The 257,500-nt window shown below is 43.4% G+C and overlaps 6 protein-coding genes and 1 long non-coding RNA gene across 14 annotated transcripts in view; 5 read left to right on the forward strand and 2 right to left on the reverse strand.

The window, feature by feature from the left end:
• Nucleotides 1-62,201, forward strand: part of LOC112226999 (neuropilin-1a) — a 70,579-nt gene extending 8,378 nt beyond the window's left edge. Inside the window, exons 3-18 of the mRNA XM_024391765.2 lie at nt 14,688-14,869; nt 26,631-26,858; nt 29,802-29,966; nt 32,795-32,961; nt 38,311-38,466; nt 38,907-39,051; nt 40,950-41,184; nt 41,337-41,433; nt 43,325-43,469; nt 47,482-47,652; nt 51,759-51,806; nt 52,989-53,135; nt 53,348-53,682; nt 54,306-54,399; nt 58,398-58,451; nt 58,774-62,201. Of these exons, the coding sequence (XP_024247533.1) occupies nt 14,688-14,869; nt 26,631-26,858; nt 29,802-29,966; nt 32,795-32,961; nt 38,311-38,466; nt 38,907-39,051; nt 40,950-41,184; nt 41,337-41,433; nt 43,325-43,469; nt 47,482-47,652; nt 51,759-51,806; nt 52,989-53,135; nt 53,348-53,682; nt 54,306-54,399; nt 58,398-58,451; nt 58,774-59,063 (2,659 nt within the window). The 3' untranslated portion in view covers nt 59,064-62,201. The remainder of the gene's footprint in view (nt 1-14,687; nt 14,870-26,630; nt 26,859-29,801; nt 29,967-32,794; nt 32,962-38,310; nt 38,467-38,906; nt 39,052-40,949; nt 41,185-41,336; nt 41,434-43,324; nt 43,470-47,481; nt 47,653-51,758; nt 51,807-52,988; nt 53,136-53,347; nt 53,683-54,305; nt 54,400-58,397; nt 58,452-58,773) is intronic.
• A 6,266-nt stretch (nt 62,202-68,467) lies between these two features.
• LOC112227000 (integrin beta-1) lies at nt 68,468-104,086 on the forward strand. Its single transcript, XM_024391766.2, has 15 exons — nt 68,468-68,798; nt 83,364-83,430; nt 83,902-83,987; nt 91,517-91,739; nt 92,054-92,224; nt 92,465-92,709; nt 93,067-93,222; nt 96,823-97,008; nt 98,088-98,228; nt 99,118-99,320; nt 99,524-99,762; nt 100,046-100,268; nt 100,429-100,664; nt 100,991-101,157; nt 102,976-104,086. The coding sequence occupies exons 2-15, from the start codon at nt 83,364-83,366 to the stop codon at nt 103,039-103,041; spliced, it is 2,409 nt and encodes an 802-aa protein (XP_024247534.1). The 5' UTR covers nt 68,468-68,798; the 3' UTR covers nt 103,042-104,086.
• A 3,518-nt stretch (nt 104,087-107,604) lies between these two features.
• On the forward strand, nt 107,605-163,349 carry LOC112227001 (enhancer of polycomb homolog 1). 4 transcript variants are annotated; one of them, XM_024391768.2, is made up of 15 exons: nt 107,605-107,891; nt 109,372-109,464; nt 130,305-130,461; nt 135,145-135,290; nt 135,614-135,820; nt 142,860-143,008; nt 144,737-144,893; nt 145,163-145,327; nt 145,613-145,702; nt 149,559-149,707; nt 149,932-150,296; nt 160,528-160,652; nt 160,831-160,972; nt 161,330-161,702; nt 161,948-163,349. In XM_024391768.2, exons 3-15 carry the CDS (start codon nt 130,326-130,328, stop codon nt 162,018-162,020), a joined length of 2,277 nt encoding a protein of 758 aa, XP_024247536.1. In that variant the 5' UTR covers nt 107,605-107,891; nt 109,372-109,464; nt 130,305-130,325; the 3' UTR covers nt 162,021-163,349. The 4 variants fall into 4 exon arrangements, with proteins under 4 accessions (XP_024247536.1, XP_024247535.1, XP_024247538.1 ...); XM_024391767.2 differs by lacking the exons at nt 107,605-107,891; nt 109,372-109,464 and adding an exon at nt 111,407-111,853; XM_024391769.2 differs by lacking the exons at nt 107,605-107,891; nt 109,372-109,464 and adding an exon at nt 127,564-127,604.
• A 14,641-nt stretch (nt 163,350-177,990) lies between these two features.
• LOC112227002 (long-chain-fatty-acid--CoA ligase 3) lies at nt 177,991-198,921 on the reverse strand. Of its 3 annotated transcripts, XM_024391772.2 has the most exons (16): nt 198,722-198,921; nt 198,409-198,504; nt 189,571-190,116; nt 189,041-189,218; nt 188,820-188,929; nt 187,812-187,950; nt 187,373-187,523; nt 187,019-187,142; nt 186,799-186,870; nt 186,455-186,594; nt 185,673-185,845; nt 185,404-185,478; nt 185,020-185,211; nt 184,760-184,874; nt 180,430-180,587; nt 177,991-180,197 (listed from the first exon to the last, which is right to left on the reverse strand). In XM_024391772.2, the coding sequence occupies exons 3-16, from the start codon at nt 189,931-189,933 to the stop codon at nt 180,040-180,042; spliced, it is 2,148 nt and encodes a 715-aa protein (XP_024247540.1). In that variant the 5' UTR covers nt 189,934-190,116; nt 198,409-198,504; nt 198,722-198,921; the 3' UTR covers nt 177,991-180,039. The 3 variants fall into 3 exon arrangements, with proteins under 3 accessions (XP_024247540.1, XP_024247539.1, XP_042164018.1); XM_024391771.2 differs by lacking the exon at nt 198,409-198,504; XM_042308084.1 differs by lacking the exons at nt 198,409-198,504; nt 198,722-198,921 and adding an exon at nt 190,236-190,301.
• A 10,317-nt stretch (nt 198,922-209,238) lies between these two features.
• On the reverse strand, nt 209,239-211,282 carry LOC121841212. 3 transcript variants are annotated; one of them, XR_006080235.1, is made up of 4 exons: nt 211,117-211,282; nt 210,532-210,670; nt 209,615-209,699; nt 209,239-209,504 (listed from the first exon to the last, which is right to left on the reverse strand). It is a non-coding gene; the product is annotated as an uncharacterized LOC121841212 (long non-coding RNA). The 3 variants fall into 3 exon arrangements; XR_006080236.1 differs by lacking the exon at nt 211,117-211,282 and having other exon boundaries at nt 209,615-209,695; nt 210,532-210,959; XR_006080234.1 differs by lacking the exon at nt 211,117-211,282 and having other exon boundaries at nt 210,532-210,959.
• Nucleotides 211,283-233,618: 22,336 nt separating this feature from the next.
• On the forward strand, nt 233,619-235,072 carry LOC121841198 (E3 ubiquitin-protein ligase rnf152-like). Its single transcript, XM_042308132.1, has one exon. It carries the CDS (start codon nt 233,913-233,915, stop codon nt 234,693-234,695), a length of 783 nt encoding a protein of 260 aa, XP_042164066.1. The 5' UTR covers nt 233,619-233,912; the 3' UTR covers nt 234,696-235,072.
• A 12,305-nt stretch (nt 235,073-247,377) lies between these two features.
• Nucleotides 247,378-257,500, forward strand: part of LOC112227385 (paired box protein Pax-3-A-like) — a 64,788-nt gene continuing 54,665 nt past the window's right edge. Inside the window, exons 1-4 of the mRNA XM_042308376.1 lie at nt 247,378-247,872; nt 248,473-248,708; nt 249,251-249,380; nt 249,882-250,028. Of these exons, the coding sequence (XP_042164310.1) occupies nt 247,788-247,872; nt 248,473-248,708; nt 249,251-249,380; nt 249,882-250,028 (598 nt within the window). The 5' untranslated portion in view covers nt 247,378-247,787. The remainder of the gene's footprint in view (nt 247,873-248,472; nt 248,709-249,250; nt 249,381-249,881; nt 250,029-257,500) is intronic.

The following is a 257,500-nucleotide window of genomic DNA, read 5'->3' on the forward strand; positions in this document are numbered from 1 at the left end:
CATAGCCTGTCTTCTCTGTCTGCCTCGGCGGCCTTTCTCAATAGCAAGGCTATGCTCACTGAGTCTGTACATAGTCAAGGCTTTCCTTAATTTTGGGTCAGTCACAGTGGTCAGGTATTCTGCCGCTGTGTACTCTCTGTGTAGGGCCAAATAGCATTCTAGTTTCTCTGTTTTTTTGTTAATTCTTTCCAATGTGTTAAGTAGTTATCTTTTTGTTTTCTCATAATTTGGTTGGGTCTAATTGTGCTGCTGTCCTGGGGCTCTGTAGTGTGTGTTTGTGTTTGTGAACAGAGCCCCAGGACCAGCTTGCTTAGGGACTCTTCTCCAGGTTCATCTCTCTGTAGGTGATGGCTTTGTTATGGAAGGTTTGTGAATCGCTGTCTCTCTCTCTGTCTCTGTCTCTCTCTCTGTCTCTCTCTCTCTGTCTCACTCTGTCTGTCTCTCTCTCTCGCTCTGTCTGTCTCTCTCTCTCTCTCGCTGTCTGTCTCTCTCACACTGTCTCTCTCTCTGTCTCTGTCTCGTTCTCTCTCTCTCTGTCTCTCTCTCTGTCTCTCTCTCTGTCTCTCTCTCTCTGTCTCTCTCTCTTGATCTCGATATCTCGATCTCTCTCTGTATTGGTGCAAAGTGCACACCATGGACACCAAGCATTTTTTAATCCCGGTACATTGGCACGGCAGTTGACCCATTTTTTAACCTTATGACTGGCTTACACTGAATAGCCACATCATTGGAGCCACTTACATAAACATAACAGAACAGCCCCAATTAGGGGCATGGTGTTCCACAGGGATGCTGGCCCATGTTGACTCAATGCTTCCCACAGTTGTGTCAAGTTGGATGGATGTCCTTTGGGTGGTGGACCATTCTTGATACAACGGGAAACTGTTGAGCGTGAAAAACCAAGCAGCACTGACAGAAACCGGTGCGCCTGGCACCTACTACCATACCCCGTTCAAAGGCACTTAAGTCTTGCCCATTCACCCTCTAGTTAATGGCACACATACAGCATCCATGTCTCAATTATCTCAAGGCTTTCTTCTTTAACCTGTCTTCTCCCCTTCAGCTACACTGAAGTGGATTTAACAAGTGACATCAATAAGGGATCATAGCTTTCACCTGGATTCACTTGGTCAGTCGGTGTCATAGAAAGAGCAGGTGTCATGATTGTTTGGATGCGTTTTCCCAAATAAATGTTGTCACTCACCACTTGGCTTACGCCAGACGAAACATTGTGGATGCATCCCAAATGGCACCATGTTCCCTATCGGGTGCACTACCTTTGATGGGTAATGCACTATATAGGGTGCACTACCTTTGATGGTAGGGTGCCATTTGTGACAAAAGCTTTGCGTGTTTTGTTAACCGACAGACACAGGCTATGGGTCTAAAATGTGCTCTTCAGTCATCTTCAGTCTAAAGTGCACTTCAGTAATCAGAGCATCCAGAGGCCCTCTGCCTTCCTACTCATGAGCAGGCTGAAGTTCTGCACAGCCAAATGAAAACACATGTCAGATTACAGCCTAACGGGCAGATTAATGAGGAGAGAGTTAAGATAAAACTCAGATTCAGAGCGGTGCTGCGCTGCAATCTCACAGCTGCTGTCCCTCTGTGGACAGAAAGTACCCCCTTCCAGATGTCTTCAAGACTTAGGAAATACTTCACGAGTCACAAGAACTGTGTACCAGACCTGGGTTTAAGGATTATTTGAAATAATTTCAAATACTTCATCTGTGCTTGATTGAATTTGCCTGGCTTTCCAATAGAATAGTAGCATAACTGTAAACCCAGCTCATCTGGCACTACAGGCAGGCTTAAGCAAATGTTCAAAGTAATTGAAAGATTTCAAATAGTGTTTGAACACAGGTCTGCTGTCTATAGCATGTACAGAGTCTGTCCCCCTTGATAGTGGGTTTCTCCAGAGTTCACTGTGAATAGTAATATTGTCCTATTACCATGGCAACGTGATGTGTGTGTGTGCCTGTGCCAACAACAATCATGAGACACTGAACAACAAACTCAATGAACTAATCAGTTAAAAATAGTGCCTTTTTACTCTGTTTGGATCATGTCATTGTAGCTTCAGGTGATTTCATAGTGGACAGAAAAGACCATAGGGATGCAGGGAGACCTCTTACTGCTGGTGTCAGGGTCCCTTAAGGGGTCAAAGGGGAGTCCGACCGTCACCCAGTTAGTGTCCTCAGGATGAGAGGGTGAGCCGATGGTCTATATCACTTCAGCATTGCAGTGGGTGTCTCAAATGGCACCTTATTCCATATTTAGTGCACTACTTTTGACTAGGGCTCTGGTCAACAGTAGTGAAATCTATACAGAATAGGGTGCCATTTGAGACTCATCCAGAGTCAGACAGACAGGAAGCCCATCCTCTGGAGCCAGGGTTATGGTTAGCCGCCCACCAACAGCAGGGACCCTGGTGGATAATAACTCTCTATCACGAGTGGCATGGAGGAATGCCTTGTATGTGCTCCCAACACAAGAACAGGCCCTCAGGCTGACCCCCCAGTCTGTCTGAACTCATAAAGCAGCATTGTTTATAGGAGAGGAGAGGACAGCAGACGTCTTTGATTCTTGACTGCTGAGACTCATTCTCGATACGGCTGTGGAGAAGTTGGAGATCAGACCTGCATCCCAAATGGAACCCTATTCCTTATATACAGATATACTATCTTAATTTGATCACTCGCTTGTCACAGATTATTTTAGTGTATTCAAGGTTTAAAAAGGCTTCTAAAGTTTGTAATTTCCACTTTAAAATGTCAGACTTGGTTTATCCTAACTAAACATGTAAAAACCCTACACAAATATATATTATAATCCACATATTCATTTCCTGTTGATGCAGCTTTATTTTCCTGCTGTGAGAAACGGGTCAAATTAAGACATTAATTAAGGACATCTGTAGTGCTATAAGCCTTATGACCCTGGTCATAAGTAGTGAACTATACTGTATAGTGAATAGGGTGCCATTTGGGATGGATATCAGGTCCCCCCGGCCATTCTTTTCTCTGTATACATCAATGATGTCGCTCTTGGTGCTGGTGATTCTCTAATCCACCTCTACGCAGATGACACCATTCTGTATACTTCTGGCCCTTCTTTGGACACTGTGTTAACTAACCTCCAGACGAGCTTCAATGCCATACAACTCTCCTTCCGTGGCCTCCAATTACTCTTAAATGCTAGTAAAACTAAATGCATGCTCTTCAACTGATCGCTGCCCGCACCTGCCCGCCTGTCCTGCATCACTACTCTGGACATCTCTGACTTAGAATATGTGGACAACTACAAATACCTAGGTGTCTGGTTAGACTGTAAACTCTCCTTCCAGACTCACATTAAACATCTCCAATCCAAAATTAAATCTAGAATTGGCTTCCTATTTCGCAACAAAGCATCCATCACTCATTCTGACAAAAATACCCTTGTAAAACTGACTATCCTACCGATCCTTGACTTCGGCGATGTCATTTACAAAATAACCTCCAACACTCTATTCAACAAATTGGATGCAGTCTATCACAGTGCCATTCGTTTTGTCACGAAAGCCCCATATACTACCCACCACTGCGACCTCTATGCTCTCGTTGGCTGGCCATCACTTCATATTCGTCACCAATCCCACTGGCTTCAAGTCTTTGCTAGGTAAAGCCCCGCCTTATCTCAGCTCACTGGTCACCATAGCAGCACCCACCCGTAGCATACGCACCAGCAGGTATATTTCACCTGTCACCCCAAAGCCAATTCCTACTTTGGCCCCCTTTCCTTCCAGTTCTCTGCTGCCAATGACTGGAACGAATTGCAAAAATCACTGAAGCTGGAGACTCATATCTCCCTCACTAACTTTAAGCATCAGCTGTCAGAGCAGCTTACAGATCAGTGCACCTGTACATAGCCCATCTGTAAATAGCCCATCCAACTACCTCATCCCCATACTGTTATTTATGTTTTTTGCACCTTTGCACCACAGTATCTCTACTTGCACATTCATCTTCTGCACATCTATCACTCCAGTGTTTAATTGCTAAATTGTAATTATTTCGCTACTATGGCCTATTTATTGCTTTACCTCCCTAATCTTACCTCATTTGCACACACTGTATATGGACTTTTCTATTGTGTTATTGACTGTACGTTTGTTTATCCCATGTGTAACTCTCTGTGTTGTTGTTTGTGTCGCACTGCTTTGCTTTATCTTGGCCAGGTCGCGGTTGTAAATGAGAACTTGTTTTAAATAATAAATAAAAACTCAACCGCTTGTATTTAGGAAGGGCTATAGGACTATCTATCACCACAGATGGTTATGTATCTATCTGGCCTTCCTCCTGTATTTAAACAGAATAAGCAGTGGACTGGAGTACAGCTGCAGTCTAAAAATAAGAGTTACTGCTGTGTGGCTGGCTGGCTAACCATGTGGATGGTGTAGAAATATATTATTGGCATCTACATAATGATCGCCAGGACAAGCATTAAAATGATCTGCCAGGACAAGCATTAAAATGATCTGCCAGGACAAGCATTAAAATGATCTGCCAGGACAAGCATTAAAATGATCTGCCAGGACAAGCATTAAAATGATCTGCCAGGACAAGCATTAAAATGATCTGCCAGGACAAGCATTAAAATGATCTGCCAGGACAAGCATTAAAATGATCTGCCAGGACAAGCATTAAAGGATCTGCCAGGACAAGCATTAAAATGATCTGCCAGGACAAGCATTAAAATGATCTGCCAGGACAAGCATTAAAATGATCTGCCAGGACAAGCATTAAAAGGATCTGCCAGGACAAGCATTAAAATGATCTGCCAGGACAAACATTAAAAGGATCTGCCAGGACAAACATGAATGTCTAGATAACTGTGTTGTTGTTGTGCAGTAATATGGATGAAAGAAAGCCTTGATCACCAGTCATCATGAGGACTCCAGTCACCATGTTCATGTTTCCATCTCTGGTTGTGTCAGACACTGCAAGGCTGAAACCAGAGGTGTTTGTGGCCAGCCGGCTGCAATCAGAAAGCCCAGTAAGTCCCATTAGATAACAGTGCTTTCCTTTCAGAGTAAAAGTAACAGCTTGTTCCTCTCCTCCCTGTCTGTCCGTCTTTCCAGGATGCGTCCCAAATATAAAGTATTCCCTATATATAGGGCCCTTTTCCTCTTACCTCTCCCAGGTATATGAGTCTCCTTTCTCAGGATTTAGACTTGGGAACACCCTTTAAATGTTTGTTAAACCTACGGGGTACGCTGACTGAGGCATGGGGTATAGATAGTGACACATTTTATGTGGTTGGCCCCATAGGTTCGATTTTACTGTATTAATTTGTTCAATGCCAGAACAGACAGCTATTTGGTTATGTTGTGCTCATTAATAGTGTCTTTCACTGTTTCTGGACACCTTTGGTAGACCTTGTAAAATAACATTCTGTTGTTAAAGAGGTAATAATGGTACATTGTTCTCCGACACCCAGCATGTGATCTACTGTGTGCGGCTGACATTCGCTATGCCATGCCGTGTCCTTAAGGGAGTCTGTCTATTATCCTCTGCCCATGTGCCTTGTTTAGCTCATAGTCTACTATGCAAACACGGAGTAATTGAGACATCAGGCAAGAGATCCTCGCAATCAAACAATAACATCAATCACTCCAAACAGTAATTATAACGACAATCTTCACACCTGACTGCAGTTTATTGGACACAGACAGCTTAGGGCATAAATATGTTTCCAATGCTTAAATGAACACTCTGCATTATAACATCTATTCATTCTGTTCACAGCAGGCTTTATGTGACCTGTGGGAAGCATTTGAAGTGCCCTCTAGTAAAGCACTAGCGCCTAGCTTACAGTGATGTTATGTACGTATGGCATTTTATTCCTGTGCATCATGCCCCCCTTAGATAGACTTGTAAAAGCGGTGCCGTGGGGAGAGAGTATGCAGATGGCTACACACTTGGGGCTTTCATTGCTCACTGAGACCGCCCTATTAACCAACTGAAACTCTTTCCTCTCACCCTTGTTAAATAGAAACTTAGACTACAGCTACAGAACATAGCCTAACTGCCCTCACATTGTCCAATAGAATCACTGGTTAGGTTATTCATGCCCTCTTGTGAGGATGGTCTGGTAAGAGCTTTGCACACACACACACACACACACACACACACACACACACACACACACACACACACACACACACACAGTAGCAAGTCCATCTGGGGCTTGAAACCATAGTAGCCCTCTGGTCTACAGTAAGGATTTTCTTAACAACTCAACGTGCTAGTCTAACAGCTCTATAGAGTCGTATGCTAGTTGTGTTACCCTCTCTTCCAACAACTGCGTTCAATCCATCTTCCATCATCTGAAAGGCACCATGGGAATGTTTACAGGCCCAGCTTTTCTTTAATTTAGCCACCCTCACGCACACATACTTGCAAGGAACACACACACACACACACACACACACACACACACACACACATACACACACGGAATGACTCAGTGTGCCTGCTAGGCTAGAAGCCTCCCTCCCTCCTCTCCTCTCACTGGGAGAAGTTAAGGCATTAGTTATTCCACTGACCTAGCCACACTCAGGGTTAATCCAGGCTGCAGTGTCGAACAGGCTGGAAGCTGGAAACTGTCGACAGATGGACACACTCTGTCTCAGCTGGGTCCTGCCTTAGTAGGGCAGAGTAGTCTCATCAAACAGTCAGACATACCACACATTTCTATGAGAATTTGGTCGGGTCGCCCAAAAAGTGACATAGTGCAGCTTTAACCAAAGCCTAAAAGACCACAGGCATTGAAGGAAGCGAAGGTCATTTCACTGCCTAAAAATAGTAAAGCCTCCTTTCAGTTTACTGCCTATTCTTAATAAACTGTTCTTTGTAAACTGATGGAGAGGATTGTATTTGACCAAATACAATGCTATTTTTCAGTGAACAAGTTAACTACTGACTTTCAATATATACTTTTTTTACAATCACTTTGGCACTAATTTCGGAACCTTGATGTAATTTTTCAAAACTCACAACCAATGATCAAAATGCAAATTTTTCTTGGATACAATACACATAAAGCCTAGATCATTTGTTCATTGAACTAAAATCACCTGTTCAAAATGACACAACTTAACATCAAAGTATTACCATTTCAAAATGCAATTCACACATGACTGTCTACTCATTTCATTACAATGATCTAACTATCAATTGATACAACTGCTCAAAATGATAAGTAACTGTTGCATTACTCTTAATGCATAGTTTTGTGGAAACTGACGAACAATATTCCATGTTTAGATCATGAAAGTTTCAGGATAACGAGAACCATTGACACCAATTAACGTGGAACATGAACCAATTGGACTACATTTTCTATGGATGTAATATTTCATCATCATTCTTTATCACTGTCTCTATGGTCCCATGTACTACTTTTCCAGACCATATTTTCAGATTTAACATTACTGTACACTCACCGGCCACTTTATTAGGTACACCTATCTAGTACTGGGTAGGACCCCCTTTTGCCTCCACAACAGCCTGAATTATTCACGGTGTTGTACGTTAAGAGATGCCCTTCTGCACACCACTGTTTTAAACAGCTGTTATTTGAGCATTTGTGGCCTTTCTGTTAGCTTGAATGAGTCTGGACATTCTCCTCTGACCTCTTTCATTAACAAGGTGTTTTGCCCACAGAACTGCCGCTCACTGAATGTGTCACTGTAAACTCTAGAGACTGTAGTGCATAAAAATCCCAGGAAGGCAGCTGTTTCTGAGATGCTGGAATCACCATGTGTGGCATCAACAATCATACCACGGTCAAAGTTGCTTAGATTATGCATCTTGCCCATTCTAATGTTTGGTCAAACAACATCTAAAGATCTCTACTCTATATACTCTATATATTGAGTTGCAGGCAGCCACATGATTCGCTGTTCGAATGTAATCTTCCTTGATGAGCTAAATCAGGTCTGTAGAGCTGATGGCATGACCTATGTCATTGTGTGGGATACTGTCAGGTGCTCAAATGGTGCAAGCATGGTTTCAGGCCCATCCACAATTTACCACCCTGTGCTCACCCCCAAACTCTCCTTTCCTTAACCCGATTGAGGAATTTGTCTCCACATGGAAATCAAATCAAATCAAATCAAATTTTATTTGCCACATACACATGGTTAGCAGATGTTAATGCGAGTGTAGCGAAATGCTTGTGCTTCTAGTTCCGACAATGCAGTAATAACGAGCAAGTAATCTAACTAACAATTCCAAAAAAACTACTGTCTTATACACAGTGTAAGGGGATAAAGAATATGTACATAAGGATATATGAATGAGTGATGGTACAGAGCAGCATAGGCAAGATACAGTAGATGATATCGAGTACAGTATATACATATGAGATAAGTATGTAAACCAAGTGGCATAGTTAAAGTGGCTAGTGATACATGTATTACATAAGGATGCAGTCGATGATATAGAGTACAGTATCAACGTATGCATATGAGATGAACAATGTAGGGTAAGTAACATTATATAAGGTAGCATTGTTTAAAGTGGCTAGTGATATATTTACATCATTTCCCATCAATTCCCATGATTAAAGTGGCTGGAGTAGAGTCAGTGTCATTGACAGTGTGTTGGCAGTAGCCACTCAATGTTAGTGGTGGCTGTTTAACAGTCTGATGGCCTTGAGATAGAAGCTGTTTTTCAGTCTCTCGGTCCCAGCTTTGATGCACCTGTACTGACCTCGCCTTCTGGATGACAGCGGGGTGAACAGGCAGTGGCTCGGGTGGTTGATGTCCTTGATGATCTTTATGGCCTTCCTGTAGCATCGGGTGGTGTAGGTGTCCTGGAGGGCAGGTAGTTTGCCCCCGGTGATGCGTTGTGCAGACCTCACTACCCTCTGGAGAGCCTTACGGTTGAGGTGGAAGGTGTATGATAGGCGCCCTCACGAACAAGGCGCCCTTCTCCAGGCCATGGATGACGCATGCAATGACATCACGGCAGACCAGTGTCAGGCCTGGATTCGCCCGAAGATTCTTCCCAAGATGTTTGGCTAATGAAAACATCCATTGTGATGTGGATGAGATCCTGTGGCCAAATCCACAAGACAGGGTTGAGGGAAATATAGAAGTACAGTAATCAATCTTTTGTTTTGCTTTTTACAGTAAGCCAGGTGAGGAACACTGCAGTGATGTTTTACAGTAAGCCAGGTGAGGAACACTGCAGTGATGTTTTACAGTAAGCCAGGTGAGGAACACTGCAGTGATGTTTTACAGTAAGTCAGGTGAGGAACACTGTAGTGATGTTTTACAGTAAGCCAGGTGAGGAACACTGCAGTGATGTTTTACAGTAAGCCAGGTGAGGAACACTGCAGTGATGTTTTACAGTAAGCCAGGTGAGGAACACTGCAGTGATGTTTTACAGTAAGCCAGGTGAGGAACACTGCAGTGATGTTTTTTTACAGTAAGCCAGGTGAGGAACACTGCAGTGATGTTTTACAGTAAGCCAGGTGAGGAACACTGCAGTGATGTTTTACAGTAAGCCAGGTGAGGAACACTGCAGTGATGTTTTACAGTAAGCCAGGTGAGGAACACTGCAGTGATGTTTTACAGTAAGCCAGGTGAGGAACACTGCAGTTGACCTTTAACTGTTTTTTCTTTTTTTGTAGCTAATTATTTTTGCTTTGATTCAAAGAAACCTATGTTGTGATTTTATTGTATTTCATCAATAAATGTCATATTTTGTTCAATGATTCCACTGTGTCTGTAGTATTCGCTCTACCAGTCCTTTTACATTGATGTATTTACGTCTAGTAGCATAATGAAACATGTATCACATAGTTTGTACTACAATATGTACTACAATATTTTATATTTAACAACGACACAGTGAAACTATCGCTATCTTGTGTGTGGGTGATCTAAATGAATGTTCCTATGGTATTTCACGATAAATTAGTTATTTGAACCAATGATTCTGCAAGTGCAAGGTTTCTTTAACGATATGAATGCAGAATGCAATGATTTGAACATTGGACAGCCTGTATTACAAGTGACGACCGTTTTGCATTTTGTGTCTAGCGTTTTGAAAAATGACCACAATGTTCTGAAATTAGTGCCAAAGTGATTGTTAAAAACTGTAATATGATCAATACAAGTGGATGCCAAAGATCCAACACTATTGGAATGCACTCTAGTTGGCTGAGTAATAACCTGGGTCATGTTACAGTCATTAGTCACAGTTAGAAGCTTCCTCTTGAGAGGAAAGCTAGTTGCTAACCAGTCAAGTCACCCAGAACATAGACCTCTCTGTTAACATCACACATATTATCAAGCTTTGCAGACATATGATCCATTATCAGTTGCCAGAGAGGAAGAAATCCACTCAGGGAATTCACCATGAGGCTAATGGTGACTTTAAAACAGTTAGATTTGAATGGCTGTGATAGGAGAAAACTGAGGATGTATCAACAACATTGCAGTTACTCCACAATACTAACCTAAATGATAGAGTGAAAAGAAGTACGCCTGTACACAATAAAAATATTACAAAACATGTCCTGAATACAAAGGGTTATGTTTGGGGCAAATCCAAACAACAAATTACTGAGTACCACGCTCCATATTTTCAAGCATAGGGGTGGCTGCATCATGTTATGGGTATGCTTGTAATCATTATGGAGTTTTTCAGGACAAAAAAATAAATGGATTGGAACTACTGTAACCACAGGCAAAATCCTAGAGGAAAACCTGGTTCAGTTTGATTTCCACCAGACACTGGAAGATTAATTAACCTTTCAGCAGGGCAATAACCTAAAACACAAGGCCAAATCTACACTGGAGTTGCTTACCAAGAAGACAGAGAATGTTCCTGAGTGGCTGAGTTACAGTTAAATCTGCTTGAACTTGAAAATGGTTGCCTAGTATTGATCAACAACCAATTTGACCGAGCTTGAAGAATTTTGAAAAGAATAATGTGCAAATATTGTACAATCCAGGTGTGCAAAGCTTTTAGAGACATACCCAGAAAGACTCATGGCTGTAATTGCTGCCAAGGGTGATTCTAACATGTATTGACTCAGGAGTGTGAATACTTATGGAAATAAGATACTGTATTTCATTTTCAATACATTTGCAAACATTTCTAAAAACATGTTTTCACTTTGTCATTATGAGCTATTGTGTGTGGACGGGTGAGATTTATGATTTTTTAAATTCATTTTGAATACAGGCTGTAAGTCAAAGGATATAAATACTTTCTGAAGGCACTGTAGCTAGCTAATAACCAGACTTTTTTTCATAGAGTACTTTTTCCAGACTTTCAAAACAATAAACCGAGCTCTCCTTCGTTCTGGGTTCAACATGTGACGTACTGAATGTGGGTGTGATGATGAGTCTTGATATGACCTACAAATGTACAGGGAGTGAGTTGGTTCTCACAGCCTAGCTAACAGTCTAACTAACATCGTTGGTATAGGCAAGAGAGACAATCACAGCGCAATCTCACTCTGTCACTCCCCAGCCCTAAAATTAGATGCAACCCTACAAATGGTGTGTCTTAGAACAGAATGTAACATTGTGCCTCCCTGCTGGTGTAGACAGAAACAAATGGGTTTTCTTTCCCTCTCCTCCCACCCCCACTCTTTTAGCAGTTCAGTTGGGCCAACCCCATTTTTCCCTCTCCTCCCACCCCTACTCCTTTCGCAGTTCAGTTGGGCCAATCAAACTCCTGGGCAAACTGATGAAGTAGCTGTGTGTAAAGCCTAGATATGTCCCAAATGGCACCCTATTACCTACAGTGCCTTCAGAAAATATTCATACCCTTGGACTTTTTCCACATTTTGTTGTGTTACAGCCTGAACTGAAAATTGATTAAATTGAGATTTTGTTTGACTGGCCTTCACACAATACCCCAAAACGTTAAAGTGGAATTTGGCTTTTAGAATTTTTTACAAATTAATAAAAAAATGAAAAGCTGAAATGTCTTTAGTTAATACGTTTTCAACCCCTTTGTTATGGCAAGCCAAAATAACTTCATCAAAGTATTTGTAAGGTCCCTTAATCGAGCAGTGAATTTCAAACACAGATAGAACCACAAAGACCAGGGAAGTTTTCCAATGCCTTGCAAAGAAGAGCACCTATTGGTAGATGGGTTAAAATAAAATAAAAAAGGAGACATTAAATATCCCTTTGAGCATGGTGAAGTTATTAATTACACTTTCGATGGTGTATCAATACACCCAGTTCACAAAGATACAGGCGCCCTTCCTATCTCAGTTGCCAGAGAGGAAGGAAACCGCTCAGGGATTTCACTATTAGGCCAATGGTGACTTTAAAACAGATACAGAGTTTAATGGCTGTGATAGATGAAAACTGAGGATGGATCAACAACATTGTAATTACTCCACAATATTAACCTAAATGACAGAGTGAAAAGAAGGAAGCCTATACAGAATACAAATATTCCAAAACATGCATCATGTTTGCAATATGGCACTAAAGTAAAACTGCAAAGAATGTATCTTTATGTCCTGAATACGAAGTGTTATGTTTGGGGCAAATCCAACACAACACATCCCTGAGTACCACTTCATATTTTCAAGCATGGTGGTGGCTGCATCATGTTATGAGCATGATGCAGCCATGCTCACCATACCACTCTATGAACATGTATTTTCCTTAATTGCAGTAGGTTGAGGCCCAGTGCTATGGTCAAACCTCCAAACCTAAATAATGATCTATTTCACTATTGTTTAGCTACTGTTTACCTATTGTTTAGCTACCTTTGACCTATTGTTTAGCTACTGTTTACCTATTGTTTAGCTGCTGTTTATCTATTGTTTACCTATTGTTTAGCTACCTTTTACCTATTGTTTAGCTACCTTTTACCTATTGTTTATCTATTGTTTACCTATTGTTTAGTTATTGTTTAGTTACTGTTTACCTATTGTTTACCTATTGTTTAGCTATTGTTTAGCTACCTTTTACCTATTGTTTATCTATTGTTTACCTATTGTTTAACTATTGTTTAGCTACCTTTTACCTATTGTTTAACTATTGTTTAGCTATTGTTTAGCTACCTTTTAGCTATTGTTTAGCTATTGTTTAGCTACCTTTTAGCTATTGTTTAGCTATTGTTTAGCTACCTTTTACCTATTGTTTAGCTATTGTTTAGCTACCTTTTACCTATTGTTTAGCTACCTTTTACCTATTGTTTAGCTATTGTTTAGCTACCTTTTAGCTATTGTTTAGCTACCTTTTACCTATTGTTTAGCTATTGTTTAGCTACCTTTTAGCTATTGTTTAGCTACCTTTTACCTATTGTTTAGCTACCTTTTACCTATTGTTTAACTATTGTTTAGCTATTGTTTAGCTACCTTTTAGCTATTGTTTAGCTATTGTTTAGCTACCTTTTAGCTATTGTTTAGCTATTGTTTAGCTACCTTTTACCTATTGTTTAGCTATTGTTTAGCTACCTTTTACCTATTGTTTAGCTATTGTTTAGCTATTGTTTAGCTATTGTTTAGCTATTGTTTAGCTATTGTTTAGCTATTGTTTAGCTACCTTTTACCTATTGTTTAACTATTGTTTAGCTACCTTTTACCTATTGTTTAACTACCTTTTACCTATTGTTTAGCTACCTTTTAGCTATTGTTTAGCTACCTTTTACCTATTGTTTAGCTACCTTTTACCTATTGTTTAGCTATTGTTTAGCTACCTTTTAGCTATTGTTTAACTATTGTTTAGCTACCTTTTACCTATTGTTTAGCTATTGTTTAGCTACCTTTTACCTATTGTTTAACTATTGTTTAGCTATTGTTTAGCTATTGTTTAGCTATTGTTTAGCTATTGTTTAGCTATTGTTTAGCTACCTTTTACCTATTGTTTAACTATTGTTTAGCTACCTTTTACCTATTGTTTAACTATTGTTTAGCTATTGTTTAGCTACCTTTTACCTATTGTTTAACTATTGTTTAGCTATTGTTTAGCTACCTTTTACCTATTGTTTAACTATTGTTTAGCTATTGTTTAGCTATTGTTTAGCTATTGTTTAGCTACCTTTTACCTATTGTTTACCTATTGTTTAGCTATTGTTTAGCTACCTTTTAGCTATTGTTTAGCTACCTTTTACCTATTGTTTAGCTATTGTTTAGCTACCTTTTACCTATTGTTTAGCTATTGTTTAGCTACCTTTTACCTATTGTTTAACTATTGTTTAGCTACCTTTTACCTATTGTTTAACTATTGTTTAGCTATTGTTTAGCTATTGTTTAGCTATTGTTTAGCTATTGTTTAGCTATTGTTTAGCTATTGTTTAGCTACCTTTTACCTATTGTTTAACTATTGTTTAGCTACCTTTTACCTATTGTTTAACTATTGTTTAGCTACCTTTTACCTATTGTTTAACTATTGTTTAGCTATTGTTTAGCTATTGTTTAGCTATTGTTTAGCTACCTTTTACCTATTGTTTAACTATTGTTTAGCTACCTTTTACCTATTGTTTAACTATTGTTTAGCTATTGTTTAGCTATTGTTTAGCTATTGTTTAGCTACCTTTTAGCTATTGTTTAGCTATTGTTTAGCTACCTTTTACCTATTGTTTAGCTATTGTTTAGCTACTGCAGCAGTGTTGTACAATAAGTAAGTCTTACTCCCCTCTCTGTGTCCTCAGGTATGACTATGTGGAGGTGTTTAACGGTGGGGATGAGGAGGCTCCGACCCTGGGGAAGTTCTGTGGGAAGATAGCCCCCTCCCCCATCATCTCCAGCGGCAACGAGCTCCTAATCAAGTTTGTGTCCGACTACGAGTCTCCCGGTGCTGGATTCTCAGTGCGCTACGAGGTCTTCAAGACAGGTCAGCCTCTTTGGATACGGTGTTGAACCGTTTCTAAAGTATTTCTTACTATTATGTGTTATTACTTGTTTCACTCTGTTCAAATACAGACAAGGGTGATCCTAACTTCCACCTAAGAGGAATTTTCACTTAGTCATGCATTGACGGCAATGGGAGACTAAGGGCCAATTAGAATTCGCAGCTAAGAGGCTAAATCTTTTGTTCAAGGTCTTACAAGCTAAAGTTAAAGATACTTCATCCTTTCCTATACAACTAGCGTCAGTACTGTGGGTCACCCTTGTTGAAGCCAAATGAACCCAGGGACGCTGAATGGCCCTCGGGGGGCAGGATGCAGGACAGGGAGAGTACTGTAAACATTCATATCAGCCTTTAAAGGAAGGAACCCCATTCCCATGTCCTTTATCCAATCCCTATTAGCCTGGCCAGTCTCTCTCTATCCAGCTGACTGAGAGCCAATCATAACAGATCTGATAAGGAAGGTACAACACACACTGACTCTCCTGAAAAGACTCCTCTCTACTCCTCTTGGAACCAATGGTGGCCAGGTTCATTGTAATGGCTGGAATGGAATGGAAACGTGTCAAACACATCCAACACACGGGAACCATGTGTTTGATACCTTTCCATTCCATTCCAGTCATGACAATGAGCCCATCCTCTGATTTCTTCCTCTATCAGTCATCACTGCTTGGAACCCATTACCTGGCTGTCTGAGTCTCTGCCTGTATCTCTCCCGTCCACGCCTGGTGCTTGTGGTTGTTAGAGAATGGGGATGGATGCAGTAGGAGCAGGTTTCCTGTTGTTGCTAAGTCTTCCTGCTGAGTTGTTCCTGCTCCCGTTTGGCTCTAGAAGTGCTAGTGGGAGAAGCTGGGAATTTTCCACTGGAGCGGACAGACGGACGGATGGAGGGAGGGAGGGACAGGTGCGGTAACCCCAGGCTCATTTAGTTAATGGACAGTTTATCCTTGGAGGCTCAGGGGTGACCTGCACATTAGATGAATGCTCTGGCAAAGATAGGCTGAATCTGAATCTAGGACAGGGGTGTTGGGGAAGGGTGTTAGAGAGACGAATGGCACCCTATTCCCTATATAATGCACTGTTTTAAAAAAGTAGTAGTCAAAAGTAGTGCACTATATAGGGAATAGGGAACGATTTGGGATGCATTTAAGAAATAATCACACGTGTGTAAGTCCCCCTGAGACACCCACGAGGAGTGGGGTCACAGCCAGGATCACCATTGTCCAGCACCCCTGGAGGAATTAGGGTTAAGTGACATGCTCAAGGGCACAGCAACAGATTTTTCACCTTGTTGGCTCCTGTATTTGAACCATTGACCTTTCGGTTACTGGCCCAACACTCTAACCTCGAGGCTACCTGCCATATGTATGACTTAAAAATTGCGCCTGCATTTGCCTCTCCTCCCTCTACAGCTCTTCTCCCTCTACGGCTCTGCTCCCTCTACGGCTCTGCTCCCTCTACGGCTCTGCTCCCTCTACGGCTCTGCTCCCTCTACGGCTCTGCTCCCTGTACGGCTCTGCTCCCTCTACGGCTCTGCTCCCTCTACGGCTCTGCTCCCTCTACGGCTCTGTTCCCTCTTTACGCGCTGCTCCCTCTGGCTCTGCTCCCTCTTTACGCGCTGCTCCCTCTCCGGCTCTGTTCCCTCTATGGCTCTGTTCCTCTTTACACGCTGCTCCCTCTACGGCTCTGCTCCATCTACGGCTCTGTTCCCTCTACGGCTCTGCTACATCTACGGCTCTCTTCCCTCTATGGCTCTGTTCCCTCTTTACGCGCTGCTCCCTCTACGGCTCTGTTCCCTCTACGGCTCTGCTCCATCTACGGCTCTGTTCCCTCTACGGCTCTGTTCCATCTACGGCTCTCTTCCCTCTATGGCTCTGTTCCCTCTTTACGTACTGTTCCCTCTACGGCTCTGTTCCCTCTATGGCTCTGTTCCCTCTATGGCTCTGCACCCTCTACGGCTCTGCTCCCTCTATGGAACCTCTATTGCTCTGTTCCCTCTACGGCTCTGTTCCATCTACGGCTCTATTCCCTCTACAGCTCTGTTCCCTCTATGGCTCTGTTCCCTCTATGGAACCTTTATGGCTCTGTTCCCTCTACGGCTCTGTTCCATCTACGGCTCTATTCCCTCTACGGCTCTGTTCCCTCTATGGCTCTGCTCCCTCTACGGCTCTGTTCCCTCTATGGCTCTGCTCCCTCTATGGCTCTGCTCCCTCTATGGCTCTGTTCTCTCTATGGCTCTGTTCTCTCTATGGCTCTGCTCCCTCTATGGCTCTGCTCCCTCTATGGCTCTGCTCCCTCTATGGCTCTGGCTCCCTCTATGGCTCTGTTCCCTCTATGGAACATCTATGGCTCTGCTCCCTCTATGGAACCTCTATGGCTCTGTTCCCTCTATGGCTCTGTTCCCTCTATGGAATCTCTATGGCTCTGTTCCCTCTATGGAACCTCTATGGCTCTGCTCCCTCTGTGGCTCTGTTCCCTCTATGTAACATCTATGGCTCTGCTCCCTATATGGTACCTCTATGGCTCTGTTCCCATTTAGGAAGTGTAATATACTGTGACAAGCCAAGCTACGACTCTGGCTATAGGTCTATCTTTACGATGAGAGAAAAGTGACACTGGAAATTGTCATAAACTGCTCTCATGATGAAGACAAGCACCATTTGTGTTAAAGATAGTGTATCGTCAGGGTGACTGATGAATGTGGTTGTATCCCAAATGGCACCCTATTCTCTCCATTGCGCACTACTTTTGATCTGAGCCCTATAGGCCCCCTGTCAAAAGAAGTGCACTCAATAGGGAATAGGGTGCCATTTGGAATGCAGACCGATTGGAACACATCCGGCCGCCATATCCAGAGCTCCTCCCCTCATTGACCACATAATACGCACCAGTGGTCTTATAAATGATACACACTGGGTGTTCCACAGAACCATGAGTCTATATCTGTCTAGGCCTCTCCTCTCACTATTGTTTCACTGACATTCCTCAAACCAAAAACACATGTCTGGTGGTTTTGAAAGACAGACATTTTTCCAGGACCACATCAAACTGTGGCTTAGACAGGGAAAGTTCTCCGTCCAAGTGGGTGGAGTTTGGCAGGAGGTTAGTTGATAGACACAATGTACAGGCAAGATCACACACTCTTTCTCTCTTTCTCTCTGACACACTCTCTCTCTCTCTCTCTCTCTTTCTCTCTCACAGACACTCTCTCTCACACCAGCTGAGCCAGATCAAAACCTGCCCGCCTCTCCTCTGCCATTCATCATGTCACCCATATAATGACGCCACCTGTGTGAACATCAAGTGAGAGGAACCCTTACTCTTCTCTGTTATGTTGCATGCTCTCATGTATCAGAGGTCACATCTGGCCCGGCAACACGAGAGACACATCTCTCTCCTGTGGGTCAGTGACCCACATCAACACTGTGTGCGTCTGTCATCTCATCTTCTCTACATCAGTCAACATTACAACAGTAACCTGGGCTTGCACATGTTATTTTATGACAGTCGACTGACTCCCTGACTTTTGGACTGTGAACTGTGTCTGTCATCATAGGCATCTTTGTGTAGACAAACTCTGTTGTGTCGAACGTCTTGTACATTAGTTGTAGAACTTGAATGTGTAAAATGCCATAATGTGTACAATGCCAAGCAAGAGTGACTTTATCTCCTCACAGTGGTTTGTTGGGGTGGAGTGGGGGTGAGCGGTTTGTTGGGGTGGAGTGGGGGTGAGCGGTTAGTTGGGGTGGAGTGGAGGTGAGCAGTTTGTTGGGGTGGAGTGGGGGTGAGCGGTTTGTTGGGGTGGAGTGGGGGTGAGCGGTTAGTTGGGGTGGAGTGGAGGTGAGCAGTTTGTTGGGGTGGAGTGGGGGTGAGATGTTTGTTGGGGTGGAGTGGAGGTGAGCAGTTTGTTGGAGTGGAGGTGAGCAGTTTGTTGGGGTGGAGTGGGGGTGAGCAGTTTGTTGGGGTGGAGTGGAGGTGAGCAGTTTGTTGGGGTGGAGTGGCAGTGAGTGGTTTGTTGGCGTGGAGTGGAGGTGAGTCATTTGCTGGGGTGGAGTGGGGGTGAGCAGTTTGTTGGGGTGGAGTGGGGGTGAGCCGTTTGTTTGGGTGGAGTGGGGGTGAGCAGTTTGCAGGGGTGGAGTGGGGATGAGCAGTTAGTTGGGGTGAGCGGTTTATTGGGGTGGAGTGGGGGTGAGCGGTTAGTTGGGGTGAGCGGTTTGTTGGGGTGGAGTGGCAGTGAGCAGTTTGTTGGGGTGGAGTGGAGGTGAGCAGTTTGTTGGGGTGAAGTGGAGGTGAGCAGTTTGTTGGGGTGGAGTGGGGGTGAGCAGTTTGTTGGGGTGGAGTGGGGTGAGCAGTTTGTTGGGGTGGAGTGGGGGTGAGCAGTTTGTTGGAGTGGAGTGGTAGTGAGCGGTTTGTTGGGGTGGAGTGGAGGTGAGCAGTTTGTTGGGGTGGAGTGGAGGTGAGCAGTTTGTTGGCGTGGAGTGGAGGTGAGCAGTTTGTTGGGGTGGAGTGGAGGTGAGCAGTTTGTTGGAGTGGAGGTGAGCAGTTTGTTGGGGTGGAGTGGAGGTGAGCGGTTTGTTGGAGTGGAGGTGAGCAGTTTGTTGGGGTGGAGTGGAGGTGAGCAGTTTGTTGGGTGGAGGTGAGCAGTTTGTTGGGGTGGAGTGGAGGTGAGCGGTTTGTTGGAGTGGAGGTGAGCAGTTTGTCGGGGTGGAGTGGAGGTGAGCAGTTTGTTGGGGTGGAGTGGAGGTGAGCAGTTTGTTGGGGTGGAGTGGGGGTGAGCAGTTGTTTGGGCGAGTGGGGGTGAGCAGTTTGTTGGGGTGGAGTGGAGGTGAGCAGTTTGTTGGGGTGGGAGTGGTTTGTTGGGGTGGAGGGGGTGAGCAGTTTGTTGGGGTGGAGTGGGGGTGAGCGGTTTGTTGGGGTGGAGTGAGGTTGAGCAGTTCGTTGGGGTGGAGTGGGGGTGAGCAGTTTGTTGGGGTGGAGTGGGGGTGAGCAGTTTGTTGGGGTGGAGTGGAGGTGAGCGGTTTGTTGGGGTGGAGTGGAGGTGAGCAGTTTGTTGGGGTGGAGTGGAGGTGAGTGGTTTGCTGGGGTGGAGTGGGGGTGAGCAGTTTGTTGGGGTGGAGTGGGGTGAGCAGTTTGTTGGGGTGATGTGGGGGTGAGCAGTTTGTTGGGGTGGAGTGGGGTGAGCAGTTTGTTGGGGTGGAGTGGAGCTGAGCAGTTTGTTGGGTGGAGTGGGGGTGAGCAGTTTGTTGGGGTGGAGTGGGGTGAGCCGTTTGTTGGGGTGGAGTGGGGGTGAGCAGTTTGTTGGGGTGGAGTGGGGGTGAGCAGTTTGTTGGGGTGGCGGTTTGTTGGGGTGGAGTGGGGGTGAGCGGTTAGTTGGGGGTGAGCGGTTTGTTGGGGTGGAGTGGCAGTGAGCAGTTTGTTGGGGTGGAGTGGAGGTGAGCAGTTTGTTGGGGTGAAGTGGAGTTGAGCAGTTTGTTGGGGTGGAGGTGAGCAGTTTGTTGGGGTGGAGTGGAGGTGAGCAGTTTGTTGGAGTGGAGGTGAGCAGTTTGTTGGGGTGGAGTGGGGGTGAGCGGTTTGTTGTGGAGTGGAGGTGAGCAGTGTGTTTGGGTGGAGTGGGGGTGAGCAGTTTGTTGGGGTGGAGTGGGGTGAGCAGTTTGTTGGGGTGGAGTGGGGGTGAGCAGTTTGTTGGGGTGGAGTGGGGGTGAGCAGTTTGTTGGGGTGGAGTGGGGTGAGCGGTTTGTGGGGTGGAGTGGGGTGAGCAGTTTGTTGGGGTGGAGTGGGGGTGAGAGTTTGTTGGGGTGGAGTGGGGCTGAGCGGTTTGTTGGGGTGGAGTGGCGGTGAGCGGTTTGTTGGGGTGGAGTGGGGGTGAGCAGTTTGTTGGGGTGGAGTGGAGGTGAGCAGTTTGTTGGGGTGGAGTGGAGGTGAGCAGTTTGTTGGGGTGGAGTGGAGGTGAGCAGTTTGTTGGGGTGGAGTGGGGGTGAGCAGTTTGTTGGGGTGGAGTGAGGTTGAGCAGTTCGTTGGGGTGGAGTGGGGGTGAGCAGTTTGTTGGGGTGGAGTGGGGGTGGAGTGGGGTGAGCAGTTTGTTGGGGTGGAGTGGAGGTGAGCGGTTTGTTGGGGTGGAGTGGAGGTGAGCAGTTTGTTGGGGTGGAGTGGAGGTGAGTGGTTTGCTGGGGTGGAGTGGGGGTGAGCAGTTTGTTGGGGTGGAGTGGGGGTGAGCAGTTTGTTGGGGTGATGTGGGGTGAGCAGTTTGTTGGGGTGGAGTGGGGGTGAGCAGTTTGTTGGGGTGGAGTGGAGCTGAGCAGTTTGTTGGGTGGAGTGGGGGTGAGCAGTTTGTTGGGGTGGGGGGTGAGCAGTTTGTTGGGGTGGAGTGGGGGTGAGCAGTTTGTTGGGGTGGAGTGGAGGTGTGCGGTTTGTTGGGGTGGAGTGGGGGTGAGCCGTTTGTTGGGGTGGAGTGGGGGTGAGCAGTTTGTAGGGGTGGAGTGGGGATGAGCAGTTAGTTGGGGTGAGCGGTTTGTTGGGGTGGAGTGGGGGTGAGCGGTTAGTTGGGGTGAGCGGTTTGTTGGGGTGGAGTGGCAGTGAGCAGTTTGTTGGGGTGGAGTGGAGGTGAGCAGTTTGTTGGGGTGAAGTGGAGGTGAGCAGTGTGTTGGGGTGGAGGTGAGCAGTTTGTTGGAGTGGAGGTGAGCAGTTTGTTGAGGTGGAGTGGGGGTGAGCGGTTTGTTGGGGGGTGGGGGTGGAGTGGAGGTGAGCGGTGTGTTTGGGTGGAGTGAGGGTGAGCAGTTTGTTGGGGTGGAGTGGGGGTGAGCAGTTTGTTGGGGTGGAGTGGGGGTGAGCGGTTTGTTGGGGTGGAGTGGGGCTGAGCCATTTGTTGGGGTGGAGTGGCGGTGAGCGGTTTGTTGGGGTGGAGTGGGGGTGAGCAGTTTGTTGGGGTGGAGTGGAGGTGAGCAGTTTGTTGGGGTGGAGTGGAGGTGAGCAGTTTGTTGGAGTGGAGGTGAGCAGTTTGTTGGGGTTGTGTGGGGATGAGCAGTTAGTTGGTGTGAGCGGCGGTTTGTTGGGGTGGAGTGGGGGTGAGCGGTTAGTTGGGGTGAGCGGTTTGTTGGGGTGGAGTGGCAGTGAGCAGTTTGTTGGGGTGGAGTGGAGGTGAGCAGTTTGTTGGGGTGAAGTGGAGGTGAGCAGTTTGTTGGGGTGGAGGTGAGCAGTTTGTTGGGGTGGAGTGGAGGTGAGCAGTTTGTTGGAGTGGAGGTGAGCAGTTTGTTGGGGTGGAGTGGGGGTGAGCGGTTTGTTGGGGGGTGGAGTGGAGGTGAGCGGTGTGTTTGGGGTGGAGTGAGGGTGAGCAGTTTGTTGGGGTGGAGTGGGGTTTGTTGGGGTGAGCAGTTTGTTGGGGTGGAGTGGGGGGGGTGAGCAGTTTGTTGGGGTGGAGTGGGGGTGAGCAGTTTGTTGGGGTGGAGTGGGGTGGGGGTGAGCGGTTTGGGGGTGGAGTGGGGGTGAGCAGTTTGTTGGGGTGGAGTGGGGGTGAGCGGTTTGTTGGGGTGGAGTGGGGCTGAGCGGTTTGTTGGGGTGGAGTGGCAGTGAGCGGTTTGTTGGGGTGGAGTGGGGGTGAGCAGTTTGTTGGGGTGGAGTGGAGGTGAGCAGTTTGTTGGGGTGGAGTGGAGGTGAGCAGTTTGTTGGAGTGGAGGTGAGCAGTTTGTTGGGGTTGTGGGGTGTGAGCAGTTTGTTGGGGAGGAGTGGAGGTGAGCAGTTTGTTGGGGTGGAGTGGCGTTGAGTAGTTTGTTGGGGTGAAGTGGGAGTGAGCAGTTTGTTGGGGTGGAGTGGAGGTGAGCGGTTTGTTGGGTTGGAGTGGAGGTGAGCAGTTTGTTGGGGTGGAGTGGGGGGGGTGAGCAGTTTGTTGGGGTGGAGTGGGGTTGAGCGGTTTGTTGGGGTGAGCGGTTTGTTGGGGTGGAGTGGCAGTGAGCAGTTTGTTGGGGTGGAGTGGAGGTGAGCAGTTTGTTGGGGTGAAGTGGGGGTGAGCAGTTTGTTGGGGTGGAGTGGGGGTGAGCAGTTTGTTGGAGTGGAGTGGGGGTGAGCAGTTTGTTGGGGTGGAGTGGAGGTGAGCAGTTTGTTGGGGTGGAGTGGAGTGGCGGTGAGCGGTTTGTTGGGGTGGGGTGGAGTGGGGGTGAGCGGTTTGTTGGGGTGGAGTGGAGTGGGGTGAGTGGTTTGTTGGGGTGGAGTGGAGTGGGGGTGAGTGGTTTGTTGGGGTGGAGTGGAGTGGGGGTGAGCGGTTTGTTGGGGTGGAGTGGAGTGGTGGTGAGCGGTTTGTTGGGGTGGAGTGGAGTGGGGGTGAGCAGTTTGTTGGGCTGGAGTGGGGGTGAGCAGTTTGTTGGGGTGGAGTGGGGGTGAGCGGTTTGTTGGGGTGGAGTGGAGGTGAGCAGTTTGTTGGGGTGGAGTGGTTGGGGTGGAGTGGCGGTGGCGGTTTGTTGGAGTGGAGTGGGGGTGAGCGGTTTGTTGGGGTGGAGTGGAGTGGGGGTGAGTGGTTTGTTGGGGTGGAGTGGAGTGGGGGTGAGTGGTTTGTTGTTGGGGTGGAGTGGGGGGGGTGAGCGGTTTGTTGGGGTGGGAGTGGAGTGGTGGTGAGCGGTTTGTTGGGGTGGAGTTGTGGTGAGCGGTTTGTTGGGGTGGAGTGGGGGTGAGCGGTTTGTTGGGGTGGAGTGGGGGTGTGTGGTTTGTTGTGGTGGAGTGGAGTGGGGGTGAGCGGTTTGTTGGGGTGGAGTGGAGTGGGGGTGAGTGGTTTGTTGTGGTGGAGTGGGGGTGAGGTGCTAGGGGGCGCAGGATTTTGGGGGTGAGAGGTGTGTTGGGGTGAGGTGGTGGGTGTGAGGGGTTTGTAGGGGTGAGGTGTTAGGGGTGAGGGGTTTGTTGGAGTGAGGTGGAGTGGGGGTGTGAGTGGTTTGTTGGGGTGAGGTGGAGTGGGGGTGAGAGGTTTATTGGAGTGAGGTGGAGTGGGGGTTGAGGTGTTTGTTGGGGAGAGGTAGAGTGGGGGTGAGGGGTTTGTTGGAGTGAGGGTGAGGGTTTGTTGGAGTGAGTTGGGGTGAGTGGTTTGTTGTGGTGGAGTGTGGGTGAGGTGGTCGGGGTGCAGGGTTTTTTGGGGTGAGAGGTGTGTTGGGGTGAGGTGGTGGGTGTGAGGGGTTTGTAGGGGTGGAGTGGGGGTGAGCGGTTTGTTGGGGTGGAGTGGGGGTGAGTGGTTTGTTGTGGTGGAGTGGGTGGGCGTGAGCGGTTTGTGGGGGTGGAGTGGGGTGGGGGTGAGTGGTTTGTTGTGGGGGTGAGGTGGTAGGGGTGCAGGGTTTTTTGGGGTGAGAGGTGTGTTGGGGTGAGGTGGTGGGTGTGAGAGGTTTGTAGGGGTGAGGTGTTAGGGGTGAGGGTTTGTTGGGTGAGGTGGAGTGGGGGTGAGTGGTTTGTTGGGGTGGAGTGGGGGTGAGCAGTTTGTTGGGGTGGAGTGGGGCTGGGCGGTTTGTTGGGGTGGAGTGGCGGTGAGCGGTTTGTTGGTTGGGTGGAGTGGGGGTGAGCAGTTTGTTGGGGTGGAGTGGAGGTGAGCAGTTTGTTGGGGTGGAGTGGAGGTGAGCAGTTTGTTGGAGTGGCGTTGAGTAGTTTGTTGGGGTGAAGTGGGGTGAGCAGTTTGTTGGGGTGGAGTGGAGGTGAGCGGTTTGTTGGGTTGGAGTGGGGGTGAGCAGTTTGTTGGGCTGGAGTGGGGGGGTGAGCAGTTTTTGGGGTGGAGTGGGGGTGAGCGGTTTGTTGGGGTGGAGTGGAGTGGGGGTGAGTGGTTTGTTGGGGTGGAGTTTGGGTGGGGGTGAGCGGTTTGTTGGGGTGGAGTGGGTGGTGGTGAGCGGTTTGTTGGGGTGGAGTGGAGGGTGGGGGAGCGGTTTGTTGGGGTGGAGTGGAGTGGGGGTGAGCAGTTTGTTGGGCTGGAGTGGGGGTGAGCAGTTTGTTGGGGTGGAGTGGGGGTGAGCGGTTTGTTGGGGTGGAGTGGGGGTGGAGCAGTGAGCAGTTTGTTGGGGTGGAGTGGAGTGGCGGTGAGCGGTTTGTTGGAGTGGAGTGGGGGTGAGCGGTTTGTTGGGGTGGAGTGGAGTGGGGGTGAGTGGTTTGTTGGGGTGGAGTGGAGTGGGGGTGAGTGGTTTGTTGGGGTGGAGTGGAGTGGGGGTGAGGGGTTTGTTGGGGTGGAGTGGAGTGGTGGTGAGCGGTTTGTTGGGGTGGAGTGCAGTGGGGGTGAGCGGTTTGTTGGGGTGGAGTGGGGTGAGCGGTTTGTTGGGGTGGAGTGGGGGTGAGTGGTTTGTTGTGGTGGAGTGGAGTGGGGGTGAGCGGTTTGTTGGGGTGGAGTGGAGTGGGGGTGAGTGGTTTGTTGTGGTGGAGTGGAGTGGGGGTGAGTGGTTTGTTGTGGTGGAGTGGGGGTGAGGTGCTAGGGGCGCAGGATTTTTTGGGGGTGAGAGGTGTGTTGGGGTGAGGTGGTGGGTGTGAGGGGTTTGTAGGGGTGAGGTGTTAGGGGTGAGTGGTTTGTTGGAGTGAGGTGGAGTGGGGGTGAGTGGTTTGTTGGAGTGAGGTGGAGTGGGGGTGAGTGGTTTGTTGGGGTGAGGTGTGGAGTGAGGGTGAGAGGTTTATTGGAGTGAGGTGGAGTGGGGGGGGTTTTGTTGGAGTGAGGGTGAGGGGTTTGTTGGAGTGAGTGGGGGTGAGGGTTTGTTGGAGTGGAGTGGAGTGGGGGTGAGTGGTTTGTTGTGGTGGAGTGTGGGTGAGGTGGTCGGGCGCAGGGGTTTTTGTGGGGGTGAGAGGTGTGTTGTGGTGGGTGTGAGGGTTTGTTGGAGTGGGGGTGAGCGGTTTGTTGGGGTGGAGTGGGGGTGAGAGGTTTGTTGTGGTGGAGTGGAGTGGGGGTGAGCGGTTTGTTGGGGTGGAGTGGAGTGGGGGTGAGTGGTTTGTTGTGGGGGTGAGGTGGTAGGGGTGCAGGGTTTTTTGGGGTGAGAGTGTGTTGGGGTGAGGTGGTGGGTGTGAGGGGTTTGTGAGGTGAGGTGTTAGGGGTGAGGGTTTGTTGGAGTGAGTTGGAGTGGGGGTGAGTGGTTTGTTGGGGTGAGGTGGAGTGGGGGTGAGGGGTTTATTGGAGTGAGGTGGAGTGGGGGTGAGGTGTTTGTTGGGGAGAGGTAGAGTGGGGGTGAGGGGTTTGTTGGAGTCAGGGTGAGGGGTTTGTTGCAGTGAGTGGGGGTGAGGGGTTTGTTGGAGTGAGGGTGAGGTGGAGCGGGAGTGAGGGGTTTGTTGGAGTGAGGTGGAGTGGGGGTGAGGGGTTTGTCGGGCCACAAAGTCTCCAAAAACAACCCAGGGTGTTTGTGTCTGACTACAGCAGTCAGTAAATACCAGGCGCCCCCCAGTCAAAACACAGACAGAGCCAGCCAGTGGCACTGAAGGTGTGACCAATAGGAACAGGCTCAGTGGACACCTCAGTGATAATGGAGTAAATGGACTCAGGAACCCATGAACCCCTGCTAACAATGGTTTATATAAATCCAAGTGACAACATTGTAGTTATGGCAACATATTGCTTGTTTTCAGATCCTCAACTGCTGTATGATTAGTGTTTCAGACAAATACAGTGATTATGGTGATAAATAACAGCAGTAATAAATTTAATACAAACATAAAGCCACAAAACTACAGCCATGGACCCAAATATTATATACCAAAACAGGATAAAGACATGCAAAGTTTAACATACAATGCATATTTTTTTCCATCTTCTCATCAGGACCTGAGTGTTCTAGAAACTTCACCTCGTCTAAGGGCGTTATAAAGACACCAGGCTTCCCTGACAAGTACCCCAACAACCTGGACTGTACCTTCATGATCATCGCCCCCAAAATGTCAGAGATCGTGGTGGACTTTGACACGTTCGACATGGAGCCTGACACCACCCCTCCACCTGGGGCACTGTGTCGCTACGACTGGCTGGAGATCTGGGATGGGTTCCCTGCAGGTGAGAGAGTGAGAGTGTGACCCAACCAAATCATGAGAAAAGATCATTACTTGACACACTGGAAAGAATTAACAAAAAATCTGAGCAAACCAGACTGCTCTTTGTTCCTAAACAAAGAGTATACATACAGTGGCAGAATACGTGACCACTGTGACTGACTAAAACTGAAGGAAATCTTTGACTATGTACAGAGTCAGTCAGCATAGCCTTGCTATTGAGAAAGGCCGCTGTAGGCAGACCTGGCTCTCAAGAGAAGACAGGCTATGTGCACACTGCCCACAAAATGAAGTGGAAACTGAGCTGCACTTCCTAACCTCCTTTAAAATATATATATATATATATATTTCACCCTTATTTAACCAGGTAGGCTAGTTGAGAACAAGTTCTCATTTACAACTGTGATCTGGCCAAGACAAAGCATAGCAGTGCAACACAAACAACAACACAGAGTTACACATGGAATAAACAAACATACAGTCAATAACACAATAGAAAAGTCCATATACAGTGTGTGCAAATGTAGTAGGATAAGGGGGTTAAGGCAATAAATAGGCCATAGTGGTGAAATAATTACAATATTGCAATTAAACATCCTGCCAAATGTATGACCATATTAGAGACACATATTTCCCTCAGATTACATAGATACACAAAGAATTTGAAAACAAACCCAATTTTGATCAACTCCCATATCTATTGGGTGAAATTCCACAGTGTCATCACAGCAGCAAGATTTGTGACCTGTTGCCACAAGAAAAGGGCAACCAGTGTAAAATACAACCCATGTTTATGTTTATTTATTTTCACTTTTGTATTTGCACATAATATGACATTTGTAATGTCTTTATTCTTTTGGAATTTTTGTGAGTGTAATGTTTACTGTTAATTTGTATTGTTGATTTCACTTTTGTTTATTATCTAGTTCACTTGCTTTGGCAATGTTAACATATGTTTCCATGCCAATAAAGCCCTTACATTGAAATGGAATTGAATTGAGAGAGAAAGAGAGAGAGTTGTTTCACCAGCCAGCAGCGCTGTTGTTTTTCATCCACCAGGCCACACAGATTGATTTAGCCCAGCACATTAAGGAGACAGGCATAACCTACACTATTCATTGTCTACAATGATGTTGTTTCACTGACCGCGTTGCACAGTCTCCATTGTTGTGTGATTGGGTCTGAGGAGAATGGGAGGAAATGTACATTGACAAGCATCAGAGGAGTGCCTGGCTGGGCACATTGCTTTGTCTGGCTCCCTGAGACTTCTTCCTCGATACTAGGGCCTTGCCAGATTAGGGCTGCGTCTCCAATGGCACCTTGTTCACTATTTAGTACACTACTTTTGACCAGATCGCAATGGGCCCTGCTCAAAAGTAGTTCACTTAATAGGGAATGGGGTGCCATTTAGGAAACAGCCCTATAGAAACACACAAGGACCAAACAATCACACACCTCACAGCTGGGTTAGTGCTGTAAACATGCCAGGCCGGCCATGTCTCTCAATAGACCTGTGTGTTTTCTGTCCCCGGGTCTGCCAAAGCTTTGTGTTCGAGGTGTGTACATGCTTGACATCCCAGATGGTAGGCGACACAATGTATTTGAAATGGAAACAAAAAGGGAAAAGGAGAAGCATCAGACAATTCTTGACACATAATTGGAGATGAGAGATATTTCTTCTGTACCAGACCTGTTATATGTTGGCTGTGAACACGTGTTAATGATAAACACTGTGAACCTGCCATAGTCTCTGCTACCTGACATGTCACATCTGTTTTTGACACAAGGTGTAAAGTCACAAACGAGGTGAGACCTGAGGTCATCGGAAACTTCCAACCTGTTATCCTCTCATGGTTGTCACATGATCACGATAGAATGTTTTGTCAGATGACAGAGTGAAAGTTAGTGAAACATTTAATGGAGGGAAGTTCATTCTAGAATAGAGACTTTGTGCAGTAAATTAGGCTATTACTACAGATTATAAAGTGGTTGGTTCGAGCCCTGAATGCTGATTGGCTGACAGCCGTGGTATATCAGACCGTATTTTCAAGTTTTCTACTCCGCTAGCCAGCACCTCGCCCAAATAGGTGTGCGTTACTTTTTCTTCTATATCAGACCGTATACCACAAATATGAGAAAACATTTGTTTTTACTGCTCTAATTACATTGGTAACCAGTTTATAAAAGCAATAAGGCACCTTGCGGGTTTGTGGTATATGACTAATATACCACGGATAAGGGCTGTATCCATAAGAACAGCCCTTAGACATAGTATATTGGCCATATACCATACCCCCTCGTGCCTTACTGCTTAATTGTAGAAAAGCTGAATCAATCGCAACATGGGATATTGAAGGAAGTAATTGTGATGTTGTAGCTGTGATGGATTTACATTGCTCTCTCTCTTCATTTCTCTCTTTCTCTTTCTTTCTCTCTCCCCTCTCTTTCTCTCTCTCTTCATTTCTCTCTTTCTTTCTTTCTCTCTCCCCTCTCTCTTAATGTCTCTCTTTCTCTTTCTTTCTCTCTCCCCTCTCTCTCTCTCTTAATTTCTCTCTTTCTCTTTCTTTCTCTCTCCCCTCTCTCTCTCTTTCTCTCTCCCCTCTCTCTCTCTCTTCATTTCTCTCTTTCTTTCTTTCTCTCTTTCTCTCTCCCCTCTCTCTCTCTTAATTTCTCTCTTTCTCTTTCTTTCTCTCTCCCCTCTCTTTCTCTCTCTCTTCATTTCTCTATTTCTTTCTTTCTCTCTTTCTCTCTCCTCTCTCTTCATTTCTCTATTTCTTTCTTTCTCTCTTTCTCTCTCCTCTCTCTCCCCCTCTCTCTCTCTTTCTCTTTCTTTCTCTCTCCCCTCTCCCTCTCTCTTCATTTCTCTCTTTCTTTCTCTCCCCTCTCCCCTCTGTCTCCCCTTTCTCTCTCTCTCTTTCACCCCCTTTTCTCCTTCTCCCTATCCCAGTGGGACCCCACATTGGGCGGTACTGTGGTAACAGCAGTCCTGGCCGAGTCATCTCCTACACGGGGATCCTTTCTATGACCATCAACACAGACAACGCCATCGCCAGAGAGGGCTTCTCAGCCAACTACACTGTCAGAGAGAGGAACCTACGACAGGGACCAGAGGGTTAGTATGACCTACTGCCTTACGGCCCAGGGTCGTTCTAGCCCAGGGCGTTCGTAAATTCTCTCTGGCCATCTACTCCGATTTCAGAGCGCTCTCGTCTCAGCGTGCCAGAGCACAGAATAACTGACAAATTTATGAACGCTCAACACACATTGAATATGTCAGTAAATGTTGGCAAAAATCATAATTCAATTGTTGCCAGCAGCACAGTTACAGTCCCCAACTAGGTAACAGGAAAACAGCCTAACCCGCTCTGCTAGGGCGAGTAAAATGGTCTGAAATTAGCTAGCTAACTTTAGCCGGTTAGCTTGGTTGCTTGACTGCCGTTGTGAGGTCAGAACGCTAGGATCAACTCTACCCCTTGGCCAGAGCGTCCAGTGTGCGCTCTGAACGCTCCGAGAGTGAAACACTCTGAATTTTACTCATGGACAATCTGACTGAATTTACAAACGCCCAGAGCGCACTCTGAGCACACACTGAACTCTGGCACTCCAGATAGAATTTACGAACACACCCACAGTAGGAGGGATGGGGGCAGGGGGGACAATGTGTGTGTGACTTACTGGTGACATAAGGTCTGTTTAGATAACTCTCATACACACAGAGGAAGGATGGACTTACTCCCATCGCAGAGAATCCAAAACAGTCTCTGTTCTTTCTTCCATCTCTCTTCAGTGCTCTGCTAATTCTCTCATTTCTATTCATGCATTTCCTCCGCTTCCATTTGCTCAGAAGGCATTGACAGAACATGAAAATGTCCACATATCATTGCAATCCAAATGAAAGACCTTATCAGAGACTATTTCAACAGTTCATGCGATCAAAGTCACAGTATGGGGTGTTTCCGACTGTTATAGATAAGATAACGCCATCGGGGAAATAGGAGGAATACTGATTTCTGAGAATTTTACATTCCACCAACCTTCCTCCCACGAAATGGAAAAAAGTATCTGAAGTTTTCCCAAAACAGTTTTAAGAACATTTAGGCACACACATTTCTACTACCAAACAGACTGATAGGGAGCTAATGCTGTGGAAAAGGCAATGTGATTGGGTTCACCATGGAGCCTTCATTTCAATCTGTCACGCTTAGCTGGAGGCCTGGTGACAAGACCAGTCATCACTCTGCTCTGTGTGGGTCCACTGTGAAAACACACAGCTAGCCAGCCACGGAGGGTGTGTGTGTGTGTGTATTTATGTGTGTGTGTGTGTTTCTACAGCCATCTGGGATAATTAGAGATTTTTCTAACACCAGCACTGCTCTTAGCCATCCAGAGAAAGGCTATGTGGACAGATTTACAATCTGATGGGAGCCGTGTGAGTGTGCACACACAAACACAAACAAACAAACACTCGCACATACACACATTCCTTCAACCAGGGTCAGAGGGACAGGTCGCAAGGCCCTAAATCACTGTAGGAGTCTGGGGGAATTTCAATGTGGAGTCTGTGATGTTTTTGTACAACCTCCTGATGAGTTTTGGTCATCCAACATGAACATGAACACCAACCACTGGTATTTTACAGCAGTAAAGAGTAAATAGAAATGGGACCCAGTCCCCCTCTGCTTGGCACTCAGCATTAAGGAGATTGAATTGAGGTTAAGGGTGCATGCATCAGGGCAGTGAACCTAACCTGAACCTGTGTCTGGGGAAAGGGTCACCAAACAGACACTAACAAAGACAGGCATTCGATGTACTACTCCGGGGGTATTGAGAGTGAGGAATTTACAACCACGACTAATCAGAGGAATTTGGTACGCTCTAGCTTCTTACAAAACGTTCTGAATGGGTCATCTTTTAACATGTTGAGATACACAATGCTCTTCTTTTCTTCTGAGCATTTCACTGTAAGGTCTACCTGTTGTATTTGTATTTCGATTTTGAGCAAGTCACTTTTAGTTTCCAGTAAAACACAGTTAATATCACATTACACATGAATTGTCTTTGTGATTGAGACCTCTATGAGTCACACTAATACAGAGAGTCTCTTTAGACCAGTGGTATTGTAACGATTGTCGCATGAAGGAGTGGACCAAAACGCAGCGTGGTAAGTGTTCATGACAAATTTAATACTCAAAACACTCAAACAAAATAACAGAAAGGGAAAACCGAAACAGTCCTGTCAGGTGCAGACACTAAACAGAAAACTACCCACAAAACCCAAACGAAAAAGGACAACATATATATGATCCCCAATCAGAGACAACGATAGACAGCTGCCTCTAATTGGGAACCACACCAACATAGAAATAAAGAAACTAGAATGTCCACCCTAGTCACACCCTGGCCTAACCAAAATAGAGAATAAAAACCTCTCTATGGCCAGGGCGTGACAGGTATTCAAAATGAGTAAAAAAAAATTAAGAGTACAGATTATTGTATGGGACAATATACAAATGTTTTTGAGAAAGATAATTAGACAAATACTATTTTATTGAGTAAATGTATTTATTGGTTTCTTTCATTTTAATAAGAGATGAAAATGCAATGAATTGAAGGTTATTTGTTGATGTAGATTTGAGGTTAGGAGAAATTATTTTGGGAAAAAATGGGGTCCCCTGAAATTCTGCCTGAAAAAAATGGTGTCCCTGCTGAAAAAAATTGAACACTGCTTTAGACAAACACGACAGGACAGTGGAGGGAGTCTCATAGCCCTCACCCTAACCCTGACACTAAACCTAACTCTAACCATAACCCCAGCACGTTGTTGTGTAACAACAGAGTTGCAGTTGATCATTTGTTGAAAATTGAATCGCTATTATGTTGATCATCTCTAGGGGAATGTCCAAATAAAGTGTAACTCATGTTGTATTTCTCCTCTGACAGAATTGACCTGTCTGGAGGGCCTGGGGATGGAGTCAGGAGAGATCACCTCAGATCAGATCACTGCCTCCTCTCAGTACAACCCCAACTGGTCCCCAGAACGCTCCAGACTCAACTACAAAGAGAACGGATGGACCCCCTCAGAAGACTCTGCTAGAGAGTGGATACAGGTATGAGAGAGAGACAGCCCTGGGGAAGCTGGGTTACATGTGTGGTGTCTGAGTCCCAAACGGAACCCTGTTCCCTTTTTACCCCTATGGGCACTGTTCCCTACATAGAGGAATAGGGTTCTGTGTGTCTGTCACTGACATTACTTATCCTATTGGTGCCTATAAAACATTATGGCTGCATAGTAAGCACTGGATTGAGCAAGAGTTGGGTATTCAAACTCTTTGGGACTGTGTGTTTAGTCCTTTACAGCTCCCTGTTCAGCTACTGTCATGTGAAGTGAGTGTGTGTGTACTGTATGTGATTGTAGGTGTGCATGCGTGAGTATGATTGTGTGCGTGTGTGTGTATACACTAGTGTGTGTGTGTGTCTGTGCAAATTTGATTGTGTGTGTGCGTGTGTGTGTGAGAGAGAGAGAGAGATTGTAGTAGCACAGGTCATGAGGGTGTTTGTGAATGACGCCAGACCTACAAAAGCCAAAAAAGAAACAACACCAAGTCACAAACAACACCGATTATGATTGAGAGGCCAGACTGACTGGACTAGTTGGTGTTTGGGTTGATTAAGCTCCTACCTATGCACGCTGTAAACAAACTGTCCAACAGGGACATGGCTTCTAGAATCTAGATTTTGTATCTGCAACAACCTCAGGGGGAGGCCTCTTGTGGTAAATGCAGATTGTTATATGAGGCCGTTATGTAACACGACACACACACACCAAACACTATGAACTGAACAGGAACATGTCAATCAAGATTTCACTAGTTTCGCGAAACAGAACAGAATTCCAGGAATAATGCAGGGATTATAATGTATTTTAATACAACCAAATGCAATAGCTGCTTTTAAGGAACTGATAGGAAAACACACAGCATGTATCAAATGGGACATCCTCCATAGTTTGACCCCATTGCATGATAATTCTGTTGTTCTTTGAATCGTGGGATGTCGTTACATTACCACAGAATAGTGCAGTAACATACACTACATGACCAAAAGTATGTGAACGCCTGCTCATCGAACATCTTATACCAAAATAATGGCCATTAATATGGAGTTGGTCCCTCATTTGCTGCTATAACAGCTTCCACTCTTCTGGGAAGGTGTTCCACTAGATGTTGGAAATTTGCTGCGGGAACTTGCTTCCACTCAGCGACAAGATTAGGCCTGGCTCACAGTCAGCGTCCAATTCATCCCAAAGGTGTTCGATGGGGTTGAGGTCAGGGCTCTGTGCAGGCCAGTCAAGTTCTTACACACTGATCTCGACAAACCATTTATTTATGGACCTTGCTTTGTGCACAGGGGCATTGTCATGCTGAAACAGGAAATGGCCCCAAACTGTTGCCACAAAGATGGAAGCACAGAATCATCTAGAATGTCGTTGTATGCTGTAGTGTTAAGATTTCCCTTCACTGGAACTAAGGGGCCTAGTCCGAACCATGAAAAACAGTCCCAGACCATTATTCTGCCTCCACCCAACTTTACAGTTGCCACTATGCATTCGGGCAGGTAGTGTTCTCCTGACATCCACCAAAAACCCAGATTTGTCCATGGGACTGCCAGATGATGAAGCATGATTCATCACTCCAGAGAATATGTTTCCACTGCTCCAGAGTCCAATGGCAGCGAGCTTTACACCACTCGAGCCGACACTTGACATTGGAAACCCATTTCATGCAGCTCCTGATGAACAGTTCTTGTGCTGACATTGCTTCCAGAGGCAGTTTGGAACTCAGTAGTGAGTGTTGCGTCCAAGAACAGGCGGTGGTCCCGTTCGGTGAGCTTATTGGGCCTACCACTTTTCAGCTGAGCCTATTCAGCTGAGCCGTGCTCCTAGACGTTTCCACTTCACAATAACAGCACTTAAAGTTGACCGGTGCAGCTCTAGCAGGGCAGAAATTTGACGAATTGTCTTGTTGGAAAGGTGGCATTCTATGACGGTGCCACGTTGAAAGTCACTGAGCTCTTCAGTAAGGTCATTCTACTACCAATGTCTGTCTATGGAGATTGCATGGCAGTGTGCTCAAATTTCATACACCTGTCAGCAACAGGTGGGGCTGAAATAACCGAATCCACAAATTTGAAGGGGTGTCCACAAATCTGAAGGGGTGTATATATAGCGTAGTCTGAAGGCACTCCCTCTTTCTTTTCTGGGAGAGGAAGAAATAGCCCCCCGTGGATTTGTGTGGACTGTGTGAACGACAGAGTACCCCTTGGAACTGGGCTGTTGTGTTCCTTACTGTAGCCTATCCTGGTAAAATCCCTAGAGTTTCTATATATTCCCCTCCGCCTTCTATAAATGAATGGCAACCTACTTATAGCACACAAGCTCCGCTGTTAGACTCTTTGAGCCACTTGGACATTTGATACACATACTTGTTATCTCTTTGAGAATCATAATCATGCACAGCATTGTATACAAAGTGCCCATCAACAAATATGTACAAATTGAAAAATGCTGAGAATGTTTGCCAAAAGGTGGACAGACAAGCAGCTTGAGTACAAACTAGAGGGGTTTTGGACAATGTCCTGGACTGTCCTGGCAGGAAATACCTTGTTTCTCAGCTTCAGTCTCAGTCTCAGCTTGATCTCGCAAACGAACCAGAGCCCTTTATCGCAATAGATGGCTCTGAATCGAACACTCTGTCCAGCGCCTCCTATTCTATCTGACATGAGCTCCACAGTGGCCGGCCAAGCATATTGGCCAGACTTCCTCTATGAAAAGACTGATGCTAATTACTCTCCCATATTCCTAATTACTCTACACTTGGCAGTGCTAACACTCTGCGGTTGAAAATTAAACCCTCCGCTCAGGCCTTTAATGGAGAAAACAATAAGAGGCAGACACAGCTGCATTCATCAGCCGGACCTTCACTAAATGAGATTCAACAAAAACATTGGCACATCCTTCAAAACAGGATATTGGTGTTTTTATGGCGAGGAGAGGAAGAGCTTGTAATCAGCACTAGGCCACTGTGACTGACTGCTGTGACCCACTTTTTCAGACCTCTCCGTGTTTTCTCAAGAAAGTGCTGTGCTATAATATTGGGTTTAGACTGCTTAAGATCAGGACAGGAAAAGGGGTTCCGACCACATGGAGGATTGTCAGCGAGGATAAATACTGCTCCAGATTGCTTCCAGAGGCAGTTTGGAACTCAGTAGTGAGTGTTGCATCCAAGAACAGGCGGTGGTTCCGTTCGGTGAGCTTATTGGGCCTACCACTAAACAAGATTCTCTAAAGTGACAGGGTCAATCATGGTCAGGTCAGTTGAGATGTGAGCTGTCGGTTTTGGCCATGTTAACATATTCTACATGGACCAGCTTTAAATGCATTGTAAAGAGCTTATTACACATCTCTTCTGTTCAGTTTTGCACTAACAATGCAATTTTGTTAACGACTGCATAGCACAGAATGCTTCCATTCTTCTACCATGACATCCAAAATTCCAAAATAAAACTCACGCCCTGCCTAAGTATAATACATTTTAGTGTATGATTCTGACATGTGCACATCGACACTGGATCACATGCGACCTAACTAAGTATTGCATTCTTCACTTCCTCTTAGGATGATGGGAGCTCCTCCAACAGTCTCTGAGGACTGGTTGTTTTCACTTTTCCTCTCTGTCCTGGAACAACATGTTCACTCATAGCACCGCCATGTCCAAATGTGTTCTCCAGATGTACAGCCCTTTCCTGGTTCCCTACATCACAGACCCATGACAAACGTTTCTCCTCAAGCAGTATACCTCTATAAATGCTTTGTCTTCGTTGAGGAAGGAAACCTTTCCTGCATGAGGATACTTCACAGGGTTCAATTACATGTCAATCTCACTACAATTCAACTCTTATGTACAACAATAACGGCCATGTTGGGGATTAATTACACACATTGATGGGTTGGTAGTTTCATTCATACCTGTGGCATCCGGGGGAAACTGGTTAAAAGCCAAGATGAGGCAATGAATCAGCATAATACCTATATGGTCAAAGATTCAAAACAAAGGAGTCGAAGCACCAATTCCTGTCCTCCACCATCCAGGCCACATTAAAATGACAACATGGTGAAGAATTGTATCCTGGATATAGTATCAATAATATATAAACTGTCGACACATGAATAATATAATTTTATGTAGCGAAGGCATGCATGCATGAATTAGGTAACTCATTATATTCAGCTGAAGTAAGAAGAATGGAGCATTACTCTGTGTTCCAAATGGGACTGTATTTCCTACATAGTGCACTCCTTTTGTACTTTTGACCAGAGCCCTAGTCAAACGTAGTGCACTATAGGGAATAGGGTGCCATTGGGGACTTAGCCTCTGGCTAGCTGCACCATGCTGCGGAGTGGGACACTTACTGTAGCATACTTCATCATAACAAAATGGAAAATGATGTACCTAGAAAACACCTCATAATTCAAACCCCCTAAAAGAAGAAGGCATGGAGTTGCACTGTTTTTTGTCTATAAATCAATATTACCTCAAAGACACTCTATCGGTTCTTTTGGAGGATACTCTTGAAAGAAAATGCTTTCATTTGACAAAGCAAAAAAGCATGCCACTGACTCAAGACAAATGTACAGAAACAAACGCATCTACACTATTATCACATAGCAACCAACCACACTGTGCCCCAGCTACTTTAAAGCACATCAATATTGAATACATGAAGCCAACAGCAGCAGTGTAGCCAGCAGGCAGCCCTGCCCTCCATGCCCCTGTGCCCTTGAGAGACCAGGGTTGAGCCCCATATTCCATATATTGACCACTACCTTATAGGCCCTGGTCAAAAGTTGTGCACTATAGGGAATAGGGTGCCATTTGGGATGCAGCCTTAGAGAGACCAGCAGCTCAGGAATTCCCCAGACAGACAATTGAATTCCCCAGGCAGTGGAGCTGACTTCCTGTGGATCTGCCCCTGCTCCCAGAGGAAGGGCCAACGCTCCTGTACTCACCGGCAGGGGTATTGTGTGCCTTCCGACTGGTTTCATCCTGTCCGCCACAATTGTACTAGCAGGCCCCGCCCTGCTCAGAATGCAAGCCTAGCCTCTCTGTTTATTCAGTCAGAGTGTCTTAACATGATCAACACTTACAACCCATATCTTAACTGACCGTGAGTGGCTCTGTCACTTTAGGGACAAACACTAGCGGCCCGGACAGGTAGCTCAAAGTGGCTTCTGTCAGCTCTTTTCTAACACAGTTAGTAGGCCTGTATTGCATGTTTGCAATTTTCTTCTTATATTCCCTGTACAGGCCTTTCATTTCTTTATATCTGATTGGCCTAATAATGCATGAGCTAACAGGGTTCTAGCTAACTGGATGTTCTTGCCTAATTTGTGTTGCCAGGTGGACCTGGGATTCCTCCGTTTTGTTTCAGCTGTGGGAACACAGGGAGCAATCTCCAAGGAGACGAAGAAGGAGTACTTTGTCCACTCCTACAAAGTGGACGTGAGCTCCAATGGAGAGGACTGGGTCACAATAAAGGAGGGATCCAAGCAGATGGTAAGACTGACTGATAAGATATAAGTTAAGCCTTTTTATATCAGCAGTTGTCACAAAGACCTTTAAAGTAACCTGCCGTGAACTCAAAGAGCAACCAAAGCAGAAGCGAGAGCACAGTGGTCAGGAAAAATGCCCTAGAAGGGTGTAACCCAGAGAGGTTGCAGAATAGTGATACATTGTAACTAATAGAAAGAATGAGTTCAGTCTGAACATCAAGACCACACATTTCACAATACACATTTCACAATACTTTAGGCAAGAGTTCCTGTACTCTGGACAAATAATGCCAGACATTTTTTTTGCCATATTTTACACAACTGTTTCAGACAATTCTATTAAACAAAAGTGACTATATTGTCTATTATTCTGGAATAAAGCAGAATATATGTTTCTGTTGGACAATAAAGTCATCTTGTTCTTGTTTTCTTCTCCTTCTCCAGATTTTCCAGGGGAACCACAATCCTACAGAGGAAAAAAGGTCGTTCCTACCGAAGCAGACTCTAGCCCGTTATGTCCGCATCAGACCCATGTCTTGGGAGATAGGCATCTGCATGCGCTTCGAGGTGTACGGCTGCAAGACATCAGGTACACACACAGCTTTAGACATCAGGTACACACACACAGCTGTAGACATCAGGTACACACACACAGCTGTAGACATCAGGTACACACACACACACACACACAGCTTTAGACATCAGGTACACACACACACACACACACAGCTGTAGACATCAGGTACACACACACACACAGCTTTAGACATCAGGTACACACACACACACAGCTTTAGACATCAGGTACACACACACACAGCTGTAGACATCAGGTACACACACACACACACAGCTTTAGACATCAGGTACACACACACACACACACACAGCTTTAGACATCAGGTACACACACACAGCTGTAGACATCAGGTACACACACACACACACAGCTTTAGACATCAGGTACACACACACACAGCTTTAGACATCAGGTACACACACAGCTTTAGACATCAGGTACACACACACACACAGCTTTAGACATCAGGTACACACACAGCTTTAGACATCAGGTACACACACACACACAGCTTTAGACATCAGGTACACACACACACAGCTGTAGACATCAGGTACACACACACACACAGCTTTAGACATCAGGTACACACACACACACACAAACAGCTTTAGACATCAGGTACACACACACACAGCTGTAGACATCAGGTACACACACACACACAGCTTTAGACATCAGGTACACACACACAGCTTTAGACATCAGGTACACACACACACAGCTTTAGACATCAGGTACACACACACACACAGCTTTAGACATCAGGTACACACACACAGCTTTAGACATCAGCTACACACACACACACACACAGCTTTAGACATTGGGTACACACACACACAGCTGCAAGACATCAGGTACACACACACACAGCTGTAGACATCAGTTACACACACACACAGCTGTAGACATCAGGTACACACACACACAGCTGTAGACATCAGGTACACACACACAGCTGTAGACATCAGTTACACACACACACAGCTGCAAGACATCAGGTACACACACACACAGCTGTAGACATCAGGGACACACACACAAAGCTTTAGACATCAGGTACACACACACACAGCTGTAGACATCAGGTACACACACACACAGCTGTAGACATCAGGGCAGACATCACCAGGCAGCTCTCAAACAAACACACAAATGCACATATGCGCACACACACACACACACACACACACAATTGCATAAGCATATTTTGGCTCTTCCCCTAACTTCTAATATATACCATATACTGTTACCGGGTTCCCTAGTAAGTGCGCTAAGAAATCTAATGAGTTCTGTTCTTGGTTGTAAAGAAGAAGAATCACTGCCTCCTAAGCCGGTTGAGGGTCATGCTTGGTTGTTATTGTAAAAGTGCAATGGAAAAAGGCAAAAAGGCAAGTTGAGTCATCGTACATACAGTATTTACGATGTTACAAAGCACAGCACATGGTTCATTCCAGAGATCCATATCCTCCCTTATTTCTCTCAGCAGGAGAACATCATGGTATTATACTCTTTCTCACTGCAGGGCTAGTGTGGTGTGTGTGTGTGTGTTTGTTTTACTGTGCAAGGCCCAGGTGATTAAGAGGTTAGAATGACACAGGGAGGAAGTAGACAGTCTGTCTCTGTGTCCACTTATATTTCATGCAGTATACCCATGTACACACACACACATAGAGGGAGTTCCCACAAAGAGCAGTGGTAAAAACAAATCACACAAGAACTCACATAGACCTCAACACTGAATGACTGGGAACTAGGGGGAGTTGATCTCCACAGGGAAAGCTGTTACATACTGTCTCACTCAGACTCAGGATGTGTCTGAAATGGTATCCTATTACCTTATAGAGCCCATGAGGACACAGCAGCTTCACCCTGCCCCCTCTCTCTCGCTCTCTATTTCACAGACTACCCTTGCTCCGGCATGCTGGGGATGGTCTCAGGTCAAATCTCAGACGCCCAGATCAGCGCGTCATCGCACGCAGAGCGCGGCTGGGTACCAGAGAACGCCAGGTTGCTGACAGGGAGGTCGGGCTGGACCCAGCAACAGACCAGACATCCCTTCCGGAATGAGTGGCTGCAGATGGACCTGGGCCAGGACAAGCTGGTCAGCGGCCTGCTCATCCAAGGAGGACGTCACAGGTAGGTAATATGGAGGTTAGATAGGCGGGTCAGCAACCGGAGGGTTCGAGCCAGTGTGTGTTTGTGTCTTTCGCAGAGGTTGGGATCTTGGCAGAAGATTAACTTCAGTGGCCTGTAGAATGGATTAATGAATTATTCTTCTTCTTCTACAGAGACAAGAATGTGTTTATGAAGAAGTTCAAGGTGGGCTACAGCAACAATGGCTCTGACTTTACTATGGTGAAGGAAGACAACAGCTCTAGGCCTAAGGTAAGGGAAGTAACCTAGGAATTCATGTTTGGTATTGTCACAAACGTTGTTGTAAGACTCGGACCAAAATAAAGCGTGGTTTGGTTTCATCATCTTTATTTAACGTGATCCGGCAAAAAAACAATAAAGGAGAAAGTAACGAACGTGAAGCTACGCAGTGCTCAAGGCAACTATACACAAACAAGATCCCACAACAAACAGGTGGGAAAAAGCTGCCTAAATATGATCCCCAATCAGAGGCAACGATAAACAGCTGCCTCTGATTGGGAACCATACCAAGCCAACCTAGAAATAAAGAAACTAGAATGCCCACCCTAGTCACACCCCGACCTAACCAAAGGTCAAGGCGTGACAGGTATCTTGTGCATTCATCTCCTCTCTTTTCAACAGAGACCCACAGATCAGTAGAAAGTAGGGCTGTCAGAGATGACTGTTTGTCATTTTGGTGCACACATTTTTTTTCATGACGATTAAACACATTGTCTGAAAGCGTTCAAAATACATTGAAAACATCCACAATACATAATATATACAGCTAAAAACAAAAAACAACAATGCACTGTCTAAACAAGTTGACATTGAGGTTAAAGAAAGTGTGCTTTATCTATTTACCTGATTCTGCTAACCGTTACTTTGGGAAAATCAAGATCTCAATATTCTTGTAATTGCTTTTGTATGAAAAATCTTGAATTACAGCTCAAAATCCTGTGATTAACTCGCTAATTTAGAAAAATATTTTGACAAGAGTGCAACATATCCTATTGGTAAAGTCAAGGATGAAATGTGTTTGTGTGCAAACCACCAGCACCTAGCTATTCAAAACATCCAGCAGTACTCTCTGTACTCCCTGTCCCCTTCATAAGACAGTCTGACTTGAATTATCTGTCCTAAAGTGCACCATATTCCCTATGTAGAACACGCCCTTGTCAAAAGTAATATACTTACTACATAGGGAATAGGGTGCAATCTGGGATGCGGCGTTAGATATCCCCCTGTCCTTTTTCCTGTCTTTTTAAAAAGCTAATTTCCAGCCTCCAGTCTTCAAAGATGAACAAACAGTTCATTTCTGTGGATTCAGCTATACATCCAGGTTGCATCCCAAATGGCACCCTATTCCCTATAAAGTGCACCACTTTTGACCGGGGCTCTGGTCACAATTAGTGCACTATATAGGTAATAGTGAGCCATTTGGGAGGCAGACAAAGTGTTTTTCAAACTGCCACTTCAGGCTTCACTTAGATTGGAAACATAAGAACCTACCCAGCAAACCAAAATTGGTTCTGTGAAGATTCCCAGAACATTTGTTAAGTCACGGCAAATGTTCTCATAACACAAAAACTGTCCAGCTGTGATGATGATTCTACAATGTTTCTTTTAGGGTGCAAAACACATTCACGAGATGTTACAAGAATGTTCCCAGAACAGATTTAATCTGTTCTTTAAAGGTTATCTGTGTAGGGTATGGCACCATGGTGGTAGCAGGCCTGGTGTCCCAGACATCTGCTACCTGCTCACAGCAGGGGCTAACTATTTTCACATGTCCTCTCACTTAAAATACTATATTAAGGATAATAATATATTAATAATATATTAAGGATATAATATTAGTTTCATAACCCTGCTAGATCCTAGATGTCATCCTCCCAAAGGTTTTGTTTTGATAGAAAGTAATGTCAGCTCCAGTGTGTGGAACTGACATTACCCTTCTTGTAATGTTTTGCCCAAAATAGCCCCCTATTCCCTTTATAGTGCACTACTTTTGCCCAGGGCCCACATGGTTACTGTGCAGAGCTGGCATAGTGGGGATGGAAAACGGGTTTCTGTCTCATAGTGTACGGTCTGGAAATGGTTTGGTCTTCATCGCTGTTCTGTTCTCCTGGCTCTCTTCCAGATCTTCATTGGGAACCAGAACCATGACACCCCAGAGCTGCGTACGCTGGGCCCTCTGCTGACTCGCTTCCTAAGGGTCTACCCAGAGAGAGCCACCCCCGAGGGCCTGGGGCTCAGACTGGAGCTGCTGGGCTGTGAGATCCATGGTGAGTTAGCACAAACATCTCAGCACACACACACACACGATCACAGACGAATAGAAAGACAGACAAACATGTGCACACACACGCATGCACATTAATTGTCATGGCAACAGTTTTACTTAACAACGACAGCCACAGAGTCGACTAAACGCACAAATAGATCTAGGACCAGGCTAGGGTTATTTCAGTATTCAGTTATTTTCAGTATTAAAAGACCCCTCTGACAGGGTCTAGATTTAGACATCAACCATAGTGACCACACACAGATGGAATCCCAGATAGGTTTCACTTACCTACTCCTAACTACAGACCCTAGACCTGCGTTAGTGGCAAGACTTGGGCATTTAGCCTTTGCTGCATGCTTGATGACAGTCGTATACTGTACCCTGCCTGTCAGTCAGTGTGGGAAGTGTAATGAGTGTGTTATGTGCTATGTGTTATGTGGGAGGGTTAGGACATAAAAGACATGAAAGGCTGACGCGTGCCAGAGCAGGCTACCCTGACTGGGCTGGAGGGGGAGGGGGGATGGACCAGTCACAGTGGGTTGGTGAGGGAGGGGCGGTGGACCAGTCATAGTCGGTGGGTGAGGGAGGGGAGGTGCACCAGTCATAGTGGGAGGGTGAGGGAGGGGAGGTGGACCAGTCATAGTCGATGGGTGAGGGAGGGGAGGTGGACCAATCACAGTGGGTGGGTGAGGGAGGGGAAGTGGACCAGTCATAGTGGGAGGGTGAGGGAGGGGAGGTGGACCAGTCATAGTGGGAGGATGGGTGAGGGAGGGGAGGTAGACCAGTCATAGTGGGAGGGTGGGTGAGGGGAGGTGGACCAGTCATAGTGGGAGGGTGGATGAGGGGAGGTAGACCAGTCATAGTGGGAGGGTGAGGGAGGGGGGTGTACCAGTCATAGTGGGAGGGTGGATGAGGGGGTGTACCAGTCATAGTGGGATGGTGAGGGAGGGGAGGTGGACCAGTCATAGTGGGAAGGTGGGTGAGGGAGGGGAGGTAGACCAGTCATAGTGGGATGGTGAGGGAGGGGAGATGGACCAGTCATATTGGGAGAGTGAGGGAGGGGGTGTACCAGTCATAGTGGGAGGGGGATGAAGGAGGGGAGGTCGACCAGTCATTGTGGGAGGGTGAGGGAGGGGAGGTAGACCAGTCATAGTGGGAGGGTGAGGGAGGGGAGGTAGACCAGTCATAGTGGGAGGGTGAGGGAGGGGAGGTGTACCAGTCATAGTGGGAGGGTGGGGGAGGGGAGGTGTACCAGTCATAGTGGGAGGGTGGGTGACGGAGGGGAGGTGGACCAGTCGTAGTGGGAGGGTGGGTGAGGGAGGGAGAGGAGGTAGACCAGTCATTGTGGGAGGGTGAGGGAGGGGAGGTAGACCAGTCATAGTGGGAGGGTGAGGGAGGGGAGGTAGACCAGTCATAGTGGGAGGGTGAGGGAGGGGAGGTGTACCAGTCATAGTGGGAGGGTGGGGGAGGGAGGTGTACCAGTCATAGTGGGAGGGTGGGTGACAGAGGGGAGGTGGACCAGTCGTAGTGGGAGGGTGGGTGAGGGAGGGAGAGGAGGTAGACCAGTCATTGTGGGAGGGTGAGGGAGGGGAGGTAGACCAGTCATAGTGGGAGGGTGAGGGAGGGGAGGTAGACCAGTCATAGTGGGAGGGTGAGGGAGGGGAGGTGTACCAGTCATAGTGGGAGGGTGGGTGACGGAGGGGAGGTGGACCAGTCGTAGTGGGAGGGTGGGTGAGGGAGGGAGAGGAGGTGGACCAGTCATAGAGGGAGGGAGGGGAGGTGGACCCGTCATTGTGGGAGGGTGAGGGAGGGGAGGTGGACCAGTCATAGTGGGAGGGTGAGAGAGGGGAGGTGGACCAGTCATAGTGGGTGGGTGACTGAGGGTTGGGGATATCTGTGTCTGGTATGAGGATAAGGAGGAGGATAAGAATCAGACGGTGGAGTTGGGGAGAGGTGGTGGAATGGGTGGCAGGTAGGGTAGTAGTTAAGAGCATTGGGATAGTAAGCGAAAGGTTTCTCATTCAAATCCCCGAGCCGACTAGGTGAAAAACCTGTTGACGTGCCCTTGAGCTTGCACCAGTCAAGTGGCCTGGCACCTAACCATAATTGCTCCGGTAAGTCACTCTGGATAACATCGTCTGATAAATGTAAAAAAATGAAAGAAGAAGAAGAGTGTGGCTGGCTGCTTACATGCTCCAACTTCTTTGATCTGTCCCAAATCAATACAATCTCCACATCAAAGAGCATCTGCATGTACACACTTACTAGGGAGCGGGCACACACACACACACACACACACGCGCATTGGAAAATTGACTATGAGCAATCTACTCCAATTCATTTTCCAAATCACCTTCACACCTTTATTTCAAACCCTCTGTTCCACCACTCTCTGCCTGCGTCGGACTAGGGTTTATCTGTGGTGATCGTGCTACCAGTAGCTACCAGCCTCTCTCCATAGTCTCATGTTACTGAATCATTTCCTATCTCCACCCAGACCATGTGGCCTGGAAGCCTGCTTGGTGTCACCATGTCAGGCACATTGCCATCTAAAACCCCATATCCCCTAATCCAATCACAGAAGGTTGACCTGTAGACGGTCTGCTTGCTACAGCAGAGGTATCATTTCCCTGAAGGATTCTTATCCTCTCTCACCCAATTTCATTTCAATTTCATAGCTTTATTGGCATGGGAAACATGTGTTTACATTGCTAAAGCAAGTGAAATAGATCAAAGAAAAGTTAAACAATAAAAAATAAACAGTAAATATTACTCTCACCAAAGTTCAAAAAGAATAAAGACATTTCAAATGTCCCATTATTTATTTATAAATAAACATAAATATAGGTTGTTTTTATAATGGTGTTTGTTATTCACGCGTTGCCCAATTCTTGTGGCAACAGGTCACAAATCTTGCTGCGTGTGGTATTTTAGTTTATCAAAATTTGATTTGTTTTCAAATTCTATGTGTCTCTAATATGAGCATACATTTGGCAGGAGGTTGGGAAGTGCAGCTCAGTTTCCACTTCATTTTGTGGGCAGTGTGCACATAGGCTGTCTTTTCTTGAGAGCCAGGTCTGCCTACGGTGGACTTTCTCAATAGCAAGGCTATGCTCCCTGAGTCTGTACATTGTCAAAGATTTCCTTAATTGTGGGTCAGTCACATTGGTCACGTATTCTGCTACTGTATACTCTCTGTTTAGGGCCAAATAGCATTCTAGTTTGTTCTGTTATTTTTTGTAAATTATTTCCAGTTTGTCAAGTAATTATATTTTTGTTTTCTCATGATTTGGTTGGGTCTAATTGTGTTGCTGTCCTGGGACTCTGCAGGGTGTGTTTGTGAACAGAGCCCCAGGACCAGCTTGCTTAGAGGACTCTTCTCCAGGTTCATCTCTATGTAGGTGATGGCTTTGTTATGGAAGGTTTGGGAATCGCTTCCTTTTAGGTGGTTGAAGAATTTAACGTCTCTTTTCTGGATTTGGATCATTAGCAGGTATCGGCCCAATTCTGCTCTGCATGCATTATTTGGTGTTTTACATTGTACACTGGGGATATTTTTGCAGAATTCTGCATGCAGAATCTCAATTTGGTGTTTGTCCAATATTGTGAATTCTTGGTTGGTGAGCGGACCCCAGACCTCACAACCATAAAGGGCAATGGGTTCTATAACTGAAGTATTTTTAGCCAGATCCTAATTGGGATGTCAAATTTTATGTTCCTTTTGATACCATAAAAGGCCCTTCTTGCCTTGTCTCTCAGATCGTTCACAGCTTTGTGGAAGTTACCTGTGGCGTTGATGTTTAGGCCGAGGTATATATAGTTTTTTGTGTGCTCTAGGGCAACGGTGTCTAGATATAATTTTTTGGAACACCATTATTTTTGTCTTCCTGAGATTTACTGTCAGGGCCCAAGTCTGACAGAATCTATGCAGAAGATATAGGTGCTGCTGTAGACCCTCCTTGGTTGGGGACCAACTCACTCTCTCTCTCTTTACTTCTCTCTACCTCCAGAGCCCACAACTCTCCCACTGACCACGGCTGTAGCAACCATGTTTGCTGTAACCACGTTCGCTGCCACCACAACCGCATCTGTGACCATGCCCACCCTGACGTCAGAGTGTGACGACCAGGAGGCCAGCTGTCACAGTGGAACAGGAGGAGGGGAGGACTATGACACAACAGGTGGTGACCACCACCCTCCTTTTCTCTCTCTCTCTCTCTCTCTCTCTCTCTCTCTCACTCACTCACTCACTCACTCACTCACCCACCCACCCACCCACCCACCCACTCACTCACTCACTCACTCACTCACTCACTCACTCACTCACTCACAACCCCCCATTCAATTCAAAGGGCTTTATTGGCATGGGAAACATATGTTTACATTGCCAAAGCAAGTGAAGTAGATAATAAACTAACGTGAAATTAACAGTAAACATTACACTCACAGAAGTTCCAAAAGAATAAAGACAGTTCAAATGGCATTATGTATATACAGCTGAAGTTGGAAGTTTACATATTTAAACTCAGTTTTTCACAATTCCTGACATTTAATCCTAGTAAAAATTCCCTGTCTTAGGTCAGTTAGGATCACCAGTTTATTTTAAGAATGTGAAATGTCAGAATAATAGTAGAGAGAATGTTTTATTTCAGCTTTAATTTCTTTCATCACATTCCCAGTGGGTCAGAAGTTTGGGGCTGCGTTTGAGAGCAATGTCCTTTAGGGTCTGAGCGAAGGTGGACACTGCTGCCTTGTATAGGTGGGCCTGGTCATAAAGGCTGTTCAAGTCCCTGGTGGAGTGGTGGGCCAGGTAAACATTTGATTTTGAGGCAAAGTCACAGGAAATACTTGCGTTTACCACTGTATGGTAGCAGGATGGGCAAAGTAGAAGACGCTTTTTCAATCACTCCCTTGAGTACTGTGGCCACCCTTTCCTGCTGTGCTCTCAGGTGGTTTGTGCCTGTGTGTATTAATATGTGGCTGGGTGACCCTAGTTGGTCCTCAGACAGAAGGTCTAGGGCGCGCTGGGTGAACCTAGTTGGTCCTCAGACAGAAGGTCTAGGGCACGCTGGGTGAACCTAGTTGGTCCTCAGACAGAAGGTCTTGGGCACGCTGGGTGAACCTAGTTGGTCCTCAGACAGAAGGTCTAAGGCGCGCTGGGTGAACCTAGTTGGTCCTCATACAGAAGGTCTAGGGCACGCTGGGTGAACCTAATTGGTCCTCAGACAGAAGGTCTAGGGCACACTGGGTGAACCTAGTTGGTCCTCAGACAGAAGGTCTAAGGCGCGCTGGGTGAACCTAGTTGGTCCTCATACAGAAGGTCTAGGGCGCACTGGGTGAACCTAGTTGTTCCTCAGACCGAAGGTCTAGGGCGCGCTGGGTGAACCTAGTTGGTCATCAGACAGAAGGTCTAGGGCACGCTGGGTGAACATAATTGGTCCTCAGACAGAAGGTCTAGGGCACGCTGGGTGAACCTAGTTGGTCCTCAGACAGAAGTTCTAGGGCACGCTGGGTGAACCTAGTTGGTCCTCAGACAGAACGTCTAGGGCACGCTGGGTGAACCTAGTTGGTCCTCAGACAGAAGGTCTAGGGCGCGCTGGGTGAACCTAGTATGTCCTCAGACAGAAGGTCTAGGGCGCGCTGGGTGAACCTAGTTGGTCATCAGACAGAAGGTCTAGGGCACACTGGGTGAACACAATTGGTCCTCAGACAGAAGGTCTAGGGCACGCTGGGTGAACCTAGTTGGTCCTCAGACAGAAGGTCTAGGGCATGCTGGGTGAACCTAGCTGGTCCTCAGACAGAAGGTCTAGGGCACGCTGGGTGAACCTAGTTGGTCCTCAGACAGAAGGTCTAAGGCGCGCTGGGTGAACCTAGTTTGTCATCAGACAGAAGGTCTAGGGCACGCTGGGTGAACATAATTGGTCCTCAGACAGAAGGTCTAGGGCACGCTGGGTGAACCTAGTTGGTCCTCAGACAGAAGGTCTAGGGCACACTGGGTGAACATAATTGGAACTCAGACAGAAGGTCTAGGGCACGCTGGGTGAACCTAGTTGGTCCTCAGACAGAAGGTCTAGGGCACGCTGGGTGAACCTAGTTGGTCATCAGACAGAAGGTCTAGGGCACGCTGGGTGAACCTAGTTGGTCCTCAGACAGAAGGTCTAGGGCACGCTGGGTGAACCTAGTTGGTCCTCAGACAGAAGGTCTAGGGCACGCTGGGTGAACCTAGTTGGTCCTCAGACAGAAGGTCTAAGGCGCGCTGGGTGAACCTAGTTGGTCATCAGACAGAAGGTCTAGGGCACGCTGGGTGAACATAATTGGTCCTCAGACAGAAGGTCTAGGGCACGCTGGGTGAACCTAGTTGGTCCTCAGACAGAAGGTCTAGGGCACGCTGGCTAAACCTAGTTGGTCCTCAGACAGAAGGTCTAGGGCACGCTGGGTGAACCTAGTTTGTCCTCAGACAGAAGGTCTAGGGCACGCTGGCTAAACCTAGTTGGTCCTCAGACAGAAGGTCTAGGGCACGCTGGGTGAACCTAGTTGGTCCTCAGACAGAAGGTCTAGGGCGCGCTGGGTGTTTGGACACCAGAGTTTAGACACTCCTTTTTTTCTCTCTTGTATATATTTTTTGTTTGAGTCCATAAGGAGAACAATCTGTGTCTTGTGTATGTCCTCAGTGGGTGTGGGGGGGGTGTCAGGAGGGCTATCAGGGTGGCTGACAGGGGGGGGTGCTCAGAGGGGGTGACATCCCCTGAGCTTGGGGTTCTTCATTTGTCTGTCTCGCTGGGTTGTTGACGTGGTCAAGGTCTGGGGTGGACTGTTCTGCTGTGGTGTCGAGACTTTTGTCGGGAGCTGAGGTGGGCTGTTCTGCTGGCTTCTCTGTGGGGGGTGACCACCTCGCTAATGGGTTGTCTGTCACACCCCATTCCCCTTACCCTCTCCTCCAGCAGTCTGATCCTCTCCTCTAGTGCTCTGTTCTCCTGCTCCTGCTCTTCTCCTGTTGAAGTTGTCTCACTACAGTCCAGAGTGCAGATATGTCTCTCTCCACCTCCAGCTCTCCAGGTCTAGTTAAGGGGGTGTTGTTGTGCTGGACTGTTGTCTAGGTCTGTGCTGACTGGGGTGTAATCACCTGCTGTTCTAGCTCCACCTGCCTTACCTCCAGCTCGGTGAATTTCTCCCTCATTTCAATGAGGGCGTAGTACTCTGTGCTGGGAGGTTGACTTTCTGCATGGGTTTGCTCGTCTGTGGGGTTATGTTATGAAGAGGTCTGACCCTCTTGGGTTGGGGGTATCTTTCTCAAGGGAGAGCTCCTCCTGCTGAGCTATTTCTTAGATTAGGTGAAAGTCCATCTGAAACCGTTTGCGGTTGCCCTGTACCATTACTGTTCCAGACTATTAGCTCACTCCGAGTCCTCGTTGTCTAGTATCCTGAGTTTCCACCAATCGGTAACACCCCCCCCCCCTCTTAACAGAGGGGTACTGTGTTAATATAGCACTGCACCATGCCAGGGGAGGGTCTGTGTGGAAGATAAGGTTGCTTATGTTCCCATTTTTATAATAGTCAGCGAAAATTGTCTCTTGATTTTGCATAAAGAGGTTAATTTTGTACTATTTTCTTGTCTTATTATTCTTTACATTCAAATGGTACTGTATTTTAATTACCTCTGAGCAGCAGGAGGGTGCTTCTAAGGCCTCTCCATTTGGTTGGGGCTCTCCTGCCATTGTTGGGCTCAAGGGCTTTGAAACCTCTCGCTTCACTCATCAGTGATAATTGAAGTTGTATCTCTTTGTCCTAGCAAGCTTTGTAGCATTAGCATTCAGTCCTTATAAAGTAAAATATATCATTGTCATGTATTTTTCTTCTTGGCTTTTGAAAGTAAAAAATAGCTTCAGACTAAGCATTACTCACTAAGTTCCAGGTTGGATGGTGTTTTCAGGTTTCTGTTTGTTTGACAGAGCATTTTCTGTACCGTTTGGGAATAATAATCCTTGGTGTAAGAAGCATTCCAGGTAATTCCAGGTAATTCCATCCAAAATCAGGTTGTAGGTTTAGAGTTTTGATTTGGAGTGAAGGTTATGTTGTTTAGGGTAGCATCCTGTATACGTCCCTGCCAAAAAAATCTCTGTTTGTTTAACTCTAAATGTAACTATTTTTTAAAACATGCTGAACAATGTGGGAGCTCATCTGCTCATGACCTCTCTCTCGCCATCCCTCCTTCTCCACTAACAACCTCTATCTATCTACAGGATCTATTTTGTTTGCATCCCTGACTGTGCCCGTCTGTGTCTGACAGGTGGCACCACATTGGCAGACCCAACCCTGGAGGAAGAGCTTGTGCCAGGTGAGAATGCCCATAAAGTACCGCCTCATTCACTTCATCCATCCATCCATCTCTCTCTCTCTGTGCTTTGGCCCACTCCTCTGTTGTTTGTTAGCATGTTGGGTATGACATAGACCAACAGTGGTGTTGGCTAAAGGACAAACAGATCTGGCAACCAGGCACAAAAGAGAAGGAACATTTCCATTACTGTTCTACATTAGTCTACTTTCAGCAGGTTGCTCCCAAATCAAATTTGATTTGAAATTCCCTTTATAACTGTTGACCAGCAACCAGTCTTTGGCTTTGAGATGGAAAAAACTGAACTACAGAAACAGGAATATTGGGTTTCAATGAACTGAGTAAAGGGGTCATATGTCAACAACCAGAGGGCAAAACAACAGTTACTTATTCTCTGACTGCTACAGCAACGTCTAAACAAAAACTCTTGGTATTTATAGCAATAGCATTCATTTGGATGCGTTGGTTAATCACCACCGTGTAACGTTTTGCCCAAAATAGCCCCCTATTCCCTTTATAGTGCACTACTTTTGCCCAGGGCCCACAGGGTTACTGTGCAGAGCTGGCATAGTGTCTCGTAGTGTACGGTCTGGAAATGGTTTGGTCTTCAACGCTGTTCTGTTCTGATGGCACTCCTCCCTTCTCTCTGGAAGGTCCCTTCACTCTTCCTTCCATCTGGAAGGTCCCTTCACTCTTCCTTCCCTCTGGAAGGTCCCTTCACTCTTCCTTCCCTCTGGAAGGTCCCTTCACTCTTCCTTCCCTCTGGAAGGTTCCTTCACTCCTTCCTTCTCTCTGGAAGGTCCCTTCACTCCTTCCTTCTCTCTGGAAGGTTCCTTCACTCTTCCTTCTCTCTGGAAGGTTCCTTCACTCCTTCCTTCCCTCTGGAAGGTTCCTTCATTCTGTGAATCTTTCTTTAGTCAAAAATGAAATACTGTATCTAAGTTTGAGTGCTTTCAAGAGACTGTAAGGAAACTAGAAATTGTAATTTTTCTTAAGAAAAATTATGGGGTTGCCTCAGCAGTGCGAAAGTATTTTCATGGTAGTGGAAGTTTAAATTGTTTTTAGGAAATTAGAAATGACATGTTTTCACTTCCTTACCTCACCCTCTTTTCACATTGTGTAGAATAGTTACACTTAGCCAGAGGAAACGAGCATTGTTACTTACAAGGTTGACCTCTTTTCCAGAGTACCTGTGGTTTGCTTGTGACTTTGGCTGGGCGGGCAACCCGTCGTTCTGTGGCTGGACACTGGAGAAGGATACTGGTGCTGAGTGGATGATTCAGACCAGCGGGGCCCCCACCGTCCACAAAGGGCCCAACCTGGACCACACAGGTGGGTGGGAGGAGAAGAGAACAGAGAACAGAGTACACACACGCGCACACACACACACACACACACACACACACACTGACACACACACACACACACACACACAAACACACACACACACACACACACTGTAGTAAATAAGGACTAACACAATGAACATGGACTCAGAAAATACTTCACTTGTCTCTTAGCTTGTCTCTTACTGTCCTCTACAGGAGTTCCAGGGAACTTCATCTACATGCAGCTGGCTGCTGAGACCGAAATGGAAGAGGAGGAGGACGAGCAGGAGGAGGACGAGCAGGAGGAGGACGAGGTGGAGGAGAGGGTGGCACGCCTAGCCAGCCTGCCTGTCACCGCCCCAGACACGAACCTGTGTGTGTCCTTCTGGTACCACATTTTCGGGGAGCACGCTGGCACCCTGCACATCAAACAGAGGAGACAGACAGAGGAGGGGCGGGCGGAGGCACTACTCTGGACCGTCAGTGGACACCAGGGCAGCAGATGGAGGGAGGGACGGCTGTTGGTGCCCCACTCCAGCACACCATATGAGGTAAAGCACTAGGCTAGGTTACGAGTCTCTTTGAAATACAGATGTAGGATCTTAATTTGAGCCAGTTTGCTCCAGCAGGAAAAAAATCCTGCAGCAACAGGAAAAGTGAATTATTATGTGTAATATAATTAATAAAAAATGCAATAAAAAAGGAACCGCTGCACAATGCTGTTCGTGCTCCCAGGTGATTTTATTTACACAATGTTTTGACCCTTAGGTCTTCATCAGGCATCCAAGTTAATTAATGGACATTTTCTGGGGGGTTGAAACATTTTTTCATATGGTAAAATCAAATTTTAAAGTGGAAAGTACAAACTTCAGAAGCCTTTTTAAACCTCAAATACACTAAAAGTTTTAAATGTCCTGCATTGCAGGAAATGTCTCCTGCAACAGGGTGATCAAATTAAGATCTTACATCTGTAGGTTACGGGCATCTTAGGCCTAGGTTACGAGCTTCTTAGACCTAGGTTATGAACCTCTTAGACCTAGGTTACGTTCCAAATGCCACCCTATTCCCTATATACAGTAGTGTGCTACTGTTGACAAGAGCAGTATGGTCCCTGGTCAAAAGTAATGCAATATGTAGCAGTATTTCACCTGTGTGTTTGTGTTGTTGTTCCTAGGTGGTGATTGAGGGAGTGGGAGACAGGAGCACAGGACACATCGCGCTGGACAATATAAAGATCCTGGATGGACTCACACCAGAGGAGTGTAAGGGTAAGTGTCACTGCTAGTGTTGAATATTTTCCTGGTATTTTGCAAATGTTCAATCCTGAGAATAAATAACTTTTTTCCCGGGTAACACAGTATTTCCCGCCAAAACTGGAAGTGCCATTCAAAAGAATATAAATAGGCCTATGTCTGGATTTGATTAGAGCTTTGATTTTTTTTAAATCAAGCCTGATGCTACCTGGGCCTGATGAGCCATACATTAAATGCATTTTATGAGCCCTACATTAAAGACATTTAATGAGACCAAGTCCAAAAAAGCCAATAGAGCAATTTTCAATAGGCAGTGCCTTCGGAAAGTATTCAGACCCCTTGACTTTTTCCACATTTTGTTACGTTACAGCCTTATTCTAAATTGATTCAATATAATAAAATACCTCAGCAATCTAGACACAATACCCCATAATGACAAAGCAAAAACAGGTTTAGACATTTTTGTAAATTTATATACAAAAAAAAGTATACCAGTTCAATTTAAGGACATTTTGTTACGTTACAGCCTTAATAATAAAATATTACACACGATACCCCATAAGGACAAAGCGAAAACGGGTTTTTATACATTTTTGCAAAGTTATTTATAAAAAAACAAACAGAAATACCTTATTTACAGATGAGAAATTCTGCACAGGTGCATCCTGTTTCCATTGATCATCCTTGAGATGTTTCTACAACTTGATTGAAGTCCACCTGTGGTAAATTCAATTGATTGGACATGATTGGAAAGGCTCACAGCTGTCTATATAAGGTCCCACAGTTGACAGTGCATGTCAGAGCAAAACCCAAGCCATGAGGTCGAAAGAATTGTCCATAGAGCCACGAGACAGCATTGTGTCGAGGCACAGATCTGGGGAAGGCTACCAAAAAATGTCTGCAGCATTGAAGGTCCCCAAGAACAGGGTGGCCTCCATCATTCTTAAATGGAAGAAGTTTGGAACCACCAAGACTCTTCCTAGAGCTGGCCACCCGGACAAACTGAGGAAGGGAGGTGACCAAGAACCCGATGGTCACTCTGACAGAGCTCTAGAGTTCCTCTGTGGACATGGGATAACCTTCCAGAAAGACAACCATCTCTGTAGCACTCAGGCCAATCGGGCCTTTTGAGTTGAGGTTAGGGCTTTGTGATGGCCACGCCAATACCTTGATTTTGTTGTCCTTAAGCCATTTTGCCACAACTTTGGAAGTATGCTTGGGGTCATTGTCCATTTGGAAGACCCATTTGCGACCAAGCTTTAACTTCCTGACTGATGTCTTGAGATATATCCATATATCTATATATCTATATATCCACATAATTTTATTTCCTCATGAAGCCATCTATTTCGTGAAGTGTACCAGTCCCTCCTGCAGCAATGCACCCCCACAACCTGATGCTGCCACCCCCGTGCCTCTTGGTTGGGATGATGTTCTTCGGCTTGCAAGCCTGCCCCTTTTTCCTCCAAACGTAACAATGGTCATTATGGCCAAACAGTTCTATTTTTTGTTTCATCAGATCAGAGGACATTTCTCCAAAAAGTACAATATTTGTCCCCATGTGCAGTTGCAAGCCGTAGTCTGGCTTTTTAATGTGGTTTTGGAGCAGTGGCTTCTTCCTTGCTGAGCGGCCTTTCAAGTTATGTCGATATAGGACTCTTTTTACTGTGGATATAGATACTTTTGTACCGGTTTCCTCCAGCATCTTCACAAGGTCCTTTGCTGTTGTTCTGGGATTGATTTGTACTTTTCGCACCAAAGTACGTTCATCTCTAGGAGACAGAATGCATCTCCTTCCTGAGCAGTGTGACGGCTGCGTGGTCCCATAGTGTTTATACTTGCGTACTATTGTTTGTACAGATGAACATGGTACCTTCAGGCATTTGGAAATTGTTTTGCCTTGAAATACATCCACAGGTACACCTCCAATTGACTTTTCCAAGCTGTTTAAAGGCAAAGTCAACATAGTGTATGTAAACTTCTGACCCACTGGAATTGTGATACAGTGAATTATAAGTGAAATAATCTGTCTGTAAACAATTGTTGGAAAAATTACTTGTGTCAAGACATTTGTGGAATGGTTGAAAAACAAGTTTTAATGACTCCAACCTAAGTGTATGTAAACGTCTGACTTCAACTGTATAGCTCTTAGTTCATTCCAGACTTGACTGCCCTTGACCAATACATAAACATCCTGTGGCGTACTGCATTAGCATTGAACAGCCCACACGATATGCAACTTTTCAGGGAAGTTAGGAAACAATATACACAGTCCGTTAGGAAAGCAAAAGCTAGCTTTTTCAAACAGAAATTTGCATCCTGTAGCACAAATTCCAAAAGGTTTTGGGACACTGTAAAGTCCATCGAGAATAATAGTACCTCCTCCCAGCTGCCCACTACACTGAGGCTAGGAAACACTGTCACCACTGATAAATCTACAATAATCAAGAATTTCAATAAGCATTTTTCTACGGCTGGCTGTGCTTTCCACCTGGCTACACCTACCCAGGCCAACAGCTCTGCAACCCCTGCAGCCACTTGCCCAAGCCCCCTGCTTCTCCTTCACCCAACTTCAGATAGCTGATGTTCTGGAAGATCTGCAAAACCTGGACCCCTACAAAAAAGATGGGCTAGATAATCTGGACCCTCTCTTTCTATCCGCCCCAATTGTTGCAACCCATATTACTAGCCTGTTCAACCTCTCTTTCGTATCGTCTGAGATTCCTAAAGATTGGAAAGCTGCCGTGGTCATCCCCCTCTTCAAAGGGGGAGAAACTCTAGACCCAAACTGTTACAGACCTATATCTATCCTGCCCTGCCTTTCTTAAGTCTTCGAAATCCAAGTTAACAAACAGATCACCGACCATTTCGAATCCCACCGTACCTTCTCCGCTATGCAATCTGGTTTCCGAGCTGGTCATGGGTGCACCTCAGCCACGCTCAAGGTCCTAAACGATATCATAACCGCCATCGATAAAAGACAGTACTGTACAGCCGTCTTTATCGACCTGGCCAAGGCTTTCAACTCTGTCAATCACCGCATTCTTATCGGCAGACTCAACAGCCTTGGTTACTCAAATGACTGCCTTGCCTGGTTCACCAAATACTTCTCAGATAGACTTCAGTGTGTCAAATCGGAGGGCCTGTTGTCCGGACCTCTGGCAGTCTCTATGGGGGTGCCACAGGGTTCAATTATCGGGCAGACTCTTTTCTCTGTATATATCAATGATGTCGCTCTTGATCGCTGAGTGAGCAGCCCTAACTTATGAAACCCCACATCTCACATTTTAGAAGCTAAAATCACATTTCATCCCGTCACAAATAATTTCATATTCAAACATTTAAATTGAACAACAATTCCATGTGAATCCGATAACTCTGATGTGTAGACTTTCCACTGTAGAGTTTGTCATCTTATCATTGATGAGAATGTCTCAGATGACAACCAAACTGACATCATATTCATTAAGTACCACTGCATATGTTCAATTGTTCGGATTACCAGAATATAGTTCATTTCCCCCCACCTACTGATGTTCCCAGAATCTCTATGTTAACCAAGGTTTTTATAAATGTAACCTCAGTAGGTTAGCGTTGTGAGATGGGCTGTCTGTCCCCACCCTGAGCATTGATGATTCATCATGCAGAGGCTGTAGAGAAGCCAGATTTAGACAGTGCATATAATTTAACAGTTACATTTCACGCCATGCTGTTCATATAAATAATACATTTAAATAATTTATTATAATTGACTGGATTCCCAAAGCTATTTATCCCGCGAAAAGGGAGAGGTTTTGGGCTGTAAATCCCGGTAAATGGGTTCCCACCCATCAACCCTGGTCACTGCCCACCTTGACTCTGCTAAGGTTCAAACCCTATTGGAAGGGAACAGGCAGGAAATGTGAAATCCTTCAACCAGGACTTCTGGACATCTTTGGGAAGGTAACCAGAATGGTAGTTTGTTACAATACTGATCCTGCTTATGATGTAGAACAACTTTGTTTCTCCTCCAGATCCAGATATACCAGAGGCTCCTACGTCCCAGCCAACAGAGATCTGCATATACCGTGAGTGCAGTACCTCACTGCTCATTGAGCTTGTAATATAAATAAAAATCTCTAACATTCTCAATTCGAGCTCATGCTAGGCCATATACTGTATGTATCCAACTGTCAACGTGTTTTAACAGGATCTTCCATCCTTAACAACTAAAGTGTAGAGGGACAAGAAAGTAAAGAGGAGAGATGCTGTGTTAGAAGGACGTGGGCCAGATTCAAACCCATGCCAGCACTGGCATACAGTACATGTGTGCTTTGAAGACAGCAGTAGTAACTGCTTGTCTAGACCACCCCAGGCTACTAAAGGTGTTTTTTTCCATCTCTATTTCAGCGATGGAGCCCTACTACCCAGAGGAAGTGGAGAATAGTGAGCTGGGTGGCCCAGGCAACATGCTGAAAACCCTGGACCCCATTCTCATCACCATCATCGCTATGAGCGCTCTGGGGGTTTTCCTGGGAGCTATCTGTGGTGTCATCCTCTACTGTGCCTGCTCGCACGGCCACATGTCCGACAGCAGGAACTTGTCGGCTCTGGAGAACTATAACTTTGAGCTGGTGGACGGCGTCAAGCTAAAGAAGGACAGCAAGCTGAATGCACAGAACAGCTACTCAGAGGCGTGAGCGTCATCCTCTGAGGGAAGAGAACACAAGCAGCCTCATAGCTGGAGGAACTAGACCACCGGACGGAGGGTTGTGAGTTGTGACTCAAGTGTTGTCCTATTCCTTATATAGGGCACTATGTAGGGGATAGGGTGGCATTTGGGATGCAGCTGGCTATAGTGATGGTGGGAGGTTGTGACTGAGCCATGCTATTCTCAGGAGCTGCAGTGAAAGGAACCTACCCGTAGTGGGCACTGTGTATAAATAAAACGTGTACAGCAAAAATTATTGTTTTGTTTTTTGTTTGTTTTGCAACGTGCTTTGTTTTTCTGTAATCAGATGCTGGTGATGAGACCAATTGAGATGGAAATATTTATCATGTTTTTGTTATTTTTCTTTTGGAAGGATAGGATATTTTATTTTTCATCAGAGGTCATTATTATTCACAGAAAGCGCATAGAAACGTATATTCACTATCCTGACACGTGGCTCTTCGGCTGGCCATGTTATCAGTTTGTATGTCTGCATCGATTTGTGCATCTTGTTTGTGTGTGTGTGTGCGTGCATGTACGCATGCATGTGTGTGCGTGAGCAAGTGTATGTGCATGCATGTGTGTATGCATCCAGAGGGTGCTTGCCCTGGCCCTAGACCTGTGTCTAGTTCCACAGTGCCTTTTTGAAAGTTTATGTTGCCTTTTCTCCACTGATTCTCTTCTAATCATAGCAGTACGTTAGGCATCGGCTGGTAGAGTCTGATTCTGATCATAGCAGTACGTTAGGCATCAGCTGGTAGAGTCTGATTCTGATCATAGCAGTACGTTAGGCATCAGCTGGTAGAGTCCGATTCTGATCATAGCAGTACGTTAGGCATCAGCTGGTAGAGTCTGATTCTGATCATAGCAGTACGTTAGGCATCAGCTGGTAGAGTCTGATTCTGATCATAGCAGTACGTTAGGCATCAGCTGGTAGAGTCTGATTCTGATCATAGCAGTAAGTTAGGCATCAGCTGGTAGAGTCCGATTCTGATCATAGCAGTACGTTAGGCATCGGCTGGTAGAGTCTGATTCTGATCATAGCAGTACGTTAGGCATCAGCTGGTAGAGTCCGATTCTGATCATAGCAGTACGTTAGGCATCGGCTGGTAGTCTGATTCTGATCATAGCAGTACGTTAGGCATCGGCTGGTAGTCTGATTCTGTTCTGATCATGGCAGTACGTTAGGTATTGGCTGGTAGTCTGATTCTGTTCTGATCATGGCAGTACGTTAGGTATTGGCTGGTAGTCTGATTTTGTGCTGATTTTAGAGTCAGATTCTGTTCTGATCATAGCAGTACGTTAGGCATCGACATATAGAGTCTGATTCTGATCATAGCAGTACGTTAGGCATCGGCTGGTGGAGTCTGATTCTGTTCTGATCATAGCAGTATGTTAGGCATCGGCTGGTAGAGTCTGATTCTGATCAATGCAGTACGTTAGGCATCGGCTGGTAGCAGTACGTTAGATTGGGAGAGCAGGGTCAGATTGGCAGGATTCCATGCCATCCCTCCATAGCACATGACACATCCAACTTATTGTACATAGGTTTTAATATATTTGAGCGCCTTTATAAAAAGAGACAAAATGCTGCAGTATCCTTTCTTTGTGGTAGGCAATGTTATCTGGCTGTCATTGTGTTGTTATGTTCCATTGGTGCTCCCCCAATGCTGCCTGGGAAATGAGGGTTATTAAAGCCAATGGTTATGGCCTTTTGAGAGATGTTCAGATTCAGCCATGATCATCAGTATTGAGCCTTATTAATAGGGGCAACAATTGGCTACAAAGGCCTAACAAGGAGAGAGTGAAGAAGTGTCCAAAATGACACCCTATTCCCTACAGAGTGCACTACTTTTTACCAGAGCCCTATGGGCTATATAAAAGTAGTGTACTATATATGGAATATGGTGCTATTTGAGACGTAGTCAGACAACAGACTGGGTGGCTGAAGCATCTCTACGAAGAAAATGCTATGACAATACCTGGGACATTATGGGCCAGTTTCTCAGACATAGATTCAGAATCTCGTTGAGAATGCTTTCAAGTCCTGGACTAGGCTTAACCTACGTCTGGGAAAGCGTCCCTACATGTCTGTGGTAGAATGATGGCCCTTGATGGAATGAGAGAGACCCGTGTGACATCATGCTGTATGTACTGTAGCCTACATCCTCTTTGCTCTCCTTTTTGTCTGTATTGAATGTTAATGTGAAGAGTTCAGACAAAACAAAGCACTGTATGAAATGGAGAAGACATAGGTCCAAGGTTTAATCAATGGATGTGATGTAGCTTATTCCTTCCGACGGGGTCTATGAGCTTCTATGTTTAGATTCCTTCATGTTTTCTTCATGCGGTGGTAGCTAGTTAAACAGCTGTTTCATAGTTCTGCTTCGAGCTCATAACAGTATTCCACATTCCATAGGATTAGAATGATTGTAATTCAAATGAGTCATTCTATTTCTATGGTTCCACCCCTTGTAAAGGCATAATGTTTTGGTGTTGTCTTCGTCAATAGGAAAGGATGCTGCAGCACTAGATGTGAAAACAATGTTGCACTGATATATTTAAAAGATCTTGGTGTTGTTTATGATATTCACTTGTGAAAAAAGAGAAAGAAAGCAAAAGAAGGATAAGACAGTGTTACAGATAACTCTTTTATATGGTTTCAGATGATATAGTTCTGAAATGTACAATTATGGAGATGTTTTTCATTATTGAAAAAGCTATACATGTCTCTTTACTTATGTAATGTTCAACTTGGTATGTTATATCACCTTGTGTTTTTTGTACTGTCACAAATGTCTGTGCCATTTTCTTTTCTACAAAATGTTTGATTTTCAATACTGCTTCTGTAATTTGCAGTCCCAGATCAAAAAAAGAAAAAAGACGTAAGCAGTTGAGGCCTTAATGACTCAAGTAATGTTTCTTTACTTGGACTCCGTCCCAAATGTCTCTATTCCCTATATAGTGCACCCATAGGGCTCTGGTCAAAAGTAGTGCACGATGTAGGGAATAGGGTGCCATTTGACTCCCTGGTCAGCTTCAAGACCCATCTGTCTATGTTGTTTCTGACTCTGTTCAATGACTACTACATTCCAAAGAATTGGATCAAATAAAAGTTTGAATAAGATGAACTATTTCAAGTTGTTTTGGTTGAGAAAGTGATAATTGTGTAGTTGCCCCATCACATACCCAAAGTTGTACCCTTTTAATGTGTCCTTTGTCATATCCACATTGAACACTGGAGGGCGGTGTTGTATAGAATGCTGCACGTGACGGGCCACTCCAAATCAATAGCAACAAATCAAGTAATCTAGTGCATTGTCAGTGTGTTACAGTTTCTCACACATACAGTTATTGGGGGTATTACGTGATCAAATACAGTGAATTACCAGCACAGCTCAGTTCCTGTAAAGTATAGTTGTTTATAGTTGTTTACAGGTAGAGATACTGTACCAATGTGCGAAGAAGATGTGTGTGGTTAAGGAGAAATGTCCTGATAAAGCCACCATCACCATAGAGCTATCAGATATAGAGCTATTCTTAATATCACCATAGACCAGAGGTCCTTAAGCTTTTTCAGCTCAAGACCCAAATTAGAAATGTGCGGTCCTCAAACTACCCAAATTCTATTTGCCATTTATTTTTCAACTGTGCAGTGATGTTTCTCAAAAGTTCTGAACCTTTCATTTCTCATAGATTCTACATATTGTAAATTCAAGATAAACATTTTTGCTAAGAGTATTACATTATTGATCGATTGACTATGACTTTTTAAATCACCCAGCAGTGCTATTTGCAGAGTTAGCTCCAGGTAAATGTTACAATTCTTTAGCCATTCCTGAACCTGCGACCAAAAACAAGCTACATATGCACAGTACCAAAACGATGTAATGATTCTGTCTCTTCTCAGCAAAATCTGCAGAGCTTCGATGGTTGTATCTCCTATATACAATTGAAGTCGGAAGTTTACAAACACTTAAGTTGAAGTCATTAAAACTCATTTATCAACCACTCCACAAATTTCTTGTTAACAAACTATAGTTTTGGCAAGTCGGTTAGGACATCTACAATTGTGCATGACACAAGACAGATTATTTCACATACAATTCACTGTATCACAATTCCAGTGGGTCAGAAGTTTACATACACTAAGCTGACTGTGCCTTTAAACAGCTTGGAAAATTACATAAAATTATGTCATGGCTTTAGAAGCTTCTGATAGGCTAATTGACATCATTTGAGTCAATTGGAGGTGTACTTGTGGATGTATTTCAAGTCACTGTGTCTTTCAAAAGAAATCAGCCAAGACCTCAGAAAAAAATGGTAGACCTCCACAAGTCTGGTTCATCTTCGGGAGCAATTTCCAAACGCCTGAAGGTACCACGTTCATCTGTATAAACAATAGTACGCAAGTATAAACACCATGGGACCACGCAGCCTCGTTCCGTCTCCTAGAGATGAACGTACTTTGGTGTGCAAATCAATCCCAGAACAACAGCAAAGGACCTTGTGAAGATGCTGGAGGAAACAGGTACAAAAGTATCTATATCCACAGTAAAACGAGTCCTATATTGACATAACCTGAAAGGCCGCTCAGCAAGGAAGAAGCCACTGCTCCAGAACCGCCATAAAAAAGCCAGACTACGGTTTGCAACTGCACATGGGGACAAAGATTGTACTTTTTGGAGAAATATCCTCTGGTCTGATGAAACAATAATAACTGTTAGGCCGAACTACAAAAATCTCTGAAACTGGAAACACTTATCTCCCTCACTAGCTTTAAGCACCAGCTGTCAGAGCAGCTCACAGATTACTGCAACTGCACATAGCCCATCTATAATTTAGCCCAAACAACTACCTCTCCCCCTACTGTATTTTTATTTATTTTGCTCCTTTGCAAACCATTATTTCTATCTCTACTTTGCACATTCTTCCACTGCACATCTACCATTCCAGTGTTTTACTTGCTATATTGTATTTACTTCGCCACCATGGACTTTTTTTTGCCTTTACCTCCCTTATCTCATCTCATTTGCTCACATTGTATATAGACGTATTTTTCTACTGTATTATTGACTGTATGTTTGTTTTACTCCATGTGTAACTCTGTGTTGTTGCATGTGTCGAACTGCTTTGCTTTATCTTGGCCAGGTTTCAATTGTAAATGAGAACTTGTTCTCAACTTGCCTACCTGGTTAAATGAAGGTGAAATAAAATAAAAATAAAATGATGACCATCGTTTGGTTTGGAGGAAAAAGGGGGATGCTTGCAAGCCGAAGAATACCATCCCAACCGTGAAGTACCGGGTTGGCAGCATCATTTTGTGGGTGTGCATTGCTGCAGGAGGGACTGGTGCAATTCACAAAATAGATGGCAACATGAGGGAGGAAGGAAAATTATGTGCATATATTGAAGCAACATCTCAAGACATCAGTCAGGAAGTTAAGGCTTGGTCGCATATAGGTCTTCCAAATGGACAATGACCCCAAGCATACTTCCAAAGTTGTGGCAAAACGGCTTAAGGACAACAAAGTCAAGGTATTGGAGTGGCCATCACAAAGCCCTAACCTCAGTCCTATAGAAAATGTGTGGGCAGAACTGAAAAAGCGTGTGCGAGCAAGGAGGCCTACAAACCTGACTCAGTTATACCAGCTCTGTCAGGAGGAATGGGCCAAAATTCACCCAACTTATTGTGGGAAGCTTGTGGAAGGCGACCTGAAACGTTTGACCCAAGATAAACAATTTCAAGGCAATGCTACCAAATACTAATTGAGTGTACGTAATCTTCTGACCCACTGGGAATGTGTTGAAATAATTAAAAGCTGAAATAAATCATTCTCTCTACTATTATTCTGACATTTCACATTCTTGAAATAAAGTGGTGATCCCTGACCTAAGACAGGGAATTTTTGCTACGATTAAATGTCAGGAGTTGTGAAAACTCGATTTGGCTAAGGTGTCTGTAAACTTCCGACTTCAACTGTATATAACATTCTATTGGTTGCAATAATTTTGTATAATAACTGAAATTGGAAAAACTCTGCATTTTGAATCCAGTGTCGTTTTGTGTATCAGTTCATAAACCATAAACACCATGAATCAATACGTCGAAATCTCTTCCCAACTATTTTGCAATCTAGTGTATTCCGAAAGTAATCAGACCCCTTTTTTAGTTTTTCCACATTTTGTTATGTTACAACCTGTTTTCTGTTTTCTTCTCCTCATCAATCTATACACCATACTCCATCGTGACAAAGCAAAACAGGTTTTTAGAGATTTTTGCAAATTTATTTTAAAATAAAATACTGAAATCACATTTACATACCCCTTACTCAGTACTTCGTTGAAGCACCTTTAGTAGCGATTAAGGCCTCGAGTCTTCTTGGGTATGATGCTACAAGCTTGGCACACCTGTATTTGGGGAGTTTCCCCCATTCTTCTCTGCAGATCCTCTCAAGCTCTGTTAGGATGGATGGGGAACGTCGCTGCACAGCTATTTTCAGGTCTCTCCAGAGATGTTTGATTAGGGTTCAATTTCGGGCTCTGGCTGGGCCACTCAAGGACATTCAGAGACTTGTCCCGAAGCCGCTCCTGCGTTGTCTTGGCTGTGTGCTTCGGGTCGTTGTCCTGTTGGAAGGTGAACCTTTGCCCCAGTCTGAGGTCTGTATCTCTCTGGAGCAGGTTTTCATCAAGGATCTCTCTGTACTTTGCTCCATTCATCTTTCCCTCAATCCTGTCTCCCAGTCCTTGCAGCTGAAAAACCTCCCCACAGCATGATGCTGCAACCAACATGCTTCACCGTAGGGCGGGTTCCAGGTTTCCTCCAGATGTGACGCTTGGCATTGAGGCCAAGGAGTTCAATCTTGGTTTCATCAGACAAGAGAATCTTGTTTCTAATGATCTGAGAGTCCTTTAGATGCCTTTTAGCAAACTCCAAGCGGGCTGTCATGTGTTTTTTACTGGAGGAGTGGCTTCTGTCTGTCCATTCTACCATAAAGGCCTGATTGGTGGAGTGATGATGATCACTCTAAAACTTTTCACATACACTGCTGCCATCTAGTGGCCAAAATCTCAATTGCATCTCATTTTTTTTTCTTTGTATTATCTTTTACCAGATCTAATGTGTTATATTCTCCTACATTCCTTTCACATTTCCACAAACATCCACAAAAGTGTTTCCTTTCGAATGATATCAATAATATGCATATCCTTGCTTCAGGGCCTGAGCTATAGGCAGTTAGATTTGGGTATGTCATTTCAGGCGAAAATTGTAAAAAATATTGTTTTGTTTGTGACTAATTATTTGGCTACACAATAATATTATCCTAACATCATCAAATACATTGATTTGAATACAAAGGACTATTGTTCTGTGTTAACGTAATGTCTTTCATTTACAGCTTCATTGGAACCTAGATTAATGAATCATTACTTAGCCTTTCATAGTTTATTCATAATTCATAATTTATATATTTAGTTTTATTGAATTATTGCCACGTCCTGACCATAGAGAGCCCTTATTTTCTATGGTAGAGTAGGTCAGGGCGTGACTGGGGGGTTTTCTAGTTATTATTTTCTATTTGGGGTTCTAGTTTAGTTTTTCTATGTTGGTGTTTGGTATGATTCCCAATTAGAGGCAGCTGGCTATCGTTGTCTCTAATTGGGGATCATATTTAGGTAGCATTTTTTCCACCTGTGTTTGGTGAGATATTGTTTATGTGTAGTTGCATGTTAGCACTCCGTTGTCGTTTCGGTTAGTCTTTAATGTTTTGTTGTGTGGTTCACTTATTTTTGAATAAAGATGTGGAACCCAGATCACGCTGCATGTTGGTCCAAGTATGCTTCCAACAAACTTGACAGAATATCCCATCAAACTAGGACCAAGCAGCGTGCCCAAAGAGGGAAGGAGTTCTGGACATGGGAAGATGTGATGTGGAGATGTGAAACCCTTACTTGGCGACAGACGGAAGGAGATTATGGAGGACAGCGACTACGACAGGGTTCGCGGCTACAGAAAGCCCAAGGACAACCCCAAGTTTTTTTGGGGAAGGCACATGGAGCTGGCGGCTGAGCAGAGGGAAGAGCCAGAGACTGTCAGGGAGGCATTGGAGAAGTTAGGAGAGAGAGAGAGATGAGAGAGATGTTGTGCAAGTGTGTTCTGCTCAACATCCGACCAGAGGATCCGGTTAGCACTCTGGTGCAACCTGTGCCGGTTCCACACTTCTGGCCTCAAGTGCACCTCTCCAGTCCGGTACGTCATGTGTCTCCTCCTCGCACTCTCCCTGAAGTGCGTGGTCCCAGTCCGGTACGTCCTGTGCCTGCTCCTCGCACTCGCCCTGAAGTGCGTGTCACCAGTCTGGTGCCACCTGTTCCGGCTCCACGCACTAGGCCTCCAGTGCGCCTTCCCAGTCCGGTGCGTCCTGTGCCTGCTCCTCGCACTCTCCATGAAGTGAGTGTCACCAGTCTGGTGCCACCTGTTCCGGCACCATGCACTAGGCCTCCAGTGCGCCTTCCCAGTCCGGTGCGTCCTGTGCCTGCTCCCCGCACTCGCCCTGAAGTGTGTGTCACCAGTCTGGTGCCACTTGTTCCGGCTCCACGCATCAGGCCTCTAGTGTGCCTCCCCAGTCCATTTTTTTATGTACGGGTGGTCCCACCATCCTGACATTGCAAGCTCCATGCTCTACCAACTGAGTAAAAATGTTGATGTTATAGTATACTAGTGTCACAGTTTGGAAGAAGTGAAATTTGATGGGAAAAAACGTGAGAACGCTTCCTCAGCAGTAAGACAGCACAACTTAAACTATGCTGTCTTACAAATAAACAATGCTCTGCAACAGGGTCAACAATAGGGTCACTAAAGCTTCATGTTTGTTCACTGATCACAAAAACAAGCCAACAGTGGTTTCACTAAACTACATTGTCTCTTAGGAGGCGTTTACTATACTTTTCACCAAACAACATTCAGTTTGTGTAGTTTAAACACAAGTATATGCCCCAAAAAGAGTGTTGGAGAGTAAAGTTTCACACACTGTTTATCTCTAGAATGTGATCTTTATCTGAGGTACGAGTGTTGAATCTACACTTAGCAACAGCTCTTATCAGTAGGTAGAACCTTCCAAACATGTTTATAATGTGTTTTTCATATTGAATCATTGTTTAACCATCCATATCACAGCAAATACAACTTCTAAGAATGGATGTGCCCTGCAACACCTCAACATCTTTGAACAAAGTACAGTTTCTCATATAATTAAGTCGTTTTACTTTGCCTACTCACAGGAAGGTTCACAGGTCTGTCTGTCTGTGAGCTTGCTTCATTGCGCTCCAAGTACAGTCGGCATGTCCTGTGTGGGAGGTTCTAGATAATAAGAGGTGCCCGAAATTCATTGTCCACTCTGCTGAAGGGAAAAATATTTAGCCTTTGACTGAGCCACTGCGGACATATTGTAACGTGTTCGGGCAAGCTGGACTCCTGCCCCTAGTTATCATTTTTGCAGACCGTTTTTCCTCGACGTTTTGCAATTTTGTACGAGGCAATTATTATTTACGGATAGGCAACGTCACTGATACTTGGGGTATTTTCTTCCGTGAAAAGAGTAGTCTACAGAGTAGGGACCCCTCCGCGAGTTATTTTTTTTTTATCTAGAAAAAGCGCACCGGATACTTTGCCTCAAATGAGGTTCTGAAATTATACATATATATATTTTAGAAAACACGAGTCAAGGTAAGAAGATGTACGTTATTTTCTAAAATGATTATCCAGCATATCTGGTAGGTCTATGAAGGCTGTCAAAAATGTACGAAAAATGTATGAATATCCAAGAGATTCTACAAAGGGGATGGGGAATGGGCTGGGTAACTTTGGGTGGGGATAGCGGCAGTCGGACAGGGCTAAACGAAACAGATTAACTTTGGAAATTTACTCGTATTAAATAGGCCAACATTGACGTTTCTGTGTTTATCTTTACCAACTTTACGTTCCTATATTGTCCAGCCGTAGGCCCATATTAATGGCAATTTGACGCATTTTGGTTGGTATACTTTGTATTTGTTTGTCCCCCATTTTATTCTACTGTCTGTCGGCCACTTTCTATAACAGCGTAGGCCTTCCTCCCTACCATAAATTAAGTTTTCTTTGACATGTTTCAGAGGCTGAAAGTTAGTTAGGTTAGTCTATTCTTAAATCTAGGCCCTATTCCATGATGTAATTTGGTGATTTTGAAGGGGATATATTGTATCAATAATAGTTACAGCCTATATTAGGCTCCCGAGAGGCCATACTTCGAGTGTCTCCCTGAGGTAGCCTAAAATGTACCATGTCAATCAATATGTGGTAGATTATGTACAGTATACATAGATTTCGAATGTAATCGCACAGATGCTTAAATGGCAGATTGTTTCATTGAGCTAGACTTTTGCATGGAAGTGTCTCACAGCACTCATTGATATATATATAATAAATATTATTATTATTTTTTATTATTTAACCTTTATTTAACTAGGCAAGTCAGCTGCAACAAATTCTTATTTACAATGACGGCCTACCCTGGCCAAACCCGGATGAGGCTGGGCCAATTGTGCGCAGCCTTATGGTACTCCCAATCACGGCCTGTTGTGATAGAGCCTTGAATCGAACCAGGGTCTGTAGTGACGGCTCTAGTACTGAGATGCAGTGCCTTATTTACATACATATTCAGACCTTTTGCTATGAGACTCAAAATTGAGCTCAGTGGCATCCTGTTTCCTTTGATCATCCTTGAGATGTTTCTACAACTTGATTGGTAAATTAAATTGATTGGACACGATTTGGAAAGGCACACACCTGTCTATATAAGGTCCCACAGTTGAGTGTCCATGTCAGAGTAAAAACCAAGCCATGAGGTCGAAGGAATTGTCCGTAGAGTTCGGTGACAGGATTGTGTCGAGACAGATCTGGGGAAGGGTACCAACAGTTTTTTTGCAGCATTGAAGGACCCCAAGAGCACACTGACCTCCATCATTCTTCAATAGAAGAAGTTTGGAATCACCAAGACTCTCCCTAGAGCTGGCTGCCCGGCCAAATGGAGCAATCGGGGGAGAAGGGCCTTGGTCAGGGAGGTGACCAAGAACCAGATGGTCTCTGACAGAGCTCCAGTGTTCCTCTGTGGAGATGGGAGAACCTTCCAGAATGACAACCATTTCTGCAGCACTCCACCAATCAGGCCTTTATGGTAGAGTGGCCAGACAGAAGCTACTCCTCAGTAAAAGACACATGACAGTCCGCTTGGAGTTTGCCAAAAGGCACCTAAAGGACTCTCGGGCCATGAGAAACAATATTCTCTGATCTGATGAAACCAAGATTGAACAAGCTTGTAGAGTCATACACAAGAAGACTCAAGACTGTAATCGCTGCCAAAGGTGCTTCAACAAAGTATTAAAGGGTCTGAATACTTATGTAAATGTGATATTTCAGTTTTTAATTGTTTATAAATGTCCAAAAATGTATAAAAAAACTGTTTTTGCTTGGTCGTTATGGAGTGTTGTGTGTAGATTGATGAGGGTAAAAAACAATTAAATCCATTTTAGAATAAGGCTGAAACGTAACAAAATGTGGGAAAAGTGAAGGGTCTGCATACTTTACGAATGCACTGTAGATTGCAAAATAGCTGGGAAGAGATTTTCAATGCACCGATTGCATGGCGTTCCGCACCAACCGAATGCGAGGCGCAGAATGATTTGTTGAGCTGCTGTGTAAGAAAGCACTGCCACCAATCCTGATAGCAAGCGTGGCACAGACAGCACACAGCTAATGTTATTCATTGTGATCTAAAAGCCGCAACGTATCCTAAGTCAGCACTCCTACGCTGAGACGCTTGACACATACGCCCCTCCCCCCACCCAGTCTGGTGCGTGTCCCCAGTCCGGTACGTCCTGTGCCTGCTCCTCGCACTCTCCCTCAAGTGCGCCTTCCCAGTCCAGAGCTTCAGGCGACGGTCCCCAGTCCAGGGCTTCAGGCGACGATCCCCACTCCAGAGCTTCAGGCAATGATCCCCACTCCAGAGCTTCAGGCGATGATCCCCACTCCAGAGCTTCAGGCGATGATCCCCACTCCAGAGCTTCAGGCGATGATCCCCACTCCAGAGCTTCAGGCGACGGTCCAACCGAATGCGAGGCGCAGAATGATTTGTTGAGCTGCTGTGTAAGAAAGCACTGCCACCAATCCTGATAGCAAGCGTGGCACAGACAGCACACAGCTATGTTCTTGTTTTAAGGACAAAAGTGGCCTTGTTAAAAGGCCTTAGTCAGAGTAGGTGGGGTAAAATGACTGTCTTTGATTAGGAGATCCTGTCTGGTAGATAGAACTAGAATGTTTAATAACATAGTATTTACATTGTCTCAAGGACAGGAGTCAACAAGTGAACCCCCTCTTGTATTTGATTTTACACACACACACGCACACATACACACAGTGACTTCAGAGGCTTGTTAATAGCACACAGAGAACTAGTGGTGTTGTTGGGCTGACCCAATCAGTCACTTCCCCTAGTTACATTGTTATGACTTAACAGCACCATTATCACTGGGCTGGCCTAGGACAGTGTCCCAAATGGCCCCCTATTCCCTTTATAGCACACTACTTAAAAAGTAATGCACTAGGGCTCTGGTCAAAAGTAGCACACTATAAGGGAGAAGGGTACCATTTGGGACGCTAGACTAGGAGTGTCCGGATAATATCATACTGTAGTCATGGGGTCATAGACCTATTACTATATGAAGCATCCCAGAGTAGGAGTGCTGATCTAGGATCAGGTCCTCGCCTGCCATGTAATGTTATTCATTGTGATCTAAAAGCCGAAACGTATCCTATGTCAGCACTCCTACTCTGAGACACTTGACACATATGCCTCCCCCAGTTGTCCGACTGATTCAACAGATGGCTGACTATGCCCTTCAGATTTCCCAGTCACATATAAGTCACATTTCAAGCTAGACCCCCAGTCCTGGCAGTGTTGACTGAATTGAGTGGTCCTCTTCATGGGGGAAATTCTTATGAGTCATGGACACTGCGTTTCATGGGTCGAGGTCTGGATCTGGAACAAGGGCCTATTAAGTTGGAATGTATTGTCTCATTCTCTGAGTACGAGCTAGATGGCTGACTATGCCATCATAGCCCCCACCCCCAACTCCATTTCTGAGAGCAGTTACACGTTTTGTATTGAAAGGGGGCTTTTTGTATCAAGCGTCTCAGAGTAGAAGCGATGGTCTAGGATCAGTTTAGCCTTTTAGATCACAGTGAATGAGATTTCATGAACAGGGGGAGACCTGATCCTTGATCAGCACTGCATTACAGCTCATATCATCTCAAGAAGGCATCTCTCATTCACATGATTGAGTAGCTTACTGGCTAGTAGCTCGGTAGATGCCCCCCGTTAAACATACAAATGAACTGGATTAAGAAGAAAAATTCCTCAGTTTAGGTTGGGTTTCCTCAATATTCCCTTGTACTCACCGGTACAACTGAATGCTCTTCCTGATCCATCCACACAGTGCTGTTAAGAGAGCACAGCGTGCACAGCAGTTTAATTAAGGAAATGGCTTCATTCACTGCCCTGCTGCTAGGAGAGCTAATGGACAGAGGGAGAGGGGAGCGGGGAGTGGACTGTGACACAGGCAGTGGGGGTTGGGTGTTCGTTCACCTTACTTAGACTGCTAACTCAGCACAATTAAAGATGCAAACATATTTTGTGTGGTTATCATTCATAGCAACCATTCCCACATTAAAAGTGTTGAGATAATCTATAGACTCAAAAGCACGTACACATTTATTTAACACGCTAATCTTCATAATGAATACCATCAAATGTACTCATTTTGTACTCCTCCCTATTTGTATGCACCGTGCAGTCCAAGGTGGTCCATCGACGATAACATTTTCATGTGGTTGACCAGCGTCGTAGAAGTAACAGTGAGGTGAGTGAGGCCGTGAGAAAATCCATGCAGGTGTGCTCTCTGTTAATTACAGTCAGGTTCAAGTGGCTACATCACCAGATCAAAGTGTTAGATAGTTTATCTACCACTTAGCACTAAGATGAAACATCCCATAAACACAACCAACTGACTTAGGGAATAAGTGTTAGGTCTTGTACTTTCTCCCCCTCTCTAAACAGGTTTGTGTTATTCATTTTTTTTATGAAGTAATGTTTTTTTTTTTAAACGGAGCGGTTGATCTCTGCTTGCTTTTTGACTGCGAAAATGATGTTGACTCAGAAAATGTTGGTGACCACTGGCTTAGAGGATTGAGTTACCTCTAGTGTCCTCTCTGGGCTCTGTTCTAGACCATAGAAATCCATTTGTCTGGTCAGTGGTAGACTGTGGTAATATAATGTAGAATTTTTTTTTGAGTAAGATTTTCATTGCAGTGAGCTGTGGTTGTTTTACCTACCTTAGTTGAATACACTGACTGTAAGTCACTGTGGATAAGAGTGTCTGCTGAATGACCAGAATGTTATTGTGAAGTCCTTGAGTCTTCAGTTGTCACGATCTTGGAAATGAGCGGACCAAGGCGCAGCGTGAGTATAAAACCAAAATAACAAAACTTACTAAGACCGTGAGGACGTAGTGCCCAAACACACTAACAAACAATATCCCACAATACACAGGTGGGGAAATAGCTACCTAAATATGATCCCCAATCAGAGGCAACGATAAACAGCTGCCTCTAATTGGGAAACACATTAGCACCAACATAGAAATAGATATACTAGATCACCCCCTAGTCACGCACTGACCTACTATACCATAAAGAACCAAGGGCTCTCTATGGTCAGGGCGTGACAGTACCCCCAAAGGTGCGGACTCTGGCCGCCAAACCTGTAACCAAATGGGGAGGGTAGGGGGGGTGATTAGTGTCGGTGGCGGCTCCGGTGCAGGTCATAGCCCCCGCCCAGACCTCGGATCCAGCCATGGCGCCGGGCTGAACGCCGTGCCTGGACTGGGCACCGGTGCAGAGGAGGGCTCCAGCCTTGGAGAGGGACTGGACGCCATGCCTGGACTGGACACCGGTGCAGAGGGAGGCTCCTGCCATGGAGCTGGGTTGGCCTCCGTACCTGGACTGAGCACCGGCGCAGAAGAAAGCTCCGGCCATGGAGCTGGACTGGATGCCGTGTCTGGACTGGCCATCGGTGCAGAGGAAAGCTCCTGCCCTGGAGCTGGACTGGACGTCGTGCCTGGACTGGGCACCAGCGCAGAAGGCTCCGGCCATGGAGCGGGACTGTACATCGTGCCTGGACTGGGCACCGGCGCAGAGGAAGGCTCCGGCCTTGGAGCTGGACTGGACACCGGCGCAGAGGAAGCCTTCAGCCTTGGAGCTGGCCTGGACACTTTGCCTGGAAGCTCCGGAACGTTGACCCTTGCTGGAGGTTCCGGACCGTGGACCGTCGCAGGAGGTTCCGGACCGTGGAGCCTGCACAGGTGGCACTGGACTGGTGGCACACACTTCAGGGCTAGTGCGAGTAGCAGGCACAGGACATACCGGACTGGGAAGGCGCACTGGAGGCCTGATGCGTGGATCCGGCACAGGTGGCACTGGACTGGTGACACACACTTCAGGGCGAGTGCGTGGAGCAGGCACAGGACGTACCTGACTGGGGACACGCACTTCAGGGCGAGTGCGAGGAGGAGACACAGGTCGTACCGGACTGGGGAGGCACACTGGAGGTCAGAAGTGTGGAGCCAGCCCAGGTTGCACCAGAGTGCTAACCGGATCCTCTGGTCGGATGTTGAGCAGAACACACTTGCACAACATCTCTCTCATCTCTCTCTCTCTCCTAACTTCTCCAATGCCTCCCTGACAGTCTCTGGCAATTCAAGGCGAGTGCAGAAAGCAGACACAGGACGTACGTGGCTGGGGACACGCACTTCGGGGAGAGTGCGAGGAGGAGACACAGGATGTACCAGACTGGGGAGGCCCAGATTACACCGGACTGAGGACACGCTCCTCCAAACGACTGCGTTGCCGTATACTCCTAGCCAACTCCATTCTCCGGTATCCCTCCTCACACTGTTTCATCAACTCCCAGGCGGGCTCTGGTACTCTCCTTGGGTCGACCGACCACCTCTATCTCCTCCCAGATGGTCTCTGGCTCTTCCCTTCGCTCAGCCGCCAGCTCCATGTGCCCCCCCACAAAAAACAAATCTTGGGGTTTCTGTGGTCACAGTCCCCAGCATCGTCGCCGTCCTTCTTGCGTCCTCTGCGACTCCTGCCAAGGAAGGGTCTCCTGTCCTTCCATGATTTCTTCCCAGGTCCACCTTATTTTTCCCATCATTGCTCGGTTCTTGTTTGGTGGGATATTCTGTCACGATCTTGAAAATGAGAGTACCAAGGCGCAGCGTGAGTATAGTTTCACATATTTATTTAAGTGAAACTAACAAAACCAAAACAACAAAACTTACTAAGACCGTGAGGACGTAGTGCCCAAACACACTAACAAACAATCAATATCCCACAAAACACAGGTGGGGAAATAGATACCTAAATATGATCCCCAATCAGATGCAACAATTAACTGGGAACCACATTAGAGGCCTCTAACTGGGAACCACATCAGAGGCCTCTAATTGGGAACCACATTAGCACCAACGTAGAAATAGATATACTAGATCACCCCCTTGTCACGCCCTGACCTACTAAACCATAGAGAACCAAGGGCTCTCTATGGTCAGGGCGTGACATCAGTAGACCTTATATTTTGCACTGACCTTCTGTAAAGGATTGTTCTCGTTCTCTTTTGCTTGTTGAACCTGACCATAAAAAGCCATGATTCGCCAGAGTTTATTCACACTGTATAAATATTAGGCTCTTAAAACATACCATGTTACAAACGTACCAGCTCCAACGTAAAAGAGACTTCTCCTTGAATTCCCTGAAAGTCTTTGAGGTTTTAGTTTTTTTCACAATAGTAGTGGTAGTAATATGACAATTCAAGCAAATTGTAGCTGCCAAGGGCTTGGAGTGACTGTTTTTGTCACTTCATTATTCAATGTTTTTAATTAATTTCACTGCATCAGAGATGCCGTACAGAGACATTTCGGCTTTACAGACTCCTTCAGTGTGTTTTTTAATTCAAAACAGCATTTGTAAAGACCTACAGATGAGTAGGAGGTTCTTCTATTCAGGGTTGCCACTCATCTGCCAATCAGGGATGTAGATTTTCTGGTTTTCCGGTATACAAATGAGTCACAAAGGAATACATAATTATAGGGTATGGGAGCAGTCACGAAGGGCAACTCACAAATCAACCACCCCAGGTGTCCGCTCACCTAAATACATCATATCAATTCATGAGATAGCCCACCACAAAGGCTGTGGCTGATGTCCTTTGTGGTGGGCTATCTCATGAATTGATATGATGTATTTGGATGAGCGGACACCTGGGGCGGTTGATTTGTAAGTTGCCTTTCGAGTTGGTCCTCCCTTTGCTGCTATAAACAGCCTCCACTCTTCTGGATAGGCTTTCCTCTAGATATTGGTACATTGCTGCGGGGACTTAATTAATACGTAGACATAATTGCAAATGATTAAATCCTTCCAATAGAATTGTTTAAAAACTATTTAAGTTACAAATTTAAATGTAATTAAATTAGTTGACTTCACATGAGATGATTTCACTGAACAACAAAAGAAAGGGAATATTGAATGATCCCCAATGATCCATCGCATCTCCCAAAAACGTTTTCAACATACATCTGTAAAATTATAGTCTAGAAACTAAAGCTTTGGTTGTCTTCCTCTCAGGCTTCCATGTCTTCTCCCTGGACCTCCTCAATGTCCACCTTTTGAACATCAGACTCTGAGGCCTCATCTTCACTGTCACTTTCCACCCTTGTTGAGGATAGCTCGTTGTCAGGCTCAAAAAGCCTCAAATTTGCCCGGATGGCCACCATATTTTAAACCCTTGTATTGGTCAGCCTGTTACGTGCTTTGGTGTGTGTGTTCCCAAACAAGGACCAGTTCCGTACTAAGGCGGCTGATGTTGGTGGGATTTGGAGGAGGATGGAGGCAACAGGGGAAAGAGCCTCAGATCCACAAAGTCCCTTCCAGCAGGTGGCTGATGAGATATGTTGGCACGACTGCCATATTGCATCTCCATCCCAAAGCCCTTGCTTTGAAAGTGTACTTCGCCAGACTGCCAAGAACCTTGCCCTCACACCATAGGCCTTGTTGATCTCTGCACCAGACAGGATGCTCTTGCCAGCATACTTGGGGTCCAACAAGTACGCTGCGGCGTGTATGGGCTTCAGGCAGAAGTCTTCACGTTTTTTGATGTATTTCAGAACTGCAATTTCGTCTGCTTGGAGCAACAGTGAAGTGGGCAGGGCAGTACGGATTTCTTCTCTTACATCTGCAAGCAGAGTCTGAACATCAGACAGGATGGCAATGTCTTCCTCAATCCGTGCAATGGCTACTGCTAGGGTTCAGGAGTTTCAGGCTGCTTACCACTCTCTCCCAAAATGCATCATCCAGGAGGATCCTCTTGAGGGGGCTGTCCATATCAGCAGACTGTGATATGGCTATTTTTTGGGGAGACTCCTTCCCCTCCGGAAGATTATCAAACACGATGACAACACCACCCCAATAGGTGTTGCTAGGCAGCTTCAATGAGGTGCTCTTATTCTTCTCATTTGCTTGGTAAGGAAGATTGCTGCTTTAACTTGATGAGCCTTCACATACCTAACCATTTCCTTGGCTCTCTTGTAGAGTATATCCATTGTTTTCAGTGCCATGATGTCCTTGAGCAGCAGATGCAATGCATGAGCAGTACAGCCAATGGGTGTGATGTGAGGGTAGGACTCCTCTACTTTAGACCAAGCAGTATTCATGTTCGCAGAATTGTCTGTCACCAGTGCAAATACCTTCTGTGGTCCAAGGTCATTGATGACTGCCGTCAGCTCATCTGCAATGTAGAGACTGGTGTGTCTGTTGTCCCTTGTGTCTGTGCTCTTGTAGAAAATTGGTTGAGGGGTGTTAATTATTTCTTGCCCACGAACATTCAACCACCCATCAGAGATGATTGCAGTACAGTCTGCTTTCTCTATGATTTGCTTGACCTTCACTTGAACTCTGTTGAACTCTGCATCTAGAAAATGAGTAGATAAAGCATGTCTAGTTGGAGGGGTGTATGATGGGCAAAGAACAATAAGAAATCTCTTCCAATACACATTGCCTGTGAGCATCAGAGGTGAACCAGTTGCATACACAGCTCGAGCAAGACATTCATCAGCATTTATCTGACTACGTTCCTCCATTGAGTCAAAAAAACTTCTGATTCCAGGAGTACCATGAGCTGTTGGTATCGATAAGATGTATGATTCATCATTTTCACCTCGAATACAAGTAGAGGGACCTTTGTCAGAGGTTGCTTGTTGTGAGCAATGAGGGAACTTTATGCACTTGGCCAGAGAATTCTGCACCTTTGTTGCATTCTTCACATATGATTTGGCACAGTATTTGCAAATGTACACAGCTTTTCCTTCTACATTAACTGCAGTGAAATGTTTCCACTCATCAGATAGTGCCCATGGAATTTTCCTGTATAGATGAGAAAAAAATAAGTAAAAATAAAATACAATTCCATGTACAGATAAATAGTTAAGCAGTTAGATTAAACAACTACTTTGTAAGATAAATGTTTTCAAATGAAACATATTGAAATAGGTGAATTTACACTCCTCAGTTAACAGGCTCAAGCAAGCTAAAACCCATATGGTAACAAAAACTAACTAGCAGAAGTTGTTAACAAGTTAGAAATGATTTAAACACACTTTGCTGTAGGCTACTATTTACTAGTTAACAAAAAATCACGTATGCCATATACACTGTATATTCACCCCACCCAGTACTGTAATCAAAACTTACCAGAAAGCATGTAGTCCTTGGCTCAGACAGTGTAGTAGTGTGGGCTCAATAGCATCTCATTAGTGTGCAAGATCTTGAGAATCCGCTGTATATGTGATGGAAGAATGCACTGTACATGCAGAGGGTTGGAATTCCATTGAATTGGGGATAGTTTAACCAAAATATGCCACAAGACCTAGAATTGCCTTGTGTGTATCCCACAAAAAAAGGTTCACTGTTAGCTTATAACTTTTTTTAATGAATTTAAGCCAAATTCCCCAAATTCCCAGCTTAACTTCCCATGGAAAATATCAGAACATTTCCCAGAAAGTTTCCGACCATTTGCAACCCTAGTAGCAACACAACATAGCATCAGCACATGGTAGCAGCACAAAGCATGGTACAATATAGCCTTGCTACTCTTATTTTCAAATGTCTTTTTACTGTTGTTTTATTTCTTTACTTACCTACACACACACACACACACATACTTTCTTCCCTCCGCACTATTGGTTAGAGCCTGTAAGTAAGCATTTCACTGTAAGGTCTACCTACACCTGTTGTATTCGGCGCACGTGACAAAGAAACTTTGATTTGATTTGAAATATTGGGCACAGACAACTGCACAAAGGGCAAGAACGTAGAGACAATACATCACACAAAGAAGCCACAACTGTCAGTAAGAATGTCCATGATTTAGTCTTTGAATGAAGAGATTGAGATTTGTTGCAGCTCGTTCCAGTCACTAGCTGCAGCGAACTGAAAAGACGAGCGACCCAGGGATGTGTGTGCTTTGGGGACCTTTAATGACTGGCAGAACGGGGGTTATATGTGGAGGATGAGGGCTGCAATAGATATCTCAGATAGGGGGAGTGAGGCCTAAGAGAGTTTTATAAACATGCATCAACCAGTGGGCGGGAGCATTGGTGGCAAATCTGATGGCCGAATGGTAAAGAACATATAGGCGCTCGAGAGTACCCTTACCTGCCGATCTATAAATTATGTCTCCGTGATCTAGCAAGGGTAGGATGGTCATCTGAATCAGGGTTAGTTTGGCAGCTGAGGTGAAAGAGGTGCGATTATGATAGAGGAAACCAAGTTTAGATTTAACTTTAGCCTGCAGCTTTGATATGTGCTGAGAGTAGGACAGTGTACCATCTAGCCATATTCCCAAGTACTTGTATGAGGTGAATACCCCAAGCTCTAAACCCTCAGAGGTAGTAATCACTCCTGTGGGGAGAGGCTACCCTCTCAATCCACATCAAGATGGTTTAAACTATAAACACATTGACAGAATGTTGCTCAATTGGCGGAATTGTCTCTTATTGCTAAATTCTGCATACCAGTTCTAGCATGCTCTCCAGTGTGGATTAGTTTAGGCTACATGAGAAGGATGGGTCTATATGTGGTGCTATCTGCTGTTATCAGTGCAGAGGTTAACGTGCATGTTTTAGTTTTCTGGGCTCTGTTTCACCAGAGATATCCCCTCTCTCCAACGGTCGATCTGAGCCTCATGGGGAGTAGACCTAGACTGCTCTAGGGTCGCCAAATGGCACCCTATTTCCTACATAATGTACTACTTTTGACATTGGCCCTGGTCAAAAGTATTGCACTATATAGGGAATAGGGTGCCATTTGGGACACGGCCTAGGTCAGTCAACCCCCTACATTTTTGGTGCTCTATACAAGATGATACCCTGAGCTGTAAACAAAGATACTGTTCAGGAAGTTTGGGAGGAGTCTAGATTATTAGAGGGACTGGCATTGCTGCCTTTGGGTTGGATCATGTTTAACTGTCAATTTCATTAGTGCACATCAAACTATGGCTAAACTTTTTGCAAAGGAAAAAGAGGTTCAGGTAGATCCCTTTTTCAGTCCATTTTCTTCTGTTTGGTGTCTACTAGTGACTATGACCCTGATGTCTCCCTTTTGGATTTCGTATTTTATCAAAGCAGCAGCTACTCTTCCTAGGGTCCGCATAAAACATGACATAATAGCTAGATAACATTTAAAGGGAAATGGAAACACTAGGCTTTAGATCACCAGCTAACTCTAACTGTAAATCGCCATTGGCATTGTTATATCACTGGCTGAATCCCAAAAATGTCTGAGAGACCTGAACTCTGCATGCATTATTGAGCTACATTTGCTGGTGTCAAACCATATATGAAAACATGATGCATATTTTGAAAGCTGAGAAACAGCCCTTTTCAATTAAATGGTTATAAGTCAATTAAAAAGACCTATGAAAATGTGTATTTTATGCAAAAAATCAACAAAGAAAATTCTAAACAACTGCCATTTACTCAACTTCCTAATGAAGATTAGAGAATAAACTAAGAGCATATTGAGTTTTCCTTATTTAGGTAAGGATGGAAAATAGTCATATCTTTTACTGTGAATGAGTTATAGCTGTTTTAATGAATTCTATGGAATGTTCTGTTATCAGACGCATATCTGCATCAAAACATATTACAAATGGCATTTAGAATGGCATTTAGTCTCACATATGATAAGGAAAGAGATACGGTACACAAGTAATATAATATGAATAAGTCAATAACTTTATTGATAGCACCCCATAGACCCAAATTTAACCAGGCAAGTCAGTTAAGAACAATTCTTATTTACAATGACGGCCTACCCTAATCTTGTGATTCATAGACGCTACTGATGATTTAGGCTAGGTCTAGATGGCCAACATCCCTCTCTCTCTTTTACACTTTTTATTTCACATCTTGGATGGGACTGCTGAAACCACTTGTGACAGAGTGAAGATTTGAAGTCCGCTTGCTCTCTCTCTCTCTCTCTGATGGTTATCACTGAAGCTCTTTGGGGGGCTTTGAATTAGATGGCCTGGCCAGTACTCACAGGACGTGGTTATTTTTCTATAGGCTAGACAACACGACTGCATTCATGGTTGTGTACAAAATCAAATAGTTGTAGAGTCTGTGGTCTAAACTAGAGACAAAGCTCCTGCCCAACCTCATCATTTTTCCAAGGTTAACAAACATCACATTTCAGGGTGTACTTTTTACATATTTCAGTGATATGTTTGGATGACAGACATACTTGTCGTGTTAGTGAGGAACAGGAACAAAGCCTTTCCTAACCCTCAGTCAGACATACTGTAGGTCGTATCAAGAAGAGAAATGGTTAATGCTCTCTGACTGCTCTCTAATCAAGTTGTTGCCGGCACTGTTTGTCTCTCTGGTATGCTATGTGTCTTCTACCGGGCTGAGAGAAGACCGGGAGGGAGGAGGGGGAGGAAGAAGAAGAGGAAGAGAGAGAAAGGCTGACTTCATAATTTAAATGGGAGGAGGACTGGGCAGGCCATCAGAGGAAATGTGTCACTGGTGGGAGAGCTGGGGTGGGTAGGAGGAGGAGGACTGGGCAAGGCAGGGCAGGCCATCAGAGGAAATGTGTCACTGGTGGGAGAGCTGGAGTGGGTAGGAGGAGGAGGACTTGGGGAGGCGTGTAGCTGCCTGACCAAATATGTGAGTAGCAGATCCGCACCTCTCCATTCTCTGTTCTGTGTTAGGAAGCTGTGGACTTGTCAAGGACTGCTTCCCAAATGGCACCCTATTCCCTACATAGTGCACTGCTTTTGACCAGGGCCCATGGGGGACTTTATATGGGATATTGATGCCATTTGGGACAAAGCCTATGTCTGTTCTGCAAAGACATAGTCCAATAGGAATGTTAGCCATAATCAAGCCTGTTTCCTAGGTGTTTTCAAATGCAGACCTCTTATGACGACAATGATTAGAAGAATTCCGTTGATGACTTTTTCTTCTCCTGTCTTTTGTTCAGTGCCAATGGTGGAGTCGTTGGTGGAGTGCTGCATTAGTGGCCAGGCCTATTTGTGTTATATGTGATCAAGTGGCACGAACTTAGACAATGTCTTTAAAGTGCTTCTGAAAACGCAATGACTTTGTTATGACCCTGGGGTGTGGAGCTCCTTATCTAAAGATTACCTGACTAGATATTCACGTCCCTGCCACTCTCCGACTACCTTTGGCTTGCTTAAACAGCAGTCTATCCATCCAATAAACTAACAGTCTTTGTTCATGTTGTGCTGAATGCATTACACACTTCTCAAAACTCCTCACGATATAACCAAGTATAATCTCTTGGTCTCCCGAGACTGATGTTCTCACGGTACAACACGTCCTCACACTTAAAAGCATGTGACTTTATTTTACCATGTTTGTTAATCAAGCAGGCTGTAGGCCAGTGAAACAAAGAAAAATGTCCTTGCAGTCCCTGCAAAGCTATCTGTGTGAGAGAAGCGGCTGGAAAGATCCTAAGTGGTTGTTTTCATGCTGTTTGAAGACAGGTATACCATATGAGATTTGCTTCACTAAATTCATGTCCAGTAGTTTGAATCAACCACTCTGTTTTGTCTCCTTTCAGATGGATCTGAGGCTACTTTCAATAGCAACATTATTAGGAATCTTATGTTTCTGCAGTGCACAGCAAGGTAAGGTTATTTGACTTACACACGCACACATTGTTTTAGGGCTACATTTTACATTTTTGTTATACACCTAAAACATTAGTCTACTTTGTGCATCAAAAAGCAATGAATAGAAGGCATTCTTCAGACTACGATATTGTGGTAGAGGAGGTTGGACTAATGGGATGATGTCATGTATTGAGCTGCCTACAGCTACCAGCTGCCTGGCCTCAGCAACATGACTCGCAATTGAACAGATTGGAAGAAATGAAAAACCATGTTGAGCCAGGAAGAGAGGAAAAATGTAGTTACAAATCTGCGTCCCAAATGGCACCCTATTCACAATGAATTGCACTACTTTTTGACCATAGTAAAGCAAAGTAGTGCACTATAGTAGGGAATAGAGTGCCATTTGCAATGCACATTTTCTGAACGCTGCCTCTTGGCAAATAGTTGTGGCTGTATTCAAAAATATGTATTGTTTCTTCCTTTCAGAGGGCAGTGATTGCATCAAGGCCAATGCACAATCATGTGGGGAATGCATCCAAGTGGCAGAGAAATGTGGATGGTGTACAGACACTGTAAGTTGTTTGAAAGCACATGCTTACAGAGGCACAGTCTTGAGACTTATCTCACTGGAAGCAGCTAACACAAGTGTTTGTGTTAGGAGTTGAACAATGGCAGGGATATGATTTGAATACCAGTGTATGGGCACTTGCTGTGAAATAGTTGCCGCCAGCCCAGAGTATAGTCAATCAGAGCTGTCTTGAGTCACGGAACAGAACTCACCCTGACACTTCCTGAGGTTTACCGGCGGTTGGCATCTAATATGTTGCATTACCGCTTCCAACTGAACTATACATTACTCTTTGTGATCCAAAATGGGAAAAGGGGAACCCCAAAAATGTATTATATACAGTACCAGTCAAACGTTTGGACACACCTACTCATTCAAGGGTTTTTCTTTATTTTTACTATTTTCTACATTGTAGAATAATAGTGAAGACATCAAAACAATGAAATAACACATATGGAATCATGTAGTACCCAAAAAAGTGTTCAACAAAAAATGAATATATTATTCAAAGTCGTCACCCTTTTGCCTTGACAACAGCTTTGCACAGTCTTGGCATTCTCTCAACCAGCTTCATGAGGAATGCTTTTCCAACAGTCTTGAAGGAGTTCCCACATATGCTGAGCACCAGTTGGCTGCTTTTCCTTCACTTTGCTGTCCAACTCATCCCAAACCATCTCAATTGGGTTGAGGTCGGGTGATTGCGGAGGCCAGGTCATCTGATGCAGCTCTCCTTGGTCAAATAGCCCTTACACAGAATATAAGTGTGTTTTGGGTCATTTCCCTGTTGAAAACAAATGATAGTCCCACTAAGCGCAAACCAGATGGGATGGGGTATCGCTGCAGAATGCTGTGGTAGCCATGCTGGTTAAGTGTGCCTTGAATTCTAAATAAATCACAGAAAATGTCACCAGCAAAGCACCCCCACACCATCACACCTCCCCCTCCATCCTTCATGGTGGGAACCACACATGCAGAGATCATCCGTTCACCTACTCTGCGTCTCACAAAGACACAGCGGTTGGAACCAAATATCTCATATTTGGACTCATCAGACCCAAGGACAGATTTCCACCGGTCTAATGTACATTGCTCGTGTTTCTTTGCCCAAGCAAGTTTCTTATTCTTATTGGTGTTCTTTACTAGTGGTTTCTTTGCAGCAGTTCGACCATGGAGGTCTGATTCACGCAGTCTCCTATGAACAGTTGATGTTGAGATGTGTCTGTTACTGAAACTCTGTGAAGCATTGATTTGGGCTGCAATCTGAGGTGCAGTTAACTCTAATGAACTTATCCTGTGCAGCAGAGGTAAATCTGAGTCTTCCTTTACTGTGATGGTCCTCATGAGAGGCAGTTTCATCATAGCGCTTGAGGGTTTTTGTGACTGCACTTGAAGAAACTTCCTGAAATGTTCCATATTGACTGACCTTCATGTCCAAAAGTAATGATGGACTGTCATTTCTCTTTACTTATTTGAGCAGTTCTTGCTATAATATGCACTTGTTCTTTTACCAATTAAGGCTCTCTACTGTATACCACCCCTACCTTGTCACAACACAACTGATTGGCTCAAACGCATTAAGAAGGAAATAAATTCCATAAATTAACTTTTAACAAGGCACACCTGTTCATTGAAATGCATTCCAGGTGACTACCTCATAAAGCTGGTTGAGAGAATGCCAAGAGTGTGCAAAGCTGTCATCAAGACAAAGTGTGGCTACTTTGAAGAATCTCAAATATAAAATACTTTAACACTTTTTTGTTTACTACATTACTCCATGTGTGTTATTTCATAGGTTTGATGTCTTCACTATTATTCTACAATATAGAAAATTGTAAAAATAAAGAAAAACCCTTGAATGAGTAGGTGTGTACAAACGTTTGACTGGTACTGTGTATATATATATATATATATATATATATATATATATATATATATATATATATATATATACAGTACAAAACTATAGTTTTGCCAAGTGATGATGTCAAGCAAAGAGGCACTAAATTTGAAGGTAGGCCTGAAATACATCCACAGGTACACCTCCAATTGACTCAAATGATGTCAATTAGCCTATCAGAAGCTTCTAAATCCATGGCACAGTCAATTTCGTGTATGTAAACTTCTGACCCACTGGAATTGTGATACAGTGAAATATAAGTGAAATAATCTTTCTGTAAACAATTGTTGGAATAAATTGTTCTGTCGTGCACAAAGTAGATATCCTAACCAACTTGCCAAAACTATAGTTTGTTAACAGGAAATTTGTGGAGTGGTTTAAAAACAAGTTTTAATGACTCCAACCTAAGTGTATGTAAACTTCCAACTTCAACTGTGTATATATGTATATATACAGTGGGGCAAAAAAGTATTTAGTCAGCCACCAATTGTGCAAGTTCTCCCACTTAAAAATATGAGAGAGGCCTGTAATTTTCATCATAGGTACACTTCAACTATGACGGACAAAAAAAAAAAATTAAATCCAGAAAATCACATTGTAGGATTTTTAATGAATTTATTTGCAAATTATGGTGGAAAATAAGTACTTGGTCAATAACAAAAGTTTATCTCAATACTTTGTTATACCCTTTGTTGGCAATGACAGAGGTCAAATGTTTTCTGTAAGTCTTCACAAGGTTTTCACACACTGTTGCTGGTATTTTGGCCCATTCCTCCATGCAGATCTCCTCTAGAGCAGTGATGTTTTGGGGCTGTTGCTGGGCAACACGGACTTTCAACTCCCTCCAAAGATTTTCTATGGGGTTGAGATCTGGATCTGAAATGCTTCTTACGAAGCCACTCCTTCGTTGCCCGGGCGGTGTATTTGGGATCATTGTCATGCTGAAAGACCCAGCCACGTTTCATCTTCAATGCCCTTGCTGATGGAAGGAGGTTTTCACTCAAAATCTCACGATACATGGCCCCATTCATTCTTTCCTTTACACGGATCAGTCGTCCTGGTCCCTTTGCAGAAAAACAGCCCCAAAGCATGATGTTTCCACCCCCATGCTTCACAGTAGGTATGGTGTTCTTTGGATGCAACTCAGCATTCTTTGTCCTCCAAACACGACGAGTTGAGTTTTTACCAAAAAGTTCTATTTTGGTTTAATCTGACCATATGACATTCTCCCAATCTTCTTCTGGATCATCCAAATGCTCTCTAGCAAACTTCAGATGGGCCTGGACATGTACTGGCTTAAGCAGGGGGACACGTCTGGCACTGCAGGATTTGAGTCCCTGGCGGCGTAGTGTGTTATTGATGGTAGGCTTTGTTACTTTGGTCCCAGCTCTCTGCAGGTCATTCACTAGGTCACCCCGTGTGGTTCTGGGATTTTTGCTCACCGTTCTTGTGATCATTTTGACCCCACGGGGTGAGATCTTGCGTGGAGCCCCAGATCGAGGGAGATTATCAGTGGTCTTGTATGTCTTCCCTTTCCTAATAATTGCTCCCACAGTTGATTTCTTCAAACCAAGTTGCTTACCTATTGCAGATTCAGTCTTCCCAGCCTGGTGCAGGTCTACAATTTTGTTTCTGGTGTCCTTTGACAGCTCTTTGGTCTTGGCCATAGTGGAGTTTGGAGTGTGACTGTTTGAGGTTGTGGACAGGTGTCTTTTATACTGATAACAAGTTCAAACAGGTGCCATTAATACAGGTAACGAGTGGAGGACAGAGGAGCCTCTTAAAGAAGAAGTTACAGGTCTGTGAGAGCCAGAAATCTTGCTTGTTTGTAGGTGACCAAATACTTATTTTCCACCATAATTTGCAAATAAATTCAAGAAAAATCACACGATGTGATTTTCTCTATTTTTTTTTCTCTGTCATAGTTGCGGTGTACTTATGATTAAAATTACAGGCCTCTCTCATCTTTTTAAGTGGGAGAACTTGCACAATTGGTGGCTGACTAAATACTTTTTTGCCCCACTGTATATATATATATATATATATATATATATATATATGGCCTTGGGTAGGATATATATGTATGAATAAGAGTTAGGGTAAAGGGTTATGGTTAGGTTTAGAATAAGAGTTACATATATATATATATGTATGTATGTATAATATTGTATAATATTACCCTACCAACTAACCCTATACTCATTAAAACCATCACCTTATTCCACTACTTTAAACCTATCTGATCCTACCCCAGGCCAACGGCTTGAGAGGACGGGTCACTACCACTCAACACAAGTCAAATCTCGTACCCCGGGCCGCCCAAGTGGCGTTGGGGTCTAGGGCACTGCATCGCCGTGCTTGAGGCGTCAACACAGTACTGGGTTTGATCCCAGGTTGTGTCACAGCCTGCCACGACCGGGAGACCCATGAGGCGGCGCAAAATTGTCCCAGCGTCGTCCATGTTATAGGGTGACCACACCGCTCGCATCGCGTGCGCTAACGAGCATCTGCGTTGCCACGGGCTAAAATAGAAGTCATTCCTATTTCTGATGCAGATCACACTGCAAGTCCTGCATCTCTTATCTCCTCATTGGTTTATAGAAGCAGGCACCCACGTGCTATCTCCACATTGGTTATACCCACGTGGGTGATTGAAAGACTAACTGTTTTGCCGGTTGTCGTGGTAATACTATGAAAGTGTAGATGCCAATCACCATATAAGTTCAAAGATGAAAAAGCCTGGAAGGAGGAGAGATAACTAGAAACGAATCGGTTGATCGTTTTATGTGTGGATTAATTGTCGTAATTGAGGACCTTGTGCATTTCAGGTAAAATAACAACTCAATGTTTATATCCCAGAACAAATTAGCTAGCAAGTGCAAGCTAACTAGCTAAATTGCCATACATGTTTAATGCTTTATGTCCCCAAATTAATGTTGTCGTTGGTTCAGAGTTTGTTTTGATATTTTAACCTGCGTTTAGTGATCGCATTTGGTGTAGGGGGACAAAATAAATGTATGCACGACAGTGCACGATGGCGCATGCGCCCAGCCGGTTTGGGTTCCCTGTTAGGGGAGGGTTTAGCTGGCCGGGATGTTCTTGTCCCATCACGCTTTGTGGCGGTCCGTGCTCATGCACTCAGACTTCGGTCACCACTTATACAGTGTTTCCTGGTGTGGCTGGCTTCTGGGTTAAGTGAGCAGTGTGTCAAGAAGCAGTGCGACTTGGCATGGTAGTGTTCCGGAGGACGCATGTATCTCGAAATTCGCCTCTCCCGGGTCCGTTCGGGAGTTGCAACGATGGGACAAGACTGTAACTACCAATTGGATATCACGAAAAAGGGGTAAAAAAAGTTATCTCGTACCCGTAAATATTTCTCTGCAGCTGTCACCACAACATCTATGTTCTGTGACTTACCTTCCATTTCTGCAGTACAGTTGATAACCATTGCTATGAACACTAAGAAACCAACCTTACTGAAACATACAAAGCGGACACCCCTTCAAATGATTTGATTCAGGTTGTTCAGCAACACCCGTTGCTAACATGTGTGTAAAATCGAGCACACAGCCATCCAATCTCCATAGACAAACATTGGCAGTAGAATGGCCTTACTAAGGAGCTGTGTCTTTCAATGTGGCACCGTCATAGGATGCCACCTTTCCAACAAGTCAGTTCGTCAAATTTCTGCCCTGCTAAGGCTGCCCCGGTCAAATGTAAGGGCTGTTGTTGTGAAGTGGGAACGTCTAGGAGCAACAACGAATCAGCCGCGAAGTGGTAGGCCACACAAGCTCACAGAATGGGGATTCTGAGTGCTGAAGCGCGTAGTACGTAAAAATCGCCTGTCCTCGGTTGCAACACTCACTACTTAGTTCCAAACTGCCTCTGGAAGCAACGTCAGCACAATAACTGTTTGTCGGTAGCTTCATGAAATGGGTTTCCATTGCCGAGCAGCCGCACGCACACAAGCCTAAGATCACCATGTGCAATGCCAAGCGTCAGCTGTGGTGATGTAAAGGTCACCGCCATTGGACTTTGAAGCAGTGGAAACGCGTTGTCTGGAGTGATGAATCACACTTCACCATTGGCAGTCCGACGGATTAACCTGGATTTGGCGCATGCCAGGAGAACGCTACCTGCCCCGATTCATAGTACCAAATGTAAAGTTGGTGGAGGAGGAATAATGTTCTGGGGCTGTTTTTCATGGTTCGGACTAGGCCCCTTAGTTCCAGTGAAGGGAAACCTTAACGCTCCAGCATACAATGACATTCTAGACAATTCTGTGCTTCCAAATTATTTGTGGCAACAGTTTGGGGAAGACCCTTTCCTGTTTCAGCATGACAATGCCCCTGTGCACAAAACGAGGTCCATACAGAAACGGTTCGTTGAGATCGGTGTGGAATACCTTGACTTGCCTGCACAGAGCCCTGACCTCATCCCCATCTAACACCTTTGGGATGAATTGGAATGCAGACTGCGAGCCAGGCCTAATCACCCATCATCAGTGTCCAACCTCACTAATGCACTTGTGGCTGAATGGAAGCAAGTCCCTGCAGCGATGTTCCAACATCTAGTGGAAAGCCTTCCCAGAAGAGTGGAGGCTGTTATAGCAGCGAAGGGTCGACCAACTCCATATTATTGCCCATGATTTTGGAATGAGATGTCTGACGAGTAGGTGTCCACATACTTTGGGTCATGTAGTGTATATCACTCATTGCCCTATACCTCTGTTCTGGTACAGATGTACTATTCACAGGGATCCTCTCAGAATCCTTTACCCTTCATCCTCCCATCCTCTACTTTCTTCACTGCCTCAGCATACCACACCTTCTGCACTACTCTGAGGCTGGCAACCTCAACCTTCCTTTCTCACACCGAACACCGCCAATCCCCAGCAACATGAGCACCCCTACAGTTGACCCACAGCTTTTCCCACCGAAACTACACCACTCCTCTGTCCCATCTCTGCACATATCCCACATTTTGGAATCCCCCTACTACACACTGCTTCTACATGCCCATAAACGTGACACCTAGAACACCACAGTGTAGTCAGCACAAAGGTTCTAACAGCATAACTCATATATCCTAACATTACTTTGTCAGGTAAAGACTAAATCAAAGTTCAAAATAGCAGGCTGTCACCTGTTTCACCACGCTCTCCACTGTGTCTGAGTCACACCAAACGGCAGGCGTCACAAACACCAGGAATCTTCAACTTCAATTGCTCCACCTCCGCACTTAACGGTTTCCCAGAAATCCCTCCCTTTAATGGTGCCCTGTGCCTTAGCGCAAAGCAACATACAGGTCTTTCCCCAAGTTGCATCGCAGGGAGAGCCTGCTCCCTCTGATCTGAAGAAACACAAACAAACGTGACAATTCACTTTGGGTTACCTTCACCCACTCGACAGCACCCACCATATTTTCCACCCAACTTGAAACCACTCATGGATCTGACTGAACTTCTGACCGAACTTGCTCCTTCTTCAAACTGCAAAATCATCAGAAATGTCATATCACAATGAGTACTTAATCATGTGTATGTTGACTATTTTGAAAACCAATCAACGAAGTAATTACAAATAACATAAAAAACAAGAAAATGTGGGTTATTTGTCATATTTGTCTCTGTGCAGGACTTCCTGAAGCAGGGAGAGTCTAAGTCAGCACGCTGTGATGAGCTACAGTCCCTGATCACGAAGGGCTGCACTAAGGCCAAGATTGAGAACCCCCGGGGCAGCACCTCCATCAACAAGAACAAGGCTGTCACCAACCGCAAGAAGGACATGGTAGAGAAGCTGAAGGCTGACCAGATCACTCAGATCCAGCCTCAGAAACTCACCCTCAACCTCCGATCCGGTAATGACCTGACTCCTGACCTGTGCTGATATTGGATCAGTTTGACCTTTTAGATCATAACGAATAAGATGGACATGGAGGACCTGATCCTCGATCAGCACTCCTACTCTAAGAGGTTTAGTGAATATGGGCCCTGCCTCCTGACCTGACCAGCTCATTGGCCATGTAGCTATATGATACTTTATCTAAACATGGCATATTAGAATATGCGATCTTTCTTTTCTGAATCCAAGTTTTCAGGCAGAATCCTGTTGATGTTTGTAAAATATTGAATGATGTTCTCTGAATCTGTTCCATTCCTTTCTCACATGAAGGTGAGGCCCAGACCTTTAAGTTGAAGTTCAAGAGGGCAGAGGACTACCCAATCGACCTCTACTACTTGATGGATCTCTCCTTCTCCATGAAAGACGATTTGGAGAATGTCAAGAATCTGGGGACTGACCTGATGCGTGAGATGAAGGAGGTCACCTCAGACTTCAAGATCGGTAAAAGACATGAAACTTCACATACTCAAAATGTTCAAAGTAAGGCCATTCAGAAAGAAGGAAGGTAAAACCGCTCATTGGGTACTTCACTGTGGCTATCCTCTGTTCCAACCTGTGTTTGTGTATTTTGTAAGGGGTTGGGATCAGAGCAAAAGACAGATTTCAATGGACTGCAAGGAAAATGGATCAATGAAGTATCTTGTTGCTCTTCTTCTCAAGATTGGCTGTTTTCCTGACCAGGTTTCGGCTCCTTTGTGGAGAAGACGGTGATGCCATACATCAGCACTACCCCAGCCAGACTGCTGAACCCCTGCACCAGCACCAACAACGACACCTGCACCAGCCCCTTCAGCTATAAGAACGTGCTGAAGCTGACTGAGAACGGGGAGGAGTTCAACAGCCTGGTCAGTAAGCAGCAGATCTCTGGAAACCTGGACTCCCCTGAGGGAGGATTCGATGCCATCATGCAGGTGGCCGTCTGTGGGGTGAGTGACCTGACCTTGGCCATAGTGGGATAGTCTCACTTCAGGGCCTGTAATCATAAAGCATCTCAGAGTAGGAGTACTGATCTAGGATCAATGTAGCCTTTTTGACCATGATGAATAAGATTACATGGACGGGGGGACCTGATCCTAGATCAGCACTTCTAATCGAAGACACTTTTTAAATACCAGCCCAGGAGTACAGAAAGCTTCATAATCGGCTAGAATGGTTCATGATTGAGATAATACCAGTCAGTCCAAAGCATTACAACAAATAATTAGGATTCACTGAAAAAGTTGGATACATTTGTTTTCTTTTGGGGGCTCTAATTGGATGTGTTTTTACCCCTCCCCCTGCAGGATGCCATTGGCTGGAGGAACGTCACACGTCTGCTGGTGTTCTCCACTGATGCTGGCTTCCACTTTGCTGGAGACGGCAAGCTGGGCGGCATCGTTCTGCCCAACGATGGGAAGTGTCATCTGGAGAACAACATGTACACCATGAGCCATTACTACGTATGTGTTTCTCTACTTACTCTATACTTTCCAGCTATTTTGTATTGCATTTGTTTTTATTGTAGTGTATTGATTTTGTGTATTTTGCATGCTGAACTCACAAAATGACTTTCCATGTACACGGACAATAAAGTTTAGGACTGACCCCATTTAGTTTACTGGTCGATTGTTGGGTCAATGGGCTGTTGGTCATCCGATATTTCTTTAGTCGAGCAGTAGCAAAAAATATAATAATAATAATATCATGGTGTACAAGACACCTGTCGGATTCGCGCCTGTCTGAGTGGACTGATCCATTGTGGAGGCTGTGGGGATGGCACAATCCATCACTCTAAAACATGTGCTACTGAAATTGTATATGGTTATATTACACAAGAACAATGGTGCAACACTAATAAAATAATATTATTTTATGAAAAAATAAGCTTTCTCCCATGTTGGATAGTGGTCACTGTCTGGTCACTGTCTTAAGTCAGTTAGGATCGCCACTTTATTTTAAGAATGTGCAATGTCAGAATAATAGTAGAGAGAATGATTTATTTCAGCTTTTATTTCTTTCATCACATTCCCTGTGTGTCAAGAGGTTTACGTACACTAAATTAGTATTTGGTAGCATTGACTTTAAATTGTTTAACTTGTTTAACTAAATTGTTTAACTCAAATGTTTCGGGAAGCCTTCCACAAGCTTCCGACAATAAGTTGGGTGAATTTTGGCCCATTCCTCCTGACAGAGCTGGTGTAACTGAGTCAGGTTTGTAGACCTACTTGCTCACACACACTTTTTCAGTTCTGCCCACAAATATTCTATAGGATTGAGATCAGGGATTTGTGATGGCCACTCCAATACCGTGACTTTGTTGTTCTTAAGCCATTTTGCAACAATTTTGGAAGTTTGCTTGGGGTCATTGTCCATTTGGAAGACTCATTTGTGACCAAGCTTTAACTTCCTGACTGATGTCTTGAGATGTTGCTTCAATATATCCACATAATTTTCCTTCCTCCCTCATGATTCCATCTATTTTGTGAAGTGCACCAGACCCTCCTGCACCAAAGCACCCCCCACAACATGATGCTGCCACCCCCGTGCTTCACGGTTGGGATGGTGTTCTTCGGCTTGCAAGCCTCCCCCTTTTTCCTCCAAACATAACGATGGTCATTATGGCCAAACAGTTCTATTTTTGTTTCATCAGACCAGAGGACATTTCTCCAAAATGTACGATCCTTGTCCTCATGTGCAATTGCAAACCATAGCCCTTTCCTGTACTCCCTGTTCACCCACGACTGCGTGGCCATGCACGCCTCCAACTTAATCATCAAGTTTATAGACGACACTACAGTGGTAGGCTTGATTACCAACAACGACGAGACGGCCTACAGGGAGGAGGTGAGGGCCCTCGGAGTGTGGTGTCAGGAAAATAACCTCACACTCAATGTCAACATAACAAAGGAGATGATCGTGGACTTGAGGGAGCAGCCCGCTATCCACATTGATGGGACAGTAGTGGAGAGGGTGGAAAGTTTTAAGTTCCTCGGCGTACACATCATGGACAAACTGAAATGGTCCACCCACACAGACAGCGTGGTGAAGGTGGCGCAGCAGCGCCTCTTCAACCTCAGGAGGCTGAAGAAATTTGGCTTGTCGCCAAAAACACTCAAACTTTGACAGATGCACTGACGGGCTATATCACCGCCTGGTACGGCAACTTCTCCGCCCATAATCGTAAGGCTCTCCAGAGGGTAGTGAGGTCTGCACAATGCATCACCGGGGGCAAGCTACCTGCCCTCCTGGACACCTACACCACCCGATGTCACAGGAAGGCCAAAAAGATCATCAAAGACAACAACCACCCGAGCCACTGCCAGTTCACCTCGCTATCATCCAGAAGGCGAGGTCAGTACAGGTGCATCAAAGCGGGGACCGAGAGTCTGAAAAATTACTTCTATCTCAAGGCCATCAGACTGTTAAACAGCCATCACTAACATTGAGTGGCTGCTGCCAACATACTGACTAAAATCTAGCCACTTTAATAATGGAAATATTGATGTAATAAATGTATCACTAGCCACTTTAAACAATGCCACTTTATATCATGTTTACATACCCTACATTACTCATCTCATATGTATATACTGTACTCTATACCACCTACTGCATCTTGCCTATGCCGTTCGGCCATCACTCATTCATATATTTTATGTACATATTCTTATTCATTCCTTTACACTTGTGTGTATAAGGGTAGTTGTGAAATTATTAGGTTCGATTAGTTGTTAGATATTACTGCACGGTCGGAACTAGAAGCACAAGCATTTCGCTGCACTCGCATTAACATCTGCTAACCATGCATATGTGACAAATAAAATGTGATTTGATTTGATCACCTGGACATGTTGAAATACTGTATCTTCATGCCTAGAATAAAAACCTCCAGGCTTCCATCATAACTATCAATTTATAGAATATTTTTCTTTTTTACAAGGGGCAGTTTGGTAAAACTAATCATGTTCGAATCATCCTTTGGAATAACGGACGTTCTGGAGTAATAATTACATAACCAACGGTTCTCTAGTAATACTAGTCTCATACAAATAGGTCTTTGGTCATGTGCATGTGATACATAGCCTGCGTGTGTCACTTAAAGAGAGCAAGGGTTGAGGGATTAGGGAATGTTTTTCCTAAACAAATTAGGGATTTCGGTAACAGAACTTTTCAGTCAGAAATGGCTGTTATTATGTTGCAACTGCAGCGACATGGACAGCGCGATAAACACTTTAATGTTCTGTGGTGGTCACTGCAGCAGAGAGCAGAGAGAGACAATGGGTGCTAGTCACACAGTTACTCACTGTCTTTTTCTGAGCCAGCCCGGCACAATCAAATCAATTGCTGGTCGGGCTCCCTTTAGTCTTTTGTGAGTCTTAATTATTTAATCAAACAGTGTGCTTAAGGCATCAGAAAACCTCAGTGAATATAGTTGATTTGATTTAAACACATAGGATTTGTCAATTATTTGAAAAATGCACGTTTTAAAATGTCTACCAATCGATTGAAAAAACAGACAACTCTTGGTCGACCAATATTTTTTTTAGTCGGGGACAGCCCTAATAAAGTTAACGTATCATATATGGCAAGGGTCGGCAAAAGGCGGGCCCGCGGGTCAAAACCGCCCCGCAAGTGTTTTTTTGGGGGGTGCCCCCCAATATTTTTAGTAAAACATTTTTGGTTTGTTTTTGGTCAAAAAAGACTGAAATCACAAGGAATTCAGCAAAAATATATATATATTTAGGAAATACCCAAGTATTCCCGCAAATAAAAAAAGAGACATGATCGTGTCTCAATGTTATCGAAGTATGAAATTATTGTTATTTTCAAATACATTACATTTTTGGGCTTAGTTGTGGTCAATTTGCAGTGTACAAATTATTACAATTATGTTCCGGCGCCTCTACCATCCGCTCTGACAAAAATCATCCCTCGGCTGAATCTAGTTGCCTACCCCTAGTATATGGTATAACATGCTGTATGACTGGCACGTCTCAGTGGTATGGATCATTGGATCTTTGTTTTGACATTTTCATCTTGTATTTCTTTTCAATTGACAGGACTATCCCTCCATTGCCCATTTGGTCCAGAAACTGAGCGACAACAACATTCAGACCATTTTTGCTGTTACTGAGGAATTCCAGCCTGTTTACAAGGAACTGAAGAACCTCATCCCCAAGTCAGCAGTAGGAACTCTGTCCTCCAACTCCAGCAACGTCATCAAGCTCATTATCGATTCTTACAACGTGAGTTTAACTCCCTAACTTTGACTTGGAATGGCTGTTTGATGTAAAGCTAATAATTACTGTGCAGGAAATAAATACCTGGGATGGTTCCCAAATGGGACACTATTCCCTATATAGTGCACTGGGCCCTATTCCCTATATAGTGCACTGGGCCCTATTCCCTATATAGTGCACTGGACCCTATTCCTTATATAGTGCACTGGACCCTATTCCCTATATAGTGCATTGGACCCTATTCCCTATATAGTGCACTGGGCCCTATTCCCTATATAGTGCATTGGACCCTATTCCCTATATAGTGCATTGGACCCTATTCCCTATATAGTGCACTGGGCCCTATTCCCTATATAGTGCATTGGACCCTTTTCCCTATATAGTGCACTGGACCCTATTCCCTATATAGTGCACTGGGCCCTATTCCATAAATAGTACATTGGACCCTTTCCCCTATATAGTGCACTGGACCCTATTCCTTATATAGTGCACTGGACCCTATTCCCTATATAGTGCATTGGACCCTATACCCTATATAGTGCACTGGACCCTATTCCCTATATAGTGCACTGGACCCTATTCCCTAAATAGTGCACTGGACCCTATTCCCTATATTGTTCACTGGACCCTATTCCCTATATAGTGCACTGGACCCTATTCCCTATATAGTGCACTACTGTTCTTCTATTGACATATTTTGTTGAAATTATCTGTATGTTGTTTGATATTCTCTGTCATCTGAAAACTTCTCTGTGTTGTTTGATATTCTTTGTCATCTGAAGAACTTCTCTGTGTGTTGTTTGCAGTGCTTGACTTGTACTAAAATAAGTGCCGGTAGTCATTTTGGATGCCAGTACTGTTTATATTTAGGTGCAGGAGCTCCACAATACTTTTGATCTAATATTCTAGAAGAGGAACAGGAACTCAAGCAGCAGAACATTAGAGGTGCTTGTACTCCGCTCCGGTGAGCTCCTGCCCAGGTCAAGCACTGGTGGTTTGATAGTCTCTGTCATCTGAAGATATTCTCTGTATGTCGTGTGATAGTCTCTGTCATCTGAAGATATTCTCTGTATGTCGTGTGATAGTCTCTGTCATCTGAAGTCATTCTGGAAAACGGCAAGCTGCCTGAAGGTGTATCCATAACATACAAGTCCATCTGCAAGAACGGTTGGGTTGGAACAGGAGAGAATGGAAGAAAATGCTCGAACATCTCCATTGGCGATGAGGTAAGTGTGAGCTAGCACAGCCTTCCTTAGTCGTCTGGTCTCTATTGAAATATGGGTTGAGAATAAAAATGTGTTACATCTGGAAAAATGTCTAAACCATCCAAGACATTTTAGGAGTTTACTAATGAAAAACAAGAAGAGGGGATATAGTTGAGAATATTTATTGTCAACTTTTCTGCTCAAGAGGTCTTTCTCAGTGCCAGTGTCCAGGAGTTTACTGACGGGTGATTCCAGCTGTTGAGGAAAACTCGTTCCAAGGATCAGGCAGAGCTCATTATCCAGTCAATAAGAGTTTATTCAAGCAAATGCAAGGGAGATTACACTCAGAATACATCTGAGAGGAAACTCAAAGTTACAGAGTCACACACAGTCATTATATACTTCTTACACAAAGAGCTGCTTGAGAGATGAAGGGTACTTAGCTCCACTTCCCTAAAGCATTATACACCAGTTCTCACAGCCTACATGTCTAAGAGAGGGGCGTGATGAGTTCTTTACAGCCTATTCAGCTGCATGAAGATTTTAACATTGAGCAAGGCCTCTGGAGCCCGTAGAGATAAATCACCAGCAGCAAATCACTCCTGTGAGAAGAGGAAAACTAAACAGTCATGGAAAATTACCAGTTGAATAGCACTATATAACTCAACCATTTTACATAGCATTTAGACTGTAACAAAACCATTTTACATAGCATTTAGACTGTAACAAAACCATTTTACATAGCATTTAGACTGTAACAAAACCATTTTACATAGCATTTAGACTAACAAAACCGTTTTTGCCCCAATACAGCATAATGGAGGTTTAGTTTGGAAATGACTAACATTTTGTGCATGCACAGGTTGAATTTTCGACTGAATCGCCCTAATACCTTCATCCTATCATCTAGGTGTCCTTTGAGATTGCCATCAAGTCCGAGAAGTGTCCGCCTCAAGGCAAGTCCGAGACCATTACAATCAAGCCCCTGGGTTTTACTGAGAATGTGGAGATCGTCCTCAACTTCATCTGCGAATGTGAATGTTCCAAAGATGGAAAACCTCTCAGCGAGATGTGCCACAATGGCAACGGGACCTTTGAGTGTGGAGCCTGCAGGTACGATATAAAAAAACATTGTTTTAGTTCTACTTTTTTGGGTGTGAAATGTTGTTCTGAAACCATACGCTGAGTGCATGTGTGCATCCCAAATGGCACCCTATTCCCTATATAGTGCATTACTTTTGACCTGAGCCCTGCAGCCTAGGGTGTCGATACGGGTGTCATTTGGGATGCATACTAAGTCTCTTGCTTTCTCTCAGGTGCAACGAGGGCCGTATTGGCAGACTGTGTGAGTGCAGTACAGACGAGGTGAGGACGGACGACCTGGACGCTAACTGTCGGAAGGACAACGGTACAGGCATCTGCAGCAACAACGGAGACTGTGTGTGTGGAACCTGTGAGTGTAAAAAGAGAGAGAACCCAGAAGAACGTTACAGTGGGAAGTTCTGCGAGTGTGACAACTTCAACTGTGACCGCTCCAGCAACAAACTCTGTGGAGGTAGGACCCGTGGCTTGCCCCTTTGGTTTGAGTACTTTTATACAAGTTTTCATTGACACATTGAATTCATTCGACACTGCTGCGTACTGTAACATTACCACAGCCATTATGAGTAGGCTAATTTAAAGAATAAACAACTGAACAAACCTCCATTTTCTCCACCCCTTTCCTCAGACATGGAAGAAAATGTTTTAGATTTGGTGATTCTTCAAATGGGTGGTTGAGTTGTGTAGGCCTAGCATTGATTGAACCTTTTATTTTCTCCCCTCCTCCTCTCTACTAGGACATGGACGTTGTGAGTGCAGGGTGTGTATCTGTGATGCCAACTACACGGGCAGCGCCTGCGACTGTTCCCTGGACACCTCCACCTGCCTAGCAGCCAACAAGCAGATATGTAATGGCCGGGGCACCTGCGAGTGTGGCGTCTGCAAATGCACCAACCCCAAGTTCCAGGGTCCCACCTGTGAGATCTGCCCCACCTGCCCCGGAGTCTGCGCTGAGCACAAGTGAGCCTGACAACACAGGGTGTCTAAGCAGTCTTTTAGTTTGTTTGTGCGATCTGTTTTTAGGTATTTTGTATGGACTTTTATCATGTTACCCCTGGTTACAGACCAAATTTAGCTCTGGGACAATGACGTTTGTCTGATTGATGATTGTCCTCTACAGGGACTGTGTTCAGTGCCGGGCCTTTGACACAGGAGAGAAGAAGGACACGTGTGAGAGGGACTGCAGCTACTTCAACCTGATCAGAGTGAAGGACCGGGACAAGCTGCCCCAGCCAGCCGACCAGTCCTACCCCCTATCCCACTGTAAGGAGAGGGATGCCAACGACTGCTGGTTCTACTACACCTACGCCGTCAGGAACCACACAGAGAGGGAGGTCTATGTGGTCGACACTCTGGGTGAGTGGACGGATGTTGCTGCTCAACTCTCTGAAAGAAATACAAATATTTGATTATCCATTTTAAGAATAGCCTGCCCTAATGGCTCGATGTCTGTATAGCATTTTGCAGGCTGTGTCACTAATCAAACATTTTGACTAGGGCTCTGTGGTCTCTGGTCAAAAGTAGTGTACTACAAAAGGAAGTTGTGCACTACAAAGGGAATAAGATGCCATTAGGGACCACACACACAGTGTAGGCCCATGTCCATTGTATGTGATTAACTGTAAATGCAGAATGTTGCCATTGACTCTACACGTGTGTGTGTGTGCCCTTCTGTGCTCCAGAGTGCCCAGCGGGTCCTGATATTATCCCCATCGTGGCTGGCGTGGTGGCGGGCATTGTGCTGATCGGCCTGGCCCTCCTTCTCATATGGAAGCTGCTCATGATCATCCACGACCGCAGGGAATTTGCCAAGTTCGAGAAGGAGAAAATGAATGCGAAGTGGGACACGGTAAGGCGGATCACACCAACAAACTTGCTTTCAGAAAAGAATTGCAGTGGATGCTTTTTATTGTTTACATTGCAGATATCAGTGCCTTTGAAGGCCAGAGGGGATTCTGTGTGAACACTAACTGTTATATGTGTGCCTTGGTTATCTCTTTGGCTCAATCTCCCCTTTCCTTTCTGTTCTGTGCCAACAACTGCAGCACAGAAACATGGCCCTGGCATGCTGCTCAGGCTGAGACAGACTTTATTCACCTTTCCTCTATGGGCCTTTCCCTGGCTAGGCTAGGGTGGCAGTGCTGCCACCATTTGTCCACTCATCAGTACTACATGTCCATAATAGGTAATAAAGCTGATGTTACCAAAAGAAGCTCAATCTAGCTGCTCAGTGTGCTCTGAAGTCATAGCAACAGTATTCCATGTTCATAGTAGAATAACAGAGCACTTGTGTGCTGAGAGAGACTATAGCCTCTGGTCTAGGGCCAAATGGCACACTATTCCCTATAGAGTGCACTACTTTTGAACAGAGCCTTGTGGGCCTTGGTCAAAAGTTGTGGAAGTGCACTATAATAGGAATAGGGTGCTATTTGGAACAGAACCTCCGTCTCAAGAGCATGGCTTTTGCTATACCATTTTGGTTGGATATGTTTGTATTCTGTATATACACTATTTAGTAGGTTAAATACTTCAACTTGGATTTTATTATACTTTTTTTTAGCAAAAACAGTAGAAAAACAAACAGACATTTGTTTTTACTAAAGAATAAATTAAAACAAACAGAATTTGCCATCCAATAGGTACAGAATAATATAAAGAACGAAACAGAGTTGTGATGTTGTATTGTTAACAAGATGTTAGTTAATCAAGTCTTCCTGGTTTGTGAATGATATCCATTTCTCCCAGTTACTTTCAAATACTGGTTTTTGGAGTCTTTAGGCATTTGTCAAGTTTCCATATTAAACATTTATTGGATTATACTTTGCCATTCTTCAAATTGTGCGGCTTCTACTTTATACCAGTTCCTGGTAATGGTGGCTAAGCCTTTCTGCTTTGCTTTGCTTTGCTGTCATCTTTTACTGCTTCACCTTCTTTCTCGAACCCCTGTTTGTCTCATTATCGACCATAGCAAGAGAATCCTATATACAAGGGCCCTATTAATAAGTTCCAGAACCCAAGCTATGGAAGTAGGGTCGTGGTCCTATAAGGCTCATTTTGTGTTGCCCATCTTTCTTTTCCCTTCTTCCTGCATGTACTTTACTTTCCCTTTGGAGTGTTTTGAGCTTGAGTGTTTTCCACACCTGTTTTCAGCTCATATGTTCATTCTCTTCTTCAAGACAAAAGCTGTAAGAGAACCATTTTCTCATTTCAGTAGTGAGTTTAAGGTTTATGGTACTGAGGCAAATTGAACAACACATTTGTCTAAGAAATTAACTTTGAATAAAACATAAAGAAAAAAATCAACGGTGGTCTTTCACATTGGGACGACCACATCTATTAAATGGGTTAAGGTTTAACATGTATTTCACTGCATGTTGTGTGTGCCATTAACATGCTATATTATTGGACATGTGACTGCTTTGTTCACAAAATGTCGAAAATCTTATTGTCCAAACCATGGAGCGGCTGCTCTGGATCGATTTAATTTTAACCAAACTGTGATTTGTGAAGTGGCTCCAACCAGATTATTCTCTTTTTGGGCTACATTCCAAATGGCACCCTGTTCATTCCCCTATGGGCTCTGGTCAAAGGTATAGCACTATATTGGGACATTTGGGACGAAGACATAGTATTTGCCTCACTCTCTCTCTTTACTTGTCTTTTGCAGGGAGTGAATCCCATCTACAAGAGTGCCGTAACAACTGTTTTCAATCCAAAATACGAGGGCAAATGATGGAGCTTCCTCTGTCATTACAACACTGTATGCAAAAGAACATGGAAGGAGGGGTGTTTTTATGTTCACTTTGTTTTTTTAGTTGCCAAATAATAGCAGGGCATTTAGCCACTATTTCAGTATGTTTTACTAACTGCTTTTTCTATGCATTGTTTGAATTGTACAGTATGTATAAACTTGGGTTTTAACTTGTTTGTGGAACTTGAGAGAATCCTTTAAAAGTGATTTTTTGCCACTGGATTGGTAGGGTCATTGAAGGTGTGGTTGTGCCTTTCAAAGAACCGTGGAGCCATTCTTTCTGTTTTGAGGGTGAAATTGGATGTCGATATTGGACAAGATATGTACCGATAGCTGGCCATTGGGACAGCAATAAATTGTTATGTGTACAGTTTGTAGGCAATGGATTCTGTCTAAGCCATATTTTAGTGACAGAAAAGGTCTGGAAGCAAAGGTATGTTTCTTTTCAATGACTTTCTTCAACCTGAACAATCAGTTTAATCATTTTTGGGGTTTGTCACGATATTTGTGAATCTTTATAAATGAAATGACATCAAGTACAGTAGTGGTATTATGGGTTTCAGGTTTACATTTTTTTGTTTTAAAGAAGACTCAGGTCCCTATTAAACTCCTCATTAATAGCAATGCCAAATATGACATAACTCACTGCCTTCTCATTTTAAGTGTTTTGTTTCATTTACAGAAATGTAATTCTGAATGGGGTTCTGCATGTTTTTTTACTTGACCTAAAGCCCCAGCTTTCTTTTTTGCTGTCAAATCATTCTCACCTTAATCCTTTTCTAATTTGATGGTTTGATCAAACTCGTCTTCCATTGAATAATTGTAATTACATTTCAGTTATAAACATCAGTGTTATGGGAATGACGTCAGTCAGATCTTTGTAAAATTTCAAACATCCCACTTAGTTGTAAGAACACGCCGTGCTCTTTGTTTTTAAAGGGTATTTTTATTTCATCAAATTCACATTTTGCAATACTTTATTTCTAAAATTATTTATTAAATAAAGTTCCAATACAAATGACCCTAACATTGCTACATGCTGCATGTGTGTGTGTTAATTATTGTTTAATGTGTCCTTGCTTTATCTTACTGTTAGAGAGAATCCAGTGGAATGTATCCAAGGTTACAATGTCCAGGGAATGTTCAGGGAATCCAGCTTTCTACTCACTGCCCATCTTATGCTACCCACATGTTTTCTACAGTTAAAGGTCCAATGCAGCTGTTTTTATCTCAATATCCAATCATTTCTGGGTAACAATTAAGTGATTGTTTTCAATTAAAATGATCAAAAACAAACAAATAGCTTCTTAGCGAAGAGCAATTTCTCAAGCAAGAATTGTTATTGTCTGGGAGTGGTCAAAGTGGGAAAAGGAAGAGAGGATTGGAACTCTTTCTTATTGATCGATGAACTATACTGAACTAAAATATTAATGCTACGTGTAAAGTGTTGGTCCCATGTTTCATGAGCTGAAATAAAAGATCCCTGAAATTTTCCATACTCACAAAAAGCGTATTTGTTTGAAATGTGCACAAATGTGTTACATCCCTATTAGTGAGCATTTCTCCTTTTCCAAGATAATCCATCCACCTGACAGGTGTGGCATATCAAGAAGCTGATTAAACAGCACGATCATTACACAGGTGAACCTTGTGCTGGGAACAATAAAAGGCCACGTGTAACCACGCCAGCCCAGGACCTCCACATCCAACTTCTTCACCTGCGGGATCGTCTGAGACCAGCCACCCGGGCAGCTGGTGAAACTGGGTTTGCACAACCAAATAATTTCTGCACAAACGGTCAGAAAACGTCTCAGGGAAGCTCATCTGCGTGCTTGTCGTCCTCACAAGGGTCTTGACCTGACTGCTGTTCGGCATCGTAACTGATTTCAGTGGGGCAATCCTCACCATCGATGGCCACTGGCAGATTGGAGAAGTGTGCTCTTCACGGTGGAATCCCGGTTTCAACTATACCTAGAAGCCCATTCAGAATAAAATTTCTGTAACTGAAACAAGACACTTAAAACAAGAAGGCAGATGGCAGACAGCGTGTATGGCGCTGTGTGGGCAAGCGGTTTGCTGATGTCAACATTGTGAACAGAGTGCCCCATGGTGGTGGTGGTGTTATGGTATGGGCAGGCATAACCTATAGACAGCAAACACAATTGGATTTTATCGATGGCAATTTAAATGCACAGAATACTGTGACGAGATCGTGCCATTAATCCACCGCCATCACCTCATGTTTCAGTATGATAATGCATACAGAAGTTTACATGCACTTAGGTTGGAGTCATTAACACTTGTTTTTCAACCACTCCGCAAATTTCTTGTTAACAAACTATAGTTTTGGCAAGTCGGTTAGGACATCTACTTTGTACATGACACAAGTCAGTTTTCCAACAATTGTTTACAGATAGATTATTTCACATATAATTTACTGTATCACAATTCCAGTGGGTCAGAAGTTTACATACACTAAGTTGACTGTGCCTTTAAACAGCTTGGAAAATCCAGAAATTATGTCATGCCTTTAGAAGCTTCTGATAGGCTAATTGACATCATTTGAGTCAATTGGAGGTGTACCTGTGGATGTATTTCAAGGCCAACGTTCAAACTCAGTGCCTCTTTGCTTGACATCATGGGAAAATCAAAAGAAACCTGCCAAGGCCTCAGAAAAAAATTGTAGACCTCCACAAGTCTGGTTCATCCTTGGGAGAAATTTCCAAACACCTGAAGGTACCACATTCATCTGTACAAACAACAGTATGCAAGTATAAACACTATGGAACCATGCAGCCGTCATACCGCTCAGGAAGGAGACGCATTCTGTCTCCTAGAGATGAACGTACTTTGGTGTGAAAAGTGCAAATCAATCCCAGAACAACAGCAATGGACCTTGTGAAGTTTCTGTAGGAAACAGGTACAAAAGTATCTATTTCAACGGTAAAATGAGTCCTATATTGACATAACCTGAAAGGCCGCTCAGCAAGGAAGAAGCCACTGCTCCAAAACCATAAAAAAAAGCCAGACTACGGTTTGCAACTGCACATGGGGACAAATATCGTACTTTTTGGAGAAATGTCCTCTGGTCTGATGAAACAAAAATAGAACTGTTTGGCCATAATGACCATCGTTATGTTGGGAGGAAAAAGGGGCAGGCTTGCAAGCCGAAGGACACCATCCCAACCAAGAAGCACAGAGGTGGCAGCATCACGTTGTGGGGGTGCATTGCTGCAGGAGGGTCTGGTACACTTCAAAATAAATGAGATCATGAGGGAGGAAAATGATGTTGATATATTGAAGCAACATCTCAAGACATCAGTCAGGAAGTTAAAGCTTGGTTGCAAATGGGTCTTCCAAATGGACAATGACCCCAAGCATACTTCCAAGGTTGTGGCAAAACGGCTTAAGGACAACAAAGTCAAGGTGTTGGTGTGGCCATCACAAAGCCCTGACCTCAATCATATAGAATATTTGTGGGCAGAACTGAAAAAGTGTGGGTGCAAGGAGGCTTACAAACCTGACTCAGTTACACCAGCTCTGTCAGAAGGAATTGCACAAAATTCACCCAACTTATTGTGGGAAGCTTGTGGAAGGCTACCCGAAATGTTTGACCCAAGTTAAACTATTTAAAGGCAATGCTACCAAATACTAAATGAGTGTATGTAAACGTCTGACCCACTGGGAATGTGATGAAATAAAAGCTGAAATAAATCCTTCTCTCTACTATTATTCTGACATTTCACGTTCTTAAAATAAAGTGGTGATATTACCTAGGGATTTTTTTTACTAGGATTCAATGTCAGGAATTGTGAAAAACTGAGTTTAAATGTACTTGGCTAAGGTGTATGTAGACTTCCAACTTCAACTGTTAGTATATTTAAAACTGAATACTTTTAGACTTTCAAGACTTTCAAAGTATTTTACTGGGTGACTTTCACTTGAGTCATTTTCTGGTAAGGTATCTTTACTTTTACTCAAGCCTGATAATTGGATACTTTTTACACCACTGGATGCTTGAGTTGTGTGGCAGCAACACTGCCACTGCAGCCAGGGAGGGGAACAAGGGCATTCCACAGGATACAGTGGTGCTAAACATTGCTACCAGGAGTGGGAGGCACAGCGTTCTATTAAATGGGTTTGAGGGACCTGCACTCCAATGTCGGTTGGGAGAATGCCCAATAGTTTAAATTAGTTTTGGTTGAAAGTGTTAGGAAAATGTCTACATTGTGAAAGAGGTCTGACCTCAAAGGGTCTTCCTGGTTGAATTATTATTTTTTCCATCACATAAAATGTAAATCCCAGGTATATTCACTGATTTATGTGAAAATGTAAGTTTTGTACAGATTGACCTCTCCCTATCCGAACCTATCCAAACAAGGTAATCACCTAGATAGAGGACTCGTGTTCACTATACTATGTAGCTACAACAGATGGAACGTTCTCCTTTTGGGATTTGAGCTCATCAACACAGCGCGCACTACAGGTGATTGGTGCTAGCCGCCGGCCAATCAGGATGCGTCTTTTGTTGCAAAGTTGTTAACCCCCAACAAGACAGTTATCTTCTCCTATTCGTTAGCCAGCTAGTTTTGATAGCTAGCTAATCTTCTTTAAAATTAACCTGGTAATTTCCTGATTTCAACAACGGATTAGTTCGGCGGAGGCTTTCCGATACGAAAATCAGTTTTTTTAAAATAGTATTTTCCTAACAACTCCATTGAGTTTTTTTGACGATACTGTTTGCTACGTTTCACTTATGCCGTCTGGCCATTTGGGGATTCAATCTCATGATCATCAGAAATGTTATCACCCATCCTGGAGTAAATGTAATGGTACGTTTTTCTGATATCTTTGACTTCATCAATTTACTGATCGAAACTGTCTCGTGAAAATCGGTTTGTTTGCAAGATGGGTAGCTAGACAGTTACAGTTATTACAATTTAATCGAATGGCAAGTTGGCTTGCTGATCGACGTGACATCGGTGGTTGGCTAACGTTACAGTCGCGAGACAGCTTCATTGTTAGCTAGCTAGTTAGCTGACGTCATTGTTTTGTCTAGCTAAGTAAAACTGTGTTCTATTGTTTGGCTTGCGATTGTGTTGTAACTTGTCATTGGCTTTCAAAGGTTGTTCGTTCTGACGTGCGAAATGCAAAACAAAGTGTTTTTTTTATATTGTGTGGAAAAAAGGTCAGCCAGCTAAGGTTACGGTCATTTCCAGAAAGTGTCATGCTAAAATCTGATGTATCAACTGGGCAATACCGTTGTAAATTGGCTAATACGTTTTATAACCACTAACGTTAATTTGAATGTCACGTTATAGCTAACTAGTTTACGTTAATGCCATCAAGGAATGCATTTGATAGCTAAACACTGCCAGCCAACTACAAGTGATCTAAAAAGGAACTGCACACATTCAGATTTAGGGTGTGTTTGTAAATTCAATCTGCAGTGCCAGAATGCGCTCTAGGCGTTCGTAAATTCAGAGCGCACACATTGGAAGGTCAGACTGAGGAGTAGGGTTGATCCGAGCGTTCTGACCTCACAACAGCAGTCAAGCACCCAAGCTAGTTGGCTAGCTACTTCCAGACACAAATGAGAACATCTCGCCCTAGCAGTGCTGGTTAGGCTGTTTTTATCAGTGGAGGTTGCTGAGGGGAGGACTTCTTACAATCATGGCTGGAATGGAGTCAATGGAGTGGGATCAAGCACATGGAAACCATGTCTTTGACAATTCCATTGACTATTCCAGCCATTATGAGCTGTCCTCCTCTCAGCAGCCTCCTGGTTTTTGTTATCCAGAGCATTGGTGACTAATCTTGCTGCCGACAATTTAATTATGCGCTTTTGCAGAATTTTATTGACACCTGCAGTATTTAACAGGTGTTGAGCATTCGTAAATTCCTTAGTTATTCTGAGCTCTGGCACACTTGTCTGAAATTGGAGTAGATAGCCAGAGTGAATTTACGAACGCACCCTTAGTAGTTGAAATTCGACTGAAGGAATCTGTGATGACCAATGCCAAGGAGTGGCTTGCTCAAGCTACTCCTAGCCCTGGGCCTGTATTAAAGGATGTTGGTAAAGGAGTGATGATTTCAGGATCAGTTTAGCCTTTTTTGATCATGATGAATAAGATGACATGGACGGGGGGACTGATTCTTGATCAGCACTCCTACTCTGAGGCATATTTTGATTTAAGTTGCTCTTTGCAATGGGAATCGCTGTCCCAGTCCCATCCTACCAACATGATGACCCCTATGATTACCAACACTCAAAGAAATTATAACTCATATGTGTTTTTTATTCCCATTCAGATCCCAATAATGCTGTCTTTTGAAATGGATTACCCGGGGTGGAATCTACAACTCTTGGATCCTGGCTAGACCCGATGTCTGCCATTACTATAGGTAAGCCCAGATAATGTTTTTATAATATGGGCTTTAGCACCAGATGCCTCTGCTTGCCATTCAACATTAAGGAGTTATAGGGTTAAGGCCCTGTGACAGACTAGCATACTTTCCAGCAGTACGCTGTGATCATGACTCTCAGATCCATTAAATTACATGCGAGTCATTTGGACGAAGGCATCTTCTGTACAAGGAAGTTTTTTTTAAGAGCCGTGACGCTCTGTCTGAACATTAACACGCATGCGGTACAGTTTTGGAAGCATAAGGACCTTATCTTTCACATCAGAGAAATACATTTCACAAAACAAAAGGTTAAATTTATACACACTGTTTAATAATATATATTTTAAAAATCTCCCCCTTCGATATTGTCTCATTGCTGTAGCTCCCCAATGGACTCTGGAGGGGAAGGTCGAGTCAGGCGTCCCCTGAAACATGACCCGCCAAACCGCGCTTCTTAACAACACCGGCACCCGGCCCGCCACAAGTAGTCAGTCACTAGAGCGCGATTAGCCAAGTAAAGCCCCACCCGGGCCAAACCCTCCCCTAAGCCAGACGACACTGAGCTAATTGTGGTCGTGATACAGCCCGGGATCAAACCCGTGTCTGTAGTGACACCTCTAGCACTGTGATGCAGTGCCTTAGACTGCTGCGCCACTCGGGAGGCCCTGATACACACCTTTTTTTATAGGGTTAGGGTTCCCACACGGTCATATTTCCATGTTACAGCACTTGTTTACAGAAACAGACAGAAGTCAGTGGACTAGGGATAATTAGCTGTCTGCGCCTCCGAAGACCAGTGTGGAAACGGAAGACGGACGCCATAAACGTGTTGTCATTGAAAAATACTGTCGGTTACAACTGAGTTAAAACAGTGTACAGTAAGTATGTTAGATGGGAGTATTGGCTGTTTTGGCTTCTAGAGCCAAACAGAACATGTAAGGTCCTTGGACTAAGGAGTAAGGTTAGGCTCCTTTAGTCCAATATTGGGCTTACATTAAAGAACTGGAGATTGGTCCATAGGGCAGGAGCCTCTGGCTTGGAAAGGCTTACTTATTCAAGGTACCAGAACCCTTTATTTTGAGATTCTTAATTTTTCCAAATATTAAAATTACTGTGGGACACAGAGGACCCACAGAGTTCTGTTGGAGAGGGCCACTGTTGTAGGATTGATCACAAGAAGGTGACATTTTTTAACTTTGAAAATACTTTTGGAAGCTTTTCAGTTTTTACCTTACTGGTAATTTAGTCACTATTTAGTGAATGATCACTATTTAGTGATGGTGTATTTTACATTTATAATATAGTTATTTTAAAAAACTTGTTGTTCGTGCTTCATCTCAAAGGTTTTATTTTATTATACATTTTATATAGGATCTAGGTGTGTTATCACTGCATCAGCAAGATACAGCAAACCCCCTCAATGTACAAATCACACGTAAAACAGAAGCAGGAGAAAAATGTGCATGATAATACACCAGGTACACTCTTACCTTATTTGCACACACTGTATATAGATTTTTCTATTGTGTTATTGACTGTGAGTTTGTTTATCCCATGTGTAACTTTGTTGTTTTTGTCGCTTTGCTTTATCTTGGCTAGGTTGCAGTTGTAAATGAGAACTTGTTCTCAACTGGTCTCCCTGGTTAAATAAAGGTTGAAATAAATATAATGTTACTGTGACAATTCAGAATTATTTAGTCACTGATGATGAATTGGCAAATGTAGGCTAATTAGTTTGCAATCAATTAGGGACATGCAGCGAAATATTCTGTAGTGTCAATGCCCCTTTGTTATTGCAATCCCAAATGTAACCTGAATCTAACTAGTTCTCCAAATTGTTTACTTGTTTACTTTTGGGGCACTGTGGGGGCGCTTCGCCCCACCCCCACCGTCGCGCACGCGCTCGGAACCGTGTGGGAATGGCTGTTCGATGATCGGTGGGTTGGGCTGCTCTGTGCGAACGGAGCGTTATAAAGAGTTTTTAATGTCCGCCATGTTGGCCATGGCGTACTCAACCACCGATAGACAGCGAAGCCTCTGAAAAAATAGACCGAAAGAGAGCGACCAAGATCCGGGCCTTCCCGGCTCCGTTCGACGCCCTAAATATAGCTTTCAACCAGTCGAACCGTAGATTTCTGAAAAACAACAGAGTCATCCATGAAAGCGCAACAAGAGACCGTTGTGAATTTTAGGAGATCGGATAGATTTATGTTGCATCTCGAATTATAAAAAAATGAGTAAATTGTCGTTTCGGGCACGGGCGCTGGACGCGTCCAAGCCACTACCCGTCTTCCGATGTGAGGATTTACCAGACCTGCACGAATATGCATCTATTAACCGGGCAGTGCCGCAGATGCCGACGGGGATGGAAAAAGAAGAGGAATCGGTATGTTTTATAGTTCGAAATTCTGAGAAGAAACACGTTAACTTATTTTTATATTTTGAGAGGTGTTACTCTTTTTTTCTGCGCAAGTTTGCACAAAATGGCTGCCAATTGTATTTTCAAAAAGACGACGAAAAAGTGATGTAGATACCATGCTAATAATACACTAATACACTTTACAAATCACTACGAGTTATTAGTTCTATATATTATACTATATTCTGGTTTTAGCTGGTTGTTTTCGCTTGATATGATTTTCAAAGTACAAAGGAATCACGTGACTCTCGTCAATCCGACATTTTGTCTGTCTTTGGGATGGGCCTTGTGTTGGCGTAATGGCAAAGGGCCGGTGCAAGGGGGAGCTAAATATCGGAAATTGTATATGTCCTCCAACTGTGCCTGTGGTATGATGGGGATGAAAACTTTGCGTGCCTTGCGTGGATCGTCTGTCTTTTTAGTTTCAACCATACGTGTGCGATCCAAATAGCCTATGCATTGACTCACGGGGTGATCTGTTGAATTATTATAAATTAGCGCGCCAACGAATGCATGAGAACAATCACTCATGGCTGCACTGTTTTGCTTTACTTTCAATAAGCATATGGTTGGCGATATACAATTTGTATTTTGCTGGGAACCTCTAGGTTCATATTTGGCTTCACGCTCACGGATTCAAGTACCAGCAAGTGTTGGCTAGGCACGTGGCCTTGTTATGATGTGGACGTTTGTACCTGTCAATATGACATGTAGCTTCTGTTTTTGGTTAGCCGCTGTCATGTCTCCTGGACCGGTCTGTGTTTACATTTCAGTGCACTAACTTGTATAGCCAGCTTTGTAGTTTTATTAGTTACATTTTTTTTTATTGTTTCCATATTTTATACATGCCATGCTTCAGTTGAAACCTGTTTCTAGTGATTGCCTACCTACACTGTTGTTTTCTCTAAGGTAAGATGCTCCCACTCCCTGCAGACCAGTTGTCTAAAATACCCTTTTTATTTCACCCTTTGTGTACTTTACTGTATTTATACTTGGGATATCGCACTTCAAGTTTTATTTAAAACATTTTTTTATTTTATCACTGGAGGACTACTTTAATTGCACATTTCGACTTGAATGTGTTGATTTATTTATGGCTAGGCCAGGACATGTCTTCTTGACATTCCTCTGTGACACAATGTATCTTAATGCTCTGAGGCTCACAGCAGGAGTCCCAGCAGTGGGCCTCTTCACAAAGAAGCCTCCACTCCATTCTTATGTACTGTGTTGCATAATAGAGGCACATAACAATCGGAGTGATCTGTTTATTTATGCAGTATTCTGAGCACCCTGTCAAAGGGGAGCTGTCTGACAACAGACAGCTTCTCAGTGACTGGCATGGGAAATGAGATAAGCATGGTATCCACCTTATGTCACAAAGTAGTTTTTAATGCATGTTTTGGTTGGGGGAATCGACGTTCTAGCTTGCGCTATGCGTGTGCCTTATTCCAATTGATTGCTCATTAGACTTATTTTTCAACCTGGCTGCTCAACTTTTTATAATGGTTAACTGTGTCAGTCCACACAGCCAGTGTTTGTTGGGTGAACTCACTGTCACTGGGTCAATGTCTGAGACATGATGCAGAGGGAATTGGAGGGATATGTTTTGTCTGAGTGCCAGGTTTCCTTGAACACACACATGTTGGCAGTCGACCAGTTTCTCACTGCTGTGACCGCATTCACCTGTAATGTGTTGCGTGATAGGCTAGCCTACCTGACCCAAATCTCTGCTGTGATACAGCTGAAATCAGGTGATAAATGGTTTCACCACAAATGCGTGACTATCTATGACCTGTTATCCTTTGAGAGGGCCAGATGGTTTTTGCCACAAATAGCAACTTACTCCCTATGTAGTGCACTTCTTTTGGCCAAGGCCCATAGGGCTCTGGTCAGAAGTACTACACTGTATAGGGGAAATGGCTGCACTTTGGGATTTAGCGACATCATCTTCCCCTCAGAGGTGTTGAGCCTTGGTGAGATTAGCACAGGGGCTGTATTTATCAAGAGTCTCAAGGGTAGAAAGGCTGATTTGGGATTAGTTTTTCCTTGTAGATCACAATGAATAAGATTACTTGGACTGAAAGGGACCTGCCGCTAGATCAGCACTCCTACCCTGAGGCATGCATTATATGTCCCCAGATGGTTTCAGGAAACAATTTATAGAAGTAGCTGTGTAGACCACTTCTTAGTCTCACAGTAGTGGCGTTACATAACCAGTTCTTCTCTCCAGGCATGCTCTGTGTGTATCCCAAATGGCACCCTATACAGTGCACTACTTTTCACCAGGGCCCTTTTTTTTTTTTTTGTTTGCTCATCCAGAGTCTAACAGTAGTCAAGTTATGAATTCTACTCTCTAGACGTTCTGATTCTCCGTGGCCCTGTCATTCAGTCCTTGCCCCCTGTGGCAGGCCATGTTAAGTGACATTTACAACGGCTGGAACTGTAGCTGCCTGGTAGGCAGAAGGACAAGAGGAGCAGCTGTGGGCCCCCAGAGCAGACCTGACAGCAATCGATACACATTTTAAGGGATCGCCTATTTCTAGATAGACTGTTGTGGTCTGGAGGAGGAAGAGACGGATGGTTCAGTCAGTTTATCCTCTGCTAGCCCATTGCCATCGCTAGGGAAGTAGCCTATACAAAGGGAGTGTTTTGATAAAATGTATTCTCTGGTACTTTTTAGCCAGTAGATTTTAAAGTAGTGCTCACAAGCCAAAAGTGGTCCCTGAAAATGGAATGCTAGGTGGAAAGGGGGATACCTAGCCAGTTACACAACTGAACGCATTCAACTGAAATGTGTCTTCTGCATCTAATGCAACCCCTCTGAGTCAGAGTTGTGGGGGTTGCCTTAATCGTCATCCATGTCATCAGCTCCCAGGGAGTAGTTGTTGTTGAGGGTTAACTGCCTTGCCCAAGGGCAAAACGGCAGATTTTTGGGTTACTAGCCCAACACACTTAACCACTAGGCTACCTACTATGTAAAATATGTGCACCACATCATTGCTCTCGCTCTGCTGTGGTGGGTGCATCTTGCTAGCTGTCACTCATATGGCTAGGGGCTGAAGCTCATTGGTTGAACTCCAATTGTTAGGAGACTGGCACACATGGGGGAACATGGTGCAGCACAGCTTCCAGAAAAATGGTTGCTTTCAAACTAGGGATTTTGTGGTGGAGGTAAAACAGTAATTCTGATCAAAGATTATGCATATATGAACGACGCATTGACAAATCCAGCCCAAAACAGAAGGTAAAAAAAAAAAGCTTAGTAGTCACCGACGTTTCGGACATGTCCTTACGTTTGGCAGCAAGTGTACCCCCCCCCCTCAAGGCTTTGAATGAATGCAATGGAAACTGAAAATACTGAAGTGTCTAGAAGCTGCATAGCCTATATTGGAGCTGGCCTTTGGTACCGATTCCAGAGTACTGAAAATGAAAAATGTAATTGGTTGTCAACAATTTTCTCAGCAAGCCTTGGAGAAGGCTAACAGTCTATTGATTTCTATGCAAACCACATATCTATTGTAATGTAGGAACAAACTTGCTGGGAAGTGCACTATTCTCAGCCCTTGGGAAGAGTAAGGTTGCATCACGATTCTCCACACTTTTCCCAAAGTCTACACTCCCAGTCATGTATTTAATGTAGTACCAATTGGCTGGAGGAAGATATCATGACTGAGAGTGTGCAATTGCAGTCTTTGGTAGAAGGGTGGGGAATTGGGATGTAGCCAAAGGTTTCTGTAGTGTGGACTTAAGGCATCGATTTAGCCTCTGTGTGTGCTGCAGCCAAGGCAAACCTGCAGGTGACTCTGTCCATGTAGGATTTACTAATATTCTGGGTTGGGCAGCAGAGATGGTGTTCATTGCTTTGTATGGGAAGGGTTCTGTTCCTCTTCCCCCAAGCTACCGCCAACCCTTTGCAACTAGAGAGAAGTAGGTTTGGGCGGAATCTAGATTTTCATATCGTCCTTCTTTCATCCTGGGATTTATGGTATTACCGGCATGGCACACAAGGGTCACAAAAATGCAGGAGTAGACAGCTAAATCATGCTGATAAAGTTATATAAGCATAGCTAGTAGCTACCAAATGTTATTTTCGGTGAGTGGACATTTTACAAGGGAAATTGTGCAAATAAACAAAGTTGTGACGCATGCATTTCTGAAGGAAGAGCATCATGTGTACAGGGAGCAGATGGGAGAAGAACAGAGAAGGGGGAAAAAAACTCTAGGAAGCACAGGGGAAAAAATGGCAACTGTACAGAACTCATCCAGAGCTCTTTGACTTCTGGTAGAAAGTCATAAGATATCTGTTGGCAAACATTTAGTAGTGAATTGCATACAGGTGTGACTTCATCACAAATAATTAAGTTTCTTTCCAGTGAATTTCTGAGTTACATAATTGTAGAACTAGCAAAGGAGTTTTGAAGTTGAGGTTGTAGTATTTATGAAGTTTGACAACTAGCACTAGCAAAGTTGTCAAACAAGCTTGGACTAGGCTAATTTGGGAGACTTGACTGTACTTTTTATGCCCTGCTATCAGGAGCCAGCAGCAAAGTTTGATTAAACAATTCAGAGACTGAAACAAATAAATCAGAATGCTTATATTTGAGTGCAAATTGATATACAATCCCAAAATCAGCTACAACTGTCAGTAAAACAAATCTTAAAATGATGTTTGAGTGAACCCTGAATACAGAAAATGAATGATGAAGTCTCTTCTGGACACGGTAATCACTACTCTACACTGAGTATACCAAACATTAGGAACGCCTTCCTAATATTGAGTTGCACCCTGCCCCTTTTTCCCCCTCAAAACAGCTTAAATTCGTCAGGGCATGGCATCTACTAGCTGTCGAAAGCGATGCTGGCCCATGTTGACTCCAATGCTTCCCACAGTTGTCATGTTAGCTGGATGTCCTTTGGTCCACCACCCATTCTTGATACACTCTGGAAACTGATGAGTGTGAAAACCCAGCTGCGTTGCAGTTCTTGACACATACCGGTGTGCCTGTCACCTACTTCCATACACCGTTCAAAGGCAGTTAAATCTTTTGTCTTGCCCATTCACCCTCTGGTTATCTACACTTGACACTTACATGTGACTTTCACCATCATTGAAAAGACACAATCCATGTCTATTGTCTCAAGGATTAAAAACTGGTCTCCCCTTTTAACTACACTGATTTTTTAAGTGGAATTAATAAGGGATCAAACCTGGTCAGTCACATGGAAAGAGCAGGTGTACTTAGTGTATATGCAGGGAATTGTTGATCAATCGTGTAATCCTGGAGGGGACTAACTATGGCTTCATCCCAAATGGCACTCTATTCCTTATAGTGCACTACTTTTGACCAGAGGCTTGGGCCCTAGTTGAAGCTTGCTAGGGACCCCAGAGTAGAGCTGTGGCGAGCGGCACAGTGAAACCATAATCACACACTCCGGAGAGATTATATGTACAAATCTGGGACCACGCTGTGCTTCTGCTGTCTTGACAGGCTGCCAATGGCACAATGCCCAGGTCTGAGAGCCAGAGGCCCGTTAGTTTTACTACTGTCAGACGAGTTCCCCCCCTGGCACTTTTCTTCAGGATGACAGAAATCCTATTCAGATGATGGTAATTCATCTTAAAAGAACATGCAACTCGAGGATGCAGCAGCGTTTCAAGTTTTATTGGTCGTATACACGGGGTACTTATACATTGTCCAACAAAATGCTTACTTGCAGGTTCCTTCTCGACAATGCAACCACAAACAATAAGAATACGTACTTAAAGAATATAATAAACATTTTATCATAAGTATAACACAGGAAGGCACAGTTTATAGTCCAAGTTTTGGGGATGGGGTGTAATGTATAATGAGTAGGCTTGGGTGGTTTACCGGGGTATTTCGATAAAGCCACAATGCTTTTTCAATACCGTTGAAACTATTTCTGAAGTTGTTTTAATACATTTTAATATTTGTAACTACTTTTTAAGTACCTGCAGTCAACTTGTGCAATAAGTTTGGAAATAAAGTTCATTGCTTTCTTCATTTCACCTGTCACATTATGAATTTTACGGTAGTCCACAGTCACGTGGTTTTTGTTTACAAGCACACAAGAGACAGGGACCTTGTGAGTCATTCACTGTTGTGCATCATGCGCCAGGTGATCTAATTACAGTATGGAATTCACAACTAAATGTTTGCCAGCTAGATACCTTCACTATCAATGTCTAAAATGTACTAAATGCTCAGAAGTTGTGCATTTGGTAGGCTAATTTAGTAGCTAAGTGGTAATCTTCTACCAAAATCAAGCATTTGCTTGGTAACAGCAGATAATCCTCTCCTGGATCAAGAGCATTGCTGGTTAATATTTGTTTTGTGCGTACAGCAAACTGTATCATTTTTTTTTTGTTACTTATATAGTTTAGGCCAGAAACTGTACAAAATGTTCCCAAAGCACTAGTTTAAAAAAAAAGGAGAACCGCACTCTAGGAGCTCAATTATTGCATCTGAGCTTCTAGAGTGTGCGGCTCTCCTTTTTCTTTTTCAAGTGTTATACTCTACTAGCCAGCACCTCGTCTAAATAGGTGTTTATTTCGCCTCAAGCCCAACGCACTAGTTAGCATTTAATTAGCATTCTCTATGGGATTTGTTATCATTGCTAACCTTCGGATTACAGAGCATCAGTGGGGTTTGAAAACAGCGGCCGTTGTGGTCAGTGCCCCTTATTACCGCATATCCCGTTATGGCACAAGATCGGTATGACAATCTGGATACTGTCCAAGCCGATATTTTCCTTGCCAAAAAACCCGATACCGATTTTATAAGAAAAAAAATTGCAGCCTTTTTAGGCATTCTAGTACAGTTAAATAGTGGACACACACACTGACTGACCGAAAAGTTAATTTGTTGGGATTTACGTATGTCCCCATTACCAGTAAAACATAATCAAAACCCGTTTCTTTCACTTACTTGCTGTGCTGTTTCGTTGTTCAGTCTCAACCAGGATTTCGTCAAGCAGTGAAGTTTCAGCTGTCTGTGGCCTCTTCCTCGGTGCGCACTGTTTCCATTTTTACCATTTTTGTCCAACTTTCTTGAGCATGCAATACGGCTTTCCCCAGTACGAAGTCCTAGTAGACCCACTGTGCTGTCAGACTCAGCATGCTCATGGGGCTGACATCGCTGGTCCAAATGTCAGTCGTGAAGCTAATAGCAGTGACGCCCGTAGCAAGTAAATCAAAGTTTATTTGTCACGTGCGCCGAATACAACCGGTGAAATGCTTACTTACAGGCTCTAACCAATGGTGCGGGGGAAAAAAGGTGTGTAGGTAAGTAAAGAACTAAAACAACAGAAAAAATAAATTTAAAAAAAGAGTAGCAAGGCTGTATACAGACATCTGTTAGTCAGGCTTATTGAGGTTGTATGTACATGTAGGTATCGTTAAAGTGACTGCATGTATGATGAACAGAGAGTAGCAGAAGTGTAAAAAGAGGGGTTGGCGGGTGGTGGGACACAATGCAGATAGCCCGGTTAGCCAATGTGCGGGAGCCCTGGTTGGTCGGGCCAATTTAGGTAGTATGTACATGAATGTATAGTTAAAGTGACTATGCATATAAGATAAACAGGGAGTTGCAGCAGCGTAAAAGAGCGGTGGTGGGGGGGCACACAATGCAAATAGTCTGTGTAACCATTTGGTTACCTGTTCAGGAGTCTTATGGCTTGGGGGTAAAAACTGTTGAGAAGCCTTTTTGTCCTAGACTTGGCGACTCCGGTACCGCTTGCCATGCGGTAGTAGAGAGAACAGTCTGACTGGCGTGGCTGGGGTCTTTAACTCATAGATGTGCGTTTCAACAATACTGTCTAACTCCGGTATGGCAACATTTGAAAAATAGCGCCTACTTGGTAGTGTGTATCGGTGCTCGACCAGTCGGCGAAAGCCAACATCATCCACGACAGAACTGTTGATTGTCAAGGGCAATGAATTCCATTTTCTTGGCGTTAATGGATTTTGCCTTTGCATTGTCTCGCTGAAATGTTCTTACTCTTTCAAATGACTGCTCGACTTGTTGACTGCTCGATCCACACAGCATACATTGGGCTGTGTTATACGTGTAGTGCTATATTTTTCGTGGCGTCATTACGTCATCTACCGACGTTATATAGGTATGCACGGTAGCTTTGACATCGGTTTTGCACATCACCGTTAAACTAGACAGTCGGGCCTATGCCGATATAGGAATTTGTAGCTAATATTTGCCGATTTCCGATATGCTTACCGATATATCGTGCACCCCTAATTTCTATCAGAACTCCCGCTCCGATACCGTCTGACCAACATATAAGGGAGAGACGAACTCATGGCTGGTGTGTGGGGTCCTTGATGCTGTGTGCCTTCCTCAGACACTGTTTTGAGTAGTTGTCCTGTATGGGTGGGAGCATGGTCCCAACGGTTTTCGTCCTTGCTGAATTTATGATGCACACTTTGAAGATGTTAAAATAACTGTCCATTTACTTTTCCTCAGCCAACAAGACAAGTAACTAACAGCAAAATCTAGCTTAATTCAATCTACTATTCCCCCATAGTAGAACAATTGACCTGTCTGGGACCGTTGTGGGACGATGATGCCCAAATTCATACAACCAGTATATAAAAAAATTAATTAAAAAAATACACTTTTGAAAAGCGGGCTGATGCAGCAGACCAGAACGTTTGGCTTAGTGTTCATATACTATTATTTCTTCACATAAGCATAGTAATGCACACCCGGCAGTAGGCTGCTCGCAGATGTTTGTTCCGTAATACAATTAGCGGGAAAACAGTTTCCAAAAGCGCACCCCACATGTGAGTGGATTCATGTGACTGAGATTAAAATATCCATGAGAAATAAGTGGGGACATCTGAAGATTCAACAATTCGGATGGGTTGCGAATATGACTAGGATTGTGCCACTGACTTCTGAACAACGAGTTGATTTGAAAACCAATAGAACATGAGAGAAATAGGCTACTTGTTTCAATGGCATAATATAATTGGTTCCACGTTTCTATTGTCGGGTTTTTGCTAGGCCACCTTAAAGCAAGATAAGAAGTGCCTCCATAATATGAAGTTAAACGTGGAAATCTAGAGGAACCCCTCGACAACATTCTGCTGAAAAGGCAGCCCGTGAAATTCAAAAATATTTTTTTGAAATACGTAACTTTCACACATTAACAAGTCCAATACAGCAAATGAAAAACTCCTTAATCTACCCATTGTGTCCAATTTCAAAAAGGCTTTACAGCGAAAGCACAACATATGATTGGACATAAACAATGTTAGGTCAGCGCCAAGTCACAAAAACACAATTTTCCCAGCCAAAGATAGAAGTCTCACAAAACAGAAATAGAGATGAAAATGAATCCCTAACCTTTGATCTTCATCAGATGACACTCATAGGACATCATGTTACACAATACATGTGTTTTGTTCGATAATGTGCATATTTATATCCAAAAATCTCAGTTTACATTGGTGCATTACGTGCAGTAATGTTTTGATTCCAAAACATCTGGTGATTTTGCAGATAGCCACATCAAATCCCAGAAATACTCATAATAAACATTGCTAAAAGATACACGTGTTATGCATGGAATTTTTAGATCAAATTCTCCTGAATGCAACCCCTGTCAGAATTTTTATTTTTTACGGAAAAAGCATAATCTGAGTACGGCGCTCAGAGCCCAATCCAGCCAAAGAAATATCTGCCATGTTGGAGTCAACAGAAGTTAGAAATAACATTAAATATTCACTTACCTTCGATCTTCATCAGAATGCACTCCCATGAATCCCAGTTCGACAATAAATGACATTTGTTCCATAAAGTCCATTGTTTATGTCCAAATAGCCACTTGTTGTTAGCGTGTTCAGCCCAGTAATCCATCTTCATGAGGCGCGAGCACTACGTCCAGACAAAAACTCAAAGTTCCATTACAGGTCATAGAAACATGTCAAATGATGTATGGAATCAATCTTTAGGTTGTTTTTTTAACATAACTTCAATAATGTTCCAACTGGAGAATTCCATTGTCTGTAGAAAAGCACTGGAACGAGAGCTAACTCTGTCGGGACCTCGTGTCACGAGTCTGAGACACTGCCAGACCACTGACTCATCTCCCATTCCCCCCTCCTTTATAGCAGAAGCCTGAAACAAATTTCTAAAGACGGTTGACATCTAGTGGGAAGCCTTAGGAAGTGCAATATGACCCCATAGACACTGTATATTCGATAGGCAATGACTTGAAAAACTACAAACGTCAGATTTCCTACTTCCTGGTTGGATTTGTCTCAGGTTTTTGCCTGCTATGAGTTCTGTTATACTCAGACATCATTCAAACAGTTTAAGAAACTGTTTAATAATAATAATAATATGCATATATTAGCAACTGGCATATATTATTCATCCAAGCTACTCAGTCCCAAAGAAGTCAAAGGGTTTTTCTTAATATTTACTATTTTCTACATTGTAGAATAATAGTGGAGACAGAACAAGGAATCAAGTAGTAACTAAAGTGTTAAACTACTCAAATATTTTATATTTGAGATTCTTCAAAGTAGCCACCCGTTGCCTTGATGACAGCTTTGCGCGCACTCGGCATTCCCTCAACCAGGCAAAGGCAAACACACGATTGAATTTGTTATTTCATAGTTTGGATATCTTCACTATTCTACAATGTAAAAATAAAGAAACCCTTGAATGAGTAGGTGTATCCTAACTTTTTGACCAACAAAACCCTTTGCTATGAGACTCGAAATTGAGCTCCGTTGCATCCAGTTTACATTTTTTTCATCCTTGATGTTTCTACAACTTGATTGGAGCACCTGTGGTAAATTTAAATTGATTGGACATGATTTGGAAAGGCGCACACACCTGCCTAATATAAGGTCCCACAGAAGACAGAGCAAAAATTAAGCCATGAGGTCGAGTGAATTGTCCGTAGAGACAGGATTGTGTTGAGGCACAGATCTGGGGAAGGGTACCAACAAAATTGTGCAGCATTGAAGGTCCCAAGGACACAGTGGCCTCCATCATTCTTAAATGGAAGAAGTTTGGAACCACCAAGACTCTAACTAGAGCTGGCTGCCTGGACAAACTGAGCAATCAGGGGAGAAGGGTCTTGGTTAGGGAAGTGACCAAGAACCTGATGGTCACTGACAGAGCTCCAGAGTTTCTTTGTGGAGATGGGACAACATTCTTTGAAGAACTCCACCAATCAGGCCTTTTTATGGTAGAATGGTCAGACTGAAGCCACTCTTCAGTAAAAGGCACATGACATCCCATTTGGAGTTTGCCAAACGGCACCTAAAGGACTCTTATGCCATGAGAAACATGATTCACTGGTCTGATGAAACCAAAATTGAAGTCTTTGGCCTGAATGCCAAGACTGGGCAGGGACTGGGAGACTAGTCAGAATTCTAGGCAACGATGAACGGAGCAAAGTACAGAGATCCTTGATGAAAACCTGCTCAGGACCTTAGACTGGGGTGATGGTTCCCCTTCTAACAGGACAACGACCGTAAGCACACAGCCAAGACAACGCAGGAGTGGCTTCGGGACAAGTCTCTGAATGTCCTTGAGTGGCCCAGCCAGAGCCCGGACTTGAACCTGATCGAACATCTCTGGAGAGTCCTGAAAATGGCTGTGCAGCAGCACTCCCCATCCAACCTGACGGAGCCTGAAGAGGATCTGCTGAGAAGAATGGGAGAAACTCCAAAAAATACAGGTGTGCCAAGCTTGTTGCGTCATACCTAAAACTCCTCGGGGCTATGAACACTGCCAAAGGTGCTTCAACAAAGTACTGATTAATTGTTCTGAATACTTATGTAAATGTGATATTTTTATTAGCAAACATTTCTAAAAACCTGTCTTTGCTTTGTCATTATGGGGTATTGTGTGTAGATGAGGGTGGAAAAAACAAGGCTGTGACCTAACTTTTAAAGATTTTGTTAAGTGGTCTGAATAATTTCCAAATGCACTGTATAGTGCATAGTTTTTCAATTTATCGAATCAGTTTTCTTGCTCAAACTGTGAGCAACAGCTGTCAAACTCAGACATACTTTCTAAACACATGGATGTCGATTTGCACATGGCTAGTATTATCAGAGGACTGTGGATTTTTCCAATAAACAGTAGGTTATTCTGGCTGGATTTGTTACTCTCCTCCCATGTAAAAGTTTCTGCCACCGCAGATTTGGACGGGACTAATGGTGTTTTTATGCTCGTACATAATTACCTTGTCTGACCTCCCACAGTAAAACTAATCTAGTCTTATTAGGTCTAAAGTCACCATTGGCCTCATGATGAAATTCCTGAGCGGTTTCCTTCCCCTCTGGCAACTGAGTTAGTATGAATGCCCGTATCTTTGTATTGACTGTGTATTCATACCCAAGTGTAATGAATAACTTCACCATGCTCCATGATTTTCAATTTCAACTTTTTTATTTTAACCCATCTTCCAATAGGGCCCCTTAGTAAGGCATTGGGAAACGTCTTTGGTTGAATCTGATAGAAATTCACTGCTTGACTGAGGGACCTTTTTTAAAGAATTGTATGTGGGGTACAGTGATAAAGTAGTCATTCAAATCATGATAAATACTATAATTGCACACAAGGTGAGTCGATGCAATTTATGTGAGTTAAGCACATGTTTACTTCTGAACTTGTTGGTGCTTGCCATATCAAAGGGGTTGAATACTTGACTCAACACATTTCAGCTTTTTATTTTTATTTTGTTAATATAATTCCACTTTGACATCGATCAAATGTATTTTTGAAGCCCTTTTTTACATCAGCTGATGTCACAAAGTGCTGTACAGATACCCAGCCTAAAACCGCAAGCAATACAGGTGTAGAAGCACGGTGACATGGAAAAAGTCCCTGGAAAGGCCGGAACCTAGAGGAACCAGGCTATGAGAGGTGGCCAGTCCTTTTCTGGCTGTGCCGGGTGGAGATTATTACAGAACATGGCCAAGATGTCCATAATGACCTGCAGGGTCAAATAATAATAATAATAATTACAGTGGTTGTAGATGGTTCAACAGGTCAGCACCTCAGGAGTAAATGTCAGTTGGCTTTTCATAGCTGGTCATTCAGAGTTTCTCTACCACTCCTGCTGTCTCTAGAGTTGAAAACAGCAGGTCTGGGACAGGTAGCACGTCTGGTGAACAGGTCAGGGTTCCATAGCCGCAGGCAAAACAGTTGTAACTGGAGTAGCAGCACGGCCAGGTGGACTGGGGACAGCAAGGAGTCATCATGCCAGGTTGTCCTGAGGCATAGTCCTAGGGTTCAGGTCCTCCGGGTAAGGGAAAGAACGAAAGAGAAATAGAGAGCATACTTAAATTCACACAGGATACCGGATAAGACAGGAGAAATACTCCAGATATAACAGACTGACCCTAGCCCGCCGACACACAAACTGCCACAGCATAAATACTGGAAGCTGAGACAGGAGGGGTTGGGAGACACTGTGGCCCCATCCAATGATACCCCCGGACAGGGCCAAACAGGCAGGATATAACCCCACCCACTTTGCCAAAGCACAGCCCCCACACCACTAGAGGAATATCTTCAACCACCAACTTACCGTCCTGAGACATGGCCGAGTCTAGCCCACAGATCTCCCCCACGGCACAACCCAAGGGGGGGGCGCCAACCCAAACAGGAAGATTACGTCAGTGACTCAACCCACTCAAGTGATGCACCCCTCCTAGGGACAGCATGGAAGAGCACCAGTGACTCAGCCCCTGTAATAGGGTTAGAGGCAGAGAATCCCAGTGGAGAGGGGAACCAGCCAGGCAGAGACAGCAAGGGCGGTTCGTTGCTCCAGTGCCTTTCCGTTCACCTTCACACTCCTGGGCCAGACTACACTCAATCATAGGACCGACTGAAGAGATGAGTCTTCAATAAAGACTTGAAGGTTGAGACCTAGTCTGCGTCTCACATAGATAGGCAGACCATTCCATAAAAATGGCGCTCTGTAGGAGAAAGCCCTGCCTCCAGCTGTTTGCTTAGAAGTTCTAGGGACTGTAAAGAGGCCTGCGGCTTGTTACCGTAGCGTACGTGTAGGTATGTACGGCAGGACCAAATCGGAAATACCGGTAGGAGCAAGCTCATGTAATGCTTTGTAGGTTAGCAGTAAAAGCTTAATCAGCCCTTGCCTTAATAACAGGAAGCCGGTGTAGAGGCAAGCACTGGAGTAATATGATCACATTTTTGGGGGTTCTGGTCAAGATTCTAGCAGCCGTGTTTAGCACAAGCTGAAGTTTATTTATTTAGTGCTTTATCCGGGTAGCCGGAAAGTAGAGCATTGCAGTAGTCTAACCTAGAAGTAACAAAAGCATGGATTATTTTTCTGCATTTTTTTTTTTGACAACGTTTCTGCTTTCTGCAATGTTATGTAGATGGGGGGGGGAAGCTGTCCTTGAAACAGTCTTGATATGTTCATCAAAAGAGATCAGGGTTTAGAGTAACATTGCAAAAATCAGAAAGTAAGATTAATTGTCAGATTCAACAGAAGATCTTTGTTTCTTGGGACCTAGAACAAGAATCTCGTCTCTGAGTTTAGAAGTAGAACACTTGCCGCAATCCACATGTCTAAAACACAGACTTTCAGGGAGGGCAATTTTTGGGCTTCACTGTGTTTCAGCGAAATTTGGGTTTCCAATCTCTCAAATAATGTGGTGATCGGTGGTATCAAAAGCAGCAATAAGATCTAGGAGCAGTGCTATGATGGGGTCTAAAACATAACTGAAGCGTTTCGTATACGTTGTTTGTCTTCAGGAAGGCAGTGAGTTGCTGCGCAACAGATTGTTCCCAAAAGTTTGAGAGAAATGGGAGATTCCTATTTGCAGTTTCTTAAAATATTTTCTGGGTTAAGGTTTGGTTTTTTCAAGAGGCTTTATTACTGCCACTTTTAGTATGCAGCTTGAAGGTTGAGGGCATGATTATTTTCATGGTGTCGAGATATAGTACTAAAACACTTGAGTGTCTCTCTTGATCCTAGGTCCTGGCAGAGTTGTGCAGACTCAAGACAACTGAGCTTTGGAGGAATACGCAGATTTAAAGAGGAGTCCGTAATTTGATTATGGGGTATTGTGTATAGGCCAGTGACACAATCTCAATTTAATCCATTTTAAATTCAGGCTGTAACATTTTGAAGAAGTGAAGGGGTGTGAATACTTTCAGAAGGCACTGTAGGTAGTCTGATTTTAATCCGTGTTGACAGTGGAGTAGTCAACTGCTCCTTTCTGTGTAGAAAAGCCCATGTTTTAATGCCTGCTTCTTTCTTCAGTCAATTCTGTGTTGCAGATAGCTGAGAAAAGGCCTCTTAAAAGGAAACTTGAAGCCTGTGGAAGTTGGCAGACTCGTACAGGATTCTTTAAAGTCCAAGTGCTGTCAATGTATTGTCCTGTGGTTTATATATTGTGGGTTTTTGGGGTCGCGTTTTTGCCACGGATGTTTTTTTAATGGGAGCGTGCAATTCGCATGCTGACTGCAGGTATGTCCACCAGAGTTGTTGCCAGAGAATTTTATGTTCCTTTCTCTACAATAAACTGCCTCCAATGTTGTTTTAGAGAATTTGACAGAATTTCCAACCAGCCTCACAACCGCAGACCATAATGACCACGCCTGCCCAGGACATCCACATCTGGCTTTTGGACCTGCGGGATCGTCTGAGACCAGCCACCGGGACAACTGAAACTGTGGGTTTGCACAACCAAAGAATTTCTGCACAAACTGTCAGAAACCATCTCATGTAAAATCCATAGATTAGGGCCAAAGGAATTGACTGATTTCCTTATGAACTGTAACTCAGTAAAATCTTTGCAATTGTTGCGTTTTTATATTTTTGTTCAGTGTAATTAACAACTTTGGCTTGCTTATATAGGCTAGAGCAGGTACTACCTGTTTGCTGAAATGGGTGCGAGAGGGATGTTTCGAACGTGGCCCTGCACTTCCATGACGTTCTCAACCACCTAGAATGGCATGGTCAGAATCGACTGTGAAAAGCTGCTTGAATGCAGAGGAGTAGAAGTCGTCTCTGCATTTCTGTCTTGCTTTGGTGGTAGGAAAAGTGGGATAATTTCAGTGTAACCGTGTCAACATGTTTGAGGTGTTGGCAGCTACATAGGCTATTGAACAGTGGTGACGTACTGTTAACGTTTCATCCATAACTCTGTCCATCGCCATTGAAATCTACTGGGAAGCCGAAGTGTTCCCAAACTAGAGATTTAAACAATGGAGGAGAATCGTCCACCACTCACCATATTGAGATAAAAACGGCAGCATATTAGGCCTTTAAGAATTCATCTGGATCAGTGAAATAAATGGCAAACTGCAATTCATAGACCAGAGTTGCAAACACTTGTTGATATTCTGATCTTTGTGGCAATTCATATCTGGCAGTGAAATACTTTAATCTCAAAAGATGTGTTAAAGGTCATATGAGCCAAGAGCCCCCCCCCCCTCAATACTCAACTGGTAGACCAAATCAGGACCCAGAACGTTGTCAATATGGACCGCAGGTTGGGCTTCGACCCCTGGTATCATATAACCACACATAAGACATGGAAGAATGTGTAGAATTGCAGAAAATTTGCCTTTAAAATGTCAAAAAATATATTTTCTCCATGTTAAATGTGTATAATTGCTTTAAACTGCAAAATGTTCCCTCTGCCAACAAGCCGGGTGCGAACAGTTTTTTTGGGGGGGGGGGCATGGGTTGTGAGGTGGGCGTTTACTACGCCGTTTTAATTACATGATCCACCTGGACCTTTGACTGGACCTTCTCAAATAGTACTTGAGTGCCCCTGGCCTAGACGATATCCAAAAACAAATGGCAATACACTAAATTCATATATTTTCTGGAAATAACAGCAACTGTTTTCAATTGTAAACACAATACCACACTTTTCCAAAGTAGTCCATGTTGCTGTTATTTCCAATGAAATCAAGGCATTAGAATATACCGGAGGGCTTACGCTGGTTTTTGTTGAGCAAAACGCGCCTGCGAGGGTTTAATGCTGCATACAAAGCCCTCGGCTCACTCGCCCTCCGCGCACTGTAGGCTACAATTCCTTGAGTTTCCCTGCATGTTTGATTTTCATTAAATCATACATGGTTGTTTTTCTGGCATAAAATACATTAGTTCATAAGGGCAGAATATTGTGTGTGTGGCCTACAGAAGTTTGATCAGTTATACCATTATTGCAAAAATATTTGGATCAGGTAAAAAGCAGACATTGGTAAGAGACCAGGCTTTATGGAATCTAGTGCTGAATACATTGATTCACCGAAGGTCAATACTTAAATGTTTTATGGAATGCCCACCGTGTACCTATGTTTGTCCTCTGTAGTTGCTTGCACATCTTTTTGTTTTCTGAAATCCATACTTTTTCAATAATTGTTAATCAAATACCAGTACCGACTGTTTCCTTGTTGAGATTGAATTGGTGCATTTGCTCGGCGTTGCCATCTTAGAGCAACAGCAACAGCAATGAGCAAACAGTCGGTGGTTGCCTGGCGGACTACTTTTTCTATTTGGCTAGCTATTCGTGGAAAACATTGCAATGGGATTGCATTTTTTTAATAAACTTTTAATTTTTTAATTTTTATAAATCACTCTTTTTATTGGCCATAAGCTGGCTTTTACCGGCTAATGGAAACCCTGTTCCACTGGTGGTTTGTAGTGATTTGAGATGACGGTCATTATTTGTTGCTGTAAAGTGCATAATCTGCCAGGTGCCTGGTCCAAACTAGCTCCCAGACTTTGAAACTGAAGAATATGAATTTTTAGTTACGAAACTGGTATGAGTTAAGTCTACATATTGCCTTGGATATAAAGTGTACTTGGGTTTTGCACCTGGGGAATAGCCTAGTAAATTGGTGACTACCATTCCAGCACTTTTACCCTGACCTTGCCAAGTCCTGCTGTTTTATTTTCCATTTTCCAGTCCTTTGTGAGAGTACTAGAAAAACAATCACCTAAACTCTGAAGGTGATTCTGTTTCTATCAGTAATGATTTGACCCTTGATTTAATCCTAGCAAACGGATAAGATCGCACAGTGCTTGAGATTCACTCTGACTTATGTACTCTAGGCGTCAATTACTTCAACTTCCAGCTGACCCTGTCAATTGACCTATTAAAGGGGTCTGATTTGATTGTTAAATCCTAGGGCCTGTTGGGCAGAGGTATGTTCATTCATTTGACCTCATTCCTCTACTCCTCTCTGTGGTTCTGTGTGGCACAGTTGATAGAGCATGGTGACTGCAATACCAGGATCGAGGGTTTGTTTCCCGCTGGGTCCACCCACATGAAAATGTTTGCACGCATGATTGTAAGTCGCTTCAGATAAAAGCTTCTGCCGAATGTGTTGCTTATTATTAAGATCTCTTTCTCTAGGAACACCATCTCCAGAGGGCCATGTCGGCTCAGTCGGTGTATGGAGAGAAACACAACATGGTCATCCCTGTCCCGGAGGCAGACGGCAACATTGCCTACTACGAGTCCCTCTACCCCGGAGAGTTCAAGATGCCAAAGCAGCTTATTCACATACAGCGTGAGTAGTGGACCTGGCTGCAAGGCTCTAGTACCCTATACTACCGCTCAATCTCAAATCAACCCAAACACTCTCCCTTTGCACTTTGGGCAATCTGACAGGATTTGATTGGTATAAGTGGAACTGTTTCCATATTGATTGCAGCTGGCACATCCTCTTAGATCTCCACAAGTCCCTAGGAAGTTGGGTCTAGGTGTCCATTTGGGATTTGGTCATACCTCAGCTTGGTTTATGGCGAGGTGTTGATAACATCTGAATATGTGGTTTATCTGTTGCTAGGCAATAGTGATGAGTAGTTTTATGCCCTGGTGGCAAAGTTGCATGAACCAATTCAGAGACTAACTAATACATATTGAAGGAGAGCCAATCTATATACAATTACAGCTGACTTCGAGACTGTCAATAGTAAAATGTTGTTTGAGTGAACCTGAATCTGGAAAATGAAAGGTCAAATTGCTTCTGTAGACTCCTCCTCCCCACCACTCTATGGCAAGGAGTTTTGTTGGTAGTAGTTGACTTGTAAGGCATTATTCTGAAGCGTTGTGGGATCTAGCCTTGGTAGTAATTTAGTAGGCCTAATCCTCTCGTACATGAATCATGCTATTTGTTATTGCTCAAGATAAGAGCTCAGCTAAATTTTATTTCCTGGGCTTATGTCATTATTGTCCGATGTGAGATGAGCCTGGGAATTGCCAGGGAACTCACAATATAATATCACGGTACTTAGGTGCCGATTCGATAATGTGCTTTGATGTTTCCAACATATATTGCTCACCATATGTCTGCTGCAGAGAGGAAAGACTAAAACTAATTTTGATCAGTAAAGGAAATAAGTTCTGAAAAGTTGTTGTTGCTAACTACAGAAGCACAACAATTGTTACTTAGAGTCAAATATCTATATCCTCCCAAAATAATATTGCAATATGTAACTTCATTTTTTCCCCACAACCTTTTTCTGTGTCATTATAGCTAGGCAATTGCGTTAATTCACGTTACCTTGTTAGTAGAGGCTGCCGAAAACTCAATCTAACATGATTGGAATTTAATTGATTTATATGAAGGTGTGTTAGTTTTGGATTCAGCATTGTCATCAGTCTTGGGCTTTGAAAGTTAAATTTAAATGCAGTAGCCAAGATGCTGCCATAAAATTTCTCTGGCTTGATTTGCTGAACCGACCAAATGTAAATGAATCACTTTACCCCAATCAATACAACCATTGCTTTAGTCAGAATTGAAATAGTAGTAGCTCGGAACATAAGTCAGTATTATGTCAAACCGGGAAGATGGGCTAGAAGGTCTCCTGTATCCCGTAATAGGAAAGGGGAGCATCCAGCTCTTCTTTTGAACTGTTGGAATGGATATGCATTGGCTTAGCATGTGTGTTCAGTGGTAACAGGAGAGCTACACTGGGGCGTCATGGACGCGTAGCTTTTGCAGGCGTGGGCAGACCTTAAGTTCTCTAGGATAGGGGGCAACATTTGGAATTTTGGATGAAAAGCAGGCCCACATTCAACTGCCTGCTACTCATGCCCAGAAGATAAGATATGCATATTATTAGTAGATTTGGATAGAAAACACTGAAGTTCCTAAAACTGTTTGAAGCATGTCTTTGAGTATAACAGAATTTACGTAGCAGGCGAAACCCCTAGGACAAACCATTCCGATTTTTATTTTGAGGTCACTCTCTTTTCAATGGGTTTTCATTGGAATCCAGATTTCTAAGGAACTTGCTTGCAGTTCCTACCGCTTCCACTGGATGTCAATCTTTAGAAATTGGTTGAGGTTTTTCCTTTGTGTAATGAAGAAGTAGCCCTGTTCAAAACGAGTGTCACTTCATGTGTACTGTTTGATAGAGGCGCGTGACCAGAAAGCTAGTGTCAGTTTGTTTTCTTCCTGTATTGAACACAGATCATCCTGTCTTCAATTTGATCCATTATTTACTTTAGAAAATAACTAAAGTTGTATTACACAAGTAGTTTGAAATGTTTTGGCGAAGTTTACAGGTGTCTTTTGAGAGATTTTGTAGTCACGTTGCGCAAGTTGGAACCAGTGTTTTTCTGGATCAAACGCGCCAAATTGACATTTTGGATATATATGGACGGAATTAATCGAACAAAAGGACCATTTGTGATGTTTATGGGACATATTGGAGTGCCAACAAAAGAAGCTCGTCAAAGGTAAGGCATGATTTTATATTTTTATTTCTGCGTTTTGTGTCGCGCCTACATGGTTGAAATATGCTTTCTCTCTTTGTATACGGTGGTGCTACCCTCAGATAAAAGCATTGTTTGCTTTCGCCAAAAAGTATTTTTGAAATCTGACATGTTGGCTGGATTCACAACAAGTGTAGCTTTAATTTGGTATCTTACATGTGTGATTTCACGAAAGTTAGATTTTTATAGTAATTTATTTGAATTTGGCGCTCTGCATTTTCACTAGCTTTTGGCCAGGTGTTCCAAATATCCCAGAGGTTAACCTGTTGATCCTACCCCCTACTTTTTCGAACATTCTGTTAAAAATCGCGCAACATTTCTGCTACTTATGCCAGGAATATAGTATATGCATATAATTAGTATGTGTGGATAGAAAACACTCTCTCGTTTCTAAAACTGGTTAAATCACGGCTGTGACTATAACAGAGCGTCTGTTTCATCGAAAAGCGCAAGAAAAACTGTTCACTGAAAACTGAAAAAAATATCCATGCGCCACTTGCATGTATTGTTCAAGGGGCACGAAATTAAATGGGGCTGAGATTGCAAGTCCTACAGCTTCCACACGATGTCACCACTCTTGTCAATTGCCTTCTCGTTTCTTGGTCAAACGAGGAAGAGAGACCACTTTCCATCCGGTCTCCGACAGGAAGTTTTGGAAGAGAGATTTCAGAAGATGATTTGAAAGCGTGGGGCTATTGAATACACATCGCCTCGTGATCAATTTGATAGATTATTAACGTTTACTAATACCTGAAGTTGGATTACAAAAGTATTTTGAAGTGTTTTGTGAAAGTTTATCGTCGACTTTTTTAATTTAAAAAAATGACGTAGCGTTTTGAAACAGTTTTTTTTCTGAATCACAGTTTCCATAGATGGATATTTTGGGTATATATGGACCGATTTAATTTGAAAAAAAGACCCAATAGTGATGTTTATGGGACATATAGGAGTGCCAACAAAGAAGCTCGTCCAAGGTAATGAAAGTTTTATATTTTATTTCTGCTATTTGTGTAGCGCCGGCTACGCTAATTCTTTTGTTTACGTCGCCTTCAGGTATTTCGGGGTGTTGCATGCTATCAGATAATAGCTTCTCATGCTTTCGCCGAAGCATTTTAATAATCTGACTTGTTGGCTAGATTCACAACGAGTGTAGCTTTAATTCAGTGCCCTGCATGTGTGTTTTGATGAACGTTTGAGTTTTAACGAGTGCTATTAGCATTTGGCGTAGCGCATTTCCATTTCCAGATGCCTAGATGGGATGTCTGCGTCTCAGGTCGACGCAAGAGGTTAAGAGTTCTCCGGCGTCAGCCGCATGCCTAATTGATGAAAATAGAACCAGAGTGTAAATTTGCAAGGTTGTTGTAGCTATCAATTGTTTCATTAACTTCTCTAGGGTAGGGGCAGCATTTGGAATTTTGGATGAAAAGCATGCCCAAATTTATCGGCCTGCATATAACTGGTAGATTTGGATAGATTTCTATTCGATAATATATCAACCGGGACAGTTGGATTTTCACCAGGACCGGGAGTAACAATGGCCGCCTTTCTCTTTTGCGCACAATTCACTCTGAGAGCCCCCACCTATCCACTTACGCAATGTGGTCATTCACACTCATTCTTCAAAATAAAAGCCTGAAACCATGTCTGAAGACTGACACCTTGAGGAAGCGATAGGAAAAGGAATCTGGTTGATATCCCTTTAAATGGAGCAATGGGAGGCTATGGAACATGGAGTTTTCCAAATAGAAGCCACTTCCTGGTTAGATTTCTCAGGGTTTCGCCTGCAATATCGGTTGAACATTGAAAATGTTTTTTTTATCCTAATCTGTCAATTATATGCATATTCTATCATCTGGTCCTGAGAAATAGGCAGTTTACTTTGGGAACGTTATTTTTTTCCAAACATAAAAATAGTGCCCCCTAGCTTCAAGAGGTTAGACTTTATCGAACAAATGGAACATTTATTGAGTAAATGAATGTCTTATGAGTGCAACCATATGAAGATCATCAAAGGTAAGGGATTTTATTTATATTTCTGAGTTGTGTAACTTCTGCTTGGCTGGTTACTGGTTAATGATTTTGTCTGCTGGCCTATTCTCAAATAATCGTAAGGTTTGCTTTCGCTGTAAAGCATTTTTAAAATCTTTAAGCCCATGTAAAATATGCTTTGTTTTCTGAATTTTTACGAGTATTTCCGTATTTGAATTTGGTGCTCTGCAATATCACTGGATGTTGGCCAGGTGGGACGCCCACATACCCTAGAGGGGTTAACAATTAATCACCCATATTAGCAAACATATTTCATTTCAAACTTCACATTTCTCTAGTATAGACTACTTATCGTCATGAACAATATCAGCAAAGTACCTGTGAAAATGATCGGTATGGTCTGTCTAACTTTAGATTTGTCACCCCATCTCTACTCCATTCTCATGTCTGAAGTTCTCACCTCTCCCTCTCTCACCTGTAGCTTTCACCCTGGACACAGAGCAGCCGGACTATGACCTGGACACAGAAGACGAGGTGTTTGTGAACAAGCTAAAGAAGAAGCTGGAGATCACCTTCCTGCAGTTTGAGGAGATGGTTGACCGCCTGGAGAAAGGCAGTGGGCAGCAGGTAAGTCTTGGAATCTGCATCCTAAATGGCACACTATTCCCTACATATAGTGTACTACTTTTGACGGGAGCCCTAAGTGCCTTGGTCAAAAATAGAGCACTACACAGGGAATAGGGTTCATTTGATGGGATTAGAGGGAGTAGCCTACAATGGGCAGTCATAGCATCAGACTAGCATCCTGTCCAGGGGGTGTACTGTCTTGCACATCAAGCTGTGTCACGCTACAGAAACCAGAAATTGTTACTCTACAATCAGGGGATCAGAACAGAGACCCTGCCGCCTCCCAAATGTGACTCCCTGCTCCTCCCTCTTCCCCCGATCAGGCGGTGAGCCTGCAGGAGGCCAAGCTGCTGTTGAAGGAGGATGACGAGCTGATCAAGGAAGTGTTTGACTATTGGACCAGGAAGAGGAAAAACGGCAAGCACGGCACGCTGCACCCCACTGTGAAGCAGGAGAAGAGGGATGGCTCCAGCACCTCAGACCCCTACGTGGCCTTTCGCAGAAGGACGGAGAAGATGCAAACCAGAAAGGTAGGATCCCACCTCTAGACCAGGGCAAATCAAAATGTATTTGTCACATGCGCCGAATACAACAGGTGTAGTAGACCTTACCGTGAAATGTTTACTTACAAGCCCTAACCAACAATGCAGTTTTAAAAAAATAATATAGATATCAAATCATTTAAGAGCAGCAGTAAAATAACAATAGCGAGGCTATATACAGGGGGTACCGGTACAGAGTCGATGTGCGGTGGCAGTGGTTAGTCGAGGTAATATGTACATGTATAGTTATTAGTGACTATGCATAGATAATAACAGAGTAGCAGCACTGTAAAGGGGGGGCAGCAATGCAAATAGTCTGGGTAGCCATTTGATTAAATGTTAAGGAAGGAGTCTTATGGCTTGGGGGTAAAGAAGCTGTTTAGAAGCCTCTTGGACATAGACTTGCTGTGCGGTAGCGTAGCAGAGAGAACAGTCTAAGGTGGCTGGAGTCTGGCAATTTTTATGGCCTTCCTCTGACACCGCCTGGTATAGAGGTCCTGGATAGCAGCTGGGCCGTTCGCCACTACCCTCTGTAGTAGAGGTCGACCGATTATTTGGAATGGCCGATTTCAAGTTCTCATAACAATCGTAAATCTGTATTTAAATGCGCCGATTTAAAAAAAATGTATATATATATATATATATATATATATTATTGCAACCTTACAGTTAACTAGTCCAACGCAATAACGACCTGCCTCTCTCGTTGAACCCCACAAGGAGACTGCCTGTTACGCGAATGCAGTAAGCCAAGGTAATTTGCTAGCTAGCATTAAACTTATGAAAAACAGTCAATCATAATCACTAGTTAACTACACATGGTTGATTTTACTAGATATTATCTAGCGTGTCCTGCGTTGCATATAATCTGACTGAGCATACATGTATCTGACTGAGCGGTGGTAGGCAGAAGCAGGCGCGTAAACATTAATTCAAACAGCGCTTTCGTGCGTTTTGCCAGCAGCTCTTCGTTGTGCGTCAAGCACTGCGCTGTTTAAGACTTCAAGCCTATCAACTCCCGAGATGAGGCTGGTGTAACCGAAGTGAAATGGCTAGCTCGTTAGCGCGCGCTAACAGCGTTTCAAACGTCACTCGCTCTGAGACTTCTAGTAGTTGTTCCCCTTGCTCTGCATGGGTAACGCTGCTTCGATGGTGGCTGTTGTCGTTGTGTTGCTTGTTCGAGCCCAGGGACGAGCGAGGAGAGGGACGGAAGCTATACTGTTACACTGGCAACACTAAAGTGCCTTTAAGAACATCCAATAGTCAACGGTTAATGAAATACAAATGGTATAGAGGGAAATAGTCCTATAATTCCTGTAACTACAACTTAAAACTTCTTACCTAGGAATATTGAAGACTCATGTTAAAAGGAACCACCAACTTTCATATGTTCTCATGTTTTGAGCAAGGAACTGAAACGTTAGCTTTCTTACATGGCACATATTGCACTTTTACTTTCTTCTCCAACACTTTGTTTTTGCATTATTTAAACCAAATTGAACATGTTTCATTATTTACTTTAGGCAAAATTTATTTTATTGATGTATTATATTAAGTTAAAATAAGTGTTCATTCAGTATTGTTGTAATTGTCATTATTACAAAAAAAAAATTACAAAAAATTGGCTGATTAATCGGTATCAGCTTTTTTGGTCCTCCAATAATCGGTATCGGCGTTGAAAAATCATAATCAGTCGACCTCTACTCTGTAGTGCCTTGCGGTCAGAGGTCGAGCAGTTTCCTTACCAGGCAGGATGCTCTCTGGTGCAGCTGTAGGACCTTTTTGAGGATCTGATGACCCATGCCAAATCTTTTTAGTTTCCTGGGGGGAATAGGTTTTGTCGTGCCCTCTTCACGAATGTCCTTTTGTGCTTGGACCATGTTTGTTGGTGATGTGGACACCAAGGATCTTGGTTCCCCCAAGGTGGCATAGCAGTTCAGACGTCTTTTGTCCTCGTCTTGTTGTGTCCTGTGTATGTATGTATGTATGTGTGTATGTATGTATGTATGTATGTATGTGTGTGTGTAAATATATATAACTTTTTTCATATACATTTTATTTATTTTCCATGAACTCATCTTCAAAACACTCTCCTGCAACCTGCCTCACCAATTTATATTTATAAAAAAGTATTATTTACCTCAAATCTGTACTCCTCCAAGAAGCTAGCCAGAAACTCCAAGAAACTAGCCTGAAACTAGCCAGAAGCTAATCCAGAAGCTAGTTCAGAAGCTAGTTAGCTTCTTTACTGGCAAATCATTAGTATTCAGCTAACCACGGTTTGTGGTCATCAGCTATCCTTTAGCTCGAAAATCTATCGCCAGTTCTGTACGGCACGGCTCGTAACGGAACATACCGGACCAATTTTTCTCTCCATGTCCCTGGCTTTCGACTGCTCTCTGGACATTCATACCCGGATCTCACAGCTAGCTAGCTGCTATCCGTGTGACTATCGGCCTTCGTCGATTCCGGAGCAAACATAAATTATTCCGGAGCTAGCCAGCTCCGTCAATCACTCCTGAGTTTCATCAATCACTCCTGGGCTGCAGTCACATATCCGGACCCGTTTTACTGCCTACGCGGAGCCCCACCGGGCCTTCACAACTGGACTGCCGACGTTATCTACCCGAAGGAGTTATCCGGCTGGCTCCGCCGTCGCGACGTTACCTGAACGCCCATCTGCGGCCTGCTAACTGTTAGCTGTCTTACCGGCTGCTATCTGAATAGACAATCGGACAATTTATTTATTTTTATTATTATGTTTTCTTCTTGGGCCTCTATATCTATTGTTTTTATTTTTGTGTGATTTGGATTAATCCCCTCTACCACACGGAACCCCACTAATCTACTGACGGAACGCAAGAGGTGGCTAACAGACCTCCATCCTATGCTAGCTTGCTACCGATGGCCTGGCTAGCTGTCTAAATCGCCGTGACCCCCAACCAACCTCTCCACTCACTGGACCCTTTTGATCACTTGACTAAGCATGCCTCTCCTTAATGTCAATATGTCTTGTCCATTGCTGTTCTGGTTAGTGTTTATTGGCTTATTTCACTGTAGAGCCTCTAGTCCTGCTCACTATACCTTATCCAACCTATTAGTTCCACCACCCACACATGCAATGACATCTCCTGGTTTCAATGATGTTTCTAGAGACAATATCTCTCTCTTCATCACTCAATACCTAGGTTTACCTCCACTGTATTCACATACTACCATACCTTTGTCTGTACATTATACCTTGATGCTATTTTACCGCCCCCAGAAACCTCCTTTTACTCTATGTTCCAGACGTTCTAGACGACCAATTCTCATAGCTTTTAGCCGTACCCTTATTCTACTCCTCCTATGTTCCTCTGGCGATGTAGAGGTGAATCCAGGCCCTGCAGTGCCTAGCTCCACTCCTATTCCCCAGGCGCTCTCTTTTGACGACTTCTGTAACCGTAATAGCCTTGGTTTCATGCATGTTAACATTAGAAGCCTCCTCCCTAAGTTTGTTCTATTCACTGCTTTAGCACACTCTGCCAACCCGGATGTTCTAGCTGTGTCTGAATCCTGGCTTAGGAAGACCACCAAAAATTTTAATTCCAAACTACAACATTTTCAGACAAGATAGAACTGCCAAAGGGGGTGGTGTTGCAATCTACTGCAAAGATAGCCTGCAGAGTTCTGTCCTACTATCCAGGTCTGTACCCAAACAATTTGAACTTCTACTTTTAAAATCCACCTCTCTAAAAACAAGCCTCTCACCGTTGCCGCCTGCTATAGACCACCCTCTGCCCCCGGCTGTGCTCTGGACACCATATGTGAACTGATTGCCCCCCATCTATCTTCAGAGTTCGTGCTGCTAGGCGACCTAAACTGGAACATGCTTAACACCCCAGCCATCCTACAATCTAAACTTGATGCCCTCAATCTCACACAAATTATCAATGAATCTACCAGGTACCTCCCCAAATCCTTAAACCTGGGCACCCTCATAGATATCATCCTAACCAACTTCCCCTCTAAATACACCTCTGCTGTCTTCAACCAAGATCTCAGCGATCACTGCCTCATTGCCTGCATCTGTAATGGGTCAGCGGTCAAACGACCTCCACTCATCACTGTAAAACGCTCCCTGAAACACTTATGCGAGCAGGCCTTTCTAATCGACCTGGCCGGGGTATCCTGGAAGGATATTGATCTCATCCCGTCAGTAGAGGATGCCTGGATATTTAAAAAAATGCCTTCCTAACCATCTTAAATAAACAGAAATTTAGAACCAGGAACAGATATAGCCCTTGGTTCTCCCCAGACCTGACTGCCCTTAACCAACACAAAAACATCCTATGGCGTTCTGCATTAGCATCGAACAGCTCCCGTGATATGCAGCTGTTCAGGGAAGCTAGAAACCATTATACACAGGCAGTTAGAAAAGCCAAGGCTAGCTTTTTCAAGCAGAAATTTGCTTCCTGCAACACTAACTCAAAAAAGTTCTGGGACACTGTAAAGTCCATGGAGAATAAGAACACCTCCTCCCAGCTGCCCACTGCTCTGAAGATAGGAAACACTGTCACCACTGATAAATCCACCATAATTGAGAATTTCAATAAGCATTTTTCTACGGCTGGCCATGCTTTCCACCTGGCTACTCCTACCCCGGTCAACAGCACTGCACCCCCAACAGCAACTTGCCCAAGCCTTCCCCATTTCTCCTTCTCCCAAATCCATTCAGCTGATGTTCTGAAAGAGCTGCAAAATCTGGACCCCTACAAATCAGCCGGGCTAGACAATCTGGACCCTTTCTAAAATTATCTGCCGAAATTGTTGCCACCCCTATTACTAGCCTGTTCAACCTCTCTTTCATGTCGTCTGAGATTCCCAAAGATTGGAAAGCAGCTGCGGTCATCCCCCTCTTCAAAGGGGGGGACACTCTTGACCCAAACTGCTACAGACCTATATCTATCCTACCGTGCCTTTCTAAGGTCTTCGAAAGCCAAGTCAACAAACAGATTACCGACCATTTCGAATCTCACCATACCTTCTCTGCTATGCAATCTGGTTTCAGAGCTGGTCATGGGTGCACCTCAGCCACGCTCAAGGTCCTAAACGATATCTTAACCGCCATCGATAAGAAACATTACTGTGCAGCCGTATTCATCGATCTGGCCAAGGCTTTCGACTCTGTCAATCACCACATCCTCATCGGCAGACTCGACAGCCTTGGTTTCTCAAATGATTGCCTCGCCTGGTTCACCAACTACTTCTCTGATAGAGTTCAGTGTGTCAAATCGGAGGGTCTTCTGTCCGGACCTCTGGCAGTCTTTATGGGGGTGCCACAGGGTTCAATTCTTGGACCGACTCTCTTCTCTGTATACATCAATGAGGTCGCTCTTGCTGCTGGTGAGTCTCTGATCCACCTCTACGCAGACGACACCATTCTGTATACTTCCGGCCCTTCTTTGGACACTGTGTTAACAACCCTCCAGGCAAGCTTCAATGCCATACAACTCTCCTTCCGTGGCCTCCAATTGCTCTTAAATACAAGTAAAACTAAATGCATGCTCTTCAACCGATCGCTACCTGCACCTACCCGCCTGTCCAACATCACTACTCTGGACGGCTCTGACTTAGAATACGTGGACAACTACAAATACTTAGGTGTCTGGTTAGACTGTAAACTCTCCTTCCAGACCCATATCAAACATCTCCAATCCAAAGTTAAATCTAGAATTGGCTTCCTATTTCGCAACAAAGCATCTTTCACTCATGCTGCCAAACATACCCTTGTAAAACTGACCATCCTACCAATCCTCGACTTTGGCGATGTCATTTACAAAATAGCCTCCAATACCCTACTCAACAAATTGGATGCAGTCTATCACAGTGCAATCCGTTTTGTCACCAAAGCCCCATATACTACCCACCATTGCGACCTGTACGCTCTCGTTGGCTGGCCCTCGCTTCATACTCGTCGCCAAACCCACTGGCTCCATGTCATCTACAAGACCCTGCTCTGTAAAGTCCCCCTTATCTCAGCTCGCTGGTCACCATAGCATCTCCCACCTGTAGCACACGCTCCAGCAGGTATATCTCTCTAGTCACCCCCAAAACCAATTCTTTCTTTGGTCGCCTCTCCTTCCAGTTCTCTGCTGCCAATGACTGGAACGAACTACAAAAATCTCTGAAACTGGAAACACTTATCTCCCTCACTAGCTTTAAGCACCAACTGTCAGAGCAGCTCACAGATTACTGCACCTGTACATAGCCCACCTATAATTTAGCCCAAACAACTACCTCTTTCCCAACTGTATTTAATTTTAATTTATTTATTTATTTTGCTCCTTTGCACCCCATTTTTATTTCTACTTTGCACATTCTTCCATTGCAAAACTACCATTCCAGTGTTTTACTTGCTATATTGTATTTACTTTGCCACCATGGCCTTTTTTGCCTTTACCTCCCTTCTCACCTCATTTGCTCACATTGTATATAGACTTGTTTGTACTGTATTATTGACTGTATGTTTGTTTTACTCCATGTGTAACTCTGTCGTTGTATCTGTCGAACTGCTTTTCTTTATCTTGGCCAGGTCGCAATTGTAAATGAGAACTTGTTCTCAACTTGCCTACCTGGTTAAATAAAGGTAAAATAAAATAAAAAAAGCTATCAACCTGCTCCATCTGCAGCCCCATCGACGAGAATTGGGGCGTGCTCGGTCCTCCTTTTTCTGTAGTCCACAATCAACTCCTTTGTCTTGATCACATTGAGGGAGAGGTTGTTGTCCTGGCACCGCACGGCCAGGTCTCTGATAATATTATAAGGGGTAGTTGACACGATTCCCGTACACTGATAAAGCCTAGTCCTGGTCATTAGAAATTCCTGCTGAGCATGGTTTTTAGTTTAGGACTAGGCTTTGTGTCCAGGAAACTGGCCCCAAGTGTGTGTGTGTACCCCTACGCATTTCCATTTCAACTGATTTATAGGCTTACCCTAGGTTATTGACAGCAGATGAGTTAATTAATGGTGAAATTGCTCCCCTCAGAACCGTAAGAACGAGGAGGCTGGGTATGAGAAGATGTTGAAACTGCGGCGGGACCTGAGCCGAGCCGTCACCATCCTGGAGATGATCAAGAGGAGGGAGAAGAGCAAGAGAGAGCTGCTGCACCTCACCCTGGAGATCGTAGAGAAGAGGTGGGTACTGCTCATAGATGTACAAGTTTTTTTTAAATTAAGTCATATTGCTCGGATGCCAGTCATCTTAGTCTCAACTTTCATTCTGGAAACTGATCAAATATGGTAAAATAATGTATACGACAGTACATATGTAGATATCTGCTTGGGTATATACACTGCTCAAAAAAATAAAGGGAACACTAAAATAACACATCCTAGATTAATGAAATATTCTTATTAAATACATTAAATTCTTTACATAGTTGAATGTGCTGACAACAAAATCACACAAATTATCATGGAAATTAAATGTATCAACCCATGGAGGTCTAGATTTGGAGTCCCACTCCAAATGAAAGTGGAAAACCACACTACAGGCTGATCCAACTTTGATGTCATGTCCTTAAAACAAGTCAAAATGAGGCTCAGTAGTGTGTGTGGCCTCCACGTGCCCGTATGACCTCCCTACAACGCCTGGGCATGCTCCTGATGAGGTGGCGGAGGGTCTCCTGAGGGATCTCCTCCCAGACCTGGACTAAAGCATCCGCCAACTCCTGGACAGTCTGTGGTGCAACGTGGCGTTGGTGGATGGAGCGAGACATGATGTCCCAGATGTGCTCAATTGGATTCAGGTCTGGGGAACGGGCAGGCCAGTCCATAGCATCAATGCCTTCCTCTTGCAGGAACTGCTGACACACTCCAGCCACGAGGTGTAGCATTGTCTTGCATTAGGAGGAACCCAGGTCCAACCGCACCAGCATATTGTCTCACAAGGGGTCTGAGGATCTCATCTTGGTACCTAATGGCAGTCAGGCAAGAGCACAGGGCGCCAGTGGCGAATTTGCCAATCTTGGTGTTCTCTGGCAAATGCCAAACGTCCTGCATGGTGTTGGGCTGTAAGCACAACCCCCACCTGTGGATGTCGGGCCCTCATACCACGCTCATGAAGTCTGTTTCTGACCGTTTGAGCAGACACATGCACATTTGTGGCCTGCTGGAGGTCATTTTGCAGGGCTCTGGCAGTGCTCCTCCTGCTCCTCTTTGCACAAAGGTGGAGATAGCGGTCCTGCTGCTGGGTTGTTGCCCTCCTACGGCCTCCTTCACGTCTCCTGATGTTCTGGCCTGTCTCCTGGTAGCGCCTCCATGCTCTGGACACTACGCTGACAAGACACAGCAAACCTTCTTGCTACAGCTTGCATTGATGTTCCATCCTGGATGAGCTGCACTACCTGAGCCACTAGTGTGGGTTGTAGACTCCGTCTCATGTTACCACTAGAGTGAAAGCAGAAAAGTGACCAAAACATCAACCAGCAAGCATAGGAACTGAGAAGTGGCCTGTGGTCACCACCTGTAGAACCACTCCTTTATTGGGGGTGTCTTGCTAATTGCCTATTAGTTCCACCTGTTGTCTATTTCCATTTGCACAACAGCATGTGAAATGTATTGTCAATCAGTGTTGCTTCCTAAGTGGACAGTTTGATTTCACAGAAGTGTGATTGACTTGGAGTTACATTGTGTTGTTTAAGTATTCCCTTTATTTTTTTTGCAGTGCATGTTTGCTAGCCATCTTGCCAACATTGATTAGGCCTATAGGATCTCTATGGTACTACTGTAGTGGAATAGTTAGGATCTGTTTAATAGAGTTGTACTTCTGTTACAAAATAGTTTTGATTGTCTGGTGATTTGATTGAAATCCAGTTATTTTATTAAAATTGTTGATTATGACTTTGACCTTTGCCCTTCCAGGAACGTTATGTCGGACTTCGGTGGTGAGATCATGGCTGAAGTGCTGGCCCAGCGAGCTCTGGCCAAGCCTGCCCATATTATTCCCCTGGCGCCGCTGACCAACAGCAACCAGTACAGACATCAGGACCACATGGACCTCAAGGAGTACAAGTCCAAGGTGGGTGTGTGAGTTGGAGAGAAAAAAAGAGGTTGATCTCTCATTGGCCTGTATTCACATAGTGTCTCCTAGTAGGAGTGCTGCTGATCTAGGATCAGTTTTGCCTTTTGGATCACAATGGAGACAGCGACCTGATCCTAGATCAGCATCTCTACTCAGAGATACTTTGTGAGTACGGGCCAATTACTCAAGGGTTTTTTCCTGCTTTCTCTCCCAAGAAATTGCTAGCAAGTGAGTGACAAATTGAAATGTCTGTCCTTCCCTTCTAGCCGGAGAAGACTGAGGTCGTCAGGCAGAAGAGGAAGTATGAGAGGAAGCCCAAAGTCTTACCCCTGTCAGCTGCTGCCCCTCACTACTCTGGCCCCTCTGTGTTCAATGCTAAGGACGTCCACCAGTATGACTTCCCCAGTTCAGATGATGAGCTGCACTCCCAGGTAGGCAGAGCGGTTAGACATGGGTCTAGGGGTCCATTTGGGACGCAACCCAACGTCCTATGCACTTGTAGATCTGAGAGGATTTGATTAGTATAAGCAATATGTTGAGACTTACACCTAGACTATCAGAGTGCAAGATGGTGCTATGACCATATTATTGTCATCTGTCAAATCTCCCAAGTGCTTAGGGTGGATTTGGGATTGGGCCTTGGACATCTGTGCGGGAAACTTTTTTATTTGGTCATAATGTACTTTTGGTGACCTGTGACTGCTCTCCCTCTCTAGATGCACTCCGGCTCTTCAGAAGCTGAGGAGGAGAATGACCCCGATGGTTCCTTTTCATTCCGAAGGAAAGCAGGCTGTCAATATTATGCTGTGAGTATAAATGACTCATCTGATAACTTTATTGTACGTTTACACAAGTTAATTTTGTACCCAATATCTGTACATTATATACTATATGACCAAAAGCTCGTTGAACATCTCATTCAAAAATGATGGGCATTAATATGGAGTTGGTCCACCCCTTTACTGCTGTAACAGCATCCACTCTTCTGAGAAGGCTTTTCACTAGATGTTGGAACTAGGGATGCACGATATATTGGTGAACATATCGGAATTGGGCGATATTAGCTAAAAATGCCAACATCGTTCTGATTTCTAGTTTAATCATTCTTGGAACTACCCATCCCGGATCTGGGAGAATTGTCATCAACTACACTAATTAGCATAGCGCAACGGTCAAAAAATATTACTAGAAAATATTCATGAAATCACAAGTGAAATATAGTGAAATAACTGCTTAGCCATTTGTTAATCATCCTGTCGTCTCAGATTTTGAAATTATGCTTTACAGCCAAAGCAAGACAAGCGTTTGTAAGTTTATCGATAGCCTAGCATAGCATTATGTCCAGCTAGCAGCAGGAAGCTTGGTCACAAAAATCAGAAAAGCAATCAAATTAACCATTTACCTTTGAGCTTTGGATGTTTTCACTCACGAGACTCCCAGTTAGACAGCAAATGTTCCTTTTGTTCCATAAAGATGATTTTTATACCCAAAATTCCTTGTTTGTCACGTTATGTTCAGGAATCCACCGGAAATAGCGGTCACGACAACGCCGGGGGAAAAAAATACAAATTATACCCATAATATCGACAAACATGGCAAACGTTTTTTATTATCAATCCTCAAGGTGTTTTTCAAATATCTATTCAATAATATATCAACCTGGCTTTTCAATAGGAGCGAGAGGAAAAATGACTACCTCTGTCTTTTACGCAAGAATCACTCTGAGCCCTCAGCTGGCCACTGACGCAATGTAGTCGTTTACGCTCATTCTTCAACATAAAGGCGTGAAACTACGTCAAAACGCTGGAGACACCTTAGGGAATGCGTAGAAAAGGGAATCTGGTTGATATCCCTTTCAGTGGCCAATAGGGGTGCATAGGAACACAACGGTTTCAAAACATGAGTCACTTCCTGATTGGATTTTTCTTAGGCTTTCGCCTGTGTTTTCTATCCTAAGCTGTCAATTATATGTATATTCTAGCATCTGGTCCTAAGAAATAGGCGGTTTACTTTGGTAACGTTTTTCCAAAAGTAAAAACAGTGCCCCCTAGTTTCAAGAGGTTAACGCTGATGTTAAAAACTGATGTCAAAGCTACCGTGCATACCTATATAACGTAGGTACATGACGTAATAACGCCACGTAAAAGTTTGCACTACACGTGCAACACAGCATTCTTAGCCTAGCCCACACAATGTCTGCTGTGTGGGTCGAGCAGTCATTTGAAAGAGTAAGAACATATTGGCTAGACAACTCAAAGACGAAATCCAGTAAAGCCAAGATAATGAATTTCATTGCCCTTGACAATCAACCGTTCTCTGTCGTGGGTGATGTTGGCTTTTGCAGACAGGTCGAGCACCGGTACACACTACCAAGTGCGCTATTTTTCAAATGCTGCCCTACCGGTGTTACACAGTAATAGTGTCACTGCTATTAGCTTCACGTTATGCATACTATGGAATGCTGTTTGGGTCTTTGCTTGTCAAAAAAGATACAGTAGCATTGTCAAAGCTGTACAAAAAAAGTCTGCAAACACCGACCACGAACAATGTTTACAATACCGCGTTGGTAATAAAGCATTTTTTCGACAGCAACTTCTGGAGTAGTTGGCACCAATACAACCAGCCTGAAAACTGACCAGTAGAAACTGCAGTCATTTTCATTATTCTTAACAATGATTTAGGAGTCTTTGTGATTAAGTATTAGCTAGGTTGCCACTTGTTGCTCGGCTATTGAAATTGAACTTCAGTTCATGAAAAATAAATAGCTAGGCAGCTACTTAACCCTGTTGCCCAAAGCTAACGTTATAAGCAGCCAGCTAGTTTCATCTGGCTAGTGAGACTCGACCGGACCGGGTATGTTGTGACGCTAGCCACAATAAGGATTAGACACACTAGTGGAATTTACGGTTTGCCTTCAAATAGAGGTATGTCATTGACAGTGATCCAAATGAATACAAATAGTAGAATTATGCTAGTAGCTGCCTAGCTATTTATTTTTCATGAACTGAAGTTCAATTTCAATAGCCGAGCAACAAGTGGCAACCTAGCTAATACTTAATCACAAAGACTCCTAAATCATTGTTAAGAATAATGAAAATGACTGCAGTTTCTACTGGTCATTGTTTTTAGGTTGGTTGTATTGGTGCTAGCTAGGTACCAAGCTAAAGCTAGCTACCCCAGGAGTTGCGGTCAAACAAATGATGCTTTGGCAGTGCTACTGTGTTCTTTTTGACACGCAAAGACCCAAACGGCATTCCATAGAAATCCTGGTTGAGAATGAACGACTGAACGAAACAGCACAGCAAGTAAGTGAAGGTAATACGTTTTGATTGTTTTACTGGTAATGGGGGCATGCGTAAATGCCAACAATAACTTTTTTGGTTGACTTTTAAAAAATTAACTAGGCAAGTCAGTTAAGAACAAATTCTTATTTACAATGACGGCCCGAACGATACTGGGCCTATGGTGTGCCGCCATATGGGACTCCCAATCACAGCCTGGATTCGAACCAGTGTCTTTCAAGCCTTTTACACTGAGATGCAGTTCCTTAGACCGCTGTGTAACGATTTAACTGTACTAGAATGCTTAATTAAGGTCACAAACATTTTAAATATCTGTTATCAGTATAATTTTTGGGGGCAAGAAAAATATCGGATATTGCTATCAGCCAAAAATGCTGTATCAGTGCATCACTAGTTGGAGCATTGCAGGGACTTGTTTCCATTCAGTCATAAGAGCATTAGTGAGGTCGGACACTGATGTTGGGCAATAGGCCTGGCTTGCAGTCAGCATTCCAATTCATCACAAAGGTGTTCGATGGGGTTGAGGTCAGGGCTCTGTGCAGTCCAGTCAAGTTCTTCCACAGCCTATCTCGACAAACCATTTCTGTATGGACCTCACTTTGTGCACAGGGGCACTGTCATTCTGAAACAGGAAACGGCCTTCCCCAAGTTGGAAGCACAGAATCATCTAGAATGTCATTGTATGCTGTAGCGTTAAGATTTCCCTTCACTGGAACTAAGTGGCCTAGCCCGAACCATAAACAGCCCCAGACCATTATTCCTTATGTGGCCTACCACTTCGCGGCTGAGCCGTTGTTGCTCCTAGACGTTTCCACTTCACAATAACAGCACTTACTGTTCACCGGGACAGCTCTAGCAGGGTAGACATTTGATCAACTGACTTGTTGGAAAGGTGGCATCCTATGACGCTGCAACGTTAAGTCACTGAGCTCTTCAGTTAGGCCATTCTACTGGCAATATTTGTCTATGGAGGTTACATGGCTATCTGCTCGATTTTATTCAACTGTCAAACAACGGGTGTGGCTGAAGTAGCCGAGGTCACTGATTTGTAGGGGTGTCCACATACTTTTGTATTTAATTCAAAACAAAATGCAGGAAATTGAACACATGTAATCATATTGTCCCTGTGGCATTCTGTCTGGCCATGTATTGTAACTTTCATTATAAATAATATATGCCATTTAGCAGATGCTTTTATCCAAGACTTGTTAGTCATGAGTGCATCATGTTTTTACGTGTGGCTGGTCCCAGGAATCGAGCCCACTATCTTGGCGTTATAAGCGCCATGCTCTACTGAGCTAGAGACCATGTCTAAAACTTGTCCTATGTCTAATGGCTCCTCCTGTGTCTGTCTCACTAGTCTCGGTTGGACCACTGCGGCAGCTGGCCGTGGGTCAGTCCGTCAGAGGGAGGTCTGGGAGACACTCGTTACCGCTACTGCCTCACCACTCTCACCGTGCCACCACGCTGCCTTGGCATGGCACGACGCCGCCTGGGACGGGGGGGCAGGTAGGTTACTGTAGGGTGAAAGGGGCAATCTGGGATTCAAACGGAGGGTTGCCCCCGCCACTGTTTGGGTAAACAGCTGAGTGATGGGCCAGGACAAATATAACCTCTCTCCAATTCATATTAAGATCTGTTGATGTGAGATCAATGTAATAGTTTTCTGTGACAAATGGCATGAATGAATGCCTTACTAACAGAAGGACTTAACCCTGTTCTGTCTCCCTCAGGGTTTTGCTGGACAGGGCGCACACAGACTTTGACAATGTATTTCATGGGCTGGACTCTGAAATGCTTGACCTGCCTGCCCACTCTCCAGTCACAGACAAGTTTGCTAGTACCTCACAAACAAATACCTCGGACAGAACCTCTTCTTATTCTTCCTCTTCTGCGGACCTCAGTCGGCTACTGTTGAACATTAAGTCGAGCCGATGGAGGCACTTTAGGCCCCGGACACTATCACTACACGACGAGGACAACACAATCACAGATCCTTTGTTCAGGAGGCTGGGCAGGGGCCAGAGTCGTATCACCGCTACCCTGGCTGGCACAACTGGCCCCCTGAGAGGAGCTGGCCACACGGCCCCCACAGCTGGTGAGTAGGGCCTGAGGTTATAGGTTTATCTGCGCACGCACGCCGTTCCATAGACAAGCACACAGTCCACGTCTATATATACACTGCTCAAATAAATAAAGGGAACACTAAAATAACACATCCTAGATCTGAATGAATGAAATATTTTTATTAAATACTTTTTTCTTTACATAGTTGAATGTGCTGACAACAAAATCACACACAAATTATCAATGGAAATCAAATGTATCAACCCATGGAGGTCTGGATTTGGAGTCGCACTCAAAATCAAAGTGGAAAACCACACTACAGGCTGATCCAACTTTGATGTCATGTCCTTAAAACAAGTCAAAATGAGGCTCAGTAGTGTGTGTGGCCTCCACGTGCCTGTATGACCTCCCTACAACGCCTGGGCATGCTCCTGATGAGGTGGCGGAGGGTCTCCTGAGGGATCTCCTCCCAGACCTGGACTAAAGCATCCGCCAACTCCTGGACAGTCTGTGGTGCAACGTGGCGTTGGTGGATGGAGCGAGACATGATGTCCCAGATGTGCTCAATTGGATTCAGGTCTGGGGAACGGGCGGGCCAGTCCATAGCATCAATGCCTTCCTCTTGCAGGAACTGCTGACACACTCCAGCCACATGAGGTCTAGCATTGTCTTGCATTAGGAGGAACCCAGGGCCAACCGCACCAGCATATGGTCTCACAAGGGGTCTGAGGATCTCATCTCGGTACCTAATGGCAGTCAGGCTACCTCTGGCGAGCACATGGAGGGCTTTACGGCCCCCCAAAGAAATGCCACTCCACACCATGACTGACCCACCGCCAAACCGGTCATGCTGGAGGATGTTGCCGGCAGCAGAACGTTCTCCACGGCGTCTCCAGACTCTGTCACGTCTGTCACGTGCTCAGTGTGAACCTGCTTTCATCTGTGAAGAGCACAGGGCGCCAGAGGCAAACTTGCCAATCTTGGTGTTCTCTGGCAAATGCCAAACGTCCTGCACGGTGTTGGGCTGTAAGCACAACCCCCACCTGTGGACGTCGGGCCCTCATACCACCCTCATTGAGTCTGTTTCTGAGAATTGTGCGCCTCCCTATGGGACTCATAATCACTGCCGGATGTGATGCAGCCTGGACTGTAGTGACGCCTCTTGCACTGAGATGCAGTGCCTTAGACCGGAGCGCCAATTTCGGGATCAAAATGCTCCTGATCAGCCTCTACACCCCCCAAGCCATAATACTGCTGAACAGCTGATCAAATGGCTAACCGGGCTATTTGCACTCGTATATTGATGCCTCACACAGACACACTTTCATACTTCACATAGGCTGCTGCTAATCTGTTTATTATCCATCCTGATGGCCTTGTCACTTTTACCCCTACATACATGTATACTGCACAAAAATATGAACACAGCATTTAGTGTTTATCACAAATGTTCTATATACACAAAAAGCTTATTTCTTTAAAATAGTGTAGACAAATTTGTTCATCCCTGTTAGTGAGCATTTCTCCTTTGCCAAGATCATCCAACCACCTGACAGGTGTGGCATATCAAGAAGCTGATTAAAACCTCTTACAGCTCCCCCCCTACTTTGTGCAATTTCCTCCTGAAGACATACCCCAATGTGAATTGAATGTAGGAGAATATAACACACTAGATCTGGTTTAGATAAAACAATTTTAAAAAACATGTTTTTTATTTTATTTTTGTATCTTTAAAATGAACAAGATAAAACAAACATTCAGATAGGATGATGGGGACAATTTCAGTGAAAAACATAAGAGGGCAACAGTACTTGTGCAAAGTTTCAGAATGATAACTTCCAAAATCCTACATGACATTTTTCATGAAGTCACCGAGGTGTCCCACACAAGTTGCCCAAATGTACCCAAGTGGCTAAATTGGTGAAGGTATACATTTTGAAACAAATAACTATATACAAAATACCAAAATGGTATTCTAACACCCCCCCCCAAAAAAAAATGGAGGGAAAAAAACTTATTGATGAAAATATACATTTACAAAATAACATGTAACTATTTACACACTTTCAATATTTGGAAGACCCTCAGTCCTTTATCAATTCAAATCTACTTATATAGCCCCAGCCTAAAACCCCAAACAGCAAGCAATGCAGGTGTAGAAGCACGGTGGCTAGGAAGAAACCTAGAGAGGAACCAGGCTATGAGGGGTTGCCAGTCCTCTTCTTGCTGTGCTGGGTGGAGATCAGTGGTTGTAGAGGGTGCAACAGGACAGCACCTCGAGTAAAAATGAACAGTTTAGGGTTCCATAGTCGCAGGCAGAACAGTTGAAACTGGAACAGCGGCAAGGCCAGGTGGACTGGGGACAGCAAGGAGTCATCTTGCGAGGTCGTCCTGACGCATGGTCCTAGGGCTCAGGTCCTCGAGAGAGAATTCGAGAGAGCATACTTAAATTCACACAGGACACCGGATAAGACTCCCATTCGGAGTCCGTGTCACTGTGAAAGAAAATGTTCAGTTAGAATAGTTTCACATGAGCCCTGTAACAACAGGTATGATAAACAGATGTATATAGAGTTGAAGGTTGAATATATTATTATATTACTATTACCTGCTAGATCTGTCTCTCTTATATTATGACATTTCAGCTAGATCTACTGTCTTTATTATATTACAACAGACCAGCTGTATCTACTGTCTCCATTTCACTTTGGCCATTTATGTGGTCCTGCCCTCTCCTCAACAGCATCAAATAAGCTATTTCATGTGGGTTTGGGTGGGGCGTCAGACACACACATCTCACATTTCATGACATTACATGTTTATATATTGTTTCTAAAATGTAAAAAAGAATCACAAATAATATTTTATATTAATTTCAAACAAGGGCATTAGCATGATAAGAACTTACCAGTCCAAAACGATGTCCTCTCCCGTTCAAAAAATATTCCTGCACAATCGCTAAATGAATCGTTCTACAATAATCTGTCTCACCTTCCCAATCAATTTATTCTAAAATTGTGTGTACATCTGTATATCTAGACTTAGATTTAGCTTTCCCTCACTTAGTCGCTATAATGATTGATATATAAACAGCTGAATCTGCACGTTCACCAAACAATGCGTGCGTAATATGTGTAGCTCCTTCCAGTATGAAAATTCAATAGCGCATGACTCTTTACACTGGTGCTTACTACATGGGTTGGTCTTGCAAACACATAAACATGGCGTATTGCCGTTTAGCTCAGCTCATTGGCTATCTACCCAGCTAGATTTCAAGACGATCAGTGGTTATTGGGTTAAAAGACAGTCAATCAACGAAACAGCGGGTAAATCATTGGTGCACAATGTCATGACTTGTCTTCAAATCGGTTTCTTTCAGTCAATATGTCCCGCGAAATGGCCCATCAGGTTTGATTGTGTTACAAACAAACCAGTTAATTGCAGTGAAACCAAACATGACTGGAAAAGCCACGTTCTGTGTGGGTTATTTACCTGGAATGTGTCGTCGAAAATGGAAAGAGACGGAATTCACGACACAAGCGGTTCACAAAATGTTTCGTGTTAGGCTATAGAAACGGATTTTATCAAACAAAGGATCATTCATTGTGTAACAATGAGCATTGAATTGCAAACAGACGAAGATCGTCAAAGGTAAACAATTTATTTTAATGCAGTTTGTGATTGTTATGCCTGTGCTGTTTTTTTGGGGGGGGGGCTCTATGCTCAGATAATCGCATCGTATTCTTTCGCAGTAAATCCTTTTTGAAAATCTGACAAAGTTGGATTAGCAAGATTCTAGGCTTTCGATACATGTGAGACACTTGTATTTTCATGAATGTTTAATATGACTATGTAGCAATCACTATATGTTGTGGAATTTCAGCCCGCTAGCAGGTTCCATGCGCTGCGTCTTAATCACCACATCCGCCAATATCGCCCTTCTGCATCTGTGCTGAAAGGTAGCAGAGCTAGAGTGATGTTTACCAGACCATGAGACATCCCGAAAATTGGTCTTTTCACAAAATGGTGTGGTGTCCAAACGGTTTGGCCTAAACCATTTATGACCACTATTGAAAGACGAGTCTCTCATGAACACAAGATTCGTCTGAAGTCTGTACAGCCTTTTCTGCCAGTAGCAGCCTTGAGACTTGTCTGACGGCCCCGGTGCCATTTTGAAAAATGAATGGAAGTGTATGTATGGAGATAGTTTGGTGCCTAAAATAAGGGGATATTTTGTTACGGTACAGCCTTATTCTAAAATTGATTTTTATCCTCAATCTACACACACTACCCCATAATGACAAAGCAAAAAAAATGATACTACTTTACATTAGTATTTAGACCCTTTACTTAGTACTTTGTTGAAGTACCTTTGATAGTGATTACAGCCTCAAGTCTTCTTGTGTATGACGCTACAAGCTTGGCACAGCTGTATTTGGAGTTTCTCCCATTCTTCTCTGCAGATCATCTAAAGCTCTGTCAGGTTGGATGGGGAGCATCGCTGCACAGCTATTTTCAGATCTCTCCAGAGATGTTCGATTGGGTTCAAGTCCGGGCTCTGGCTGGGCCACTCAAGGACATTCAGAGACTTGTCCCGAAGCCACTCCTGCATGGTCTTGGCTGTGTGCTTAGGGTCGTTGTCCTGTTGGAAGGTGAACCTTCACCCCAGTCTGAGGTCCTGAGCGCTCTGGAGCATGTTTTCATCAAGGATCTCTCTGTACTTTGCTCTGTTTAGCTTTACCTCGGTCCTGATTAGTCTCCCAGTCCCTGCCGCTGAAGAACATCCCCACAGCATGATGCTGCCACCACCATGCTTCACCATAGGGATGGAATTGGCCAGGTGATGAGCGGTGCCAGGTTTCCTCCAGACATGACGCTTGGCATTCAGGCCAAATAGTTCAATCTTGGTTTCATCAGACCATAGAATCTTGTTTCTCATGGTCTGAGAGGCTGTCATGTGCCTTTTACAGAGGAGTGGCTTCTGTCTGGCCACACTACCATTTAACTTCTTGGATATAGGGGGCGCTCTTTTAATTTATGGATAAAACGTTTTAAGTGCAATATTTTGTCACGAAAAGAAGCTTTGGAAAGAAAACACTAAGGTTTCCAAAACTGCAAAGATATTATCTGTGAGTGCCACAGAACTCATGCTACAGGTGAAACCAAGATGAAACTTCTACCAGGAAATGGGTAGAATTTTTGAAGCTCTGTTTTCCAATGTCTCCTTATAAGGCTGTGAATGCACCAGGAACGAGCCTGCGCTTTCTGTCGTTTCTTCAAGATGTCTGCAGCATTGTGACGTATTGGTAGGCATATCATTGGAAGATTGGCCATAAGAGACTACATTTTCCATTTTTCCGCCCGGTGCCCTTTGTCTAAATTGGTGCGTAATCTTCAGTTGCGGGCATTTTCTCCTGGGATTCAGGACAGAAGGCACACTTCCACGAACGATGTATCATCGAAGAGATATGTGAAAAACACCTTGAGGATTGGTTCTAAACAACGTTTGCCATGTTTCAGTCGATATTATGGAGTTCATTTGGATAAAAGTTAGGCGTTTTATGACTGGATTTTCGTTTTTTTTTGGTAGCCAAACGTGACGCACCAAACGGAGCGATTTCTCCTAAACAAATAACCTTTCAGGAAAAACTGAACATTTGCTATCTAACAGTCTCCTCATTGAAAACATCTGAAGTTCTTCAAAGGTAAATGATTTTATTTGAATGCTTTTCTGGTTTTTGTGAAACTGTTGTCTGCTGAATGCTAATGCTAACGCTAAATGCTACGCTAGCTAGCTGCTGTTACACAAATGATTGTTTTCCTATGGTTGAGAAGCATATTTTGAAATCTGAGATGACAGTGTTAACAAAAGGCTAAGCTTGAGAGCTAGCATATTAATTTCATTTCATTTGCGATTTTCATGAATAGTTAACGTTGCGTTATGGTAATGAGCTTGAGGCTGTATTCACGATCCCGGATCCGGGATGGCTCGACGCAACAGGTTAAGGCCTGATTGGTGGAGTGCTGCAGGGATTGTTGCATGGTTGTCCTTCTGGAAGGTTCTTCCATCTCCACAGAGGAACTCTGGAGCTCTGTCAGAGTGGCCATCGGGTTCTTGACCAAGGCCCATCTCCCCTGATTGCTCAGTTTGGCCGGGCGGCCAGCTCTAGGAAGAGTCTTGGTGGTTCCAAACTTCTTCCATTTAAGAATGATGGAGGCCTTTCTCTTCTTGGGGACCTTCCATGCTGCATAATGTTTTTGGTACCCTTCCCCACATCTGTGCCTCGACACAATCCTGTCTTGGAGCTCTACAACTCTTTCGACCTCATGGCTTGGTTTTTGCTCTGACATGCACTGTCAACTGTGGGACCTTATATAGACCGGTGTGTGCCTTTCCAAATCGTGTCCCATCAATTGAATTTAACACAGGTGGACTCATCAAATTATAGAAACATCTCAGATGATCAATGGAAACAGGATGCACCTGTGCTCAATTGAGTCTCATAGCAAAGGGTTGTGTAGATTTTGAGTACACTTTAAAAAATGTTTTATCCACTTTAGAATAAGACTGTAACATAACAAAAAGTGGAAAAAGGTCTGAATATTTTCTAAATGCACTGTACATAAAAATATTGTTTCCTGATTTTTATTTTTTTTGTAGGACGGACACATCAGAACAAACTTTAGATTTGGGGGGAATGTTATTCAATGTGTTTCTATTGGCTGACAGCGGTAATGCCAAATTCAATGATTCATCCAATAATTTTTTGATACCTCAAGGGGTCTTAAATTTCAAAATTAAATATAAATAATCCTTGGTATGACCATCTTAAAACAATTCCTTATATTAGTGGCTAATATTGTGTTGATTCTAAGCTTTCAATGCAACATTCCAGAAACAAAAGGAACTGTGCAAAACTTTGCATGACATTTTGTTGTAGGCAGAACACATCGGAGTAGGATTCTATTGCACTGACAGTCATAACTCAGGCCCGTACTCTACACAGATCGGTGTGTCGTAACCAATCAGAGTTGCAGTTGGCCTATATGCAACTAGACCATTGCCATAATGTGTCTGTGCCAGTCACTTTGAACTAGACTGTTTACAGTATGAGCAGTTGTGAGTAGATGCAGCTCTCACTTTCAAGACAAGCGCATGTAGCGACTTGGGCACATTTGTTCATATCCTTTACTAGTTAGGGAGTTAAAGGCCCAGTTATAGCTCATTTGTAGTGAGCAACGGGGTAGTGATTGCTTCTTACAAGAGTACAGAACATGTACATTTCTAGACCTATGTGAAAAGTGAGTTGGGTAAAGAGCTCTTTTTTGTTCTTCAACCGGCAGTGTTGTATTTTGAGACTGGCTTGAATAAGCTAAGTAGCCAAAGGGCACAGGGGTAGCATTTCTGATTTCTTTGAAATAATGGTATGGGAATACTAATGCATTTTATTTTGTAAAGTGGTTTCTTGCATCAAACAACACATTTTCAGTCACCTTGTCTGAAGGACAAGTGGATAAACTGGTTAATGTCGAGCCCTGCATGGTTTTTATTTCATAAGTCTCATGGAATATAGGTCTACATTGGCTGCTAGATTCCATGAACACAGGATGAGATGTTACTATCCTTTGTGCAAGCACTTCCAAGAGTTAATGAACAGTGAGCGTGGTGAAATTTGGGGAGCACATCGTCAGTAGTGTACCTTTTGGTTCCTAGGGTGTTTCGGCCTTTCACACTATACACCCTCCCCAAAGGCGGCCAGCGACAGGGTGATCAATCCTACGCTTGCATCCCATTCCCAATTAGTCATAGGAGTTGCCTTGTTGTTGATAGCCAACATCCCATGGGACTGGCAGGGGCGTCCTCCTCCCTGAGTCAAGCATTGTTGACCGCATACCTCCTGGCCCTCTCACTTCGGGGCCCAGCTGGGGTCTTTCCTCTTCATCCAGAGCCACTGACTGCCGCCTCCGATACAGCTTTGATTGCCGAACGCTGGCTCTGGCCCTTAATTCCCAGGTCTCTAAGCAGTCTGGTTGTAGATGTTGCCACACAACCTCTGCAGCCCACCTCCACTGGTCGGACTTCTGTGTTCCATCCATGATGCCGTGCTTCGGCAGCTAGATCAGCATAGCGCAGATGTTTTCGCTCATAAGCCTCATCTACTGCGTCCTCCCAGGGTACTGTGAGCTCAATGATGAAGACCTTATTGAGCGAACGGGACCAGAGCACCATGTCAGGTCTTAGGGTGGTGGTTGCGATCTCCGGAGGAAACACAAGTTGCCGGCCAATGTCAGCTAGCATTTTCCAGTCGCGGGCCAAGCACAGCTGGTCTCGCTCTAATGGTGTAGAGCCGCTCTTCGGTGGTTTAGCCCCTTCGCGGACAAAGTTTGTCCGTAAGGAGTGTGATGCTGCTGTGGGTGGTAGGGAGTTGGTGGCAGCTCGCTTGTCCTCCAGGGCGGACGCAAGGTTTTTAAGGACTTGGTTGTGACGCCAAATGTAGCGTCCTTGGGTGAGGCTTGTTTTACACCCTGTGAGAATGTGCCTGAGGTTGGCTGGCATGGAACAGAGGGCACAGTCCGGATCTTCACCATACCATTGGTGAAGATTAACTGTTGTTGGAAGGACGTCGTATGTTGCTCTGATGGAAAATCTCAACCGCCTCGCTTCCATGGCCCACAGATCCTTCCAGCTGATCTTCCTCTTCTCCACACTGTCCCATCGAGTCCACTGTCCCTGTTTGGCAAGAGACTGCCTTGGCCCACCTTGCAGCCTCCTCCTGATGGCGTACTTCCTGCACTACCATCTTCCGCCGCTCGTGTGCAGTGGCCTTACTCCAAGCAGCACGGCTAGTTAGCCCAAGGCCGCCTCTCCCTTGCTGAACATGACCCACAATGTCAGCATGTCTGAGGGCTGCTGTTGCCTCCTGGACTGCTTTTTCTGGCCTCCATTTTCGCCCAGTTGCCAAGGTCGGTGCGTTGTTGCTCACCACTGGGTCTCGAGATTCATTCAGTGTCATCTGGAGCCTGGTTTTTGCACACTTGAATTCTTCTGTTAGACTGGTGAGGGGCAGCTTGAGGACACCATCTCCATAGAGGCCTATGGTGGTAAGGCATCGTGGAACTCCGAGCCACTTCTTTAAGTAGCCTGTGACTCCTCTTTCCATCTTCTCCACTGTTGAGATTGGAACCTCATACAGTGCTAAGGGCCACAACACCCGGGGTAGGAGACCAAACTGCAGACACCAGGCCTTTAACTTTCCAGGTAGCTGGGTGTTGTCGATGGACTGTAGGCTACTACTGATGTCTTTGCACAGCTGTTGCACCTGGTCTTTGTCCTTCAGGCTTGCATCATACCACCTTCCAAGGCTTTTTTACCGGCTGCTCAGACACTGTTGGGATTTGGTCATCTCCGATGAAGAATTTCAGGTCAGAGAGTACTCCCTTCACAATCGAGATGCTGCGTGACTTGGATGGTTTAATCTTCATACGGGCCCAGCTGATGTTCTCCTCGAGTTTTCTGAGCAGTCTCCTGGTGCATGGGACAGTGGTGGTCAATGTGGTAATGTCGTCCATGTAGGCTCTGAGTGGAGGGAGGCGGAAACCAGAGTCGACTCGCTGTCCACCAGCAACCCATTTTGAGGATCTGATGATAACCGCCATTGTGAATGCCAACGGAGAAATGGTACATCCCGCCATTATACCTACATTCGGGCACTGCCATGAGGTGGTGAAGCAGAACTGCAGATCCTGGAAGTACGACTTCACCAGGTTTGTGATGGTGTCCGGTATGTGGAAAAATCTGAAGGCAGACCACAGGAGTTCATGGGGCACAACCAAATGCATTGGCGAGGTCGAGGAAGACTACATGGAGGTCCCTTTTCTCCACCTTGGCCATTTGGTTCTGGTGCCAGATCATGCTGGAATGTTCCAAGCAGCCAGAGAACCCTGATATTCCTAGTATAGGCTGAGTGATAGAACACCTATTTCCATGTTATGGGATGCATTCCCCATTGTTTTTTGGTGGTAGGTCTACATTATGATCATCTACAGTAGCCTACTTGACCAATGTCTGAAACTAACTTAAAGCGGGTTCAACCTCTGTGTTCACAGTAAACGCACGCTGGAAGTTGCACAGAATTTTCACAACATTCAAGTTTGTGCTCAGCAGACCTGAAATTTGCACAGTGACAAAAAGATTGGACGGAAAATTGGTTCCACCCCATATTGAAGTGACCGGTTCTCTTTTCTCTCTCCGTTTCCTGCAGCTTTCACCGCCCAACAATACCAGCAGCATCAGGAGCAGCTGGCCTTGATGCAGAAACAGCAGCTTGAGCAGATCCAACAGCAGCAACAAGCCAACAGCACCTCCTCCACTGCCAACAGCACACAGGTTAGCCTGCTCTCTGACCTGGGCTGTTCAGTATTCGATTACTGATCTAGGAGGGACCTGATCCTAGATCTGCACTCCTACTCTTGAGATGCATGTTACATATAGCTCCATTCTCTGTCCATCTCAGGTTGTCTCTTCAGTTTTGTGTTAATAAGTTCTTGTTGTCCTCCTCTTCCAGGTTTTGGTCTCCAAGATGTTAGATTCTGCCAGTGCCCAGTTTGCTGCAACTGCCCTGGTGACCACAGACCAGCTGCTGGCCTTGAAGACTAAGGATGAGGAAGGGCTGGGGTGTGGGGTCAACGGGGTCCTTTCACCCTCAGGTAACATTGACTGCACCAAAGCGTTTGTATTAAAAGAGCTTGAAAGAAAAGAGAAACTCGCACATTGCTTTTGTAGGTATTACTTTGAAACTGACCAATGCCATAAGGCCGGTATGTAGCCAATGTCAATCTGGTAAGGTTAGTGTGGAAGTTTCTTTTTCTTTCAACATATCATCAAATAATTCCCACTCACCTGCAACAAGTAATCTCAGACGTGCAAGTGCTTTTCCAATTAAACGCAGAGCTTTCACAGAAGCAAACAAAAGGTTGGAACTGATCAAATGGGATACTGCTTGTATAGCTTCAGCGAGAACCATGCAGACTTAATGATTTGTGTTCTGTTCTCCCTTCCAACAGGTGTCTACAAGGGCTTGAACCTCACTAGCACTGCATCTCTGTCGCCTGCTGCCCCCACCTCCACCCCTAGCCCTCTGACCACCACTACCCCCTCCTCCCCCTTCCTCTTGCCCAGCACTTTCAACAACGGCACCCCCCACACCAATGCTGCCAAGTCCACCGCCACTCAGGTCCTGATGGGGAACAACAACAACCTCCGTCTGAGCATGTCCTCACTCGGGGGTCCTGCTGGGGGGGCCCTCACCAAGCGCCACATACCCCGGACACTAAGCCACGCCCATGTCGCTGTGTCGTCATCTGCCTTAAAGCTGGCCGCTAACTGTCAAATGCCCAAGGTCTCCACAAACACCCCGTCAATGGACATTGTGCCAAGGTGAGAGGGGGGGAGGGAATGGATGTGTGTGCCTGTCACAAATGGCACCCTAATCCCTTAGTGCACTATTGACCAGGGCTCTGATAGAGCTGTAGTATACTACAGAGGGAATAGAGTCAATTTGGGACACAGTGTAGAGAAATGGACCATTACTCAGTGTTCCATTTGAGTCAATAATGAATGTAGATACTGTTGAGCAGTCTTTGATTTTGATTTGTTCATATTTTCTATCCACCTGCATCCAGGGAAAATCAGGATCAAGACAAGCCAGCACTAAACAGCATATCGGACAACACAGTGGCCATGGAGGTCACGTAGCCTCCGAACACAGGCAGGACTAAGGGCTCAGCCGGGAACTCATTTAGGTGCTATGCATCGTAGAGTTGTGAATGCAAGGAAGGGGCAGTGGTATGCGCACACACAGCATGCAACACTGTCTCCATGGCAACTGTTGGGACTTAATTGCAATGCTTGTCTTTTTCTCTTCTTTTTTTACTGTTAAGAAATATCAACGTCTGTAAATTATGAATATGGCAATTGTATGTACAGTAGTGCATATTTGTAATACCCTACCACCCTTGTATATAACATTACTTGAATACAGAAATTGTTCATTTGTGATGTTTTGCACTTGGGATTAAACATTTTCAAAAGACAAACTGCAAGTGGTGTGAGGAGTTGTACAACAGTGTCGTCACGTCAGTGCATGGTGTGGAACCTGCTGTTATCTATTTATTGTGCAGTGTTTAGGGGGGAAAAAATTCAGTTTGTTTTTGTTTTAATTGTTATTTTTTTGTAAACTCTTCCCTCATTGCTTCCCGTGCTGTAGTCAATGTGTTTAGGTAGCTATGAACTTCTCTGTATTTTGTGTATTGTGAACATAACCAGGCGGTCCTCTCACAGATTCCTGGTTGTTGGTTCATTGTATCATGGAAACAAATGGTGACATGCATTCATACAGAGTTGGTGGCTGTGGATTTAACGCATCAGTTTGTCAGTCGGTGGGTAATCGGTTGCTTAAGAACTTCCATTTTTAATTGTTTTTGAGACGAGTAACAAAATGAGGATGAAGTTTCTTCTCAGAAGTCACTGCTGTGACTTATCTAAGCACTAGTTTATTTGGGTTAATGCTGCTTTTATGATTTAGCTCTGGTTTGTCGGATTACCTGTGTTTTAAGATGCCTTCCCCAATTATTTTGTGAATTTTTTTATATTTTTGTAACCCCCCCCCTTCTGTTTTTTTGATTGTATGCTCCTTAATGAAACTTCATTATTTTGTTACTTGTTGATGAAATATAAGGGAGACTAATGCAGTAACTGTTTGACCACATGTATCATTCCAGTTTATACATAACAAGGAAAAATGTATAAAAATAAATTTGTTTGCTTTTAGAATAATTCTCCCGAAGGCTGCCAGGCCAAGGTAAACAACACGTATCGGGTGCCTTCCTCTTGGAAATACAAGCTCTCTTCTGTGAAGAGTACGGTACTTAGCAAGGCTACTGGTTAGTTTTTGTACCACAATCTGAATGCCCATTCCAATGGCATCATAATCGATCCATGAGGTTTTTTCTTTGAGACCCTCTAAATGAACGAGAAAATCCTCCTGAATTCTCACAAATAAAACCCAGGGCATTGTTTGGACCAGCATGTCTTGTTTTTTGTCTCAAATTCACATTGTCCCATGTGTTCATGGTAGGGTGAAGTTACCCTAGACACTGATCTTGGTTTAGTTTTGCATTTCGCCCACTAATGGTTAAGGTTAGGATTGGGGGAGAGGAAGCTGATGCTAGATCTGTACCTAGGGGAACCCTCACTCCAGATCCTAGGAGATGCAGGGTTGTATTCATTTTGCAACCGAAAACAATGTCTCATTGGACAAGTTCTGGTGTTTTGGTCGGTTTTCTTCTGTTTGCTATTCAAGTGCGACCCTGAGCTTAGTGGTGATGGTTAATGTAAACTACAGTTTAATAGAGATTTGTTGGAACTGGTGATGACATACCAAATGGCAACCCTATCTAGTAAACAATGTCTTACCAGGCCTCGAGCCGACTAGGTGAAAAAAATTGTGCCCTCAAGGCACCTAACCCTAATTGCTCCCGTAAGTCACTGGGTAAGAGCATCTGCTAAATGACTAAAACCATTTTTTCCCAAACTTGATCCTGGGGACCCAAAGGGCTGCACGTTTTGTTTCTTCCCCTAGGACTACACAACTGATTCAAATCAAAGCTTGAGATCATGAATTGAATCATGTGTAGTGTTATGGCAAAGAAACGAGAAGTGCAGCCCTTGGGGTCCCCAGGACAGAGTTTGGGAAACGCTGGATTAAAATGTAATGGGTCTGGTCAGAAGTGGTGCAGTGTCTAAAACATTAGGAACATCTTCCTAATATGGAGTTGCACCCCCTTTTGCTCTCAGAACAGCTTCGATTTGTCGGGCATGGACTCTACAAGGTGTCAAACGTTCCACAGGGATGATGGCCCATGTTGACGCCAATGCTTCCCACAGTTGTGTCAAGTGGGCTGGATGTTCATTGGGTGGTGGACTTTATTTAATATGAAGCGAGGGCCAGCCAACGAAAGCATACAGGTCGCAGTGGTGGGTAGTATATGGGGCTTTGGTGACAAAACGGATGGCACTGTGATAGACTGCAACAAATTTGCTGAGCAGAGTGTTGGAGGCTATTTTGTAAATTACATAGCCGAAGTCAAGGATCGGTAGGATGGTCAGTTTTACGAAGGTATGTTTGGCAGCATGAGTGAAGGAGGCTTTGTTGCGATATAGGAAGCCAATTCTAGATTTAATTTTGGATTGGAGATGCTTAATGTGAGTGTGGAAGGAGAGTTTTATAGTCTAACCAGACACCTAGGTGTTTGTAGTTGTCCACATATTCTATGTCAGAACTGTCCAGAGTAGTGATGCTAGTCGGGCGGGAGGGTGCGGGCAGCAATCGGTTGAAGAGCAAGCACTTAGTTTTACTTGTATTTAAAAGCAGTTGGAGGTCTCAGAAGGGAGTGTTGTATGGCATTGAAGCTTGTTTGGTGTTTTGTTAGCACAGTGTCCAAAGAAGGGCCCGATTTATACAGAATGGTGTCGTTTGCGTAGAGGTGGATCAGAGAATCACCAGCAGCAAGAGCGACATCATTGATATATACAGAGAAAAGAGTAGTTGAAGCACGTTTCGCAGCGATTATAGCCCCGAGTCTTATGACGCTTCAAGCTTGGCATACCTGTATTTGGGGAGATCTTCTCAAACTATGCCAGGTTGGATGGGGAGCGCCGCAGCACAGCTATTTTCAAGTCTCTACAGAGATGTTCAAGTCTGGGCTCTTGCTGGGCCACTCAAGGACATTCAGAGGCTTGTCCTGAAGCCACTCCTGCGTTGTCTTGGCTGTGTGCTTAGGGTCATTGTCCTGTAGGAAGGTGAACCTTCGCCCCAGTCAGGTCTTGAGCGCTCTGGAGCAGGTTTTCATCAAGGATCTCTCTCTACTTTGCTCCGTTCATCTTTGCCTCGATCCTAACTAGTCACCCAGTCCCTGCCACTGAAAAACATCTGCTGCGACCACCATGCTTCACCGTAGGGATCCTATTGGCCAGGTGCCTCGTTTCCTCCAGACGTGCCGCTTGGCATTCAGGCCAAGGAGTTCCATTTTGGTTTCATCAAACGAGAGAATCTTGTTTCTCATGGTCTGAGAAGCCTTTAAGTGCCGTTTTGGCAAACTCCAAGCGGGCTGTCATGCCTTTTAATGAAGAGTGTCTTCTTTCTGGCCACTCTACCATAAAGGCCTGATTGGTGGAGTGCTGCAGAGATGGGTGTCCTTCTGGAAGGATCTCCCATCTCCACAGAGGAACTCTGGAGCTCTGTCAGAGAGACCATCGGGTTCTTGGTCACTTCCCTGACCAGGGGCCTTCTCCCATGATTGTGCAGATTGGCCTGGTGGCCAGCTCTAGGAAGAGTCTTGGTGGTTCCAAACTGATTCAATTTATGAATGATGGAGGCCACTGTGTTCTTGGGGACCTTCAATGCTGCAGAATGTTTTTGGTACCCATCCCCAGATATGTGCATCGACACAATCCTGTCTCTGAGCTCTATGGACAATTCCTTTGACCTCAATGGCTTGGTTTTTGCTCTGGTGGACTCCTATCAAGTTGTAAAAACATCAAGGATGATCAATGGAAAAAGGATGCACCTGAGGTAAATTGAGTCTCATAGCAAAGGGTCTGAATACTTACATAAATAAGTATTTACATTTTTTATCAATTTGCTAAAATGCCTACAAAACTGTTTTTGCTTTGTCATTACGCGGTAATGTGTGTAGATTGATGAGGGAAAAATGTATTCAATCCATTTTAGAATAAGGCTGTAACAAAGTGAAGGGGTCTGAATACTTTCTGAATATACTGTACCACATGTGCACACTACATAAACACATGCACACAAAACAAAGCCTGTGAGCTGAGGTAACAGACACTTATGGTCTCCTAGAGGTCTTCACAGATCCATCTACACCCGAATACCCAAGACTCTATCCAGGATTTGAGATGGTCCGCATCCAGAATTCTAAATAATGTCATGGGTCTGGGTCAGACCTGATTGTCTCAGGTATGTCATTTTAACTGACTTGTCCAGAAGGACCGGTACAAATCCAAACCAGACTGCTGTTATGCGCACGCACACACACACACGTCAGAAGTTTACATATCAAATTTCAATCAAATTTATTTATAAAGCCCTTCTTACATCAGCTGGTGTCACATTGTGCTGTACAGAAACCCAGCCACGTTTCATCTTCAATGCCCTTGCTGATGGAAGGAGGCTTTCACTCAAAATCTCACGATACATGGCCCCATTCATTCTTTCCTTTACACGGATCAGTCGTCCTGGTCCCTTTGCAGAAAAACAGCCCCAAAGCATGATGTTTCCACCCCCATGCTTCACAGTAGGTATGGTGTTCTTAGGATGCAACTCAGCATTCTTTGTCCTCCAAACACGACGAGTTGAGTTTTTACCAAAAAGTTATATTTTGGTTTAATCTGACCATATGACATTCTCCCAATCTTCTTCTGGATCATCCAAATGCTCTCTAGCAAACTTGCTTGTTTGTAGGTGACCAAATACTTATTTTCCACCATAATTTGCAAATATATTCATTAAAAATCCTACAATGTGATTTTCTGGATTTTTTTTCTCATTTTGTCTGTCATAGTTGAAGTGTACCTATGATGAAAATTACAGGCCTCTCTCATCTTTTTAAGTGGGAGAACTTGCACAATTGGTGGCTGACTAAATACTTTTTTGCCCCACTGTACCTACCACTCCTGCAGTCTCGAGAAAGTTGAAAACAGCAGGTCTGGGACTGGTAGAACGTCCGGTGAACAGGTCAGGGTTCCATAGCCGCAGGCAGAACAGTTGAAACATACACCTTAGCCAAATACATTTAAACTCAGTTTTTCACAATTCCTGACATTTAATCCAAGTAAGTACTCCCTGTCTTAGGTCAGTTAGGTTCACCACTTTATTTTAAGAAAGTGCAATGTCAGAATATTAGTAGAGAGGATTTATTTCAGCTTTTATTTCTTTCATCACATTCCCAGTGGGTCAGAAGTTTACATACACTCAACTAGTATTTGGTAGCATTGCCTTTAAATTGTTTAATTTGGGTCCAACGTTTCGGGTAGCCTTCCACAAGCTTCCCACAATAAGTTGGGTGAATGTTGGCCCTTCCTTCTGACAGAGCTGGTGTAACTGAGTCAGGTTTGTAGGCCTCCTTGCTCACACATGCTTTTTTCAGTTCTGCCCACAAATTTGCGACAGGATTGAGGTCAGGGCTTTGTGATGGCCACTCCAATACCTTGACTTTGTTGTCCTTAAGCCATTTTTCCACAACTTTGGAAGTATGCTTGGGGTCATTGTCCATTCGGAAGACCCATTTGTGACCAAGCTTCAACTTCCTGACTGATGTCTTGAGATGTGGCTTCAATATATCCACATCATTTTCCTCATTTTGCCATCTATTTTGTGAAGTGCACCAGTCCCTACTGCAGCAAAGCACCCCCACAACATGATGCTGCCACCCCCGTGCTTCACGGTTGGGATGGTGTTCTTCGGCTTGCAAGCCTCCCCCTTTCCCCGCAACATAACGATGGTAATTATGACAAACAGTTCTATTTTTGTTTCATTTCCCCAAAAAGTACGATCTTCGTCCCCATATGCAGTTGCAAACCGTAGTCTGGCTTTTTAATGGCGGTTTTGGAGCAGTGGCTTCTTCCTTGCTGAGCGGCCTATCAGGTTATGTCGATATAGGACTCGTTTTACTGTGAATATGGATACTTTTGTACCTGTTTCCTCCAGCATCTTCACAAGGTCCTTTGCTGTTGTTCTGGGATTGGTTTGCACTTTTCGAACTATAGCACATTCATCTCTAGGAGACAGAACGCATCTCCTTCCTGAGCAGTATGACGGCTGCGTGGTCTCATGGTGTTTATACTTGCGTACTATTGTTTGTACAGATGAACGTGGTACCTTCAGGCGTTGGAAATTACTCCAAGGATGAACCAGACTTGTGGAGGTCTACAATTTTTTTTCGGAAGTCTTGGCTGATTTCTTTTGATTTTTCCATGATGTCAAGCAGAGGCACTGAGTTTGAAGGTAAGCCGTGAAATACATCCACAGGTACACCTCCAATTGACTCATATGATGTCAATTAGCCTATCAGAAGCTTCTACAGCCATGACATAATTTTCTGGAATTTTCCAAGATGTTTAAAGGCACAGTCAACTTAGTGTATTGTAACGACCCTGGGTTTATAAGCGCGGAAAACGACTGCCGCACGAGCATTCTTTTGCGGCACAGTCGATAGCGCACCGGACCTCGGGCTAGAAGGTCGAGGGTTCGAGACCTGCTCCCTGCTGTTTCATTACAGTATGTAAACATCTGACCCACTGGAATTGTGATACAGTGAATTATAAGTGAAATAATCTGTCTGTAAACAATTGTTGGGAAAATGACTTGTGTCATGCACAAAGTAGATGCCCTAACTATAGTTGTTAACCTCTCTAGGGTAGGTGAGACGCTAATGTCCCACCAGGTCAACATCCGGTGACACTGCAGAGTGCTAACATTCTAAATACACCATTTGTTCTAGTAAACATTCTTGTATGAATGTTACATCATTTAAAAGATGAACGTCTTATTAATCCAGCCTCTGTGTCAGATTTCAAAAAGGCTTTACTGAGAAAGCAAACCATACGATTTTCTGAGGACAGCTCCCCGCACACACAAGTATTACTAGCATTTTCCAACCAAGCATTAGCGTCACGGAAGTCAGAAATAACAATAAAATAAATTGCTTACCTTTGAAGATCTTCCTCTGGTGGCAATGCCAAGTGTCCTAACTACACAGTGAATGTTCGTTTTGTTTGATAACATCCATTTTTATAGCCTAACACAAAACATTTGTAAACCGCTTGCGTCGTGATTTCCGTCTCATTCAACTTTGGACGAAGCATTCGTGGTAATTACACACACTAAACAAACGTTTATCCAGTCATGGTTAGTTTCATTGCAATCCTCTGGTTGTTACTAACACAACCATACGTGATGGTTCTTTTCCCAGGACGTATTGACCGAAACAAACCGATTTGAAGACGCCAATCAATGACCTCATTGCGCACCAATGGTAGGACCGGTCTATAGTTGATTGACTGTATTTTCGCCCAATGACCACTGATCATCTTGAAATCTAGCTTGGAAGATAGCCAATGAGCTGAGGTAAACGGCAATATGTAACGGTTATACGTTCGAAGACCAGCCTTTGTCGTAAACTCTGGCGTAAAAGAGGCTCATTCGCCATTGCAAATTCTACTTGACAGAGTCACAAGTGTTAGGGACAGCAGTACATGGTCAATACCATTTTCAGCACGTTTATGTATTTAAATTATGGCGAATAAATCAGGAAAAGCTAAAACAAAGTCTAGGTATACAGATTTAACCCAAATTATAGAGAAAGCGAGAGAGTAAATAGTTACCCTTGTTATTTATTTATTTATTGTGTGTTAAATGCTATATGTTTTTTATATAGTTATTTCCTTCAAAATGTACCACTGTACCAATTTGGCCACATTTGGTTACAATTGTGTGGGACACCTGGGTGACTTCATGCTCAATGTCATGTACCTCGCTCATCTTTGAAGTTATGTCTAAAACTTTGCTCCGCTATTGATGCCATCTTATTTTCTTCATTAAAATGATCCCCAGCATCCTATCTGTATGTTTGGCTGTTCTTGGTCATTTGAAAGATGACAATAAAAAACAGAAAACGTATGTTTATTTCCTTGTATTTTCTTCTACCAGATCTATTGTGTTATATTCTCCTACATTCAATTCACATTTCCACAAAATTGAGTGTTTCCTTTCAAATGATACCAAGAACATGCATATCCTTGCTTCTGGGCCTGAGCTACAGGCAGTTAGACTAGGGTATGTCTTTAGGCGGAAATTGAGAAGGGGGGGTACCCCAAAGAAGTTAACAAAAATGTGTGGCGTGGTTGAAAAACGAGTTTTAATGACTCCAACCTAAGTGCATGTAAACTTCTGACTTCAACTGTATAGAGAGAAATGTTATTTATGCTGCTGCTCATGCGTTTCACGAGTGGGGCAAGTAGCTTGTCATCAAACCGGCAACAGGCTCAGTGTGTGGCAAAAGTTAGGAGATATCTAATCAATGGAATATGGAATTAAAATGATTGAATTACAAGTATACGTTACAATGACCAAGAGTCAACAGGTAGGCTGCCAGTTAGCTAATATTTTGAAAGGAGTTTCTGTGTAGGTGGAGAAAGCACATGCCTCGATTAGCCTAGCTAGCTTCTCCTGGTTTTATGCAGTCGAGACAGGTACTAGTAATCATATTGATGATAAATAACCTAGCTATGGCAGCCATAGAGCACCACTGTATGAGTCATATTATCCATAAAACCTAACGGTCAAACAGGGAAATAGTTCCAATAGTTTTTCCACCATACATTTTTTACATAGGGGATTTTAGAAACAATTTAAGGGCCGTTTCCTGTCAGCTTAACCTGGCGTGACGTTTTGATAAGTGTACATCTCTCTAGGACAAGATTACTATTATCAATATACAGTGGGGCAAAAAAGTATTTAGTCAGCCACCAATTGTGCAAGTTCTCCCACTTAAAAAGATGAGAGAGGCCTGTAATTTTCATCATAGGTACACTTCAACTATGACAGACAAAATGAGAATTTTTTTCTCCAGAAAATCACATTGTAGGATTTTCAATTAATTTATTTGCAAATTATGGTGGAAAATAAGTATTTGGTCAATAACAAAAGTTTCTCAATACTTTGTTATATAACCTTTGTTGGCAATGACAGAGGTCAAACGTTTTCTGTAAGTCTTCACAAGGTTCACACACTGTTGCTGGTATTTTGGCCCATTCCTCCCTGCAGATCTCCTCTAGAGCAGTGATGTTTTGGGGCTGTTGCTGGGCAACATGGACTTTCAACTCCCTCCAAAGATTTTCTATGGGGTTGAGATCTGGAGACTGGCTAGGCCACTCCAGGACCTTGAAATGCTTCTTACGAAGCCACTCCCGGGCGGTGTGTTTGGGATCATTGTCATGCTGAAAGACCCAGCCACGTTTCATCTTCAATGCCCTTGCTGATGGAAGGAGGTTTTCACTCAAAATCTCGCAATACATGGCCCCATTCATTCTTTCCTTTACACGGATCAGTCGTCCTGGTCCCTTTGCAGAAAAACAGCTCCAAAGCATGATGTTTCCACCCCCATGCTTCACAGTAGGTATGGTGTTCTTTGAATGCAACTCAGCATACTTTGTCCTCCAAACACGACGAGTTGAGTTTTTACCAAAAAGCTCTATTTTGGTTTCATCTGACCATATGACATTTTCCCAATCTTCTTCTGGATCATCCAAATGCTCTCTAGCAAACTTCAGACGGGCCTGGACATGTACTGGCTTAAGCAGGGGGACACGTCTGGCACTGCAGGATTTGAGTCCCTGGTGGCATAGTGCGTTACTGATGGTAGTCTTTGTTACTTTGGTCCCAGCTCTCTGCAGGTCATTCACTAGGTCCCCCCGTGTGGTTCTGGGATTTTTGCTCACCGTTCTTGTGATCATTTAGACCCCACGGGTGAGATCTTGCGTGGAGCCCCAGATCGAGGGAGATTATCAGTGGTCTTGTATGTCTTCCATTTCCTAATAATTGTTCCCACAGTTGATTTCTTCAAACCAAGCTGCTTACCTATTGCACTGAATAGTCTTCCCAGCCTTACATATTGCACTGAATAGTCTTCCCAGCCTGGTGCAGGTCTACAATTTTGTTTCTGGTGTCCTTTGACAGCTCTTTGGTCTTGGCCATAGTGGAGTTTGGAGTGTGACTGTTTGAGGTTGTGGACAGGTGTCTTTTATACTGATAACAAGTTCAAACAGGTGCCATTAATACAGGTAACGAGTGGAGGACAGAGGAGCTTCTTAAAGAAGAAGTTACAGGTCTGTGAGAGCCAGAAATCTTGCTTATTTGTAGGTGACCAAATACTTATTTTCCACCATAATTTGCAAATAAATTCATTAAAAATCCTACTTTTTTTTTCTCATTTTGTCTGTCATAGTTGAAGTGTACCTATGATGAAAATTACAGGCCTCATCTTTTTAAGTGGGAGAACTTGCACAATTGGTGGCTGACTAAATACTTTTTTGCCCCACTGTATTTGCCTGTATTTACCCCCGAAAATGAAACGCTAATTAGCTACTAATGTGGCTATCATAAAGAACTACAACATGTCATGGATCTGGAAGAAACCGATAAGAACCTGTGGATTAACTGTTGGCTACATTTCTTTAAAATTCTGTGAACTGTCTTGTGCAAGTTTTTAAATTGACACAAACCTGTTGCTGTCAGCTACAGATGACGTGCAGGGATTTGTAGTGTTGCATGATGTCTACTTTGATGCTAATGTGCATCTTCGATTCAGAGTAAATAGAGCCAAATATATTGACAAAAGTCACCGTGTCCGAGAGAGATTTACATGATTATCAAAACGGCACACCAGGGTAGCCTACACGAAACACAGACCTTATTTGAAATGTTTCCATAAAATCCCCTTGGACCGCTAGGTTTTGAGACACCTCTACTGCATCCAACAAGTATGCTTCATTTTTGAAGAACCACGTAATTGACAGCATCAATTTAGGTTTGAAGTATCAAGGTGTCTCTTTCGGGTTTGAAGCATTTGCTTTTTCAACTGTATTTATTATTTTGGATTTGTGTGCAAACTGTTTTTACCAAGTAACATAAGGAGACACAAAATGTTACGTAGTTACACTGCATTTCTGAGATCGCTATATATATATATATATATATATATATATATATATATATTATATTTAAAATAAAAATCTTGTGACACAGCTAGATCCAGAATTCTTACATGGTTCAAGTTCAATGTCTAATGTAACTGATTAATGCTTAATATGACATAATAACAATTTACACTGCCATAAATGCAAGAACAGAAAAGTAAATGTTTTATGTCATACGATTTTGGACAAATCCGTCAAGACACCGACCATGATAAAGGGTTAAATCAACTTGTGAATTTTATTGAATATAACTATGACCCTGCTTATAACTTAATGAAATGACAAAAAAAATGGCAGATTATCAATGATTTAACAGCTGTAACAAGATATCCGGTGTAGGAATTCCTCCCCGGTACCCTAGTTTATATATATTTTAAAAACACACTTCCTCCTGGGCTTCGTTGCCATAGAAACACTAGCTTCAAGACACAATTCTACTCAAGCTGGTCATAGCTAATAGGGATCCAGCTTGTCAAATTTACATCAAAAGTTGATTTTTTTTTTTTTTGCATTTTAGCTAACCCTTTTCTTAACCTTAACCTAATTCTCCTAACCGGCTACATTAATTCTCCTAATCTTAGAACCGTTGTGAGGGTCACTGTCTGTGATGTATGTATAACACCTGTACATTCCATGTACAGAATCATTCAAAAAGACACCCACAAGAATCTATATAATCCCCATAACTATGAATGAAACGGAACACATACAAATATGATCATTTTTATACCAATCACAAACTTGTATTTTCTTGACAAGGCCAAATTACAAATAAATAAGGAACGAGACACTTGTGAAAAGGCCAGTAACCCACACAAAAGGAGAATGATAAAGACCCCAAAAACTGGTCAACAACAGAGGTATTACACCTGTACAACTGGTATATTTTCAAAAGCTTTGATCATATTAACCCTTCCCCTCCCAACATATTTACAGTACGAGAAACAATAGGAGTGGTCAAATTCATCTGTACACCACACTGATGTACTGAAGGATGCCAAAGTAGTTTGTGGATGACGTCACTACTAGGACACATTATGTATATACACGTGTATCCTCAGAGACAAACACTCGGACAAAGCACTTTGTATATTCCTATGAACCATGTAGAAATCTTCTGACCCGTGTAACAAGACAACCCACCAATTGTAGGCTGGTATGGGATAACAGAGCAGCGGACTGGATCGACTGGTTGGGAGTTGAATACAATGAACCAATGAAATGTCCAGAGAAGGAAATATCAGGAAATGTAAGAAGGGAACTAGCCTGCATCTGGGTTCCCCATTCGTAAACAGTAGCAGTATTTTAGACTCAAAACATGGGAGTGTTTGAATGCTGATATATTCCAAGCAATATCAAACCTCTGAGAAGGGGACTTTCTTTGACTTTGTTCATACTATCAGTGGATTTGTGAGTGTACCAGAGCTGTGTTCACAGATAACGAGTATAAATCATTCAAATTCACCAGACTAAACTGTCTTTGGACTTCACAATATTATTTGCCCAGAATTGTTGACAAATCAAGTGATGAAATGTTTAATTGGGACAGCTGAAGACTCCAGTTGAGATAACCACTAGTGTTATTGACCCTTGTTAAAAATATATATATTTTTAAATCACCTACAATCCCAAATACAAGAAATGTAAGTCAATACATTTCAAAATGTACAGCCGTTGACAAAATATTGAATACCCAAGTTGTTCCTCTTCTAGACTGTACATTGCACAAATCAAACACAGTAATTCATTTGCAGACAACAGATACAATATGGCAGCCTATACATATGACCCAAAGATATTTATGATGTTTTTGATCTTCCTGAAATTAAATCCATAGAAAGGTCCTTTTGGGGAAGGATGTCTGACATACCTTTGAAGTGCGTATCCAAAATAACTTGACAAATACCTAATCAAAGTTGGGAAATGTTGGCCTTATCGATAAAACTAATGTAAATACATTCACATGGAATCATGTGACCCAAATCACTGTTCACCTGCAGTACCTTTTTCTTCATCATTAGCTAAAAGTTGTATCCAATTAGTGACAGATTTATGCAAATATTCTCAAATCTGCATAAAAAGATGTACAGTTTCCCACCAGTGTTTCCATCAAATTGACTTGTTGTAGACAAAAGGCTGTGCGTGATGACATAGTGTACATAAAAAATATTTTTAAATCCATCGCATTTTATACTGTACTGATGGTTTTGTCACAATAAATGTTGCATTATATGGAGAATGTGCACACTGGGCTTGGCACTTGCGCTCTAAACAACAGCTTGCAGAGATAAAGTGCGGGTATAGCCTACACATGAGATTATTAGGGACAAAAGAGTGAGGTTATTTTTATTTGTCGAATGGCAGCCAGTCATCGATAATCAAGTCACAAGAATAAGATGCTCAATATTTATTGGAAAAGAGCATCAAGCTCATCACTGTGCACTTTCACCACCCTGTGAAGTTCATCATAACTTATTTCATCTGTAGCCTAATAAACTGCATGCTTTTCCAAGTCGTAGTGGGAGGACCACACAACATTCCATTGCACGACTCCAAGTTTACTTAGACATGGTTATTATATCAATATTTGCGCATAAAGGCGTTTCCACCGCCATAATTAGTTTGACACAAAAAGTTCCCACGCAAGGCATATTTAGTTGTGTCAACATTTGCAAATTTCCTGTTTCCATCAGGCTTGTCGTGACATTTTTTATCTGACCTACTTTACTCGCATAAGAAGCTCGGATGGAAACCTGATTAGTGTCTCTTTTCTTTTACATTCACAACAGTTAAGGCCAAAATATTAGTCTTCACTAGAGTTCCCAATATAATTGGGTATCGTCATCAGCACAGTACTTTCACAATCCAGAAAAATGGGTATTTAGTCATAATAGTGCCAACAAATTTGATTACATTTAAAATGATTGAATTCAGATTACATTTCTGTTCGCACTAATATCACTCCATAGAGACTACGCTACTACTTGTATAACAATGTTTACTGTCTGCCCTTCTGTCTGTCTGGAAAGAGACAGGCCCGCACCCATACATTCATACACTGTGGAAGGGCTCTCTCTCTCTGCATTTTTCCATTACATCATTTAGTTTTAGAATGTGTTTCGTATAAGTATTGCACATTTAATCTGTATTTCATCAATCATAGTAACAGAGCTGTAACATAGAAATAGGAGAATGTATTACTGTAATATCAGAAGGGTCCAATGGAGTAGACAGTGCCAGTGTATGACACACAGTCTTCCAAACAACTACAGATCTGGACTACAATTCATTGGTTCTCTTGGAGACATGCTTGAGTTACATTGGACATCATTTTCAGGAGTAACATGGCAGGTTTGAGCCAGTTCTACATGGTTTTGTGGTTTACGGAGCCAGATAGTTCATGTGATATGGTTTATGGAGCTACAGACCTGGTTGAGCAGCATACGGTGTAGGTAGGTACCATTGTTTTACTGGAGAAAACATTGAAAGGTAACAGACTGACACAGATCATGTGAGTGGGCATCCAGTGGGCTTCAGAAAAATGGGGAACTTGGAACAAGCTCAGGGCAGTAAGTACACACACACACACACACACACACACACACAGAAACAAACCCAAACATCAGCACACACACAAACCACACACACCCCTAGCTGTACGTTTGGACATTATTATGTACACACTACTGTTCAAAAGTTTGGGGTCACTTAGAAGGCCAGCATCCCGGAGTCGCCTCTTCACTGTTGACGTTGAGACTGGTGTTTTGCGGGTACTATTTAATGAAGCTGCCAGTTGAGGACTTGTGAGGCGTCTGTTTCTCAAACTAGACTTTCTAATGTACTTGCCGTCTTGCTCAGTTGTGCACCGGGGCCTCCCACTCCTCTTTCTATTCTGGTTAGGGCCAGTTTGCACTGTTCTGTGACGGGAGTAGTACACCGCGTTGTACGAGATCTTCAGTTTCTTGGCAATTTCTCAGAACAAGAATAGACTGACGAGTTTCAGAAGAAAGTTCTTTGTCTCTGGCTATTTTGAGCCTGTAATCAAACCCACAAATGCTGAGGCTCCAGATACTCAAGTCTAAAGAAGGCCAGTTTTATTACTTCTTTAAATCAGAACAAAAGTTTTCAGCTGTGCTAACGTAATTGCAAAAGGGTTTTCTAATGATCAATTAGCCTTTTAAAATGATAAACTTGGATTAGCTAACACAACGTGCCGCTAGAACACAGGAGTGATGGTTGCTGATAATGGGCCTCTGTACGCCTATGTAGATTTTCCATTTTAAAAAATCTGCCGTTTCCAGCTACAATAGTCATTTACAACATTAACAATGACTACACTGGAAAATGATGTGGATATATTGAAGCAACATCAAGACATCAGTCAGGAAGTTAAAGCTTGGTCACAAATGGGTCTTCCAAATGGACAATGACCCCAAGCATACTTCCAAAGTTGTGGCAAAATGGCTTAAGGACAACAAAGTCAAGGTATTGGAGTGGCCATCAAAGCCCTGACCTCAATCCTATAGAAAGTTTGTGGGCAGAACTGAAAAGCGTGTATGAGCAAGGAGGCCTACAAACCTGACTCAGTTACACCATCTCTATCAGAAGGAAGGGCCAAAATTCACCCAACTTATTGTGGGAAGCTTGTGGAAAGCTACCCAACACATTTGACCCAAAATAAGCCATTTAAAAAGGCAATGTTACCAAATACTAATTGAGTGTATGTAAACTTCTGACCCACTGGGAATGTGATGAAATCAATCAATCAATCATTTGTTCTACTATTATTCTGACATTTCACATTCTTAAAATAAAGTGGTGATCCTAACTGACCTAAGACAGGGAATTTTTTACTAGGATTAAATGTCAGAAATTGTGAAAAACTTAGTTCAAAGGTATTTAGCTAAGGTGTATGTAAACTTCCGACTTCAACTGTATATATATATATATATATATATATACATACTGGCCCCTGCTGGTTAAGTGATAGAAATAAGAGCCTCAGTAGGATTGACAGCCCATGATGACAAGTTGCCCTTAGGCACAGATCAAGGATCAGCTTATCCTCTCCACAACCTAACCACAACCAAAGGGGAGACAAGAAAAACTTAGCTTTGGGGGCAACTTCATTCTACTTCCCTGAAGCCACCATGGACACTTCACCATCATTACGAACCTGGTCCCAGATCAGTTCTTCTTGCTCTGGTTAACTCATGCATCCCAATAATAGTCAGAGGATCAGACTACATTATTCATAGAGTCTGGGAGAAGTGAACTACATGTAGCTAGTAATTTAACAGCATTTTGCAGTAGCTTAGTGGTGAACTAAATTCAAATGTAGGTAGTGTTTTCAGTAGTTCATTACTTTTTTGCCATGTAGTGGTGTAGCTAACTACTGGAACTAGGCTACATCATTTATTTTCACAAAAAATGTAGTATGGTGGAAGTAGAAAATCATTTTCTTTTTCAGCATCAGATCTGCCTAATTATCCCTTGAAACAGTTTTTGTTTTTAATAGGCTAATTTACACATTCTGTTAACATCTGACTCCAGAGTGATCTGTCTTGCCATTTGTAGTCACTGACATTTCAGATTTAGATATGCAGTTAACTATTTCAGTTAGGTAGAATATAGTTTTCTGAAGGGTAGCTTTAGTGTATCCTAACTTCTTCCAGTATGAAGTAATTGGTAACTTGGTAAACTATATTTTCAGAGTAATTTCCCCAACACTGATTATTTATGACAAACAGGTTCTACGAGCCAACCTAGGCACATCACATCAGCCAGCCACAGAGGAACAGAGCCAGAAGGAGATTGCATCACTAACACACAGAAAAAAAGAGTGACAGGACTTCATCTAGTCAAATCACTAAACACATACTCTTCCATAGAATAGAACCGATAGAGAAATAGAATAGAACCAGGAGAAAAAAAACAATATAAATGAGAAACAAACCGTTCAGAAAAATATAAGAAAAGCAAATTAAGAACGCGAGTTGCTTTAAAAAAATCTTTCATGGCTTTGAATCACTTGATTTCTCTCAGACACAGGATGTTCATTGAATGGGCTTCGGAAGCGAATGAAGACAAACCGTATAAGTTAAAGAACCGTAATGAAACATGAACAGAACAACAAATATCACTACACCCAAAAAAAACATATACAAGAAAAGAGATCCCTGCATAGACTCAAACCTGGATATGGGACATTTAAATCGAAGGGCCTCCTTTTTCAGGGTCATATTCATTGGTGTTTACTGTAACAAAACATTTTGCAACAGAAAACAAGTGTTTCTTATTGGACAAGTTTAGGTAGTCGTTCCATTTGTCAGTTTTCTTCCGAACACGACTCAGGCCACAGTAACAAAACAACAAACCAGTCTCCCATCGGGTGTCTGGACTACACACATGCCGGGGGGGGGGGACATAGTGCCCGAAGCAGTCTTTTGTACAAACTTGTCATTTCCTGTGTCTTCGCCGGGTCATGTCAACGATGCCATCGTCATCATAACAACACAAAGACCCAGAAAAACCTTTGGAGAAGCAACGGATGTCACTCCAACTGGCTTGGCCTCTCCGTCTTTGTTGGGGGTCTGGATTGACTGACAGTTATTTTCCAGAGTTATTTTCCGTTTGATTGTAACTAGTCGGAAGGGAAGTCAAGAGGTTGAGGAAGTACAATGGGTCGTTCCTCCTCTCTCCCTCTGTGTGTGTGTGTGTTTAACTTGCCGCCGTACATCCTCTCCAGTCTCCATGTCATCGTGGTAGTGTTTGTTAGATTCCTTGCATATGTCTTTACCTGTGTGTGTCTTAGAGTGTGTGTGTGTGTTTAACTTGCCACCGTACATCCTCTCCAGTCTCCATGTCATCGTGGTAGTGTTTGTTAGATTCCTTGCATATGTCTTTACCTGTGTGTGTCTTAGAGAGTGTGTGTGTGTTACTTGCCACCGTACATCCTTTCGATATCATCCTGGTAATGTGATTTGAGCTCCTTACGTTTGAGTTTGAATGCGTCCGTAACCAGGCCAGTCTCTGGGGTCCAGGGCTCTGCACTAAGACGGATCTTCTTAGGGATCTCAAAGCGCTCAAGTTTGGCTGTGGGAAACAACATTGGACTTTAGATAAGTCATGACCATGAAGATGGGTGAGGGTTAGGAGGAGAAACAATACTCTTGATACAACCAGAAACCCCTTTCCTCTCTCTGTCTCCCCTTTCTCCATTTCCTCTTCCCTCCCTCCCCAGTCTTCCCTAACTAAAGCTTACTTTCCTCCCTCCCTCCATCCCTTCCCACCCCTCCCTCCATCCCTTCCCACCCCTCCATCCTACCTGACAGGGCGGCCTCGGTGATAATGCGGAGGACGTCTCTTTCCATGTCAGGGTTGTTACAGATCTCCTCCCAGCTGCCCCGTAACCCTCTCTGCTCCGCCAGCACTGTCAGCTGCTTTTGATTGGGCACCACAAAGCCAATCACATATGACTGGTCACTAAGAGAGGAGGGAAGTAGCATTAGTTTTATTAAGCAAATACAGTAGATCTGTATTTCCATTTTATATTATTAGATGAATAAGAATACTATGAGTTAATAAAGGTAGAGATTGAGAGAAAGATGAGTCAGAATAGGATAGAGTAGTGGTTCCCAACCTAGGGGTCGCCAAAGTGTCCTGGGGGAATAGCAGGGCCTCATTGATTTGAAGGGGGGGCTTCACTTTGAATGGGAATTACAATATATTTGGTAGGGAAATAACATAAAATATGGACAAGACTTGATTTCGTAGATTATTACCATGTAATAGCACACCCAACAATAGATATGTTGAACTACGTTGAATTACAGGAACCTGGTGGTGCATTTAACACATCTCGTTGAAATAGGGGTCCATGAGGGGGGAAAGGTTGGGAACCCCCAGGATATAGGATGGACAGAGAGAACATGGATGGCACAGACAGGAGATGGAAAGAGTTGACAAAGAGACAGATAATAAGGGAATTGCAAATAAGTCTTGACAACACAGCAGACTGGCAAACACAGTAAATTGAGAAATCACGTAACTAAACAAAAATAAACTATACTATGGAACCAAGACAAATGATATAAAAGAATAATAGTAAAAAGCTCCAGAGTACTTTAAATTAAATTCTAGGCAAAAAAGCAAACTCAGCTCCATCCTTCATTGAGGCAGATGGCTTGCTAATAAAACCCTTTGATATTGCTAACCACATTAGCAAACTTCATTTGACAGGCAAACAACAAATGCTGAGCCTTCATATTCACGCATAATGGACCAAATAATGAAAGACTAGCACTGTAGTTTTGAGTTCCAAAAAGTGGGTGTGGAAGAGGTGAAACAATTGTTGCTATCTATAAATAATGACAAACCCCCTGGTACCAACAACCTGGGTGGTAAATTGCTGAGGTTGGTAGCGGAATACATTGTGACTCCTGTTTGCCACATCTTCAATTAAAGACTAGAAAACAGAGTGCGTGCCCAGACAAGGAAGGAGGCAAAAGTCACCGCTACTCAAGAATAGCAGAGCTCCCTTTAAATGGTTCAAACAGCCTGTTACAAGTGCTTAGTAAACTTTGGAAAAATGTGTGTTTGATCAAATAGAATGTTATTTTACAGAAAACAAATTAAGACTTTCAGCATGCTTATAGGGAAGGGCACTCAACAAGGTCAGCACTGACACAAATGACTGATGATTGGATGAAAGAAATTAATAGTAAGAAGATTGTGGAAGCTGTTTTGTTAGACTTCAGTGCAGCTTTTGATGTCATTGATCATAACCTATTGCTGAAAAAAACATTGTTGTAATGGATTTGCATCTTCTGCCTTATTATGGATTGAGTTACTTATCTAATAGAACAGAGGGTTTTCGTTAATGTAAGCCACACTCATGCAAATTCATTTGACTGTGGTGTACCGCAGGGCAGCCAGCTAGGACTATTATTGATTTTTGTTTTTACAAATGACATTCCACTGACTTTGAATAAAGCCTGTGTGTCTGTACGCTGATGTCTCAACAGTATACACGTCGCCAGCAGTAGTAAAATAAATAACTCAGGCACTTAACATAGAGCTCCAGTCAGTTTTAGAAAGGGTAACTAGCAATAGGTTGGTGCTAAATATCTCAAAAACTAAAAGCTAGCTAACAATAAAACCACTAATAAAAACAGATTAAAGAACACATTACTGCACAAAGGGGACTGTGAAGAGAGAGCCATTTGATATAGTGTATTGTACTATGTATTAGACGTAGATAGTGTGTCACTTTTCCCACATTGTTACATTACATCCTTATTCTAAAATTGATTAAATACATTTTATTCCTGTTACCATTGACCATCCTTGATGTTTCTACAACTTGATTAGAGTCCACCTGTGGTAAATTAAATTGATTGGACATGATTTGGAAAGGTACACTCCTCGCTATATAAAGGTCCCACAGTTGACAGTGCATGTCAAAGCAAAAAAGCAAGCCATGAAGTTGAAGAAATTGTCCGTAGAGCTCAGAGACAGGATGGTGTCGAGGCACAGATCTGGGGATGGGTACCAAAAAATGTCTGCAGCATTGAAGGTCCCCATCATTCTTAAATGGAAGTTTGGAACCACCAAGACCCTTCCTAGAGCTGGCCGCCCGGCCAAACTGAGCAATCTGGGGAGAAGGGCCTTGGTCAGGGGGGTGCCCAAGAACCCGATGGTCACTGACAGAGCTCCAGAGTTCCTCTGTGGAGATAGGAGAACCTTCCAGAAGGATAACCATCTCTGCAGCACTCTACCAATCAGGCCTTAAACGGAAGTCACTCCTCAGTAAAAGGCACATGACAGCCCGCTTCGCACCTAAAGGACTCTCAGACCATGAGAAAAAAGATTCTCTGGTCTGATGAAACCAAGATTGAACTCTTTGGCCTGAATGTCAAGCGTCACGTCTGGAGGAAACCTGGCACCATCCCTACGGTGAAGTAAAAAAATACTAATAATTTTAAAGCATGGTGGTGGCAGCATCATGCTGTGGAGATGTTTTTCAGCAGCAGGGACCGGGAGACTAGTCAGGATCAAAAGAAAGATGAACAGAGCAAAGTACAGAGAGATCCTTAATGAAAAACAGATCCAGAGCGCTCAGGACCTCAGACTGGGGCCAAGGTTCACCTTCCAACAGGACAACGACCCTAAGCACACAGCCAAGACAATACAGGAGTGGCTTTGGGACAAGTCTAAATGTCCCTGAGTGGCCCAGCCAGAGCCCGGACTTGAACCCGATCTAATATCTATAGAGAAACCTGAAAATAGCTGTGCTGCAACGCTCCCCAGCCAACCTGACAGAGCTTGAGAGGATCTGCAGAGAAGAATGGGAGAAACTCCCCAAATACAAGTGTGCCAAGCTTGTAGCGTCATACCAAAGAAGACTCGACGCTGTAATCGCTGCCAAAGGTGCTTCAACAAAGTACTGAGTAAAGGGTATGAATACTTGTCTAAATGTTATATTTCAGTTATTTATTTTTAATACATTTTCAAAGATTTCTAAACCAGTTTTTGCGTGTAGATTGAGGGGGAAAAAACAATTGAATCCGTTATAGAATAAGGCTGTAAAGTAAAGAAAATTGTGAAAAAGGAAAAGTTCTGAATACTTTCTGAATCCTGTATGTAGTGACATGCAGGCTGTGTGACACGTTTTACATGGAAGTATTTCAGTCCTTGACTAATGATGTTTTGTCCTATGTATTATGTCATGTTTCATGTGATGCTTTGGCAGCAGCTAATGGGGATCCTAATAAATCCCCTATGGACAGAGATGCTAAAACTTTATTTGGTTCTGTACTCCAGCATTTTGGATTTGAGATCAAGTGTTTCATATGAGGCAACAGTACAGAATGTCACCTTATATTTTAGGGTGTTTTCACACCTGTTTTCTGTTTGGAAATAAATGCACTATGTATCTAGTCTCCCCATTTGAAGGATTCAAGTATTTGGACAAATTCACTTGTAGTTTATTAAAATAGTCAAAAGTTTAGTATTTGGTCCCAAATTCCTAGCACGCAACACATTTATGGGATGCATTTGCAGTTTGTTTTGTTTGCGTTTCAGATTATGTCATGCCCAATGCTAAATAATGTAGCGTCATTTTGGAGTCACTTTTTATTCACAATTCAATGATGATTATCCGTAATCATGGTAGCATCCACACTAATGTAGAAGTGTTCAGAAACATTCTATTCTTATTTACAATAAAAGTGACTCCAAAATGTCTCAATACATTATTTACCATTCATTTCTATTGGGCACAAAAATAATCCGAAACAACCCAGACAAATTTAAAATGCATCCAACAAGTATGCAGAGTCACAAGCTTGATGTAGTTATTGCCTGCAATGACTGTGGAAACAAATAGTCAACTTTTGACTACTTATAAGTGCATTTGTCTTAACACCTTCAAATAGTGCTTTCATTTCTAAACAGTAAAACAGATATTTATGAAAATACCCTCAAATATAAGGTGACATTCTGTACTATGAGACATTTGATCTCAAATCCAAAATGCTGAGGTACAGCGCCAAATTAAAAGTGTCAGTTTCACCATCCATATAAATAGGTATGGGAGTGTATATATAGAGTCTAGTCACACGGGTAGCATATAAAGTAATATGTGCAATGATTACCTGTTTGCGTAAGCACAGATGTTGTCTACGAAAGGGCAGTTCTTCAGCATGGCCTCCACCTTCCCCAGAGACACATACTCCCCAGCTTGGAGCTTCACCAGGTCCTTCTTACGGTCTACACAAGAGGAACACACTGTTAGACACACACACACACACCCACACACACCACAATCCCCCTTCCACTACTGATGAGAACATGTTCTGCGCCTAAGCTAGGGGTCTCTAGTCTAGAATGTTCTCTTGGTCGCCTGGTTCGTCACCGATGATCTTGAGGCAGCCGTCAGGGTGGAGCTCCCCGATGTCTCCCGTACAGAACCAGCGCTGGCCGTTGCTGTCCACGAAGAAGTCCTCGCGGTTCTTCACCTCGTTCTTGTAGTAACCCATGGTCACATTGGGCCCGCCGATCACAATCTCACCTCTTGGGTTGGGCTTGTCTGTGCTGTAGTAACCGCCTGGGGAAGAGAAGGAGAAGAAGATGAGGGCTATTTTCAGTGCCACCCCTTCCAATTCACCCAAGCCCCCAACCCCACTAACCTCCAACCTCCCGGCCCAACCCACCGAAATCCACCCTCCAGTCTCACCTGTACTCTTCCCAGCCCTCCCCTCTTATCACCCATTCTACAGTCCCAATGCCATGTACTCACCCTCTTCCCAGTCCTTGAGGGTGATCTCAGAGCAGACCAGAGGAGCTCCGACCCGGCCTGTGCTGTAGTCCCACACTGACACAGAGTGAAAAAATAAGTGTGAGAACATAGCATAGCACACTAGTGTGTACAATCACTTGGCTTTCTCTCCATCACGCCCCATCCCGCTCTTCCAGGCAGCGGGAGTCTACATCCTACCCTCTCCTTCATCCTCCCTCCCTTCTTATTAGACCTCCTTCATCTACCTTCCCTCTAACCCTCCCTCTTACTCTCACTGATGGTGCCAGCTCCGCAGGTCTCAGTGAGGCCGTAGCCCTGGCCCACGGGACAGCAGAGGCAGATGTTCATGAAGCGCTGTGTGGCGGCAGAAAGGGGCGCGCCGCCCGACAACAGCACCCGCATGTGACCTCCTAACAATGAGCGCACCTTCCTAAACACCAGACTGGAGAGAGAGAGCGGTGGGGGGAGAGAGAAAAAAAATAAGTCTGGAAAGAGGATATGACAGTGAGTCAGAGGATACAGAGCCTTCAGAAAATATTCACACCCCAGACTTTTCCACATTTTGTTGTGTTACAGCCTGAATTAAACATGAATTCCATTGAGATTTTTTTTTGTCACAGGCCTACACACACAATACCCCATAATGTCGAAGTGGAATTATGTTCTTTGGATTTTTTTAATACAAATTCATTAAAAAAATTGGAATAAGTCAAGGGGTATGAATACTTTCTGATGGCACTGTAACTATAACACCAAGGCAAACAACATGTCATTCAACACACAGTAACAATCTGTGTGAACCGTATGTTTCTTTTTAATGCAAGATCCCCCCCACAGCAACGCCCCAAGCTACATCGAGAGTATTGGTTTGTTTGTTGTGCGCACCACTGAGCAAGTGAAAGGGGAAAAAGTGGAATTATAGTCTATCAATCATTACTCATTGTGTGTGTGTGTGTGTGTGTGTGTGTGTGTGTGTGTGTGTGTGTGTGTGTGTGTGTGTGCGTGCATGCACATTCATTTGTTTTTTTGCTGTGCAACAGGTGTGTGTTACCTGTCACAGAGCGGGGTCCTGTAGCCCTTGGTCATCTGTTCCATCTTATAGTTGTAGGCCAACACAAACAGGGTTCTCTGCACACTGCTCATCTCCTCCACCTTGGTCATCACATTCTTATAGATGCGATCCATGATTTCCTATAGGAGGGAGACAGAGGGACAGAGAAGGAAAGAGGAAAAATACCACTTTAATTAAAGGGGCCATGCCAAAACGTTCTGTGTATCTTACTCAGGTCATAAATTAAACACCAGTGCAAATTCTAACTGAATATTAACCGTTTATATATTTTATGGTAGCTTTGGAGACAAGGACATGTAAAAGAGGTCTGATTGGGTGCTTACAGGTACAGCAGCCATGAGTGTAGGCTTCAGAACACTGGTGTCTCCTTTACTGCCCTTCTTAATCTTTGTCGACTGGGATGGAGAGAGAAGAGAGAGGAACGAGAGAGTGGATCAGTGAGAGGGCAGAGAACAGGAAGAGAGCTTAGAAGAGATCTGGTGGTGGTGCTTGGCATGCGTGGGATTATTTCTTGGCTTGTGTGTGCTTGGCGTGTGTGTGTACCTGATCTGCTAGCGTCTGTGGGGAGGAGTATCCGATGCGGCAGCCGTGAGAGATACACACCATCTCTGCACTGAGCTCCAGAACATGAGCCAGCGGTAGGTACCCAATGTAGGTGTCTGTCTCACTGCACGAATGGAAACAAAACCATTTTATTCAACAGCCAAACATACAGACACACAACATACTACGGAGGGAAGGAGACGCTGAGGAGGTGAGAGAAGAGAGGAGAACGAGAGAGAAGTTGACATACTATAGGGGAAAAGGTGGCAAAGAGAGAATAATGAAAAGAGAAAAAGAGAGCGAGGGAAAAGAAGGAGAGAGAATCTGGAAGACACCCTAGTGCACTGTACGTACTCCAGGTCTGGGATGCGCTCTGCCATGCCGGTGATGCCCGCGATGATGTTGCTATGGGAGATCATCACACCCTTGGGGATGCCGGTGGAGCCGCTGGTGTACATGATGACAGCGATGTCAGAGGGCAGGGGCTGCCGGCGTGCCACCGCCACTACACACAGCCACATAGACGGAGAGGGGAGCAGCAGGGAGGTTAGAGGTCACACAGACCAAGACCTTCGGGTCAGAACATTGCACAATGCGGGAGCATCAGAGTACGGATATCTTTCTGGCAAGAGAGCACGCACAGGGCTAATACAATCTGATAGGCTATGACAGAGAGGGTACATGTCACCATATGGGTACAGAGTCACTAAGAACACAGGGCAGTACTATACGGTGTCACACATCACATAGACCCCAACATACAACCTACCCACCCCCCACCCTCCCGCCTTACTGTTGTCGGGTCGAGAGCCCAGCTCCTGCACGGCGACCAAGTTGTGGACCATGATGCCGCGGGGGAAGCCAGGCCAGCTCGTTGGCTTACTGTCCACCACGATAATGTGCTGCAGCCGAGGCACCTCTAACAGGATCGCCTGGGAGGAGAGGGGAGGAGGAGAGGAGAGCGTAAGTAGCTATTGACTGAGTAAGTCAAATGCGTGTTTGAGATCGACTACATTGCAGTTGGACAGACACACACAGCTTTAAGTACTGTTAACACGTCAGGCATTGTAAATACGTGTGACTATAGGAAAGAATAGAACTGGCTCTATGGATACAAATGTTAAACTTGTCCAACACTTATGAAAATACTGTAACCATCTGTACTGTTCAGAGAACTTCACACACACCACTCTTGCATATGCAGCCTACATTTTAAGCATCTCTTTGAGTATCCTATTCTTTTTCAGTTCTTCCTGTGCCAAATGTGTGCATAGCCTAGTCAGGGGACAAGTTATCAGGTTGCTAGCTAGCTAGGTAGCATATGACTAGCTAGCTAAACAAAACAAACAAAAAAAGAGAGGCTCACGACTAGTTTCAAACGGCCCGCGACACACGCACGAATACGGAGAAAAAACATTGGTCCGGTAATATTTGGTGTAACTTCTACATGAGTGTGGCTAGAGGCACACAATCTTCAGCTCTTAAAATGGTCCGTGAAGAAACACGTACGCTTAAAAGGATCCATGTGGTGAAGAAATGGAGACGCAATTAACAGCATCCCAAAACATTCAGCCGAGAAACATCTCACGTTAACTTTAACAGCCCTAGTTCCGATGCATATTTATGGGTGAACGTATTCATAACATGGTTTATATTGAAAATATGACCACATCTAGTTTGCCATAACAGGACATGGGGTAACACCATTTAAAATGTGGGCATATTTCAATATCTGGCTGGAGTTTGTACTGTCTCATATGGCATCGCAGGAAGTAATCAGGACAAGGCGAGCAGAGCCTACCTTGAGACGGCTGTGTAGCAGGTCTTTGCTGGTGATGATGTGGGTGATCTCTGTTTCATTGAGACCGTGGGCGATGGCCGCTCCGCCCAGAGTAGAGTACAACGTCACCACTGGTAGAATAACACACTGGGTTAGAGATTCATCCTACGAAAGAAGGTGTGTGAGTGTGTTTCTGTGCTGCTATAATAATGTGTGTTACGGTCTGTCACATAACCACTCACATGGAAAGTTGTATATGAAGCAGGCCTGTGCTGCTATCATCCACTCAGCCCTGGTCTCACAGAAAATGGCGATGTTACACTGAGGCCTCTGGCCCAGCGCAGCCAGACCACTGCCAAAACACACTGCTGCCTGGTAGGTCTCCTCGTACGACATCCACTGATACTCCCCTAGGATAACCTTCACAAATAACACATACTAGTAGTGCGCTACTAAACAGTCACACACCGACAGCACTATTATCCCAGAATTAACTATAAAAACCAGAGTCATACACAACCTCTGTAGCGTTCAAAAGTGGTCAGACAGTGTCATCTAATGTCCTCCTACTACTACTGCAACAGTAGTGAGGAGGCTTTCTCATGCACAACCTCTGCAGCGTTCAAAAGTGGTCAGACAGTGCCATCTAATGTCCTCCTACTACTACTGCAACAGTAGTGAGGAGGCTTTCTCATGCACAACATAAAACACAAAATATCACACATTACATCCAGAAAGCTATTCAAATCCACTTTTCCCCTCTCTTCCTCACCTTCTTGAAGACCTTCCCATTGGGTTGGAGCTCGTCCTCCTCGTTCAACACCTCTCTGGTGCCCAGGCAGTCCCTCTCTGGGAACCTGGTCGCCCCGTGCACCATCACCTTGTCCAGGGTGTCCACCCCCAGGTGCAAGGACCACACCAGCTTCTGATGGATACCGCCTGCCCGGTTGGTCGCCCGGTAAGGGCCCGCTGGACGCCCACTCACCGACCGCGCCTTGACCCGCCGTGCCCGGTCTAGGTTGGTGCCGGCACCCGAGAGGAAGTACCATGGCAGGAAGGTAATGAAAGAGCAGACCCAGACCACTGAGCGGAAGACTTGCAGCAGCAGCGGGTTCATGTCCTCTTTCAGTTTCATCTTGCAGGTCAGGGTTCAAGGGTCAGGGGGTGGAGTCAGTTGAGGTGGGCAGGGCAGGAAGGGTGAGGGACACACCCAGATACTTCTTTTGGAGACTGGTTGTGTTCCTTGTCATGCACTGGTGGTCCCTTTGGTGGATCTGCTTGGACTAACAGACGCTGCTCGGTAGAAGAGTCAGGTTACCTGTAGGGAGAGAACAGACAACACGCGTCAGAGAAGACAGGCGGTGGAGCGGGAGGGATAGACAGATCAAATGTTGTTTTGTTTTTAAATGAGACTCAAACAAAACATTAGTAACGTACCAAAACTGGCAGTCATGCTAGGCAAGCAGGTATCAGATAACACCTAATCAACGGTGAACCTACAAAACAACAACCAATCAACAATATGGCATGCAGACAAAGCTCTACCAAACTGTATTGTTGGGTTGTGTATCTTGCACCATCCTGTGCTTGGGTCTGTATACTATCTGCACGAGCCAGCTGCAGGGACAGGGTGTAGACTGGCAGGAAAATGTGATAAATCAATGTCTGGGGAGGAGGCACATCCCTATTCTCTCCTCAGCCTCTTCCTTGGTCAGCAGCACTATTCCTGTTCACTTCCTCTCTCGCTCTCTCTGACACAAGGACACAAAAGCCAGGGGTGGGTGGGTCATTCATTTGGCACCAAATGGAAGAAACAGGGTGGGACGACTTAAACCTGTCCAATAATAAATACAAATGTTTGTTTTCTGTTGCAAAATGTTTTACTACGATGTTCCCTAACAAATACGACCTGGGGTTGGGTTGGGCTTGGTGGGTCTCCGTTACACAAAGCATCACTGTGGTTGAAATAACAAACTGTTTATAAAGGATATTCAGCCACTGCTGGGAAACAAATAAGTGGTCTATTGCAGTGGAATAACAAACAAAAAAACTTTAGGCCTACCCATGTCCATCCACACCTCTCTAAACCTTATCAGAAAATATTGCCTACTGTACCCTGGGCCAAACATCAGAACGACACTTCCTCAAATATTAACAACGTGAATTTCCCCATTCCCCAATAGGCTACAACATGTCAGTCCAGTCCAAGTATTTAAAGATTGAATCCGCATTTGGGGAAACCATTTCTATTTGGTATTAAACAGATTGGCAACCTGTGCTACCAACCTTCTTTGTAATAATAACAACATTTTCTACTACTACTATTAGGCTACTATTGCTAGATAAGACTACAGTGCATGGGGCTATGCTATTGTTTATGGTTTGTAGAATCTCGTACTTATCTTTACGGTATTACTACTAGAGGTCGACCGATTATGATTGTTCAACGCCGATACCGATTATTGGAGGACCAAAAAGCAGATACCGATTAAATCGGCCGATTTATTTTATTTGTAATGATGACAATTACAACAATACTGAATGAACACTTATTTTAACTTAATATAATACATCAATAAAATCAATTTAGCCTCAAATAAATAATGAAACATGTTCAATTTGGTTTAAATAATGCAAAAACAAAGTGTTGGAGAAGTAAAAAGTGCAATATGTGCCATGTAAGAAAGCTAACGTTTCAGTTCCTTGCTCAGAACATGAGAACATATAAAAGCTGGTGGTTCCTTTTAACATGAGTCTTCAATATTCCCAGGTAAGAAGTGTTAGGTTGTAGTTATTAGAGGAATTATAGGACGATTTCCCTCTATACCATTTGTATTTCATTAACCTTTGACTATTGGCACTTTAGTATCGCCAGTGTAACAGTATAGTTTCCGTCTCTCTCCTCGCTCCTCCCTGGGCTCGAACCAGCAACACAACGACAACAGCCACCCTCGAAGCAGCGTTACCCATGCAGAGCCAGGGGAACAACTACTATTTATTTATTTTTTATTTCACCTTTATTTAACCAGGTAGGCAAGTTGAGAACAAGTTCTCATTTACAATTGCGACCTGGCCAAGATAAAGCAAAGCAGTTCGACACATACAATGACAAAGAGTTACACATGGAGTAAAACAAACATACAGTCAATAATACAGTATAAACAAGTCCATATACAATGTGAGCAAATGAGGTGAGAAGGGAGGTAAAGGCAAAAAAGGCCATGGTGGCAAAGTAAATACAATATAGCAAGTAAAACACTGGAATGGTAGTTTTGCAATGGAAGAATGTGCAAAGTAGAAATAAAAATAATGGGGTGCAAAGGAGCAAAATTAATTAATTAATTAATTAAATACAGTTGGGAAAGAGGTAGTTGTTTGGGCTAAATTATAGGTGGGCTATGTACAGGTGCAGTAATCTGTGAGCTGCTCTGACAGTTGGTGCTTAAAGCTAGTGAGGGAGATAAGTGTTTCAAGTTTCAGAGATTTTTGTAGTTCGTTCCAGTCATTGGCAGCAGAGAACTGGAAGGAGAGGCTGCCAAAGAAAGAATTGGTTTTGGGGGTGACTAGAGAGATATACTTGCTGGAGCGTGTGCTACAGGTGGGAGATGCTATGGTGACCAGCGAGCTGAGATAAGGGGGGACTTTACCTAGCAGGGTCTTGTAGATGACATGGAGCCAGTGGGTTTGGCGACGAGTATGAAGCGAGGGCCAGCCAACGAGAGCGTACAGGTCGCAATGGTGGGTAGTATATGGGGCTTTGGTGAGAAAACAGATTGCACTGTGATAGACTGCATCCAATTTGTTGAGTAGGGTATTGGAGGCTATTTTGTAAATGACATCGCCAAAGTCGAGGATTGGTAGGATGGTTAGTTTTACAAGGGTATGTTTGGCAGCATGAGTGAAGGATGCTTTGTTGCGAAATAGGAATCCAATTCTAGATTTAACTTTGGATTGGAGATGTTTGATATGGGTCTGGAAGGAGAGTTTACAGTCTAACCAGACACCTAAGTATTTGTAGTTGTCCACGTATTCTAAGTCAGAGCCGTCCAGAGTAGTGATGAAGAGCATGCATTTAGTTTTACTTGTATTTAAGAGCCATTGGAGGCCACGGAAGGAGAGTTGTATGGCATTGAAGCTTGCCTGGAGGGTTGTTAACAGTGTCCAAAGAAGGGCCAGAAGTATACAGAATGGTGTCGTCTGCGTAGAGGTGGATCAGAGACTCACCAGCAGCAAGAGCGACCTCATTGATGTATACAGAGAAGAGAGTCGGTCCAAGAATTGAACCCTGTGGCACCCCCATAAAGACTGCCAGTGGTCCGGACAGAAGACCCTCCGATTTGACACACTGAAACTCTATCAGAGAAGTAGTTGGTGAACCAGGCGAGGCAATCATTTGAGAAACCAAGGCTGTAGAGTCTGCCGATGAGGATGTGGTGATTGACAGAGTCGAAAGCCTTGGCCAGATCAATGAATACGGCTGCACAGTAATGTTTCTTATCGATGGCGGTTAAGATATCGTTTAGGATCTTGAGCGTGGCTGAGGTGCACCCATGACCAGCTCTGAAATCAGATTGCATAGCAGAGAAGGTATGGTGAGATTCGAAATGGTCGGTAATCTGTTTGTTGACTTGGCTTTCGAAGACCTTAGAAAAGGCATGGTAGGATAGATATAGGTCTGTAGCAGTTTGGGTTTAGAGTGTCCCCCCCTTTGAAGAAGGGGATAACCACAGCTGCTTTCCAATCTTTGGGAATCTCAGACGACACGAAAGAGAGGTTGAACAGGCTAGTAATAGGGGTGGCAACAATTTCGGCAGATAATTTTAGAAAGAAAGGGTCCAGATTGTCTAGCCCGGCTGATTTGTAGGGGTCCATATTTTGCAGCTCTTTCAGAACATCAGCTGAACGGATTTGGGAGAAGGAGAAATGGGGAAGGCTTGGGCAAGTTGCTGTTGGGGGTGCAGTGCTGTTGACCAGGGTAGGAGTAGCCAGGTGGAAAGCATGGCCAGCCGTAGAAAAATGCTTATTGAAATTCTCAATTATGGTGGATTTATCAGTGGTGACAGCGTTTCCTATCTTCAGTGCAGTGGGCAGCTGGGAGGAGGTGTTCTTATTCTCCATGGACTTTACAGTGTCCCAGAACTTTTTTGAGTTAGTGTTGCAGGAAGCAAATTTCTGCTTGAAAAAGCTAGCCTTGGCTTTTCTAACTGCCTGTGTATAATGGTTTCTAGCTTCCCTGAACAGCTGCATATCACGGGGGCTGTTCGGTGCTAATGCAGAACGCCATAGGATGTTTTTGTGTTGGTTAAGGGCAGTCAGGTCTGGGGAGAACCAAGGGCTATATCTGTTCCTGGTTCTAAATTTCTTGAATGGGGCATGTTTATTTAAGATGGTTAGGAAGGCATTTTTTTAAAATATCCAGGCATCCTCTACTGACGGGATGAGATCAATATCCTTCAAGGATACCCCGGCCAGGTCGATTAGAAAGGCCTGCTCGCTGAAGTGTTTCAGGGAGCGTTTTACAGTGATGAGTGGAGGTCGTTTGACTGCTGACCCATTACGGATGCAGGCAGAAGGCTTTCTACTAGAAGGCTCAGAGCGAGTGATGTTTGAAACACTATTAGCGCGCGCTAACTAGCTAGCCATTTCACATCGGTTACACCAGCCTCATCTCGGGAGTTGATAGGCTTGAAGTCATAAACAGCGCAATGCTTGACGCACAACGAAGAGCTGCTGGCAAAACGCACTAAAGTGCTGTTTGAATGAATGTTTACGTGCCTGCTTCTGCCTACCACCGCTCAGTCAGATACTTAGATACTTGTATGCTCAGTGAGATTATATGCAACACAGGACACGCTAGATAATATCTAGTAATATCATCAACCATGTGTAGTTAACTAGTGATTGTTTGATTGTGTTTTATAAGATAAGTTTAATTGCTAGCTAGCAATTTACCTAGCAACTTACCTTACTGCACTCCTTGTGGAGTGCAACGAGAGAGAGGCAGGTTGTTATTGCGTTGGACTAGTTAACTGTAAGGTTGCAAGAATGGATCCCCCGAGCCGACAAGGTGAAAATCTGTCGTTCTGCCCCTGAACAAGGCCACCGTTCCTAGGCCGTCATTGAAAATAAGAATGTGTTCTTAACTGACTTGCCTAGTTAAATAAAGGTATAATATATATATATATATATATATATATATATATATATATATATATATATATATATATATATATATATATATATATATATATATATATATATATATATATATATATATATAAATCTGCAAATCAGCACCCAAAAATACCGTTATGAAAACTTGAAATCGGCCATTCCGATTAATCGGTCAACCTCTAATTACTACCATCACAAATGCTTAATGGAAGAGATAACAGATTATATCCATAAGGCTGTGACTCAACCACCTGTGGTTGTTTTGATCACATCTTAGTGTCTCTTTCTGCAATTGTTGAGCCCTTAGCCTTATCTCAGTGTTCATGCTTCAAAACTAGGATTGGGTTCCACAACACATTGAGAGCATTGCTACTATACTTGAGCTAGATTTCCTCCCAAGAGATTTTGTTCCATAAAAAGTAATTAACCTCAAGGGAGACTATAGGCCTAGTTGTGCATGTAGAGAAGTAGAATAACCCTGTTACACACACTTCCCTTAATAAGTAGGTATTCGTACACGTTGTGTGGGAAGCTAGGCTGAGGCTAAACTAACCCATGACCTTCCAGAAAAGAACTCGGTCTGTACCCCGGTCAATGATCGTGCATTCTTGACTCTTAAACCAGCAGCCTATGATGTTGATGCACACATCACCAAGTCAGAATACTATAAAATAGTCAAGCTACTGATACAAAGTACCACAGCTCTTCGTCAAATTTCTGTTGATTCATTCACCAGAAAGTCAAGGCTTTGTCACCCGAGAGCAGATATACAGGTCCAGCCTCTATAGTAGAGAGTCTAGAGCAATTACATGGTAATGTTGTGACACTGTGACTCAAATTTCTCACTTTAAAAATGTATGTCAAGCAAAAACCGATGACTGCAAAGTTCAACAAACACTACAACTCTGCACACGGACAACTTAACAAATTCCACAGAAATGTGTACAAAAACACATTTACTTGAAGACCAGTGCAGATGCAAAGTTTGATAACAGAATCACGGCACAAACAGCACAAACTGCCATTCTGTTACCAAACCTTGCATCTGCACCTTGTTCAAGTAAATGTGTTTTTTGTTACATTTTTTGGAAATGTGCAATCATTGGTTTTTACTTGACATACAGTGCATTTGGAAAGTATTCAGGCCCCTTGACTTTTTCCAGATTGTGTTACATCACAGCCTTAATCTAAAATGGATTAAGTTAACTTTTTCCACATCAATCTACACACAGTACCCCATAATGACAAAGCAAAAACAGGTTTTTAATATAAAAAATAAAAACAGAAATCCCTTATTATATAAGTACTCAGACCCTTTGCTATGAGACTCAAAATTGAGCTCAGGTGCATCCTGTTTCCAATGATCATCCTTGAGATGTTTCTACAATTTTGTTGGGAGTCCATCTGTTGTAAATTCTCTTGATTGGACATGATTTGGAAAGGCACACGCCTGTCTTTCAGATCCCACAGTTGACCGTGCTTGTCAGAGCAAAAGCCAAGCCATGAGATCTAAGGAATTGTCCGTAGTGCTCCGAGACAGGATTGTGTCTAGGCACAGATTTGGGGAAGGATGGTCAAAAACAATATGCAGCACTGAATGTCCCCAAGAAAACAGTGGCCTCCATTATTCTTAAATTGAAGAAGTTTGGAACCACCAAGACTCTTCCTAAAGCTGGCTGCCCGGCCAAACTGAGCAATCGGGGGAGAAGGGCCTTGGTCAGGGAGGTGACCAAGAACAAAATGGTCACTCTGACAGAGCTCCAGAGTTCCTCTGTGGAGATGGGAGAACCTTCCAGAAGAACAACCATCTCTGCAGCACTCCACCAATCAGGCCTTTAGGGTAGAGTGGCCAGACGGAAGCCACTCCTCAGTAAAAGGCACATGACAGCCAGCTTGGAGTTTGCCAAAAGCCTCCTAAAGACTCTCAGACCATGAGAAATGAGATTCTCTGGTCTGAAACCCAGATTCAACTCTTTGGCCTGAATGCCAAGCTTCACATCTGGAGGAAACCTCACACCATCCCTGCGGTGAAGCATGGTGGTGGCAGCATCGTGCTGTGGGGATGTTTTTCAGTGGCTCCAGAGCACTCAGGACCTCGGACTGGGGCAAAGGTTCACCTTCCAACAGGACATTGACCCTAAGCACACAGCCAAGACAATGCAGGAGTGGCTTCAGGAAAATGTCCTTGAGTGGCCCAGCTAGAGCCTGGACATAAACCCGATCGAATATCACGGGAAAGAGATAGCTGTGCCGCGACACTCCCCATTCAACCTGATTGATCTTGGGAGGATCTGCAGAGAAGAATGAGAGAAACTCCACAAATACAGGTGTGCCAAGCTTGTAGCATCATACCCAAAACTCTGGGCTGTAATCACTGCCAAAGGTGCTTCAACAAAGTACAGAGTAAAGGGTCTGAATACTTATGTAAATGTTTATTTCAGATATTTATTTTTAATACATTTTCCAAAAGAAAAGTTCTTTATCATTATGGGGTATTGTGTGTAGATTGTTTTTTTTCCCCCCTCATCAATGTAATCAATTTTCAAATAAGGCTGAAACATAAAATGTTGAAAAAGTCAAGGTCTGAATACTTTCCGAATGCACTGTACATTTTAAAGTGAAAAAAAATCTGTCTCGGTGTCACTCTATTACTGTGGAATTGCCCGCTAATAACTGCCTAAGGACATACCTCAGAAGACCAACCAGTCAAGTTTTAGGCTACTCTGTGTCTCCATGTACATGAGTCATGACACAGTAATAATGGCTGGCAGACCATATGGCTTAATGGGATGCAAACTGAAATTCAGGCCTAACAGCACCGACATCTAGTTAGGCCTACTCCTGTAAATGTAAACAAATGAGTCATTGTTTTTCGTTATGGTTAGGGAAAGCCTAGGTCAAGTCTGGTTCTGCTCTCAAAAACAGAACTCTCAATCACCCAGAAGGCATGCTCTGCTGTGTAAACTGTCTACCTTCACTCGACCAGAAAGTAAAGACAACATTCCTAGAGTCTTTGAGAGAGATAGTGTCTGTTGTTAATTAAAAACAAAAAAGGTCAGATAATCTGGAGAAATCCACCACTGTCCACCAGCGTCATCATAAACAGTTTGCACAACAGTTACCTATATGTGAACTAATGGCTCATGTGGTGCCATAGCATCAGTTGCTGGCATACTGGCATAGGTTAATCAAATCAAGGTACCGGACCATCCTAAACTGGGTCACACAGTCAGACTATAGCTTTCTGTTATGCTACCGGTATGTTAGCTAGTTAGATTAACAGACAAAAACATATAGCCTACGTTATTTAACAAACAACCCTAATAAAATGCAATCAAACGTGACATAAATGGGTAGATCAATACACTCAAAATGCCATGAAGAATCCATTTTGTCACAACCACAGTCTATGCTAGCTAGCTACATAGCAGCTTACTTTAACACTGCCAGACAGGTGGAGGGACGCAAGACAGCGCCTATCAAATGCTATCGACGTTAGCATCACCATCATCAGCCCGGCATTACAGGTGTGCTGTGGATTAGAGAGACACACAAGCTAACTAATACCAAAAAAGACGTTTCGACCAAAGCCAGCTGGCATTGGTCTCATTTCAATTACAAAGAATAAGAGTTGATCTGTCGAAAGATAGGTAGCAAGCTACGAAAGAGTATTACTAGCCAGCTAACGTTAGCTAGCTAACATTGCAGCACATCTGCAAGAATCGAGAGCACAAACAATGCAATCTCACCTCTTTCTCGCCCGCTATTCTCGCGGCTCTTGGAATAATTTCGTCAATACACCAAAATCATTTGCTGGCTTTTGTCATCATGTCACGCCCAAACATCAAATCAATGGTGCCAATGTATACATCAAACTAAGAGATTTTAGTGGAAATCTGCGGGCATGTAATGGCCCTTGGTTATCAGCCCGGAAGTGATGGGGAAAAAGTTGTCAAGACAGAGGCAGTTCTCCTGTCTGCAATTGGACCGCTGAAAGTGGCGCGTGCTAGAGGCAGCAGTGATGTCAACGGGGTTACTGGCGTTCAGAGAGGAGGACCTGCCGAATGTGCCGATAGTGATGATGATGATGATGTACCACTTCACGACTTCACGAGGGTCAGCACGCCAGAGCAAGGCCAGTGCAATGATCTGATGATCTATAAATGCCAATTTATGCTTGATCTGAAAACGTGGGCCAGAGGCTCCATATGGAGGGTGTGACATAATTGTGGAGCCTCCAGAGGCTTGCAGGGGCCAAAATCGAGCTCCATACCACATTGCCATGAGTCACAAATTTTGCAACAATGTGGAGGGCTCCATATAGCTCCACATTAACATGATTGGTTGAAGGTAGATGGAGGTGGGAGGTCCTGTATAAACACACACTCACTTCCAAGACAACTTCCTTCACAACAGTTCTGCTCTGCAAAGCACAAGTATGAAAGCTGAGGCCAAACCACAGCAAATGCTGTACAGTCACTGCAGATGTCTGATTGAACATGCAGAGTCTTTTACTGTGATACAGCCTCTGCAGAAGTTAGGGCATTCCTACTTCTTACACTTCATGGAGCAGAGCAGAGCTGTTCTGAAGCAAGTTGTCAAGGAAGTGTTGTCACAACCTGTTATGGAACCTCCAAACCAAGCATAAATAGGCTTTTACAATGTGGAAGGCTCCATATTGCTCCGCATTGACATGATTGGTTGACGGTAGTTGGGGGCGGTACATCCTGTATAAACACAAACTTACTTCCTTGACAACTTCCTTGACAACAAACATGGAGAACGTTCATCGAAAGTCTGTAGACAAAGACAGTACAGTATGAAGATAAAACTGCTTCTCCAATATAAATCCCAGATTACACTTGTCGGAGATGTAATTGGCTAACTAAGCTCATGTGTAGAAGCACATCATCGGGTCTCACGGTCATCTTGCGCCCTACTGTGCATATCCAGGCCGTCATGTCAAAGGCACTCCTTTGATATAAAGTTGTTTTTCATGAAAATGATAATGTGTCAGTTTGTCACTTTCACAAGGTTGGAGTAATAACATGTTCAACTACTTAAGACATTTGCTCGAATTTAGGTTGTGCCTTTAGATTTTGAGAAAATGTAGAATTAAGGAGTACTTTTTTACTTCTCTCATTGACTTCTCAAACCCTAAACCCTGGCTTGGTCTATTTGGTCTCTTTCACAAGCGTTCCTGGAAGTCTCACGATGTTGCATCTCTGGGTTTAGAAACTCTGTGCTATAGACCCCTTTTCAGTGCATCACACATGGATGCAGGTGACTTTTGGCTGCAGTTTAAATGCTCTGCATGGTCGATCTGATGTCTGCAGTGGCTGTACAGCGTTTACTGTGATGTGGCCTTTGCGAAAGTCAGAATATTCATACTTCTTGCGCTTCGGGAAGCTGCCATATGCATCCAATAAATTGGTCTGCACTGCACCACTCTAGTGATTCAGGGCTAATCTCTATAGCCATCCAGCTAAATACAAGCAACTGGCTAAACGAAAAGACAAGACCATACCTCTTCTGAGATGTTGGAGTCCGTTTCCCAGTGCTTGACATAGGAGCTCAGACAAGATAGCATAAAGTAAAAAGAGTGCACCTTTTTCCAAGCTGCATCTCCGTCCCAATTCTCCCCATTACCTTCCAGCAAAATGAACCTACAATTAGGCTATTGTTTATATGTCTATTTCACACTATGTTCAGGTCAAATTTGGAGTATAATGCTTGTATGGATGTCAGCCCCAATACATGTTTATTTCATTGTCATCAATCAACTGCATTACAGTTAAAAACTGCTTTGACTACCACCACTAATTTCTGTATGCTAGCAATGCTCCCAGTTTATATGAATGGGAGTTAGCATTTAGCAGTCACGTTTTCAAAAATTCTAAATGTTACGCAGCAAAAACAGCCAAATATAGTCAAATCGGATTTTAGGAACCATATTGTGGGCCTGTTACAAAACATCAATAATGACGGATTAGACAAATATTCATTTGTTAGATCAGATTTGTTGAATGTGCGCCAATCCTTCTATCCCCGATGGTCTGCATTGCATTGACCTCTTTACAGCATATATCCCCAGTCCCTCATATTCATGTCTTTGAAAACCCAACACGAGGTATCATAACAATGTTTTTTTATTTGAGGACTTGTTCTTATAGTCTTTCATCAAAGTTCTCCATGTTTGTTGTCAAGTAAGTTGTCAAAAAGTTGAGTTTGTGTTTATACAGGATGTACACTTACCGTCAACCAATCATGTCAATGTGGAGCTATATGGAGATATGTGGAGCCCTCCGGCATTGTAAAAGCCAATTTATGCTTGATCTGAAAATGTGGTCTGAGGCTTCCTTTGGAGGGTGTGCCGCAACTGCGGAGCCTCCGGAGACATGCAGAGGCCAAAACAAGCTCCGTACCACTTTGCTGTGCGCCTCTCAAATGTTGTAACAATGTGGAGGGCTTCGTATAGCTCCACATTGACATGATTGGGGGCGGTAGGTCCTGTATAAACACATATTCACTTCTTTGACAACTTCCTTCCCAACCGCTCTGTGCTGCTCTGCGAAGCTCAAGAAGCATGAATGTTCTGACTTCTGCAGAGGCCATATCACCATAAATGCTGCACGGCCAATGCAGACACAGATTGGCCATGCAGCACCTTCTAAAGCCAATTCATGCTTGATCCATAATACGGTCTGAGGCTTCGTATGCAATTGCGTAGCCTCAGGAGGCATGCAGAGGCCAAATCAAGCTCTGTACCACATTGCTGTGTGCCTCTCAACTTTTGTAACAATGTGGAGGGCTCCATATCGCTCTGTATAGCTCAGCATTGAGAAGACTGTGTGGCGGTAGGTGCGAGTGGGAGGTCCTGTATAAACACAAACTCAGTTCTTTGACAACTTCCTTCACAACAGCTCTGCTCAACAGCTCTGCACTGCTCCTATAAGCGCAAGACATATGAATGCCCTGACTTCTGCAGAGGCCTTATCACCGTAAATGCTGCATGGTCAATGCAGATGTTGGATTGACTATGCAGCTCATTTGGCCTCCTTTCAAGCCTCGGGAGGCTCCGCATTTGCGTCACACCCTCCATATGAAGCTTCTGGATCGCATTTTCAGAATTGGCTTTAAATTTGATTTAACAGCTGGACAGCAGGGATGGCGGAACAATTTTTTGACAGGGGTGTAGAGCCTCCTATGTGATTTTTTTTAATGAGCATAATGTACAAATATATTACCTTTTAATGTGGCACGAACACAACCAGGCATGATGTTTTTATCTGATTGTCAAACAAATCACTTTGAAAAGTAGGCTGTCTGCGCACGTTCGATCCACCCTATAATGATTCCAGCATCTAAAACAGTGCACTGTGCACACGCCATTTGATGAATGTAAAGAGACGTCTTTTAAAACATGAAAAGTGTAATGACATTCCAGCGATTTTCATTAGACATACTTGTAGCCTGAATTGATTGATGTCCACTGCCTTCCGTGCACGTCTCGGTCCCTGCCAGTCAACTCGGCCTAATACTTTCACCCATATTTTATATATTTTTCTGCATATAAATTCCGACATCTGGTAGGCTATGTGTTACCCAACTTGTCTATAATTAGATAAGCCTACATGTAGCTCAGAGGAGGCTGGTGGGAGCAGCTATAGGAGGACAGGCTCATTGTAATGGCTGGAATGGAATAAATGGAACAGTATCAAACACATCATACATATGGAAACCACATGTTCGACTCTGTTGCATTTATTCCATTCCAGCCATTACAATGAGCCCGTCCTCCTATAGCTCCCCCCACCAGCCTCCACTGATGTAGCTTCTCTTCTGTCGTTACTTGTTGCCCTAGAAGACACAAAAAATAGTGCTTACTAGAATCATGTAATAAATCGATAGAATGAATGCATCAATAATAAGCCTAATCGAGACATTGTTAAAGTTTTCTGCTCCCCGAGCGAAGTTGGGTATGGACCGGGGAGAAAATGCCTAAAATAGCCTAACTCTAAAACAGTGGAAAGATTTCCCCTGCAAAATTTCCAAATTATATCAGTTTGACCGGTTTCAAGGAAATGAAAAATTGTGAAAATGATCCAACATTAATATGATAAGATTTCAGTACGTCTGCTTGTATGTCGCTGACAAAGACATCACTTTTTCATGCTCCCTAACTTTGATTTGCGTTCTCTCAAGATGCTGAAAGAAAGAAATCACATTTATCCACTCCTATACATGTGAGAGTTATAGGCCTACAGTCAGTGGCCAAATTTCAGTTATTACAGTAGGCTGACACTTCAGTGCATCCCTACTTCCTTTCGCCTTCTCTGCAAGACAGTAACTCATCATCATGAAGGACGATTGAATCATTGAAGGAAGATCGAATCTGGGCAGCAACCAGCTGAGGCTGACGATTGAAGGGTGTTCCATGAGCACCTTGGACATTAGCCTATACTATAGCCTTGCTACCGGTAGCCTAATAGCCTATTCATGTTTGTAATGGCAGACGTTTTATGGGCTCCTGACCAATTGTGCTATTTTGTGCATTTTTTTGCACTCATCTGAACTTTTTTTTGCACATAATGTTTCCGCCATCGTTTCCTATGACCGAAAAGAGTTTCTGGACAGCAGAACAACTATCCCTACCCTCAATTTGGATGAGGACTACTTCAATGAGTCAGAGGCGACAGACCTATTGATAGAGGCAGCACACCCAGAGGTAGCACTCCTAATGGCTGGTGACTTTAATACAGACTTTAATACAAAACTTTAGATCACCTTTAGTCCACGCATAGAGATGCATATAAAGTTCTCCCTCGATTTGGGAAATCTCCATTTGGCAAATCTGACCATATTCCTGCTTACAAGCAAAAACTCAAACAGGAAGTACCAGTGACGTGCTCAATATGGAAGTGGTCCGATGAAGCAGATACTAAGCTACAGGATTGTTTCGCTAACACAAACTGGAATATGTTTCCTGGGATTCTTGTTGATACAATTGTTACTTGATGGATGAACCTTTGAAGGAGTTGCAAAGGCCTTTGTTTATGGTCGAGTACATCCTGACAAAGATGGAGGGTTTTTGTTTCTTCTCCTAGGGTTGAGAGGTGGATGGAATCATTTCCCGCTTTCGGCACTATGGGGAGTGCAAGAGAGAGAAGAGAAAATGATCAGGTACTTCAGCTGCTACTAGAGTGTCATGGCAACTATAGAACTGCAATAACATTATAGATTAGCTGACAGACTTACTTATGCAATGCTCCTCCTCATGGGGAACCTTAATCTTGTCCTGTGCTTCCTTGGAGGGCTGGACTTAATTTTTGTTGCCCCGCTTGATGCAAAAGAAAGAAAATGTTAATTAATCACAAAGGACATTCTTAAAACCCCATAACTTTTACAACAACAATTCAAAGGGTTGTTCATTGAAAACGAGACAAGTATGAAGTTTGTTACATGTTCATACTGTGTAGCAAGATAACAAATAGGCCTACCTTTATTACTACCTAATACAACTTACAACAATACTTCATAATGAAACTCAAACCAGGAACATTTCTGGTGTAGGCCTACCTTGAGGTTATTCTGAACTTGGTGATATTTGGGAGGAATCTGAACCTCCCTTTGCCTCACAGCCTGAGAAGAACTGGAATCACTCCGGGCCTCCTCAAATCCAGTGGCTAAGACAGATGCCTCTCTGTTATGGATGTTGTCGGCCACTTTAACTGGTCACATTTCAGCTGGGAGAGTCACTTTTCCATGATGTTCCGCCTCCATTGTGGCACTAGAGGCACCAGATACGTTGTCCATTACTAGGTGACAGATTGCCCTTGTGAACATTTTCTTAGTATCATCGTGAATCTGCCAGACACCAGAGAGCTACTACCATCTAGGACAGTCACTTGAGAAGTAGTGGAACTTGAGCTTCGGTGGCTTGATGCTCTGGATGGAACATCAAAGGAAGCAGCAGTCGCTTCCTTGACTGCTCAGTGAACATTAGATGAGTTTGGAGGAGAAGGGCTTCCCCGCTTGGTTTTCTCTCCTTGTGCAGTTAAACAGTCGAATGCCACCGATTTGATAAGTCAGATGCTGTTCTGCCCCCGAATGAGGCTCTCAAGTTGATTCACAATGTCATGATACAATATATGAATCTTCTCCTTTGAGATAAGTTCTTCCAGCCTTGTTAGATCAGAGTCTGGAGAAGGAATCTGCTGCTGCACTTCAGGATTTTCAATGATAATGCTCACCACGTCATTCATGGTTTTTCTTTGGCCACTCAATACATGTGCTTCTAACGATTGTCCAGGAAAGTTATTGTCCAGCAACTCAGTTGATATTGGAGTTCCTGGGAGTATGGGGGTATTGTAAAATTTCTGCAACCTTGAGGCCTTTGACACTGCAGATAAACGAGATGAATGCCTTTGAGGCTCTTGCCAATCCCCCTCTTTATTGTCCTCATTGCGAACTAGCCCACACTTACCAGCACCGTTCCCACAATGTCATGGAGTCGTACCAGCTCCCTGAGGTCCTCTTGGACCTGCCCTCTTGGATGGTGTCCAAGACCTGTCCTCTTGGATGGTATCCAAGACCTGTCCTCTTGGATGGTATCCAAGACCTGTCCTCTTGGATGGTATCCAAGATTTGTATGATGCTTTTCTTGGCTTGCGGCATCGATGCAACAGTGGTTTTCAGATCCAATTGCGGATGCTGACTGAAAAACTCTCAGGTTTTTCAGCGGGTGGTGATAAATAGTCTGTGCTACCCAGGTGGTGAGGGTAGGTAACAACATCTCCACCCCGCTGATCCTCAACACTGGGGCCCCACAAGGGTGCATTCTAAGCCCTCTCCTGTACTCCCTGTTCAACCACGACTGCGTGGCCATGCACACCTCCAACTCAATCATCAAGTTTGCGGATGACACTACAGTGGTAGGCTTGATTACCAACAACGACGAGGAGGTGAGGGCCCTCGGAGTGTGGTGTCAGGAAAATAACCTCACACTCAACGTCAACAAAACAAAGGAGATGATCGTGGACTTCAGGAAACAGCAGAGGGAGTACCCCCCTATCCACATTGACGGGACAGTAATGGAGAGGGTAGTAAGTTGTAAGTTCCTCGGCGTACACATCACGGACAAACTGAATTGGTCCACCCACACAGACAGCGTTGTGAAGAAGGCGCAGCAGCGCCTCTTCAACCTCAGGAGGTTGAAGAAATTCGGCTTGTCACCAAAAGCACTCACAAACTCCTACAGATGCACAATCGAGAGCATCCTGTCGGGCTGTATCACCGCCTGGTACGGCAACTGCTCCGCCCACAACCGTAAGGCTCTCCAGAGAGTAGTGAGGTCTGCACAACGCATCACCGGGGGCAAACTACCTGCCCTCTTGGACACCTACACCACCCGATGTCACAGGGAGGCCATAAAGATCATCAAGGACAACAACCACCTGAGCCACTGCCTGTTCACCCCGCTATCATCCAGAAGGCGAGGTCAGTACAGGTGCATCAAAGCAGGGACCGAGAGACTGCAAAACAGCTTTTATCTCAAGGCCACCAGACTGTTAAACAGCCACCACTAACATTGAGTGGCTGCTGCCAACATACTGACTCAACTCCAGCTCACTTTAATAATGGAAATTGATGGAAATTGAGGTAAAAAATGTATCACTAGCCACTTTAAACAATGCCACTTAATATAATGTTTACATACCCTACATTACTCATCTCATATATGTATGTATATACTGTACTCTATACCATCTACCTCATCTTGCCATCTTTATGTAATACATGTATCACTAGCCAGTTTAAACTATTCCACTTTTATGTTTACATACCCTAGATTACTCATCTCATATGTATATACTGTCCTCGATACCATCTACTGCATCTTGCCTATGCCGTTCTGTACCATTCATATATCTTTATGTACATATTCTTTATCCCTTTACACTTGTGTGTATAAGGTAGGCGTTGTGGAATTGTTAGGTTAGATTACTTGTTGGTTATTACTGCATTGTCGGAACTAGAAGCACAAGCATTTCGCTACACTCGCATTAACATCTGCTAATCATGTGTATGTAACAAATAAAATTTGATTTGATTTGAGTAAAGTTTTAAGTCAGAAATGGCAGCACCACATTGGAAGCTCTTGTTTGAAGTCTCAGAAGAACCTCTTGATATTGAGGCTTCTGACTTCAGGTCAACACTAGAGAGTTTCTCAATGGTTGACATTAAAGGAGATCCAAGCAGAAGGTGAAAGTATGAGATTGTTTTGCCTCAACATGTTGCCAGAGTATACAATCGCTTTCAGAGATTTTTTGCAGATTAAGACCACCAACACAATCCCATAATGCCAAAATACATATTTGTGTGTGATGTCACGAACACATCCATTGTTCCTTGCTCTTTCCTGGCATTCACCTGAGTCAACCATGACAGCCATGATCTCTCCTGACAATGGTGTAAGTCAAGCCTCAATGTCCCTGTCCTCCTTAGATGGAGTGGTCTTTGCTTGAGGCACAACCTGTCCAGTGACCAAATCATTGTAGCTTGGCAGAGATAACAGATATCATCTTTTCAGTGGCTTGCATGGCTCACTTGACTCACAACATCTCTGACAACAGATCTGGCCAATCCAGGTAAGCCAGAAGAGCTAGATTGATCACCCAGGGCCTGAAGAATTGTATCCTCGTTGATCCCAAACAGGGCATTAAGAGAATCTGTCAGGGGAGCCTCTCCTCCATGTACCCTCTGCAAGGAAGTCAGACAAACACCAAAATGTATTGATCTTGTGTAATGTTTACATATTGATCTCTATGAATTGTTACTTTGAATTAACCAATATTTAATGATCTAATCATGTAACATTTACTTCTCTAATGTGTTTATATGTCGTGTCTTATTTTATCATACAGTGCATTCGGAAATTATTCAGAGCCCTTTACTTTTTCAAAATGTTATGTTACAGCCTTATTCTAAAATGGATTAAATACAAAAAAACTCCTCATTAATCTATTCACAATACCCTATAATGACCAAGTGAAAAACAGGTTTTTAGAATTTTTGCCAAATGTATAAAAAATAAATAAATGAAATACCTTATTTACATAAGTATTCAGACTATTTGCTATGAGACTCGAAATTCAGCTCAGGTGCATCCTTTTTCCATTGATCATCCTTGAGATGTTTCAACAACTTTATTGGAGTCCACCTGTGGTAAATTCAATTAATTGGACATGATTTGGAAAGGCACACGCCTGTACATGAATCTGCAATAAATTATAACCTGGGTACTGAGAACAGAGCATGTGAGCGGAGTTGAGCGCAGCATATGAACACTCTAAATAGGTCAGGCGCCAGACAGGGAGCGTAAAAAGGAACGAAAATGAATTATTTAGGCTATATTATTTCAATTATTTGAAGGCTATAGCCTAAGCCTACAAAGATATACATGAAGCATTTGCAAGGGCGACACAATAGGCTGTTTGGGATATAAAGCCCTCAGCATTTACAACATTTAGTTATATTAAATCATTATAGTCTATAAATTGCGCATATAGGCAGTGACCTACTTAGAATGAAATACATATTAAACGAAAAATGACTTAAAAATGCCTTTGAGTTCATTTTTAGAATTCATTTTTAGAATTCATTTTTAGAATCACGAGTTTGGCCAGTCTGTGGCTTCAGGCTCATGCGATGGTGCCACTTGCCAGGCTGGGCAGACAGGCAGAGTTTTTTTTCTTCTATAGATAGGCCTAAAGGTTTTTAGGAAAATAAACCAATCAGAACGGAATGCCCATTGAACGTGGGAATATGCAGGCCTATTGGGCCAAAATCAATAACCATATTGCAGGGTCCCCAACTGGCGGCCCGCGGGCTTGGGTATATTATATTATTTGGCCCCCAACCCCCCCCAATTTTTTTTTTTAATTCTGAATATTTTTTTATAAAAATAAAAAAACTCCCAAATGCAAAGAAGGTAGTTACCCTACCTAAACAATACAAAAGTTACATTTTCAATTAATTCATAAGGAGAGAGTATGCAGGAGACAGTCAACTAATAAGGTAGGCAGCGGCCCATTTTGTGGAGCGGAAACGTAAAGATGCAACCACAGCGCAATCAATAGGAGGTGAACAGCGAGCTCCTGGTGCTGAAAATATAGCTAATGTGTTATGCAAGTGTTACACAGCAACAGACGGAGAAACCTACACCAGTCGAGTAACTAATTTCAACAATCTTTTTTTTATTTATTAGACTTTATAAACAACAAGAGGGCTTATTTCTTCCGAGCCTAGGCCTATATAAAATAATGTAACTGACGGAGATCGGCTACGAGGCTTAACAACATATTTCACAAAAAAATATATGTCCTATTAGAAATGGGATTTTTTTTATTAGGCCCACTTACAATTGCAACTGGCCAAAAATGTAGCATCTTACATAAAACAATAATTGAAAGAAAAAAGTCACTGTCTGTGTCTGAATATCTGTGTCGTGAGAGCCTGCTTGCCCTGCTCCTTTAACAAACAGAAAATACTGTCAGTTTGAGACCTAAATATCCCTGGATAAGCACTCAGTAATGTTCGTATTTACCAAATACAGTGATATAGGCCACTAAGTTACTTACTCAACGGAAAAAGTTGAATTTCCCCTCGGACACGATCTTGTGGATGTCGCATGAGATCAGTAGCAATTTTAGCATGTAAATCTTGCTTGGGGAAAAAAAAACAATTTTAGATGTATGCCAGCAAAACCACTACACAACACAACACCAAACAATACAAACAATACAAACTATGGCATAAGAGAAGGATGAGCGGACAAGAGGCAATCGAGATTTTGATTGAGACATTAATGAGCTGGATGTGATTTTGATGCGTAGGCACTCTTCGATTGACCTATGTGAAAGCCGGATTCCTGTCTTGAGTTTATATTACCTTCATATAGAAAAATGAGGACTCGCATGTGTAAATCGATCAAAATATTGTTAACACGTAAAATGCACGCTTCTTTATGTGCTGTATTCCTCTGAGCATGTCACCCAGAACGCACACAAGGACTCCGCACTCCTGAGCTCTTCCCTGATTTGGCTCGGTGTCTGGAATTTAATCAGCTCAGTTTGACTGTCGGCCTAATCCTGCGAGGGTATCATTTTCTTAGCAAGGGGGGGGGGGTCATTTAATAACTTTAATTGAATAACTTTTAATAATGACACTAATAATAATAATCTTTACATATATTGCATTACTCATATCATATGTATATACTGTATTCTATACTATCTACTGTATCTTAGTCTATGCCACGCTGACATTCCTCCTCCATATATTTATATATTCTTAATTCCATTCCTTTACATAGATTTATGTGTATTGGGTATTTGTTATGAAATCGTTAACTATTACTTGTTTGATATTGCTGCACTGTCGAAACTAGAATCACAACCATTTCGCTACACCCGCAATAACATCTGGTAAACACATGAATGTAATCAATAAAAAATAAAACATATGATTTGATTTGAATTCTCCACGGATCACGTACAAACGCAATGATATCCTTGGGCATGCTGTTGTCTTCAAATCTGGTGGAGAAGTTGTCCCTCAGCTGCTTTATGAAATCTTCCATCACCTCTGTGACAATGCTGTGGCCTGGTCCCTCTGCCTGTCGTTTCTTCAGTGTGCTGAAATGCAGTAGTCTTCCAGATTACATGTCCAAATCGAAAACCTCAAGCTTCCTAATAATAAAGGCCTCAAGTTTTTCCACCATGTCCACGACTGTTTTCCCTCCTTTTAACTGCATATGTAACCCGTTTAAGTGACATAACATGTCAACCGTGTGTGTGTAGCTTGCAGTTAACTCTTCAATGTGTCTGCGTCCGGCCCCTGTCTGAGGCGGGGCCGGACATGCTAATAATGACGTCTTTGCAAACAGCGACATTTTCATTGCAAATAAGACACACTGGCTTGGCATTGGGAAAAGATGGTAAGATAACGCATGTACATTATTTCCTGAAACTTCGATTTTCATTATCTACCTTTCTTTGATACTTTTTGAGTGACTTTTTGTCTTGCTATCAAGCTAATTGTTTTGAACGAATTTTGACGTAAAAAAGTAACGTAAACTCACCCCATTCCGTACAAAGAAAATTAATGGGACTGTAGCAACTGTGTTGACTTCAAAATCGGGGGTGTGAACTAGGTTCTATTCAAGCGTTGATGACATGGTAATGGCTCTATAGTATTGGAGAAAAGTTTAAAAAACGGACCCTCCAGTTACATCGAGGCGTGTCATGTCGTAACGTACAGCACGCATAAAGCTACTATTTATGTCTTACAATTTCTCTCCACCAGGTGTAGCACTTCTCCCATCCTTTAAAAACAAGAAATGGACAGTGACGGGGGTAAGGGGGGATACCTAGTCATTTTTTGGTCATCATTGCATGCGATCATCATTCTCAAAGCCGCTGTTTACTTCTAAGATGCGTCACCTGAGTGGGTTGATTCACTGATGTGGTCATCCTGTCTGGGTTGGCGCCCCCCCTTGGGTTGTGCCATGGCGGAGATCTTTGTGGGCTATACTCAGCCTTGTCTCAGGATGGTAAGTTGGTGGTCCCTCTAGTGGTGTGGGGGCTGTGCTTTGGCAAAGTGGGTGGGGTTATGTCCTTCCTGTTTGGCCCTGTCCGGGGGTGTCCTCGGATGGGGCCACAGTGTCTCCTGACCCCTCCTGTCTCAGCCTCCAGTAATTATGCTGCAGTAGTTTGTGTCGGGGGCTAGGGTCAGTTTGTTATATCTGGAGTACTTCTCCTGTCCTATTCGGTGTCCTGTGTGAATCTAAGTGTGCGTTCTCTAATTCTCTCCTTCTCTCTTTCTTTCTCTCTCTCGGAGGACCTGAGCCCTAGGACCATGCCCCAGGACTACCTGACATGATGACTCCTTGCTGTCCCCAGTCCACCTGGCCGTGCTGCTGCTCCAGTTTCAACTGTTCTGCCTTATTATTATTTGACCATGCTGGTCATTTATGAACATTTGAACATCTTGGCCATTTTCTGTTATAATCTCCACCCGGCACAGCCAGAAGAGGACTGGCCACCCCACATAGCCTGGTTCCTCTCTAGGTTTCTTCTTAGGTTTTGGCCTTTTCCTAGCCACCGTGCTTCTACACCTGCATTGCTTGCTGTTTGGGGTTTTAGGCTGGGTTTCTGTACAGCACTTTGAGATATCAGCTGATGTACGAAGGGCTATATAAATACATTTGATTTGATTTGATCAAGATCACTTTAGCACCGCCCTAAAAACCCTATTCAAATTCGACACAAACATTCAAATAGGTATTTAATGACACATTATATAAACTCTTTATAGTGTTTTATTTACATTTTAGAGGCGATAAGGTGATAAGTTGGACAGATCGAGTGAAAAAAAGCAATTTTCCCACACAACATCTCTCCTTCTCACTATCACACATTAGTTTCGCTTCCCCACCCGCCATTTTTAAAAAGACCCGATGGGGCTCATTGCCTGCTTGAATTATGCCGAAACGGGCAGCGTTTAGGTCATGTAATAGATTCTGTTGGAAAGGGGAGAAATTGTTCTTTACAATGGTATTGACATTACAGTTGATCTGGAAGTATTACGTTTTTGGGGCGCTAAAATAAGGGCAATTGTACGGACCAAGGCGATGTACGAGTTTACGTGAGTTTACGTTAGTGTAGACTTAGTAGGCTACGTAGACCTGTTTTCCTCACCAAAGCACAAAGAAATAGACAAAAATAATAATTGTAATAGAGACATGGTGATTTTACATGGTAATCAGATCTAAATGATTATGTTATTGTCTCTGAATTTATTATGCACTAATCAGATGTGTTACAAATGTTGTTCAATTTGTAGTGTAGGCAAATTCATTGTGATAATATTATATACTAATTATGTTCTGGTCCACCAACTATTATCTCAGAAGAAAATTGTCCCGAGGTCAAACCTATAGTTGATGAACCCTGTCCTATTGTATAGATAATAGAAAGAAAAGAAAGGAAATGTTTAAGAGATCTGATTTTTAGTTTATAAATACTTTGCTACAATGACACCCTTAGTTATCTACCTACCTCGTTCCTTTCTTTTAGCATGTGCATGTAGTAAGTACTACGTAAGCGTATTTTCAGATTCCAAAATGATTACTTAGTTGTGGACACTAAATCACCACACTCCCTCTCTTGGTGTTGGTCCTCATCTTTGTAAATCACCTTGATTTAGCACCTTTGTGTTCTATCAGTTTCTGTATGAAATTATTTTGTTAACTCCATGACAGTAGCTAAAGAATGGGGCAATAGCAACACACATGTAGACTACAAATGCATGCTGGACCGGGCATGCCCTGAACTCGTGAAGGGAGCGAAATGGAGAGTGCTAGAAGGCCGAGGCTCCAGCCTTTGAAATCTTTCTCCATACACCAGTCAAATTGGGCACGCTCCGCTCCTTGCTCTGCTCCAAGTTCCGTCCTGCTCACATACTCTGACTGGGGAGCATAGGATAGGCTATTCCATGGCAAGCTTACTAAAATATCAATGCACAGTTCAGTCAACCAAATAAATATAGTTGTAATCAGGGGTGGTAATAGGGGAAATAAGCATTCCTGGAACCCTCCGGTGTAAAAATCCATGAATTCAATGTAAAAATGTACATTTTCAAAATTTAACTAGGCCTATCATGATCTTGAAGCCTTATGGAAATAAGGGTCACAGAGCAAAATACAATTTTCAACTCTGATTTGCATTAGGTCAAAAGAATGACACTGAAGGGGATGGCTGCCGTTTTACGGCTTCTAACCAACTGTGCTATTTTGTGTGTTTTTTCGCATTGTTTGTATTTTCTGCATACTGTTGCTGCTACCGTCTCTTCCAGAGCTTCTGGATATCAGAACAGTGATTACTCATCTTGAACTGGACAAAGATTCTTTCTTTAATGAGTCACCAGGCCCAAATCACCGTCATTTGCGTGAAGAAAAGACGGAGGTACAGGGGCGGAGATAGGGGTGTTTTATGATAATTCGTCGGTGAGTGGGTAACCCGCCTCTATCATCCGTTTTATTGTCCAACGTGCAACGTTTTCCGTGCATCGGCAGGACAGAACAGCTACGTCCGGCTACGCCATTGGACATAAACATTACACAACAAGTTGGAAATCGCAAATTCAACGAGTGGTTTGGTAGGAATCAGTGACAGTGGCTGTGTGGTCCCAAATATGGGATTAAGGGGCTCTATTCCAAGTTTTAAATGATAAACTTCAACATTGGCCATGCAGTCAATGAAGCATGATTTGTGCCTCGCTCAAAACAACTTGGAGGACCGCCGCACCACCTTCCTCTTCAAGTGAGACGAGCACAACAATGTGAGCCCAAAAATGTATTGTATGCTGCTTCATCAATTATGTAATATGCCAGGGAGGTATGTATACTGGCGCAGTGGTTAAGGGCGCTACAGCACCAGCTATGCCACCAGAGACCCTGGGTTCGCGCCCTGGCTCTGTTGCGACCGGGAGGTCTGTGGGACGATGCACAATTGGCCTAGCGTCCTTAGGGAGGGCTTGGCCGGTAGGGATATCCTTGTCAGCGACTCCTGTGGCGGGCCGGGAGCAGTGCACGCCAAGGTTGCCAGGTGCACGGTGTTTGCGCGCTGTGTTAAGAAGCAGTGCAGCTTGGTTGGGTTGTGTATCAGAGGACGCATGACTTTCAACCTTCGTCTCTCCCGAGCCCGTACGGGAGTTGTAGCGATGAGACAAGATACTACTAAAAAACTATTGGATACCATGACATTGGGGAGAAAAAGGGGTCAAATTAAAAAATAAAAATAATAAATTAATATGTTGTTTAGTATGATGTTAGCCCATGTGCCTCACCCTATTAATTTCCCCCTCTTACTGTTCTGATTGTTCTACTGCTTTAGAGAAATGTAATCATTGTGTATTGTAAGAGCTTTCATTATCTGCTTATATGCCCCCTTTATTTATCCTACGGTTCTAAATTGGTGTACAGGGAGAGCACTGTAAGAACGGCCCATGTCCTTAATTCTGTCGCTGTACATTTCAAAAGTGTAATATAACAAATAGTTATATTGACAAACGTTACACCCGTCCTAGCTCGCTCATTCTCTTAATCGATATTACGGATAGCCTATTATCCGTTTGTCGTCCCCTTATGCCATAGTTTGTACATCTCAATTGTCATTAGAAACCACATTTGTTTTAAGCAAGTCAGCCATATCAGCTATGTTTTTTTTAAAGTTATTAAATGAGTTTGAATAAACTGTTCACTGCCAGACAAGGCTCTGCTAATAGCCAGGTGTAGCAGTAGTAAGATGTTGGGACTGCTGTTGGGACAGCTTTATGTAGGCCCTAACAGTTTGTGGGCGCCATTTGCCACCATTATAGTGCAATTAATGTATTGTTTAGTTTTGTGTTGTGTAGTGGCTTTGCTGGCATTCATTCCACTTTTGTTTTTTTCCCCCACCAAGATTTACATGCTAAAATCGCCATTGCCATATGTACATATCCCAAACAGAAGCCATGGATTACAGGCAACATCCGTACCGAGCTAAAGGCTAGAGCTGCCGCTTTCAAGGAGCGGGACACTATTCTGGACACTTATAAGAAATCAAACAGGCAAAGCATCAATACAGGACTAAGTTTCAATCCTACTACACCGTCGCTGACGCTCGTCGGATGTGGCAGGGCTTGAAAACTATTACGGACTACAAAGGGAAACCCAGCCGCGGGATGCCCAGTGAGACACGAGCCTACCAGACGAGCTAAATTACTTTTATGCTTGCTTTGAGACAAGCAACACTGAAGCATGCATGAGAGCACCAGCTGTTCCGGATGACTGTGTGATCACGCTCTCCGTAGCCGATGTGAACAAGACCTTTAAATAGGTCAACATGCACAAGGCCACGGGGCCATTTGGATTACCTGGACGTGTACTCATTGCATGCGTGGACCAACTGGCAAGTGTCTTCACTGATATTTTCAACCTCTCCCTGACTGAGGTTGTAATACCAACATGTTTCAAGCAGACCACCAAAGTCCCTGCTTAAGTGAAGATAACCTGCCTAAATGACCACCGCCCCGTAGCACTCGTGTCGGTAGCCATAAAGTGCTTTGAAAGGCTGGTCATGGCTCACATCAACACCATCATCCCGGGATCCTCACCCCCACTCCAATTGTCATTCCACCCCAACAGATCCACAGATGACACAATCTCAACCGTGCTCCACACTGCCCTTTCCCACCTGGACAAAAGGAACACCTATGTTAGAATGCTGTTCACTGACTACAGCCTAGCGTTCAACACCATAGTGCCCATAAAGCTCATCACTAAGCTAACGACCCTGGGACTAAACACGTCCCTCTGCAACTGGATCCTGGATTTCCTGATGGGCTGCCCCAACATGGTAAGGATAGGCACCAACACGTCACGCTAATCCTCAACACTGAGGCCCCTCAGGGGTATGTGCTTAGGCCCCTCCTCTACTTCCTGTTCACCCACGACTGTGTAGCCAAGCACGACTCCAACACCATCATTAAGTTTGCTGACGATACAACAGTGCCTGATCACCGACACCAATGAGACAGCCTATAGGGAGGAGGTCAGAGACCTTGCAGTGTGGTGTCAGGACAACAACCTTTCTCTCAATGTGAGCAAGACAAAGGATGATTGTAGCCTACAGGAAAAGATGGGCCGAACACAGGTCGAGAGTTTCAAGTTCCTTGGCGTCCACATCACCAGCAAATTATCATGGTTCTATCATGGTCCAAACACACCAAGACAGTCGTGAAGAGGGCACGACAAAGCCTTTTCCCCCTCAGGAAAGATTTGGCATGGATCCCCATGGATCCCCAGATCCTCAAAAAGTTCTAGAGCGGCACCATCGAGAGCATCCTGTGACCTGTTGCATCACCACCTGGTATGGCAACTGTGCGGTATCCAAGCATAAGGCGCTACAGAGGGTAATGCGTACAGCCCAGTACATCACTGGGACCAAGCTTCCTTCAATCCAGGATCTTTATACTAGGCTGTGTCTAGTTGTCAAAGACTCCAGTCACCCAAGTCATAGACTCTTCTCTCTGCTTCGACACGGCAAGCGGTACTGGAGCGCCATGTCTAGGTCCAAAAGGCTCCTTACCAACTTCGTCCCCTTAGCCATAAGACTGCTGAACAATTAATTAAATGTTCACCCTGACTTGACATTGACCCCCCCATTTACACTTTATCTACCTACATGTACAAATTACCTCGACTAACCTGTACCCCCGCACATTGACTCGGTACCGGTACCCCCTGTATATAGCCTCGTTATTGTAATTTTATTGTGTTACTTTTATTTTGTTTTTTACTTTAGTTTATTTAGTAAATATTTTCTTACAACTCTATTTCTTGAACAGCATTGTTTGTTAAGGGCTTCTAAGTAAGCATTTCACGGTAAGGTCTACAGTCATGGCCAAAAGTTTTGAGAATGACACATATATTAATTTTCACAAAGTCTGCTGCCTCAGTGTCTTTAGATATTTTGTCAGATTTTACTATGGAATACTGAAGTATAATTACAAGCATTTCATAAGTGTCAAAGGCTTTTATTGACAATTACATGAAGTTGATGCAAAGAGTCAATATTTGCAGTGTTGACCCTTCTTTTTCAAGACCTCTGCAATCCGCCCTGGCAAGCTGTCAATTAACTTCTGGGCCACATCCTGACTGATGGCAGCCCATTCTTGCATAATCAATGCTCGGAGTTTGTCAGAATTTGTGGGTTTTTGTTTGTCCACCCGCCTCTTGAGGATTGACCACAAGTTCTCAATGGGATTAAGGTCTGGGGAGTTTCCTGGCAATGGACCCAAAATATTGATGTTTTGTTCCCCGAGCCACTTAGTTATCACTTTTGCCTTATGGCAAGGTGCTCCATCATGCTGGAAAAGGCATTTTTCGTCACCAAACTGTTCCTGGATGTTTGGGAGAAGTTGCTCTCGGGGATGTGTTGGTAACATTCAAAATTGTGAGTGAGCCCACTCCCTTGGCTGAGAAGCAACCCCACACATGAATAGTCTCAGGATGCTTTACTGTTGGCATGACACAGGACTGATGATATCGCTCACCTTGTCTTCTCTGGATAAACTTTTTTCCGAATGCCCCAAACAATCGGAAAGGGGATTCATCAGACAAAATGACTTTACCCCAGTCCTCAGCAGTCCAATCCCTGTACCTACATTTAGCAGAATATCAGTCTGTCCCTGATGTTTTTCCTGGAGAGAAGTGGCTTCTTTGCTGCCCTTCTTGACACCAGGCCATCCTCCAAAAGTCTTCGCCTCACTGTGCGTGCAGATGCACTCACACCTGCCTGCTGCCATTCCTGAGCAAGCTCTGTGCTGGTGGTGCCCCGATCCTGAATCAACTTTAGGAGATGGTCCTGGCACTTGCTAGAATTTCCTGGGTGCCCTGAAGCCTTCTTCACAACAATTGACCCCCTCTCCTTGAAGTTCTTGATGATCCGATAAATGGTTGATTTAGGTGCAATCTTACTGGCAGCAATATCCTTGCCTGTGAAGCCCTTTTTGTGCAAAGCAATGATAACGGCACGTGTTTCCTTGCAGGTAACCATGGTTGACAGAGGAAGAACAATGAATCCAAGCACCACCCTCCTTTTGAAGCTTCCAGTCTGTTCTTCGAACTCAAATAGCATGACAAAGTGATCTCCAGCCTTGTCCTCGTCAACACTCACACCCGTGTTAACGAGAGAATCACTGACATGATGTCAGCTGGTCCTTTTGTGGCAGGACTGAAATGCAGTGGAAATGTTTTGGGAGCAGTCAGTTCATTTGCATGGCAAAGAGGGACTTTGCTATTAATTGCAATTCATTTGATCACTTTTCATAACATTCTGGAGTATATGCAAATTGCCATCATACAAACTGAGGCAGCAGACTTTGTGAAAATGAATATTTGTGTCATTCTCAAAACTTTTGGCCACGACTGTACACTGTTGTATTTGGCGTATGTGACAAACACATTTTGATTTGATTTCTTATGGAAATATGGGTCACAGCGCAAAATACAATATTCAACTATGTTTTGCATTAGGCCCAACAAATAAATAAAAATACATTAAAAAAATGTATTGTTTTAAAACATTGACACATTCTATCAACAGTCAAGTCAGATGTATTGCACCATGTGGTTTAGTTTGTGCTCATTTGCAACATAGGCCTGCAATCATTTCTTGATCCAAAGTTTGGATTCCAACCATTATAAACAGGAAATAATTTATTCATAAACAAACGTTACTCTATAGCAGTAACATTGCACAACATTGACAGCCAATTAAGGAAGAACATAGACACGGGAATATAAATTGATAGGCTGGCTATTAGTTTAAAAATATAACATTTTTAGGATAATTTCAAGATCCAACCAGGCATTATTATAAACTGTAAATAATTTACAGTGGGGTCTGAAATGATTGACACCCTTGATAAAGATGAGCAAAAATGACTGTATAAAATAAATAATTAAAATACTCAGCTATAATGTATGCAAAAAAAATGTGGGAAATTATATTATTTTATACTAATACAAGTTCTCAGTGAAAGTAATTTTGTTTAAAAAGGTAGGGGTCAAAATGATTGACATCCCTGTATTCAATACATTCCAATACCTCACCTTGTGAGGATAACGGCACTGAGCCTTTTCCTAAGATGGTGTATGAGTTGGAGAACACATTCCCATTAGTTGGAGAACACATCCTCTAAAACGAATCCTTTGTACATCATTGATGTCCTTCCTTTGTGCTTATGGAGTCCTACCCCTATGGGTTTCAAGTCCGGAGACTGAGATGGTGTCAGGTCTGCTCCCGCCCCCCGCCCTCAAACGCCAGGCTGCCCTGCATCACGTGCTCCTATCATCCATTACGCACACCTGTTTTCCCTCGTCATGCGCTTCAGCGATATTGGACTCACTCATCGCCTGTTTATTACCTCCCCTATATTTGTCAGTTCCATTGGTCTGTTCCCCGGCTGCTGCATTTATTGTTTTTTGTCTGTGTTTACTCGTATGCTGACGCTGTTCCTGTCTCGTTCCATGTCCGTCCTTATTAAATGTTTGACTCCCCGTACCTGCTTCGTCTCTCCAGCGTCGTCTCTCCAGCGTCAGCCCATGTGACAGATGGCCATTGCAAAATTGTGATTTTGTGACCAATTATCCATTTCTTTCTGGATTTATAGTACCAGTCAAAAGTTTGGACACACCTACTCATTCAAGGGTTTTTAATTTTTTACTATTTTGTACATTGTAGAATAATAGTGAAAGACATCAACTATGAAATATCACATGTGTTATATAAGCAATCATATAGTAATTAAAAAAGTGTAAAACAAATCAAAATATACTTTAGATTCTTCAAATTAGCCACCATTTGCCTTGATGACAGCTTTACACACTCTTTGTTCTATGGTATGAAAATTTGGCTCTTTGGCCACGTACGCCATCTCATTGAAAACATGTGGTTAGAATTGAAGAGGGCAGTCCATAAGCGCAGATGAAGGATATCAAAGATCTTGAAGGATTCTGTATGGAGTAATGGTTAAGATCCCTCCCAATGTGTTCTCTAAGCATGAGAAAAAGGCTCAGTGCCATTATCCTCGCAACGTAAGGTAATGAAAACAGGGGTGTCAATAATTTTGACCCCTTGCCTTTTTGAGAGAAAAAGTATTACTTGTCAACAAAATCTCTTTCTCTGAGCAGTATTAGTAGGCCTATAATATATGTTTCAATTTTTTTATTGCATACAATATAGTTCAGTATTTGAATTATTTATTGTACACAAATATCTGTGTTCATCTTTATGAAGGACGTCAATAAATTTGGATTCCACTGCATATTTTAATACCTTGAGCCTCTCAGCTGCGGGAGGGCCTTATCCTACAATTATGCTCCAATTATCTTCATTTTACGAACAAAAGAAGCACGTTCTCCTCTTACATGCCACCGGCCACTTTATATTCCGATGTGTTTCCGATTTTTTTTTTGTGTATTGACTATTTATTTGTGTCGAATTTCTCATGCGATTTTCAGTGGTTGGATGTAAATTATGATGGACGGTACAAATAAAAAAAAATGTTAAGTGCTGTTATCCTCACAAGGTGAGGTACTGAAAGGTATTGCAAACCAGGGGTGTCAATACGTTTGACACCTACCTTTTTGAGAAAAACGAATATTACTTGTTAAACAAAATCTATTTCACTGAGCAATTGTATTAGTAGCCTGCAAAATAATATAATTTACCCAAAATGTTTGCATACAATATAGTTCAGTATTTGAATTATTTATTTTATACAGTAGGCACATTTTCGCTAATCTTCATCAAGGGCGTCAATAATTTCGGGTCCCACTGTATATTATAATACCTTGAGCATCTCAGCTGCGGGAGGGTCTTCTCCTACAATTATGCTCCTATTTTCTTCATTTTACGATCAAAAGAAGCGAGTCGTCCTCATGCATGCCCTGTTTTTGTGTTAGGAATGGCACAGTTACTATGGGAGATTCAGCGTCAATTTTGAATCTTTAAAATGACTACATTAACCATAACGCTAATTGACTGGACGTTCAAAATTGCCATGGCAATTATGCATCGCAATAATTATACTATGGTGTAGGCAGGGCCTTCTAATGTGTATGGCAGTCCAGTACATTTTGCAACCAAATTATTTGACTGTGCCCGGTCGGTCACACAGAGGTCTATGTACAATATGAGAATTAAAAAAACAGCAGAACAATAACAACAATGCTCAGAGGGGAATGTAGGCTATTGTAGCGTGATTTAATCATTTGGTCCACTTGCCACAGAAAGTACAGTGCATTCGGAAAGTATTCAGACCCATTGACTTTTCCACCTTTTATTACGTTACAGCATTATTCTGAAATTGATTCAATTTAAAATATCCTCATCTATCTATGTAACGGATGTGAAACGCTAGCTTAGTTAGCGGTGGTGCGCGCTAAATAGCGTTTCAATCGGTGACGTCACTTGCTCTGAGACCTTGAAGTAGTAGTACCCCTTGCTCTGAAAGGGCCGCGGCTTTTGTGGAGCGATGGGAACTACTACTTCAACGTCTCAGAGCAAGTGACGTCACCGATTGAAACGCTATTTAGCGCGCACCACCGCTAACTAAGCTAGCGTTTCACATCCGTTACATCTACACACAATACCCCAGAGTGAAAAAGCAAAAACAGTTTTTTATAATTATTTTTCTTTGTTGAAATACCTTACTTACATAGTAGATGTAAAATTGAGCTCAGGTGCATCCTGTATCAATTGATCATCCTTGAGATGTTTCTACAACTTGATTGGAGTCCACCTGTGGTAAATTCAATTGATTGGACAAGATTTGGAAAGGCACACACCTGTCTATATAAGTTCCCACAGTTGACAGTGCATGTCAGAGCAGAAACCAAGCCATGAGGTCGAAGGAATTGTCCGTAGAGTGCCGAGACAGGAAGGGTACCAAAACATTTCTGCAGCATTGAAGGTCCCCAAGAACACAGTGGGCTCTATCATTCCTAAATCAAAGACGTTTGGAACCACCAAGACTCTTCATAGAGCTGGCCGCTCGGCCAAACTGAGCAATCGGGGAAGAAGGGCCTTGGTCAGGAGGTGACCAAGAAGCTCCAGAGTTCCTCTGTGGAGATGAGAGAACCTTCCAGAAGGACAATGTTCTCTGCAGCACTCCCCCAATCAGGCCTTTATGATAGAGTGGCCAGACGGAAGCCTCTCCTCAGTAAAAAGCAAATGACAGCCCGCTTGGAGTTTGCCAACACGGCACCTAAAGGACTCTGTGTCATGTCTGGAGGAAACCTGGCACCATCCCTATGGTGAAGCATGGTGCTGGCAGCAACATGCTGTGGGGATGTTTTTCAGTGACAGGGACTGGGAGACTAGTCAGGATCGAGGAAAAGATGAACAGAGCCAAGTACAGAGATCCTTGATGAAAACCTGCTCCAGAGCACTCAGGACCTCAGACTGGGGCGGTTTACCTTCCAACAGGACAATGACCCTAAGCACACAGCCAAGACAACGCAGGAGTGGCTTCTGGACAAGTCTCTGAATGTCCTTGAGTGGCTCAGCCAGAGTCCGGACTTGAACCCGATCGAACATCTCTGGAGAGACCTGAAAATAGCTGTTCAGCGACGTTCCCCATCCAACCTGACAGAGCTTAAGAGGATCTGCAGGGAAGAATGGGAGAAACTCCCCAAATACAGGTGTGCCCAGCTGCTGGTGTCATACCCAAGAAGACTCAAGGCTGTAATCGCTGCCAACGGTGCTTCCACAATGTACTGAGTAAAGGGTCTGAATACTTACGTAAATGTTATATTTCAGTTTTTTATTTTTAATAGATTTGCAAACATTTCTACAAACCTGTTTTTGCTTTGTCGTCATAGGGTATTGTGTGTACATTGATAAGGGAAAAAAACAATTGAATCCATTTTAGAATAAGGCTGTAATGTAACAAAATGTGGGAAAAGTGAAGGCTATATGAATACCTTCCGAATGCACCGTAGGTAGGCACTATACATGTATAATGTTCTGATGACTGGGCAGTGCAGTTCTATTTGTCTCTGACATTCATCAACTGTACGGAGATTAATCACCCATCACCCACTTCTGAGAATACAATTATTACATTTTGAATAGAGATAAGAGATGTTGAACTTCAAGTTAATTGACTGTGTGCCTAATAATGCATTTTTAGGTAAGATATTGCACGTTTCTGAGACTTTACAAGGCATAAATTGAACATAAAAGACATTCAGAGCCATTCTAAAAGTACTTGCCTATCAAATGAAACTTTATTTGTCACATGCGCCGAATACAACAAGTGTAGACTTTACCGTGAAATGCTTACTAACAAGCCCTTAACCAACAGTGCAGTTCAAGAAGAAGAAAATATTTACCAAGTAGATAAAAAGTTAAAAGTAACACAATAACAATAACGAGGCTATATACGGGGCACCGGTACCGAGTCAGTGTGCGGGGGTGTAGGCTAGTTGAGGTAATCTGTATATGTAGGTGGGGGCGAAGTGACTATGCATAGGGAGTAGCAGCAGTGTACAAAAGGGGGGGGGGGTCAATGTAAATTGTCCGGTGGCAATTTTATGAATTGTTCAGCAGTCTCATGGCTTGGGGGTAGAAGCTGTTGAGGAGCCTTTTGGTCCTAGACTTGGCGCTCTGGTACCGCTTGCCGTGCGGTAGCAGAGAAAACAGTCTATAACTTGGGTGACTGGAGTCTCTGACAATTTTATGGCCTTTCCTCTTACACCGCCTATTATATAGGTCCTGAGTGGCAGGAAGCTTGGCCCCAGTGATGTACTGGGCCGTTCGCACTACCCTCTGTAGTGCCTTGCGGTCAGATGCCAAGCAGTTGCCATACCAGGCGGTGATGCAACCAGTCAGGATGCTCTCGATGGTGTAGCTGTAGAACCTTTTGAGGATCTGGGGACCCATGCCAAATCTGCAGCACCCTTGAAACATTGTTGCATTTAAAGTGGAACTGACAGCATGTTAGCAACATGACATCTTATTCAAATCTGTTCATTTACATCCCCAGGAAGAATATGACACCTTTTCAATCATTTTCTGACAAGTGACCACTTAGATATGGTAATTTTCATAAATTCTTAGAATGTTTGGGAATTAAGTATACTAAGGCATTTGTGAAAATTCTATAGCAATATAGAGTAGGAAGCGGCCGTGGGTTTGGACAATTGATAGACATTGAGATCAAAAAAAGGGTAGTGATTGGGGACATTGCTCTGTGTAGGCTGCCATCTTCCGGATGGCACGTTAAACAGGTGTCCTGACTGCCTGTGGTCACTAAAGATCCCATGGCACTTATTGTAAGAGTAGCGGGGTTAACCCCGGAATCTTGGCTAAATTCCCAATCTGTCCTTCATACCATCACGGTCACCTAATCATCCCCAGTTTACAATTGGCTCATTCATCCACCCCTCCTCTCCCCTGTAACTATTCCCCAGGTTGTTGCTGTAAATGAGAATGTGTTCTCAGTCAACTTACCTGGTAAAGTAAGGGTAAAATGAAAAAGATGAGCTAAAATCTAATGAAGGAACATTAGATAAACTCTCTCAAACTTTTTCAGCTCGTTGGCCGTCAAAATTTCACTGATAAACGATGGGGAATTGTAGCCTCCTCGTCGTTCTGCAGCTTGCCTGCCAATGCATGCTTGTCCCAACTAAGCACGCAAGGTAACTGGCTAAAGTTGGCTAGCTTGCTAGCTAGCTACTTCCAGATACAAATGAGAGAGCACCTCACTCTGACCATTTTGGGCTCCCGAGTGGCGCAGCGGTCTAAGGCACTGCTTCTCAGTGCTAGACGCGTAACTACAGACACCCTGGTTCGTATCCAGGATGTATCACATCTGGCACAATTGGCCCAGGGTCATCTGGGTTTGGCTGGTGTAGGCCGTCATTGTAAATAAGAATTTGTTTTAACTGACTTGCCTAGTTAAATAAAGGTTAATTTAAAAAAAATTAAATACTTGTTGTAGCAGGCTAGGCTGTTTATACATGTTATGTACAGCGTTCTTGACTAACAATTACTTTTTTTGTCTACGTTTACTGACACCGGTCATATTCAGCGGATGTTGCGTTTTTGTAAATTCATCAGTTATTCTGCACTCTGACACATTCAGACGAGAGTGCTCTGAAATCGGAGTAGATAGCCAGAGTGATTTTGCAAATGCAATAGATTCTTGAACTAGCTAACCAAAGTACACCTGCATCTCTAGCTGTGTATAGCTAAAAGTCACTCACCCACTCCTCCAATGGCATGACATGACATCCTCCTAGAAGATAGCTAGCTAGCTAACGTTAGGCTCCGTGTTTTTAGCTTGCTATATAAATAGATACGCTAGCCTATTAGCCACGTTATGACTGACTTGTGATCATTGCCCTTGCTAGTTTGATTGTATTGACATTCCCAGCCTGTTACATTTGTCTGTTTTTTTTGTCCAGAATAGTGAGTCATTGAAACTGAAACAGTGCACCCTGAATGGAGGCAGCAAACAAATATTGGGAAATGCCTAATGATTGTGTTTTTGTATTCTTATGATTGGAACCTACTGGCTTATTATTTCAGATTTTATGGACTTCTTATCCTTTAACATCATGCTGTGTGTGACTGCTGTCTTCCCATCTGTCCTATGCAGTGGTGTAGTGGTGCCTGGAGAAGTGGGTATACTCAAATTCTGCCAAAAAGTTTCCAAATGGCCCGCCCAGTGAAGGAAAGGCACTCTGTTTTTAAATTAGTTTTCCTATAGATTTTTCAGATTTTCACTCTCAAAATCATGTTGTTTTTTTTTAATACAAAAAATGTGATTGTCTAAGTCCACAACAATGGTTAAAACACATCAATCTGTTTGGGTGGGCCTGTCAGGGCCTGGCTCCCCAGTGGGTGGGCCTTTGTCCACCCAGGCCCATCCATGTCTACGCCCCTGATGCATGATGACAATTGCGCATCGCAAATAGCCTACTAACCAACACTTCGGACTTTTTCAACACCTCGTTTGCATGCTCATTATTGTCTTAGGTAGCATTTACTGGTAAATATCATAAGTTGAAACGTCTTTTCTACCCTACCGGCTACCGATGTCATTCTTCTGTGAGCTGCTCTATGCCAACAAAAAACAGTTGAGAGCTGCACACTCATGCTGCCTGTCTGCAGATAATATTCCGCTGAAACTAGGCTGTGTTCGGAGCGAATGTGAATATATTTCACGTGATTTGCGACTGTATAGGCTAATTTGTGCATGGTTTCTCTATTGTACTACATAATTGATAAGTCCTATACCTCCACTTCAACTTTTGTAAGCATCAGTAGGGATTAAGAAGTGAGTATAGCAATGAAAGGAAACGGGGCATATGGCTTATACCTGCGTATAGTCTCCACTACACCACTGGCCCTTTGTTTTACAAAGAGTGCGCTATCGTACATGAGTGCGCTGCTATTACGGTTGCTGTCCTTTCAGAATCACGAACCTGTCACACACTGAAGGCCTGTAGGTTCGCCACTGCGCAAGCATGTTTATAATATATATAAAGGCTGTTAAGATACTGTATTAATGATTCAAGAAATGAGTGTATATATTTATGCGCTGACTGAATGGAAACGGATAATTATGAGTTTTTTACTCCGCTGGTCTCGGCTGGTCTCTGGAAGAAATGACGAGTCCTCACTGTCCGAGACCAAGTAAAAACAGAGTACAAATGTATCCGACACCGAGACAAGACCAAGACACTCAATATATGGTCTCGAGACCGGCCTTGAGTACTACAGCTCTGAAAATAGGGTTGTAATACAAAAGAGAGGGAGTGAAAGAGGAAGTGTGAAATTTAATTTGGATTTTCGCATGTGGAAAGAGCTACAGAGCGAATGCTCACCTTAGAAACGACATGCAAGTGAAATGGCAAGGTAAGCCCCTCTTGACCCCCTGACCCTAGACTGATGATATCCACTCAGTACAGCCAAACATCTCCAGGGTATTGGCATGCTTATTAAAGCAAGAACGATCATCCTTTCACATGGTTTATATTGACCATGTGTCTAATAGGGTTAGGTTCCCCAACATACTCATGTAAACAATGGACACACATGTGTTAGTACACACACACACACACACACACACACAGCATCTGTGCGTACAAGGAGGCAGTAATAGATGTCCCCAGGCTATTCCTTTCTCATCTAGGTCATCAAGATGATTCACCCACCATCAGAGGGCAGATGTTATAAACCGAGGAAGCACTTTCATCTCCTCTGTAAATATGTGTGTCCAATCTGATAATGACACCGACACGCACTTGAGCTGCTTGCCCTGGTGCCTAGGTGCACACTTAGTGGTGACCCTAAAGGCAGACAGAGGAAGAGAGGGAAATGCATAGTATCCTGAGACCTAACCATAGGTGATGACCTCTTCTCCCTGACAGGCTTAGACTAGCTGACAGACTCTCCCTTGGGAGTCACTCTGAGCAGCACCAATATTGACCCATGTCATGTGATCACTTCATGATTATGATGATGAGTAATGTGTTTAGTCATTTGTCTAATACCCTCCATAATATATGATGAATGGTAAAGTGTCAATGGGGAATTGTATGAATGAATGGAAATAGATTACATTACAAGAAATTGGGGTGATGTTTCTCATTATGGTTGCTATGGCACTGTTAAAGAGATGATTGTATGGTTTCCATAGCAAGACTGCAAAGATCAAGCTCTTATTAACTTAAATGCTGGCTAAATTCTGGTAAACTGCCAGCTACAATTGAGAGCAGTTCAGAATCATGAAGTTATACAATTAAAGTCCCAAATACAGATATTTGTGTCTGTTACCCTTAAAAACAAGGGGAGAGAATGTATAAAAAAAATAATGCTCAGATCATCCCGTTCTTCTGAGTGATGTAGAATGAAAAATGTAACCATTGAGTCCCTGCCTGAGCATGCAGCCCCTTTGACGTCCAGTTGGGCTTGAAATGTGCCAAGGGGAGGGGAGGGGTGTAAGGAGGGGGATAAGAGGGGCGAGGAGGATTAGGGGAACAAAAGGATCCTTCTCTGTCATCTTAAAGAGGATATTCTCCTGGCTCATCCCCTGCTCTCTGGCGGCAGATTTATTTTTCAGAGAGAGGGTGGCTGATGGAGAGAGTGATGGAGGGAGGGAAAGAGGGAGGAGGACAGAGAGGAGGTGGAGTGCAGATTTCAAAGTCATCTTTAACTTTAAGCCCTGCAGTCTCTCCCAAACGAAGCCCCCTTTCCCAGACACCGTGTTATCTATGGCTCCCCAATGGCAGCCCAGTAGCCTGGCACCCTCTCTTTCTTCTCACGCTTTTGTCACGTTGGCATTTAAGTGCCCTTTTTCACCGGCTGGATGACCAAGTGAAGGAGCCCCTTTGAGGGACATGAAAGAGACAGACTTTAACTACCCAGCCCAGTCTCCTCTTAAAACAATACCAAACGGGAAACAAATACCCACTTTGTTGCCAGAATTCTTTCAGGCATGTTCTATATCAGAATCAATCAGAGAGGCAAGATGACTAGTTAAAATGAGAGTTTGGGGAACAGTTACCCCCCGGAGACAATGGAGATCTCTGATAGGAGAATAGAGGGCGATGTACTGCTTTAAGCAGCATTTGTTATGATCGTTTCATCCAATAGCTTTTCACAAGATGGATGAAGACATTTTGACTTCAACTAATGCTATTTTTTAAATGACCATAATTTTACCTCCATTAAAGAAATGTTGCCATCAAGTTACACACACACACACACACACACACACACACACACACACACACACACACACACACACACACACACACACACACACACACACACACACACACACACACACACACACACAGAGAGACAAAGAGTGAGAAAGAGATCCCATTCCACAGTCTCATTAATATTTCACTAGTTGCAACCATAGAAAGCATGAGAGGCCACAATGATATTTGGTCGAGTAATTTGGGAAGAGAATGGATCTATGCAAATTCATGAAAAAAAAACACACTTTACAATGAAACAACATTGTTGAGAGATGATTATAGCAATACATATCCACCAGTAAAACCCTGTAGAAGAGAATTGTATATTTGACACAAATGAATCAGATGAACCCTAGTTCTGAGCAGTGAGGAGATCCTGGCCAACTCTTCCTCCATTGCCTAAGACCTTTATTACACTCCTTGTTCTCACCTCCTACTTCTCAGTTTTAAGATGGACTTTATTTGCTTACAAACCCTTACAGTCATCAGCCTTGCTTTCCACTATGGCCTCCACAGGCACAGACAACCCCATGGTGAACTGAGGTAGAGTTAATCCCAAATGAGATGGGGTTGGTACAGGGAGGGACCAGGTCCTGCTGTTTGTAGCCTGGCTACATTGCAGCTGGTGGTGCTAGTTGAGTTGCTTATACTGTATAATCCCAGCCCCAGGCTGTAGGTTACATTCAGACACACAGATACATGCAGTATATGAACATGTACGTAAGTAATGCATTCACGTACAACACACGCACACACACACACACACACACACACACACACACACACACACACACACACACACACACACACACACACACACACACACACACACACACACACACACACACACACACACACATCAGCTTCATGTACAACCTCCCACAGAATATGCAACACAATCACACACACCAATTCCTGCAGAGGCTCTGTCAGACACTGAACACTTAACCTGTGCTTTGTTCCAACACACCTAGCTAACAGGGAGGCTGACTGACTGACAACATAATACAAATCTGTACCTAAGGGTTAACTCAGACAGGTCAAGGGTTAAGGATCATTTTTCACTTAAATTATCATGTCAAAGAGATGCACATTCAGCACTGTGATATTGGCAAAATACAATAATGAGAACATCAATAAAAACATAAAATCTGAAATCATCATCTGAAATCATGAATCATCTGAAATCATCATCATCTGAAATCATAATCTGAAAATGTTTATTCAAGGTATGGTGTTCATTTACCTCCAATTTGTCAGATACAGCCTAATCTACATCACATATCAACACATGAAATTCACCTGATGATCCATACATTTGGAGGTTCTAGTCTTATTGATTAGGATGAGTGTGTGTGTGTGTGTGTGTGTGTGTGTGTGTGTGTGTGTGTGTGTGTGTGTGTGTGTAGAACAACAAACCGAGTCTGAGTGTAACCTAAAGCCTGGGGCTGGGATTAAACAGTTAAAGCATATACAGTGGGGCAAAAAAGTCTTTAGTCAGCCACCAATTGTGCAAGTTCTCCCACTTAAAAAGACGAGAGAGGCCTGTAATTTTCATCATAGGTACACTTCAACTATGACAGACAAAATGAGAAAAAAACATCCAGAAAATCACATTGTAGGATTTTTAATGAATTTATTTGCAAATTATGGTGGAAAATAAGTATTTGGTCACCTACAAACAAGCAAGATCTCTGGCTCTCACAGACCTGTAACTTCTTTAAGAGGCTCCTCTGTCCTCCACTCGTTACCTGTATTAATGGCACCTGTTTGAACTTGTTATCAGTATAAAAGACACCTGTCCACAACCTCAAACAGTCACACTCCAAACTCCACTATGGCCAAGACCAAATAGCTGTCAAAGGACACCAGAAACAAAATTGTAGACCTGCACCAGGCTGGGAAGACTGAATGTGCAATAGGTAAGCAGCTTGGTTTGAAGAAATCAACTGTGGGACCAATTATTAGGAAATGGAAGACATACAAGACCACTGATAATCTCCCTCGATCTGGTGCTCCACGCAAGATCTCACCCCGTGGGGTCAAAATGATCACAAGAACAGTGAGCAAAAATCCCAGAACCACACGGGGGGACCTAGTGAATGACCTGCAGAGAGCTGGGACCAAAGTAACAAAGCCTACCATCAGTAACACACTACGCTGCCAGGGACTCAAATCCTGCAGTGCCAGATGTGTCCCCCTGCTTAAGCCAGTACATGTCCAGGCCCGTCTGAAGTTTGCTAGAGAGCATTTGGATGATCCAGAAGAAGATTGGGAGAATGTCATATGGTCAGATGAAACCAAAATAGAACTTTTTGGTAAAAACTCAACTCGTCGTGTTTGGAGGACAAAGAATGCTGAGTTGCATTCAAAGAACACCATACCTAGTGTGAAGCATGGGGGTGGAAACATCATGCTTTGGGACTGTTTTTCTGCAAATTGACCAGGAAGACTGATCCGTGTAAAGGAAAGAATGAATGGAGCCATGTATCGTGAGATTTTGAGTGAAAACCTCCTTCCATTAGCAAGGGCATTGAAGATGAGACGTGGCTAGGTCTTTCAGCATGACAATGATCCCAAAGACACTGCCCGGGCAACAAAGGAGTGGCTTCGTAAGAAGCGTTTCAAGGTCCTGGAGTGGCCTAGCCAGTCTCCAGATCTCAACCCCATAGAAAATCTTTGGAGGGAGTTGAAAGTCCGTGTTGCCCAGCAACAGCCCAAAAACATCACTGCTCTAGAGGAGATCTGCATGGAGGAATGGGCCAAAATACCAGCAACAGTGTGTGAAAACCTTGTGAAGACTTATAGAAAACATTTAACTTTTGTCATTGCCAACAAAGGGTATATAACAAAGTATTGAGATACATTTTTGTTATTGACCAAATACTTATTTTCCACCATAATTTGCAAATAAATACATTTAAAATCCTACAATGTGATTTTCTGGATTTTTTTCCTTCTCATTTTGTCTGTCATGGTTGAAGTGTCATGTACCTATGATGAAAATTACAGGCCTCTCTCATCTTTTTAAGTGGGAGAACTTGCACAATTGGTGTCTGACTAAATACTTTTTTGCCCTACTGTATGATGCAGTATACGGCATCTTCAGGCTATACACACAGACAGCGAGAAGCCCACACTGCACATTCTGAAATCACATTCTACACACTCCACATCGACTCACTTTGTGTCGGTATTTGCCTAGGATACTGGTTCAGATTGTCTGCACTGGCTAAAAAAATAAGTTATTTCATTATTTGCTGCCCATGTTGGTCAATAAACTATGACAGGGTGCAAAAATCGCTTAATTTGAGTAAGCATTTTTTCTGGATGGGATGAGTAAAACATGTATCACTAGCTACTTTAAACAATGCCACTTAATATAATGTTTACATACCCTACATTACTCATCTCATATGTATATACTGTACTCTATACCATCTACCTCATCTTGCCATCTTTATGTAATACATGTATCATTAGCCACTTTAAAGTATTCCACTTTTATGTTTACATACCCTACATTACTCATCTCATATGTATATACTGTACTCGATACCATCTACTACATCTTGCCTATGCCGTTCTGTACCATCACTCATTTATATATCTTTATGTACATATTCTTTATCCCTTTACACTTGTGTGTTTAAGGTAGTAGTTTTGGAATTGTTAGTTAGATTACTCGTTGGTTATTACTGCATTGTCGGGAAACTAGAAGCACAAGCATTTCGCTACACTCCCATTAACATCTGCTAACCATGTGAATGTGACAAATAAAATAAAATAGGATTTGATTTAGCAGGCGGGAGGTGTCGTCGCATGGTGCTGATTAGAATCCCTGGCGCTGTCCACCAAGTGTGGTGCTGAAATGTCTAAAACAGCAGTGCGCAGACTGATCACAATAAAGATATTGTTAACTATTTCTCTCAAACGACAAGATGTAGGCCTATCTCTAAAACGACGAATAGGCCTATTGTTTTTGTTTGTTCAGATAGGCTGTAGGCTACACAAATAGGTACTTGGCAGGAGGATAGATTAGGTGTTTTGCAGTAAGGGTTAATTCCTTTAAGTATGTAACAGGTTTTGATCTAAACGGGTTTAAACCTGAATAATATGATCATGTAGCCTAATCTGGCACTGGTCTGGGTTGTGCCAGTACCCCAGTTGCGCCCCAGACTTGTGAACCAAACAGCTCTACAGGGGGAACGACTCTAATCTAGATTCTGGTTCATGCCGAGCTTCAGCAGCGGGGGAAGGGAACCGTGAATGCTGCTCTGTCCTGTCCTCTGTGAGAGAGAGGGCTAAAACTGCTGCCGCCTCTTCACCGACTCAGCTAGGAAACCCCCAGCATTACCTCATCAAATTCCCATTGCGTCGTATTACGGTATTATATCTCTATTCCGGGATTTGATGATAACAAAACCACACAGAATGGCGGCGATGGAACTCACTGCGTCTGTGTGAGCCCGGGTGAGAGGCAGTGGAAATCATTTGATCGCATCACATCAGAAGTTATTTTGAGCATGTAAACATTCGAGGATGACATGGCAGAGGCGCCGAGTGTAGCAGGAACTAAAGGAATCGGGGCGCAGGTGTATGAAGATGTTTCCCTCTATGAGGAATATGAGTGTAAAATATGCTATAACTACTTCGACCTGGACCGTCGCACGCCCAAAATTCTGGAATGTTTGCACACTTTCTGTGAGGAGTGTCTGAATACTCTCCACCTTCGTGAGGACCGAGGATGGCGCATCGGCTGCCCTCTCTGTCGCCACCGGACCCCGGTGCCTGAGTACAGGATACACAACCTCCCCAACAACACTAAAGTTACCGATGCTTATCCATTCTACATCCAGGATGACAGTCTTCCGCAGGACATCCTGCCACCGTATCCTCCTCCTTTGCACCCAGCGCTCACTGCCGCGTACCGCCGCGAGGTGGCGAACGAGGCAGCCGTAGCTGCGCAGGACCAGGCTATCCCGTCTGTAGCTGTGGTCGGAGGTAATGCCGCTGCGAACTCTTACGACAGTGTTGGATACGAGAGCTGTCAGAACTGTAGGCGCATCGTGCTAACTACAGGCTGTGTGTGCGCCATTTTCGGCTTCGTCTCCATGCTTGTGCTGCTGTTTCTGGGACTCATATTCGTGCATAACTTCAACAACCCTCCGTCTCCAGTCGGCCCTATCTGTTTGTCTGTAGCCAGCATCATGGCCATGTTCTCTGTTGTTATGACGTGGTTGGTGTGCTGGTTGAGATACAGGCCTGACCCGGAACCCGGGCGTGCTGCCTCCTCCAATGCCAGCAGGAGACATGTAAATGTTTTATGAGATTACATTTAAAATGTGTTCACTTCGTTGTATTAATTTATTGACGTGTCAGTTATTAAGTGTAGAGTATACTATATATACTCAAGTTTGTTGTACACAATAAGTAAGCTATGATACACTCCTTTCAGTAGCCTGGTTGACATAGAAGGGGGGTGTATCACATGCTAGTGATCCCATATTATTGGACCAATTTAATTGTGTAAAATGCCCTATTTAGTGTTGCATCACATTGTGTTCCACGTCTGCCTCTGGTGGGCCTGTCATGTCACCCTGAATGTAGGCTAGGTCATGACTCATAGTCAGATTGTGTGTTCTTCTATGTCAAATGTGTCACCCATATTCACATTAACCAAAGAATAAAGCTAATGAACAATTGTCATCTGCCCTTGCTGTCCTGGATGTTAGGTATAGGTTAGTACTATTTGATGGCAGAAAGGATTTAGAGCAGTTTCTTAGTTAGCCGGACCCTAGGATGTAGTCCTTCAGATGGTTTTATATGACATTGATTCAGGCAGTGCTCAAGAGTTATATTTGTAATAGAATTGATCCTTGAGTCTTGATCTGCCAGCCCTTTCCTTCCTTTCTGATCTGGCATTACTGGATACGTGTACATGTATTTGTAGTTCATATTGATTGTTATGACTACATTGCCTCACCTGGGCCCAGTTTTTCAAAGTTATCTATCTGGATTTCGCTTATCGGATGGGATTAAATACATAGAAATAGAATGAACAGAACTCACAAATCATTGACATGAATGGGACTTCCGTTCTATTTATTCAATTTCTATGCATTTAATCCTATCCGATAGCCGAATTCCGCATAGATAACCTTTGAAAAACTGGGCCCAGAGGGTGCGAATCTCAGCCTCAAATCAGAATAAGGATTACCACTGGCGCCCTCCTGTGGCTCATACAGTTACACTGTACAATGTTTCATACAATGAAACGACTGAATTCTGTGCAGCTCACTGATACTGCATGAATCTCAATGTACTTGTCACAATCTGTGATACACTAAGCTACTATAAAAGCCTATCATTGGAAGCCTTTACACTGACAGAATGTACTGTTTTAGGTTCTGGTCTTATAAAGAGAACAATGCAGGGTTTTCCACACCATCAAGCAGAGATGGTAGGTTACCCACATCCTCTACTTGATATCCCTTTTTTCTTATTCTCATGGTGGGAAATACACTCCCTGACAAAGTGAATATTGTTCACACTAAAACATTTTCCATCGAGTTCCCTAGATGGAGAGCTTAAATAATGACATTATTCACAATTAGATCAGGGAGAGATATGGGGTTCCAATGTTGATGGGGGAAATCTACTCCCACAATGGTGAAGGTATTAGGTTACAGGTTGATGAGGCATATATATATTATAGCACTACGACGTGATAAGTACTTTTTGTCCACACATGTGCACGCACAAAAAAAGAACCAACACATACACACATTTCTGGCAAATGCCAGATGGGCTGGTCCATCTTTAGCTTAGTGCGCCTGTCTAAGATATGTTTTTTTTTGTTGCACAAAATGATCATTATCTGGCTAACAGTGGGGCTCATGGGAAAAATGGGCCGGAGGGCCGTGAGATAAAAATAATGGCCGTTAATGGGGGCCTCGAGGAAAAAATGGACCAGTGTATTTGAAATGCCAGTTCCGATTTCTTTCATCCAAGTACGTCCCTGCACACACATACACACACACATACACACACACACACACACACACACACACACACACCCACACACACAGAGACACACAGAGACACACACACTCAAACAAATTAACACACCAGACTGAGCGTCAGGATAAAGTGACTAAGAGGGCAGTTGAAATCGGTGAGGGGGTAACATTTTGGAATTATATTGAATTCTGCTTATATCGCGCTATACAACAATAAACAAATGCTGAGACTCCAAAATCATTGAGGGTTTTTGAAGTGACAGGTGGACGCGAAATCTGTAGCCTATCTCCGCTGTACTGCATCAGCACAATGGACAGCGCCCTACACACTAAAGCAAGGCCGTTTTGGTAATGAATATAAGCTACAAGATAGATAGGGTAGTTCACCTATTACAAACATCTTATGTGAATGCAGCCGCACACACAGCTGTCTTACTAAAATAATGCAAACGAAATGCTGAAAGTAGTAGCCTTGTTATTCATGCATGCAAACAAACATAGTGAATAGCAGTTTGACTTAGAATAAAGACACAACTGTGAATGAGAACGAATTAATGCGAACAGAACAAAACAGCAGTACCAAATAAGCCCAGTAAACAAAACATCGGATCCATAAAGGCATGACACGAGCTATATTTAGGCTTGTCACATTAACAGTAAACAAACGCAGTAAACAAAAGGCGACTGGAGATCTAAATAACCAAAACATACAGCCTGCTACAGTGGGATGCAGCCATGCACAGCTGTCTTGCCAAATAAATACGCCTATAGGCCCTCTTCAAACATAGAAAACCGCTCATAAGTACAGCAACTCGTTGTGATATGCACAATACACTTCTGTGGATCAAATTCGACCCATGTAATCAAGCAAGCAATACCAGACTTCAATAAACACGTTTCCAATACGTATAGTTCTATTTACAACCACGAAAATTAGTAGATTGCCAAGAAAACCATATTACAATGTATCTATTTCTATGAGGAATCATACCGATATGTAGCTACAGCGCATTCGGAAAGTAGTCAGACCTCTTAACTTTTTCACATTTTGTTACATAACAGCATTATTAAAAAATGTATTACATGGTTTTTTCCTTTCATCAATCTACACACAATACCCCATGAAGCCAAAACAGGTTTTTAGACATTTTTTCAAATGTATTCAAATAAAAAACTGAAATATAACATTTACATACAGTACCAGTCAAAAGTTTGGACACAACTACTCATTCATACTTTGAAGAATCACAAATAGAAAATATATTTTGATTTGTTTAACACTTTTTTGGTTACTACATGATTCCCTATGTGTTGTTTCATAGTTGTAATGTATTCACTGTTATTATACAATATAGAAAATAGTAAAAATAAAGAAAAACCCTGTAATGAGTAGGTGTGTCCAAACTTTTGATTGGTACTATAAGTATTCAGACGCTCTGCTCAGTACTTTGTCGAAGCACCTTTGGCAGTCATTACAGCCTTGAGCCTTCCTGTGTATGACGCTACAAGCTTGGCACATCTCTATTTGGGGAGTTTCTCCCATTCTTCTAGGCAGATCCTCTCAAGCTCTGTCAGGTTGGATGGAGAGCATCATTTCACAGCTATTTTCAGGTCTCTCCAGAGATGTTCGATCAGGTTCAGGTTCGGGCTCTGGGTGGGCCACTCAAGGACATTCAAAGACTTGTCCCGAAGCCACTCCTGCGTTGTCTTGGCTATGTGCTTAGGGTCGTTGTCGAAGGTCCTGAGTGCTCTGGAAAAGGTTTTCATCAAGGATCTCTCTGTACATTCAACTTTCCCTCGATACTGACTTGTCTCCCAGTCCCTGCCTCTGAAAAATATCCCCACAAGCATTTTTATTTGATTTGATTTATTTAACCTTTATTTAACTAGGAAAGTCAGTTAAGAATAAATTCTTATTTACAATGACGGCCTACCCCAGCCAAACCCGGACGTCGCTGGGCCAATTGTGCGCCACCCTATGGGACTCCCAATCACGGCCAGATGTGATACAGCCTGGATACGAACCAGGGACTGTAGTGATGCCTCTTTTACTGAAATGCAGTGCCGTAGAACGCTGCGCCACTCGGGAGAAGCGGTCTGGTGCCAGGTTTCCTATAGACGTGAAGCTTGTAATTCAGGCCAAAAACTTAATTCTTGGTTTCATCAGACCAGAGAATCTTGTTTCTCATGATCTCAGAGTCCTTAAGGTGCCTTTTAGCAAACTCTAAGCAAGCTGTCATGTGCCTTTTACTGAGGAGTGGCTTCCGTCTGGCCACTCTACCATAATGGCTTGATTGGTGGAATGCTGCAGAGATGGTTGTCATTCTGGAAGGTTCTCCCATCTCCACAGGGGAACTCTGGAGCTCTGTCAGAGTTACCATCAGGTTCTTGTTCACGTCCTGACAATTGCTCAGTTTGGCCGGGCGGCCAGCTCTAGGAAGAGCCTTGGTGGTTCCAAACTTCTTGAATTTAAGAATGATGGAGGCCACTGTGTTCTTGGGGACCTTCAATGCTGCAGAAATGTTTTGGTACCCTTCCCCAGATCTGTGCCTTGACACAATCCTGTTTCGGAGCTCTACGGACAATTCCTTCGACCTCATGGCTTGGTTTTTGCTCTGTCATGCACTGTCAACTGTGGGACCTTATATAGACAGGTGTGTGCCTTTCCAAATCATGTCCAATCAATTGAATTTACCACAGGTGGACTCCAATCAAGTTATAGATTGGAGTCCATGTGGTGGAATGTGCAATAATAAGTATATCTTTTTTTTGCTTTGTCATTATGGGGTATTGTGTAGATTGATGATTTTAATTTTATTTAATCCATTTTAGAATAAGGCTTTAATGTAACAAAATGTGGAAAAGTCAACGGATCTGAATACTTTCCGAATGCACCAGGGGCATCATTTGGTTTTTACATTGGGAATTATATTGAATTCTGCGTATATCAAACTATATCACAATAAGCATAACAGTTCAATTTTTTTATTTAACCTTTATTTAACCAGGTAGGCCAGTTGAGAACAAGTTCTCATTAACAACTGCGACCTGTCGTAGATAAAGCAAACAGTGCGACAAAAACAACACAACTCTGTGGAGTTACACATAAACAAATGTACAATCAATAACACAATAGAAAAAAAATAGAAAGATCTATGTACAGTGTGTGCAAATATAGAAGAGTAGGGAGGTAGGCAATAAATAGGCCATAGAGGTGAAATAATTACAATTTAGCATTAACACTGGAGTGATAGATGTGCAGATGATGATGCACAAGTAGAGATACTGAGGTGCAAAAAAAAGAGCAAGAGGGTCAGTAATAATATAGGGATGAGGTAGTTGGGTGTGCTATTTACAGATTGGCTGTGTACAGGTACAGTGATCGGTAAGCTGCGCTGACAGCTGATGCTTAAAGTTAGTGAGGGAGATATAAGACTCCAGCTTTGGTGATTTTTGCAATTCATTCCAGTCATTGGCAGCAGAGCACTGGAAGGAAAGGCGGCCAAAAGGAAGTGATGGCTTTGGGGATGACCAGTGAAATATACCTGCTGGAGCGCATGCTGGGTGTTGCTATGGTGACCAGTGAGCTGAGGTAATGCGGGGCTTTACCTAGCAAAGACTTATAGATGACCTGGAGCCAGTGGGTTTGGTGACAAATATGTAGTGATGGCCAGCCATCGAGAGCATACAGGTTGCAGTGGTGGGTAGAGTGTTGGGGGCTATTTTGTAAATGACATCGCCAAAGTCAAGGATTGGTAGGATAGTCAGTTTTACGGGGGTATGTTTGGCAGCATGAGTAAAGGAGGCTTTGTTGCGAAATAGGAGGCCAATTCTAGATTTAGTTTTGGATTAGAGATGCTTAATGTGAGTCTGGAAGGAGAGTTTACAGTCTAACCAGACACCTAGGTATTTGTAGTTGTCCACATATTCTAGCTCAGAACCGTCCAGACTAGTGATGCTAGTCGGGCGGGAGGTGTGCGGGCAGCAAACGGTTGAAGAGCATGCACTTCGTTTTACTAGCATTTAAAAGCAGTTGAAGGCCACGGAAGGAGTGTTGTATGGCGTTGAAGCTCGTATGGAGGTTTGTTAGCACAGTGTCCAAAGAAGGGCCAGATGTATACAGAATGGTGTCGTCTGTGTAGAGGTGGATCAGAGAATCACCAGCAGCAAGAGCGAAATCATTGATATATACAGAGAAAAGAGTCGGCCCGAGAATTGAACCCTGTGGCACCCCATAGAAACTGCCAGAGGTCCGGACAACATGCCCACCGATTTGACACACTGAACTCTGTCTGGGAAGTAGTTGGTGAACCAGACGGGGCAGTCATTTGAGAAGCCATGGCTGTTGAGTCTGCCGATAAGAATGCGGTGATTGACAGAGTCGAAAGCCTTGGCCAGGTCGATGAAGATGGCTGCACAGTACTGTCTTTTATCGATGGTGGTTATGATATCGTTCAGGAACTTGAGCTTGGCTGAGGTGCACCCATGACCAGTTCGGAAACCAGATTGCATAGTGGAGAAGGTACGTGGGATTCAAAATGGTTGGTGATCAGTTTGTTAACTTGGCTTTCAAAGATTTTAGAAAGGCAGGGCAGGTTAACAAATTGGGTCTAGAGTGTCTCCCCCTTTGAAGAGGGGAGACACTCTAGATCCAAACTGTTAAAGACCTATTAAAGACCTATATCCAAGACGCACTACTCTCTGTAGCGTCTTGCAGTTGGATGTCAAGTAGTTGCCATACCAAGTGGTGACGCAGCCAGTCACAATGCTCTCTGTGGTGCAGCTGTAAAACATTTTGAGGATCTGAGAGCCCATGTCAAATCTTTTCAGCCTCCTGAGGAGAAAGATGCTTTGTCGTGCAATGTTCATGACTGTGTTGGTGTGTTTGGACCATGATAGCATGTGATTCAGTATTACAGTAGTGTGAAAGGTCAATTGAGAGCTTATGGTTTAGTTTAGGGTATACAGGAGGAGGACCAAGGTGCTCACACAGTAGCCTGGGGGTATGGATGGAGGGCTATGCATGGGGGTGTAGGTATAGCCATATGAGTTCACCATAGAGATAATAAACTATAAACTCACCATTGTCTCCAGTCATCATCTATGGTCATTAATAGTATTAAAGTCAACTGCTGCATGGCCTGAGGGCTCCCATGCCCCTCTACTCATCTTTCTCTCTTCTTCTCTTTCTTCTGCTCACCAAGTCCACTTTATAGCCTCACTGTCATGCAAAATGCCCACAGTTTGAGCTCTGGGTGACGGGCCTCAGATTGCATGTAATTGATAACATCAAACACATTAGAGGTAACATATCCATTGTTGAATGAGCTTAGGCCCACAAGTCCTACCTTACCTGTAGGCTATATGGGCAACCAATTGACCAATAACCATAATAATATTTTGTCCCTGAGAAGCTATTCTTTGTTTGCAACCTTTTTGCAAATATCCATATATGGCTGCATTGAGAGCTAAAGTTCTGACTGGGCTATGCTGATAGGCTATTGTTTTAACACATATCATATCTTGGGGACAGTATAGCCTACACAAAAATTGGCTATGACAGTACTTGGTTTATATAAAAGCATGTTACTTTCATGTGAGAATTACCGCCCCTGTCACAGTGGCAAACATTTATCTGTGGACTTAATACATCGTTGTTTACACTCAAAGTAAATGGGAAATGGCTATCAACCATTCCTTATTTATTTTAATGACCTGAAAACAGTGTGTAAAGTCACCACAGCAACAAGTTCCGACTGTAAACGCATGGTTTTCTGTCATCATAATGGGAGAATGATTAGGTTCCCACATTATGCACCACTGACTTTAAAAGGGATCATTGAAAAGAAAAACTCGAAACCTCCAAAATTGACGTTTTTTTTCTTCTTTTCTGATTCATACTGTTATATTGTTGCTATTAAAAGGTCAGATTGAACTAGACTTTTGAACAATGTATTTATATTAGGCTACAATTTCCCAAAAACATAAGTCATCTTTCATAATTGAAAGAACTGGTCAATAAATAAATGAATCAAAATACCATGAGATGTGGGTTTATTATATCGAAAATGACAGAATTCTGAGATCAGAACCAGACCAAATTCCTAACGGTACTTTCTTGTTTCCTCCCGGCCTATACGTGACAGATTTATTGTTATTCTTTTTTTTAAATACATTTTGCTCTCTGATACATCACAAGGTTATGTTGGTTCTGAGCCTGCACTGAATACAACGAGTTTTATTTTCTACACTGAGGCATTTTGGTCTTCATTTTTCGATGCATTTTGTTGAGGAAATTTCTGACTGATCGAGGAAATTTCTGACTTAGATTTTCCCCTTCACTAATTGATTTGACACGGATATCCAGTATCCCTTTCATGATAATCAAACTTCGTATCATAACTTTGTTTTTGCACCATTCCATCTTTTATGGCGATATAGAGTTTCAGTAAGTCCTTCATGTTCCGTGGATGTATTTGTGTAGGAGGAAAGGGGAATGTATCTCACCTCGAACCCTGTGAACAAAAACATTATCAGGCTACATGCTGGGGTTGTTGCTGTAAGAAGTAGCCACGCCATTTCTTTAGAAAACTGCAAAGAAATACACTTTTCAGAGATCTCACTGTAGTGCATGTTTCAAATGTCACAATATATTATTATGATATATTATTATTTGTATTATGATTGATCATTATTATTATTATTATCATTATTACTACGTTATTAACAGGCCAACATGTTTTGTTAATGCACGATTGGAAGGTTAAGTCCCATGCCCGTAAAATTAATAATAATCGTGTTATCAGATATATTGCGAAAATTCTATATAACGTTTACCATATTAGTACATTAGATTATCACAAATAACGCATACGCCTCCGACCATAAAACATGGCTAATTGTCACAGTTCAACAAGACCACAAAACAGTCAAATGATCTCTCATGTCTCTGTGTCAATAATTGAACATTTGCAAGCATGTGTTAGTTACACCAACGTGTGGTTGAACCATAGGTCATGCATGGTCCTAATGTTGAATTAGTCGACCATTAGGCGAAGAAGTTCCACATGTAGACTTTTGTGCTGAAACTCTGAGAAAGAGAGCAATTTCTCCATTTGCACGTGAAATAACTCCCGTGTCCATACCATATTCCCCTCGTGCGTCCAATTGTCCGTGCGTTCCTGTAGAAAGACAACATTTGGAAGAGACGTTTCAGTTCCCCAAAAGTTTAACGTAAAAGCAGGCCTTCATTAACTATGGGATACCCCATTTCCATCTCTAAGATGTCTTTTGGCTAACAGTCATTCTTCTTCTGTTAGGTTTTTCAGATCTCAGGTGACAAAAACGACAGCAATGGTCATGGAACAGGGTTAGAAGAAAAGCCGCAAACAACCACTTTCCTAATCATTTCTAATGCCGTAGCCTATACTAGTAATGGATATTCAATAAGAATGTTAACGATTATTATTATTATTATTATTATTATTATGCCTGTTTGTCTCCATAGTTAACATTGTGTGAGATTTTTTAAAATCATACAATGTTTTATTATTAATGGATATTTATCCGAAATAATAGGAGCCCCAATTGTTATAATAATAGTAATAATACTATGCTTAATATTCGATCTATTTTTTAATATGTAGATATATGAATAAGACATACTAATCATCTGTTGCTCTTTTTTAACACTTCAAGGACATCGCTAAAAACAACATATAACGAAGTTATTCCCATTGATAAAGAAGTGACACCATTATGCAAATACTAGGCTATGATTGGCTTTAGGCATAGGGCCTACTCATCAGAAGCATTTATTAGTGTTCAGCTATCCCAGCAAAATCAATTAAAATCATATCCAATGACGCTCTCCCTTGTGGAGATTCCAGCTTGGTATGGCGGCTCCTTGCTCCACAGTGACGGCCTTAATCCGGTTAGGGAGCACCTGGGACCGCGACGCTCCATAATCACCTCTTATTAAGGTCCGCGGTGCACCCGGGCGCGCACTCAGAGATACGGAGATGGTAATTATGCCATCCAATATTCCGAAGGAAAACCACTCTCGAATAGACTTTTCTGTTTATACACAGAAGTATTTTTGTCAACAAAATTCAGCTGTGGTGAATATCAACCACAGTAATGTTGTAGGGCTCAATCTGTTGGAGTTGACCACGTTGTTATTGGCCTTTTATAGAGCACAATAGTGTAATAGCTGCTGATATGCCCAAATCCCTTTAATGCAACAACAAAAAACATGACAAAATAGTTCATGTGGGATTATGAATTGTTGATCAAGTTGACTATATTCCAGGCCCCAAACAGCCACGACTGCCACAAGAGTAGCCCGTAGGGGAAAATGCCCCCTTAAGAAATGTCAAATTTCTGACAGAAAAATATTTAGATATGTGCATACTGGCTATCCTAGGGCAAACACATTTTGATCGCAAATAAGTGGGCAAAAATGTTTGTTGTTGTTGTTGTTATTCAATAAAAGTAGAATCTTTAGAAAGGGGGCGTTTTGCCCCATTATCAGGTCAAAACGCCCCCCTCTACGGGTAAAAATATTTTTAAATAATTGAAAAAAGCTAAGATATCCTATTTTAAATAGATAAATCAAATATCCGAACAAAATGGCATTGTACTATCTCACTATTAATATACCCGCTATGATGAGGTTTTGATCCACTGTCCCTCTTTTTATATTCGCCCTTCCTGTCCAAATCATCCTGAAGTTTCTCAAAATGTATTGTGTAACTCAAAGAAGTTACTTACGATTTGGACAATGATGTGGAAAATTTTTATTTTCTTTTGTGACATTGGCTGTACGTTTGTTTATGTGTAACTCTGTGTCGTTGTTTTTGTCTCTTTGCTTTGTCTTGGCCAGGTCGCAGTTGTAAATGAGAACTTGTGCACAACTGGCCTACCGAGGGTCTCGATCTCGACAAACCATTTCTGTATGGACCTCGCTTTGGACACAGGGGCATTGTCATGCTGAAACAGGAAAGGGCCTCCCCCAAACTGTTGTCATAAAGTTGTAAGCACAGAATTGTCTAGAATGTCATTGTATGCTGTAGCGTTAAGATTTCCCTTCATTGGAACCAAGGGGCCTAGCCCGAATCATGAAAAACAGCCCCCTTACATTATTCCTCATCCACCAAACTTTACAGTCAGCGCTATGCATTCGGGCAGGTAGGGTTCTCCTGGCATCCGCCAAACTCAGATTTGTCCGTAGGACTGCCACATGGCGAAGTGTGATTCGAGAGAACTGCTCCAGAGTTCAATGGCGGCAAGCTTTACACCACTCCAGCTGATGCTTGGCATTGCACATGGTGATCTTAGGCTTAAATGTGGCTGCTCTGCCATGGAAACCTATTTCATGAAGCTCCCAATGAACAGTTATTGTGTTGCCGTTGCTTCCAGAAGCAGTTTTGAACTCGGTAATGAGTGTTGCAACAGAGGACAGACGCGGCTGAGCCATTCTTACTCCTAGACGTTTCCACTTCCCAATAACAGCACTTACAGTTGACCAGGGCAGCTCTAGCAGGGCAGAAACTTGACAAACTGACTTGTTGGTGGCATCCTATGACGGTGCCACGTTGAAAGTCACTGAACTCTTCAGTAAGGCCATTCTACTCCCAATGTTTGTCTATGGGGATTGCTTGTCTGTGTGCTCAATTTTATGCACTTGTCAGCAACCGGTGTGGCTGAAATAGAGGAAGCCACTAATTTTAATGGATGCCCACATACTTTGGACATGCCGTATATTTTCTAAATGACAAAAAAACAGATACATGAACCTCAAAATAGTTTTTTTGGAGTGATTTAAAAAGTTGAGCTGAGACAGATGAAATGTTAAGTTGAGCAAGACTAGTGGCATCCAGATAAAGTGGTTTCTGTGAGAATTACAGGAGGGGAACGTTTAACCCCGAGCCACCCTACATCTCTCATATACAAATCCTCATACAAAACTGTATTTTCGTTCAGTTTACTGATTGGAAATGTGACCAAACAATCGGTGGGTAATATTAGGCTATGTGGAATTTTGAGACAAATAACCTGTTGTTTGCATAGAACTAACTCAAAGGCATATTTTGGAATGATCTCGATACTTTTGATTGATTGGAGTGGTGAATGGAAGAAGCTTTTTGACTGACGGGACGTGTTCAATTAGCCTCCACAAAGACTGCGCTTCTGAACTGGGAACAATTGTGTGCGTGCGTGCTTGTGCGTATGCGCGCGCGTGTGTGTGATGAGAGAGAGGCAGAGCGCGCGCGAGAGCGAGAGATAAGGACAGGGCAACCAGTGAACAAACACGATATTTATGTTTATTTATTAGTAATGTTTACTGTTAATTTCTGATAGTTTATTTAACTTCTGTTTATTATCTATTTCACTTGCTTTGGCAATGTAAACATGTTTCCATGCATACCAAAAAGAACATTTGAATTTAATTGTGTGAGAGAGAGAGAAAGAGGGGGGGGGGGGCAGTTGACACTCATGAAGTTATAAATAATGTCTTCACACAATTGTACTTATTTCGCTACAGACAACTTTTACTGCACTCCCGGCGTCATATCCTGCTGGGTCGACCGAGCGGGGCTCCTTTTATTCTAATTAGTGCAATACTGTCTAAATAGTACAATAAATTCCTGTGTTTGTAGCATCACTGTGCATAGCATTAACAAACTGTGTTTGTGTATGTGATTTTAGTCACATCATAATAAATGGATACATGAGTGACTCTTTACTTACAGACTCAGGGGGTAGCGTAGCCTTCAGTGAAAGACGCATCTTCATCCATCGACATGGTTGATGTATTGGATGGGGGGCTGATCCTGGATCAGATCCTGTGAAACAAAAAGCTCGAGGGCACCGCAAGACTCAAAACACATCGCCTTGAACCAGTGAGGCCACGACATGATACATTTTCCTCTGTCGGCCAATCAAAAAGTCTCCTCGGCCCTCAGGACTTTCGCCTCTACGCCAATCAGAGGCCTGGAAAGACTGGGGTAGAAAGGAGAGAAACATCTTCTAAAATGTTTCACTTCCACGCATCTTTTCAATTCACATCAAGTGTCAACAAGAACTCCATTTAAGCGTCTTCCAATTTCAACAGAGGCAAACATCGCTTTGTCAAACGTCCACTATTTTCACTCTCCATATTGGATATCGACAAATGTACCATTCTCAAAGGATTTATCTTGTGTTTTCATTTGCATGTTGTTGTTATTTTGACGAAGCAACTTGCTATTCCCTAGGACGTGGAGGCTGTCCTGTTGCTCCATCAAAGCCAAAGTGTAGTCTATAACTTTTTGGGGGATCCCAGAATTGTTCTGAAGTTCCCGTTTTGGTGTTGATTTTGGTCCAGCGCAAAGCTTTGTTTGCGGAGGTTTAGGAGACATGACAGCTCTAGCCGGGGGCATACCGAGAATGATGCGCCCGACACACCACCAGAACTACCCGCGGGGAGGCTACTCTCTGGAAGGTAGGCAGTTGCAAATAAATATGGGTCCAAATGGAACCAAGTGCATGTTTCTTGCATGTTGGAAGATTGTGTTTGTTTGTAATTGACTCAATCAGATAGCAAGTGTTGATATTTTGTCAACTTCGAACAGATGCAAAATTGTTGTTCGTCTATAAATAATTTTGTTTGCCTTTCAACAGACAATTAGGCTACACACGAACTAGCATTTTGACAGTGATAAACATTTTAGGCTACACTAATAGGCCATGTAGCAACCCATGATTCCGTTGAATTGACATAGCAGCTGTTATCAAAACAACGACAATGCTCATGTTATGATTTTGATATTTATCGATGTAGCTACACTGTGCATTATTAATTAGGTATAGTGTAAAAACAATACCATCACAACCCTTTGCCTATATCTAGCTAGATTAAATGGTATTTTAGATATCAACAAATGTTCTTGCAACAGGTCTCTCTTGAAAAACAGCCTCGTTTTAATCAGGATAAATAAAGGTTGAATAAATATAGGCCTGATTGTTTGGGCTGTTTTTGCTGCTGTTGTTATTTTGGTTGATGTTATTGTTATTATTGAATGACAACGTTCCCTCCTTCCAGTCTCTACCCCGTTAGGCCAGGGCCGGGTGAATCAACTCGGTGGAGTGTTTATTAACGGCAGACCCTTGCCCAACCACATTCGCCACAAGATTGTGGAGATGGCCCACCACGGCATTCGACCCTGTGTCATCTCCCGCCAGCTCCGAGTCTCTCACGGCTGCGTGTCCAAAATCCTTTGCCGGTATCAGGAGACCGGCTCCATCAGGCCCGGGGCCATCGGAGGCAGCAAACCGAAGGTGAGGGCCCTAGAACCGGATTGCAAGACCTGCCTGAAATAGGCAACGATAATTAATAGCAGAATATTTTATTTATACAATATTTTTATTGTTTCAACTTTAAACCAAGCCCATATGCTCTAACACTGTCATCATCACTAACGACACGAGAGAGTTAATGGGAGATGACAGGCCATAAAAGTAACGTGCTATCTAAAAGGACACGTAATAATGTAGGCCTACAGTTGGTATAATTTATGGAATTGTCATACGCTATTAATTAATTCCCAATTTGAAATAGCCTACTTTTTTTAATTGATAAGGACACTTGGGGGGTGATTTACACGCACTTTTACACACTCTATTAACCCACCAAGTGGATGTAGAGTCAAAACCTAGGTTTTATAAACCAAGTAAACAATCAAACTCAACAGAAGCAAGCATAGGCACACCCCTTAGGGTACTTATTTTCTATTGTGCAATGTCTAATTTATTCAGAAAGGAAACCGTATTTTGCAACAACAATATATTGAAAGAAATGTGTATGCATTATTGGCATGAAGCAAACATCCACCCCAGACGTGGATAAGAAGATCGAGGAATACAGGAGAGACAACCCGGGAATGTTCAGCTGGGAAATCAGGGATACATTACTCAAAGACGGCATCTGCGACAGAAACAACGTCCCCTCAGGTAGTTACATTTTATTTGATTTTCTTGACCAATTTGTAATACGTACAACATTTCTAAAATGTATATTTTACAATATATCTACACCTTTCAAATAATGTCATTCATAATAAACTAACATAGCCGGTAGGATATAGGCCTACTTGACTGAAATCGTCTACTAAACTTTTGCGTAGTAAAAAAAGGCAACGCCTCAAATATTTCGGCAAGAGAGGATATACTAGCCTAGGCCTAAGAAATCATAACCGCAGTTGGCTAAATAACGAAAACAGTATTTGAATGTACATGTAAACTTATCTGAAAGTGTAAAAGTATGCCATGCATTGCCTAAAAAAACAACATGAATACCATGTGTGAACAAATCAACCGGTGCTATAATGGCAATATGAATGACATGTTAGTATGTCTAATACCTGTTTTGACATACGTTTGCTCATTATCCCGTATTCCTGCAGGCATTTAAAAAATAACGTAGGCCTATCATTTTATATTTTGTTTCGAAAGTGAGTTCAATCAGCCGCACCATGCGTTGTAAATTCGGGGGAGGTGCAGGAGAAGACGAGGAGGACGATGATGAAATCGAGAAGAGGGAATTGGAAGAGAACGAAAGAAGGGCGAAACACAGCATCGATGGCATCCTCGGGGATAGATGTAAGTAATGGTTTTAATTTAAAGCAGTGCAGAGCACTGGCGATGTTGATGTGGCCTAGGCGACGATGTTGAGTTCTATTGGACAAGTGTGCAATTATGATACAGATAGGCCTACTTATTTTTTATTTCAGAATTAGTACCATCGTATACTTGTTTTTCCTCTCAGTTTCTATATTTGGTTGTGGTAAAATATGTGTAGAGTTATTCTTTAGAAGTTTCGTAAAGGTTTGTTTATTTGTTGGCCTCTTGAGTCTGTTGGTGGAAGATTTAGGGAAATTGAGAATGGGGAAAATTAGTATTTGTCTCTTAACGATACTGAATTAGAAGATATCTGTACCATTTCAATTCAGAGGATAGACAAGACTCAGTTGGTGTAGCCTAAATAAAGTATAATCATGAATTGGAATAGTCCTACAATTTGATTTGTGGAAATATGAATTATCTTTCATTTTCAGTTATTCTATTTCATTACGCAATTTCCCAATCATGCATTGAATAAAGTTGGAATAAATGATATACGTCCAGAAATTGTTTAGTAAATCTGTTGACCAGAATTGTTTTTTAAATTTATTTTCTTAGGCTACGGTTGGTTTATAAAGCGGAATGAGTCCTGTGTATATTATATATTTTTTAACTTGAACATAAAAAACGTTACATTCAAAAACCAATGGCACTTGACAGAGAACTATTATGTACATTTTTGCAACATAGTCTATTGTTTATGAATTTGGAGTTCTGAATTGTATGCCTGTAGGCTATTATTTCCAAACGAAACTTTTACAAAAGCCAAACGTTTCCATATGAAGTTGATCAAACATTTGCCCAACTGTTCCGTCCCCCATAAAAAGAGACTGTTCCTCTGCACACAATCCGGCACTTGAGGATGAACTTGGGAGACAAAGGCGCGAGAGTCCATTGAGACTCACACTTCGGCATCTCGCGCACAAAGGTCTGCTATAGCAAGCGGCTCAGTGGTGTACAAAAAGACGCCAAAGCTTTTCAAAATGTGGAGAGAAAGGGAGAAAAAATGCGCTGACAAAGGGCTGGGAGAAGACATTATGGACCCGCAATAAGCGATGAATAATTCAGATAACACCGATAGCAAATCCGGCCTGTTTTATAGACTGCGCGCCCAGAGAAAAAAAAATGCCGTTTTCACCTACAAAATGTTACTTTGGAGTGCTTCTCAGCGTCAGGAGATGGCGTTTACCATTCCGAGTCCGAGATAAAGAGACAGCATCTACTTTCTCCCTGTGACCTGGATTTTCCCCGAACACCTGTTGATTAGTGACCTGTTGGGTTTTAGGGAATGTAGGCTCTATGATATCATAGGCCTTTCCCATTATGCTTATAGTAGGCTAAATGGACTTGACATGCTTATTTACATTTTTTTTTACATAGTTATACAATTCTAGAAATGTGAACATAATATTGTTGGTAATGTAGTAGTTCATAAAATATGTCTGAAGTGCCCAGTGCCCATTGCCTGCTTTGTTTATATATATATAAATATATGTATATATACATTAAATATATCTATTTCGTTCCACTTATAGCAAATACTTCTAGGCCACATTAGATAAATAACTATCAAACATATATATATATATATATATATATATATATATATATATATATATATATATATATTGTACTTCCCCTCCTAGCATCCTCAAATGATTGAGCCCACATCGCTCTTTTACGCATGGTTTTACTAGTCCGTACTGCATCAGTCATCGCAGTGAAAACCTTTTCTAGTAGATTAAACTCAAACCTTTTATTTTTCCCCACTTTCATCTCCGGACAAAGCCCGCCCCCTTCCTCTTCGCCCGGGGCGCGCGCATTCATGCAATATAACCGCTTTCCTCCCTCTTTCCAGGCGAGGCATCGCGAATACAGATCAGGATAGTCAATTGACTTTATTAACCTTTAAAAGTGACTCTGCCAGTTTGGTTAAGGTCTTTCCTGCAGGGTTGGAACGAATTTGTAGGCTTGTATTTTGTTGCATTTATGGTGCTCCTTTATGATTGTGTTCGATATCTGATATTATTCTCTCCAATTTTCTCTGTAATCTATTCGTGTCGATGCCTTGTTTAGATAGATTAGACAGCCTTGCAGATATTGTGAGATAGGCCTATGAACCGGACGAAGACATTGTAAAAAGTCAGGACCAGAAAGGCATAATAAAACGTTGCAACAAGTGATGTTAAATTGTTATTATGGGCACAGTATGATTTACAGCCTATTTATTTTCAAATATGTCAAACATCTGAATGAACTAAAAGTAATTGTTTTGATGTGTTATCTATTTCAACAGAAATAGTTTAGTGTTATGGAAGGATTATTCTAGGTATTTTGCTTTCAGTACCTTGACCTCATGTTACATTATCACCCGCATTAGCAACATTATCTTATCCATAATGACTACATCAATTTATAAACTCAGTGCAAACTCAACTGTTGATAATGGCATATCTGAAACGTTTTTTTTTCTCAAAATATGACTTTCCTTTTCCCCTCTTCTGTGTGTCTGTGGAAGTAGTTGGTCTTATTGTTTTCTTTGTCCTTTAAAGCTCTTAATTAGAATATGAAAAGGCTGTTTTGGGTATGAGGACTGTGTCTTCTGGCCAAATATTGATTAAGTAGGTGTTTGTAGAGGCGATAGTTGTGGGAGAGAGAGGACTGTTGCTCTCTGCCCCTTTCTCTTCGGCCTCCATTGTTGGCTTCCCTTAAGTGCCGAGATCAAAGCTGCTCCGTTTAAATTTATTTGTCTGGTAAAAGGCCACTGCAGAGTTCTGTGGCCGGGATAAAAGTATCTATACTGGGACTGCGTAGCTACTATATCTGCATGGTATTACAGGGAACCTAGAGCATTCTGGGAAAAGGATGCCCCCAAGCAAATTGGAAATGTTGCGCCTTTAATCAGGAAATGAATCTGATGTTGAATGATTCCACTTCCTGTTTAACTGTAATAATGAAGTTTAGCGGAAATAAAATATAACTATATACAATTGATTTACTGCGTGTCCTTAATGAAAATGGTTGTGTTATCATTATAAAAACGGTTGTACCTTGTACTAGAAGTAGCAGTGAGAGGCATTAGCACAGGAAATAGTAAATACATAGTATCTTTAACAACAAATGAATGTTGATGAAAAAAATATCTAGAAACATATCCACCCAAATATTGCATTAGCAAGTTCCATAAAGGATACTGGCATGTAAAGTGCCTCCAGAACGGAATAGATGGTTACATTTATTAATCAATAAATACTATCCCAGTAAGTGGCTCCTAATTAATGACACCGTTCCTCTGTATAGTCTGTATGACTATATCACCAATGACACTCCTTTAGCCTCATTTAGCTAAGTAAAAGTAACCAATTTCATGATAGAGGAGTGGCCTTCTCTTACAGATTCCATTTAAAACGATGGGGGAGAGAGAAGAGAGGAGGGAGGGGAGAAAAAAAGAAAATACAAACAGTCAAAGGGATAACTTCTCTTAAAATGGAGTCCTGCGGTGCCAAATTGAATAAGCCCAGTTCTTTCAAATCTGCCATGGTGAACGCAGTCAACATGTAATAATTGGTTTCATTGAGGCACATTCCAACAATCTGCTCCCATTCTCCTGGCTCCATTGTCTTGGGGCAGGCAAATAGCCAGGGGACAGGAGGAATCAAGTGCTGACAAAACATGAAAGATTTAGCTGCTTTTGTCAAAGAAACTGAGTAGGACTTTGTTTGTGTAAATAAAGTGGGGAAAATGGCTCCCCACTACTTTGGCATGGACTGAGAGAGAGTAGAGGTTGAGAAAAAGGGACAGAGAGCAGAGAGAGAGGGATACAGGGAGAGAGAGAAAGATATTGATTACGGAGAAAGTGAGACATTTTTCAACGTAGCATGAATACACCCTAATTTGCATACTTTGCAAAAATTTGGTTGATGTTTAATCATATCATTGACTGATATGATTTGTCTGAATGTACATACGCAAACCATATAAACCAATTAGAACGTTCCATAATGCCAATTCTCCCAGGGCATTTAGAAATGTCAATAGACCCATGTATATCACACAGTCAGTCAATAATAGCCTAGTACAAGCTCAGGTCAGGAATACACCGATACCCCCTCAGATAGAACAGGGAAAACCATCAGGGAAGATGAACAGGGAAAACCATCAGGGAAGATGAACAGGGAAAACCATCAAGGAAGATGAACAGGGAAAACCATCAGGGAAGATGAACAGGGAAAACCATCAGGGAAGATGAACAGGGAAAACCATCAGGGAAGATAGACATTGATTTTCTGTATTTCTTTAATGTTGTGCATTTGTCAACGGTCCATGCGTTTTTAAGCTGTTTTAGTGAATTAAGCAGGGGGATTGAGAGAGATGGAGAGAGAGATGGGAGATGGGAGTCTCCAGTCACAACAAATGAAAGCCTCATTGCAACCAATGGAATGTTTTCTACAGGCTACTTTCCATCTCTGCCTCCAGGCAGAGCAACAGAGAAATCCTAGAGTAGAGAAAAGCTGGGTTTTGACTCTGTGTGTGATCCATGGCTTTCTCTCTGCCTGGGTTATAACTACTTATGTAAACCCAACTGAACTTGGCCAGTGGAACTGTACTGTTACAATATGCCAAACCAGAAATCCAAAGCCACAATACCTGGAATATAGCAACTGTTTCTAGGAGATTGATGGAGGGATCAGAATTCATTCCAGGGCTAAGAGTTTTTAACCTCAGTGATAGATTAATAGTGGATGTATCCTAGGGAATTTGGTGTTAGGTGTCCTACAAGCTCTCACAGTCTCACGTCAGGATTAGTCCATCATCCATGTTTCTCAAATTTCAAATTTGTCCAATTTTGAAGTGTTTAAGGTTAAGTTTAGGCATGAACTCACATTCTTAAAGTTAGGCATTAACTCTGAATGGTTAAGGTTAGTCATTAACTTTGAATGATTAAGGTTTGGGATAGGCTTAAAACAAAAATATAAAAAACAACTTTCTATTGCTGGATTTGAACATGCCACTTTTGGAGTCAGAGGAAGACGCTTATGCTTATTCCCCTCTACCATCGCTGTCCACAATGGTCTAGCACCACCCAAACCTACTTGAAGGTAACAGTGCTTACTGCCAGTTTCCACCACATCTCCCAACCTCCTCAGACATGAATGGACGTGGAATACTGACTTGAATCACGGGCGACGTGCCTGAATGCCACAAGTCAAACAGAGAAACAGCTTGATAGTCCCATATTTATCTGTTTCATGGCAACTTTTCCCCCTTGCATGAATTTCCTTGTTTTCTTGGATAAAGTGATAAAGATAAAGTTAGTGATCATTAAAAAAAAAAAAGTTGTAGTTTATTTTTTACTTCTGCAGTGTGTTGTCGTTTCCTGTAAACCATTTAAAATATTGTCACCTGGTTAGTTAGCGACGTCCTGATTCTGCTGGCCAGCATTTTTAGAGAATGTAGCTATGCTAGTGGCAACAGATTGCATCAGTTAGTGTTGCATTCAAAAGCATCCCCCCTCCTATTCACTTCCAGATTTACTCCTCTCACCCATGCTATACACACCACATTCACTTTAGCCTACGTCACAGCATCACTTTCAAGACTGGCTTATCTGCAAGTGAATGGCTCTATGCTTCATTAATGCTTCTTTCTCCACTGGCACCCTCATTGTGATCGGCATGATATCATTCAAAGGACAATTAATGAATGCAGGGCAACTTTGAAGTGAGGGAGCGGGGTCCTGCCCTGGACCTGCCCCTCGTTGCTGATAGACTCCGTCACATTCTCCCCACTGCCCTGAGAGACAGTTTAAAGTGGCTGAAAGAGAAAGAGAGAAGAAGAGAGAAGAGAAGAGCGACCAATAGAAGGTTAAGGAGAGGAGTCCCTGTATAAAAAGAGCTCTCTATTTCCTTGGAAATATTAGCCAAGCAAATCTCTGTGATGGTTGAGGATAAAGGAGTTGGAAGAGAATGGAGTCGGGGGGCCGAGGGCAAAGGGACTCCTGGCAAAAAAAGGTTCGGACACAATGAGATAGTTAATTGAGTAAAGCCAGACAGCGTTGTCAATCACTTAACTTTGTTTAGCCAGGCTTTTTTGTTGTTGAATAGCAGTTCAGCGTAGAAGGGAAGGGACACGGTAGAAGGGAAGGGACACGGTAGAAGGGAAGGGACACGGTAGAAGGGAAGGGACACGGTAGAAGGGACTCTTTTTAGCTGTCTTCTCACAATTTGTTTTTATCTGCAGCTGTTTTTTCATCAGTATTCGTACATCTCAACTGTCTTCGACTCGACCAATCTCTCACTTCTGCGAGAGAAGCTTAGAAAAATCCCACAAATGTCAAAATGTAAAACTAAAGAAACCAGGACAGACAGACTAACCAGTAAAGGGAGAAACAGAAAGAAAGAAAGACAGACATCACAGCCAAGAACATTTGTTATGGAAAAGAAGAGAAACTGAGGAATGTGACGGTGGTTGAACTCTCTGGCCGTTCACTGCCTATAATGTTTTGTGGAGAGGTGATGTTGGGCTGTAAAGGGGTAGGTAGCCCCCATCCGCCCCTCTCCTGTCCCCCTCCCATCTCCGGCAGTACATGGCAGTGTGGTTTGGGCAGGGTCAGAGGGCGGCTTGGGGTCACTGCCTGTTAAAACTATCTCCTCCTCAGGAAGAGAGGGTTAGAATAATGTTTAGTTCACCATGACAGCTAATGGACTCCCGTTCCGTTCCTCTGGGCTATAGAACATATTACATAGACATCCTATATTACATGGAAATCCTGCATGGATGTGTAATGCTAAAGGGAATTGGAATGATGATGGTGATTGCTTGGTGTGAAACTGTGAGAGTAGGCCCACTAGGGTCATTATGCACCTGGGGAGCGGGTGGCTTGGGCGGCTGGGCAGGGGTTAGTCGGTGCTGGGGGGGAGCGTGTGGCAGACTGGCCTGTTCATGTGGCCCTGCATGGGTGCTGTGCCGCTGCTTTGTCCCTTCTCTGGGGGTGGCAATGCCACCGTGAAACTGTCACCTCACTCCACCCCACTGGAACTAAATAATAAGATGCCCCACACTGGGTCCACATAATGTCCTGCACAGGGCCGTTTGGGGCTTTTTGTCACTTCAGCTATATTAGAGAGTGATACATCTTTTTAATGTCATATCGCTGGCTCTCTTTGTGTGTGATCTCTGCAGCCAGCTCTCCCATATCTCCCTGTCTACCATTGTCTTCCCCTTTCTGTCTTTCTGTCTCTCTGTCTCTCTCTCTCTCTCTCTCTCTCTCTCTCTCTCTCTCTCTCTCTCTCTCTGTCTCTCTGTCTCTCTGTCTCTCTCGCCATCTCTCCATCTCTCTATCCCTCCCTCCTACCTCCCTTCCTCATTCCCAGGCAGCTGGCACAGACTCCTGGGGGCTCCTTAGAAAGTCAAGTGAGAGCCAGGCCCCACTCCGCTCTTCCTCCCCATCC

Source organism: Oncorhynchus tshawytscha, linkage group LG28 (genome assembly GCF_018296145.1).
Source record: "Oncorhynchus tshawytscha isolate Ot180627B linkage group LG28, Otsh_v2.0, whole genome shotgun sequence".
Taxonomy (NCBI): domain Eukaryota; kingdom Metazoa; phylum Chordata; class Actinopteri; order Salmoniformes; family Salmonidae; genus Oncorhynchus; species Oncorhynchus tshawytscha.

Bases quoted from the DNA above. Each gene is read 5' to 3' on its own strand.
- LOC112227000 (XM_024391766.2), top strand. From the start codon at position 83,364: ATGGATCTGAGGCTACTTTCAATAGCAACATTATTAGGAATCTTATGT. The intron at 100,269-100,428 runs GTGAGCCTGACA...TGTCCTCTACAG, and splicing joins GGAGTCTGCGCTGAGCACAA to GGACTGTGTTCAGTGCCGGG. The intron at 101,158-102,975 runs GTAAGGCGGATC...TGTCTTTTGCAG, and splicing joins TGAATGCGAAGTGGGACACG to GGAGTGAATCCCATCTACAA.
- LOC112227002 (XM_024391771.2), bottom strand. From the start codon at position 189,933: ATGAAACTGAAAGAGGACATGAACCCGCTGCTGCTGCAAGTCTTCCGC. The intron at 187,951-188,819 runs GTAGGCTCTGCT...CTCTCCTCCCAG, and splicing joins TGCTACACAGCCGTCTCAAG to GCGATCCTGTTAGAGGTGCC. The intron at 187,524-187,811 runs GTAAGGCGGGAG...GGCTGTGTGTAG, and splicing joins GGGCTCTCGACCCGACAACA to TGGCGGTGGCACGCCGGCAG.
- LOC121841198 (XM_042308132.1), top strand. From the start codon at position 233,913: ATGGCAGAGGCGCCGAGTGTAGCAGGAACTAAAGGAATCGGGGCGCAG.
- LOC112227001 (XM_024391767.2), top strand. From the start codon at position 111,701: ATGAGTAAATTGTCGTTTCGGGCACGGGCGCTGGACGCGTCCAAGCCA. The intron at 111,854-130,304 runs GTATGTTTTATA...CTCTTTCTCTAG, and splicing joins TGGAAAAAGAAGAGGAATCG to GAACACCATCTCCAGAGGGC. The intron at 145,703-149,558 runs GTGAGTATAAAT...CTGTCTCACTAG, and splicing joins CAGGCTGTCAATATTATGCT to TCTCGGTTGGACCACTGCGG.